This window comes from Parasteatoda tepidariorum, chromosome 1 (assembly GCF_982258835.1).
Source record: "Parasteatoda tepidariorum strain Cologne lab strain chromosome 1, Ptep-v5.0, whole genome shotgun sequence".
NCBI lineage: Eukaryota > Metazoa > Arthropoda > Arachnida > Araneae > Theridiidae > Parasteatoda > Parasteatoda tepidariorum.
In genome coordinates this window covers 126,242,488-126,510,212 of record NC_141755.1, presented here as the reverse complement: position 1 = coordinate 126,510,212, position 267,725 = coordinate 126,242,488, and the positions used below count along the sequence as shown (strand labels likewise).

The following is a 267,725-nucleotide window of genomic DNA, read 5'->3' as shown; positions in this document are numbered from 1 at the left end:
AAGAAGAAAAAGAAAAAAAGATACCATTCCGTGTTTTCCAAAGAAGTTTCTGGGAATAAATAGTGATTTATTAAAATTCAAAAATAAAATTTTAAGACCGGAAAGCAAGAAGATTAAGAATTTCAGATTAAAAAATTATTAAATGGACTAAAAAAAACTTGGTCACAAGTAGAACTTGTTGACCGGCTTGACTCGAGTGTTATATTTCTTCCGTCCGACAATAAAACATTCCACCAAGTATAATAAAAATAAATAAGACAGCATGCTGCGACCCACGTGTTATATCATTCAAACACGCCAATATACAAAACACTCACAAAATAATCGCCAAATATTCTTGGAAGCAATGCCAAAACTCAAAGACTTCCAGCATCGAAAAGGTTTTAAGTCACTCTAGGTTCGTAAAATATCAAAAGAATTGTATTGGTCGGAAGACGACGGATTAAACTCAAAAGTTGAAAACGTTTGCTTGAAAACTCAATAAGCATGCGTTGGCGATTAAAAAATCCCTAACCCTATTTGTTTTCGCCAAAAACCTCCATGTAACTAGATTGCTGGTTTATTCCTGCGCGCGCATAGCCGTCGTTGGCGAAGAACGGTTTAGGCGGGAGAACATGGTACCCAGAATTTAAGCATTATCGCTTTTTTGTTGAAATTTTCTCCTTGGAGTTGCGTCATCCTTCATCATTAGTATTATATCATTCATCGTCGCGTGAAATATAGGACTTAGTTATCAACCTTTTCCCTTTTCAAATTTTTTCTAGAAAAACTGCATGGACAGAATTTTGAAGATGAAATATGAAGGCACTTTTTAAATTTAGTTTAAAAAAATTTAATTCAAAGTTGAACAACTAAAAGATTGACTGCTTCAATTTAATATTCTTTGTTTTCAAGCTGAGAAATTTATAAATAAGGTTTAAATATTTTGCAAATGTTTGTTTTATAAATGCAAGGAAATTAAATATATTAGATTTAACATCGTAGGTACTGCGCAATTAATTAACGTAATTTTTATTACATTTAAAAATTGTTCCGAATTCGTAAAGAAGAATTCAAAAGTTTAAATTGAAGAAAAAAAAAACACTATAAATTGACTCGTTTGTGCTCTGAAGGACGGTACATTTTTTAAAAAAGTAAAAAGTGATAGCAGAAGTGAAGCTTTACTATAATTTATTATAAAGAAGCAAGACATTATTGTCTAATAAAAAAATATGATATAATAATATTGTGATACATAATATGATATGATAAAAATGTAACACCAGGGCCGGATTAACCTATAGGCACACTAGGCACGTGCCTAGGGCCTACAAAATTCAGGGGCCTACGAAAAACTTGGGAGAAAAAAATTTTTTGACATAAATAATTTAAAACAACAAGTGTATTTTGCACAAAATTATGAAGATACAAATAAAAATATAATATTTTTCAGTAATAAATTATTTTGCAGAATCTTACGATCTAATATATTACTTTTTTGCGATTATTGGATTCAACGAAATCTTGTATTATGCTGTCGAATTCCAAACTACGCAAAATGTCGTATTCAATAGACATAAGTGCGAGCGATGCCAAACGATCTTGATTCATTGTTGAACGCAAATAATTTTTTATCAATTTTAATCTGGAGAAAGATCTTTCTCCTTCTGCATTTGATAAAAGAATCGACAAATATATTCTTAATGCAAATGTGAACGTTAGGAAAAGTATTCACAAGTTTATCTTTAATTTGAGCCTTCAACATTTCTTGTGCAGATTTATGTTCATATAAATTTGAAAAAAGTAAAAATTCATCTAAAAAGTTTTTCTCTAAATCGGATGAGTAAATTTTCACCAAATTTTGCGCTTTTAGTTTAATCTCAGATTCTGACAAATTTTTGCGTAATTTCCTTGTAATTCGGGTTCGATAAAACATCGATTAATGACACTTTTTGGTCGATCCAGAAAACTGGGAAATTCAGACATCCGGGATAGCGATGGTCCCGAGCATCCCAGATAATTGGTTCTCTACTGTATAAATATTTCTTGTAATTAATCTCACTATCAATTTCACTGTTTTCTTTGCTGGTTTGTTGTTGTATTGTTAACGTGAAGTGTTTGCATAGTTATCGATCGAACTAATCATAATGGTATTATCGATATCAACTGCAATATCGGCAGTATGTCGGTATAGCAGATAAAGTTCAATAAACAAATTCGTAAATTAAAATCCATATTAATAAAAATGTTAAAAAAAATATGCAAGAAAATTTTAGCATATATTTTGAAAAGAGGGGAGGAGTGGGGGAATGAGGGGAGGGCCCAAAAACGTCTATGCCTAGGGCCTACGAAAGGTATAATCCGGCTCTGTGTAACACATATGATGTAATAAAATTATTTACATCTAAATTTGAAGTCAAAGAACAATAGAACAATACATTTTTACATCCAGAGTGGTAGGATACAAAAGGAAATATCCAATCGGCATACTGTAACGAATCAAGCTACATTAAAGAGAAACAATTCTTTTTTATAAAAACACAATTATTCTATAACCACTCATAAACTAAGCAGACTTAAATTAAAATACCCGTAAAGGGTTAGTATGAACCTGAAATTCAAACCAAAAACTATTCTCTTCAAAATTAACAACTTTCTGATGTTCCATAAAATGTCTCGTTCTTTTATTTTTAATTTCTCATTCAATTTTTATTTATTCCTGCTTTTGTCAGCAAGATTTTTTTCCTGGTAGATTTCTTTCTCTACCACTTTTTCCTAAAACTCATTTTCACCATCATTTCAGTTTTTGTAGTCGGACATTAATGGAATAAACAGTGAAAATCTAAAGAACGGCAGCTAAATGTCTTTGATGAAAATTATACATAACAGTAATTATTACATAAATGCAATATTAACAACTCATGCTTGTCGTTGGCGGGGTAGGTATTAGTCCCCCTCAATAATTACGAATAATTAAAAGCCTAAATAAAAGAATATTTCAAATAAATAAAGAAAATTTTTCAAGAATTACTATCGATTTAAATTAATCAAAGTTTAAAGCAAGAAACGGAAAAAATAATCTTTTTGCTGGTATTTATTATGACTTTTTTCTTATGCCTGAAATTTAGAACTATTGTCACTGTGTAATTTAATTTCGTCCCTGTTCAAAATTAAACCCAGTGACGGCCATGTTTTTCACAAAGTTTCCATTTGAGAATAGATAAATTATTTTCGGTTAAACAGAGTATTAGTTATTCGGAAATGCCTAGATAAAAAATTTCGCTCCAAATAGTGCTATGTTCAAATTTTTTGATCAAATCCTCGACAGATCTATATTATACACGATCCAATATATGATCTGGCAATCACTGAACTCGAATATTTGTTAGTTCAGGAGCTACTACAACAGTAAATTAACACAAGAGATAAAAATAATTTGAATTTAAAATTTCAATAAATAACTAACAAACTACTTTTTCCCAGTATCGACAATGGAAAATGTATATAAGCAATTAACATAAATTAGTTACGTACTTAATTAATTACTTATATTTTGTGTCCCGCAGTGGACTGATCATTAAGACACGGTTCCCAGCAGATTACCGAAGTCAAGCATCACTGGCTACGGTCAGTGGGCGGGTGGGTGACCAATTGGATCAGTCTGCATAGGGACCGAGGGTGTGCGGTATTGATCCTCGTTAAACTGTTCTACCGTAAAGTGTTTGACTTCGCGTGCAGGTCATCGGACTACCGAAGCGGGGGTGCCATCCCCTCTGCAGAGGATCAAAATTGTGATGACATGTCTTCGGATCATCCTCAGGGGTGTTTGCCAGACCGCCGCCAATAGCCCATCGCGCAGCTTTAGTGCGACGCAAATTAACAACAACAACTTATATTTTGTAATAATGATTAGCTTAAATTGATTGTTGTTGTTAATTTACGTCGCACTAGAGCTGCACAATGGGCTTAGCTTTAATTGAATTAATATTTTTTTGCAATAATAAAATAATTACTCAAATAATTACGATATAACTAACAAATTGATTTTCGAACTATTTTATTTTATTTTATAACCGTCGTTGAACAGCCAACCCAATTTCATGAGTTTACGACTACTAATGTTTAACTCCGTAACCTTGTAATTTTGAACCCAATCCAGAAGACAAGAAAAACTCCTGGATCAGTACCCCCAGAGGAAATGATTTGTTATGGGAACATGGAGGACTTTGTGACTCGACAGATTTAACGTGCATCAGTCACCATTTACTACACGGGGAGTCTTCGGCCGGATCGAACCCATGACCTCTCGGGCCCAGCGCTCTACCGACCAGGCTATCCCGGCCCCCTACTTTCGGACTATTATCGAAGGGAGTTGTTTATAAGCATCTCATTTTATTCTCAATACCGTTTGTCCCGCAGTGGACTGATCGTTAAGACACGGTTCCCACCAGATCACCGAAGTCAAGCATCACTGGCTATGGTCAGTGTGCGGGTGGGTGACCACTTGGATCAGTCTGCGTAGGGACCGAGGGTGTGCTGTATTGGTCCTCGTTAAACTGTGCTACCGTAAAGTGCTCGACTTCGCGCTCTGGTAGTCTGGTTACCCTTATGAAAATTTAAGGTATATTTAAGGTTGATTTGAGGTATTTTTGAGGTATTAAGGTCGTTTTGAGGTATATTTGAGGTATATTTAAGGTTGCAGAGAAAACAGCAATAAAAATTATACCTCGTAAAGGTTGTAATTAAGGTGTACGAGGTTGATTTATATATACTTCAGCCTGTTTTGAGGTTGTTTAAAATTCACTTCAAATCAACCAGACTGATAAGGAGATTTTTAAGGTATACCAGGTTTATTTTCTTACACTTGTAACAAAGGAGGTATTTTTGAGGTATAAAATTTTTTACCTTATTTCAACTAACGATAAAAAGGTATTTATTGAGGTATATGAAGTCATTTTATTTATACCTAAGCTTATTTTGAGGTTGCTTTAAATTCACTTCAAATCATGCAGACTGATAAGATGATTTTTAAGGTATACGAGGTTGTTTCTCTTACACTTGTAACAAAAGAGGTATTTATGAGGTATAAAAAAATCAACCTTATTTCAGCTAACGAGAGTGAGGTAATTACGAGGTATAAAAAATATACTTTTTTTCTACTAACGATATTGAGGTATTTATGAGGTATAAAAAATATACCTTATTTCAACTAAAGAGAGTGAGGTATTTATTGAGGTGTTGAAGACATTTTATTTATACCTAAGCTTGTTTTAAGGTTGCTTAAAGTACACTTCATTTTAACTAACTCACTTCCCAGAGTTCCATGCGAGCCGGCAAATGGCGTGTGTGTTGACAATCGGAAGTCTATTCGAAATTCGGTAAGTGTGCTTGACATTTATTAATTTAGTTTTATCACTTTTAATCAAATATGCTTCAATTTTGAAACTTAAATTTTGTTAGTTTTGTTTTAACGACGCTTCCTGATCTTAAATAATTTAAGTTGGAGGATATTCTTAGAGGCTATCGTTGTAGGCTTAGCAATAAGAGAGAATAACCGAAATATTTCTCGTCACTGTTTTGGGTAACATTACTGGTGAATCGTTACAGCAGGTTATGCACAGTATATTTTATTGTTTGTAGTTCAGTCAAATAGAACTATTCTTTTTATTTTGCTTAAATGTATATGTTTTAACGTAGCAGTATGCACGCTGATTAATTGAGAAAAATGTTCACAATTTCTCTTATAAATAAATCATTGAAAATTGAAAGATTTTTAAAATAGCAATTTTGCTTTGAAATTCTACTATAGCTGTATGCTTATCGTTTGGATATTTGTTGCAAAGATTATATTATTGTTTATATATATATATATATATATATATATATATATATATATATATATATATATATATATATATATATATATATATATATATTTACAGAGCTTATCCACAGTTCCCTGATATTACTGAGATGGCCTAGGCTGTAAATAGCACATGCGCGGCGGCGCAGAAGAAGAGACAAGCAAGCTACTGCTCAGCCTTCCCCTAGGATATAGTTCTGAATTTATACCTAAAAGAAAAAGTAATCTCTCCTAATAAACTACAGAATTTATGTAATTGTTGATAACAATAGTTTGCTAGATATTTGATAATTGAAAACTAGTAACTGTACTAGCTCACTTCTTCATGTTTGATCACAAAACTGCTATTTTCACTACATGTTATTTTCTCGCATTTTACCCACGTTAATTATTTACTAAGCAGATTGTTATTACTTATTAGAATATTGGGCAGAATGAAATTAAATCCGATTTCAAGTTTATATGACAATTTGTTTCTAGGTTATGAGCTTTTTCATGCAGCTGTTTATGGTTCACTACTTCAAAAATGCGCGAATTTCGGAAATCTTAAATATTTTAGAAATAAGTTAGTATGGTATGCAATTTTAATCCTGAATTGAATAAAATCAATTGCAAATAAAAACATTTATTGTTGAAAGTAATATGCATTATTTAGAGTTTCATCCTATGGGATGTGTATTTATATTTAAACAAGTGTTTGTAACAACTAACTATTAGTTTTATTCTGCTCGGTATTATAAGTTATATAGGAGATATTATACTCAACTTATTTTAAAAGTATTATTTCAAATCATTCTCTCTTAGACATTTTCCTCACATAAAATTACTCACAACTTTAAAATAAATGCTCCTTATCAGCTTGTAATTTGTTCTATTCGATTGAGTGTAAGAAAAGAATAAAAATTGGTACATAACTTTAAAATTTTAATTTATTAAACGATTGTAGATTCTTGATTACATTGATTAAAAATTATTAAAATAACTATTTTTTAAGAAACTCTGATGTGATTGACAATAACATAAGTCCTTTTCAGAATCAGAGTCAAAAATTTAAAAAAAAGCTGCTAGTTTCATGAAGTCTGACAAAAAGTTGAAAAATATAGAGTAGGTTTATTGAGTTTAAAGATTTTTAAAAAAGAAAGGGAAGGAAATCTAATTATTAAACTTACAAGTACCATAATGCTACAGATGTATAGAAAAATAAAAAGTGTTAAAATTGCATGATAAGATTGGAATTATACAGGGTGTTTATAAAGTCCCGGACCCATTTTGATGTTTAATAACTCATAAAATAATAAAGATAGATTAAAGTTAATAACATTAATGGTTAGATAGACTCAAAAAGTTTCATGACTCTTGTCAATGAACTTCCACGTGTGCCCCCTTCGTCGCACGGAGAATATCAAGTCGATAGTCAATTTCACGAGAGGTAGCTTTCTTTTTTACAGAAAAGACAATCTCATCAGTCGTATACTTAGACATGTTGGAAAACTTCGTATTTCCACAACTAGAAGAGCTTCAGCCACATGTCTTTTTGCAACAAGATGGTGCACCACCTCATTGGGGTATCATCGTTCGTAGTTCTTTGAATGACCATTTTACAAGAAGATGGATTGGGCGAGGAGGTCCAATTCCTTGGCCACCCAGATCACCTGATATAAAGCCGCTGGACTTTTTTCTTTGGGGATTTATAATAACAATGTTTACAGGAGGATCGTGTCGAACATTGATGGCCTAAAAGAAAGAATTACAACCGCAATAGCCTCTGTGGATGCCGACATGCTTGCCGCTACCTGGCGTGAAATTGACTATCGACTTGATATTCTCCGTGCGACGAAGGGGGCACACGTAGAAGTTCATTGACAAGGTTCATGAAAGTTTTCGAGTCTATCTAACCATTTATGTCATTAATTTTAATCTATCTTTATTATTTTATGAGTTATTAAATATCAAAATGGGTCCGAGACTTTATAAAAACCCTGTATATTTGAATTTCTGTAAATGTTGTTAATGGTAATATTGTCTTCAGTGTATTTTATTTTGTGGCTGTGATACATGTCATGCTTTTTAGCTACGAGGATTGAATAGAAATGGCGGGTGATATTTATCTGAAAAGGAAAATTAATTTCATCCAGATAATTTAAATGATAAAAAAAATACTTTCTAATATTTTAAGACCTGCCACTATTATTGTAAATATGACTTTCTTACTAATTTATATTTTTTTTCCTTTTAGGTTCCAATAATTACAAGTTTCAACATGTAGACGGAAACAGTATTTAAAATAATTTTGTTGGTTTGTAAAAAAAGTGAAATTTTAGTTTTAAATAAAAGTACTTTGAATTTCAGCTGACTAATTATTTAAATTTGTAGTTTTATAGCTTTAAAAATTCAAGCACCTTAGACAACTATCTTCTAAAAATACGAGTATGAGTTCCTATAAATAATTTTTACTAACTGTAGAATTTGGATAAGTGTTATTTTAAGATGATTTAAATCAATCTATTAAAATTATAGAAGAATTATGCATTTGAAACTTTCTTTTATAGCTTAACAAAACAAGCAATTACTGCTGAAGGTTTAACATTAAAAATTGCAGGTTGATAAATGATCTCTACTAGTGAAAAAAATGTAATGTACATTATTCTTCATATAATATATATAATATCTTTATATATATATTATATTTTTTATATAGTGAGTCTAAAAATTAATAAACTAGGTGGTCCGTATAACACCTCACCTTCGTAAGTGCTAAAAAAAACATCTTTGGTTGATAAATTAATACTTCTAAAAATACAAAAATATATACTTGAGGTTACGAAATTATAACTTAAGGTAGAACATGGAACACATGGCGCTAATTAAAAATAACCTTTCCAATTGTTGAAAATACACTTCAGGTTGATTTATAACAACCAGAAGTGTAAAATGGCCCACCTTAGGTTGAAAAATATATACCTCTACAAGCATAAAATTATATACCTGAGGTTGAAGAATAATTACCTGAGGTAGAACGAAATACATTTGAGGTTGATTTATAACAACCAGAAGTGTAAAACGACACACCACAGGTTGATAAATATATACCTCTACAAGCATAAAATTATATATTACAAGCATATCTGATATTATTATCTCAGATATTACAAGCATATCTGAGGTTGAAAAACAATTACCTGATGTCGAACAAAATACACATGAGGTAGATTTATAATAAGCTGAAGTGTAAAATGACACACCATAGGCTGAAAAATATCTACCTCTACAAGCATAAAATTAGATACCTGAGGTTGAAAAATAATTACCTGAAGTCGAACAAAATACACCTGAGGTTGATTTATAATAACCTGAAGTGTAAAATGACACACCTTAGGTTGTTGAATAAATACTTCCACAAGTGTAAAAAAATATACTTCAGGCTGAAACATATATACCTCTGGAGGTATATTTAAGGTATATTTGAGGTTGATTTAGAGGTATTCATTTGCACCCTTTTCAACCTTTACGACGTATTTAAACAACAACCTCCTTTATACCTTTAAAATATACCTCGTTTATACTTCATTTATACCTCGATTTTTTCATAAGGGTACCGAAGCGGGGGTGCCACCCCCTCCGCAGAGGATCAAAGTTGTGGTGGCATGTCTTCGGATCATCCTCCAGGATGTTTCCCAGACCGTCGCCAATACCCCATTGTGCAGCTCTAGTGCGACGTAAATTAACAACAACAACAAAAACGAGAAGAAAAAAAGTTAATTTATGTCACCGAAACGAAAAATAGTGAAATTTTTCTCATACGTTTTTTGTTATGTGTGACAAATTTTTTTCTTCTCATTTCTAGTCCCCTGAACAAACGTGAATTTTAAAATTTACATGAATTGTTTATTTTCATATTTTTTGCATCTTAGTTCTGTTTCTCCTGTTTTATTTAGACCGGAAAATAATCAAAATTGCGGTTAGATTAGAGATAAATCCTACTTTTGTAGTTGTCATGCAGCGTTTGAAAATTGTCATGTTGTACAGAGGACCAGTTGAAATTTGAACAATTTTAACAAGTCGAAAAATGCATATAACATGAAATTAATTAATTAATTAATGCATATAACATGAAATTAATGCATCTAACATGAAATTTTAATTACAGGATTTTATATTTTCTTTTGTATACTATTAGTTTCTAATTTTTACGTTTCAATTCCAGATTTGATTTCCTGTTAAGTAGGAATGTGCTTCAAATATAAATTCTGCGAATAAAAAGGACTCATTTAATAAACTTTTTTTTTTTTTTGAAATTTCAATACTTAATGAATTATATACCACTATTATGAGGGGAATTATACCACTTTATGGTATATTCTCTATACCCTACCAGATCTCCGAATGACAAAATGGTATTTTAAAGAAGTAAATTCCTGCTAGAGTTTATGTACATTTACTGCAACTAAAAGAATTTTGTTTATCTTGATTTTTCTACAGGAGCCCTACACCTGTGTGTACAGTGCACAAAATAAAAAATAAAAAGAAATCCCCCCGCATAACTTCCGTTCTTATTATCGGGTTTTCAAGAACTAAGTGTCAATCTTAATGGTTCCAGGGTGTGACTTCAAATAATTAGTGCTAACTTACTTCACAGTAACAGTTAGAAATCAGACACAAAAACGTACTTTTATAAACATAAAGGGGAGAGTCGGGTAGCCCCGCTCACTTAAGGAGTATTGCTTATATTTCTGTATAATACTGAGTAATAATCAACATTTTTGTATGTTTCTATTGTTTTATCATCTAATTAAATAATGCAAAAAGAATAAACCAAAAAAAGAATAGTTAAACTTAAAAAAACAGAAATTTAAAAACACATGTTTTTCAGCTCTTTTCAAAATGCGTCGGGTAGCCCAGCCCAGTTACAAAAATTGTGTTTTTTGGCTATTTTTTTCAGGTGTAAATGAGAATGATCAATGTATTGACAATAGATAAACCTCATTTATCATTTTTATCACAAAATTATTTTATTTATTACATATTTATATACTTTTAGTGAATTCTATCATTTAATAACAACAAATGTAATACTTTTTATCATTATTAACGTATATTAATATATTATAATATTAATATATATTTATATTAAATATTTAACGAAAATAATTTAATTTAAATAACAATAATTAATAACAATAGTTAATTTTAATTAAATATTATCATGTTTTTAGGGCATGAATCTGAATTGAACAACCGGATAATGCTCACTCTGGTTATTGTTTCCATTTTTAAAAGCGCTATATGTTGAGCCAGTTTAAATTAAATATTATCATGTTTTTAGGGCATGAATCTGAATTGAACAACCGGATAATGCTCACTCTGGTTATTGTTTCCGTTTTTAAAAGCGCTATATGTTGAGCCAGTTTAAATTAAATATTATCATGTTTTTAGGGCATGAATCTGAATTGAACAACCGGATAATGCTCACTCTGGTTATTGTTTCCGTTTTTAAAAGAGCTATATGTTGAACCACCTCATGTGACATTTGCCATGTGACATTTTTAGCAGCAATCATTGGTCAATTTTCTAATGTTGCCATTCGGGGAGTTGTAATGAGGCTTTTTTTTGGTGCCGTGTAAGAGAAATATATATATATAGATTTATATTTATTTAAATTACCATTGATTTACAATTGTTTTACTCTATAGAAAAGCGTTTTAAAAGCACAAACATAAAAAGCAAACACGGGGTTTCAGATAGCTTTGTGATCTTTGAGCTAGTAAAAAGTAATTGAATGTGCAGTATAAGTTGAAACAGAACAGTCTACAGTTTTATTTGTAACAATGGCTAATGCTGAAGTCATGCGAGAAAATCATTTTCCGCAAAAACATAAGTATTTTTTTTTAAATTTAATTTTTTTTTCTAGAAAGCTTACCGAGTTTTAGAAAAAAGTAACGATTTAACCTCCTGCAGCTGAAAGCCTCCACACGGTTTTTTTTATAGGTAGTCCGATTAGACCACTATGACGGTAAACCAGTTTGCGAAAGAGCCTTTAATACAAAATCTAGTAAAAAATAAAAAAGTGATAGCAAATGTATGTCTAAAAATTTGTTCATTTTTTGTGAATATGATTGGTTTATCTTATTTACTTGTCATCCACTACAGATTCGTTTCTCAAATATCTATAATAAATTTTTCTTAGTCACTCTTAAATTAGTATTTGGGTTTATGCGCACAACTGGTTCACGTTTTAAATAGTCTACGCAGACCCAAAACCGAGTGGAGGCTTTCTGATGTAGGAGGTAATGGTTAGAGTCCCCTTGCTGTCAGGTTAACCGTGGGAGGTTCTCGAGGTCTTCCTCTCCGTGTAACGCAAATGCGGGTTAACTCCATCAGATAAATCCTCCACGAAGGCAAAATAAGTAGTTGTAAACCCATAAAACTGGGTCGGCTGTTCAACGACGGTTATAAAATAAAATAAAATAGTAAGATGATTGACGATTTAAAGAGCTCTGTCTAGGAAACGTATTTATTCTTGTTAAACTATTTGTAATGTTCCTCATCAGATGTCGCTGCTGAAACTATATTATAAGAATATTTTAGAAGCTGTAATGCATAGCAACCATTTTGAAACAAATGCATGATTGAAATTTAAAGATTAAATGAAATAGAGAATTTTAAGAATGCTTTAACTATCAAAAAAAAAGTTTCAATTACAAAACAATGATTATAATTTAAAATTGTGATTTTTTTTCCTTTTGATCTTTAAAATGACAAAATAAATGTAACAGATTTTGTTTATAAATGTAGTCATTCATCAATTATTTCAAAATATTCATGTTTAATCCTCTATTAAAATAGATAAGTTAAGCTGCAAAATCTATGTACTCACTAAAAAAAAATTTATATAAAAAGATTTCTTTATACAAAATTTCTTTATAGAAAATCTGATAATGTCAAAGATACTGTAAAAATATTATGAGAAAAAAAATACTTAAATGTTTACTTAAATCTGTACTTTCAATCTCAAGAATCAAAAGATTTTTGAAAATGTGGTTTCAAATGTGTTATTTAACACATACCAAGAAAGAAAGTAATTTCGTTAGCTAAAATTAATTAATGCAGCAATAATAAAATTATAAAACTAATAGAGCAATTTATTTAAAATAAATTTTAAAACTAAGAAAGAAAAGAATAAAAATATCGAAAATTTAAGACACTGTTTTTTAATTTTTTAAATCAATATATATACATTAAATAAATCAGTTGATTTAAATCAATGATTTTTTTTAAAAAATCATCTATATATATATATTTCTCTTACACTGCGACAAAAAAACGCCTCATTACAACTCCCCGATTGGCAACGCTAGAAAATCGGACAATGATTGCCGCTAAAAATGTCACATGCCAAATCTAGCTGAGGTGGCTCAACATATAGCGCTTTTAAAGACGGAAACTGAAGTAACCAGAGAGAGTATTCTCACCAAATGTGATCTCTTCCAAAATTCACCCTATCAGCTGCGGCAATCTTATACTATTAAGTTAGGCAGAAGTTAGTAGTCTTTGTCGATAGATTATTTTACTATTTTATCGAAAGCGCTTTTTTTTTCACGAATTTATATATTATGAATTTATTTGATTTATATCACGAATTATACTATAGCACATTTCTAATAGGTTTAGCGAATTGCATGTTATTTATTTGAATTCAAATTTATTTTAATGACTTAGTATTTACTAAAAAGAAGTAATTTTTTTTTAAAAAAAAAATTGTTATATGGATTTGAATTATTGTTTTGAGTTCTTAGAATTTTCTTAATTTGTACAACAATTTATTGTTGGTCTATAATACCAATTTTTTTAATACCTTAAAAAAATTGGTATTAAAACTTATATTTAGTTACATAAAAAACCGGAACATCAATTTGCGATTTTTGTTCGGAATTTCTCTATTTTTAAAAAAAAAAATTTTTGAAGAATGTTATGAATTTCATGGTGTTGTATATTAATATAAAAACTGAAAACTGAAGTTCAGAACAAAGTTGTAACGTTATTTGTTCAAAAATTGTAAATTTAAGGAAAAACATCTAGTGCTAAGAGAATTAAAATTTAAACCGAACCCATAATATCATGCTAAAGTTATTTCTTTTATTTCTGTTTATTAGAAAGATTACTTTTCAATTAAAAGTATGTGATAAATGATATCTCTTTAAACATTATTGCTTTGAGTCATTATTTTTAATGAGCATATTTGATAAATAAGTTTTGAATGGCGTTACATTTATTATGAACTTTTTTTTGTGGGTTTAATGGCAATTTATGTGTACATATATTCTTTGTTCTTATGACTATCTAATCATTTCTCTCAATTTTAATTACGCCTTATCTATAACTCATGCATGCAGGCATCTTGTGTTTGTAAGGTTGTGGTATGCTATTTCTGGAATTGGTTTATTTCTAAAGGAAAATATGGCAGCTTTTTATTGTCAACAAAAGTGTGTCTTAATTTTAGGGTGTTGTTTCCTTTCTTGTTACGTTGCTTTAATTTTGTTGTAAATAATAAAATAAAATTTAAAACTTTGTTTTATTTTTTTAAAAAATAATGATACAACGTTATCAGAGAAATAGTACATTCCTGGCTCATCAACCTAACTATGCTCTTTGTGAATGGAAACCGCGTAACGTCTTAATGTTCCTCGATTTCCCAACTCTCTACAATTTTCCCCATCTCCGTTAACATAGTTTTAGTATATGATTTTTCTACCGACGTTTACGAACGTTTAAAATTAAACTAAATGTATTGAGTTGCACTGCAATCGGAAAAAATCAAGATTTATCGTAACCATGGTAACAGGAAAGGGGAAAGTATGGAGAGTAGGGAAATCGTGTAACCTTGAGACGCCTATTCGATTTACAAGGAGTACAAAATAATAATAATCTCCAAATTAAGGTAAAATTACCCAATTCACATTCCTATTTTCTTAACATAAAAACAATATCCTATTACCGTCGTCCAAATACAAATTTAAGGCATTTATTCCATCTAATTTCAAATACAACTTAATGAACGAAGAATTTCTGTATGAAATGTAAAACGTTTTGTGTATAAACTAAGACCTTGTATGAGAGAAAAAATTCACGAAAGCCTCTTAAAACTTGTCCAACAGCAGTTATATTCTAACTTACCAACATTCACTAACAGTAAAACTGATTCAAAGTTGGATCATAACGTTGATGCCTTGAACCATAATATGGTGCAAATTAACGAAATCTTAACATATGATGTGAAGTTCAAATTGAGCCAATGTATCCTGTAATCAAGTTTAATAAGTTTGATAATGTGGCTTAACTAATCATTATACTAATGTTTCAACACATTTGCACCCTATTATGGTTCGAGATACCGATATTATACCTAGTGACACCTTGAAAAAATGTTAAACCGAACTATATCATCGTTAATTATGTTTAAGAAGTGTGATTATGTGGTTCAATTTTAAGCCATACTAATCGTGTAGCAAATTTGTACCATATTATTGTTCAAGGCGTCGATATTATGATACAATGCAACTTTTATAAAGTGTTTAATTGGACTATAATATCTATAACCAATTTTCAGAACAATACCAGTAAAACTTAACAGAATTTTAAAGTCGCAAGCATCATAAGGTGTAAAAGTTAACCATATTATCTGATAATTGAGATTGAGAAGTGCGATAATATAGTTCAGTGTACCAACATATTAAGGTTGCAGTAAATTAGATCTAAGTTATGGCTTAACCATAACATAGATTAGCTATGCTATGGCTTAACCATAACATGTTTTTTCACGTTCTTAAATTTAAACTTCGAATCAATATAAACAAATCTAATTACCAATGAGGATATAACATGGTCGTGCAATACTAGATGTGAACACTCTATGGATTACTAGCTGCTTTCCAAACCTTAATCGCGATTGTCGCTATATCGAACGTTATAGTCACTGAGCCATCTCACCAAATAGCACATTTTAAAGATAAATTATTTTAATTTTTCAAAACATGACTTTACCTCCCAGCTGAATTTGATATGATATCCAATTCAAATAATCTGTAGAGTGTTTCTGAGTCCACCGATTCAAAAAATGGTTCAAAAATTCCAATCCAACAGTTCAGGGAAGTTATTTAAATTTGCTCACTGGTTTTTATTTTACAACCGTCGTTGAACAGTCGATCCAATTTTTTGGATTTACGACTACAAGTGTTCAACTCCACAGCATTGAAATTTTGAACCCAATCTGGAACTCTTTGGTTGAGAGACATTTGCCTTCACTTTTTGATGGAAATAAGCGGCATTTGTGTTCACATGGTTCCACGTGTAGTCTGACGAAAAGGGGACTCTAACCCACGATCCGTCAACCACTGAGGATATTTTACGTCAGCACTGTTGTCAGTGCAAACCGGATGCGGAATTCGTATCGACCAGTCATCGCTAGGATTCGAACCCAAATCATCTCATTGAGAGGCGAGCGCTTTATCCACTGAGTCATCACGGCTCTTTCTCATTGGTTTAATCTTAGCCATATGCTTAAATTAAACTTTAGACGATTCATTTTTCCATATATATTCAAAAATAATACCAGCGATGCTCGTTAATTTAATTTCTGTTTTATTAAAACAAAGTTAATTGTATGTTCATCAATATGAGGGGGGGGGGGCTAAGTTATTTCTTCAAATGAATGAAGCCACGCGCTTATTTTGTTGGTAGTTACGCTTTTGAAACCATCCAAAAAAAATTTTTTTTTTAAACTTAACAATTTAAAATAACCGGAAATAAAAAATAAGTTATGTGCTTAAAATTAATGGAGGATAAGTATTTATTCGTTTCGTAAGACCGTAAAAAATTGTCAAACTATCTGACGCCAAATGATGCTTGGTTAATTTTAGAAACATTACTACTGCTTGGTGTTAAATGATGCTATTTTAATCCATACAAAAATGTCCTAATATAGATATTTAGCAGAGTGCTGAAATCGTATCGACCAGCCATCGCTGGGATTCGATCCCGGTTCACCTCGTTGAAAGGCGAAAGCTCTATCTCCTGAGCCACTATGGCTCAGCACAGATAATTGTTTCATATTTTATTACCCTCGTTAAGCAGCTGACCCAGTTTTTAGGTTCATGACTACTAATAACTAGCTTAACTCAGCCCTCGTTAGGGGGCATCCGGGGACACTCCGAAAGTTCCAAGTGAGGGCAAGAATTCAATCACATAAGCAAACATATTCAAAATTTTCAAATTAGAGTTTTAACAAATAGGTAGAATATTAAATATGAAATCCAGAAAACAGCGTTATTTAGAAATGAACGAAATACAAACAAACAATACAAAGAAAATAAACACTATCAATCAGAAGAGATGTCGCATCTTCAGTGGAGTTAACAAAAAGAAAACAATTTCACATGGTTAAATATAAGATGTTTTGTAAGTCAGAATATAATTACAGCTGGCACAGCAGTACTTAAGGTATCAAATTCCAGGAATGATACCTTATGCCAATATATATACCAATATATATATATACAGGGTATCTCAGTTAAGCGTTTAAGAACTTCTAAGAGGGGTATGGGGCATCCTGACGACTCGAAATCACATAGCAATGTGGGGTCGGAAATGTTTTCCTGAAGCGGTGACGTGCACAGAAGCACCATAAAGAAAAGAGACCTTAAGTGAAAAATCGCTATAATAATACATACGTAATATATATAAATATCTATAATATATATATAATAATACAATATGTTTAATTAGACTATTTCGATTTTGGAATTTAAATATTTATCTAATATCTTCAAAGTGAAGCTTAAGTAATTTCAGAAACTATTTATAAAGTTTCAAGGAAATTTTTATGTATAAAGTTTTAAAAAAATTACGATTAAAAATTTGCAAATATTTTAGAACGGTTTAATCAAATCCTTCAAAATTACGATGAAATCTGTTCAGTTGCAACACTATAACTTCTGTTCTCAAATTCTGAATATATAATCGGAATAGGAGTCGAAATTATTTATCATAAACATTCTCTAAATTATTCATAGTTTTTATTTACGGTATATAATAGTAAACCCCATTTATAATACTTTCTTAATATTGTTCTCGGTTATGTTTATTTTCATTTTTATTATTATTCAAAATAGAGAAATTATTACAAAACTAGAGAATACTTTAGACCGCTATTAAGAAACAACTAAAAGTGTTCTTCCTCCAATAAGATAAAATAATTGCATTATATTAATTATTATGTAACACTGTAAGACAAAGATATTTCACTATTGTTTAACAATTATTACACGGTAAATAAGTTTTACTTACTTTTCAACAAGTTGTATTAACTTTCAAAATAATTTTTTTGCAAAAAACGTACACAGTCGACATGGGCAAGTTTTTTTCAGCAACCGAAAATGTTACAACTTAAAAAGATCAGGTTAATGAAACGAAAGATAATCAGGTTTAAATGCAAGGAAACTAATTTCTATCATTTTAAAATTTTTAATTTTAGAATCTTAAACTAAATCTACGCTAAATAGTTTTAAATAAGAGTGAAACGAAAAGAAATTTACAATTCTGCATAACAAATATTTGCTAATCTACTTTTACTCTTGGAAAATAGAATAGACGTTACAAGGTCTCACGATTTCTCTACTCTCCACACTTTTTTCCTCTCCGTAACCGTGGCTGCAGACAATTTTGCTTTGTACCCACGGTCATTATATTTCAGTAAGAATTGAAAGTGTATAGTTTGTCTTCCGGTCAGAACTCCCCCCTGGCCATACCATTAGACGCACTATAAGATTCTATGTAAAATTATAATTGTCAGGTGATACTATACAACTGTTACTCGGATGAAACCGGTTTGTTTACGCTCCTGTATCAAATGGGTTAACATTGCGTTAGAAATAAATACAAATAGGAAGTTTATAAAAAAATCTCCTGAATTACATTTATGTTTAAATATAAAAGTATTGTATCGTGCAAAACATGCAATTATTAATAATTTGATCTAATTATTATGCTAATACCTGATATAATAAACATTCTATATCGTCTAATGTATCCTATCGTCTCATTTAACCAATTGGATACACGAAAGTAAACATAATGTATAGTATCACCAGATAATTAAGAATCTTACAGTGCGTCTAATAATTTGACCAGGTACTGTAAGTCTGACACAATCCTCTGCTATCGAAACAAGAATAGCATATTTCAGGGAGGGTTGCTTTCACTCTAAAGTTAACACAATAGACCGAAGAAAAAGGTACCCTTTCGCTCGCCGACCTGAACCAAAACCTGACCTAAACAATGACACCACACCCCCAGGGCCGTAACTACGCCGGGGCAGCCGGGGCACCGCCCCGGGGCCCTGACGGTCAAGGGGGCCTCATATGAAGAGACCACATCATGTTTTTTTTTCTTCAAAATAAAGCACTCTTATTATATACTAGCCGCCAAAGGCGCCCAGCTGTTCGCCAAGCTAAAGGTTTTCACAAATAAAGTTTTTTAAAACATAGCCGGAAATCTGAAGATTAGTGGACAATTAAAGTGTTCCTGTCCAGCAATTTTGTCTTCATATCCAGTTCTGCTGCAGATGTGTTATAGCTCTTGAGGATGTTTGAAATTATATAGCTACAACGCTTAAGAAAAAAAAACTAAAATGCTAAATACATGAAAAGAACACGAAAACGAATAAATTTTTTATGGTATCAATTTCTATTTCTATATAATTTTTTATAGTATCAAATTCTATTTCTATATCTGTTACGTCAAGCACTCAGGTATTATAATTTGATCTAGTTGTGCTTGTATAATTTTGATCTAGTTGCGCTTTCTACGTCATTTTGTTAACATCGTTTGGTTTGTTATTTAACATCGTTTGGTTTGTTATTTCTAAGTTAACTTTCAAAAAATTGGCTGGCATCAGCATTTTTATTCTTTAAGTTGTTTATTTTTTCTTTTGGAATTCGTTCCTTTTTAGCGAAATGTTTTTCAACCTAATCGAATTCTTTGCCGACTGTTCTCTGTATATATAAAGAAAATAAAGTAAATATTTTTAAAGTGTTGTGAAAAGAATTTTTAGTTGTACAAAGTACTACAATATCGCTATAAAAATTATCGTCTTCGCTTAAGAAAAAAAAAATAGAGCGTGGAAAGAAGAAGAAAAACTTATTATAACAATTATGAGCAGCGACAAATATATCAAAGCGAAGCGTTCTATTTACGTATCGAATATGTTGCCACATTTTTAATACAGAAGTTAAACTTTTCTCCACTTTAATAAATGTAAACTAATGCGAACTTTACAATTAAATTATTAATTCCTTCGTATATTATTGGTTTAAGTTGTCGAAAATTAATATTTCAATTGTGAGGTTCGCATTAGCATACATTTATAAGAGTGGGGAAAAGTATATGCATTTTTAATAGTTTTTTGAATATGGCTCTTTGAAGACGAAAAAGCAGACGAAAAGCATAGACTTACAAAATGACTGATAACTAAATAACTAATCAAAATTTTTGAAAAAGAAAAAAAGTACTTCTTCATTATGTCAAAACACAATTATGTGCCGAGTTTCGTGCCTGGGCGAAGCTTCTGGGGCGATATATTGTGATTACAGACAGACAGACACACACACAGCCGCATTTATTATTATGTATAGATATGTAGGAAAGAAATTGCGTTAAGATAGTGTTGATGAAAATTTTCTTTTTTGTAATAGCGTACCTACTATAACATAAAGGGAAGGGTAAAAAACGGTAGAACACCTTTTCACAAATTATTTCCCTTTCTTAAAAGAACAAACACGCTTTGCAGAGAAGGGGAAAGGCCACAGCTGCATGTAGTTGATTGCGTCAGACCCGGTGGCAGAGGGCCCCTCTAAAATTTAGATGATGGGGCAAACGATGCGTTTCACCCCTCCTGAAATTTAGACACTCACAAAAATAAAGTCAAGTAAAATCAGTAATTTAAAATAAAGGATTTTTTTCAATTTTGAAGCTATTTTTGAAATAGAAAACTTTATATTCCTCTAACATTTATGTGTCTTGCCTCTTCTGATATTTAGTTATTCGCCAAGACGAAGTCTAGTAAAATAGGTAATTTTAGAGGGAAAAAAAGGCTATTCTTTTTCAGCTTTGAAGATATACATCAAGTTATTCTGTTATGGGCGATTAATATGTTTTTTGACTTTTGAAAAAGTAAAGTAAAGGTAGAAAAAGTATTTTATTTCCAACTTTTACTCTATTTTCTACCGAAATAGTAATGAGGGGGCGAACATAGTTTTTCGCCCCTTCTGAAATTTCAAAGTGTTAAAAAATAATAAAAATTGGTAACTAAAAAAAAATGTTATTTTTGAATCTATTTTCCAAATAGAAAGCTTTATTTTCTTCTGAAATAAAAGTAAGGGGGCGAAAAATTTGCTTCTCATTTTCTGAAATTTGGACATTAATAGAATAAAATCAAGTAAAGTTGAAAATTTTCACAATTTCGACGATATTTTTAAAATAAAAAACTTCATTTTCCTCTTAAATTATAGTAAGGGTATAGAAAACTTTAATTTCTTCTGATATAAGGTAAGGGGGGCTAAAAACTTTTTGTATCTTCAGAAATTTAGACATTTGAAATAATAAAGTCCAGTAAAATTGTTTTTTTTAAAAAAAAAAAAACTTTGAAGCTATTTTTCAAAAAGAAAATTTTATTTTCTTCTTAAAGTGAGGAGGTGAAGAATATACTTCACCCCTTCTGAATTTCAGACATTCGCAAGAATAAAGTCGAGTGAAATTTATATTTAACTCTTATTTTCGACTTTAAAGCTATTTTCCAAAATTGAAAACTTTAGCCTCCCCTTCCGAAAATGTGACATTCGCAATAATAAAGTAAAACAGAATTGAGAATTTCAGAAAAAGAAATTACTTTTTTTCCCAATTTGATAGCTATTTTTCAAATTGAAATAGAAATCGCCCCCCAAGAAAAATGCTTCGGTTTTGTTTCAATTTTTTTCTACATATTACAAGTTTCAATTTATTAAAAAAATTTAAAAGAAAATCACGAAAAGAGAAGAGGAGCACATCATAAAAAAACATAACAAGTGTTTAGAAAACTAAAATAAGCACCACTGTTTTGCATCCTGAAAAATGCATTCTACACTGAGATTAATAGATATATTTGAAAGCATCTTTTGACTGTGGGTGGTATGAAGGTGTTAAAACCTTCATACCCCCCACAGAGTTGACCCACAGTTATCTGACTCCTCAAAAAATAGCCATCTCCTTTTACACCATGGGAAAATGACCTTTTCCTTCTTTAAATTGCCTTAATCATTTTTATGACACTGGGCTCTTTTGTGCTTTTATAAAATGTCATATATTTACAGTACCATCTATATGTCCCTTAAGTTGTCTTAAGCTAGAAATTATCTAGATGTTCTAGGAAAACAGATGTAAGCTTTTAAGGAATCCAAGGGGATGACTCTTGTTAACATTTACTTAGGTCATTTTGTCAAGAGATTTTTTCTGAGACAAACGTAAAACGTTGCAGTTAAATTCCAGTTTTTAACTCATTTAATTGCGTCATTTAAATTAACCATTTTTAATTGAGATATAAATTTTCTGTTACCTTTTGTTTTGTTCAATTTTTGAAATTAAAATTTAACTTCAATTAAGAGTTTTTTAAATTATTTGCAACTTCATTTTTTCAAACATAAATCGTGATATCAATAATTCCCATTCCTAATAAAAAATTTCTTTGGAAAACAAGAAAACCAAATGTAAATTTATTTATAAGGAGGTAAGTAAATGTTTGCATTAACTCATTTAATACATTTAAATTTTATATTTATATACTGTTAGAATTCTAGATTTATACCTTGTTAGATTTATACCTCTTTATATTTAAACTTTATTGATTTCAGTAAAGCCTTTGATTCAGTTAAGAGAGAGAAATTATGGGAAATTTTATCACTTTATAATATACCAGAGAAATATATTAACATAATCAAAGATATGTATGATAACAGCAAAGCATGTATAGAAGTAAATGGAGAATTAACTGAATTCTTTTTAGTAAAAACTGGCGTGAGACAGGGATGTGTTTTATCGGGATTTTTATTTATACTGGTGATAGACTGGATTATGCGAAACAGCTTGAAAGATGAAAAAAGAGGAATAAGGTGGAATTTCACAACTACTTTAGAAGACCTTGATTTTGCTGATGACATCGTACTTATTTCATCCAAATGTACAGACGTTCATCTTAAAACAGACAAATTCAACAAATATTCAAATAGTGTAGGTTTATTCATGAACAAGAAGAAAACTAAAGTTATGAGAATAAATCAAAAGAAAAATGACAAAATTAAAATCGAAAATCACGAAATAGATGACATAGAGTCATTTAGCTATTTAGGTTCTATTGTAGATAAAAAAGGTGGAAGTAGTGAAGATATTAGACAGAGAATAATCAAAGCAAGAACATGTTTTAAGGGATTACATAAATTTTGGAGAGAGTCAAATATTGAAATAAAGACAAAAATAGTTGTTTACAAAGCTATTGTTAGAGCAGTACTATTGTATGGCGCAGAAACCTGGAAACAGACTAAGATCGAAATACAAAAATTAGAAACCTTTCAAAACAAATGTTTAAGATTTATTTTTAAAATTTTCTGGCCTTACAAAGTATCAAATCAAAATCTATTAAAGAAAGCTAAAATAAAAACAATCGAAGATGAAATTAAAAAACGAAGATGGAGCTGGCTCGGACATATCCTTAGAATGCCCAAAGAAAAAATTTCATCTGTTGCGCTTACATGGGCCCCTGATGGTAAGAGAACAAGAGGAAGACCCAGACTTACCATCCAGCGCATGTTTTTGGGCGAATTAAAAGAATGTGGAATATCTGGCTGGGAGGAAGCAAGATCTATTGCTAAAGACAGGGGGCGTTGGAGGGATATGCTGGAGGCCTTAAGTGCCCAAGGCACGTAGAGGATAAGATAAGATAAGATAAGAATTCTTTTATAAGAATGGTAAAATAAAAATTGCTTTTTTTTATGTTCGTATATAAATTTGATTTGTATAGTACTTTAATTCATAATTTTACTGTTTATTGTGTGCATGGATTTTGTTCTGATTTTATATTTTTTAAATTATTAACACCTTTAAATTTTTTGAATTGGAACTTCGAATTTTTAGGGTTTTTAACAACTTTGTTTTCATTAAAAAATGAAATGCAATCTTTATTTTATATAAAAAAAAATCATATTTAATTTAATAAAAAAGCTATGAACATCAGCTTAGAAATCCGTAGCAATTAAAATTCATTGCCATGACAAACCATTAAAAAGTATTTTTTTTTAATTAGCAAATATGCTTTGATTTTTTTCTCATTTTTCTTTCATAAAAAAAAAAAAAAAAAAAAAAAAAAAAAAACTATTACTTTTGTCATAATTTTGCCACATATCGTTGGTTCAAAACTAAAACGACACTTCTGCATTATCTTCTCATGTTATTTGAATGAGAAGTGAGTGCAGAAGTGTCGTTTTAGTTTTGAACCAGCGATATGATTACATGGCGTCATGAATATATAGGCCAAATATTCAAGAACGAATTCTTTTCAAAATATAGCTATATTTTCTAGGGACCTGTCCATATTGGAGTAAAGCAACTTTGTTATTTGTTAATCGATGTATATAGAGAAAAAATTTCTGTTTATTTTTTCAATTAGGACTTTTTAAAATGTGGATATATGTGCCGATAGAAATAAAAGTCTATAATTTCCTTCAGTTTCCATAACGCGATCAAAAAATTTTAGATTTGAAATTAAAAAATAATTTTAATTATTATAATGATTTTGTCTTGAAAAGACCTTCCTAAACCTGTTGAATCCGGTATAGTAACCGGATTCAACAGGTTTATAAAATTGGTATTTTATGATTAGCATTATATTTAGAGGTGTTTTGGTTCTCACTAGCATAAAAGTATTGTTTTTCTTTAAATATTTTTTTAGTTTGATTTGATACACATATAATTTAATAGGATAGTATTTTTTATTTTCAAATTTAATGGATAATAATTGTAAAAAATGAGTGAAAACAATCCCACGGACAATGCGACGGATTTAAGGTTATGTCAAGGAACGTCTCTTGTGAATATCAATTGATTGTTTCTCTTTTGAAATTACATTATGACGCATTCACATACATTATTAATACAAATACATTTTCCAGGGTGAGACGATGAGGCAACCACAAGCACTGGTTCAAGAGGGAAAAATGCACAATATTACCGTGATTACAGAGCACGGAAGCGAGCGGTGCAGGAAAAAGAGTTGTTGAATAGAACTAGTGATCCTTCTACGACTGCTGATTCTTCAACAATTAACGTCGCAGGTTGCGAAGTTTAACTTCTTCCGTGCGGAGAGACTCCACGCACTATTTTTTTTAATATTGCTTGTTTTATTTCAATGAGTACTTATTGCATTCAGTGACTCTAATAATAAATGCCGATTTTTTACGCAGCTTTCTTAAACGAACCTTTAATTCTGCCTTTTAGATTATTTTTTTTAAATTTCAATCAGTAATTTAACAAAATTAATTATTCTTGACGTCAATACTGTTATTGATGTTTTTTACGCTCATTCCGTAACGAATTAGTTACATTTTCCCCTTAAATGAAACTTATTTTTTTTAATTTAAATTACCGCTGATTTTAAATGATTTGGTTTTATAGTTGCACGTTTTAAAAGCATAACTCCATAAACAAAATAAGCACGTGGTTTCAGATAAACTTTATGCAACCACGTTGATCATGCATAGCATAGTTAGCGTAGCAAATAAAATATAATTAAATAGAACAGCAATAAACAACTTATTTTTTATTAAATATAAAGCTAACGTTACTGATGTTATCTTTAAAATATTTGAAAAAATAGAATCATCAATAGCTTATTTTAAAACGCTGGATCTAAGTCATAGATTTAAAAAAAAATTTTAAAACTTAGTTTACATGAAAAGACTCTTACTTTTCACAGTTTATAAAATTTATTGTAAGGCCAATCCCTTGCTGAAAAATTGAGGTATTTTTGAGATATAAATGAGGTATATCAACCTTAGGTTATTACTTATTAACCTAAAGTATATTTTTTTACACCAGTGGAAGTATTTGTTCAACAATCTAAATTGTTTCATTTAACACTTCAGGTTATTCTGGATCTACATCAAGTGTATTTTTTTGAAAGTTGTAAAGGTAATTTTTTACTAAATTTAGGTGATTCATGTTCTACCTAAGGTTATCAACCTCAAGTATAGATTTTTATGCCTGAAGAGATATTTTTTAAATCAACTTAATTTACACATCAAGTTATTCAATAGATCAACCTCAAGTGTATTTTTCGACACTAAGGAAGGCTATTTTTTATGAACGGGATGTTCTATCTTAGGTTATTATTTCTTAACTCCAAGAAGATATTTTTGCATTTTTAGCTTTATTAAATTTGGTAATAGACACTAATTGAACTAAAAATTACGCTATGAACTGATAAAGCAAAAGTAAGAAAACAAAAATGCTCGTATTGGATACTTTTAAAAATAACCATCCTATAATTGACATCAATGATTCTTGGTTTTGGTAATACGCATTATGGTAATGGTGTAGTTTTACTAGGTACCTAATATACTCTTATATAGCTACAACGCAGTTTAAAGTAAAGTCTGGTGCTAATTACAGCTGCACCAATACTGCAAGTTTTTATGATACAATTATTATGTAGATAGATAAAAAGAGGAGAAAGTAGCTTGACTGTGGAAAGTGGGGGCCGAGATAGCCTGGTTGGTAGGGCACTGAGCCCATGTCCAAGATTTCGTGGGTTCGATTCCAGGCCGACCGAAGTGTGGTTAATGGTGACTGGTGCACGTTAAATATGTCAAGTCGCAAAGTCCTCCATGTTCCCATAACAAATCAATACATCTGGGGGTACAAATCCAAGAGTTCCCTTGTCTTCTGGATTGATTAGGTTCAGAATGACAAGGCTACGGAGTTGAACATTAGCTGTCGTAAAACCAAAAAATTCGGCCTCCTGTTCAACGACGGTTATAAAACATCATAAGTTGCCAAAAGCAACATCATTATTCCACATAATGCGGATTATAGTTACTCTTTATTTCAATAAGATGAACTACTAAAAATGTGCTTTGCTTAATCTAATAACGGAAAGCCATCGGTTAAGACAACAAATAATCTATACATACAATAAAATAAAGAATTTGAGTGTGTGCATACCGGATTGCGGGTATACTGTAAGCTGTAAAAATACGTGATTCAAAATGAATATAAATGAGTAAAATTATATACAAATTAAAATTCACAGCCATATGGGTTATGTATTATATAATAGTGTCTTTATTAGCTTTATTATGGGAAAATTCGAAGTCTATATTCTGTATTACAATATGTATTGCCCACTAATATTGAACCATAATATTCAAACTGGATCAGTTATATTACCGTGTACTAGTGTACCCTACCAGAGGAAATAATTATAAGCCTAATTTTGGGCCCACAATGCCGCCCTACAGGCTACTATGCATGTAAGTATATAATAATGTGTTGAAAGAGGTTAAAATGAGGAAATTCGATGTCAATATTTTGTCTTACAACATGACCTCTGATAAGGATCAAAATTATGTCTTCAGATCATCCTCGGGGTTAGATTCCCCCGTCTGTCACCAATTTTTCAGCTCTAGTGCGACGTAAATAAAATTTTTACTTACCAAGTTCGTAGTTTCTTTGAATCTTAATTTTAAGATATAACTTTATTTATACTTTTGTATATTATTCACTGGTAAGCGCTGAAGTATTTTGGTACCCTTTGGAACGCGTCACACTGCCAAACAGTAGGTGTGGTTATTCAAATCTTTCTTTATAAAGTCTTGGGTGAGCCGCGATGGCTCAGAGGATAGAGCGTTCGCCTTCCAATGTGGCGAACCGGGATCGAATTCCAATCGATACGGATTCCGCATCCGACTTGCACCGACCACAGTCCTAACGTGAAATATCCTCAGTGGTAGACGGATCATGGGTTAAAGTCCCGCCAGGCTGGGAGGTTCTCGTGGTCTTGCGCTCCATGTAACTCAAATGCTGGTTAGCTTCATCAAAAAGTTTTCCACGAAGGCTAATTTCTTCCTATACTCGAACTAGGAGTTCCCTTGTCTTCTGAATTGGGCTCAAAATGAGTTGAGCATGAGTAGTCGTAAGCCCATAAAAATGCTGTTAAACGAAGCAATAAAACATAAAGTCTTGGTTGGATTCCCCGAGCTGAAGACTAGATGACTGATTAAGATTGTGTCTTAATGGATCACCCAAGTTCGTGAACCTGCAGTTTCAGAGCCGAAAAATTCCCTCCACAGTTGTACAGTAGGATAGAGTAGTGCTAAAGTGATCGACTACCATCTGCCCTCTGATATATATTGTGTCAGTGCAGAGTGTAACATACGCCAACATTGTTTACGGAACATCATTAAAGACGAATCCCAGACCATCGCCAATGATTCATTCGTGTAGCTCTAATGAAACACGAGTAACAAACCTAGTAACACTACGAGGCACTGATTTCTTGGCCTCCGAGACGAAACCGTATCAAAAATGTTACTCAATTTTTTATCCTTCATTTATTGCTTTATTGAAGTGACATACATTGTAGGCTTGTTTGTTCAATTTAGACTTATAAACCTTTATGAAGTGGAAAGACAGATCGAACAATTTAGAGAAGGACATCACAAAGAATACATCCAGGGTTAAGACGGGATTCGAACCCGCCACCTACACGCGTCACACTGTGTTTAACGGATGATACCACTCGGTCAGAGAGGCACTCCGTGATTTATACGAGACTTGTGTGCTCACTACTTTGAAGTGCTTACCAGATTGAAAAATGGAAACAACACTAAGGAAAGTGTGAAAAGAATCTAACATTATGATCAACCCTAGCTTCAAAATTTATAATAAAAGGCCTTGCTACCATAAATACCACATAAATTTATTTTTTCTACTTAGTCACGAGTATGTGCAGGGGTTCTGGATACAAAGACGAACCGTGTCTTAACGATCAGTCCACTGGGGGACGCTTTAATTTAGCATCTCCGTGGATTTGGAAGTAAACAAAAGAAACCGGCAATCGGAAGCGTTCTCGCGTGTCGTACTATAAAACCTTCTCCCTCTACTCATTATCGAAAGTTTGAAGAGGGAAGTGTAGTGAACATTTGCGAAGAAATGAAGAACGGCAAAACAAATGAAACAGTTCGAAACTTCAAACAGGTCAGGGTATTTATTCGTGTTTTTACCTAATGAGTTAAATTGTATTATAGTTAGGAGAACATAAACCATTTCAATTTCTGAATCTCGTAACTATTTTTTGTTACTCTGATGTTCTTGCTACTCGGTATATAAAAGTTAGACAAATTAGACGCTCTGTAGTTTAATAACGACATGTTTTGCTCGAGTTCATGTACAATACTTTTAAATTTAGAATTATGGGTTTTCATTCAGGAGATTTTTTATATACTTACTATTTATATTTATTTTTAACGCATTGGATTGCAATGTTGATATACACGAACGTAAGCAAGTATAAACCGGTTTTCGTCGCTTTGTCGCGTATTTCAGAATTTAAAAAAAAATTGAATTCTGAATAATATTTTTCGTTTTAAGTACATTTTGATTATAAATGATTTTTCAGAAATGTGTGTAAACTGTTGACTTTATTTCATATATTCTTCCAATTACAAAGCGTCGATGTTGAACAGAGTTTTTCAAGAATGTGCTTTTGGACAATCTTTCAATCTTAAAAATCATTTCTTATGACAATGAAATTCTGATCACCCAAGTGAATGTAATTAAGAAATTTTCAGGCTTTTTTATTTTATTTCTCAACTACAGACTCTGGTCAAATTATTAGACGTACTCTAAGATTCTATTTAAAATCTTTATTATCTGGTGATAGTCTATACAGCTTTATATAAATTTGACGATTGGATGAATTAGACGATATATTATGTAAAATGTTTATTACATCAGGTATTATATTAATAATATTTAATAATTTGACCAAAATATTAGAAGCACTGTAGTTTTTTAATAATGACATGATTTGCACCAGTTTATAGGCAATACTTTTATATTCAAACATACATAATGCGTTATTGTTCAAGAGATTTTTTATAGACTTCTCTATTTGTATTTATTTTTAACGTACTGCATTACAATGTTAACCGATTAATACACGAACGTAAACAAGTGCAAACCTGTTTCAGACACTTTGTCGTGTGTTTCAGTTGCGGACGTGTTTCTGCTTCTTTATGCACTATGTTTATTTTTCGCAGTTTTAAACTATGCAGTCATTTGTTTATTTTGTGTGCAGTGTTTAAATAATTTGGAACATTTTAATCATGAGTAATAAAGGCTATCTTTTACCATGTAAAAAATGCTGAAGCCCTCGTGAGTGCTAAAATATTAGAAGTTTTATCTTACTTGGTTAACATATAAAATATTTCAGCCAGATTTAATTATACTTCAAAAAGAAATATATTGATATTCAGTGCGAAAATGCACAGAATTTTTATTGTTTGAATTTTTGGGTTTCAAAAAATACAAAACTTTTTCTTCAAGGAAAGAAATCGAACTTCATTAACTATTTGATATATAGTATATTTCAGCCTACTTTAATACATTATTTTTCTAAACTAAATTTTATTTAGCACATTGTATAATAACACATTTATATGTTGAAATGATGAATTGTGTTATGGGTAAAAATTTGAGTTTTATTTCGTAGAAAGATATGATTTTTCAAAACCTTTTTATAATAAAAACTTAATTTATGTATAGAATTTGAAAGTTTAATTTGATTATAAAATGATGCGAATCAGCAATAATTATTTTATGCTTATGTCATTGACTTTTTAAGTACAGTAAAATCAGGGTATTTAAAAGAGTTTATAAACATTTATTTTAAGAATTCATTTTACATGTCTGCTAGTCAGATAGTATTATACAAAATCATTCGTAAAGTTACTTAAGCAATTATATAAACTTTTTGTTTAAAGTTAAAGCATGCTAAAGTTAAATAAAGTATAATTTTAAATAGAATTTGTTAAAAATGACTGCTTGAGAAAAAAATCCATATTAACGTAGTAGTAAAATGGGATAACGTACAGCATTAAATGAAAAACTAATTGTCGAAGATCTTAAACGTTCAACTTCAGTTAAAAAAAATTTTTTTCTAAATGCATTTGGAACATTGATATTTGATAGATAAAACTAAAATCAAAATAATTAACTAGAGTATTTAATGCAAACATAATTTAAAGAAAGCTTGAAATTTTTTTTCTTTATTACTCAATTAACCAGGGAAAATCAAGGGAATCCTATTAACAGTTGCCTGAGAATTTTGATTAGTTTGGAAAAATAAAAATTAATTGCCTAAAATTATAGTACAAGCTCTCTAGAACAATGGAATAAAAAAATAACATGTAATAATTAGTTTAAGATATATTAACTGTTAAACTTGATAAAAAAAAAACATTTGGCATGCCGAAAAGGTCAGATTTTTTTCGGATCTTAACATCGTGATTTTTCGAAATTCTAATTTGTTAGTCAAAAATGCTCATCAATTCTAAAATTCAGATTTGCAGAATTTTGCGTGATTTTTCTTGTAACATGAAACCTAAATGTTTATTATTATCGAAGAATTTGTCACTTATTTTATTGCAATATAACCATTTTTGGGGAGAATTTTTGAATTGCTAGATTTTTATTTTTTAACGAAAAACAAATTGTTTCATAAATTTCAAATTATTCAATTAAAAGATCCTAATTACTCAATTCAAATTTTCTCCCCGTCACAGCTGTAATTGCTTTTAATTCTATTCAGCTTTCGCTTACTGTAAATTTACTTAAATTTTTTTCGAAACTGATTGTTTAGCAAAATAAGTTAATTCCTAATAACAGTTTTGAAAATTTTATTTCAAAGTAATAGCACATTTTGACTGGAAACTTTCTCATGTTAAGCTTAATATATAAATAAATATAACTTATTTGCTGTTTCATATTTGCATAATGATTTAGTTACATACAATTTTCAGAGTTTTCCATAAAACTAAATAGTGTTACAAAATGACTATGTGAGAAAATAAATCACTTTTAGTTTTAATCCTTAATTTGGAATAATAGTAAAAATCAAATTTTTGTTATGGTGGAGTATATAATAAATGACTATAAATAATTGATTATAAATAATTATTACAAGTACCTTAAAAAATGAATAAATTAATAATTTATAAGTTAAATTGACTTTTAATGTATTTTAGCCTGAAAACTTCCTTCTTGAAATTTTGTACTTCATGAGGAAAAATATAAGAACTTTAATTTTCACATTTCACAATAGAACTGGGAAAACAATTTCTGAAATCTAATTGAATTCTGATGGAATCGTGAAAAATTAATATTAATTAGTTTCATTGATAAACTTTATTTCATTCATTGATATATCTTACAGTTCACTTACGAAAATCTGGTGACATTTTTAAATTGCATATTTTTTTTTTTAAATTCCTTTTATAATAAATAAAGCAAATTTAAATCGGTACAAACTGTTTAGATATTCAAAAAATTAAGAAATTGTTATGAAATTTCGTTTATTAGGAATATAATACTAATAATTATATGTAAACGGAAAATGATTTACCAAACCTCAATCATTGTGTTCTTCATGAAAGCAGACCTTATATATTTATTCTAATTAAGGGCACAAACATTAAAAATAAGTTAATAGCATTTAGTTTTATTTAACGAGCTGAACCCGAATTGATTTAGCTAAAGTGTGTAATAAGTAAAGCTAAATCAACAAATTAATTGATCTTGAATTGTTTGGAAACTCCTGATTTAAATTACAATAATTTACAATTCTTCTACTTTTGAAGAAAAATCTCTTGATCTAGTAAAAGAAAGTTTGAAAAACATTCCTTAAAAAAAACTGTTTTTTTTTTCTCGGGTAGGGCTAACTTTGGCGAGCCCTGATATTTACTAAACAAGTTTTCAATGAATGTGTGCTATAAACATGAATCCTTTGAAAAACAATTTCATTTGTTGTACCTAATATGCAGTCTAAAATGTAATGATCGTTTCTATTGTTGAGCTGATCGTAGGCGGCCATTGGTGAACTCAAAATAATTAGAACTATCTTCATAAATTGCAAACAAAAAGTGTTAATTATCTCGATACATAAATTAATAACGTAAAATTGTCTACCATTTATGTATTCTGTTTTGGAAAGTTTAAAATTTTTATTATAAAATTTGTTTTCCTGCCAGAGTTGTGATTTTAAGTGGTAGCCAGACATCATAAAAAGTTCGCTTCAACATTCAAATTCGAATCGAAAAAATTAACTTTAATTAAAAATTTTAACTCACCGCAAACTTGCCGTGAAATTAGTTTTTAATGCTTTTAAATAAAATCTTAATCGGAAAGGTCAAGCTTCGTTTAAAAATATCTCATAAGCTGCTTTCAAGTTTCTTTTTTGACGGAACAAACCCACATTTGCGATAAATGTATGGAAAACCACGAAAACCATCCACGGTTAGTCTGACGGCAAGGGGACTTTAACCCATGATCCGTCTACCACTGAGGATATTTTACGTCAGCACTGTGGTTGGTGCAAGCCGGGTGCAGGACTCGTATCGACTAGTCAGCACTGGAATTCGAACCTGGTTCTCATGAGAAGGTGAACGCTCTATAACCTAAGCCACAGCGACTCAATATTCACATATTAGTCATTTGCGCATGTGTGTGCGTTTTAGGGAGCGTTCATTTTTGATCTGAAGTAATTGTAGTAGTTCCGTCGCACTAGAATTACACATTTTTAATATTGGCGATAATTTTTGAAATCTCCCTGAGAAGGATCCGATATCACAATTTCGATCCTCAGATAACTGGTGCAAGGTGCACTCTAAATCTGTCGGGGTCACAAACTCTTCCGAGTGAGTCGATACGTCTGGGGGGTTCTGGATTGGAGTTAGATCGTGCTCCGGCACACGTCAAAATTTCGATCCGTGGATGAATGAATGCGTTTTGTTTGTGTGTTTTTTAAATGGCATTTATAAATTTACAAGTTAAACTTTTAAATTTACATAAAAATTTATGTTTTGAAATTAATATAAAAATAATTTTATTAATAAATTAGCAATATGTTTAATACTTTAAAAAGTTTTGAATGTCTGTTGACTGAATAAAATGAATGAGCAATTTTCTTATTAAATATGTGATTTATAACTCTTGTTTCCGGCCTTAAATGAGTTTTTTAATTAAATTTTCAATTATTTTACACTTATATCAAACAAAGATATCAAAAACATTAAAATGAAATGAATGCTTAAATAATACTAATCGTATAAATTCCATTGAAAAATTTTAAAAGCGAATTCAGTGTAAAATATTAAGCTGGGTATTATAATGAAGATAATAATATTTATTAAATTAAACTGCTTACCTGTATATTTTGGGTACTGCCTCACAAAATTCTGCTTCGAACCTACTCCTCAATTTATTATAAAATTCTTTCCTTTTGTCGAAATCTGGTGCATGGCCTTGATTTTCATGAGATTTTTTATAAATCCATTTTTTTCATCATCAATTTTGCCCTATAATTGATGTCCAATAAATTGTTTCGCTCGTATATTTTCTATATATATATTATAAAGATAATTTTTATACACCAGGAGATTACCACATTTCTGGAAGATTTCAGACATTTTCGAAAAATGGCTCAATAACGGTGATGTTATTGAGCCCTACAAATGGACTCTCGGTGCCACATCATTATCTCTTAGGTTAGAGGTGGGTTTGGTGAAAAGTAGGAGACCCACTATTGGGGCACCCCTTTTTGACCACATGCTAACCTTGACTGATACATACATTTCTACAAAACACTTTCTTTTTTCTTTTTGTAATTTCTGTAGGTATGAACAGGTATCCACACAAATAATAAAACGAGATGTGGACCTGATGGACGAGTGTGGACCTGGCGAATGCCCGGAAAATGGTACCTACCGGTGTGCATTGTCCCCATTGTGAAGTTCGGCGGTGGAGGAATTATGGTTTGGTCCTGTTTCTCATGGTTTGGCCTTGGAGCCTTGGTGTTAGTGCGTGGAACCCTGAACGCAGAAGGGTATAGAGACATCCTGGACAATTTGGCGCTTCCCAACCTGTTGCAACAGTTCGGTAATGGCCCGTTTGTGTTTCAACACGATAACGCTGCCATTCATAAAGCACATGCCATCACGGACTGGTTTGATGAAATGGAGGTGCAAGAGCTTGACTGGCCATCCCAAAGTCCCGACATCAATCCAATTGAGCATCGCTGGGATGAGTTGAAGCGCCGGTTCAGGGCCAGACCACAATGCCCCAAAACCACCACTCAACTCCTCGCCATGTTACAGGAGGAATGGCGGGCAATACCTGCCGCCGTGTACCAACACCTAGTGGATAGCCTTACTAGAAGGGTTAAAGCTGTGATTTAGGCGCGTGGCGGCCCTACGCCGCGTGTATCCGAAATGAGGGGTGTCCGGTCATTAATGGCCAGATAGTGTATAAAGTTTGTAACTAAATAAACATAAAATTTCATAACTAGGATACAATTGCTTGCAAACGAAATTTTTGAATGTAAATTTTAGTAAAGGTTGTAGTAAATTATTTCAAGTTGTTAAACCAGTAAAGTTTTCAGTTTCAATTTTACTGAAAAATTAGGGATAGTTTTTATTGAGTAGATACCATGAAGGTACTGAAACAGATATTTCATATTTGTATATATCTCAAATGCGTCATATTTTTAAATGTCACCACTGTTAATATCACCAAATGTTATCACCTTCCATTTAAACCACGAACTTAATGATCAACTCCCCCCCCCCCCGAAACATTAGTCTGACATGAAGAAGTCCCTTTTATTTTAACCGTATCGTGTAACTAAGAATAAGCTGTTTCTCTCTCCAGAAATTCTGACTAAAATCGAAATTAAATCATTTAATGGTGACGCTTTTGACGTACATCAAAAAACATAAATTTACTTTCTTTCATTACATCGCTTTACAAGACCTTGTACGCATATACTGAAATTATTATGAACCAGTCTCATAACGAGTTTGCTCTACTTTTTAAAAATTTCATGTTTACACTAGAATCTTGCAAATTATGATTAGTTACAGCAGTGACCGACCGTTCCGTGACCAATTAAAACACAATTTTAAATAGTTTCTTGCGCCTTAACAAACAAAATTTATAGCCCTATATTCAAGAGGGAATTAATTTACATTTGACTCAGTTTCTACACGAGCTAGAGTGCTCAGAATAACTTCAGCAGAGCGTTTGATAAAACAGAATTTCAAGTCTTCGGACTACAATCAAAATTTTCACCATTTTTGTTAACAATCTAGAATTATAGTCTATTAAAATTTCGACCAAATTGCGAACGACTAGCGTGCTCAAATTTCAATTTGAGTTATGTGCCTAATATTAAATTGACCAGCATCCTTCCTGAACTAGAAATAAACTGGTAGAGAGAAATTTCTAAATAAACATTCGATAAATCAATAATAAATGTACTGTTTTAGTAGTACATATTTCTTTTCACATTCAAAATTATGATAATCTATTTCAGTTTATTTATTATAGGGTTTATAATAAACAAATTTTAAACTTTTTTTTTTCTTTGTGTGTCGTCAAATTTCAAAATAGTTAAAAGTGTACCGCGACCAAAAAAGGTTGAAATTTACTGCTCTAATTGTTATGGAAGATAAATCAGATTGTTACTAATTGTGCACAGAATCTAATTTATCTCTCGAATATGACCAATTTATTTCGATTTTTCACATAGCCCAGGTTTTTGAGCCACATGGGAGCATAGGTCTAATGAGAGTTAAATATAACAAGATTTCTGTTTTTCTTTCAATCATTTGATTGTAAAAAAAGGTTTTTAGTCCATTAAGAGAACCGTGGTTCTTCAGGGGATATGCAGCGCTCGTCTACCAATGAGATGATCAGGGTTCGAATCCCAGATATGGCTGGTCGTTACGAATTCCGTACCCGGCATGCACCAATTGTGCTGACGTTAAATATTCTCAGTGGTAGAGTGGTCATGGCTTAGAGCCTCTTTGCCGTCAAGCTACCCATCGAAGATTTTCGCGGTTTTTCTCTTGATTTAACGCAAGTGCGGTTTAGTTCCATTTAAAAAAGTCCTCCACGAAGATAAATTTCATCCAATGATTGATCCAGGAGTTCCCTTGTCTTCTGGACTGGGTACTAAATTGCGGAGTTAAATATTAGTAGTCGTAAACTCAAAGTTAGGTTTATTGAACGAAGTTCATAAGAAGTGAAAGGTTATAAAATCCATTTAGAGAACTATTTACAGCAACAATGCTTTTCTCAGTATTTTACTTTCACAATTTTTGATTGGTCAGTAAATAGTCGAAGTGCCTGTATTTTATAATGACTATCTAAGAAGCAGCAAGTGCACAAATTACTTTTCAAGCATTAGGGAATTTTAAGACTATAAACGTTCACAATTAAAACTTTTTGTCTGATATTTACTAAAAAAATTTTTTGACAAGTGTTGTTCTGAAGCGATGAACGTATTATGAAACGGAAAAATTTCAATGGATTGGTCTAAACAAGTGTGAAATCCGAATCGGGGGTGGTACACGGCCGTTCTGCTCCCTCTTCGAGCTTCACGCTTGTTTAGCCGTTTCGGAACTTTTCCGTTCTTTCAGTGCAGTAAGAGCCAGGGTGTCAAAAGAACTGGGTGGTCCTGGACATGTGATACTAGCCCACATGTCCGTGACCCTAAGTCACTGAAGAACTCTGGCTCTTACAGCTAAATATATTTGACTGTTAAATTATTTTTCCCTCTCTAGTTGAAGGGCTGAGGTAGGGTAGAGTAAGGTCCTGGATTGTAGCTAAAGGTTACCAATCCGTGCCCTGAAAAGCCACCCGGCTCTGTACTAAAGTTTAATCTTAGAAAAAGAACGTTTATAGGTGCTTGGAATCGATTTCGACGTTCACAATATTTTCCGGGATATTTATTGTTCATAGATAAGGGATAGGATATGACATTTGAAAATATTAACTTATGATATTTTTCCAATTTTAAGCTTAACTTGAATCAGGCTCTTAAGATTAGCTTTTAAAAGCTTCAGATTTATATGAACGGACAACACTTCCTTAATACCGAAATTTCTTAATTTGAAAATTTAGTTTAATATTAGAAAATATAAATATTGAAAATTAAAATTGCAAAAAACCTTTCTATCCAGTGCTTATATAAGGTTCAAAATCCTGGGCTAAATCAAAATTGTCTGAAAATATACTAGCTTTTACAAAATGGTTTATAGGATTCAGTGTGCAATATAATGATAGTAAATGAAATCACAATGAGCTGTACATGCTGTATACTGTTAATCACAACCAACAATATAAATTGCCTCTGACTTGCTTTAAAGAAATCTGGTCTTGCAGTGGACTGATCGTAGAGACACCGTTTCCAGTAGAATACAGAAGTCAATCATCCCTGGCTGCGGTCAATAAGTGGGTAACCATTAATAATGGTGACCCACGATGGTCTGACTTCAAAACTTCACACACACGTTTTCATCTGTTGCTGGGCGTCCAGAACGAGGCTCGTCGGTGACCTTCTCCCGACCCTCCTTGTACCGCCTTCCACACTGAGATCTCTAAATGCATTTCACCTTAAAGGCGTCTTGAAGAATGTGAGTTTCCGTCGCATTCTTCTCAAACCGCACACAAAACTTTATCGCTTTCCAGCGAACACTCCATCACGCTGTGACTCGATCGAAAAAAAAGACTTAGCGCAAAGACACGTCCTACTGCTCCTACTACTCGGAGCGACCTGAAACCAGGCTTGTTTGGAAGGGCAAATCCCCCACCACATTTTTAGACCAATCTGAGTGCGCTGCGATTGATAGTCGCGTCACAATAAAATCACGCGCATTACTTTCAGAACGCACCCTGTATGAGAAACTTTCCTGTACAGTATTGAAAACGCGAACATCTTGTTGTATTCTATTTCCCATGAATTCTATTTTCCATTTGTGCGTCGCCAAATTTTAGAAATGTTTATAGTAAAAATTATAAAGATTTTTTTTTATCACGAGTAAAGTTTAAATTAAAGTATATACTTTTTATAAATTTTAAGAGTGTGAACATCTTTGTAGGCGATGGTCCTGTCTCTGCCAATCTTGAAATAAGAAATTGAATGACTATTAAAATTATTAATTAACAAAAGAAAGCAAGATAAATAATAACTTTCAAAAGGAAATAAAAGGCAACAATTAAAATAAGCTATGCAATCAATAGTCATAAAAGCAAATTAGCAAAGCATAACAAACAAAAAACAAGCTAACAATTAATAACTAGCAAAAAAATAATAAAATAACAGTTAATGTAAGGAATCTCTTAATAAACTTACTGTTTTTGTAGTACATATTTTCTCATTCAAAATTATTATAAACTATTTTACAGTGTCTTACAGATAAGTAAACTAATTTAGTTTTCTTTCACATTGAATTTCGAAATCGTTTAGAGTGCCACGACAAAAAAAAAAGAGAATTAGTGCTCTAAATGTTATGGAAGATAAATCAGATGTGTTCAGCAAATTTGTAGTTGACTGTAATGGATAACATCTGCCTCTCTGTATGTTGCCCCCATCATTGTTACACAGAATCCAACTTAGCTCTCGTATATGACTAGTTTCTTTTGATTTTCACCTACTCCAGGTTTCTGATGCCAGCAAAGATCTAGTAATAGTTTAATATAACGAGATTTCTGTCTTTTCTTTTAATCATCAGATTGTAAACGTTCTAAGCCATTAAGAGTGACTTGGGGGTTTTGGGGATAGAACGTTCGCCTTCCAATGAGGTGAACTGGGTTCGAATCCCAGCGATGACTGGTCTACAAGAATCCCGTACCCGGCTAACACCAATCAATGTCCTGACGTTAAATATCCTCAGTGGTAGATGGATCATAGGCTAGTCCCCCTGCAGTGAGACTAACCGTGGGGGGTTTTCGTGGTTTTCCTCTCCATTCAATGCAAATGCGGGTTAGTTTCATATAATTTTTTTTATAAAGCATGAAAGCATGCGAAGGAGGGAAACGCGGTATTAAAAATGTGTAGTTAATTTTATTTAACATAATATTGTAAGAACTTTGCTTTTGACAATATTAAAGTATTCCAAATCTTCTAGATTTAAACAAAATATATTTCTTAATAGATTTTATGTAAAATTTCAACTTTTTATGAGAGTATTTTAATATCTTTTTAAAATTACAGATTATTAAAATTGTTTAGATCAATTTTTAAATTTTGATGTATACTTCTGTTCGTTTCATTTCTTAACGATTAAAACTTAACTTGAACTCCATATTTTTGATTGCATCCTTTTGATACTTGTTTAAACTCTGTGACATCTGTATATAACAGACAATATAGATGAAAATTAAAACTTAATAGTTTTTAATTATGAATTTTTACTTTATTTTTCTCTTTACAATAAAATATATGAACTGTTTGCATAGAAAGCATTTAAAGCTCTCATAAAATTCTAACTTTTGAATTTAATATTTTATTTTCAAAGCTTGTTGACGTATAGCTGAAGTTATAACCAAATTTCCTTTTAGTATTACCTTAGAATGTTTAAAAGTTAATTTCTTTTACTTTTCATACATTTTTCTTTTACTTCCAAATATTTAACTTTGGATTTGGAGTTTTCGAACTGTATGATTAAAGAAACCCGTGTATTGCTTTTAATTTAAATTGCACTGATCTACTGTAGGCTGAATGTTCTTAGAGCAAGTGCACTCGAGTTGGGGAAAATCGGGGCTACTACCCCAGTTCAATGACCTCTAGTCTTATCGCTGTACATGACGGTATACTTATGGGGCTCTGGTGGGGAAAGAATTATTTATTTTTCTGAATGTAGATAAACTGTAATGTTTAATTCTGGTTAATAATCTTTAATTAAATAAGATTACTTAAAATATTTTTAATTTAATAATTTTTTTAATACTCCTAATTCTTCTGCTTATTTTATTTATTTTATTTCCACTTTCTTCATAAAATCTTTTCTATGACTTAAAATATTTTTCTATACGAAATTTATTATTTTCAATAATTTTTTTTTAATGTAACAGTTCTTGTTCTGCTCTTGCATTTTATCAACTGGTGGTTAATGGAAAATGATCATTCTAGAGGATTGATTGTATGTATTAGTTCTGTTCAAATAATGTGTTCGTAAATAATGAGTCTGATAAAAAAAATATTTCAAATTCGGCTACTGCCGCAGTAGGATAAATACAACTTAACATAACTATTACAACCTTCCGAAATTGAGATATATTTGTGAGATCCCCTCTTTAGCTAAGGTTTATTGGAAGGAAGATTTTTTATCTCTATCGAAAGTGGTGGAATTGTTTTTATTTTTGGGACTTAAAAATTTTCTCAAGCTTGTATAATTTTATGTTTTCAATATTTAAATTAATGTGTGAGTTATTGTTTTCCCTATAAGGCTTTATAATTGCATTGGTTTAATTTCTAAATGAACCCTTCTTTAGAGATTATATTTTTATTAATTTTAAATGTTATGTCTAATAATTCTAAACTGTTAAAATAATTTCTTAGTCGCAATGCTTAAATTTAATTAGTTAATATAGTAAATGTGTAATAATCATCTAAGTGATAATTATATTCAGTGGAATAAAATGGTTTGCGAGTTTGACAAAACTTGATAAATTTGCATACTCATTATCAGTAATATAGTGTAATTATGTCTCTTTAACAATTTTCCGTTAAAAATTAGTTTTATTAAGAAACAGTTTGGAAATATAGACAAAATACTGGCGCCTTTTACATTAACCTAAAAAATGTTAAGTAAACTCTTAACGTCACTCTATAAATGTAGTTTTTGATAACTACGTCTCATTTTTAATCATGTGTGTACCAAAGTTTTCTGATTAGTTGTTAATTTGAAGTTAGAAAAATTTTCAAACCATTTGTACTTAGAAAATTTCTGATGTTTGCACTTTGAATGACTTTCGAATTGTTTTGACTTCGAAAAATATTCAAAATTTTTTCTCCTCAGAAATATTTTGAAGTTCTGTGATTTTTAAAAGTCTTTAAAAGTTGAGAAAAAAAGGTATTTTAAGAGTTGCAGAAGTTTGGTGGTAGAAAAAATTTTCAACTTGTTCCGACTTTGTTCCCGACTTAAATTTGTTCTGTGAAAAGTTATGAAAATGTTTCAACATAAAAAATTACTTTAGTTGGAAGAAATTGGTATACAAGAAGTCAAAATTTTTTTTAAAAAATTATCTTGGCTTTGAAAAATTCAAATTTGTTTGAAAAATTCTGAATCTGTTTTTTTTTTTTTTTTGGAGGAAATATTCTGAAGTTGTATGTGCGTAGAAATTTTTTTAGTGTGAAAAAACGAACATATAAGGAGCAGTAGGTGTTTGGGGTCATGGGAAAATTTTCAAACAAATTCAAACTGATTTTGAAAAATTTTCCATTTTTTTGTACTTTGAAAAATTTAGAATCTGTTGGCTTTAAAAGTTCTGAAAATGTTTAGAATCAGGAAAATTTTGAAGTTGTTGGTACTTTGGAAATTTTTAAAGTTTTTAAAAAATGGGTGTATAAAGAATCGCATTACATAAGCTGTAAGTTGGAAAAAATTTCCTACTGTTAGTACCTCGAAAAATTCTGATGGCACTTAGAAAATTTTTGTTTCTTCTTTCGAAAGATCAAGTTGTTTGTACTTTTGAACTTAGAATAATTTTCAAATTGCATTGACTTTCAAAAACTATCTAATTTTCCGTACTTACAGAAATTCTGAGTCTGTTGACTTAAGAAACATTTTTAATTTATTTGAAATCGAAAATTTTTCGACTATTTAACAAATGGAAGATGTTTTGTCTTTTAAAAATTTTCAAATGTTTTGTAATTAAAAAAACACTGCGTACATACATTACTTAGAAAAATTCTGATGTAGTTTTTACTCATTTTTCAAATTAAGATTGAAGATTAAAATTGCAAAGAAAACTTTTAGAACCTGTGCTTATATACTGTTCAAAGTCTTGGGCTACATCAAAATTGTCTGATTATCTCCATTGATTTATCATTTTTGTTTTGTGCATAGATACTGCTTTTGAGCGTTGTATTTTTCAGAATTTACTGTCTTCATGATATCCTGCTGATGGACACTTTTCGGGAAGCTAAAACTTCATCAGATCATTTTTATAGTAAAGATTAAGACGTGTCTATGGAAAACGGAACGATTTGAAGATATTAATGACGAAGTACTCATTCGCATTCTTGCTGGCCTAATAGGTAAGATGGTAACTTTTTCTCTTCCTTCTCCTTCCGAGAACTTTTCACTTAATGCGCTTTTCATTTTTAGCATCTCAAACCAGAATGGTCATCTTATTGTGATCCTTTTGGCTTCAAAATTCTCAAAAACAGCTACCCGGAAGTGCAGTCAGTCAAGAGCTTGCAGTGATTCCTAGTGTAGAGAACACTATCTATACTATCGGTTTATTCTTTCTGATTGGTTTGGATTTTTAATTTATTTTTGTTTTGTGCGTAGGACCAGTTTTTTTGTCTTGTATTTTCAGAATTTACTGTCTTCTTGATATCCTGCTGATGGACACGTTTCGGGAAGCTAAAACTTTATCAGATCATTTTTATAGTAAAGATTAAGACGTGTCTATGGAAAACGGAACGATTTGAAGATATTAATGACGAAGTACTCAATCGCATTCTTGCTGGCCTAATAGGTAAGATGGTAACTTTTTCTCTTCCTTCTCCTTCCGAGAACTTTTCACTTAATACGCTTTTCATTTTTAGCATCTCAAACCAGAATGGTCATCTTATTGTGATCCTTTTGGCTTCAAAATTCTCAAAAACAGCTACCCGGAGGTGCAGTCAGTCAAGAGCTTGCAGTGATTCCTAGTGTAGAGAACACTATCTATACTATCGGTTTATTCTTTCTGATTGGTTTGGATTTTTAATTTATTTTTGTTTTGTGCGTAGGACCAGATTTTTTGTCTTGTATTTTCAGAATTTACTGTCTTCTTGATATCCTGCTGATGGACACGTTTCGGGAAGCTAAAACTTCATCAGATCATTTTTATGGTAAAGATTAAGACGTGTCTATGGAAAACGGAACGATTTGAAGATATTAATGACGAAGTACTCATTCGCATTCTTGCTGGCCTAATAGGTAAGATGGTAACTTTTTCTCTTCCTTCTCCTTCCGAGAACTTTTCACTTAATGCGCTTTTCATTTTTAGCATCTCAAACCAGAATGGTCATCTTATTGTGATCCTTTTGGCTTCAAAATTCTCAAAAACAGCTACCCGGAGGTGCAGTCAGTCAAGAGCTTGCAGTGATTCCTAGTGTAGAGAACACTATCTATACTATCGGTTTATTCTTTCTGATTGGTTTGGATTTTTAATTTATTTTTGTTTTGTGCGTAGGACCAGTTTTTTTGTCTTGTATTTTCAGAATTTACTGTCTTCTTGATATCCTGCTGATGGACACGTTTCGGGAAGCTAAAACTTTATCAGATCATTTTTATAGTAAAGATTAAGACGTGTCTATGGAAAACGGAACGATTTGAAGATATTAATGACGAAGTACTCAATCGCATTCTTGCTGGCCTAATAGGTAAGATGGTAACTTTTTCTCTTCCTTCTCCTTCCGAGAACTTTTCACTTAATACTCTTTTCATTTTTAGCATCTCAAACCAGAATGGTCATCTTATTGTGATCCTTTTGGCTTCAAAATTCTCAAAAACAGCTACCCGGAGGTGCAGTCAGTCAAGAGCTTGCAGTGATTCCTAGTGTAGAGAACACTATCTATACTATCGGTTTATTCTTTCTGATTGGTTTGGATTTTTAATTTATTTTTGTTTTGTGCGTAGGACCAGTTTTTTTGTCTTGTATTTTCAGAATTTACTGTCTTCTTGATATCCTGCTGATGGACACGTTTCGGGAAGCTAAAACTTTATCAGATCATTTTTATAGTAAAGATTAAGACGTGTCTATGGAAAACGGAACGATTTGAAGATATTAATGACGAAGTACTCAATCGCATTCTTGCTGGCCTAATAGGTAAGATGGTAACTTTTTCTCTTCCTTCTCCTTCCGAGAACTTTTCACTTAATACTCTTTTCATTTTTAGCATCTCAAACCAGAATGGTCATCTTATTGTGATCCTTTTGGCTTCAAAATTCTCAAAAACAGCTACCCGGAGGTGCAGTCAGTCAAGAGCTTGCAGTGATTCCTAGTGTAGAGAACACTATCTATACTATCGGTTTATTCTTTCTGATTGGTTTGGATTTTTAATTTATTTTTGTTTTGTGCGTAGGACCAGATTTTTTGTCTTGTATTTTCAGAATTTACTGTCTTCTTGATATCCTGCTGATGGACACGTTTCGGGAAGCTAAAACTTTATCAGATCATTTTTATAGTAAAGATTAAGACGTGTCTATGGAAAACGGAACGATTTGAAGATATTAATGACGAAGTACTCATTCGCATTCTTGCTGGCCTAATAGGTAAGATGGTAACTTTTTCTCTTCCTTCTCCTTCCGAGAACTTTTCACTTAATACGCTTTTCATTTTTAGCATCTCAAAGCAGAATGGTCATCTTATTGTGATCCTTTTGGCTTCAAAATTCTCAAAAACAGCTACCCGGAGGTGCAGTCAGTCAAGAGCTTGCAGTGATTCCTAGTGTAGAGAACACTATCTATACTATCGGTTTATTCTTTCTGATTGGTTTGGATTTTTAATTTATTTTTGTTTTGTGCGTAGGACCAGATTTTTTGTCTTGTATTTTCAGAATTTACTGTCTTCTTGATATCCTGCTGATGGACACGTTTCGGGAAGCTAAAACTTCATCAGATCATTTTTATGGTAAAGATTAAGACGTGTCTATGGAAAACGGAACGATTTGAAGATATTAATGACGAAAGTCTTTGGCCCACGAGCGGCTGTAGAGTAAATCGCTTATGCGTTCTGATGAGGTTTCACTTGGCCTAGAATTACCCTAAGTTTAATTTCACTTTTCTCACTATCAACCGTTTGAGTGCTGAAGAGTTTTCTTATATATGCTAAGAGTGCGGAATGAAATGCGTACAACACTACTAACCAACTACTAACCAACTACTACTAACTACTACCTACCAACCACTAACCAACCTATACTAACCAACAGCAGTGTCTCCGCATTTTTGGTTCAAAACAAGATTTCCGCATTTTTGGCACATCCGCACTCAAACGGTTAAACGGAATTTTTCTAGAAAGCTAATTTTTAATTACCGAATTTTTGTTAGTGAGTCAATTTTTTGGGATTAAATTTTTTAGTGTTAACCCATTTTAAGTCAACAGAATTCGATTCTATGAGAAAGAAATAAACCTAGTGTTGATTGAAGCAGGTATAAACTAGTTTTTATTATTTTGCAATATATGGAAGCACTAATCGTTAAGGTAAGAAAACTCTGTGTAAAAATATGTAGTTACATTTAAAACTTGTTATATTTAAGTTTTTAGCATAATATTGAAAGACTAAAATTATTAAATCGTAAATTATTCAATTAAAATTATTCAATTAATCTTGTAACGAAATTATTCAAAGTCATTTAAATTGTGCAACTTTATTTTAAGTCTATTTCTGATGGATTTTTATCTCTCAGTATATTTAAAGATCTTATTTCAATTATCTTTTTAAATTAGCAGATTATTAAAATTGTTTATGATTATTTTTAAGTATGGATTTAGTTTCTTCTGATCGTTTCGTTTCTAAATTTATATGTACGGGACAACACTTTCTTAATAACGAAATGCTTTTATTTGAAAATCAAATTTAATATTAGAAAATATAAATAATGAAGTATAAAATTGCAAAAAATAAAAACTTTTAGAACCTGTGCTTATATACTGTTCAAAATCTTGGGCTACATCAAAATTGTCTGATTATCTCCATTGATTTATCATTTTTGTTTTGTGCATAGATACTGCTTTTGTGTGTTGTATTTTTCAGAATTTACTGTCTTCATGATATCCTGCTGATGGACACTTTTCGGGAAGCTAAAACTTCATCAGATCATTTTTATGGCAAAGATTAAGACGTGTCTATGGAAAACGGAACGATTTGAAGATATTAATGACGAAGTACTCATTCGCATTCTTGCTGGCCTAATAGGTAAGATGGTAACTTTTTCTCTTCCTTCTCCTTCCGAGAACTTTTCACTTAATGCGCTTTTCATTTTTAGCATCTCAAACCAGAATGGTCATCTTATTGTGATCCTTTTGGCTTCAAAATTCTCAAAAACAGCTACCCGGAGGTGCAGTCAGTCAAGAGCTTGCAGTGATTCCTAGTGTAGAGAACACTATCTATACTATCGGTTTATTCTTTCTGATTGGTTTGAATTTTTAATTTATTTTTGTTTTGTGCGTAGGACCAGTTTTTTTTGTCTTGTATTTTCAGAATTTACTGTCTTCTTGATATCCTGCTGATGGACACGTTTCGGGAAGCTAAAACTTCATCAGATCATTTTTATAGTAAAGATTAAGACGTGTCTATGGAAAACGGAACGATTTGAAGATATTAATGACGAAGTACTCATTCGCATTCTTGCTGGCCTAATAGGTAAGATGGTAACTTTTTCTCTTCCTTCTCCTTCCGAGAACTTTTCACTTAATGCGCTTTTCATTTTTAGCATCTCAAACCAGAATGGTCATCTTATTGTGATCCTTTTGGCTTCAAAATTCTCAAAAACAGCTACCCGGAGGTGCAGTCAGTCAAGAGCTTGCAGTGATTCCTAGTGTAGAGAACACTATCTATACTATCGGTTTATTCTTTCTGATTGGTTTGAATTTTTAATTTATTTTTGTTTTGTGCGTAGGACCAGATTTTTTTGTCTTGTATTTTCAGAATTTACTGTCTTCTTGATATCCTGCTGATGGACACGTTTCGGGAAGCTAAAACTTCATCAGATCATTTTTATAGTAAAGATTAAGACGTGTCTATGGAAAACGGAACGATTTGAAGATATTAATGACGAAGTACTCATTCGCATTCTTGCTGGCCTAATAGGTAAGATGGTAACTTTTTCTCTTCCTTCTCCTTCCGAGAACTTTTCACTTAATGCGCTTTTCATTTTTAGCATCTCAAACCACAATGGTCATCTTATTGTGATCCTTTTGGCTTCAAAATTCTCAAAAACAGCTACCCGGAGGTGCAGTCAGTCAAGAGCTTGCAGTGATTCCTAGTGTAGAGAACACTATCTATACTATCGGTTTATTCTTTCTGATTGGTTTGGATTTTTAATTTATTTTTGTTTTGTGCGTAGGACCAGATTTTTTGTCTTGTATTTTCAGAATTTACTGTCTTCTTGATATCCTGCTGATGGACACGTTTCGGGAAGCTAAAACTTCATCAGATCATTTTTATAGTAAAGATTAAGACGTGTCTATGGAAAACGGAACGATTTGAAGATATTAATGACGAAGTACTCATTCGCATTCTTGCTGGCCTAATAGGTAAGATGGTAACTTTTTCTCTTCCTTCTCCTTCCGAGAACTTTTCACTTAATGCGCTTTTCATTTTTAGCATCTCAAACCAGAATGGTCATCTTATTGTGATCCTTTTGGCTTCAAAATTCTCAAAAACAGCTACCCGGAGGTGCAGTCAGTCAAGAGCTTGCAGTGATTCCTAGTGTAGAGAACACTATCTATACTATCGGTTTATTCTTTCTGATTGGTTTGAATTTTTAATTTATTTTTGTTTTGTGCGTAGGACCAGATTTTTTTGTCTTGTATTTTCAGAATTTACTGTCTTCTTGATATCCTGCTGATGGACACGTTTCGGGAAGCTAAAACTTCATCAGATCATTTTTATAGTAAAGATTAAGACGTGTCTATGGAAAACGGAACGATTTGAAGATATTAATGACGAAGTACTCATTCGCATTCTTGCTGGCCTAATAGGTAAGATGGTAACTTTTTCTCTTCCTTCTCCTTCCGAGAACTTTTCACTTAATGCGCTTTTCATTTTTAGCATCTCAAACCAGAATGGTCATCTTATTGTGATCCTTTTGGCTTCAAAATTCTCAAAAACAGCTACCCGGAGGTGCAGTCAGTCAAGAGCTTGCAGTGATTCCTAGTGTAGAGAACACTATCTATACTATCGGTTTATTCTTTCTGATTGGTTTGGATTTTTAATTTATTTTTGTTTTGTGCGTAGGACCAGATTTTTTGTCTTGTATTTTCAGAATTTACTGTCTTCTTGATATCCTGCTGATGGACACGTTTCGGGAAGCTAAAACTTTATCAGATCATTTTTATAGTAAAGATTAAGACGTGTCTATGGAAAACGGAACGATTTGAAGATATTAATGACGAAGTACTCATTCGCATTCTTGCTGGCCTAATAGGTAAGATGGTAACTTTTTCTCTTCCTTCTCCTTCCGAGAACTTTTCACTTAATACGCTTTTCATTTTTAGCATCTCAAAGCAGAATGGTCATCTTATTGTGATCCTTTTGGCTTCAAAATTCTCAAAAACAGCTACCCGGAGGTGCAGTCAGTCAAGAGCTTGCAGTGATTCCTAGTGTAGAGAACACTATCTATACTATCGGTTTATTCTTTCTGATTGGTTTGGATTTTTAATTTATTTTTGTTTTGTGCGTAGGACCAGATTTTTTGTCTTGTATTTTCAGAATTTACTGTCTTCTTGATATCCTGCTGATGGACACGTTTCGGGAAGCTAAAACTTCATCAGATCATTTTTATGGTAAAGATTAAGACGTGTCTATGGAAAACGGAACGATTTGAAGATATTAATGACGAAAGTCTTTGGCCCACGAGCGGCTGTAGAGTAAATCGCTTATGCGTTCTGATGAGGTTTCACTTGGCCTAGAATTACCCTAAGTTTAATTTCACTTTTCTCACTATCAACCGTTTGAGTGCTGAAGAGTTTTCTTATATATGCTAAGAGTGCGGAATGAAATGCGTACAACACTACTAACCAACTACTAACCAACTACTACTAACTACTACCTACCAACCACTAACCAACCTATACTAACCAACAGCAGTGTCTCCGCATTTTTGGTTCAAAACAAGATTTCCGCATTTTTGGCACATCCGCACTCAAACGGTTAAACGGAATTTTTCTAGAAAGCTAATTTTTAATTACCGAATTTTTGTTAGTGAGTCAATTTTTTGGGATTAAATTTTTTAGTGTTAACCCATTTTAAGTCAACAGAATTCGATTCTATGAGAAAGAAATAAACCTAGTGTTGATTGAAGCAGGTATAAACTAGTTTTTATTATTTTGCAATATATGGAAGCACTAATCGTTAAGGTAAGAAAACTCTGTGTAAAAATATGTAGTTACATTTAAAACTTGTTATATTTAAGTTTTTAGCATAATATTGAAAGACTAAAATTATTAAATCGTAAATTATTCAATTAAAATTATTCAATTAATCTTGTAACGAAATTATTCAAAGTCATTTAAATTGTGCAACTTTATTTTAAGTCTATTTCTGATGGATTTTTATCTCTCAGTATATTTAAAGATCTTATTTCAATTATCTTTTTAAATTAGCAGATTATTAAAATTGTTTATGATTATTTTTAAGTATGGATTTAGTTTCTTCTGATCGTTTCGTTTCTAAATTTATATGTACGGGACAACACTTTCTTAATAACGAAATGCTTTTATTTGAAAATCAAATTTAATATTAGAAAATATAAATAATGAAGTATAAAATTGCAAAAAATAAAAACTTTTAGAACCTGTGCTTATATACTGTTCAAAATCTTGGGCTACATCAAAATTGTCTGATTATCTCCATTGATTTATCATTTTTGTTTTGTGCATAGATACTGCTTTTGTGTGTTGTATTTTTCAGAATTTACTGTCTTCATGATATCCTGCTGATGGACACTTTTCGGGAAGCTAAAACTTCATCAGATCATTTTTATGGCAAAGATTAAGACGTGTCTATGGAAAACGGAACGATTTGAAGATATTAATGACGAAGTACTCATTCGCATTCTTGCTGGCCTAATAGGTAAGATGGTAACTTTTTCTCTTCCTTCTCCTTCCGAGAACTTTTCACTTAATGCGCTTTTCATTTTTAGCATCTCAAACCAGAATGGTCATCTTATTGTGATCCTTTTGGCTTCAAAATTCTCAAAAACAGCTACCCGGAGGTGCAGTCAGTCAAGAGCTTGCAGTGATTCCTAGTGTAGAGAACACTATCTATACTATCGGTTTATTCTTTCTGATTGGTTTGAATTTTTAATTTATTTTTGTTTTGTGCGTAGGACCAGTTTTTTTTGTCTTGTATTTTCAGAATTTACTGTCTTCTTGATATCCTGCTGATGGACACGTTTCGGGAAGCTAAAACTTCATCAGATCATTTTTATAGTAAAGATTAAGACGTGTCTATGGAAAACGGAACGATTTGAAGATATTAATGACGAAGTACTCATTCGCATTCTTGCTGGCCTAATAGGTAAGATGGTAACTTTTTCTCTTCCTTCTCCTTCCGAGAACTTTTCACTTAATGCGCTTTTCATTTTTAGCATCTCAAACCAGAATGGTCATCTTATTGTGATCCTTTTGGCTTCAAAATTCTCAAAAACAGCTACCCGGAGGTGCAGTCAGTCAAGAGCTTGCAGTGATTCCTAGTGTAGAGAACACTATCTATACTATCGGTTTATTCTTTCTGATTGGTTTGAATTTTTAATTTATTTTTGTTTTGTGCGTAGGACCAGATTTTTTTGTCTTGTATTTTCAGAATTTACTGTCTTCTTGATATCCTGCTGATGGACACGTTTCGGGAAGCTAAAACTTCATCAGATCATTTTTATAGTAAAGATTAAGACGTGTCTATGGAAAACGGAACGATTTGAAGATATTAATGACGAAGTACTCATTCGCATTCTTGCTGGCCTAATAGGTAAGATGGTAACTTTTTCTCTTCCTTCTCCTTCCGAGAACTTTTCACTTAATGCGCTTTTCATTTTTAGCATCTCAAACCACAATGGTCATCTTATTGTGATCCTTTTGGCTTCAAAATTCTCAAAAACAGCTACCCGGAGGTGCAGTCAGTCAAGAGCTTGCAGTGATTCCTAGTGTAGAGAACACTATCTATACTATCGGTTTATTCTTTCTGATTGGTTTGGATTTTTAATTTATTTTTGTTTTGTGCGTAGGACCAGATTTTTTGTCTTGTATTTTCAGAATTTACTGTCTTCTTGATATCCTGCTGATGGACACGTTTCGGGAAGCTAAAACTTCATCAGATCATTTTTATAGTAAAGATTAAGACGTGTCTATGGAAAACGGAACGATTTGAAGATATTAATGACGAAGTACTCATTCGCATTCTTGCTGGCCTAATAGGTAAGATGGTAACTTTTTCTCTTCCTTCTCCTTCCGAGAACTTTTCACTTAATGCGCTTTTCATTTTTAGCATCTCAAACCAGAATGGTCATCTTATTGTGATCCTTTTGGCTTCAAAATTCTCAAAAACAGCTACCCGGAGGTGCAGTCAGTCAAGAGCTTGCAGTGATTCCTAGTGTAGAGAACACTATCTATACTATCGGTTTATTCTTTCTGATTGGTTTGAATTTTTAATTTATTTTTGTTTTGTGCGTAGGACCAGATTTTTTTGTCTTGTATTTTCAGAATTTACTGTCTTCTTGATATCCTGCTGATGGACACGTTTCGGGAAGCTAAAACTTCATCAGATCATTTTTATAGTAAAGATTAAGACGTGTCTATGGAAAACGGAACGATTTGAAGATATTAATGACGAAGTACTCATTCGCATTCTTGCTGGCCTAATAGGTAAGATGGTAACTTTTTCTCTTCCTTCTCCTTCCGAGAACTTTTCACTTAATGCGCTTTTCATTTTTAGCATCTCAAACCAGAATGGTCATCTTATTGTGATCCTTTTGGCTTCAAAATTCTCAAAAACAGCTACCCGGAGGTGCAGTCAGTCAAGAGCTTGCAGTGATTCCTAGTGTAGAGAACACTATCTATACTATCGGTTTATTCTTTCTGATTGGTTTGGATTTTTAATTTATTTTTGTTTTGTGCGTAGGACCAGATTTTTTGTCTTGTATTTTCAGAATTTACTGTCTTCTTGATATCCTGCTGATGGACACGTTTCGGGAAGCTAAAACTTCATCAGATCATTTTTATAGTAAAGATTAAGACGTGTCTATGGAAAACTGAACGATTTGAAGATATTAATGACGAAGTACTCATTCGCATTCTTGCTGGCCTAATAGGTAAGATGGTAACTTTTTCTCTTCCTTCTCCTTCCGAGAACTTTTCACTTAATGCGCTTTTCATTTTTAGCATCTCAAACCAGAATGGTCATCTTATTGTGATCCTTTTGGCTTCAAAATTCTCAAAAACAGCTACCCGGAGGTGCAGTCAGTCAAGAGCTTGCAGTGATTCCTAGTGTAGAGAACACTATCTATACTATCGGTTTATTCTTTCTGATTGGTTTGGATTTTTAATTTATTTTTGTTTTGTGCGTAGGACCAGATTTTTTGTCTTGTATTTTCAGAATTTGCTGTCTTCTTGATATCCTGCTGATGGACACGTTTCGGGAAGCTAAAACTTTATCAGATCATTTTTATGGTAAAGATTAAGACGTGTCTATGGAAAACGGAACGATTTGAAGATATTAATGACGAAGTACTCATTCGCATTCTTGCTGGCCTAATAGGTAAGATGGTAACTTTTTCTCTTCCTTCTCCTTCCGAGAACTTTTCACTTAATGCGCTTTTCATTTTTAGCATCTCAAACCAGAATGGTCATCTTATTGTGATCCTTTTGGCTTCAAAATTCTCAAAAACAGCTACCCGGAGGTGCAGTCAGTCAAGAGCTTGCAGTGATTCCTAGTGTAGAGAACACTATCTATACTATCGGTTTATTCTTTCTGATTGGTTTGGATTTTTAATTTATTTTTGTTTTGTGCGTAGGACCAGATTTTTTGTCTTGTATTTTCAGAATTTACTGTCTTCTTGATATCCTGCTGATGGACACGTTTCGGGAAGCTAAAACTTCATCAGATCATTTTTATAGTAAAGATTAAGACGTGTCTATGGAAAACTGAACGATTTGAAGATATTAATGACGAAGTACTCATTCGCATTCTTGCTGGCCTAATAGGTAAGATGGTAACTTTTTCTCTTCCTTCTCCTTCCGAGAACTTTTCACTTAATGCGCTTTTCATTTTTAGCATCTCAAACCAGAATGGTCATCTTATTGTGATCCTTTTGGCTTCAAAATTCTCAAAAACAGCTACCCGGAGGTGCAGTCAGTCAAGAGCTTGCAGTGATTCCTAGTGTAGAGAACACTATCTATACTATCGGTTTATTCTTTCTGATTGGTTTGGATTTTTAATTTATTTTTGTTTTGTGCGTAGGACCAGATTTTTTGTCTTGTATTTTCAGAATTTGCTGTCTTCTTGATATCCTGCTGATGGACACGTTTCGGGAAGCTAAAACTTTATCAGATCATTTTTATGGTAAAGATTAAGACGTGTCTATGGAAAACGGAACGATTTGAAGATATTAATGACGAAGTACTCATTCGCATTCTTGCTTTCCTAATAGGTAAGATGGTAACTTTTTCTCTTCCTTCTCCTTCCGAGAACTTTTCACTTAATGCGCTTTTCATTTTTAGCATCTCAAACCAGAATGGTCATCTTATTGTGATCCTTTTGGCTTCAAAATTCTCAAAAACAGCTACCCGGAGGTGCAGTCAGTCAAGAGCTTGCAGTGATTCCTAGTGTAGAGAACACTATCTATACTATCGGTTTATTCTTTCTGATTGGTTTGGATTTTTAATTTATTTTTGTTTTGTGCGTAGGACCAGATTTTTTGTCTTGTATTTTCAGAATTTACTGTCTTCTTGATATCCTGCTGATGGACACGTTTCGGGAAGCTAAAACTTCATCAGATCATTTTTATGGTAAAGATTAAGACGTGTCTATGGAAAACGGAACGATTTGAAGATATTAATGACGAAAGTCTTTGGCCCACGAGCGGCTGTAAAGTAAATCGCTTATGCGTTCTGATGAGGTTTCACTTGGCCTAGAATTACCCTAAGTTTAATTTCACTTTTCTCACTATCAACCGTTTGAGTGCTGAAGAGTTTTCTTATATATGCTAAGAGTGCGGAATGAAATGCGTACAACACTACTAACCAACTACTAACCAACTACTAACCAACTACTACTAACTACTACCTACCAACCACTAACCAACCTATACTAACCAACAGCAGTGTCTCCGCATTTTTGGTTCAAAACAAGATTTCCGCATTTTTGGCACATCCGCACTCAAACGGTTAAACGGAATTTTTCAAGAAAGCTAATTTTTAATTACCGAATTTTTGTTAGTGAGTCAATTTTTTGGGATTAAATTTTTTAGTGTTAACCCATTTTAAGTCAACAGAATTCGATTCTATGAGAAAGAAATAAACCTAGTGTTGATTGAAGCAGGTATAAACTAGTTTTTATTATTTTGCAATGTATGGAAGCACTAATTATCAAGGTAAGAAATCTGTGTAAAAATATGTAGTTACATTTAAAACTTGTTATATTTAAGTTTTTAGCATAATATTGAAAGACTATAATTATTAAATCGTAAATTATTCAATTAAAATTATTCAATTAATCTTGTAACGAAATTATTCAAAGTTATTTAAATTGTGTAACTTTATTTTAAATCTATTTCTGATGGATTTTTATCTCTGAGCATATTTAAAGATCTTATTTCATTTATCTTTTTAAATTTGCAGATTATTGAAATTGTTTATGATTATTTTTAAGTATGGATTTAGTTTCTTCTGATCGTTTCGTTTCTAAATTAAAACTCAACTGGAACTCTTAATTGATTGTTTGCATTCTTTTGTCATTTCTTAAAATTAACTCTAAGAAATCTTCTGTAATTGGCAAAAGCATTCAAAATTGAATGAAAATTAAAGCACAAAAGGAAAATTAATGTATAAAAACGCCAACGTAGCGTTTTCTCACTGTACAATAATATATATGTATGATGATAACATTAAAAGGTACTTAAATCTGGTTTAAAATTCAAACTTTTAAAGTTAATTGAGTATTTTTTTTCTTTCGAAGCTGGTTTAAATATTGGTTTATTTTACCTTATTGCTTTAGTTTAATTTCTCCTTTTGTTTTTGTGCATAGATACTGCTTGTGTGTGTTGTATTTTTCAGAATTGACTGTATTCTTGATATGCGGCTGATGGACACGTTTTGGGAAGCTACAACTGCACAAGCTTCGGAAAAAAGAATTAGTGCAGCTTTTCATGCAGTTTTCTATCTCGAGAACTGAATGACTTCTTCCGACAAAAGAACTTGTTTCCTTGCTGGTCTAATAGGTGAGACGATAACCTTTATTTTTTTCTCTTATCCAAAGCCTTCTCTATGTAAACTGAATCTTATTTTGCAAAAATTGAATATTGATAATTTTTCAGATTCATGAGTTTGTGATATCCAGATGAAAGAGCTTCTCGAAGTTGTTCTGCAGTCTTTACCAAATGGGAAAAGAACAGATTCGTTTTTACCCTCCCAATGAGGTGGCTCAAGTTAAGACTCGCCAGAATCTGCTGCTGTTGACGTATAACGTGTACTCACACAGAAAAAAGTGCTGACATAAAATGTCCTTAGTGGTAGACTGATAGTGGGTTAAAATCCCAACACCGTCGGGCTAACCGTGGGAGGTTTTCATGGTTTTCCTCTCCATGTTACGCGAATGCGGGTTAGTTGCAACAAAGTCCTCCATGAAGGCTAGTTTGATCCAGGTGTTCTTTTGTCTCTTGAGAAAAATTATGTTTATCACATTTTTATGTCAGATTTAATAGTTTAAAACAAACCTTCAGATTAACTGCTCTCAGTCACCAAAGCTTTTATTGTCCCTGTCATTTGCTTTGTTCTTTCAGCAAAGTTTTTCAAACTTAGCATTTAATTTACTGCAATATATTTCTATTCTATGTAATATGTTCTGCTCTATGTAATCTATTCTATGTAATATATTTATATATTGATCATAAGGGTTATAGCTGTTGTTGAAGTGTTGTATTTGAAATGTGTTTTTTCTGTAGTTTGCCGCTTCAAATTTATCCAATTTAAATTGGTAGCGCATTTTGATAGGGTGCTGTATTGTATAATTTTGATATCGTGTATTTGATATTGTGAAATTTTTGCTATTGGATTATTGAAGTTCAATTTTGTAATTCGTGTTAAATTTTTTACATAATGTACAAATTAAATTTCTATTTCATCTTGTGTTGTAATATTACAAATTAGTTAAAAATAAAAGTGTTATACTTGCAATTTAGTTTTCGATTATTTTTTGTTTGACTATCTTTTTTCTAGGATTCATTTAAGATTTAGATTGAAATTTCCCGATAAGGGAACATAATTAAACTAATGTTATTGTTTTCAGATTTAAAAAAAAAGTACATATGGGCAAAAAGTGTTTCTGTAGTATCTGTTTCAACGCTGTAAGGTGAGCAAAATAAATGATATCAAATTGAGTAAGTTTTTGTTATAGATCGAATTTCCACGAAGTGCACATCTTAATTGTTCGAAAGAATGACTTCAATATTTAAGTTTCCGATTCAGTAAGATTCAATTCAGATGATTAATAATTGGTTTTTTTCAGCATCTATAATTTTATGAGTTGCTGTATAAAATACAGTCGGACTTCTATTGAACGAACTTCCATTTCACGAATTTCTCTATTTTACGAATTTTTTCGAGGAGCATTTTCGAAATTTCTTCGTAAAATAACTTGAAAAATTCCAGAGTGAATTTATCCAACTTTTCTTTGCGATCCACCTCCCCCTATTTCCCAAAACATTTCAAACTTGTTAAAAGCATTTTACGAATGAAATGACCTTGAATTGTTTTTCGTAGCCACTTCACTTTTAGAAAAAGCAGTAAAATCTCTCTTTGTTTGCATTTCAAATGAAAAATTCAGTTCAAATGAACGGATTTTATCAGTAGCAATTAAACTTAAGAGCGCGTGTGGTAATGTATGTTTAAAATTATTCTTATAATAAATGCAGCTATAATTTTATGCATAAATTTAGTTTTTTTTTTTTTTAAGCTGAAAATGTATATAACATGATAGTGTAACACTGGATAATGTTTTGCTTTATTCTTGCTTTCCTTTCAGATTTTAAGATTTGTAAAATAAAGAGTAGATACTAGTTGATAAGATAAAAGTGCATTAATTGATGTTTTAATTGTCCAATGTTTATGAATTTAAAACCTGTTTTGTGTTGCTTTAGTATTTTAAAAGGTGATTTTGGATTTAATGAATTTTCCATTACGGACTTATTATTGGGATTTGGTGACTTCGTTAAATAGAGGTCCGATTGTATTTTTATTTACGAAAATCATTAATATTTCTATTTACGAGTTGATGCATAAAAATTTCTATTATAAGATGAAAAAGAATAATCATGCTTAATAAATAATATGCACAGTACAAAGTTAGTACAGTACAAAGTAAGTTTTTTTTTTTTCCATTCACATTCTTCATGAACAAATTTTAAGAATTACTCTTTTTGAAAAAGTAGCAGCATTGAAAAATTACGGCTAAAAGAGCATTCGATTTTGAGAGAACTTTTAAAAATAAAGGGCAAATAATATATTTCAAATGCACATACTTTTTTTTTGTTTTTAATTATGAAACATATTTAATAATTAATGCTTTCATTTTAGTTATCCATCTTTAGTAATTTTTTTTTTATTTCATTCTAAGAAATCATAATATTTTTAACTAAAGTATCTTTTTAGCATATTTACATAAATAGACATTTAATTTTTGTTCTTAAATGTCTATTTGTGTAAAAATACGCTTAATTGTTACTACAATAGATGGCACCAAAAGATTCTTTAAACTTTTTTTACACTTTTTATTTTTAATAATTAGTGCTGCCATCTGTTAGAAAAATAGATCTGCTAGAAATTCAAAATGATTTCCATTCTCACTAGTGATTAAAATCCTTTTTCTCAACCTATAATTTGTTTTATAATTTCATTACATGATACAATTATGCAACTTTTGAATATTTCAATGATATAATTTTAAATTGATAGTTGCAGTTTAATTGTATAAGCAATCTGTGAAAACTGTTTAATTTATTTTTTTCATATCTAGCAAGTTTTAAAGTTGAATTTTTGATAGTTGACATTTTTGATTCAGTTAAAATGCTCAGAATTAATTAGAATGATTATTTTACATAATCATTCTAATTAAGTTTTTTTTTCTTTTTTTTAAAAAATTTGCGACAGTTCTTTTCTTTTCAAAGTAAAAAGATTGTAAGGAAGATTTTACGGAAAGCATTTAATTTACATGATTAAATATATTTTGCGCAAAAAATATTTTAGTATTTTCATACCTATTTATATTGTAATTAGCGTTGAACGGTTTATCCAATTCTGAATTTGTGTCTATCAATATTCAACTCCGCAGGCATCTCATTTTGAGCCCAACACAGAAACTTTTGAGTGATGCATTGAGACATCGTGGAGGAACTAATCCCCATTTGCCTTAAATTAAGAGGATAACCATAAGAAGCTCTTATAGACAGGAAGGAGAAGATTCCAACCCATGATCTCTGAGGATGTCGGCACTGAGCGGGCGAGCCGGGAGTTGAATTTACACCAGCCAGCCACCGCTGGGACTAGAACCAGGTCCAGCTCATTTGATGGCGAACGCTCCTGAGTCATCGCGGCTCACACTTATTCATAAATTTTTCTCTTTCAAGAAAAATACATTCATTCAAACGCTCTTCTAGCTTTTCGATGCCTTCCCCCCAGGGCCGTAACTACGACGGGGCAGCAGGGGCACCGCCCCGGGGCCCCGTCGGTCAAGGGGGCCCGTATGAAGAGAATACATCATGTTTTTTTTTCTTTCACAATAAAGCACTCTAAGTATATATATATATGTAGGAAAGAAATTGTGTTAAGATAGAGTTGATGAAAATTTTCTTTTTTGTAATTGCATACCTACTATAACATAAAGGGAAGGGTAAAAAACGGTAAAACACCTTTTCACAAATTATTTCCCTTTCTTAAAAGAACAAACACGCTTTGCAGAGAAGGGGAAAGGCCACAGCTGCATGGCCCAGTGGCAGAGGGCCCCTCTAAAATTTAGATGATGGGGCAAACGATGCGTTTTGTCCCTCCTGAAATTTAGACAGTCACAAAAATAAAGTCAAGTAAAATCAGTAATTTAAAAAAAAAAATTTTTTTTCAATTTTGAAGCTATTTTTGAAGCAGAAAACTTTATATTCCTCTAACATTTATGTGCCTTGCCTCTTCTGATATTTAGTTATTCGCCAAGACGAAGTCTAGAAAAATAGGTAATTTTAGAGGGAAAAAAAGCTATTCTTTTTCAGCTTTGAAGAGATATACATCAAGTTATTCTGTTATGGGCGATTAATGTTTTTTGACTTTTGAAAAAGTAAAGTAAAAGTAGAAAAAGTATTTAATTTCCAGTTTTTACTCTATTTTCTTCCGAAATAGCAATGAGGGGGCGAACATAGTGTTCCGCCCCTTCTGAAATTTCAAGGTGCTCAGAAATAATAAAAATTGGTAACTAAAAAAAAATGTCATCTTTGAATCTATTTTCCAAATAGAAAGCTTTATTTTCTTCTGAAATAAAAGTGAGGGGGCGAAAAATTTGCTTCTCATCTTCTGAAATTTAGACATTAATTGAATAAAATCAAGTAAAGTTGAAAATTTTTGAAGAAAAAAATTGTTTTGTTTCATAACTTCGACGATATTTTCCAAATAGAAAACTTCATTTTCCTCTTAAATTATAGTAAGGGGATAGAAAACTTTAATTTCTTCTGATATAAAGTAAGGGAGGCTAAAAAATGTTTTGTATCTTCAAAAATTTAGACATTTGAAATAATAAAGTCCAGTAAAAAAAATTTTTTTTGAAAAAAAGAAAGAAAAAAAAACTTTGAAGCTATTTTTCAAAAAGAAAATTTTATTTTCTTCTTAAAGTGAGGGGGTGAAGAATATACTTCACCCCTTCTGAATTTCAGACATTCGCAAGAATAAAGTCGAGTAAAATTTATATTTAACTCTTATTTTCTACTTAAAAGCTATTTTCCAAATCGAAAACTTTAGCCTCCCCTTCTGAAAATGTGACATTCGCTACAATAAAGTAAAGCAGAATTGAGAATTTCAGAAAAAGAAACTACTTTTTTTCCCAATTGAAATAGAATCCCCCCCCCCTAAGAAAAATGCTTCGGTTTTGTTTCATTTTTTTTCTACATATTACAACTTTTAATTTATTAAAAAAAATTCAAAACAAAAACACGAAAAGAGAAGAGGAGCACATCATAAAAAAATATAACAAGTGTTTAGAAAACTAAAATAAGCACCACTGTTTTGCATCCTGAAAAATGCATTCTACACTGAGACTAATAGATATATTTGAAAGCATCTTCTGACTGTGGGTGGTATGAAGGTGCTAAAACCTTCATACCCCCACAGAGTTGATCCACAGTTATCTGACTCCTCAAAAAATAGCCATCTCCTTTTACACCATGGGAAAATGACCTTTTCCTTCTTTAAATTGCCTTAATCATTTTTATGACCCTGGGCTCTTTTGTGCTTTTATAAAATGTCATATATTTACAGTACCATCTATATGTCCCTTAAGTTGTCAAAACTAGCAATTATCTAGATGTTCTAGGAAAACGGATGTAAGCTTTTAAGGGATCCAAGGGGATGACTCTTGTTAACATTTATTTAGGTAATTTTGTCAAGAGATTTTTTCTGAGACAAACGTAAAACGTTGCAGTTAAATTCCAGTTTTTAACTCATTTAATTGCGTCATTTAAATTAACCATTTTTAATTCAGATATAAATTTTCTGTCACCTTTTGTTTTGTTCAATTTTTGAAATTAAAATTTAACTTTAATTAAGAGTTTTTAAAATTATTTGCAACTTCATTTTTTCAAACATAAATCGTGATATCAATAATTCCCATTCTTAATAAAAATTTTCCTTGGAAAACAAGAAAACCAAATGTAAATTTATTTATAAGGAGGTAAGTAAATGTTTGCATTAACTCATTTAATACATTTAAATTTTATATTTATATACTGTTAGAATTCTTTTATAAGAATGGTAACATAAAAATTGCTTTTTTTTATGTTCGTATATAAAATTTAATTTGTATAGTACTTTAATTGATAATTTTACTGTTTATTGTGAGCATGGATTTTGTTCTTATTTTGTATTTTTTAAATTATTAAGACCTTTAAATTTTTTAAATTGGAACTTCGAATTTTTAGGGTTTTTAACAACTTTGTTTTCATTAAAAAATGAAATGGAATCTTTGTTTTATATAAAGAAAATCATATTTTATTTAATAAAAAAACGCATTTAATTTAATAAAAAAACTATGAACATTAGCTTAGAAATCCGTAGCAATTAAAATTTATTGCCATGACAAACCATTAAAAAGAATTTTTTTTTAATTAGCAAATATGTTTTGACTTTTTCTCATTTTTCTTTCATAAAAAAAAACTATTACTCTTTGTCATAATTTTGCCACATATCGTTGGTTCAAAACTAAATCGACACTTCTGCATTATCTTCTCATGTTATTTGAATGAGAAGTGAGTGCAGAAGGGTCGTTTTAGTTTTGAACCAGCGATATGATTACATGGCGTCATGAATATATAGGCCAAATATTCAAGAACGAATTCTTTTCAAAATATAGCTATATTTTCTAGGGACCTGTCCATATTGGAGTAAAGCAACTTTGTTATTTGTTAATCGATGTATATAGAGAAAAAATTTCTGTTTATTTTTTCAATTAGGACTTTTTAAAATGTGGATATATGTGCCGATAGAAATAAAAGTCTATAATTTCCTTCAGTTTCCATAACGCGATCAAAAAATTTTAGATTTGAAATTAAAAAATAATTTTAATTATTATAATGATTTTGTCTTGAAAAGACCTTCCTAAACCTGTTGAATCCGGTATAGTAACCGGATTCAACAGGTTTATAAAATTGGTATTTTATGATTAGCATTATATTTAGAGGAAAAGGAGGCTACTGTGGGGGACAGACAAGAGGAGACAACATGAATAGCCTTTTTCCCCCCTAGTCATATTTCCTCGGTGAGATGCCGTAAATTGGTAACATTTACGTGCAGTGAACCAAAAACGTACCATCCTGAATAACTTTTAATTTGATGATCGGATCTTCACGTTCTAGGACTCCATCTTAATAATTCGAGGGTGTGACTTCAAATATACAAATTAATTAGTGCACGATATTTTATTTTAAGTTACGCAATCAGACACAAAAACATACTTTCCCTGAATAAACATAACTTTTGTTCAACAGATTCGATTTTCTAACCCCCGTAATACAGGTTGCTGTAATCTGGGAAATATGGTCCCAATAGTTGGGTCGGGTGAGCTACCCAAAGTTTGGACCCCCAAATGTTAAGGGAATTGAAAAATTTTTGCACACTATTATAAAATTCTTTTATCTAATTTTTGAATGGAGTTATCTTTAGATAAGAGCCATGCAAAAAATAACTTTTAGTAAATATTTAGTATTTTTTATTTAATAATAGTCTGATGTTGTTGATCATTTACGTTGTACTAGTGCTACACAATAAGCTATTGGCGACGGTCTGGGGAACATCCCTTGAGGTTTGATCCTCTGCAGAGGGGATGGCACCCCCGCTTCGGTAGCCTGGCGACCTGCACGTGAATTCGAGCATTTTATGTTAGAACAGTTTAACGAGGACCAATACCGCACACCCTCGGTCCCTACGCAGACTGATCCAAGTGGTCACACACCCGCACACTGACAGCAGCCAGTGAGGCTTGACTTCGGTGATCTGCTGGGAACCGTGTCTTAACGATCAGTTCACTGCGGGACAATAATAGTCTGAAAACTTTTGAATCGCAAGGCATATTTTTTTAAAATTTTTTTTTTAATCATTTTAAAGTATCTAATTCCACATGGAAAATACAAAATTTGAGCGAAATTGGTTGATTAGTTCTTGAGAAATTGAGTTTTATAAGTACGACTTTTTTTAAATTTAATTTCTCAGGATTAATCGATTTCGCTGAAATTTTGTATTTTGCCATGTGGAAAACTTACAATGTTTTGTTATCCAATTTATATGCGAACAAATAACTTGTTTTCATAAACATATTCGCTAACATGATACATAAATAGCTAAAGCACGATTAGAGATGGAGTAGTGAAAGTTTTTGAAAGGGCCTCCGCCAAAAATTTTTGCCCCAGGGCCCCGAGGGGTGAAGTTACGGCACTGCACACCCCTACTAGAAATAGTTATATCTTGTTACCAAAGTTACCACCAAGGGTAAAGACGAATGGCTAGGGGAGTTCTTACTTTAGACAAACTATAATGGCGGAAGGAAAAGGCAAACTTCTTGAATATCATGGTTACGGAGAGGAAACTGCATGAGTAAGGAAATCGCGTATTCTAATCGCGATAAGCTGTTCTATTTACATTTGTTTCGTTTCTTGTTTTAGATTGTAATATATTCCATTGAAATTTTATTTTTCTTGCAGAACCAGGGCAACTACGACTATGGGTACAACGAGGGACACAATGAGGGCGGGACCTTCAGGCGTGAGAGGGGTGATGCATTCAGTCGCAAATTCGGCACATACGGCTACACGAACAACGAGGGCCTGATCAGAATCGTCAACTACGTAGCAGACGAAAATGACTTCCGTGCTGAGCTCAAATCAACCGAACCAGGAGTAGACGAAAAGAAAGAATCATCTTCCAATATAAAAAACGATACGTGAAAATTGTAATATATATATTTTATCTGACAAGGCAAAAATGTTTAAATTAATATTAAATTTAGTAAATAACTAAAACTATTTTTTAATTCTTCGAAAATATATTCTGATTCGATGCAATGAAAAAGGGATGCAAAGAATAAAATTAACAATTCGCAGCTCAAGGTCTCAATTTAACAAACTTGTTGGACCGTATTTTTAAAATTGTGGTTATTCCTTATAATTTGAGTCAAAAATTCGTCGTAAGCGACGTCAAAAAGACGTGTTCCGTGGAAATTGAGTCGTGATTCATCAGGGGATAGAGCCTTCCAATGAGAGAACCGGTTTCGAATCCCATCAATGGCTGGTCGATACGAATTCAACATTCTGCTTGCAGACATAAAATATCATCAATGGTAGACGGGTTATGGGTTAGACTCCCCTTGCAGTCTGGATAACTGTGGGAAGTCTTCCTCTCCATGTAACGCAAATGTGGGTTAGTTCCATAGAAAGGTCCTCTATGAAGGCAAATTTCTCCCAATACTTGATCCAGGAGTTCACTTGTCTTCTGGATTGGGTTCAAAATTGCAAGGCTACGGAGTTGAGCATTAGAAGTGAGGTACAAATAGGTCGGCTATTCAACGACGGTTATAAAATAAAATTCAATTAAAGTAGTAACAATTTTAGAAACCTAATATTATATTTGTATCAAATCATTATTTATTTAATATTTTAATTATTTCCACTGAATTATTCAAGCAAAATGTCACTGAAAAAATCATAGTTTTAAAAAATAGCTCGAAATTAAAATATAGCTTTCTGTTTTGTTTCTCCTCTTTATTCTTCCATTTTACGTTGGACCCATAACGTTTCATAATTAAAATCGCCATTGTTTCGTATCATTTACGTCTGGCAAGTCTTGAAAATGAGCGCCAATTTTGAGTGCGTGAAACATGTCTACTGTTATTTCAAATCAGAATAATTTTAAAGCAATGAAGTGTTTTTAATCAAATAATAATCATACCACCTCAGTCTCTTGCAATCGTTTTTTTCCTTCTTTTTTTATAATAAACACAGTAATATTTTCCAATGAACCTTTAACACTAAAAAAATTTTTCTCTAATAGCCGTTTTCAATGTTTGCATTATTTGTTTGGTTTTTCCAGAAATTCAGCTTATTTTATTCATTTTTAGTTTATGCATAATTTTAAAATTATTATTGTTTGAACGATAACAAAAATCAATTCTTCACTTCAAACTATTTTTTTGTTTTTTAAATCGGTGTTCCGCCACATCACAATCACTTAAAAGTTCTGTAGCCGGAAAAAATTGGGAAACGCAGCTCTAGGTAAAATATGTTTTCTTATGATTTTATATCCTTTATGGCATCTGCAGTGTTTAATAAAAATATATAGTAATTCAGTCTTCAATATAATGCCAATCTTTTTATCAAAAAAGTTTTTGTTTATTCTATATGTATATATATTTTTTAATTTATCTTTGGAATTTTTATTGGGCTCTATATACCCTTTAAAAAACCGCGGTTTCCATGATGAAAAGCCGAAAACAAGTGCTTTCTTATAATATTAATAGACTCTTAGCAATTTTCTTAAGTTACGAAATTAGACAAGAAAACGTATTTTCTCAGAATAAACATTCTACTTTTTCGCATTCGGATTAATATCATTCAAATATAGGGAGTAGCTTCAATCTAGGAATTATGGTCCGAATATATTGGTCAGGAGGGCAGTCTAAAGGCTTTTTGAACGAAATTCATCGAATAATTCTTCTAATTTTAAAAACACGAATTTTTCTAAAAATTGATATTTTGGAAAATATTTGACCCCTTTTGCTCAAATTTTTAAGTAATAAAAATAATTAACTTTTGATAAAAACTACTTCCTGATAAAGGTATTTCCTGAACGAGAAATTTTAGCCAAATAACGCCTACATTTTTTGTTTTATCGCCACCTTCCCTCTAAATGTTGACTGCCATCTTTCTTCCCTCTCTATTATATTTATTCTTAATTCTATATTATATAATTAATTCTTTATTATATTATTCCTAATTCTTCTTACTACCTTATATTTATTTATTTTTTAAAGTAATAGATACATTTATTTTAATTGAATGCGTTCATAATTAAAATTTGAAAACTCTATTATTTGTTTTAACAATGAATTCTTTGTGCTTTTAGTTTAATATGAATTTTCGTCAGAGATCCGCATTCAAGAAAATTCTTTGTTTTGAGAGAATCTGGCTGACATATCTTCTTTTAACCCAAAATATGCGAGTAAGTTCAGACATTTTAATTTATTTTATATAATTCATAATTCTTCATCTGAATGATTGGTTTCGCATAAATTTTCTATTTCTATATTCGCTTACTTTTTATCCTTATTTTAATTTTTTTCCTTTTTAATACTCATTGCCCTATTGAGGATAGAAATCGCCTCCAGTTTGTGCATCACTGCCTTAAAACATGCGCTGGGCATCATTATTATTCGGAGAATAAAGGCTTTATTGTTCGGTTTATACTTGTCTGCTATGACCAACACTTCATGAAGTGACAACCCGGGGGGTGGGGCAGAGGGAACAGTCTGAAAATTAAGTGAGGGAATGAAGAACATACTTCGCTCCTCCTGAAATTTGAACATTAGCTGCTAAAATAGTCTCCTAAAATTGGTAATTTAAAAAAAAAAAGTTTTTTTTTTTCAATTTTGAAGTTATTTTCAAAAAAATAACTTTATTTTCTTTTGAAACTTAGTTAAAGAGTCAATACTGAGTTTGGCCCCGTCTGAAATTAGAAATAGAGAAAAAAAATGCTTTCTTTTTACTAACTTTGAAACGATTTTTTTTTCCAATGCCCACCTGTGTTAACATCCGTCAATTCAGGCATATACAGAGCGATTTTGTTGGCCTCTCTTTCAGGGGCACCATATTAGGTGGGCCAACGTCGCTCCCACAGTGACGACAGATAGTACAGAGAAGGAAAGAACCATCATGCCTTGCCCGGGATTCGAACCCAGAACCTTTCTGATGCAAGGACAGTTCCCTGCCCCCTTCACAGGCCGGTCGGCGCGTTTTTTTATGTAAAAAAACATTATTTTCCTCTGAAATTAGCGAATGACGTGCTTCGCCGCTTCTGAAATTTAGACATTCATGGAAATAATGTAAAGTTAAATTGATCAAAAGAATATGAATCATATTAAATCGGGTAAATAAAAAGGTTATCAAAATTGTCTAATCGTTCATGATGAAGGTGGATTGAAAAACATCAAAATTAATTTAAAATCACTGCCTAATGAAACTTGAAAGTGTATATTATAATCGCCTTTCAAAAGTTTTCTGTTTTCTTCGAATTGCCTAACAAGTTATGTTGCTTTGAGTCCTGCGTTACACAATAGTGATTCGCTCGATTTCAATAGCTTTTTTTAGTTCAAATTTTATCTTGAATTTTTTACATTACGTGTGTTTTTTTTAATCCATTTTTAGCAAGATTTCTTAAATATTATTTTTTACTCTTTATGTCAGACACATATTTTATAAAACCTGGATTTATTATCATTCACAACGACATAACAAAAATTGAATGAAATATAAATGCTAACTGCAAAGCAAAACTGAGCATTTTTACTAAGAAAATTGCGGAAACAATGTTAACAAATTTTTAAAATCTGCTAACCCATTGCCGGGAAAAATTAAAGAATCAATTCTCAATTCAGATCATACATCAACTGCAGAATCTTTAAAAATGCGAAGAGTAAATGATAATCTCAAATTTTTCAATAATGATTTTGATAAAAATTTTTCTTTCTTTATTTATTTTTTCTTTATTGGATTATTATTTTTCTGCTTTTAAAGTTGTTTACTTGGTTTCTTTAATTCTGAAAAAGACAAAAGATTGTGGAACATTATTTATTAAATCAACTATTTTAGATTGTATGCGATTATTAATAATAATAATAAAGTTAATTTGGAGTGAAGTAAGGTTAAATAAATGGAAGGTAAACAAAATCTCAGTTAGAGTTTTTGATTGATCGGAATTCAAAAAGTAATAAGCAATAAAAGAAACAGTATTTTTTGCATTAGAAATTTTCGTAATTACAATTTCTTTAAAAAAAATCGTAATTTAAATTGAAAGAATTCCAGGATTTTTTTAAGAAAAGAAAAAAGATCTAAATCAAAAGTAAAAATAGCAAAACATGTGTATATATTTTCATATGTGTATTCTCAGCATGTGTATATATTTTTCGAAATTTCGACACCTATCCTTTAATTTGGTATTAGTATCAAAATTGTCATTTGAACTCAAAAATTATAAAAAATTATTAAAGTGTCCACCAAATGATTCCCCCTTTAAAACCAGTTATTAATAATAATTAGAAAGCAATGTAGAGGAATGCCTATAAGCAAAGTAGACAATACTATACATTAAATGTAGGCCATACAGAAATTTCTTTCCGTCCTCATATCGTATTTTACACCATCATCGATCTTAGCGACACCTGTGCTATCTATATATAGAGAGTAACAAGGACAGAATAAAATATTTTTTACGTATTTCTTATCATATGTATATGTTTTTCGAATATGTGTTTGGAAGGGGGCTACAATCCTGTTGCCGGTGCTTTTGGACCTGTTTTAACAGATTTTTGCGATACACATTGTTAGAATTATTATTCCAAAAGGTGTGTTTGGCATCTCCTGCGAGGATGGCATTTGCTGAGAGTGAGAATAATTTAGAAAAATCTCTGGCCGGAAAAGGTATCATAGCCTTTTAAGTTCGGAACGCCTTATACTTTTGCGTTTCTAGATTGGAGTACTCTTTTTAGGAGAGTATAGAATTTTATAAACCTCCCTATGATTTTTAATTTCTTCTAATTCGCGCTCGAATGGGTTTTAAATAGAATTACAATTAATGGAGTACGTATCCATACAGACACCCCCTGCATACCTGCCAAGTTTCCTGTTTTTTAACGAAGATTCCTGCATTTTACGACCATCTCCTGTTTACGTGCTTCTTCTCAAATTTCTCTGTATCTGTTGAAGTAATTTTAAAAAAATGGTGACAAAATATCCACTGATGGTAAAAGTATTTCTCTCATTCCTCAACAGATGGTGCTATTGCCAGTACTGCAGTATATTGAGTGTTAATTATTTAAGTCGAGCCGTGATGGCTCAGGGCGTTCGCCTTCCAATGAGGTGAACACGGGTTTGAATCACGGCGATGACTGCTGGTTATGAATTCCGCATCCGGCTTGCACCAACCACAGTGCTGACGCGAAATATCCTCAATGGAAGACGGATCACAGGTTAGAGTCCCCTTATCGTCAGGCTAACCGTGGGAAGTTTTCCTCTCCATGCAACTCAAATGTGGTTTAGTTCAATGTTGGCAGGTATGCACACCCTGTTCATGTTGTGGCTGTGAGGGCAAGAGGGTCTTCTTCCCAGTGCCCCTGTTGATGCAGCAACACCCCCTGGAGGGTAGCACGGACGTCCTGAAAAAGACGCCCCAGCTGGAGGGGGGAAAAAACAGATCCGAGTGTGGTTTATGTTCCTCCCTGATGCTTCCCCTCTTCTCCTTCCCTGGATGTCGGAAGTTTTGGGAGGATGTAGTCTCTCTCTCTCTCTCTCTCTCTCTCTCTCTCTCTCTCTCTCTCTCTCTCTCTCTCTCTCATCATCCTCTTCGAAGAAGGGTGTCTTCTTGACCTGCCGGCTCCTCTTCATAATCATTGCATAATTATCATCTCTATCAGCCTAGGCTCTCGGTGAGCCGATTCGAGCAGAGATCTTCTTTCGGACTGGCTATAGCGACCTCTTAATAAGGCCCTCTTCACCCTTTTTTATCTCAATTTTTATTTAATCTGAAGCTTCTCTTTAAATTTTATGTAAATTGTACTATTGTTCTGCTAGACTAGTCCTGTTAGCCATGCCCAGCGCATCAATTATTCTGAAAGAGGGTCAGGAGACCCAGATACCTCAACTATTCTAGGCGATGACGCCTCAATGACTTTAGTAGGCCGGAATAGCCTGGTTGGCAGTGGGTTGAACCTATGTCCGAGGGGTAGTGAATTCGATCCTTGCCGGCCAAAGAATTTCTATGTTGTAATGGTGACTGGTGAACGTTAAATGAAGCGGGTCATGAAATCCTTCATGTTCCCCTAGCAAATCAATAACTCTAGTGGTACTGAATTGGATGAATAAATGGATGTATGAATGGTTCCTCCCTATTAACAGGCAGTGACGCGTGTGTGTGAGACTGATGTATTCTTGATTATAGATGCCGCTACGGGAAAACAAGAAACGCACCTTCTGCCTTAAGTTCGTTTGACTTCCAGCAGGTTTGGATACTGGCAAGTGGAATTAGAGACAACAACAATAAGACTTCTGTAGTTTCATTAAAATCAGAAGTATCGTTTTTAAAATAAAATTATATTTATTATTCAATTCATAATTTTATTTTTAAAAAGCATATGGTTGCTAATTTCAATTTTGAAGATAAATGGAATCTATCAATTTAGGAGAGGAGGACATCACTCTCGGTGACCGAAATTCTCTCTGGATCCGCAGAGGGAACGGTTAAAGGCGCTTTTCAAAATAGTTCAAACCAATCTTCCTTGATGATGGAAATATGACTGCGTAACCTACATTTAAAGTATCCTGCTCTCAGTTTCGGTTTTAGGCATTGGTTTCTTAGGTTTACATTTGGCTGTTTTTCGTAGGGTCATATGAAATGATACCTTTTTTGCGAATAATATACTATTTTCATAGCTGATGAGTTTTCAGCAGTTACTCGTCACTGTTAGGTCAAGTTTAGCCTATCTAAAGCAACCGCTGTCTTTGCTAATTTTCAGAAAATGCCGCAAAACGTTAATCCCAGTCGATACGAATTCCGCATCCGGCTTGCACCGACCACAGTGCTGACATGAAATATCCTCAGTGGTCGACGGATCATGGGTTAGAGTCCCCTTGCCGTCAGGCTAATCGTGGGAGGTTCACGAGGTCTACCTCTCAGTGTGACGCAAATTCGGGTGAGCTCCATCAAAAAGTCTTCTACGTAGACAAAATTTCTCCCAATACTCGATCCAGGAGTTCTCTTGTCTTCTGAATGGGTTTAAAATTACAATTTCACGGAGTTGAACATTAGTAGTCGTAAACCCTAAATTGGGTCGTCTGTTCAACGACGGTTATATTAAATAAAATAGTTCCTTGTTCAGCCCCGATGGCTCAGGGGATCGAGCGTTCGCCTTCCAATGAGGTGAACCGGGTTCGAACTCCGAGATGGCTTGCACCAACCACAGTACTGACGCGAAATATCCTCAGTGGTAGACAGATCATGGGTTAGAGGAGGGCTAACCGTGAGAGGTTCTCGTGGTCTTCCTCGCCATGTAAAGCAAAAGCGTGTTAATTTCATCAAAAAACCCTTCACGAAGGCGAAATTCAAGCCAATACTCGATCTAGCAGTTCCCATGTCTTTGGGATTGTGTTTAAAATTACAGGGCTACGGAGATGAACACTAGTAGGGTCGGCTTTCAACGACGGTTATAAAATAAAAAAATAAAATAGTTTCCTGTACAGTGCTGATGTAAAATATCCTCAGTTGTAGATGGATCATGGATTAGAGTCTCTTTGCCCACAGGCTAACCGTGGTAGGTTTTTGTGGCTTTCCTCTCCATATAACGCAAATGCTGGTTAGCTTCATCAAAAAGTCCTCCACGAAGGCAAATTTCTCCTGATACTTGATCCAGGAAGTTCCCTTGTCTTCTACACCTTCCCAAGGCTACGGAGTTAAACATTAGTAGTCATAAACCCAAACTTGGTTTGGCTGTTCAACGACGGCTATAAAATAAAATAAAATTATAGTCAACAGTTAATTTTTAAAGAACTACAAATTGTAACTACAACCTAAAGCTTTATTTAAAAGTGCATCACACAGAAATTCGAATTTAGCTTAACTATGACGAAAAAAAAAATTCTTACATTTATTTGACACAGTTAAAGATGTTGGTGAGAATGACGTCGATCAAAGTATCGATTGCATTCTGAAATATCATTCGTAAAATTCATTATTTTCTTCAAAAAGCACTTAGTATTCAATTTATTGGAGGTAATAATTTTATGAATCATAACAATCTATCTCGTATCTAACACAATTTTTTGCAACTCAAGTTAAATATATTTATCATTTTAAAATAAAGTTGACAATATAATGTAAATAGCTTGAAAGTTAACTTTAACGCTTAATAACATAATCATACACCGATTAAACTTAAAGAGAAAAATATTCTTTTTAAAAAACTCAATTCTCATTTTTAATTCTCGAACAAAACTTTTCTTACAAGCTCGAGTAGGGGTTTTGAGAACGCAACTCGAATACCCTCCTGTAAACCAGTTCCTGTTAACAAATAATAATAAATCAAATGGATTTTAATAACCACTTTATTTAGGTTGACTAAAAATGTGATAGTTTTAAATATTTATCACACTATAAATTGAAATTGTGGAGTGAATCACACTAAAAAAAAGAAAGAAAAACAACGACGAGGTGATAGAAGCTTAATGCAAAAAAGAATTTATATATCACGGTGATCGAAATTATTTTAAATCATTATTTGCGGTGCAACTGAAACACATTTTAAAAACCACACTCTCATCTGTAAGACTATTTTTATTTAAGCATCTAGTTTTGTTCCATTTCAAAACGGGGTCTTCATTTCTTTCAATACGATATGTCTCTTTTGCTATCAGATGTTTAACTTACTCATCAAATTTTACTGTGTCTGTCAACTGTGTCTTTTAAAATATCGTTTTCATTCTCAAGCAAAATTTTTCTTTTCATTTTTATTTCTATGACACAATTTTAAAACGATTTTATAACTCTAATAAAAAACATGTAACTTTCTTTGACACTGCGCTTAAAAATAATGATATTTAAATCACAGTTTTTTTTTTAAATGTGCTTGCTTAAAAAATAATAAAAGTAATGAGAATAGTAATGATATTCCTCACTTTTAAAGTATAATTTCATTTATTTAATACCCACATACACTCGAAAGTGCTTCGAATTCAGAGGAGAAGGTAAAAAAATTTTTGAATTATCCAAAAATTCAAATTTAGAATGAATACTTGAAAAACACTGATTTCACTAAGTTATTTATTAAAAAAATAAACGTACTTTAAAATTGCTTATTTTCAATGATTGCCTACGAGTTGTGTCAGATTAAATTGATTGCTAATCTGATAAATAAGCTACACTAAATCAGAAACGAATCGACGATTTTGTGGTCAACGGATTATTACTTTTCTCTGGGGCCATCTCTCTAAAAACAATATTATACACACACTGTGGAAATTTTTACTCTTTAAATTGTAAATTAAGAGTTGATTTATAGTATTAATTTTAAGTATTAATTCTTAGTTTAAATTAATAGGGCTTTGAATCGGAACTTAATATGTTAATGAATTAGTGTTAACTATTAAGTCACGAAATCAGACAACAACAAAAAAAACGCACTTTCTTCTAATTAATGAAACTTTTTTCTTTTTTGTTAACGGATATAGATTTTTGACCACCAAAGTAGCCATAATTGTAGAAAATAGGGTTCCAATAATTTAGACTTACGTTTGGGTCCCTTAATATTAATTTTTCTTTTTCCGTATTTCGCGGACTTATCAAGCAAGCCAAAACATTTTTTCACACAATTATAAAATTTGATATTTTCCAAAAAAAAAAAAAAAAAAAAAATTCTTTTTGATTATTTTGTTCAATAATTGTCAATTTTTTTCAAATTGTATGATGTGTAAATTTTTACATCTTTTTAAAGCATGTTTACATCTTTTACATCTGTTTACAGCTTTACATCTTTTTAAAGCAATGAGACAAAATTTGAACGAAATCGGTTAAACCAGGGATGGGGAAACTACGGCCCGCGGGCCAACTGAGGCCCGCCGGAAGGTTTTATCCGGCCCGCGGATGGAATTTTAACTTGCTGATCTGTGGCGAATATAAACAATATACATCCATTTTCTTGTCTACTTCGTTTAAAGTTATTTTTCTTTCTTTTTTAACTAAGTACTGCGGACCTTTTAACTTTCTCTATTTTCGCTCTACAAAATAATAAATTGATGGAGGCTAGCACAGGCAGCTTCAATTGGTGAAATGAGCAGAAGTTCTTTATAGAATAGCCGTAGATTGGTGCCATCTGAAACAATTGTTTCTGAATATGCCAAAAAATGAGTTTTACAAATCATTACCAAAAGCTAGTTTCCCAAATATTTCATGCCTACAAAATCAGGTCTATGTTTGCTTCCTTTTATTTATGTGTGAACAAGTGTTTTCATCTACAAACCTGAGAAAAAATCATTTCAGAAGTAGTTACCTAGAAGTAGTTTACCCTTGTTCCTTAAAATAAGTACATTTCACTTGGAACCTTAATGTAAGGAACTTTTAAAAATGAAATCGCAATTTCATTCATCTCATTAAATATTTACATTGAAAATTGCATATAGTATTTTTTTTATTTTAGATGTTTTTATTTAGCCCACCAAAATTTTTTTTCTTCGATTTTTGGCCCTCGACCAGAAAAGTTTGCCCATCCCTGGGTTAAACGGTTTCTGAGTTATCCAATTTAAAAAAAACGTATGCTTAAAATTTGATTTCTTATGAACTACTCCGTAGATTTTATTCTAATTTTGCCACTTAAAATAATTTATTTTGTAGTTTAAATTTTGCCATAAATAATAGAAAATAATAAATAATTATTAAGAAGTATTTTCTTCTCAAATTATCTTAAATTTAACGAGATTCATTGATAAGTGTAAGAATTGTTTTTAAAATACTTAATTAAAATAAAGCATTTTATATTTTGCTAATTTTCAATCTTTAAAATGAAAACGAGGTTCTCAAAGGGGTTTGCGGTTTGCTTTCGATGATAAACAAAGTCTGATAGTTTAAAAAAAAAAAAATATCGAGTGGAAAAAATACGTTTACGTTTATGAGTTCGTATTAAAAGTTCTTAAAATGAATCACAATATGTTTGAATTTACGATACTCAATTCCTCGTTTAATTTATATCACACGTCTTTGGAGGCAAATTGTTATTATTATTTTTTTATTACTTTTTATCATGTTCTTTCCTTTACCGTTCTGCTCTTTTTAATACCTCACACCTCAAAGAAAGAAACGATTACTTTGTTTATATAATAAAAGTGCAAATAACAAAACTTATAATAGTTTCTTTTCATGAATACTGTAATTTTGTCCTTCTTTGAAAAGTATTAACTTAATATTTTATTTTATATTATAACCGTCGTTGAACAACCGACCCAATTTTTGGGTTTACGACTACTAATGTTCAACTCCGTAGTCTTGCAATTTTGAACCCAATCCAGAACGCAAAGAAACCCCTGGATCAGTACTCCCAGAGATATGATTTGTTATGGGAACATGGAGGACTTTGTGACTCGGCAGATTTAGCCGGCCGGCAGGGATCGAACCCACGACCTCTTGGACATGAGCCCAGGGCCCTACCAAACAGGCTATCCCGGCCCCTTCACTTAATATTTTGGAATATTATTTGCTAATTCCATATAGTAGACGGAGTAAAAAAAAGTTCTGATTTTTATAGTCTTAATAAATAACCCAAAAATGGACATTTTTATTCGTCTTTAAAGGGGCTTCTGGATTTGCACGAGTATAGGCCAACCGGATTTCTGGTTAGTATAAGATACGATCAGAATAAATAATTACAAATAAAACGAATATCATTATCATTTACAATTATAATTAAATCAAATGATCAAAGGTTAGAATTCCTTTGCCATTAAGGCTCCGTTAGAGATTCTCATGGTTTTCCTCTCCGTATAAAATTCTATCAAAATTTTTTTCTAGTTTATCCCAATTCTCGATTTAGAACTTTCTTTGTCTTCTAGGCTTGGTTCGAAATTAAAAAAAAACTTGGAATAGAACATTGATAGACGTAAACCCAAACATAGATTGGCTTTTCAATACCAGACATAAATTAAAATCATATTCGTGACTTTAAGACACAATTATAATTACTTGCACTCGTTAAATTTTTAATAGCGAAACAGGTTCTAACACTGCTCCTGATTGCAAAGTGCAATTAATATATGAACTTTCTTAATAGGTTGCAATCATAGTTTAAATCCTTTGAACTCAGTGGTCGGAATTAGAGCACTACAAGTTGTGAAACTACTGTAGTCACTACATTTATTCGTAGTTTGAAGTGTAGAGTGCTACTTTTTTTGTAAAAAAAAAGTAGTATAGTAGTTTGTTACCTATAGTGAGGAGAAAAATTTAAATACCTCCATAAAGTTCGTTTCTTCATTACTGAAGTAGTAAAGCAAAGGGGGTGCTAAATCGGGCCCTGGAGACACCTGCACTACTCTCCCACGGTCACCATGGCGCCCGTCGGTCGGTTTTGGTGTGCCTAACACCTGTTTGTGCCTAACGATAAAATATTTCAGTTTTCCCATCAAATGCTATGCAAATTTTTTTGCTTTTTTAATATTGACGATAAACACAACCATAATAGAATTCGCAGGAAAAACACCTACATCCCCACAGATATATTGATAGATTTATAAATTTAATTGAAGAAATAAAAAATTATCTTGCTGCCAAAAATCAAATATTTTTAGAACTTAGAGATCCTCTTCGGCTAGCAGATTTGTCTTTCGTAACAGACATAATGGAAAAACTAAATAATTTAGCTGCAGGGAAGGATAAACATATATCAAGAATGATTATGATCTCGTTCAGAGCTAAGCTGGTTTTGTGGATATCACATTTGAAAATGAAGTCTCTTGTGCATTTTTCAAACATGAAAAAAATGATAGACAACAATGAAATTGACTAATAAACATTTGTCATCAACCTCCAATTACTTCAAGATCAATTTGAAAAGCGATTTCAACAATTCAATATCATAAGGAGCTTATAGTCACCTTTTTCTGTAAATACTTTGGCCAGCCAAATAAACGTAACCGAAATAGCAACATACATTTCAGAATTTCTTCAAGTAAGGAGATAGAAATTTTGGATCTCCAGAATCACATTATCCTCAAAACTATTATATCTGAATCAGAAAAACGGGAAATTCTGGAATACAGAAATAAATTTCCCTTCTTAAAAAGAGCAGCATATAAAAAAAAGTCGTTTTTTAGTTCCACATATACTTGTGTGAATCATTACTTTTGACAATGAATATCATAAAATCGAAATATGGATCATGACTTACAGATGAACACCTTGCCGATTGCTTGCAAACAGGAATTTCATCATATTCTCCCGATTCTGAAGCGCTGGTCAGTGAAATGCAATGCCAAAGATAACATTGACTGTATTTTATATATTTTATAAATAATTTTCATATATTGCTTTGCAAGTTATTTAGTGATCATTTATTTTACACAATATTAATATTAATTATTCATAAATTAAATTAATTTTTAAAATTAAATCTTTTATGCATTACATGTAGTGTGTATTATTACCTATGTCTACCAACTACAAATTTATCTTAAAAAAATAAATGGTGCCCGCCATTCGACCGATATTCTGGTATTTGCTCTTAGGTACAAAAAGGTTGTGGACCCCTGGCTCAGAGTATTAAGTATTACCAACTTCATTTTTATTAATTTCAAAATTTTTCCTTTTTCACATTACAATACACAGTAATTTCATGGAAGTTTTGTATGCAACAAATCAAAAAATAAGCTTAACTATTTTCAAAAAACAATTTTATTAAAAAAATATTTACATGTCCGTTAATACAAAAAACGCAAGTATAATTAAAACAAAGTATTCAAAAATATTAAAAAATATACATGTTTTTAACATTAAATGTCAACCCTACAGATCAAATTAAGAAATTTACAGATAAAACAATGAACTCATATATTTACAGGATGGTGAACATACTTTTTTAATGGAGTTTAGCTTACTAAAACTTCAATATAAAAAGTATTTTACGAATTCGGAACGTCTTGCAGCCTTCCTTTAAAAAAATTATAAGACTCAGCTCCATTTTTCAAGATATTCTCAAATTCAGACTTCATTTTCCACCCCCTGATATTGAACCGAAAAATCTCTTTATCAAAGAGCTCTTTGTCAAAAACTGGTTATTTTATCATGATCAAGTAAAGTCTATAAAAATTATTTTGCATTTTGTTGATGTATATAGTGCTTGAAAATATTTTTTGAGTACTTAAAAAGTTCTTAAAAGGTGCTTATTTTTTGTTTCAAGATTTGGCTACTAACCTTGTTCATGAACTCTGTACTTTTACAGTTTGAGTACAATTCTCAACCTGAGTTTTTATAGTACAACAGTATGGTTCACACCATTGAAGGAACCATTCCTCAATTTCACAAGACTGATATTGTTAGCTTAGGATGTAATACATCACTTGTAAGATAATGTACCGGGAGAGAACAATTATTAAAGTAATTATTTTAATTGCTCTCAGTATACAACCGTAATTTTTGTATGTTGTATAATTATATACATAACGATTTATCATTGTATAATTATTTAATATTGTATAATTATGTCCCCTTGTCATCTGTCTAACCGTGGGAGGTTTTCGTGGTTTTCCTCTACACGCAAATTAAATGCAGGTTAGTTCCACCAAGAAGCTCTCCTTGAAGCAAATTTCTCCCAATACTTGATCCAGGAGTTCCCTTGTCTTCTGGATTAGTTTCAAAATTACAAGGCGACAGAGCTGAACACGAGTAGTTGTAAACCAAAAATTGGGACAATTTGTAAAATCACTGTTATTTTATTTCTCCAATGTTGGCAGGAATGCAATGAAAAACTACTTATCATTTTGAAAATATTTAACATGATGAACGTATTTTCCTTGTTTCATCAGTCTTAAAATTAAGTGTTAAAGAAGACAGTTCAATTTACTGGTTTGGAATGGCATCTAGTCTATTGGCATCTGCACAAGCTGAAAATGAATATAATAAGAATCATGGTAATTTTCCACTCAAACTTAGTAATAAAATCTCCTGACTTTTGCAGAATTTTCGTTAAAATTTAATTAAATTCTGAATTACACTTTTGTTATAAAAGGCAATATTTTGTCAGAAATAAAATATATTTTTGTTCAATTGGCAATAAAACTTATTTCTTGATAGAAAATTTGCAAAATATCAAATTTTGTAAAAAATAAAATTCAAATAAGCTTAACATGTGAATTTTTAGTGTAGACAATTATATGAATTTTAGACAAAAGCATTATTTTGGACAGAAATTGGAAAGAAATTTTTTTTTATGAAGCAATATATTAATAATTATTTAGTCTGCCATCATGCACCCAACTTATGATTAGAAAATAACAAAAAGCTTAAAAAACAAGCTTAATTTTTAAAAACTAAGCATTTTTAACTAATTTGAAACAGGAAATTGTTTAACAAAAATATTTTTCACAAATTAATATTTTTAACGAAATTTAATCATAGCAAAATTTTACACAGAATAATAAAAATATATGTTTGACATTGGAGCCTCATTGGTTACTAATTATTATCATCAATTTCAAAATTGATTATTTCTCAGGTTTGTGTAAAGTTTTTTCAAGTTTTGGCCAACACCTGGAACGATTCTTGAAAATAATGATAATTAGCCGATGAGTTGAATAAGTTTCACAAAGTTAATAGTTAGTAAAAGCTTTACTGCAACATGGTTAAACTTTTTTGGATTAAAACTAAAATTATATCATTAATTTGTAAAAACTACTTTTTGTTCAAAAATTTGTTTTAAATTTTTTCTTCAATCTAACAATATTTTCAGCTCTAATACGATATTTTTAATCTTTATGCATAAATTAAGTTTGGCTTTTAATCAGATAGATGTAAGATTACTTTTTTCTTTAATAATAGATTTATTGATGAACTATGTTACTTTGAGTTTTTAATTTTTTTCAGATTTTGTGCTTGAAATATTGCTTCTATCTATAATTTATATACATGTGTATTTTAAAATCTACATGGTAAACCATCTACTGAAATGTCATTTTTTACAAAAATAATATGTGATATATTTTTGATCAAAAAGTAATTGTAATTTATTGTATAAAAAATTATATATTTGATGAGATCTTGCCTCATATTAAAAAAATATATTCTGGAATTTTGAAAAATTTTCCTGGCAAAGCATGGGGATTTTATTTCTGAAATTTGAGTGGGAACCCTGCCACAATAGTTATGAAAAAAAAAGCTTTTTGTATAGTAGCATAAAAAACTTCAAAAACACGATTTCCAAATCACAGATTAAAATTTAATAAAAAATGCAATTTAAAAGAAGCATATGTTAAATAAAATATTTTTTTTCTTTTATTAGTTTCAAAATTAGATTAGTTATTTAACTCCCAAATAAAATAATTTCATAATATGAGCCCATTAAAAAAATTTAAAATTTAGTTTAAAATTGTAAATTAATTATTTTTTTAATTAGATTTTAATATTTTTTATTGAAGTATTACTAATTTTAAATGCAACTAAATGTCATTTCCAAAAATATAAATTTGAATTCAATTCCTCAATTAGGCATTTTAAAGATTCTGTCGTTATTCAATTCAAGTTTTTTTCTTTGTAATATTTAAAAGTCCTAAAAATTCTGAAATAAAAAAATAGGTAGAATGTATAAGATACTTCAATCACTTGGTAGAATTATTTGTGGATAGTTCCACACTTCAACAAATCAAATTTTTACAATTTCAAATTGTCTATTAAATCTTAATAGATTAGACAAAAAAGTAAAATTTCTTGAATCTATAGAAAGGTGATACATATTGAATTTATTAAAACTTTTTAAAAGTTTTGTTGAAAAAATTACAATGTTCAGGTACTTATGTTGATAGGCGATTCAGAAACTAAATTGGCATGAATTTTGTTACTTTTCAATCTATGATATTGAAATATATTCCTGAATAGAAATATTATGCACATTATTATATTTGAAAATATTTGTCCATTTTTAAAGAAAATTTTATGTAAAAGTATGTATAATTAAACAAAAATTGTAACATATATATATATATTTCCAAAAATATAAAATTTTACTTATCATTAAAATTTCTTTACATTAATTTAATTTTTCTTTTAAATATTACCTGTCAGTTTGGAAAAGATGATATATTGGAATATGATACTGAACGCAATAATCTCACTGAACTCAGCTCAGTAGACGCTCATACGGACTCACAAGTACTTCTTCAAACTGACAGTTGGATTGTGGTTAATTGTTAAAATGGGTTGTGGTTGAATGAATTGTGAAAACGTTGTATAGAACAATGTGAAAAGTATGTATAAGAAAACCACGTTTTGCATAATACGTGGAAAAAACCGACAGGGTAAAGAAAAAAATCTCCTTTTCCAAAAGGGAAAATTAAGTACTTTTTAAAACACCCTATGGAAAAAGCACCTTAAAAGGCTTTTAAATAACGAAAATCCGAAAAAAGCACCTTTAAGCACTTTTTAAAAACGCTACACACCATGAACAGGGTTAGGCTAGCAACACCTAAAATTAACATATATTAAAGCATCATGATAAGAAAACAAATATTATAGTATTATTGTTTCCCAGTAGATTTCCATAGACTTTAGAAAATATTGATCCTTAGGAAACATTACATCCAAATTTCCTTACACTAGAAGTGGGTTCCCTATTTCGAATGTGAAATCTCAAACTTTTTATTCATCTATTAATATGCACATTCATAACTATTCTCACTAATGATAGAAAAAACAAAGAAATTTAGAACTTGAAAAATCAAGACACTTGCAACAAAGCAAATGATGTAATTTGATACTCAGATTTATTATAACTTACCTCTATAATTTATTCAGAAAAATATTTTATACATACAGTAGGACCTTGATATGATGACGCTGTCAAATTGGACAGAAACATCATAAATTACAAGATGTCATTATATCGGAGATAAAATTCCTTCAGTACAAGTGTTTGTTACATTAGACTCTAATTTCAGGCCGAGTTTGAAATTTATAGGTTAATATTATAGGGAGTAACGGGGTGTGATGTGTGCGTGCCTCCTAACACGATTTTTGTCTTTTTTTTAGCCATTATTCGCTCCTTAACAAAGAAAAATAATTCTTTTCATATATAAACACTTTATTCACTTAAAAATATTGAGAAAGAAGATAAAAAAAATAACATTAAATAAAATAAATAAATAAATTAAAAATAATCAAAATTTATCTATTTATTAGCTATTATTCGCTATTTCATAAAGGAAAAATAGTTATATCGATATACAGAACACTTCATTCATGCTAAATTGTTGAAAAGTATAATAAAAAACATAATATAAATAAATAAAAAAATTTAAAGCCGATCCTTGCAGGGTATCGAACCCAGGACTTCCGGGACTACATAGCATCCTTGCCCACATCGCTACCAACTGCACCACGCTTCACATACCTGCTCCGCATATATTTTGCTTAAAGCACCTCTTCCCGGTTAGTCAACAAAACATATTTTGGAACATTGTGGGCCCCCTAATTAGTCCATAAAAAATTCCTTTAGTTCAATTGTTTGTTACATTAGACTCAAATTTCAGGCCGAGTTTGAAATTTATAGGTTAATAATATAGGGAGTAACGGGGTGTGATGTGTGCGTGCCTCCTCATACGACTTTTGTCTTTTTTTCAGCCATTATTCGCTCTTTAACAAAGAAAAATAGTTCTTTTCATATATAAAACACTTTATTCACTTAAAAATATTGAGAAAGAAGTTAAAAAAAATAACATTAAATAAAATAAATAAATAAATAAAAAAATTCAAAATTTATCTGTTTATTAGCTATTATTCGCTATTTCATAAAGGAAAAACAGCTATTTCGAAATATAGAACACTTCATTCACTATAAATTGTCGAAAGGTATATTAAAAAACATAATATAAAATAAATAAAAGAAATTTAAAGCCGATCCTTGCAGGGTATCGAACCCAGGACTTCCGGGACTAAATAGCGTCCTTTCCCACAACGCTACCATCAGCTCCACGCTTCACATACCTGCTCCGCGCATATATAGCTTAAATTACCTCTTCCCGGTTTGTCAACAAAACATATTTTAGAACATTGTGGGCCTACTAATTAGTCTATAAAAAATTCCTTCAGTACAAGTGTTTGTTACATTAGACTCTAATTTCAGGCCGAGTTTGAAATTTATAGGTTAATATTATAGGGAGTAACGGGGTGTGATGTGTGCGTGCCTCCTAACACGACTTTTATCTTTTTTTCAGCCATTATTCGCTCCTTAACAAAGAAAAATATTTCTTTTCATATATAAACACTTTATTCACTTAAAAATATTGAGAAAGAAGATAAAAAAATAACATTAAATAAAGTAAATAAATAAATTAAAAATAATCAAAATTTATCTATTTATTAGCTATTATTCGCTATTTCATAAAGGAAAAATAGTTATTTCGTTATACAGAACACTTCATTCACGCTAGATTGTCAAAAAGTATATTAAAAAACATAATATAAAATAAAATTAGAAAAAAGTAAAGCCGATCCTTGCAGGGTATCGAACCCAGGACTTCCGGGCCTGCATAGCATCTTGCCCACAGCGCTAACAACTGCACCACGCTTCACATACCTGCTTCGCGAATATATAGCTTAAAGTACCTCTTTCCTGTTAGTCAACAAAATATATTTTGGAACATTGTGGGCTCACTAATTAGTCTATAAAAAATTCCTTCAGTACAATTAATTGATACATTAGACTCTAATTTCAGGCCTTGTTTGAAAATAATAGGTTAATATTATAGGGAGTAACGGGGTGTGATGTGTGCGTGCCTCCTGATACGACTTTTGTCTTTTTTTAAGCCATTATTCGCTCTTTAACAAAGAAAAATAATTCTTTTCATATCTGAAACACTTTATTCTCTTAAAAATATTGAGAAAGAAGTTAAAAAAGTAACATTAAAAAAAATAAATAAATAAATAAAAAATAATCAAAATTTATCTGTTTATTAGCTATTATTCGCTATTTCATAAAGGAAAAATAGTTATATCGTTATACAGAACACTTCATTCACGCTACATTGTCGAAAAGTATATTAAAAAACATAATATAAAATAAAATTACAAAAAATTAAAGCCGATCCTTGCAGGGTATCGAACCCAGGACTTCCGGGACTGCACAGCATCCTTGCCCACAGCGCTAACAACTGCACCACGCTTCACATACCTGCTCCGCGTATATTTAGCTTAAAGCACCTCTTCCCGGTTAGTCAACAAAACATATTTTGGAACATTGTGGGCCTACTAATTAGTCTATAAAAAATTCACTTTGTTCCATTGAATCTTTTCATAATTCATTCAACCACAATCCATTTCGGGTTTATCGTCGGCCAGCAACGTATAATAGCATCCTAATCATGTTACATGTTTGACGAAATACTTGGAAGTCCGCATGCGCATCTACTGAGCTGTGTTCGGTGAGATTATTGCACTCTGCTGCATTTTGCATCATATTCTTCATTTTCCACTCTCTGAAATTGAACCAAAAATGCGAACCTATGGGAAACTATGTGAAACTATGCGAAACTATGTGAAACTTTCTGAAACTATGCGGAACTATGCGAAACTATGTGAAACTATGCGAAACTATGTGAACTTAGAAACTATGTGAAACTATGCGAAACAACGCGAAACTATGTGAAGCTATGCGAAACTATGTGAAGCTATGCGAAACTATCTGAAACTATACGAAACCATGCGAAACTAAGCAAAACTATGTGAAACTATGTAAAAATATGTGAAACTATGCGAAACTGTGTGAAACTTTATGAAACTATGCGAAAGTATATGAAAAAAGGCGAAACTATGTGATACTATACGAAACTATGTAAAACTCTGCGAAACTTTGCGAAAGTATATGAAAAAATGCGAAACTATGTGAAACTACGCGTAACTATCTGAAACTATGTGAAACGATGCGAAACTATGAGAAACTATGCGAACTTAGAAACTATGTGAACATAGAAACTATGCGAAACTATGTGAACATAGAAACTATGCGAAACTATACGAACTTAGAAGCTATGTGAACATAGAAACTATGCGAAAATATGTGAACTTAAAAACTATGTGAACATAAAAACTATGCGAAAATATGCGAAACTATGAGTAACTATATGAAAACATGCGAAACTATATGAAACTATGCGAAACTATATGAAAATATGCGAAACTAAGTGAAACTATCTGAAAGTATGCGAAACTAAGTGAACTTAGAAACTATGTGAAACTATGCGAAACTATATGAAACTATGCGAAAGTATATGAAAATATGCGAACTTAGAAACTATGTGAACATAGAAACTATGCGAAACCATATGAAAATATGCGATACTATGTGAACTTTGAAACTATGTGAACATAGAAACTATGCGAAAGTATATGAAACTATGTAAAACTTTGCGAAACTATGCGAACTTAGAAACTATGTGAACATAGAAACTATGCGAAACTATATGAAAATATGCGAACTTAGAAACTATGTGAACATAGAAACCATGCGAAAATATGTGAAACTATGCGACACTATCTGAAACTACGCGAAACTATCTAGAACTATATGAACGTAGAAACTATGAGAACATAGAAACTACGCAAAACTATGTGAACTTAGAAAATATGTGAAACTATGCGAAACTATATGAAAATGTGCGAAACTATGCAAAACTATGTGAAACTTGTTACATTGGTCTTTGGCTAAGATGTGATATTCTCAAAAAATACTTCTTGTCACGGCATACTTTTAACGATTTTGAAATTTGACCAACACAAAGAAAAAAATAAGTTGTTTACTTACCCGATAATACACTGTGTAAAAAATATTTTATGGTAATAATTTTGAATAGAAAATAAGTACTACAAAAACAAGTTTATTATAAAGGATTAATTAGCTCTTTCAACTTATGCAGTTCAATATCACGTTCTTTCCCTCGCATATCTTAATAGTTCTTTTATTTTGTTTTTATTAAGTTATTTTACTTGTTTGTTTTTACTAGCTATTTATCCTTAGATTTTTAACATTGTTATTTCTTTGTGATTCCTTGTTTTTTTTTTGCAAAATATTAATTGTTAGCTTGTTTTGTTTTTTTGATAATTTGTTTTTATAACAATTAATTGCAGAGCTTATTTAAATTGTTAGCTTTTATTTCCTTTTGTAAGTTAATATTTAGCTCGCATAGCTACTTTCGTCAATTAGTAATTTTAATAGTCATTAAATCTCCTACTTATTTCAGGATTGTCAGAGACAGGAGTATTGTCGACTAAGATGTTTACACCGTTAAAGAGTGGAAAAATTATATATATACTTTTCTCTAATTTAAACTTTACTCGTCATAAAAAAAAAGGAATTATAATTTCTAAAATTTGGCAGCACACTAAAGTGCACAGTCTTATTATAAAGTTTTCCTTCCAGTTTTACAATAATCATTCATTGTTTCTAAAGATTAAAATCAGACAACAAGAAATGGGGATTAAATATGTATAATAAAAGCATTCCTATATATATTATATGTATAATAAAAAAATTCCTTTAATGTATTATGAAAACTGTTAAGCTACAAACTTATTGTAACAAACATCAAATATGTGTGCAGAATAAATTATGTTAGACCACAATAAGTTCCACCAACACATAAAGTGAAATAAAGAATTTATTTGCATCTCTATGAACACCATCAACCAAGTAATTCAAATATTAATTAGATACATTACAAGGTGAATTTAATAAAGAAATAAAAGAGGGGAATATTAGAAGAGTAACATAAAAGTTAAGCAGTATAAGATAATATAGAAATCAATTCATTTTAAAGGAAACTCCAATTAGACTGGATATAATTTGATAGTTATTTCAATACAATTTATTCTTTAGTTATCAAAGTAATAAAGGAAATGTAAAATTATTTTTAGACAAATCATTTCATTTAAGAAGGATCACCAGTGTCAAAATATAAATCAAGATTATTCAAGAACATATTTTTTACCTTATAGAATCTTATGTGTATTGTATGACATAATTATCATAGCATGGTGAAGACCTTTTTTAATTTGGTAGATAACAGTATGTATTTTGGGGGTATTTTCAGTCCATTCATTTGAAAAGCAATTTAGTTATGTTTCAAAGTTATTTAGTTATGTTTCAGTTGGATTTCTGTTAAATGCAAGTCCAATTTCTTTGGTATTTTCTTTTTTCATTTCTACTAATTAAAATTTTAAAAAATAAGTTTTGAAAGATACTTAGCAAAAAATGTTTTAAGAATATTGATACAACATAATATTATAATTCCATACATCTTAAGCAAAATAAATATGAAAATTGTCTAAATTTCTACTTCACAATATATATTCAACTATTAATATCTAAATATTTCACTCTGAAACAACTTTAATTTATATAATTGGATGCAATTGGACAAATTCCTGGTTGCTTGCTATTTTTGAAGATCTTGTTATTCTAAGACATGTCACCTCAATATATAATTGACACACTTTATTTTGACATGTTCCAAGTGTGTTTGTCTGGGAGATTTTTGAGAAGAAGGTTGAAAGGATCGATTCAACAATTTTCTTCAATACAATTTGATTCTCTCCTATTATATGCCTTACTTAAAGGCAAATATAAATTTTTGTTAGAGAATATTATGGGCATACATGTCAGGTGAAAAGTGCAGCTTAATAAATATCTCTTCTTTCATTTTATTGAATTAATTTTTATTTCAACTTTTATTAAAAGGCATAGGAATTAATTTTACATACGGAATAATGGAATTTTTATTTATAATATTCTAGTAATGAAGTAAATTATTCTTTAGCTCGTGTGCAGGAAATAAGCTTTACTTTATTGATAAATAATTTTATTCTAATATGCTCTATTTGTTTCTTCTGTCTTTTCTAAATATATATTTCATTTACAACAAAAAAATTACATACTTATGAATAATACCATTAAGTTTATTAGGTAATCAATCAAACAATCAAAGGGCAAACAATCAAAATTTTTATGTGAAACAGGTGCATACAATTGTGGTTTGCAGTGAGTTAAATAAAAGCTTTAAAATCAAATAAGTAGTTCATCAATTAGTTAGTAACAAACTATGAATTGCATAGAGGTGTATTGTAACAATATCAGTATTGGTACATGCAATCTTTTTAAACATATTCTATTTTAATTTTTAGCTTTCTCGCAAATTAAGACTTATTTAAATCACAACTATTTATGTTTGATAGTATATTAAAATAATTACATAAATAAATATGTACATAATGATTTCTAAATTGTAAAGAAAATTTTATTACAAATTTATTGTCTGCTGTACCATTACATAAAGAAAAAAGTATTATCTTCATGGTTTTTACCTCTGTTGTGTCAAAAACCAATTAGCAAAAAAAATAATAATAATCCTTTAAGAAAATAAATTTTTTTTTTTTTAATCAAGCCACTATATTGACTAAGTCTATTAAAGGAATGCTCTCTAAATGTAACTTTTAAAAAAATTCTGTTTAATGCTACTTGAATGTAACTTTATAGGGTCCCTTTAAAGTTGTTAAATAGAGAGCCAACTGTAATATTATTGATTTCATATAATTTATTTACTATTTTAAATTTCCTTAAAATATTGAAAAAATAAATGACACACATTTATTCATAACGCAAATCATAAATGTACATGAGAATGGCATTCTCTCTTATAGCTTTAATTACTATAAGGCACTATTTTTATATAAAAATGAATATTTACATGTATGAAATATAAACAGTGATTATAAAAAATATATTCTACTTGATATTGCGCATTTACAAATGAAAAACTGGTGAAATAAATGAAGTTAAGTAATGTAATAAGATTATGCAATACACTATATACATAAAATAAATATTTTAGAAAAATTCTCAGTACATAAATAAATTTAAAAACATTGGTAAGTTCATATTATTTTAACACATTTTGCAAATCATCGGGCAAAGTTGCAATAATGGCACTGACTTGAGATTGCAGTTTTTCAGCTGTTCTTTTGGGTAATGAAAGGTTTCCACTTTCAACTACAGCCTAGACAAGAAAATAAAAACAAAAAATATTTTAATAGTAAACACTGTAAAGAACAATTAATTTTTTAGTGTCCCTTACAATTTCTGCTCGTAATTGCTTTTCAGGGAAACACACAATACCAAATTCAGTGTTTAAATTTAAAAAAAGCCTTGGGACTAATTTCCATTAAATGCTGTGCGGGTACCTGAATATTAAAATTTTAATTGTTATGATAGTTTTTTTTCCACTGCAGGGTTTCCACTCTTTCAAACAAGCAAAAATTAAGCCCTTTTAAGGAATTTTTCTGAAAAAATTAAGTACATTTTTGAAAAATTAAAGACTTCAAAAACAGTATGATTGTTTATCATTGAATATACATATGCCACCAGTGAAAATGCAAATTATTTACCTTTCTAAAAATATCAATAAATAAAGAAAAATAATAAAAAAGACAATTTTATTATAGTGTAAGCACTGATATAATTGTATTAATTAACAGAGTTTGCCAAAGAAGTAACAAGCAATTTCTGCAAACCAGAGTCGGGCTTTTTTAAAATATTTTCAGATTGTTAAAAGTTGACGTCATTCAGATTGTTAAAAGTTAACATATGAAACTAATCTGCATTCCATTTTTAATGATTTCATAGAAATTGAATTGTAAAATTATGTGCAGAAATTAATATTTGCAATTTTTTTTCATGTATATTAAAAGAAAGAGTAAATAAAGAAATTTGGAAAAAACATTGAAACAATTATTTCAACAAGATCTTAAATTTCGCCACTAAAACAGCCAGTTATATTTACTTCTATGATGAACTTTAACAAAAATATTTCCAGCCAAACCTGTTATTAAGAATTAACTTTACATAAGTTAACTAAACTTCTGGCAAAAAACATGAACTAATTTTAAAGCAACCAAAAATTGAACAAAAATTAAAAACAGTATATTAAGTTGCAATGTTAACTGAATAAAATGATTATTAAAATCTAAGGATCGTTTAGTTGAGTAGATTTGAATTTTTATGTAACAATCTGCTTATCCTTAAATAAAAATAATAGCGTAACAATCTAAAACTTTAAAAATAAATTTACATTTCAACAAAACAAATTATAAGTAGCTACCAAATATTTAACATTTTTGTTAGAAGTTTGTTACATTCTTTCTTATTTAGTACTCAGGGGAAAAAAATTTAAAGTATTTTTGGGAAAAAAACTTGTAGGTTTTCACCAAAAACCCACTAAACCCCATGTTTTGGATGAAAAACCTAAGTGGGCTGGGATTTTTCAAACCCTGTTTCTTACAAATCTGTTTAATTTTTAGTACAATCATGAATTATCATTGAAATATTATACAAATTTAATTCTTCAAGATTTTAGGAAATAGTTTTCGTTATGGATTCTAGTCAAATCTTTTTTCTGATACTTCTTTTCTTAGCGTTTTATTTAATTCCTATAAGCAGATGCGTTACCAGTAGAACTGAATTTCTTGAATTCTGTCAATTTTGAAGGTTAGTGCGGGGCTTCTACTTCGGTACCTTAAAACTGCCCCCGCCCCCTTGTTCACACTATTCTTTTCTTTTAGAATGCTTCACTCTCCTCATAGAGTACCATTCTAGGCAAAGGACATGCTTTCTTCCCCCCCCCCCAACACACACATTAGTTTTTGTCCCTCTAAAATGCTATACCCTCGATGCATGGTCTAATTCTAAGTGATAAAAGAAATTTTTTTTGCTTTTAAAAATTTAACTGAAAAATTGTTCCTATCAACCATAGGAGATGCTAAAAAATTAAGGACTTTTAAAAACCTTGAACTAAAAATAAGTAGTTTTAAGGGCCGTTATTTTCCAAAATAAAAATTAAGCAGTTTTTAAGGACCGCGGAAACCTTGTTTAAATTAATAAGTAAATATAGTTATGATTAACAGTACGTAATTTAAGAGTATTTCGGAATACATTGTGTTACCTATATTGGTCACTGCACGGATAGTAACCAGTGATTACGGAGTTCATCGTAACATCCCTTTGGTCAAATGATCATCTTTCTACATCAAAGTTTTACACTTTTTTAAAAAACGTTTTGATTCGACTCATAAGACTTTTAGTCAATATTTTTTAGCAAACTAAACTTTAAAATTGGCTTAAAAATAATTATGATAAATAGGTGCATTCATCAAATCAAAAATTTTGAGATCATTAAAAATTTTGAAGTAAAACAACTTGAATCTATCAAATAATACAACTGTGAAAATATAAAAAGCATGGTTTTATAAAAGTATTTCTCTATATAGTGAATAAGCATATTTAACAATAATAAACCTAAACATACCAGTTTGTTTCGCAATCGTAAGACTAAGTCAACTATTTCCACTTCTTCCTTGTCTTTAATCCACTCCAGCATATCCTACAAAATATTTTTATTTTACTATTAATAAAAATTACTGTATTTTTGGATACATTTCCTCTTTGCAACATTTATGATTCACCAAGGCAAGAAAACTTCCAAAATAGAGTAAACCTCCCATTAAGAACCATTTATTCTCTTTCAAAACCGAGTCTATTTAGAGAGCAATAATTCCACCCTCTAACCTTCTTGTTTTATTACTCTTGTTTTTATTAGTATTTTGTTATTATTATTTACAGTCAGACCTCGATATAAAGTCACCCTAAGAGACATTGCAAAAGTTACCTTATAAGTGGGATGACCTTTTAACCGATTCATCAGCAGTTAGTAACTAAGCACGTAAATAGTACACATTATGATTTTTTTTAATGATAATACAAACGAAAACGATCGGCCATAAATTAAGTCACTGAATTTTAACAGAATTAGTAAAAAATTAAAGAAAGTTAAGATTTTTTTTAAAAATTTAAATTTAAAATAAAGCTGTTTACAAATTTCCTCAAAGTGTGCATACATACATTACATCATACCTTATTTAAAATAATTATTTAAAATAATCATTATGTCTCGTTTTTTATTTCATTTTTCGAACTATGTTTTCTAGATTTTGTAACTTCTCAAAATGCTCCTCAGCTCCCTCATGGTCTGTAAAAAAAATTTGTATGACATTTATTGCATTGAAGGCTTGCGCTTGGGTTACAGTCTCAGGATCACTGTCATTGTCCTCACTGTCCACTTTATGTGAAACAATTTCAGAAATTGTAGTTTCAGAAGTGATGGCAATTTCCCCATCAATCAAACCATATTCAGCCTCCCCTTCAATGGCATGGCCACGATTTTTCAGATCTTCCATCAGAACAGATAGAGGAATATCGTCATCTTCGGTTTTGTCATCCACAATATTCAGAGAACTCACAAAACCAGCATGACGAAAACAATTTGCTATGCATGTGGTCATTTTCCAACTTTTGCACACATAGAAAATGGCATCCAAGACAGTAATGTTAAACTCCTTTTTTTGGTCGATGGCAGTGATAAAATCCTTCAGGAGGAGCTTATGATAGTTCACTTTTAGGTTTTGAATAACTCTTTGATCCAATGGTTGGAGAATGCTGGTCACATTGGGAGGCAAGAAAACAAGCTCAATTGAGGCTAACTGTGGGATGTTGGTATGAGCTGTGCAATTGTCTGCTATGAAAACAACTTTTCGCTTCACAAACTGCCTGACTAAATGCCGTATTGTTTTCTCCCAAATGGTGACAGTCATCCACGCTTTTTTGTTAGCATCATAAAGATTTCAGGTTTTTAAAGCAACGTGGCTTTTGTAATGTACCAATAACAAGAGCCATCCATATTGGTCCCTGTAAATCTTTCTTTAATTTTTTTGCAACCTACACATTTTGTAACGCTAGAGTTTTTTCAGGTAAGACTCAGAAAAAAAGGCCACATTCGTCGACGTTGAATACATCGCATGGCTTTTACCGTTTCAAAATGTCATCTTCTAACACAGATTTCATCAAGTCATTCAAAACAGTTTTTCCAACACCTCCAGCTTCACTACATACTGTCTTGAAAGTTAAATCAAGTCTTACTTTAAATCTCTGAATCCATCTATTGCTCGTCATACAATTAGGTTCTCCTATTTGCAGAGCTTTTTCTCTCAGTACTCAACACGATATCGGCACATTTTATCTCCAACCATTTTTATCCATTGGAGAATGGCTTCTTCAATTTTCTCATAAGGGGAAAAACGCATCCTTTTTCTTTTCCCATTTCAACTGCGATGAGATGGCAGAATATTGTTTAAGGTGGTGCAAGGTATACCACCTTCTTCGGCAAAACATGCTTTCGATAAATTTGAACTTTCATAATCTTCAGATATTTTTTTCTTTCTCTGATAGAGTCAACGTCTTTCTCTTTGCCAACATGATGACACAATGAGAGAGGTTCGAATGAAATTCTTTCCTCTGGTCTGGTCAGCAAATGGTCACATAACACGATGGGAAAACTTGTCCTTTGTTCTCGTCCGAAAGGCGAAAGCTCCCCCCCCCCTGGAAGTGTGGACAGGGATGAGCAATTACTGGTCGTGAAGGCGGGGGGGGGGATTCTCTCCAGGTCCGGGTGTGTTCGCTGGCTGCAACATTTCTCTAGAACTCGAGAGGGGCAATTGCCTTGTAAGGAAGTTAAATAGGCTTTTGTTAGAAAAGAGCTCCCCTCGCCTCAGATAAAAAATTACCTTATAAGAGATAACGATTTTTAAAACTTGACAATATATTTAATAATCTGTAACAAATAATTCCTGTTCAGTGAGCCGGGACTTAGGAAAAGTGACCTTATATGCGGATGACCTTATATCCAGGTCTGACTGTATTATTTTGTTATTATACCTGCTATCATGTTCCGGCTACACCACGATAGACTGACAAAACTCTTGACACATACTTCTGAACTAAAGGAGAATTGTCTTACAATATTTGAGTGGTGACATGATTTATAAAACAGCCTGATATTATTATATGCATGAATAGATTGAATCCGATGATCGAATGAGTGATGACAATACAATAAAAAAGATATTGCCTTTTAGACCCACTGGAACAAGAAAGCGGGGAAGGACATTGTTGAGAAGGCTGATTCGGTGAAGTCTTGCAATTAATGAAAAGAATTGGAGAACAAAGATAAAACGGAAGTCATTATGGAGAAATCTTCAGAGGAAGGGCTGCTATCTGGCCAACTATGATGATAATGATCATTTTCCAGCAATTATTAACTCTTCACAAAAAAATACAGCTGCCGGTTAGTAATTGGGCTGAAGAAATAACCAGAAGGACAAGTGCTGAATCTGTCAATAGACAAAAGAAATAAAAGTGAAATGACCTGAGCCAGGACTCTACTAGTGGGTTCTGAATGAAAGAACGGCACACAACTTCAACCATAAGGACGAGAGAATTCGCCTTCTAACCAGGTGATCCGGATTTGAATCCCAGCAACGGCCGGTCGATACGAATTCTGCACCCGGCTCGCACCGACGACAGTGCCGGCATAAAATATTCTCAGTGGTAGATAGATCATAGGTTAGAGTCCCCTTGCCGTAAGGCTAACTGTAGGAGGTTATCGTAGTCACCATGTTACGCAAATGCGGGTGAGTTCCATCAAAAAGTCCTCCACGAAGGCAAAATCCCCCCCCCCCATACTTGATTCAGGAGTTCCCTTGTCTTCTGTTCAAACTGACAAGGCTATGGAGTCAAACATTAATAGTCGCCAACCCAAAAAATTGGGTCAGCTGTTCTATGACGGTTATAAAATAAAAACCATAAGGATGAAGTAAAAATAAGATGGTGCTTTCTATAGAGTTCATCATGGAACACAATTCTATAAGCGATGACTTTTTTTAAATCACTTTTTCATCAATTGTAATGATTTTTAAAAACTTCTTTTTTAATTTCCTATTTTCTCATTTAACAGACTTATATGTTCATCGGTTAAATAAATACCTAATCTATTTTTCATGTAGGAAGATTATTGATTTTTCTAAAATTTCTCTCTCAATCCCCATCTCAACATATTTTTGTTACAATTATAAATATTATTCTAAAATAAAGCATGGCAACTTTGTTTTGCTTCGTTTTTTAGCAAGAAAAAAAATTAATCTTGTAATGCGTATACCCTTTGCTAACTCATTTTTAATTGCTTTTTTTGTTTTCAAATCATTCAGAAATGGTGGCAATGTTTAAAAAAATATTTCGTTGCATGAAATATATCCTTGATTTTTTTCCTTTCTTTTTTTAAATTATTTAGAAATTAAAAGTTTTGTTTAATAAAATTCATTTATTTTTTTTATCATACAGATGCATATATGGGTCATTCTCACGAAAACTGTCATTTTTCAGTTCATAAAATCCCAAAAAAGTAAAGTGAATAAAAAGCTCTGAATCTTTCTATATTAATAGAAATATGTAATGGCATTGTAAAGAAAGTATATATCCTATAAATTATACTTATTATTTAAATTAATTAATTTTTTAAATAATTAATTTATAATTATTAATTTATAATAATTAATAATTAATTAATTTAATAAATAAATTAATTAGTTTAATAAATCAATTTATTAATTTATTTTTCAAAGTAATTAATAAGTAAATTAATTATTTTCGCTATTTAAAAAGTGAGGGACTGACACTAATAGTGAGGGAATGATATTTTAATTTATTACATGTTTTTATCTAAGTTACATCTACCTAAAGTTTGAAAATGATAACATACTAAGTATATCTAATATTTATTATAATTTAATCTTATATATTTAACAGTTTTTACAGGTTTGGGAAATAAAATTGGCTGGCACGATTGAACAAAAAAAAAATTTAATAATATACTCATCTTGAATCATTCCCTCACTTTATACACTAGTGAGGGAATGACGAATTCAATAAAATTTAAAAATAACAGTTAGGCTTTATTAATTTCTGAAGTCATTCACATACAATTATATTCATACAAGAAAGCAACATATAATTATCCACTTTCTCGATGAAGTTGTATTTTATTTTACTCTAAAAAACGACATGAGGGAATGACAAATGTAAAAAATTTTACCTGGTTTGATTCATTCAAATTTATTCCACAGCAAAGCTTCTTTAAGTTGAAGATGGAAACATACTGCAATTTTGTTCTATGATGCCAGTTGTTAACTTCTGAAGTTTTTATTAAAATATTTTTATTCTAAGATGATTGCAGGTGATAAGAACATTGTTGTGAGGGAATGACGCGAAACACTGGGGACAAAGTTTAAAATAGTGCTGTGTTAATATTTTTATCAGAAATTAAATTTAAAATTTATTTTCTGAATTCTATATTTCAATATTCTCAAATAAAAAACACAAATTTGTAAAAAAAAATTTTTATTTCAGAAACAATTTTTTTTCTTTTTTTAAATCAGCAGTGGGGACAAGTGAGGGAATGACATATTGGTATATTTTTATTACCTAAAATTAATAAAAAATAAAAATTTATAATTTTATTTTTTTGTTAGCTTGCATTCTGAAGGACACTTTCCCTGAAAAATTTTTTTTCGTAAGTTGTAAAACAAACATAAAATATACTGGGGACATGAAAATGACTGTTTTTGTGAGAATGACCCATATATATATTATCCCTGTTGCAGAATTGCGACAGAAAAATGTTTCATTTGGGAAGGGGAAAATTTTCCTCTCTGCAGAAATTTTTTTTTCTTCAAAGATGTCTTACTTGCACATCAGAGAGGAAAGAAATAATTGTGACTTTTCTATTCCCATTTGCGATATTAAAAAAAACACAGTTATGACTGCCTTCAGCTAGAATTACAAATTAATATAAAATAAAAAATTCAGACATCACGAAAGTTTGAATGATAGGTCGTTCTAGAAATGCTCTTTCTTTTATTTTTTTCTCTTCTTTAAAGAACACCGTGTTTTAAATACATTTATTCAAGTATTATTCTTTTTAAAAAGTCCTATTCGCCTGTTTTCATCGTCTATCTTTATTTTGTAAGTTGCTGCACGGATCTTACGATTTTCCAATTTATTATAGTTTAATTTATTTACGCATTTGAATTTTTGTAATGATTTACAAAATTTGAAAGAGGAAATAACTATTGCATTTTTCTGCCTACAAAATTCTAGAATATTGCCTATAATAATCGCCTAAAAATATTACCAACAAAATTAAAAAATTTTATTCTTTCTTCTGTTAACACAATGTTTCTGTCAAATTAGTAATTGTTATAATCAAAAGTATCTTAAAGCTACATATTAGTGCTAATTCTGCCATAGGGTATTTTAAAGTCATTGCCTTACAATAGTGAGGAGGCATTATAAAATATGCTAATGATTACAAAATAAGAATTACAATTATTTCTTTTTTCTTGTAAGACTTCAGAGACAACTTGAGACAAAAAAAAATAATAATTGGCTCTTAGGAACATATTTAGTTGTAAAACAATCATTAATATCTAAATTCTTTTAGTGATAACATAATAAAAAATTCCATGAACTACATTCGTTTTGTATACGTTTTAAAGAAAATTATCCTTAAAAAAATTTAAATGGCAAAAGAATTTATTTTTATATACTTTGAACTAGGACTGGGCTATAAATCGATGTATCGCGACATATCGATTTAACACATATACCAGCAAGGCGATACACAACTTTAGTTACAGGCGATGCATCAGAAATCTGATTTAAGCCGTAGACTAAAGCAGACGAGCGCAAAACGATGTATCAATATAAGACGTGCAAGGATCTTCTTGCAACTGATACCGACTCGCGCCATGGAAGACGATGTTCGTTGCGTTATGTTGAAATAGCCTTGATTGATGAGTGGTAGAATCAGAATCATAGTTTTCAGAATATATATCGTGATCTCGCATGTTTGTTTTTGCGCCTCACAGTTTTTTCGTTGTCGCGACTTGATATCGTTTCTTGTAGATTATTTTCAGTGGGACTGACTTTGTGATTGCCATCGTTACCTTGTTCTGAACGTAATCTATTATTGAAAAGAATAAATAAAGAAGTGTTTCTTAATTAATTAGGTAAATGTTTTTTTTTAAAACAAAACTTTTTTTTTATTTTTAAATGTGAAAATTAATTTTGATATTATATGTTTAAGTAATTTTTTACATTATTGAAATTATTACAATAAAAAATCTAATTTAAGGTGTCCATAAAGAATTAAATTACAAAGTAATTAAATTTGTTAGGCTATTTTTTACTTTATTTTAATTTATTAAAAATTTTTGGATGAAACTTCTAATAATTTAATGGGTTTTCATTACTGATTTTAAATTTATAAATCTTTAGTTGTTTTTATTTTTATAAATAAAATCATGACAAAACTTATTTTTCCTCTTTTGGATTTGGATATAGGTTAATCAACTTTGTTTATTCAAAAAAATTAGTAAAGTTTGCAACTTCTTTTTTTAAAATCATTTAGCACTTCGTTTTATTAAAGAGTATAATCGTGTTTTTTAATTTTCTTTCAATATTGTCAATTAAATATATTATCGAATATCATAATTCTTTGGTTTTTATTTTTAAGAAATTAATCCTTACTTTGTTTTTTCGTTCAGAATTCGGTAATTATTCAATTTTAATTTACTACTTTATGTGAAAAAATAATGATAAAAAATAGTGTTGTTTTAAAAGTGTTTTTTTTTTTCAAATTATTTAGCACTTTGTTTCAAGCATACAAATAATTTTTAACGAACTTATTTTTTAAATTTTCTTTCTATATTGTTAGGTAAATATATTGATAAATTTCAATTTTATTTATTTTTTTATTATTTATTTTTAAACTAAGAAATCTTTCGTTATTTGTGCGATCATTTTTAGAAAATATAACATTAATATCTTTCTTAAGCAAAACACATATCTTCAAATTCATAAATTGATTTAAATCAATCTGAGTATGAAGTTTTGATAGAAATCTGACTTTCTGTGCCTTACAAGTAAATGAATTTCGAAAATACTATATCGCGATACATCGGTATATCGCGATGCAAAACTGGTGATGCATCACGATATAAAATTTCTTATATCGCCCAGTCCTACTTTGAACACATATTATTTTAAGCATTATAATGTTAAGTTTTTGCAAGAAAAACTATTTTATTTGGTACAATATGCGTAAACAGTTTTTCTTTTTTTTTAAAAAATGAAGAAAAAAAACAGCCTTTCTGCGCATTCAAGTAATCAAGTTGTAGGCTGAACAAAGATCGGGGTAAAAAAATTAACTGCTACAAACAGCATATACCCTCTTGGTAAAACAGTATAGATTATAGACATAGATTTATTATAGATTTATACTGAAGAATTTAGTTGAGAAAGATTAAAATAATTTAAATACAATATGAATAAATATACTCACAGCCTCTGAAATTGCTTGAATATGTAAACCCTGGAGCTTATAAGTTACTTCTTTATACCTACTATTATACCATCCAGCAAAGTTGGCACTTCTGAAAAATCTTCTGCAAAAATCGTTAAAAAACAATCATTGCTCTCTCTTGATATTAACTTCTTTTTAGGTTTACTATGCTTTTTCTGACCCATTTTAGCAGAGAATGTGGTATTATTTTAATTGAAATATGACACAAAAGAATTTCATACATGAAAAGAAATATTTTATTGAGAAACAAAACGGTGCTCGTATGCACCAAATCAAATAAGATCAGGCAAATCAAATAAGGCAAGAAAATAAAATTCATGAAAAATATACATCGCAGTGTAAATGAAAATACATTTATTGAAATGGTGCACTTACGCACTTTTGGCTGAAAATGGGTTAAACAGGTGACATTCTATGCAGGCATGATTCTTTTTCTCCAATACATTTGGAGGTTTCACCCCATGTGGTGGCCAAATAATAACTATTAATAGTTGTAAAAAAGATTTTGCAAATGGAATGTTTTTTTAAAAGTAAGTTTATAACAATGTTATCTTCATAATGCAGAATCAAAAGAGTGACCAATTAGAGACTCATCACTTGTTCGTAAAAAGATTTACCACCCTATGGCAGAATCATTACGACACAATGACGCAGACGGAGTTCTGGCAGAAAGATTTTTCTTTCGGAAAATAACGAATTTTGGTTATTTTTCTGCAGAAATTTTCGAAACTTTTATCTTTTCATCATTTTCTTTTTCCATTCTCATTTGATAATAATAAAACTAAAGAATAATATAGTAAAAATTTGGTTTTCTTTTCTACAGAAATTTTCGTTCTAATATTTTTTTACGCTATTGATTTCCACATAATTTTTAAAATCCGATATTTCATATACGATACTATTTATTACAATAACCGAATCTCGAAAACACGTATTTAGTAAAAGTTTAGTCATCCGATTCGCGTGACTTCGTTGTCAATCTTTTTTTTTCGGTAGTAACTGCTACAGATTACACGATTTCTTAATGTGATGATGCTTCACAAAATACGAAAAAGAAAATAATCAGGGTGTTTCCCCCAACAAAATGCTACAATATTACCCATAATATTAGAATAAAAAAATATTACAAATTTTTAAAAAAAATTATTTTATTTGAACCAAAAAGTTATTATTTTTCTTTTAAAGTTGACACTTCTGTTACTATGAATTAGTAAAATGTATATTTGAAGCAATAAGAAAAAAATGGAAATAAAAATATGGCCACCGAAGCTGATTGGGGAATATTAGTTTATTATTTCTTTCAAGAGGGCGAAATTAAAGTCTTGACTGAGCAGTCAAGCATTATATTAATCTGTTACGCAATCTATACTTTCCCTATCCTTTTTTTTTCTTCTACTGCACAAAATTTAAAAGAGGGCGTTTTCATTTAAAATGTTTCTTTTACATTGAGATAGTTTTATGAAATTGCTGTTTGACCAGTTTACTGTGAGTTTTGTATTGTATTCTTAAGATTTTGTTTGATACTTTTCCTCTGATTTGATTTTATGTATTTCTTATATTTTTCCTGGACTTTTACAAAACCTTCGGGGTACTGAGGGAGCAAATTTTGACAATTGTCTGGCTCTCACAATAGAAAAGGTTTTGTTTTATGGCTTCCGGAGCTGGTACCCCCTGAAGACGTCGGCTTCGGTGACCATATTTTTATTTCCAATTTTTCCTTATTGCTTCAATTATTCTTTCTTTTGAAAATAACTGCTGCTTTGCGCATTTCTTTCAAAGAAGTTGTGTTATTATTGAATTAAATATTTTGTATTCTTTTACTAAAATGTATATTTGTTATTTTTAAAAGTATCTTGAAAAAAGATATTAGCATTAGAAAGGTCAAAAGAATTCTGCCACAGGGGTCTACGTAAAAGGTTCATTTAAAAATCACTAAGCCTAAATGGTTTAATCAAAAGAGAACAGAATTTACCTGTAGAGAGCACTCCAATTGCCCTTGATTCCACTCGTTAACTGTGGGCCAGATTGCTCAATTGATTTCAAAAAGTCATCAGGATTAAAAGGTCGAGGCATAGGTGTGTCCTAAACATTATTAATTCAACTCATTTCAATTTATTCACTTACAGGGTGCATAGCAACAACAAAAAAAAGAGCCTTTTAAGTACTTCTTAAGCACTCAAAAAGCATTATATACACTAACAAAATGCAAAATAATTTTCCAAGACTTTAAATCATTATCATAAAATAACTAGTTTCTGACAAAGAACTTCTTTTCTTGATTATATTAGACACCATGAAAAATTAAAAGATTCTTCGATTTCAGAAGGTGGGAAATGAAGCCTGAAATTGAAAATATCTTTTGAAATGCAGCAGATTTGCACACGGGAGTACCAGAATTCCACCAAACACAGCTCAGTAGACGCAGATGTGCAAGTATTTCATCAAACATGCAAAGTGATTGCATACACTACAGTATGCCAAAATAGATTGTGGAAACGTTGAACAGAATAATGCTTTTGCATAATTTGTGGCAAAAATCGACATGGTAAAGAAAAAAAATCTCATTTTCAAAGAGGGAATATTAAGCACTTTTCAAAAACCTCCAATGAAAAAAGCACTTTTTAAAATGCTACGCACCATGTGCTAGGACTGGGAATCTATCTGGCACAACTTGGTGGCTTCCCTTTTTTCTTTTTTTTAAAAAGCAATATTATTTGACTTTTTGGATATAAACAAACTTTTTTTATTAAGCTGAGTGTTGAAAATTACTGAAATGTGTATAGATAATTAAATGAGAATTGTGGCAAATTATTTAAAGTATTGATAAAATTTATACATGGTTTGTATACACTTAAGTTATACACTGGCGTTCAAAATTAGGAGCATATTTTGCTGAACTTTCTGGTTGAAAACTACTCCTTCGAAAGAAAGCGTGTCAAAGTAGAGGAATAAACTTTCTAGGTGCAAAATCTGGCCAAATCTTTTGAAGAAATGTTCTTTTAATTTCAAGCAATAAAAACCACCCATGTTTAGATAATGGAATTGTGGAAAGTCTGAATTTGTAGAGATGTCCAGCAATGTTTAGAGTCTGCCAAGAGGATTGAAATCCTTCTTAAATTAAATTTTCTTTTATTTCCTTAAAAATGTGAGATATTTTCTTTCAAAATTAAAAAAAATGACATAAATTTATTGAAATGAAAGATCAACAAAATTTGTACTAAACAGCTTCCCTGATTATCCCGAGTTAACTCAGGTATGGATTGCAAATATCCCGAGTCATATCAAAATTTGACAATACGTTTTATCACGTTCTTATTCGGCCGGATCCGCTAATCTGCGCTGTGATTGGAAGTAATTTGTTTGTTGCTATTCGTGGGACGTGTCTCGTACAATTGTATATATGCGATGGTTGATAAATTCACATAGAAAAAAAAAAAAAGAGTGAAAAAATTTCTTATGCGAGTGAAAGTAATGCAGATGATTTTTTAGATGATGAACATATACAGAGGCTAATATTTGAAATTAATTATATTAATATTCGGGAAGTGATGGTAAATGAAATATTTTTTTACCAAAAAAAAATTTCAACTTGTGTTAGTTCCTTGTATTTATTAATGTTGATTTTGTTTTCAAAAAAATTGGTAAGGGAAGCAGTTTTGAAGTTAAATTACTATTTAAAAGAATTAGGAAAAATAGAGTGACTTTTAGGGTCAGTGATTTATACTGGGTGTGAAAAAGATAAACAAGGTTAGCTGCTATTTATTTTTGCTTGTTTTTTTTTTTTTTTTTTTTTTTTTTTGCTGTAAAAATAAATTAATAAAATAGAGAAAAATACTTTTTAGAAAAAACAAATCATTGATTTCATATAGAAGTCATTATCATGGAAAGGTGCATTTTGCAGTTAGCTATAAATTCCTGAAGATTCCGGTAAACAATCGAACAAGTTAATTTATCAAAAAATAATTTCAGTCTTGAAATTTTTCAGAGTGATGAAGAGAGAAAGCCTGACCAAGGTCAGCGAAGAGAAACATTGACCAATGAAGATCGGTATTTGTCGAGTGGGTCACGACAGGAATGCTTCTCGACTCCCTCGTGATCTCGATGCAGCCACGTGAAGTCGGAATGCTTCACGAGAGAGGAGGGCTTGTTTGTAAGAAGACTTCCGCTAACATGTTTTGGATTGTGGAGAACAAACTTAAATAAAATGAAACACTTTCCACAAGCAATTATAATTACTTCTTAAATATTGCACTATTAATTACCTCCTAAAACTATTTTCGACCCAATGTTTTAGCAAAATTTGTCTGAAAAATACTGATCTTTCTTTCGTTTTTTTTCTTAAATGCTGCCTAAAATTCAAATACCATGCATGACGTAATCACAGAAAAAAGGCAGTTGCACGAAGAAAAGAAAAAAAGAAATTCTCATAGCAAATCTCAGCAAGAATTTTGAGGTTTACTTCTTTTTTTTTTTTTAAATGAGTAAAAATAAAAAAATGTTTTTAACAATATTGATTGCAGGGTAAAATAAGACAAATTTTGACCATTTTTTGTCTACAATGAGAGATACCAAAACATTTTCCACAAAGGTGAAAAAAAATTTCTGTGAATGAGACGTTGATGTATATTACACATATCTGGTGCAGAGATTATTATGGAATGCGATTATCTAAAGATTTAATCAAATGAGCATTTAAAAAGAAAGTTGGTTGAAAACAAAACTTTTCCTTATATGCACACTGCAAAAAACATTCAGCTGTTCTAATCTAGGGTTGCATTATTTTTTGTGTCGGCTTGGCAATTATTTTATTAGCCACAAGATCATAGAGACACTCTTACAACATTTATGAATCACTAATATACCTCCAGTATGCATGTCTACACGAGGGGACTCTCCTTTTTTTTTAAAATTCAATTCTGTAAATACAGTAGAGCGCTGATTATCCGAACCCTTATTATCCGAACTATGCCCGAATTCTCTCTCTTTTTTTTTTTAAAGTTTAGTTTACTTTTCAACTTATTAACTTTAAGAATAAATAACATCCACTACATCTGAAGACCATACTTAATTTACAACTTTTTTCAGCAGTTTTCTTATAGTAGCCAATACATACATGTATACAGTTAAACCTACGTACTCCTTTAGCCCTCTTCAACTGAAAATTATCATCAAAGAATGCGAGCTTCATTTTGACAATCTACAATGGTTGGAATGCGGAAGGTGTTTACGAGTGAGGAAGTTCTACAATTGGGGGATGGGTAGTTGTCACCTATGGTTAATGATTAGTGATTACAGTGCTTGGAATCTTAAGTCTTGGAAAAAAATTCTTAACAGAAAAACAAACGAAACTGAAGTTTCTGAACCAGTAGATCTTTCATGTGAAAAGACGACAGGTTACACAGCAGAAGAAATAGAAGACTGGTGTCGAGACACTGCAGTGTTTTCATTACAGGAAAAAAAATGGGAGAGAATTTCTCACCCTTTCTCAAAAACAGGGTGAGATTTCAAAAAGTTAAGTGAGATTTCTAAAAATTAAAAAAACATGAATAGACTTGGAAAAAAAATATTTCTATTTTTTCTATTCTGAGTTTAGAAGTCAGAAGATGTTAAAAATTTATTATAATATTTTTAAATAATTATAATAAATTTTTAACATCTTCTGATTTCTAAACCATTGAACAATGAATATTTTTGTTGCATTATCATATGGAAAATGTTCTGTATCTACTTTTTCATTAGCTATTCTCATTAGGTTTGCTCAAATGCTTACCAATCGATCTGTAACGATATTATGTTTTAATTCGGTTTGGGGGCTAAATAACCTTGCAACAGATGCTGAACTATTCGGAATCACTAATTAAATTTGTAGCATTGTGCACACACTTTCCTATCCTCTACATCTGCCAGCATAGGTTCTTCAATTATTTCTGTTATGGAATAGTGAAGTTCGTTGAAGTTATTTCCATGTTCATACTCTTTGTCAGGTCTTCCAGATTAGTTTTCACAGACTTTACAAACTTTTACAAACTTAACTTTTACAAATTGCTCTAAATTGTCGATGAGGGAGTTTGGTAATTCATTAACAGCGAAAACTAGAGATAACTTTAAACAACTTATAAAGAACTCACTTTTTTTCTCAACACTTGTCGTAGCTGTTTTCATGTCTTTTTCAAAATGGCGGAAGACTAAATTTTTTCCAAAATTCTAGAGATTCGCGCATTTTAAAATTGATAAATTCAGTGCGCGAACTTCTCGCGTTAATCATTTTTTAATGCGAGAAAATAAAAAAATATGCGAGATTCTCGCGTTCTCGCGCTGTAGTGAAAACACTGCACTGAAAACAACTCAGGATTTCAAATTTTAAATGATGATGAAATTGTTGCTGAAATTTTGAATCAAAATCAGAACTCCACAGGGAAAGAAGTAAGTGATCAAGTTCAAGATAGTGGACCTTCTCATACAGAAGCATGCAATTCATTAGATATTGCAATGAATTGGCTAGAACGTCAAAATGATGTTGATCCAGTTCAGTTGATTTACATAAAAAGAATAAGGGATATGGCTGCACAAAAAAGAGCATCTTCTTTGAAACAGATGTCTTTGCTGGATATCTTTTGCAATGGAAAATAAAGAAAAATGTGGTAAAATCAGTAATTGACAAAAAAATTATAAAAAAGCTGAAATATGATAAAAATAATTCAAATTGAAAAAAAAAAGTTTTAAAAAAAAAATTGAAAAATTGAAAAAAAAAATATTTAAACACGCCAGAGCTATTTTAGATAGTACTGCTAGTCCTAAGTCTAGAAAAAGTGTGAAGGAAAGCTAGTGCATAAATAATAATCATTTAAACTAGATTTTAAACACATTTCCAATTATCCGAACCACATTCGGTCCCGAGCAGTTCGGATAATCGGCGCTCTACTGTACTTTGATAATGACTGTTGCGCATGATGATGTGTCGCACAGTTATAATGCACATAGAGAGCTTGCATTATAATGTATATATATATATATATATTACAGACTTTATATAAATATATATATACAGTATAGAATCCGTTATCCAGAAAACCGGAAAACCAAAAAACCGGAACGAGATTAGCTAAATTTTCCCGCCATTTTTAAAAAAAAAAAATTTTTTTTCCTCATAACATTTTAGGATTTTTCTTTCTCTTTTGAAAGATTACCTTACCATCATTTTGGAAATAATCATTAGCGTATTACTTCATCATTTTTTCCTCTTTTTAAGATTATTTCCAAACATATATTTTTTTTTTTTAGTTGAGTTTAACAATAAAAAAAACGGCTTTTTGTAGCGATTCAGACAAACCGGAAAAATCAGTTAAGGTACAGTAGGGAACCTATTAGCCTGAACAATTGTCCCGATCGTTCCGGATAATCGGTTCCCGACTGTATTAATATATATACAGGGTGGCCACTCAAATCAGGTTTCAAATTTCCCTAATTTTTCCAGGTTTTCCTGGTAAAAGTCGTAAAACTTCCAGGACAGTCCTTTTTCTTTTCTCATTAAGTGTAAGATGAAAACAAGAAAAGTGTCAATATTATAAAGTTTTTTTTTTTAATATTATTTTTTTAACAAATCATCCTGAATCATCCTTTTTTTAACAAATCATCCTAAATTTATTTTAACAATTTGCAAGATTTTGTTTTTTATTTTTTGATGTTTTGATATAGCATTAATTGCTTATTCCAAAAATGTACCTGCAAAATAGCAAATACAGAATATAAAAAAAAAACTTGGATATGTTTTCATTAAGCAAAAGAAAACTGTTACAAGTGATCAATAAATTTATATCTTTAAAGTGGCTCCCAAAGGTGTTTGTATAGAAATATGCTTGTATTGAAATAATTAAAAGTATTATTTCAGAATGAGTATTTAATAATCTATTCTTTGCAAAACTTCATACAATATTTTAAAAGCAAAAGTTTATTTTTAAAAAGCCAAAAAGTAACAAAAATTTTACCCTACAAAAGTCATCTCAAAAATTTTTCGGATTTCGGAATTAAAATTTTTGTCTATAGCTTTAATATTTTTATTTTATTATTTTTCATTTAATTTCTATTTATTTATTTGTAATTAAGTATCAAGCTTATGACAGCAAAATTAAAACTTAAATTTTACTTTCCAACACCATAATATTTTTTTTATCCTTTAAAAACGGCTCGTGGTGGTAATAAAACAATAGACAACATTTGAACATTTGAAAGTTAATTATTTGTCATCATAAGAGGTAAATCAGTTATGAATATTGCTAAATTAGTTTATTGTGTCTCATTCCACTGTAAATAAAATGCTAACAAGAAGGACTTCATATCAGAGATTAATATTATAAAATTTGTAGAAAAAATCATAAATTCACTTAATAATAAATCAAAAATATACTTTCTCTTAATAAGCACACCTTTTTTTCGATGGATTTTGCACCCGTGAACTGAAAAAATAGGGTCCAAATAGTTTAATCAAGAGAGTGGTTGATACTGTTAGTGTTTCTCTATATCTCAAGAATTTTATAAGCATATCAAAAAAAGATTTGCGCACAATTACAAAATTCATTTATCCAAAGATATTTTTGTTTATAGAAGTCTAAAATTTCTTTAATTTTAACTTTCCTTCATCAAAATGACATAGTTTCTGATATTTATGGTTAGTAGAAGTAACGCATTAAAACAATTTATTTCTTATGCCCACAATCATGTTTATGATCTCTACACCAGAGGGCAGTATCAGAAAATGAGTTTCAACTTCAAACTTTAAATATGTACAGATCTGATACGTTTCATGTAATCTTAGACTCTCTGTGATTACATGTGGTTTGAGTTAGGTGATAAAATATATATATTTTTAATACTGGAGTCAGAACATGTACCAGATTTTAATTTTCGTACTAATAGATCTAAGAGCAATTCTGAAATAACTGGTTTTTATGAAAGGACGGTTAGTGACTCCCAAAAATTAAAAATGAATACATATATTGTGCAAGATAGGATTAAATCCAAGACTTGGAGTAGTGAAGATCTTGCTAATATACCCGATTGCCCGAGATGCGAGGCATTGTTCCGACTGGTTACGGGACATGGCTGAACATCTCCATACAATTGGTATTTTTGACTCACTATGCGATCTGGGAGAACCTCCGCGTCGATGCGAGGCTCTGACTCCGCCCAGCTAGAAAACACTTGAGGCTTGCTTGCTTGCTCATTGTTTTTATAAATGTAATTTGCCTTGCCATTGGAAATAAAAAATTAAAAAAACATATATTGTGCACAGTTTCGTATTATTTTCTTGAATAAGGCTTTTTTATGACATTTTCCTGACATACTTTCCTACAAATAGAACAAATGTTAGGTGTGTTGGATGGTTTCCCCCCCCCCTCCATGTCTTTGAATTGTTCAGAATTCTCTTTTTAGGGGCGTTCATTTTAATGGATGAAGTTGACCCTTTTTTGGAAAATAGCCAGCCAGACCTCCAAACCTAAACCCTACGCTTCAAAGAGAGCAAATTGAACTGCTATTTTAAATCACAACCACGAGATTCAATTTGAGCATAAATGGATCTGACAGCAATTCTGAAGTAACTTATTTTCATGAAAGTTTGGTTAGTGATACCCTGAAAAATAAAAATGAATACATATATTGAATGTACACTTAGTTTTGTATAATTTTCTTTAGAAAAAATAGGCTTTTATGTGACGGTTTTCTTCAAAATTATGCAGCCATTAAAGGATTAAAAAAAATTTATTTTATAGGACAAAATACACAAGTTGAATAAAATCAGTCAAATAGTTCTTGACTATTTCTTTAAGTTTGATTACTCAGAAACTATCTGGCCGATTAAAAGTATATTGGCTTTAGTATTTCGATTTTAGATGAATTTCGCTCTGACTTAGTTAAAGCATTTTTTTCCCTTAGTTTTTCAATGAGAAGTTAATTATAAAAATTGAGAAGAAGAATGTGGAAATACTTACTTTATGAGGTGATATATTTTTTAAAAGAGGCATTAAACTTGCCATATACCTTTCCTAAAAGTAAAGAGAAGAAGCACCTTACAAATGATAATAGAGGGTGCAGCTAATGCAATGCTAATACAACACAAAATAAGCACTTTTTAAGCACTCCAAAAATATTTTTCAATCACTTTCCAAAATAAAAAATAATTAGGATATGTGCAGGAATAAAAATTATTTCCTTCTATTGTTTAAAGTTCTTAATATATAAACATACAATCAACAAAATGCAAAAACATTTTCTAAGACTTCACATAATCTTGATAAAATAACCAGTCTCTGATAAATATTGGAGGGAAAATTTTGAAAATCATGCTTTTTTGGTAATTTATGATGACAATCGATGTGTCAAAGAAAAAAATCTCATTTTGAAAGATAGAAAGTTAAGCACATTTTACAAACCCTCGTTTAAAGGCTTTTAAAAAGCATAAATTAAAAATAAGAAACTTTAAGCACTTTTCAAAAACACTATGCAACCTGCATGTTTCTTAAAAATTAAACAAAATTCACGGATTTTTTTTTTCCATATTTTTTTTAACTGTCTTCTTAACTTATTAAACATAAACTATTAAATGTCAGCTGAGAGACAAACTAGACTGAAGCATAATATCATTAAGAAGACTTAATATAACGAATGCTATAGATCCTTGCATGTTTATCTTATACTCGAGATCAATTTTTCACTATCGAAAATCATTTCATTCAAAGCCACTTGTTTCTAAAATTTGTTACCTTAAAGCCACCTATAGATCTCCACCATCTTTTAAGAACTTTAATCCCAAATTGTTAAGAATAAGTCTTTTTCCCAGTAAATCTTAAATTAATAACTTATCAAATTTCATGTGTTAGACAAACTAAACTTCGACTTAAAGAATAAGAAACTTCCATACAATTTGTACTTTGTTCAAATTGATTTCTGCTTTCCATTGTTAAATATTTAACTTGATGAGTCTTTCAAGTCCCTCTTTAAAACCTCCTTATATAGACTTTTGAAATGATCTGTCGGCTTGAGCCTGTCTTAAAGATTTATTTTCAATGTGTATTATATTTTGGGCAAAAATCCCTATGAAATGAATGCAGTACTTGAGGAAAATGCTTTACAATTAAAAACTCCCCTTAATTAACTTGCCTCAAATATTAATTTTATCAACAAAATTACAAAAATCCTCATAGAATACAGATATCAAAATATTTTTTTCTTCATTTATCAAAATTAAATTAAATTATGTATTTGAAAATTAAATTATGTATTTGAAAATTAAAAGTTTTTTTCATAAAACATTTTCTTTTGCAATTTTTAACCTGCATCATTTTCTTGAAAGATGTAAACATTTACAACATCACTAAAAAAACAATTTCTCTGAAGAGAAATGAGCCTGTTAAAAAATCTGGTTTTAAATGCTGATGTTCCTAAGAGCTGATTAAAACTACTCAATATTTTGGGATAATATAGAATGTTTTAAATATATATATATATATATATATATATATATATATATATATATATATATATATATATATACAGGAAATAAAGAATTTATAGGTAGTGCAATGAGAAGTAAGCAATTTTAAAAAAGAAAAGTTTGTAAGAAATAAACAAAAAAGGAGGAATATAAGAAACTTACCAAAGGAATGATAAAGCTCTGGGTTAATTCTAAAAGGTAATGCCTCAAAATAGTATTCTGTACTTCTACAGGCCGCTCAGATTGAATGCCCTGCAATAAAAACAATATATAAAAATCATTAAGTCCCTTTATACTGTGCTCTTCAACATACATAGTGAGAGGTGAAGAAATCAATATTCCCAGTTTATAAGGATTCCTTCTGATAAAGCACTTAGTGTGATCAGGGTGCATAGCCATAAGCACCTTTTAAGTACTGCACTACATGAACAAAATAATTTTCATAATCATGATAAATTGAAAATTTAGTTTCTGACAAAGAACTCTTTTTGTGTTTATATAAGCCATTACAAAATGATCCAGAGGTTTTTTTTTCGGTTCAATATCAGAGGGTGTAAAGTAAAGTCTGAAATTGAGAATATCTTGCAATATACAGTGAGTTACACACAAGACAGTAATAATCTCACCGAACCTAGCTCAGTAGACGCACATGCGGACTCGCAAGTATTTCATCAAACATGTCAAATGATTGTCGCTTTCTTATGCTACGTATCGACGATACACCAAAATAGATTGTGGTTGAATGAATTTTGAAAACGTTGAATAGAACGATGTGAAAAGCACACTTTTGCATAACACGTGGCGAAAACTGACATGGTAAAGAAGAAAAAAAAATTTCGAAAAGAGAAAATGAAGCCCTTACCCAGTGAAAATTGCATCTTTTAAAAAACGAAAGTCGAAAATAAGCACTTTTTAACCATGTACTAGAATAAATAAAGAGTCAACAAATGGCTGCTAATCCTACAATCTCAATTGATTGAATAATCTCTTTTTTATTGATTTGGTAGGTAAAAAGGTAAAAAGACCATCCAATAAAAAGAGTAAAAAATTTTAATTTAGAACTACAATCAAGACATTTCTTAATACTTATATTCCAACTACAAGTTAAATTTCAAGTAAAGTACTCTGTACGGCTCAATTTTTATACTTTCCGGCCCTGAGGCGATTTAGTATTTTCTTTATCTACATATGTTCACATCTTTAAAATGATACAAGAATTTTAATAGCTTTTCAAAAAATATATAATACGGCGCCTGCTATTTCAGCATGTAGGGTGTGCAAGTGAAAATATTCATGCAATATTTTTATTTTTAGAATAATATAATTTGTAAACATTTTGTCTCGTAAAATGTTATAGAAATTTTGTAATAAAACAGTAAAAAATAAAAGCCCAGATTTATGGAATACTCCGAATCACTATTTTCATAATCAATAATGATTAAAAAATTTCAAAAAATAAACATCAAATCATGTTTTTTTAACCTACAGGAGAAAATAGCGGGATCACAATTGAAACAAGGGGAAAAATTCTTTGTCCATGATTTTCACATGACCCGTAGTCGGGGACGAAACCAATATCCCGCTCAAATTACGAGAGCCGTACGAGGAGAGTTAAGTTACAAAAATCAACATATTTAAGAATTGCTCAAATTTATTCTTATTATAAAAACAGTTTTATTTTTTAATTCCAACTATTTATTTTCCTTGAAATTTAAAATTAACATCAATTTTGTTTCATTATGATTGTAATTTTAATGATATTCTTTTGTAGTATGATAATGTTTTTAAAATACAGTATATCCCTTTTAAATGCAAAATAAATATCTAAAGTCAAATACTAAAAAATTAAGAAGAATAAAAATCTAGTAAGTCATTAGGATTTGTTTTAATTTATATTTCTGACAAGATCAATTATTATTAATTAAGTTCTTATCTATGCTCAATTTCTTGTTAATCTATAAAAAAATTATAATGCTATAAAGAAGCAATTGATCTTATATTTCAAAGAAATCAACGCAAATATGGTTCTTAAGGAAAGTCAGCAACTACAAATACGTTTTTTCCACTATCGATGCGCTCACCAACCCCAGTACGTGTTTTTCTATCATTGTTGGGTTTTTTTCGACTAAAAAAGATAATTTTGCATAGAAAATACTCATTACATTTTCAGAGTAGCTACTTTTGATCTGATTATTTATTTTGCATTTAAAAGACATGTCTTTTGGGCTTACAAAAGAGTTTTTTTCTAAAAAGGTAATTTATGGGTTACCCAAAGGAAAAATGTGTATTTAGTGTACTTTATATATTTTACTTATTCACATCATAACATACTTAATTAATTAACATCAGTTAATAAAAGTACATACATTGTTTTGATTATAAAAGACTGTCTAGTATTATTGTTCCCTGCAATGACTTCTCCTTAAGTTTCTTATAGAAAAGCCCTTTAGGATGCTTTAACAAAGATAGTTTTAAATTAATTTCAGATTATAAAAATTTTTGTAAAGAATTACAAACCTTCAAAATATGTTTCAAAACATCCTTATCTTTGCTCAGAAATGGTTTATACTGTGTATACAGACCTTAAAGAAATAAGATGACATTTTATGACAGCAGATAAAAAGTAAAAAAATTTCAATTAACTTATTGTCTAGCAATAAAAATCTAAAAACTAAAAAGAAATTCAAATAAGTTATTAGTTGGTTATTAAATATGATCATAAATTTGTAACAGTAATTATTATGGTTTGAATACTTTCATTTTAGTTTCCTAGACAAAGAAAATACAATTGCAATAACTAATTTTTATTATTAATTGATAAAAGTTATGCTTTTAATCTTTTAATAACACAGTGAACAATAAAGTACGATTAAATGATACAAAAACAAAATATCAATACTATTAGAGGTAATAATCTTTAATAAATAAAATATATCAGTGATTCTCAATCTTTTGTCGTGGCACACTTTTAACGATTTCGATACCAAGAATAAAAAAGTTGTTTATTTACAATATATATTACACTGTGTAAATTAGTTTGTGACAATAATTTCAGCTTTTTCTAATTGTGCAGTTTTTATTTCATCTTTTTCCCCTCGCATGGCTTTATAGTTCTTTTCTTTTGTTTATTATAAGTTTATGTTAAAATAAGTAGGAAATTTAATGACTATTAAAATTATTATTAATTAAAAAAAAGCAAGCTAACAAAAGGAAATAAAAGCTAACAATTATAATAAGCAATGCAATTAATAGTTATAAAAATAAATTAACAAAGGATAACTCACAAAAAAGAGCTAACAATTAATAATTAACAAGGAATCACACAAAAATAAAAATGAATGTAAAAAAAAAACTAAAAATTAATAGCTATAAATAACAAGCTAACAATTAATAAATAGCAACAAAAAAAACCAGTGAACTTGTAATCTCTGAGGATGATCTGAAGACGTGCCATCGATCTTCTGCAGAGAAGATTACTCCCCTGTCTGCTAGCCTAACAACATGCGCTCAAAGTCGAGCCCTTTATTGTAGAACAGTTTAACGAGGACCCACTTACTGACAGTGACGCTTGTCTCTACGATCAGTCATCTGTGGGACTATGAGTTAGTAATATAAAGCAATAAAGAGTTTTACCTGGTTTAGAATCCAAAACTTTGATGTTGCCTCCTCTTTTAATTTTATGTTTATTGGGCACACCTGGAAAGGTTCACTAAATAATTATCTAAATAAAATTGTGTTAGATCAACAACAGATTCAATTAAAATCATTTTGTTTGTCAAACTATAACTGTTGGAACCAGAAGCGCTCGAGCAGCATGTTATTCATATTTGAGAAACGCAATTATGTCTTGAGTGTCTGTGTTAATATGCATACGTTACATCCGAGTAAATATTTGTGAAAGCAACAATTCGTTTCATACATTAGCAAAATGTTTAATTACGTAACTATGGAATTGTTCACTGACTCCACACTAGTTTATCAATGATTTTTCATTTATCAAAAAAAGCTTTTTCCATTAACACCTATTATTATACGCAGTATTATTCACAAAAAAAATTCCTTTATAGTTTAAGGATCAACAGAGGATTTATAGGGTAAAAAAATTTGCTGAGGTCTCATCCAGTGATCATTCACAGAAATTTTATTCATGATTTAATATAGTCAGAGTAAATTTATTCTGAATGATCATTCACATGCAAATTTAGTCATCACTCATTATGCAAATTTTTGAATAATGATTGATGAATAAATTCATTAGTCATGACTAATTTTTTATCTTGAATAACGAGCAAAAAATGCAAGCATTTAGTTTGTATATATGTGTTAACATATTTTTTATGTATGTAGAATGAATGTATGCATATAAATATAATTTATTAATGTACGAGCAATGGATGTAAGTTTGTATGTATGTAAAGATATATATGCAGAGGTATATACGTATATGAAATATTTGTACGTATGCATAAAAGATATATGTATGAATATACAGATTTAAATACAATATTTGTATGTATGCACAAACATTATTTGTACATACATTATATGCACATAATTTTGTACATAATATACATGTAAACATGCATATTACTTTTTATTTACGCATGTTGAGACAATATATGTATGTACATATACATGTATTTATACACCCAAGTATATTCAAGTATGAATGTAGATAAATATGTGCATTGTACGCAAGAACTTTGTTTATACATACGATGTATGTACATATTTATGTATATAAAATGCATACATAGACATATACAGTGTATGTTCCTATGTATGCACATATCTATGTACATTGTCAAAATATGCATATGAAATGTACATATGCATGTACAAAAATGTACGTTCTAGCATTATATGTAGGTATATACAATGTATGCAAGTACATATCATATATAAATGCATGTATGTATAAGAAATTTCTGATGTATACATACATTATGCATATGTAAGTCAAACTCTTTAACCATAAAACTAAGAAAATATTTATTTTATCTTACTCCAGCGTAACATTATTGTTTTATAAGTTCTTATACTTATTAGTGCTATTGTATACAGATTTCGTGATTTTTTTCATTTTTTTCAAAAAATCAGATTTTTTTTATATTTAAATCGGATTTTTTTTTATTTAAATCAGATTTTTTTGATTTTTATTCAAACACATTGTAAGAACTTTAATTTATGATTAAAAATACTTTATAAATGTTTAATCAAAATTAAATTAATATTAAAACATTATAAGAATATTTTAGAAGCTCTAACTTACTAATATAATTTTTCAATACAATACATAGCTTTGAATGCATAGCAACCATTTTGAAACAAATGCATTAATTGAAATTTGAAGATTAGATGAAATAGAGAATTTAATGAAAGTGGTCTGTCTAGGTTTTTCTGAGAGGTATTTATTTTGTGAAAATTTAGACATAATTTGTGAAAATTAAAAGTAATATTAAAAAATCAACACAAAAATATGGATTTATTCATTTCTTACTAAACACAAAAATAAAATTTTTAAAAAAAAGTATTTTGAGAAACTATTGTTATTCCTTTGTTGATTTCCAAAGATGAATTTGTGAAGGTACCCTAAGCAGTAGCAAATTTGGCTTGGACAGACTCTTTAACTATTAAATTAAAGTTTCAATTAGCAAACCATAATTTTAATTTAAAATTGTGTTGTTTTTTTCTCTTGATTTTTAATATGACAAAATAAATGTAACAGATTGTGTTTATAAATGTAGTCATTCATCAAAAAATAAATAAATATTTAATCTATGTATTTTTATATTAAAATATTCATTTTTAATTCTATATCAAAATAGACAAGCTAAAAAAAATTTTTTTTTAAATCTATGCACTCATTGGAATTTTTTTTAGCAAAATTTCTTAATAGAAAATCTGATAATGTCAAAGATACTGTAAACATATTATGAGAAAAAAATACCAGTTACCAGTTAATAACTCTACTGCCTCAAATAGACTTTGAAAGGGAAGAATGACACTATATCAGGAAAAAATATCTGAATTCATTAGCCTTTTTTTTTTCTATTTTTGGCATATTAGGGTAATTTCTTTTTAATATAACCTCAAGCTTTAGAAATATACATCTTCCACCAATGAAATATAATGTAGATTTTAATTCCATGCTGTTTCAATCAAAAGGTAGAATTTTAATTAAGATTATTTGCATTTTTTTTTCGAAATGCATGTCTATTAATTACTTTCTACAGCTATGCAAGGCTATAATAAGACAGCATTAAATGTGTACTTTAATCTGTACTTTCAATTTCAAGAATCAAAAGATTTTTAAAAAAGTAATTTCAAATGTGTTGGAATTTAACACACACCAAGAAAGAAAGTAATTTCGTTAACTAAAATTAATTAATACAGCAATTTATTTACAATAAATTTTAAAACTAAGAAAAGAAAATAATAAAAGAATCAATAATTTAAAACACTGTTTTTTATCTTTTAAAATCAATATATATATTGCTTTTAAAACTGATATAAATCAGTTGATTTAAATCAATGATTTTTTTTAAAAAATCATTTGATTTAAATCAAGCTGATTTAAATCAACGAAGCCTGATTGTATATATTGCTGTAAAAGTGTATTTTCTGGTGAAAGCGGCATATCGTTGCAAGTGTCGTACATTGATAAAAATGAAAAAATTTTACCATAAGCGCCACGCATGTCAGCATCCTTATAGAAGAGACCTTTAAATTATCATTTAGAATATCTGCATAGTAAAAAATTTTTTTATACATTTCATAAAGTAAACTTTTAATTTCTAAATAATAAAAAAAAATCTGTTAACAGATCCGATCGCTTACGGCCGCAGATTGCTTAGGCAAGGCTAAACTAGATCATCCTTGATATAGGCTAATGTGGAATAAGCGTGCATTATAAATGATCTCTTTAAATGGTCTGAAAATAATATTAAGTACAACAAAATATTTTTAAATACACCAAATAACGTAATTTCTAAATTATTTTTGGGGGGGGGGGATAGCCTAAAATGCGTTAACAAAGAGTTCACACGACAAAAAAAAATTTTCATCTAAAAAAAAGTAATAAAACGATATAAAATAAAGTTCAGAACAGCAATTAATTAACAGCAAAAAAATATTTATACCCTCAGACGCGCTGATAAAAACCTTGCATTCGGAGGGTGGGAGTTTGAGAGAATTCTTCTATTATAAAAAAATAATTCAACCATATTTAGCGGAACAATTAATGCTGCGACTGATTACAGAAATCTGTAAAACAATATAATAAGAAAAATAAAATAAAAAAATTTTAAGCTAAAAATTTATTCAAAAAAAAAAAAAAATTTAAAAATAAAAATACTTAAAAATTTATTACAGTTAACGATTTGAGGAAAAACTAATAATAACGAAACAACTAATAACGATATAACTAATAATAACAGAACCAAAAAAATTCTCATGAGCGAAGAAGAAAGGTGGGTCTCGTCCAATGAAAATTCAGCTTGAAAAACCTCCACCTCCTGTCATTTCTGTTTAGGAGGAATCAATCGGTTATTTTTAAAGAGGTTGCTGTCGAAACTTTGCTAAGAATTGGCGATTGTTGATTATTAAAAACTGTATAAAATATTATATATTAGAAGGGTTTTTTTTTAAAATATGTGGGGGAGGGAATGCCAACCTTCCTCCATCATAAGGTACCTCAAGATTAAATCAAGTTCTTATATACTTGTGAATTGTCGTTTTTAATAATTGCAGTGTTAGTTATGCAATAAAATTGTGTAAAGAATTAGTTATAAATTACACACTTCATTTAAAAATGCAGGTACTCTAGTTTCTTAATTCATCCTTTGTTATTTTGTAATCTTTTATTAACCAATAAAGTGTTTAAAGGTATTTCATGTGTTTCTAATTCTGAAAGGAGCAGGGGGAGAAAAAACAGATTTTGAAGAAGAGAATGTTATAGTGTGGAAATTATTTCACTGCTCCATTTTAGAAGTTCATTTCATACTATGAAATGATTGCTAGAACTTGCACCATTAAAACATTTTCAATGTGTTCAATAATTAAAGATTGAAAGAGGAGACAAACTCATCTATGTTGATAATGAAATAAAACAACAGGATTGCCACTCAAATCTGAACACAATATATTAAGAGGAAAAACATCATACCTAAAACAAATAATGCTTTAGTAAATGTTAATATAGCTGAAATATCCCATAGATTTCAGTTTCTGTGGTCACCATTTTTTTAAAAGACAAAATTAATAAAAACAAAATTCCTTGCATTTTTCCAGTTTCTAAAGAAAAACATCCCTCTTATTTTAGGTGATTCCCCTGTAGAGTAGCAACCCTGTTTAGAGTTAATCAGTCAGTAATTTACAATTTTACATCATAAAAAATGTAGATATGAAAAGAAATCACATACTTTGAAGATCTCCTATTCTAATGATGTGAGGCCAGTGCTGCAATGTTTTAGCAAAAAAAGGGTTCGTTACTCCGAGTATCACTGGAGGGCTGTAATAAAATCTGTATATACTAGGGTTCATTGCTTTCTCTTTTGCAATTAATTTTTTTACACATTAATTGGCCGTTCTCAAGTAGTGCATAACTGACAAATAACATTTCTTTCAAATTAAATCAATTGTGTTGCGTTAAGTAAAATACTTGGTTATTTACCAGTTTTATTGCATATTCATTGACTAAGTATGTCTCTCATAAAATTATGTATACTTAAGTTTTGCTCATCATTTTCAATAGTTAATTCATTATCAACTATGAAGAAAAACTCATTAAATCGAACACTGAACTTTTACGTCCTTTGCCTAGGAAGATGCAGGAAGTATTACTCATACAGCGTTACCCATTGGGCATCTGTGAACCTAAGTCATGGAGGCGAGCAACATTACCCACTCACACAGATACCCGTTTGTAGGGTGGGCCACATTCACACAATAGAGAACAACACACAGAGAGAAACATCCTGAGCGGGATTCGAACCCGCAGTCAGACACACTAATCGGCTCAATCGAATATACAAATTATTGAAATGATCTTTGAGCGCGGTTATAGTTTGATCATCTGATCAGGCTTCAAAAGTTATTAAGGTTTTGAAACACAAAAGTTTATTCAAGTGTGACATCACTCTCTAGCACTAATATCTTTTTTTAAGACACTTTTAATAATAACAACAATTACATATGTTGCGAATTTAAAATAACAAAAGCGTTGTGTTTACAAAACAAAAAAACTATAGATAATATTTTTAATTAAACATGTAAAAAAAATTTTTTTCTTATATTAAGAGTGATATTCACGAAGCTTGTTGAGAGAAAAACTCATTATTTATTTTCATCTTCGCAATTCGTAAATAATCATCATAATAAAAAATAACAATCATGAAATCCGTTGCCGAAAAAAAGATAGACAACGGAATCACACGAATCGGACTCCTCAAAAAGGGATTACTCAAATATGTGTTTCATTTTGAGATTAGATTATTGTAATAAATAATATTGTACAAAAAATATCGGATTTATAAAATTTTAGAGAAATGAATAGCAATAATAGCCAAAAAAATCTATAAAATCATTGCTTTAAAAAGTAAATACTCAAATGCACGATTCGAGTTTTCTATATTGTTTGAAATGTATCGAGATATTTAAAAACCATGAGAAAATAAACATCAATAAACTGCCTAAAATACAATCGAAACATTATAGCGATTTTCGATACTATTGCCGTAAATTGAGAGTGCCAAAAAGTTATTATCTAAACGCATGATTGAAAATTTACATGTAAATTTCTGCAGAAAAGAAAACTAAAAATTTTTATTTTTCATAACAAAAATCTTTCTACAAGAATTCTGTGACGTTCTGCGACAATGTTGCCATGATTCTACCACATGGGTAATTTATTTTTAAAAGTTAATCATACTGTTTCTGAATATGAATAATACCTTAGTTGATCCATAATTAGTTGTGAATTGATATCTTTCTGAATAATAAATGTTAAATTTGGCTGTAAAATTTTTACATCATTATAACAAATGAAATATAAGAAATATAGCTTAATATTAGTATGATTTTTCAATGTGCTAGCTTGATTGTTTAAATATTTTTGTATACTAGGTTTAAACGAGATCATGAAGTATTCTATCCCAGTGGAAAAGAACTTCTTTTTCGAGCCATTTAAAATTGTATGCTTAACTCATTGAGTTACTCTAGGAAAGGATTTATATATTTTACTATGAAAATAACATAAAACTAATTTTTTATATTTAGTTATTTTATTTTATTTCTTTAAGAGATGAAACTTAAAATTTTTGATAGGAATGAAGAAAGAGAATTTAATTTTTCTGTCATTTAAATACACATCATTTATTGTTTTTCATAAACTAAATGCAATAAACTTTAGGACACAAAAACTGAAATTGCATATAACAAAAGCATGCTTTAGGGTTCCCACTCAATTTTTTTTTAAAAATTCAATGACTTTTCAATGACTTTCAAGGACCTAAAATCAAATTTTTCAAGGACCTATTTGGTATTATTCTTATATGCTAAAGTAGTACATGTCAAGCAGATTTTACAATTATGTAGAAGCAGAAATTGTATATTTTAAAATCACAATGCTTATTTGACAACAACAAAAAAAATTTTATTAAATTCATCAGCTAATAATACAAATGATTGATACATTGCTGTTTCAAATCACTTAGAAAAATTCCAATTGACAAAAAAAAAAATCCAACAATACAAACTAACATCAGTGTAACTTTTCATGAAAAATTAGAATTAATGAAACTAAATGAATGTATAATGCATATTATACATTCATTTAGTTTCTTTCAAACAAGCATAGTAAATAATTGATAAAGGTTGTTTAATAGCATGGTTATTAAATTATAAATATTTTTCTTAATATGTTAGACCAAATTTTAGGATACAGGAAATGTATATAATTAGATAAATTATCACTTTAACATATCTGTTTCATTTATAATATCAAATTTTTGATTTTGTTAGAATATTAGTAATGTATTTTGAACATAATAAAATCTATTGTAGAACAATATTTCACAGATAACTATCGAAGACTTACCGAGCTTCATTTTCTTTAAAATATATCCATAAAATATGAAGCATGATTTTTAAAATTTTGTGAAAATGGGTAATTTTCACTAAGCGTAATTTTTAAATCGCATTTATATGAATCTAGATAAACTATATGTAAATCGAAATTATAAGAAAAGTGCAGTAAGTCTCTAAGATTGCGTAAATCACATATCACAATGTGTGATTTGTAAATTGAAAAGCGGTGTATGTTTCTTAAATCGGAATAATATGAATAGCAAATGATACAAAGCGCATGAACTAACAAGACATAAACTACAATGTAAAATACATACCTGCCAACTTTTAATCCCTTCCATAATGATTTTTCCCAGTGGTATTAAAATTTCAATTTTAAGCAAAAAAAATATGTTGTATTTGAAAAAGCTTAAGCTGACAACCATGATAGTAACACGTATTAATATATATGCTTAATTTTTTTAAGAATAGTGGTGAACAAAATAATTTAAAAATTAAGTTAATAAAAGAAAAAAATAGTATATATTTACTACCACTTTAAATATAAAAATAAAATTTTACGCCAAATGCGTAAAAGTTGGCAGGTATGAAGATACATAAATCACTTTAATGTGAATTCTGTTATGTGATTAGCTAATAGTTTTCATGAGAATAGTGATCATTAAGATGCAAATTGCAATTTGTGATTCGAAAGGTGCCATATATAGAACAGCTATGTGTGATTCTTAAATCATTTTGATGAGAATTGTGGGTGGTAATTCTTAAATCTCTCTTTTGTGAATTGCAATACGTGATTTTTAAACTACTAGAATGAGAATTGTGAGGCATGATTCTGAAATTACTTAAATACGTTACATGATTCAGAAATAACTTCTGATGAGATCTGATATTAATTCTGATGAGTAATTGGCAAATCACTTTACAATAATATTCAATATGCGATTCATTAATCACTTTCAGTTAAACCACAATTTGTAGAACATTTTATATGAATTACGATCTGTAAATCAAGAATCAGTTTAATGTGAATCACGATGTTTATTCATAATCAATGAAACCTGTAGAACTAAATTTTATTTATTAGCAGTAAAAACTAAATGTAAAAATTTTATTGTAAATGATAAAAAATTAATTATTCTTTGTACATAAATTAAAAGAACAAATAGGATAACAATATTAACCTGTCGTAATAATGGAGTTAACACATTGAACATATTTCTAAATCAGTTGAACACTTTATATCATTCGAAAATTATGACTAAAAAACCTAAAATTTGCTAGAAATTTTAGCTTTCAATACATCAGAGTCTGAAAAATCTGGGAGAAAAAAGTTTTGAGAGAAAAATTGCATAAATCAGAATTTCTATGATTTTCCTTTGAATTTATTTATTATTTTTTTACTACTTTTTGTAAGAAAAATTAGTAGTATTTTAATTCCTACAAAATCAAGTACTTTTCAAGTACCCTATGGCAAAATTCAAGGACTTTTCAGGGCCCTGATATTTTTTTTTAACCAAATTCAAGGACTTTCAAGGTTTTTCAAGTACTGTGGGAACCCTGTGCTAATAAATACTAATTAATTTAAATTAATTTTATTTGCATCATATATCTTTTACTCATAATTGGTATAGAATAAAGTTTAAAATAATACTTGATAGATTTAGCGTCATAAAGTTTAATCGCCTTCAATCATTTGTACTATATAAACATTAAATGAATAAAATTTTATTTATTAAATGAAAATATAAACAGTTGAGGTTCGCTTTTTCTTCTTCTAAAATTTGTGAAATAAATCATATTGCTGATTACAAGATGTATTTTTTAATACAAAACATAATAAATTCAAATTTAAAGAAATTTTTAATTAAAATTTGATATTCATTGCTGCCAGCTCTACTGGATTTACCAGTACATTACATTACTGGCCAGTTTTTCTCAGTCTACTCACTGGTTGTTGACTATAGAAAATTCCTTAAAATTGAGTAAGTTTCCGAAAAAAATTCCGATTGAAACAGAATTTTTACACATTTTATTGAATATAACCTATACAGGAGCATAATTTACAGAGTCTCTCATCATTTACATTACGTCTGGGACAGAGAGATTGTCCTTACTTGTTATCGGAAAAAACCGAAATCTCCGATGTTTCAAGAATGTAAAAACGTATCCTTTGGATGGCATCAGTTTTATTTGAAGACTATGTAAGAAAATTGGATCGGAAATTCTTCGCTAAAAAAGAAAAGTGATACTCTTTATGGATAAATGCACAGCACATAGTGATCTACCTAATTTGAAAGCAGTAAACTTGCAGTTTCTCCCGCCAAACACAACAGCAAAGTTGCAGCCGATGGACCAGGGTATCATAAAGTGCTTCAAACAGTCTTATCGTAAATGGCTTGTCAGAAAAATGATCTTAAATATTGTAAGCAATTAAAAGATTTGTAATTAATAAGCATTAATTAAATAATACGACAATATTTTGAAAGTCTAAAACTGAAACTAACGGTAAGTCATAAAGTAAGTTTTTCGTCATTGAAACATCGAAACAGTATCAGATTCGAGTTATCGCGAATTCACTGTATTTAAAATTTTGAGTTAGCATAACAAAAAATTCATTTATTCAAATGGCTTGTCAGAAAAATGATCTTAAATATTGTAAGCAATTAGAAGATTTGTAATTAATAAGCATTAATTAAATAATACGACAATATTTTGAAAGTCTAAAACTGAAACTAACGGTAAGTCATAAAGTAAGTTTTTCGTCAGTCCTATCAGATTCGAGTTATCGCGAATTCACTGTATTTAAAATTTTGAGTTAGCATAACAAAAAATTCATTTAATATCAATCCTATCTGAAAAATATTACAGAATATTTATTAGTGTCATTAAATTTTTGTGTTTTGATGACAAAAACTCCTAAAAATTCATTCTATGTAAAATGTTTAGTACAACAGTTATCATGAAATATATATTTCGTAAAATCAACCAGATTTTTTCTTGTCGATATGGAAAGTGAATATTTGTCAGTATTTACTGGATATTTCCTATCTATCTATGGTTGGCAGCTATGAATATTGTTAATTTAATTAAAAACACAGAAGAATGTTTTTGAAACAATATTAATCAATATTTTATATTACTTTTTTTTCCATCACACTTTTAATGATTTCGAAATTTGACAGCACACAAGGAAAAAAGTTAAGTTTAAAAGTTGTTTACTTACCTATATTACACTGTGTAAAATAATTTATAATAATAATTTTGAAGGTAAAATAAAATAATATGTACAACAAAAACACGCTCATGAAGAGATTAATTACAAGTTAACTGTTTTTTTGTTGTTTTTTTTGCTATTTATTAATTGTTAGCTTGTTTTTTATAGTTATTAATTTTTAGTTTTTTTTACATTAATTGTTATTTTTGTGCGATTCCTTGTTAACTTGTTTTTTTTTTTTTTTTTTGCTAATTATTAATTGTTAGCTATTTTCGTTAGTTTTCCTCTGTTAATTTGTTTTTATAACAATTAATTGCACAGCTTATTTAAATTGTTAGCTTTTATTTCCTTTTGTAAGTTAATATTTCCTTCTCTTGTTAATTACTAATTTTAATCCTCGTTAAATTTCCTACTTATTTTAAGATTGTCAAAGACAGGCTGTCAAAAGATGTTCAAAAGTGAGAATAAAAAGATACTTTTCTTCAATTAAGAATGAAAAAAGCATTTTAATTTTTATTGCATCATTTAGAGGCATACAAAATTGGTTGAGAATTTAACAAAAGGGCATCAAGGTATAGTAAAAAATAAATACACACAATTTATTTATTTTTTAAAAAAATAATAAAAAACTTACGGTGCTTGTACTTTTGTTGTATACTCCTTGAATTCACTATCATGAATTGTAAAAAATGGTCTATAATCACAACAGTACTTAAGAGGCCAAATCATGCTTTTAAAAAGAGAAGAATAAATAATATGAGAAAAATCCCCAGAATTACACATTTCAAATATATATTAAATCCTAAAAGTAAATAATTTTGTCGCTGTAAAATAAATCAATGACCACCAATGAAACAGTTCTGTTATAGCAATTCATTAATCTTTTACATTATTTTATAATTTTTTTTTTTTTTACCCTTTATCAAAGCAGGTACTCAGCAAGTAACATATGGGGAAAAAACTCTCGAAACTAATAGTGAGCAACAAAAAGCAATTTATAGTCGGTAGGACATCTGGCACTTTCAAATATACTAATAATATGGCATGTTATTTTAAATATCACAATACTACGCAAAAAGAAAAGTTGAATCAAAATTAAAGTACATTAAACGATAAAATTTTTATAACAAATAAAGGACTCCTCTAAAAAGGTTGAATGAGACTGAATCGTTATAATGATTCAGTCTCATTCACTCATTTGACCTCACTCAATATTAATTTATTGTTCTGTACACAAAAAGAATTATGTTTTAAAATTAAAAAACAGACAATTGTCAAAAGGGAAAGATGTTTTTGTTGTGATCTCTCTCTTGGGTAGTAAACAAATGCAAATCTATTTTTAAAATGCATTTTTAATGCCAGTCAAAGAGAAATGTTATCTATTTAAAACATAGGAGATTCTGTATAGAAATCTCATACACACTTCATATTGTGATAAAAGTCTTAATAGAAAGTTTTCATTCTATTTTATATCCGTCGTTGAACAGTGGACCCAATTTTGGATTTACGACTACTAATGTTCAATTCCATAGCCTTGTCATTTTGAATCCAATTCAGAAGACAAGGAAACTCCTGGATAAAGTATTGGGAGAAATTTTGCCATCGTTGGGGACTTTTTCGATGGGACTAACCCACATTTGCACTATATGGAGAAGAAGATCACGAGAACCTCCCACGGTTAGCTTGACATGAAAGAGACTCTAACCCATGATCCGTCTACCACTGAGGATATTTATCATCAGCACTGTGGTCAGTGCACGCCAAATGCGAATTCGTATCGACCAGCCATAGGTGAGATTCGAACCCGGTTCACCTCATTGGAAGGCGATTGCTCTATCCCCTGAGCCATCGCGACTTGTAGATTTGAAAAGGGGGTTTTACACTTACTATGTTCAATAAAATCTTGCCCACTTTTGTATAAGTATGTAACAAACATTGATTTGGCCGAATATCAACATTTCTTTCTTCACTAAAACATTATTTATAAATAAGCTTAGTCATTATTGAGAAATATTCAAAACTTAGCTATGGCATTGGTAGGGTGTAAAAGGTGAAAAAAAAACTATTATAGTTATCCATCAGAAATATTTAAGATAAACTAACAACTATTACTAGAAACTCTTTTAAAAATGTCATGCTATTATGAAAACGCCCATTAAAAAAAAAGTTATATACAAAAGCGAAACAGTAAAACTCAAAATAAATCTTAATTTTTGAATGAAAAGATAGAGCTACAATGAAAACAGAATCTGGCATCTATCTGGGCTATAATGAAAACAGGAAAAATGAAACAAAAAAAAGCAAAACAAAAGTATTCTCAATATTTAAAACAAAAAGTGTTAACAAAAATAACGAAATCGACCTGCCCAAAAATAAGCTGCACAAAACTTGTGGTTCAGTATAAAGTAATCTACTTTCAATTCTTCATATTTCACTTTTTCATTCGTCTTTCAGAACATAAATATATAAGTTTTAAAGCTTAACAAAAAGGTGTAAGATTTATTTTCGATAATGCACAGTTAAAAATACAATTTTAAATAACTCTTTATTAAATCAACTCAAATTCAAAAAAAATAAATAAATAAATAAATATTTCGCAAAAAATACTTGACCAAATATTTGGCCGAATATTAGGCCAACCGAATATTCAACAAAAGGGTCGAATATTCGTTACATTTCTTCTTTTGTATATACATGTACAAACACAGTTGATGCTCAATACAATGACTAGAGTGATACAAATATTGTGAATATTTAAAATTAGTGTGTTAATATTCCACACACATGGTTCTCACTTAAAGAAAGAAAATTCCCCCACTTATCCAGGTGAATATGTTTTTATCTATACCCGTACAATTTTTTCATTTGAAAAGTTTGATATAATTATTTATAATGTCAAATATTAGATTTTGTGAGTAAAACAATATCATTGAATGAGGATAGGAAAGATTTATTAAAAGTTTTTTTTGACAACAAATAACTGTAATAGATGTTAGAATGACTTAAAACGAATATAAATAACTGATTGCAATTACTGAAAATTCCAAGACTTTTTAGAATTAAAATGATGATTTCAGGACTGCAGTAATGGGTGGTCATACTAAAGACTGTATTATATAATGTAACATAATTTAAAATGAATTACCTAATTAAAGCTTGAACAATATCACAGGTTATTGTAGGTGAACTAGCCATCACAATAATAGGCTAAAAAAGAAAGTAAAAAAAAGGGTAAATACAGTTTTCTGTAGTCACAACTATACAGATCAGTTGGATTAATTTATGTCAAGAGTAAAAAGAGTTATTTTACAACTTGCAAAAATATAATTTAAAATGTTACATTGAAAACTTACATAAAAGAAGACCAAAAGTTTTTTTTTTTTTTTCCTACCTTAAAACTTTTTAATGACTGATTCTGGCGTAAGAGATTCATAAATGATATTTTAAAACCCATTTGTGATGGATAAAAGATTTGAAAGAAAAATTTCTCTTATCTGGTATTGGTTAACTGCAACTGTTAAGATGATCTTTATAATAAAAACCTAAAAACATGACAGTTTGTAAAAAATGAGAAACAAAATTCCAAGTTTGAAAAGAACTCTTTTTAGATGATTTCCCTGTGGAGTGGCAACTCTGAACACCTATATAAAGGTTTTTGTGACACCCTAGAAGGACCATTCAAGCATTGCCTAATAAAACATCTGCTTCAGAATAAATTTCAGATACTTTAAAACGTCATCCATTCTTGTTATCTTATCAAATAATTGCAGTCTGTTCTTGCTGGAAATTTCTTCAATACAATGTTTGTAGAGTGTCCATTCTACAGAACTTGTATTTAGAATTCACTTCAATGATACACAACCAATGTAAATAAAGTTGCCTTCCTGTCTCTTAACACTAAACATACCAGAAACCGGTCAAATGACTGCATCGCTTTCTGCATGTTTGGCTTCGTGACTTTTTCTAACAATTATATGCAGCTGGTATTCTATCATTACTTTTTTGTATTCTGTTTGCTTCGAATAATACGTGTCGTCCACCCGTTTCTACCGTGACCGGTCGGGAGAACACTTTATTGCTTCATAAGGTTATGGGATGACGATGTAATGCGACCTATTGCATTGGATCGATTGTACATTTCTGCAAAAGGACTGTTGCGTAGTGAGTTGCAATCAGAATAACTGTGAATTCAAGAAAGTACCTAACATTTTAGAGTGGCATTTTTGTGCAAGATGAAGTGACAAAAACTAAATGTTGTGGTCAGTAGCTTATATTTTATTTTGATAGCTTTACTTCATTTCTAACTAACTGTTAGTTTTTACCCAGAAAAATGTCGAAACAATCAAGATGGCAAGAGTTCTTTGAAGAAATAATATTAATTATAAGAATTAAAATTCTTATAATTATATAGGAATAATTATAAGTAGGGTCCGCCTTTGTGAATGTGTGCAAATCGGGTCCGTTATTGCAAAAAAACTTTTTCAAGGTGTTTTTAAATTGTAAAAACATACAAGATTTTGCTCAACACTGTAAAATTATAATTAAAAAAATTAAATTTTAAAAAATAAACAGCAATTGCAGCTACTAAATTAGCGATGCAACATACAAATATTTGGTATTTAGCAGGGTTCGCCAAGTGGGCCCACTTTGAAAAAACCCGCCCGGGTTTTATCGGGTGGGCCCACCTTGAAAAAACCCACTCAGAACGATAAGTGGGTTTTTTCAAATTTTTTTACTGACACTTATTCTTTTGCATTTACTTTTATATAATTTATTGTCCAGCATAAATTTGTCAAATAGAGTTGCTTGATTTATGTCATTAAGTTTTTAATATTAGTAAAGTAAAAGAAACTCGAATCTTCGTATAATTTTATAGTAGGTACTATTGAAAACTTTAAGTGGGTTTTTTCAAAAAGTAATATTTTAATGGTATTAAATCAAATAATAATTTAAATAATATAGTCTGAAAAGATCAATTTTTCGAATATAGTTGCATGCTTTTTATATTAATAAGTAAGTTATTATTATTAATTCGTATGTTTAAAAAAGCTGAAAAGAAACAATTTTTTTTCTTTTTTTACCAAGTGATACATTAACAAATTTAAACAGTTTTATTTTCTGGCTTTAAAAAAAAGAAAAAAAAGCTAAAATTTTTTATAAGAGAATTTTTTAAAATTATTTATCTAAAAATGAAATCATTTTCCTAGGGTTAATACTTTGAAAACAAATGGGACAAGTAACTGATACTCTTTATAATTATACATAGTTTTAATTTCACTTTCTATTAATCTTATTATAAAAACATGTAAGACCATTAAATATTTATTTCAGTTTTTTATTTAACTCAAGTCAGATGAAATTTTAGTTTTTATTGATTATAAATATTTACAGATTATAATTTTATAATAGGTAATATCCATATGTTTAATAAATATAGTAAATAAATGTGTGTGAAAACAAAAAGATTAATAAACTTGTTTCTTTTATATTACTGCATTTATATTTTGTAATTCTTGAGTTAAATTATGAAACATAATGTACTTAACAATAAAGAAGATTCAAATATGTGATAATGCGTTATTTAAACTTAACATAAAATACATATAACCAGGGTTCCCCAAGTGAGCCCACTTTAGAAAAACCCACTTGGTGGTTTTTTTCACAAATTGTTTTTTTTTAAAATTTGGTTCAAAAAGAAGTATCTCCTAATACTATCATTGGACACATCGTTGAAGTTAACAAATATTTTAGAAATGTGCATCAAGAACATGGATGAGCAAATGAAAAAAACTGCTTGATAACCCAATGACCAAATGATACTAGGTGGAATTCATATTGTAAGCGTGTAAAAACTTTTGCCAATAATTACCATAAATACGAAGAGATTGTTCTTGAACATCAAAATGAATCTTCAGTGTTTTCACTACAGCGCGAGAATGCGAGAATCTCGCATATTTTTTTCCTTTCTCGCAATAAAAAATGATTAACGCGAGAAGTTCGCGCACTCTATTAATCAATTTCAAAATGCACGAATTTTGGAAAAAATTTCATCTTTTGCAATTTTGAATAAAATCCGTTTCACTTTTCTTCCTTGATCTTTCATTATTTTGAACATCGGTCCTTGTTATCTAGCTTCTCTATTTATAAGTATTGTTCAGAGCCGGTGCGAACAGCAGAACACCCCCCCCCCCCGAGCCGCGGAATCCCTTTCAGAACACATTTCTCTGCAACCACGTGTTCACTGTAGGTAAGGTTTCTTCATGTAAGACGTTTGCATTTTTTGTGCATGAATGTAAGATGGACAAATACCTTGTTAAGGCGACATCTTCTACTCCGTAACGGACAATTGAAAATGAAACAAATGTCGGTAGAAGCGGTCAAAACAAAACAAATACGGATATTTTTCAGCCAAATAAGTATAATAGCCGATGAAAAAGTAGATATAGAACATTTTCCATATGATGATGCAGCAAAAATACTCAATTAGAAGATGTGAAAAATATATTATAATTAAAGAAATAATTTTTTTTCCAAGTCTATTCGTGTTTTTTTAATTTTTAGAAATCTCACTTAACTTTTTGAAATCTCACCCTGTTTTTGAGAAAGGGTGAGAAATTCTCTCCCTAATTTTTTCTGCAATGAATACACTGAATATGTCAAAATATTAAATAATGTTGGGCTTTACCAATAAACTATCGATTGAGAAAAACAGATAAATTGTTTCTGAAGCTTTAAAAAAGCTTCAATCAGAAAACATTTCAATTTCAGAAGCTGTTGAAATATGAATTAACTTACTATCGTATGATGAATTAGAACCCCATATACATTTTGTAAAAAGATTCAATCAGGCTCTTCAGCCACATCATTTATTAGCATATGCATCCTAGATCCCAAAACAAGGGGACAATTTTTAAATGATGAGCAGGACCAATTAGCAGAAAACTGTCTTTTTGCACTCAACACCAGCATCCTCTGTCTCTATCGAAAGACACTTTTTAACTTTCTGTTTGGTGCAGAGTAAACTTCGAAATAGATTAGGAATAGATAAAGCTACAAAACTCATAAAAGTGTATCACCATCTAAGAGAGAAATGTTGACACTTAGAATCTGTTGTATAATAATAATAATAAAGGAAAAAATGGACCTTTTTTTTAAGTTAACTCCTAACATCTGCTTACAATTTTTAACTATTTGGAGAAAGTTTATCACAATTAAAATATTACTTTTAAGATTTTTTAAATATTATTTTTAAGATTTCATTTGAATACAATTTATTTTGTTTCTTTTAATCATGTTTAAAAATATTATAAGAAAAGGAAACAAACAAAATTTCTATTAAGTGATACATTAAACAACAGTAAACAAATTTAAAGTTTTATTTTCTAATTTTAAAAAAATAAGCTATAACTTTTTATCTATGCTTTTTTATAATTTTAAGATTAATTTGTTTTTTGAAACTATAAAGTTAAAATGTATCTAAAAATGCATATATTTATCTAAATATTTGAAAAAAGGGACAAGTAACTGATACTCTTTATAATTATACGTAATTTTAATTTCACTTTCCATTAATCGTATTGTAAAAACAAGGAAGACCATTAAATATTTATTCCAGTTTAATTTTATTACAGGTAAAAGTCAGATGAAATTTTAATGCTTACTTATACAACACTATTTAATAAATAAAAATATTTTCACAGTAAAATTTATGAGCACTAAATGAAAAAACCCAATTTTCCCCGGGTTTTTTTCAAATAAAACCCAATTTTCCCCGGGTTTTTTCAATAAAACCCAGGCGGGTTGGGTTTTTTCAAAAATCCCCGGGTTTTTTCAAAAATCCCCGGGTTTTTTCAAACCCTGGTATTTAGCCTATACTGCTGAATGCAGAATATTCATTTCGGACGAATAAAGGAAGAAGCGTCTGCCGAAGAAATAATTTAGTTCGTTTACATCAGTCTTTCTCCCCCTTGGGAAGGGTTTATTGATTAACAAAACAATAATAAAGATAAACAAATTTGTGAATGGTCCGATTAAAAGATCAATTATTTTGTGAAGGTTCCGTTTTTATGAAAAGATATTTTGTGAAGGGTCCGTTAACGGACCCAAATTTCTTCTAAACAGACCCCTGATTATAGAACTGCGGGGAAAAAAGGAATATTTACTTTCGCAAATAGGAAATATGAATAAGACCCCAGTCATGTTTGACATGATCGGTAATAAAACAATTGATTTAAAGGGAGTAAAATCTGTCAGCGTAACAACAATGGACATGAGAAATCTCATTTCATCGTAGCCCTTTCTTGCTTAGTGGATGGAACGAAACTAAAACCAATGGTTATTTTTAAGAGAAAAACTTTTCCAAAAGGTATTTTTGTTCATGTCCATGAAAAAGGCTGGATGGACGAAAATGGTGTTAAATTGTGAGTAAAAAATGACTGGCAAATCCGTCCTGGTTGCGTAAGAAAACCAGGAAGCCTTTTAGTGTGGGACATGTTTAGGTCCCACCTTACAGATAATACAAAAAAAAATTTGAAAGAATGTAACACCGATATGGCAGTTATTCCAGGCAGATTGATACCATTACTTCAGCCATTGAACGTCTGCTTAAACAAACCATTTAAAGCCACTTTAAAAAAAACAGTGGAACACTTGGATGTTGGACGGCGAGAAAACCTTTACGAAAGAAGGACACATGCGTCATGCAAGTTTGGAAACAGTGTGCGAATGGATATTAAAAGCATGGGATGAAATTAAGCCTGAGATGGTTAGAAAATCATTTAAAAAAATGCAGCATTTCAAATAATCTGGACGGATCAGAAGATGACTGTTTATTTATGGATGAGGGTAGCACAGATGATGAAGACGAAACAGATTGTGATGACGTGCCTGAAGAAATAACGGAAGACGAATATAATGAACTATTTATATAATAACGAAAATCAATAAAGTATATAGGTAAAGGTATGTTATTTCTTTAAAATAAAAGTATTTTTCCATATTTAAATTTTTTTAATCTATAATTTTTTATATTCGGCGTATACCGCGCACCCGTAAGTTCCAATGTTAATTTTTGGTTAAAGTGCGCGTTATACGCCGGAATATACGGTATACATTAAGTGTTGGTATGTTTAGTGTTAAGAGGACGCACGGAAGAAAATCTCTCTCACCCTCATTACTAATTTAATGCGTAGAAGAAAGAAGAAAAAAAAGAGTTCAAACAAATCTAGAGTGAGAAATGAAGTTTCAAACACTGAAAAGAAATTTTTGAAATTTACAAATGAAAATAAATTATGAGATAGCGTAGGATTGTGCAACAGAGAAGTTCTCTTCGAATAATTTGTTTGCATTTTAACATTCTGAAGAAATTTTTTTTTCAGCAATTGAAACTTCATGACTATCTCTATTTTTGCCTGAACTTACTTTTTTTTCTTTTAAATTAGTAATAAAAGAGTGAGAGAATTTGCGATGAAATTTTTTTTTCTGCAGAATGGCATCCTCTTAACAGTTAAATTGTATAAGCTTTCATAATACCTTAGCCATTAAAGGAATATTTAATTTTCTATTTGGGGCATGTGATATAAACTTGTTAGGCCTGATTGAGTACCACAGCTTAACAGTTTGTTATACAATGCTTTTATTATAAATATTTAATAATAGCTGAAATCCCCATTTTTGTTGTCTCTGATACCAACCCTAAATGATGAAAATTTAAATCCTTAGAAACAGACAATTAATGATTATTGGAAAACTGGACAGAAACTTTATAACAACTCATTCAAAGGGTAACCTACGGATTAATTTCATGACTTACTCTAGGTTTGAATGTTAGGTTTGTAATGAAGGAAAAAGAGAATTTGCGACAAAAATTTTCTTCCACAGTATGGCGTCTTCTTATCTTGATAAAAACATTTTATTGAATAAAACACAACATTTTATTAGTGCATGCTGTACATTATTTAATTGCTGATGTAAATGAGCACTAATGTTATTTATCAAATCTGTAAATGTTAAAATATTTTGTCAACAGCCAGATAACGAGAAACATCATGAAAATCTTACTTCTGATGTAACTACAAGTTCCCACAGTAACTGAATATGAGATAACACAGGTAAAAAGCTCCTAAGATAAAAAAAAAAAGGAACAAGATTTATATACGAGTTGAACCTAATTCCGATTAAATTTCATCACATAAAAGGTCATTTTTATCACAATATCAATTCCAATATACATTAATATTACATTATTTTGAAAATATGAATTATTTTGAAATAATATAATTTAGCACTTAGTGGGAATATTCACAGAGCTAATCCACCGAAGACACAGAAAAATGTATTTTTTAACATATATATAGATATATAATATTGGCAGTTATGAGAGCAGGACAAAAAGGCACAGGATTTTAGAAACAGAAATTTAATTTTATTTAATCATCATTATGAGAGAAAGAATATCAAAGTGACACAAAATCATTGTACTCTTCAATAAAAGTTAGGGAAAATCTTCTAAAGTAAATCCGTAAAATGCTTCATTTTAGGGAAATCTTAGTAATTGTTATTGATCTATTAAATAGGGCTAGGGAAATAGTCTTTCCCACGAGTAAGTTGAAGGTATAATAGTTAAAATATTAATTAATACATACTTGAACTAAAAATAGATTAAAAGACAAGATGCGAATTTCAAAGTGTGAGAAAGGGCGTTTAGTTTTGAATCATATATAAAGAAAAGGACTTACAGAAAAGGAATAACATAAAGAGATCAGTTGAAGCTTTTTATGTTACACACACGCACGCACACACACACACAGATATATAACACATAACTCCATTTTCCATTTTGCTTCTGTTTTCATATTTTATAATCTGTGAATCTTATTACGAATATTTTAAATCATTCTTGAAAGAATTTTCATTAAATTTTATTTTCTGTGTTTTGTGTGACATATTTTTTAATTTATGTGTTTTATTTTTAGGGATCTGTCCAGACATTTTGTGAAAGGTTCGTTTTTCGTGAAATTGTAAAAAAATCACGTACATTCTTTCAAGCAGGGTCAGCTTTTATGCATTTGTGCAAATAGGGTCCGGTGATTGCAAAAAACTTTTTCAAGGAGTTTTTAAATTCTAAATAGATACAAGATTATGCTCGGAACTGTAAAATTATAATAAAAAAATTAAATTATTAAAAATAAACAGCAATTGTTGCTTCTAAATTAGAGATGCAACATGCAAATATTTGGTATTTAGCCTATACTGCTGAACGCAGAATATTCATTTCGGACGAATAAAGGAAGAAGCGTCTGCCGAGGGAATAACTTAGTTCGTTTACATCAGTCTTTCTCCCCCTTGGGAAGGGTTTATTGATTAACAAAACAATAATAAAGAAAAACAAATTTGTGAATGGTCCGATTAAAAGATCCATTATTTTGTAAAGGGTCTGTTTTCAAGAGGGTCTGTTTCTGAGTGGTAGCGCTTCGCGCTGTCGTGCCACAGGTCCCTGGTTCGATCCTCGGGCCGAGTAAGGTTGACTGAGCTGTTCATCCCTTCAGTGGGTCGATAAATGAGCACCAAGCATGCTTGGGAACTAAACACTGGGGGTTCTGCGTTCGGCTGACCACCTGACCAGAACATCTGCTTCTGCACCCCAGAGCCCAAGGTCAAGAAAACTGAGATGGGCACAGTAGGCCTTGGCACTCTAGGGCTGTCGCGCCGCTGAGTTTAGTTTTAGTTCAGATGGAAGAATCGTCTGCCGAAGACAAAACTAAATTCCTTTACATCCATATTTCATGTTTTCTGCCCTGGGAGGGGTTTATTCGATTAACAAAACAATAGTGAAGATAAACAAATTTGTGATGGGTCCGATTAGAAGAAAAATCATTTTGTGAAGGGTCCGTTTTTATGAAAAGATATTTTGTGCAGGGTCCGTCAAATTTCTTCTAAACAGATCTCTGATTTTGCTTAAATTCTTCTCATTGTTCTTCACACTATAATATTAATATATTTTGTTACATGGATTACAATGTTAGAAAGCACTCCTTTTTGTGGATACAAGCGTGTGAACTAATTCCGAGATTACATCAATTAATTAATTTTGTTTCTCAGCTCTTTAATATATTTTTAATTTTTTCCTTTAATATATTTTATTTTAATAATTTCTCTTCGTCTTTTCATTAATCTTTAGTGTTTTCCATGTTTTCTAAATATTTTTTAACTTTACATACATTTATACAGTGGAATTCCGATTTTACGTTTTTTGCTTGACTAGCATAAAAAAAATGCACGAAGGGGGATAAGATAAAATCGAATTAAAAGAAAATCTTAGCATATTTTTCAAAAATCGTTGAGCTACTAAAAATATGTAATCTTTACATGTTTTTTATTTTTAGAAAACAATATACTTTTATCGCTTTTTATGTTTTTAAACTCAGTTCTTATCTTCATCATTTACTATCTATTTCATTACTATTATTGGGCATTGAATCAGCAACGCTTCAGAAGATCTTCAGTCACACAAAGGCCCCCATTGGATACCGCTTCATTAAATCCACTTGTGATGTATTTTAGTAGACACTATCCAATGCTGTAGAAATCAAATTCAGAGCTTTCAAAACATTTATTTTTGCTTTAGAGGCATTTCACAGGAATCAAGAAAAAGAAATGATTGCTTAGTTATAACATTCTTTATGTGATTGTTTCTCATATTTCCTTCAACCATCATCTCTTGATTTTAACTTAACCCCTCTCACAGACAAAAGGGCAATAGGATAGAATAGAAAGAAAAACACCAAAGTGCTAAATAAAAAGTATCTTTAAAAAAAAGAAAACCCAGATGGCTTGCCCAAGCTTTGTAGAGAAAAAAATAATTTTGATCAGTTTGAAAAAGGCAAAAAGCAGGATTTTTTAATAAGGGTAACATAAAATCCAAGATAATTTAACCTAATCGGTAAAGGAAATTTTCATGGAGCAGCAGAAAATGACATAGGAAGCGAGATAGAAAACAAAATGGACAATGTGTTCCATTGTATATACAGTTGAACCCGTTTATCTCAAAAACCTCTATATCTCGACATTTCTAAAATTCACTACATTTACAATCTAAAGTCAATGTATTTTCCACGCTTACGTTGAACATTTCTTTTCAAAACCTCCGTTTCTCGAATCTCTAATAATAGAGCACAAATATCTAAACAACATGACTTTCTTTATCAGTAGAACTTGCAGGCGGAGACCCACAGGAAGTAGAGATGAACAGGTTGGGGGCTGTTTCTTGGAATTTCGAACTCTGTCCCTGCACTCGCTTAACTTGAAAAGAATACAATGATTCTGACAGTAAGTGAGGGGTTGATGAGTAGTGACCACCAGGGGTTTAGAATAGAAATGCATTTTCAACTCAAAATTGCAACCAATGGATCAAAGGATAATTAGGAGTTTTAAAAGGAACTATAGAAAACAGTTGGTACGCAAACTTGTAGATGCCATCGATGAAAAAAGTTCTCTTCCAAAAAATAAATGTGGTTGATGCTATCAGAATGACTGTTTTGCCTGGAGAAATGTGTCGCCAAAAATTATCCAAAATGATTTTAAAATGGCTGGTTTTAAGAATAGCTGTGAAGATGATGAATGAGAGGTTGAAGGCATCAGTAAAGAAGAAGAAACTGGTGATGCTGAAAATACAGTGCTAGATTTGCAAGAATGGAATGCAATAAAATCGAGATTTAATGTTGAAGTTAATTTTGACGATTTTTACAAGTGGATAACTGCCTGGCAACATGCAGAACATTGGTAGATGCGAAAATCATAGAAAATGCCAAAGGAATATCAGTTGAAGAAGTTGAAAATCATATTGATGAACCAAAAGTGAGAACAAAACAAGCAGAAAAAGTTGTAGAACTCTTACAGACTTTCATTAAATCCTAAGAAAATATTGGCTGTTAGGGATTTGCTGCTCTTTCTAACCTTAAAAGAAATATTTAAAACAAAGAAGTTTAGACATCAATAATATTTGAAAAATTATTTTCAGAGTTAAATGTATGTTAAAAAAATTTTATGTAAATAGATGTATTTACAGAAATGCTTGCATTTTTTTACTAAAAAGAATCTAAGTACTTTTAATAGAATTTCTTAATTACATTTTTTAAAGTACCGGTATAACTCGAAACCTCTTTATCTCAAATTTTTTATCTTTCCCGTGAGATTCGAGATAAACAGGTCCAACTGCGTGTAAATATATATCACTTAAATCGGTTCACACTTATTTAGGTGATTAGACTTTATACACTTTAAATGACTTAATTTGAATTATTTCATCTAGACCAAATAAATATAAATAGTTGAGCTTATTTTCGATTTAAATATTTAACAAAAATAAGTTAATGTTGCATTTTTATTTTTTAATGCAATCCTATAAAAATAGAGAAGTCTAAGTTGTTGGCCTACCTTTAACAGTGTAAAAAGAATGAATATGAGAAATAAATTAACCATAATAATAAATGAAAAGAAATCAAAGCCTTTAATAGCCTTCAGTCTTCAGCAAATAAAATCAGCATTCTTATTTTAAAAAATATAAGTAATAAATAATTTTTAAATGATAAAATGTTAAAAAAAATCCTCATCCTGAAAAAAAAAATAGTTGAATTTGTATTTGAAAAATAACATAAAAAATTACTTTAGATTTCATCACCATAAAATATTTATGAAAGTATTTTACTCATGTTCTTCCAACTATAGTTGGAATTACTAAAAATATGATACATGAAAATATGGCTGTAAAAATATGACTGAACTTACTGAAAGATGTCTACTTCATATGAAGAAGGGATATTGATTTTTTCATATATTTGTACCTGAAAAATCACATCTTTAGTAGGAATTTAAACAAAGAGGAATAATATGAAACACTGACATGAAAATTATTGTTCTCAGATAAATAATTTTACAAACTACAAAAGTATAAATGTATAGAAGTTAAAAATATCGATAAAGCATGGAAAATATTAAAGATAAGAGAAAAATTATTAAAATAAAATAAAATAGCTTGAGAAAAAAATTAAAAAGCTGGAAAACAAAAAATGAAAAAGATATAATCTCTTCACCAGGTCGCACGATTATATATCTGCAAAAAAGAAGTGCTTCTCTAATATTGTTGTCAATATAGCTAAAGCAAAATATATCAGTACAATAATATGAGAAGCACTAAAAAAAAGTGTAAACAAAATAGAACACATTAAGTAAAAAATATATCACGTAAAAAACAGAAAATAAAATGTAAAGAAAAAACAGAACAAAACACAAAATGATAACTACAAAGTGAGTAGCGAATTCAAATTAACTTACATTAAGCGGAATTTTCAAGAATGATTTACAATTTAATATAATGTTATTTCTCTGTCATCATTTAAAACTCTTACAATTAGAATTTACAAACGGCATTTCACTTCTAACTTTAAAGAATGCAACATTTGTTATAATATTCTTTAATCTAAAATTAAAAGTCTGCCTGATAAGTTTTTCCCCTTAAAAAAATATGAAACTTCTCAAACTATTTTAGCCTATCATAATTAATCACTGTAAGATGATGTTACGGATATCTTGTAAGATTTCCGTAACATTTAATGGAAATTTTGATTCTTTGTGGTTCCCTCTCTAATTCATAATGCCTAAATTAAAAGTGATGTACAATTCCTTACCCTTCAATATGTCATGCATATACAGTAGAGCCCTGATTATATCAGTTCCCACTTTAACCGAGCTATCAAATATTACAAGTTTTTTTTTTTTTCCTTGTTCAAGTTTATTTCTTGTTTTTAAAACTACCTCCAAAAAAATTAGGAATATTATCTTTCAAACACTCAGGAAAACAAAATTCAACAACTTGGTCCAATGAAATAATAGTTAATATCGTCAATAATGAAAATGAATCTAGCTAAGATGATAAAGACGATGAAAATCAACGTATAAAAATCTCTCATACACATGGATTAAAAACTATCAAACGTGCAATAGAACAACAAGAAGAGGCAACACCAGCATTCCTGCTATCCCTAAAAAAATAGTGAAACATTGCCGCAAAAAAGCGCCAAAGTAGTGTAAAACAAAAAAGATCAAGGACTTTTTTTAAGTAAAAACTCTTTCATTCTCCTAAAATATGCTCTTTAAGAGTTTTTAATCAAGCTTTTTAATTATAATATGAATTGTATGAGGTGTACTTGTATAAATTTTGTATTTTTTAAATATATTACATTTATATCCACTTCTTCCTTTTTTATACTCTTTGCTTTAACTGGGTTTTTCGGTTATCCGAGATAGCCACGGTCCACATTAACTCGGGTAATCGGGACTCTATTGCATATGTGTATATAATATACATGAGGGTCATTTTTCAAATAAGAAACATTTTGTGATGGAGTAAAGGAAACTTTACAGGGTTGCCTCTCAAATCTGAAAAAAAAATCCCCTGTGTTTTCCCTGTACTTATCATACACAATATATTAAGAAGAAACAATTATTCTGCTCTTGAATGAGATATATTAGAGTAACTATATTAGTTCCAAAAAAAAACTTACATTAGCCAACACAAAAAGATCTAAAGATTTTTTGATCCGATTTCAGAGGACGGAAAATGACGTCTGAAATTGAGAATATCTTGCAAAATGCAGCATAGTTGCATACGAGAGTGTAAGTATCTCGTCGAAAGCGGCTCGGTAGATGCACATCCGGACTCGCAAGTATTTCATCACGCACAATGATTGGCTCTTTCGTATGCTACGGAGCGACGGTACGCCGAAACGGATTGCGGTTGATTGAACTGTGAAAAGGCTGAACAGAACAATGTGAAAAGCACGCTTTTGCATAATACGTAACGAAAATGGACATGATAACAAAAAAGAATCTCATTTTTGATAGGGAAAATTGAGCACTTCTTAAAAACGCTATGCACCATGTTATCATTTAATACAAAATAATATTTGTGTTGACATTTTAACATTGGCCAGACTATAATTATCTGGTCAAAAGTATCTGGTTGTTATGGGGGGCATAAAATAATGTGGGTGGGAGATGTGTGTGGCTGCACTTCCATTCACACATCGAGGCTTTCACATTCAAAAACTGCCTTCTCAGAACAACTTTGAGAGGAATTAGAGAGCACAGGGTGCGTAGCCAAATTAAACAACAAAAAATAAACACCTTTTAAGCACTTTTCAAGCAATCAAAAAATACTTTTAAGCACTTTAAAAAAATATAACTAGGCAGGGTTTTAAAGTTCTCGACAATTGACAGTTTTATCTTGTTTTAATCGTCATGTCAAAAAAAAAAAAAAAAAAAAACCTTAGCATTGTTTTTGACAATTGTCAAAAATCATGAAATTTTGAATCATGTAAAACGAATGGCGTTTTCATACGCTACGGACTGACAATACGCCGAAATAGATTGGGGTTGAATGAATTGTGAAAACAATGAATAGAACAATGTGAACCGCGTCTTTTTGCATAATTCGAACCGAAAATCAACATAGTTAAGGAAAAATTTCATTCTGAAAAAAGGGAAATTAAGCACTTTTTAAAAACACCCAATGAAAAAAGCACCTTTAAGGCTTCTTAAAAAACAAAAATCAAAAATAAGCACTTTTAAGCACTTTTTAAAAGCGCTACGCATCCTGGAGCAGGTTACATAGCCATCCTCACAGCTGTGGTTATCAAAAATTGGTTTTCCACTCAGAAGGCTGTCTTCGATGAAAATAGGGGGGGAGGGCCAACATTGCGTTAATCAGGAAGCACCATATCACAGGGTGCCCGGATACTAGTGTATACCATCGAAAGAACTACCCTCTGATTGTGTGATAAAATGCATCAACAAAATAACTAGTCTAAACTAAATAATCAATTCTTAGGTAATGCGAACAATTTCATAAGCAACAATCTAGTGGTATATTTTCAAGAATCTTCAGGATACGGCATATTTTTGAACTGAATTGAGATTTCACTGCACAAAATGTATTATATACTATACCAGGACATGCATTTTTTTAATATATCCTAACCATGTATTTGCCAAACTTAAAAATGCGAGAATCCCGATTTTAAAAAAAAAAAGTGAAGATGACTGAACAAAAGCAAGATAAATGATATGTAATGCCCATATCGAGAATGTGAATTTTAATTTTTTAGAAGAGAACAAGACTGGCTTTTGTTTCAAGAGATTGAAAATTGTTTTGGATGTGCTTAAAAATACAGTTTAATGAATGAAAATATATTTTTTAATTGTATTTACTATTTTCCAATTGCACCTCATAAAATTTTTAATTCAATCATTGGTGTTGAACCAGACGTCTTTTGAAGTGGGGTTAAAAATGAATATTAGGAGGGCAAAATAATAATTGTAGTTTTTGTCGAAAGAACATAAAGGTGTAGAAATACGAGATTTGATCATAAGCATTTTGGCCTGGTAGTGCATAAGCATTTTGGTCAGTTTAAACTTAAAAACACAAAATATGAATAACAATAGTAAATTGTTCTTGATATTTTATGTTTTTAATTTCTAACTAGTAATCTAATAAAATAGGGTCATAGGGTGTTTTCTTTGCACATATTATACACAATATATTAACCCACTGATTGTTCTACATGTAAAAAGTCATATTCTAACCTGCATAGAAAAACCACTTTTCCCATGTTATTAGATAGGGAAATAGTGTATTGGGGAGAAATGTTCTCCCAATTTTGCCCATTTGCTTAATCGCCAGTGGGTTAACACACAATAACTGTGCTCTTGAGTGAGCTATATTAGGCTAACTATACTAGTTTCAATTGCAGGAAAAACTTAAAGAATAAGGGTACAACATACTCAAAACAAATAATGCTATAGTAAATGAAATAGTTTAGTATAGCTGAAATATCATCCTTACATGTCCTACTACTGCCTTACATGGCACTTTGAGTGGTCAACACTTTTAAAAGAGGAAAATAAGAAATAAAATTCCCTGCATTTTCCCAGTTTGTAGGAAAAAACTCAAAATTCCCTGTTATTTTAGGTGATTTTTAAATTCCCTTTATTTTTCCAGGTTCTCCCTGTGGAGTTGTAACTAAGAAAATATTAAGGAAAAGACTGAAATTTGTAATATGATATTTGTAATTTTTAACTTATTTTTTACTCCTTAGAAAATAGTTATTACATAACTAAATGTAATTCTTATAAGAAAAAGCAAGCGAGTAATTTTATAAATCTGCCTTTTAAACAAAGCTTAAAAATAAAATCCTTAAAATTTAAACCAAAATTAAGTAACTGTCTTTTCTAAATGATTAGCACAGACAAATGTGAACTTTAGAGCAAAATTATCAGTTTTGTTGCCCGCTGAAGAACAAAAACTTGAAAGTAATTTAACTTATTATAAGTTAATGAAATTTAAAATAACTATTTCTGTATCTTTATATATTAAAAATTATGATAAAAGATTAAAAAAGTTTTATAGATACTTTTTGATAAAATGAATTTACAATAATTAAAGAAAACAATCCAATAACTTACCGTGTTTTCTTCAGATTCTTCATCTCTGGAGATGGGAGATGATGCATCAATTCTACTAGGTATATAGACCTTCATTAAAAGAAAGGTTAATTCTTTTGTATTTGAGTTGTCTTAACAAAATCTAATGAAATTTCAATTTTTATAGTTATTCCATTTCATTTATGAATGATACACTAGCTGCAAGCTCTTGACTGCTAGGTTAATGTTTTTTGTGAAGCCATCACAACACGTGATGTTTGTGAGACTCTCTTGAGTAGTATTTGTGTTTAAAAGAAGTCATTTCAAGAATTGCTCTAAAACACTTGTTACCAACTTTGAAACTTAATCCTAAATGATAATTTGTAAAATGAACTTAATATGCTAACGTGTGACAGTGCATGTCTTGCACTCAGTAATAAACAAGTAAAAAGTGGTCAAATTAGAACAGACAAAAATGAGAGTTCTTTCAAAATCTAGCAACCATGTTTTTTAACAATACATCTCTAAATAACTAAAACAAATTTTCAAATCAAACTCACTAGAATTACTTAATATCATTAAATATCTTATGGATACAGCAGATTTGAGCTCAGAAATTACATAATTTATTTCTTTTATTAAAACTAAGATTATCTGTTTAAATATATTGCCTCACGGGATAAGCCATAGTAAGCAGCTGTATACTTTCTAACTGGAAGCAAAACTAGTCAAGAGCTCGAAATTGTTGTTGTTTACATTTATATTGAAAACACTATTCATTACTGAGATGGTTCTTCTGTTATCCGGAAATCAGAAAACCAAAAAACCGGAACGAAATTTGATAAATTTTAACGCCATTTTTAAAACAAAAATTTATTTTTTTTCCTCAGAAGATTTTAGGATTTTTCTTTCTTTCTTGAAAGATGTTTACCTTACCATAGTTTTGGAAATAATCACTTCATCATTTTTTCTTTTGAAGATTGTTTCCAAATATATTTTTTTTTAGTTAGGTTTAACAATAAAAAAAACGGCTTTTTGTAGCGATTCAGAAAACCGGAAAAATAAGTTATTCTGAATAGCGATGGTCCCGATCGTTCCGGATAATCGGTTCCCTTCTGTACTAGATATAAAATCTAAAATTAGGATCACATAGCAACAGTTCTGACATAAAAACATTCCATATCAAGTTCAAGTTTTAAAAAAAAACTCACTTGCAAGACATTACCCATCAAGGGAAGACTAAGTGGTAAACCGGGTGCAGGATGTGGCCATTGGTCAATATCATGGCAAGCTGAATCAAAATATTTACAATTAGTTGTCATAAATTAAAATGAAACTTAAAAGTACCAAAAATAAACAAAATAAAAAATCTATGAAAGTTTTAAACATAATTTAATTGATGGCCTTTAAATTTATATATATATATATATATACAGTGCAACCTCGAAAATCCGGACTGCTGGGGGGTTTGGAAGGTCCGGATTTTAGATACCTTACTTAAAATGATAGAATTATCAAAGTTTCGAATTCGCCAGGCCGATCTCGCGATTAAACGGGCGTGCATAGACCTCCGACGTCAATATTTATGTTATAACTTAACATAAATATACACTTTAAATAATAAATAAGAGACATTAAAAATCAAACTCTCCCCATCATTTCCCCCCGTAATCGATCATTTAGATAACATAATATTAGCAATTAAAACTAAAAATATAGGCTTTAAACGCTAGCTGAATTTCAACTTATAACTGAAACAGATGCTTCTAGACTAAACTGTACCAGCTAATACTTATCCTTTTTTGTTGGGGGTTGAAAGAACTTGTCCCCACCTCCTAAGCTTCAAGGTTAAGAAAGAACCAGTTTTCTTTCTTCACAAAGGGGGAAAAGCAAGGTGGTAAAAGAATTCCTCTTCCCACAAGCCTTATCTATGGAAGAACATAGAGGGGAATCCCCTATATATTGAAGAAAATAGAGGGGAATCCCCTTTGTATTCTTTGTTATCTATACAGAGCTGATAAGAATGACTGGAAATTCCTTATCAGCTATGAGCTTTCATTCACTCCCCAGCCCTACCTCTTCATCTACTGCTTCATTGTTGGAGTAGAGATGTGGTTTTGTGCTTTTGCATTCAGATTTTTACTTTAGAGTTTTTTTTGTTTGTTTTTTTGGAAACTTTTTTGTGAGGAATTGGATGTAAGAGTCCGGATTTTAGAGATTTCCGGATTACAGAAGTCCGAATTTTCGAGGTCGTACTGTATATATATATATATATATATATATACAGTGAAACCTCCGTTAAGCGGACATTCATGGGACCAAAAAATTTGTCCGTTTATGAGAGTTGTCTGTTTATGAGAGTTGTCCGTTTATGAGAGTTGTCCGTTTACGGGAAAGGTACCCTAATAACGAAATTTAACACCGTAAATTTTTTTCAGAATATTCTCAAAGATGTAGAAATAATTATATAATATCTAAAAGGATACTGTTAATATCTACAAAAATATTTAATTAAACAATAAGGAAGATAAAAAAGAATATATAAAGAAGTTTGATATAAATACATAATTCTGGATGTAGCTACAGATAAATAAATATAATTTTTTTATTAGCATAGATACTCAAGTTAGACATATGATAACAAATAGGAGCGTACTGCCTGTAAGTCATGAGGACCTATGGAGATGATTATTCACTATTGACCAGCTATCAAGTGTCTGAATAAATGTTTCATTTATATAAACACCTCAAAGATTATACTTCTGTTCTCTTTTTTTTACCCCAGTTGTGTTAAATACAGTCTTCAAATTGATAAGAAAATTAAAGAAATTTTCAATGGGGAAGAAGTCATTTCAACTTGAGGGGTCTCATAACCTGTGTGGTCCAGATGAAAAGATCAAAAGATGCCGATGTCAGAATAATTTCAGGAGTGCAGTACCATTTTCTCTGCTTTCTTTACAAAGATAAGGCAAGGTGACAGGAGAAAGATTGATTTTTCGGTGGTGAAATAGCTTAACAATATTTTTAGTTATGGATAAGGCAAAAAGTTTTTTTTACATGCTTTAAAAATGGTGAAAAGTTGCATATTTTTAGCTTGCAATTTATTTAGAAAAAGTAGTGTCCGGTTTGTAGAGATAAAAAACAACGTTTCAGGACCAGAATGACTGTCCGCGTCCGGTTACGGGAGTGTCCGCTTTGCGGAGAATGTGCGTAATGGTTTATTCATAGAAGATTCCCGGGGAATTAAAAATATGTCTGTATTGAGAGGCGTCCGTTTTGCAGGAGTGTCCATAACAGGTTTCACTGTATATATATATATAATAAATAAATAAATACAAGAAAACACGAAGAAAGTTAAGAAAAACAATAAGTTTCATTTACCGCGCCTAACTGCAAGTAAACAGAACTCATTAGATAAGTTCAAAATGAAGAATAAAACAAAGAAAAATTATAGACATATGAAGAAAAAAAAGGGGGGAAATAATAAGTAAAAAAAATAACAAACCACAGTTTAAAAACAAAAAAAAAGGATGAAATTTTATTTAAAAAACCGGAAGGAAAAAAAAAACGGAAAAAAAGATATAATCTTTTCTATAAAGATATAAAATCGGAAAGAAAAGATTATATCTTTTTTCTTCCGGTTTTTTAAATAAAATTTAATCCTTTTCTTTTTTCTCTTTTTTTTAAATTGTTGTTTGTTATTTTTTTTACTTATTATTTCCCCCACCCCTTTTTTTTCATATGTCTATAATTTTTCTTTGTTTTATTCTTCATTTTGAACTTATATATAGATATATATATATATTTGCTATTATTCTTAACTTTCAACATATATGACACAAAAATCTATTTTTCTTACTGAAATTTCTTTTTTTTTCTATTTCTAAAGTCTGCAGAGTTTGTGATTTCAAGCATTTTACCAGTCTAGCCATTCAATCGTAACAACCTTCATGAAATAGTCAAAATATTTCTGAGTATTCAGGAATCAGACAAGAAGAGAGAATACCTCAATTCCAGTGACCTCTCCCGATATATGTAAGAATATACGTATATATGCATATATATAGTTCAATTTCTATTTAACAAACTTCCATGTAGCAAATTTCTCAATTGTGAAAAAAATAATATTTTTGAGGAATCCTATTTGTTTGCATTTCATACAGGAATCCATGCCAAAAATCAATTAACGAGAAAGCATTACAGAAATTTCCAAAGCATGGCACTATGTTGTTACAGACCATACTATTCGTTTTGGTATGTCTAAAGCTGAATTCTTTGTCAGCTCAAAGAATTTGGAAAGAGAGGAGGACGATACTCCTTCAGAAGAAAAAAAAAATTTTGGGTACAGCTAAAAGAGAACCACGAAATTAATGATTTTGTACTGATAATTGATTTTTTTTTCTATTGATTCTGAAGCCGCAACCACAGGAACATTAACTGAATCGAATTGGACAGTGCAAAAATAAAAACAATACATTAATAAAATGCGAAGATCAAAAAGATGAAGACAGAAATGATGAAGAAATCACCAAACCTTCATAGGATGAAAAGTTAAAATCATTTGAAACAATTCGATAGTAGATAATAATTTACAAGATGAAGGTGTATGAATTGCTGCTTTAATTTTTTCCCAGTGTTAATGAATTTAAAACCTGTTTTGCGTTTGTGTGAATGGTGATTTTCTATTTAACGAATTTTCCATATAAAGATCCTTTTATTGGGATTTAGCAACTTCATTAAATAGAGGTCCGACTATATGTGTATGCATATATACACGAGGTCTGTTCAGAAACTATCGAGACAGAATGTATTCTATAAATTCCAGAAAACCCCTAGCGGTGGGAGTGTGCCCATCATGCACACGCATATTTCACCTCGTCTCACAAAAATCGGCAGGTCTGTACAGCGCGCTGTTCAGTCACACTGACTTCTTTCATGTGGAGTGTTTGCGAGCGTTCGTCGAAAACAAAAAATGTGTGAAAACGCGGAGCAGGGAATCTGTATCAATTTTTGCTTCAAGCTCGGTAAAACGGACACCGAAACCTATGAGATGATGAAAATAGCATTTGGAGATGAGGCGATGAGTCGTGCTCGAGCAGGGTGGCCACTCAAATCAGATTTCAAATTTTCCTGATTTTTCCAGGTTTTCCAGATAAAAATCATAAAATTTCCAGGTTTTTGTTTCTTTTTTCTTATAAAATGTAGGATGTGTACAAGAAAAGAGTCGATATTATAAAATATTTTATTCAAAATGTTATTTTTTTAACATATCACCTTGAGAAAAATAATTTATTTTGGCAATTTGGCAAGATTTTTTATTTAATTTTCAAATGTTTTAGAGGAAAATTTTGAATCAAAAATCCTATATTGACCAACAAAAGAGTAAAATTAAATATTAATATATAGTTGGTTCTTTAAAAAAAAAACATTTTTTTAAAATATGTTATAAAAGGTTAAAATGAAATAGAAAAAAATTAGCTTAATGCAACAATTGTAACGATTTATCGACAAACATTGCTGTTAGCGATTGTAAAAAAATGTGTGATTGGTTGGTTTGCTGAGAAAAAATAATTTACAGATTTCTTTGAATGGGAGTAGAAAAGCTTTCAGAAAAAGAGTGCAATATAAAATCTATTATTATTAAATTATGACCAACAATTTTTGGAGAATTTTATAAAGTTAAAAATACAAAAACATTTTGTCAAAATAGAAAAAAAAAATTACCACCAAAGTATTGGAACAAACTTGAGCCATAAATGGATTCAGCCCAAGGACAGAATTTAAAAACAGAGGCTAATATCCTAATCCCCTTTTCCATCTCCACCAGAATCTTTCCTAAATTGCACAGTCCCACAGCGGTCAAAGGTTTCTGCATTCGTTTAGCAAACCGTGGGAGAATTTTATGTGGTATTCTAGTTTGACAGAGCTGTAATGGAGCAAATTTTGATGCAGACAAAGTATTGTTAAGTTAATGATATTTCAACTGTTTAACGATACATTTCCGTCTAAAAAAGTAGGTATAATGGATGAAATAATTTAAATTAAGAAAATTAGTAAATAATTTAAATTAGTGAAATTAAAAAAATTATCCAAGAAAAAATTTCCAGCTTTTCTTTAAAATTCCCTGATTTTTCCAGGTTTTTATCCAAATTTCCCTGATATTTCCAGGTTTTTTCCAGTATAAAAAAATTCCCTGATAATTCCAGGTTTTCAAGGTTTCAAGGTTTTCCAGGTGGGTGGTCACCCTGTCGAGTTTTCGAGTGGTTTCGGCAATTCAACGAGCGTCGTAAATCAGTGGATAGTGATCCCCGTTTTGGACGCCCATCCACCTCTCGCAATTAGGACAAGATTGCATAAGTGCAGGCTATGGTGCGTTCTGATTGTCGTTTAACAGTCTGAGAAATTGCACAGGAGTGTGGCGTTTTCATAGGATCATGCGATGAAATTTTGAGAAAGGACTTGAACATGCGCCGAGTGTCTGCAAAGCTTGTGCCGCATCTCCTCACTGAGGATCAGCAATTCCAATGACTGGAAATATCATCTGATTTGTTTCGAAGTGCAAGCGACGATCCGGAGTTCATGAAGATCATCATCACTGGGGATGAGTCGTGGATAGACGGATATGATCCCAGAACAAAGCAGCAGTCGTCACAATGGAAAAGCCCCGGTTCTCCTCGGCGAAAGAAAGCACGGCAGGTGCGATCAAAGTCATGTTGATTGTGTTTTTCGATGCAGATGGAATTGTACGTCATGAGTACACTCCCCAGGGCCAGACAGTGAACAAGGAATTCTACTTGGACGTCATGAGGAGATTAAGAGAGGTTGTTCGCAGGGAAACGACCGGTGTTGTGGCGTCCTCTCGCTGGATGCTTCATCATGACGGAACCCCAGCGCACACCAGGGAACAATTCAAGTAGCACATCCTCCTTACTCGCCGGACATGTCACCTCCAGATTTCTTCCTCTTTCCCGAGATTAAGAACGCCGGTTTCTGCACATTGAAACCATAAAACAGAATTCGACGCAGCAGCTTCAGGCCATACCTAACAGGGGTCCGTCTAGGTTTTTCTGACAGGTACCTATTTTGTGAAAATTTAGACGTAATTTGTGAAAAATTAAAAATTATATTAATAAATCAACACAAAAATATGGATTTATCGTTTCTTAGGGGATACAAAAATGAAATTTTAAGAAAAAGTATTTTGTGAAACTACCGTTTTTCCTAAAATTGAATTTGTGAAGGTACCGCTAAATGGTAGTAAATTCAGCCTGGATAGACCCCTGCCTAAGTCTGAGTCAAAGATTTCAAGGACTGGAAACATCGTTGGGCTAAGTGTGTTACTGCTAATGGAGCATATTTTGAAGGAGATTGACTGAAAACCTGTTTATGTATGTATGTTTCTGCATAATAAATTCAGTCTTGATATTTTCTGAACAGCCCTTGTGTAAATATATATATATATATATATATATTATTATTATTATTATTATTAACCAAATTATCTGAATCTCACAAAATTGCAATCAAGAATTCGATTAATTGTAAATACAAATATTGTGAATTGTATTTACAATTAATCGTGAAATATTGTGAATGTGTGAGTGAAAAATTACAATGTTAAAAGGAGCCTTTTAAAAGGTGAGTCTCGTATTATATGATCTAGTTTTAATGGTTCTGTCACCAACCACAAGTCCCAATGTTAATAAAATCTTCCTGGAGTGTTATTGAAACCAACAGATTCTCATACCTATTGTTCTGAAATTTTACAGACATTTGAAGGAGAAAAAAAGGAAAGAGTTAACTTAAATTTGAGACAAACAAAAAAAAATTACCTCCTGATAATAATGATTAAGAAGTTTTTAAAAAAAAAGGCGAAAATTTCAATTTGGGGAAAACACCTGAAACATCACATTTTATATTTATGCATCAGTTGATTATAATGTTTCAAGAAACGATTGATGAACCAAAAGGAATGCTAAGTGATACAAATAAAGATCGAAAAACGGAACCGAAGCTAGTTCCAGCATCTGCAATAGGCCTTTTAAAACAATGCAACAGGAACTTCCTACATTCACAGAAAATGCACATCCATTTTTTACAAAAATTTATTGTTTGCACTGAGAAAAAAAAAAATTTGAAACTAAAATTTCTTGTTGCTGAAAGAATATAAAAATTTTTAATATTTACTTTACTTTGTTCAGTTTACAGATATCTAAATGAGAAATCTTAGTAGAAACTTTTCATTACACAAAATTATAAAATGAATATAAAAACAAAGTAAAATGAGCAAACAAACCTGATTCAAGACATGGTTCACCATTTGAAAAGAAAGAGGGTGCAATTTTTCCTAAAACTTCGGTAAACAAAGAGACAAGTGGAAGCTTTGTTAACAATACCATAGACTAAAAAGATATGTAAATATTTAATTCAAACCTTTAATGACTTGCAAATAAGCAAATGCAAAATAAGACTCACTTTCTGAAAGTAACCTCTCGGAAGACTCTTGTCTTTCACTTGTCGAAAATACACAAACCCCAGATAATGACAAAAATCTATCTACAATTTTAAAAAATATAAGTTAAGACATTAAAAAATACCAATTATTGTACTCAAGCAATTATGACACATACCTGAAGGGGCACCATACAAGATTTGTTAAAATCTTCATGAACTTGAAGGTTGGGTCGTCTAACGGGACACTGCCTCATGCGGAAGTAAAACTGTGTATTTCCCATGCAACCGGAATTCGAGTCTGGAAAGGCCATGTAACATATACTTGCTTTCTGTAAAAGGTTAAATAGTAATGAAAAGAGCAGCTCTTATCAATGGGGCTCTCTCCCCTATATGTTTATGCTTGCGCATGCATATATATATATATACAGTCGAACCACGCTATAGTGAACCTGGGATATAGTGAACACTTGGATGTAGTGAACTTTTTTAGCGGTCCCGTCCGTATTCCTATTTAAATAATGTTATTTTTAACGATTATAGTGAACAGCTTAGAACTTGGAAACTCGGTTATAGTGGACTCAAATTTCATTTCTTTAAATATCTTTTTCAGTCCTCCATCTTTAAACTTGTAGGTGTTGGGACTGAAAATGAATGCATTCCTATAAAATGTGTCATATTACTCTCCTTTATGCTTATCACTTTTAACTATACTGTAATAAATGTCAAACAGATCATTTATCTCATACTCCCCCCTCCCTGACAAGCTTCGCTTTATCTCTTTTCCCCAAGCTTGCTCTAGAACTAGTTAACTTGGCCACCTGCTGAATTTTTGGAATTTTCTTATCTTTTCAAACCATATTCTTTACAAATCACCCCTTGACAATCAAGAAGGGGAACAATTTAACTCATTCTACAGCTGCTCTCTTCGTATTCTTACGTTATCTATTTGAGACAAGATTTTTATTTCAAAAGCAGTGAAAATGGCAAATTCTCTAAAGAGAAAAGCGTTTTCGATAGAGGACAAAGTTAAAATTGTAAAGCGTATTGATGATGGAACCAATCAATCGACACTGTGTAAGGAATTTTCCTTGTCAAAATCTACAGTTTCAAACATTTGGAAAAATCGAAGTGCAATTCTTGCGGCATACGACAAAAACATGGTTTCATCGAAAAAACTGCGTGGAGCTGAAAGAGAAAACGTAGAAGATGCTTTGTTAAGATGGTTCGAAATCTTGTTCAAAATGTATAAATCTTGCATTCTTTGCACATTGTAGATAAGAAAATTGATGAACTCAATTTAAAATCAAATTATGATCAATCAAAAATCACAAATTTTTTTCATAAAAAGTGAAAATAAAACTAATATTTAGCGACGTAATTACTTTTCCATCAATTTTTGCTTTATTATCTGTTAATTAGTTAATAATTTTTTAAATAACTTATGCAAAATTGCAAAGCCAATTTTCAATCATTCATTTGTCTTATGCAAAAAATATTCTTCAAAAAATTTGGATATAGTGAACCATCGGTTATAGTGGACACATTCCTGAGTCCACAGACGGTTCACTATAGCGGGGTTCGACTGTATATATATATATATATATACACACACATATATGTAAACATATATATATTCTCATTTTATGGTATTTATTTTTATTCTGATTCACTGAGACATATGAAAGAGAGTTTTCCCATCGGGCAGAATTAGGGGACGTATATTTCCTTTGCAGGAGGATGAGTAAGGAATTATTTGGTAGTACAGTAGAGAACCAATTATCCGGGATGCTCGGGACCATCGCTATCCCGGATATCCGAATTTCCCGGTTTTCTGGATCGACCAAAAAGTGTCGTTAATCGATGTTTTATCGAACCCGAAGTACAAGGAAAAAGTGTAATGCATAAAGTAAGAGAAAAAAGAAAGGTACTCCTAACTTTAAAAAGAAAAAAAAAATGGTAGAAATACATCATTTAAAAGAATAAAAAAATTTGCAAGTTTAGACAAGAAAATCAAGTTTAAAAAATACAAAATTTTCATATTTATTTTTTAAAAATAATTACAATTCCTAAATTAAATAATATAAACAAAACCAATGACTAAATAAAGCAATATATTTCATACCTAATTATACGGGGGGAAACGATAAAATAAAAGGAAAACTTATTAATCTAAATAAAAACACCTGAAAATTATCGAACCGAAGAGATAGTTCAAAAAGGCACTAGCATAAATATTAAAACTCGGCACAAGGCAAGATCAACAGAATTCAAAAAAAAAAAAAAAAAAAAACTAATGATAAAATTTATGAATAAAAAGAATTAATTTATTGAGTGTGAAATTTATTGCGAAAAGAAAAAAAATCAAACGTAGTGGAATCAGAAAAACAAAACTGCAATCTGCTTCATAAAACAATCCTATGTTTAAATTAATAAACAATTCTCTTATTTTATTTTTTTTTTGTTGATAAAAACAAGATTTTTAATTACAGATGTGATTCCACACCAAGAAAAACTTGCAATTGATACTGCCCTTCCAAAGAATAAGAATTTATTCAAAAGAAAAAGATTTTATTTCTATTAGTCGATGTCAAATAAATATATTTTTCTCTTTTCTTTTTCTGTTCACTGATATGCATGCAATGCATTTTCCCCACCCCCCTCGTAAATCAAGCAGAAAACGAAATCAGCATGCCACACCCTTGAGTTTGATTGACGGCCTAAAGGAAAAAATAAAACATTCCTCCCTTCCCTGCCTTCAAGGTCACGGAGAAAATGACGTTTCTCTAGGTAAACGGGGAAAAAAAATTCCCTTCCTTATCAGGGGTCTGTCCAGGCCGAATTTACTACCGTTTAGCGGTACCTTCACAAATTCAACTTTAGGAAAAACGGTAGTTTCACAAAATACTTTTTCTCAAAATTTTATTTTTGTATCCCTTAAGAAACGATAAATCCACATTTTTACCATATTTTTGTGTTGATTTTTAAATATAACTTTTAATTTTTCACAAATTATGTCTAAATTTTCACAAAATAGGTACCTCTCAGAAAAACCTAGACAGACCCCTGCTTATATTTTCCTCTACTCAACTTCAATGATGAGTTCAATTTCCGCGTTTTTCGTTCTAGTTTAAAATCTTTCTAGTTTAAAATGGCGGGAAAATAGAGCAAAATTTTTCCCGGTTATCTGGATACCGGATAAATGGTTCTCTACTGTAGTTTTCATCAAGAAAATGCTACAGTCCACTTAAATTAGACATTTCTTTCAAATTCAGGCACAAAAAAAAATAGTTTTTTTAAATTGTAAATTCAGGGTGCGTAGCTAAATTATACAACAAAAAATAAGCACCTTTTAAGCACTCAAAAATATTTTTAAGCACTTTTAAAAAAATATCATAACAAGGAAGGGCTTAAAAGTGTTTGACAATTGAAAAATTAGTTTTTTTAAATTGTAAATTCAGGGTGCGTAGCCAAATTATACAACAAAAAATAAGCACCTTTTAAGCACTCAAAAATATTTTTAAGCACTTTTAAAAAAATATCATAACAAGGAAGGGCTTAAAAGTGTTTAACAATTGAAAAATTAGTTTTTTCAAATTGTAAATTCAGGGGGCGGAGCCAAATTATACAACAAAAAATAAGTACCTTTTAAGCACTTTTCAAGCACTCAAAAATATTTTTAAGCAAGCTTTAAAAAAATATCATGACAAGGCAGGGCTTAAAAGTGTTTGACAATTGACGGTTTTATCTTGTTTAACTGCGATGTCAAAAAAACAATTCGCACTGTTTTTGACAATTGTCAAAAATCATGAAATTTTGAATCATGTAAAACGAATGGTGTTTTCATACGCAATGGACAGACATACGCCAAATTAGATTGGGGTTGAATGAATTGTTAAAACGTTGAATAGAACAATGTGAACCGTGTCTTTTTGCATAATGCGTAGTGAAAATCAACATGGTAAAGTAAAAATCTCATTTTGAAAAAGAGGAAATTAAGTACTTTTTAAAAACACCCAATGAAAAATGCACCTCTAAGGGCTTTTAAGAAAACGAAAATAAGCACCTTTAAACACTTTTAAAAAACGCTACACACCCTGAAATTAAATGACACAAATAATTATAATTTAAAAAGGGATTGTATCACCTTTTATAAAAAGTGATGTGGTCTCTTATTTGTCCAATGATAAATTAACTGGGTATGAAGCATTGAAGTTGTATTAAGAGTCATTTCCACAAACAATATAAACAAATTTTACATAATCTAAAAATAACTGAAATTTGAGAAGAAGAAAACATAGGAAAGATATCCGTAGGAAGATGTTGTGTACATAAGAACCTCCACGTGATTTTGGATCACGGAAATGCGAGTTGTGGTCGGTAATTTTAAATCACAACAATATAAGCGTAATTTTAAATCTTGAAAATACAAATTACACTATGTGATCTTGTGAATACAATTGTGAATTCAAAAGCGCTTTTTTTTTTTAAAGTCAGAATTTTTTTTTTTTTTTTTCATTTAATTGGAAAAAGTGAAATTCCATGAAAAAGTGGAAAAAATCCGATAATTAAAAACCTTTGAATTGAGGTAATAATTATTATTTTTAGGTTTATTACCCTCAGTCAGTGTAGAGACGTGAAAAGTCACATCTCCACATATTTTCTACCCTAACAATATTAAATGTAAAGTTAGGCAATTACTTTAAAATTCGTATATTAGCTAAATATTTTATTTAATTATTTGAAAAATAATTAATAATTCAAATGTTTGAAAATGCTACTTTCGTAAAAATACAACAGCATACAGGAACATTACAAATTCAAACTCAACTGATTTTTAAATCATGATAAATGAAACAGAATGTCACCAATTTATTATATGTTACACAAAATATATTTTTGATTAAAAGAAAAGTTAAATAGAAAAAAAAAGAGTTTATTAAATATTATAGAAACATTAATTATACAGTCTCTTAACTATTTAAGATTCAAACAATAAGGGCAATACCTCTTTTTCTGTTAATTTTACATGAGCAGGATACACCATCTGAAACCAAACAAAATACTGCATTAACAAATAAAAACTTTTATTTTTCAATATTAAAAACTGTTTCAGAAAATGTCCCTGGTTCTCACTGTCATGACATTTCTAGAGAAACATTCTGATATCAAAATATTTGAGTCAGAAATGACATTTTAGTTTTCCCTGCATGTAAAGAAAATTAGAATAATGATCACATGTTTGAATATGTGTCTAACTTTGTTTTATTTTTGACTTAATTTAGAAGTACCGTAATTTTGCGTACCTATATAGTATTAGTTTTTTGTTTTTCCTTTAGAAAATTTTGCTTTTTAGAAGCCCCACTGGAAATTTCATCCTTATTTTTTCTACTTGTTACTACTGCTTTTTATTTATTTTTTCATGCTTAATATTACACCAAAGAATGGTCAACGCAGCTGGAATTTTTCCCACTCCCACGCTTTCTTGCAATCAAATTCATTTCAAATTCTCTAACCCACCTTCTCTAACCCTGTTTTTCAGAAAAAATTACCTAATAAATATCACTTATAGCTGGAAATAATAAAATAATTAAAAAAGAATCATTAACATAGTGGTGTTTCATTCTCACAAGAAAATAGCCTTTTCTAAATTTTTGTTGCAGGCCAGATGCAATTTTGTTGAAGGGGATTATATTAATATCCTGATCTGTTGTGCCATAGTGTCAAATGGATTTTAAACTTGCAAATATATATATATATATATGTACATAAAAAACTTGCATATGTTAGTCTGGGAAAGGCCACTAGTATGCTTAGATGGTCCCCTCTGAGATTCTTTTTTTAGTTTCTCGCGGGCTGTTGTCTTTAAGTTGCAGAGACTTGGAGATTATTCTGCTGCTGATCATGGTACGGGGGTTTTTAGTTTATTGACATAATTTGTAGGTGATAAATATATTTAAAATAGCATGATTTTCAAAAGTAATTAAGACTTTTTACCAATGTAAAAAGTCCTAATTGTTTTTATTTTAAAATTCATGACGTTGTTTCGTTATTATTTTTCATGAGGCTACATTACTGCCCAGATATTATTTCCATTTTTTTTCTTTAACAGTACGTAAATTTATTAGAACATACTTCCATTGCCTGTCCGAGTTCTAAATCGAAAGTTACTACACATATACAATAAACCCATCGTGAAAATCTGTCCCATGGAAGTTCAGATAAGTTGTGAGAATTAGAGTGACTTGAAGTTATACATTGAAATGCTGCATCAATAGCAGTCGAATAGTTAGAAGAATGATCACTAGAAAAATCCATTATTATAAACTTCAAGAACGGAATCATAAACTACATTCATGTCATTCAATCAAGTAGCTAGGTCTGTTTGTTTTCCTGACACAAACGTTAAGGGTTCACTCAAAGTTTAAATCCATTGCCAAATTTAACGTTCGTTAAGTAACAAAAAAGTTGAATCGATTTTTTTCCTTCCGAAACATGGCTGAACTAGATAGAATTTTCCTACAGATTAATTTTGATTGGCGATCGAAATGGGCTGCAGGTGGCGTAGAGCAGAACTCTTTTCCTATGGCAACACTTCACATGCTTTCCCCATTAGCGTGTGGAAAGTCATAGAGGGAGGAAGTACGCTAGTTTCTCTCTTGATTTTCATATAGATTAAAATCTTTTAACTTGAAAAACTATATGGAACTGAAAACTGCATTAAACATAGTTCTGAAGAAAAGTATCATGGAAATTTTAAAAAATATTTTTATTGAATAAAAAGGAAAAATATTAAGAAAGGGGAAAATATCGTAGTACATTACTATACAACTGAAAAGAGGAGGAGAGGGAAGGGAGAAGGGCTAAAGGCATGAAACCGGTCTCTCCCCAGATGGCGTATTCGAGTGTTGCGAATTGTTGTTGTTGTAGTTGATTTACGTCGCACTAGAGCTGAAAACAATGGGCTATTGGCGACGGTCTGGGAAACATCCTTGAGGATGATCCGAAGACATGCCATCACAATTTTGATCCTCTGCAGAGGGGATGGCATCCCCGCTTCGGTTGCCCAACGACCTGCGCGCGAAGTCGAGCACTTTACGGTAGAACAGTTTAACGAGGACGAATGCCGCACACCCTCGGTCCCTACGCAGACTGATCCAAGTGGTAACACTGACCACAGCCAGTGATGCTTGACTATTGTGATCAGCTGGGAACCGTGTCTTAAAGATCAGTCCACTGCGGGACTAAGAAAATAGCATAGTACATTCCTATACAACTGAAAAGTGGAGAAAATTCCAAAAAGACTGAAATGGATTCGTTATCCAAAACCAGGATTTGTGTTTTATTTTATTTTTGTAATTATTAAAGAACCAAAAATGTGACTGTTTCCATCTAGTAATAATACTTTAATTTTAAATAACAGTAATAATAAATTTTGTAATGAATTTATTCAAGTGGACAAAAAAAATTTCGGAAAAGAGTGTAAATCGATGTAAGTGAACTCGTTTTTCTTACGTTATCGTTGTTTGTAGAGTTATCATTGTCTGTAGCGTTAAGTGGTTAAGTGGCTCTTCCTCACCGGTAAAAGTTTTTCTCCGAAATGGCTGACCGGTCAGCTTTTTAATTCAGGGGCCCTACTCTGTATAAAAGCATGAATGATAGCAATATGCTTTACACCATTGCTTACCTTGTAATTATGAGTCTTGAAAAAGTTATTTTCATGTTGGAGACATAAAAAAAAAGGTGCATTTAAAACAAATGAGCAAAGATGACACGATGAGAAAAGAGTTTACATCGCAATGAGGAGTTACAATGCGCCGCTTAGGATGGTGGGAAATCGTACTGAGAAGTAAGGGGGAAAATTTTCTTGTAAAAAAAAGAAATAGGGAGGGAGCCCTGAAGAGGTACTTAATTTCCAACAGTAAGACAAAATAGTATCTTTGAGAATAAAAATCTATGTAATAAAAATCTTCATGAAGAGGTGGGGATAAATCTTTGAGAATCCGATAAAGATGGTATATTTTAAGATAAAGTTATTTCGTTCTTTGCCCTTATAAGTACAGTGGGAGAAACTTTTCATCGCTGTTTCACCTCCATAATTACTTCAAAGCATGGACCCCTCAATATTTCAGACAAATAAAGAAAACTTTCCTGAATCGAATTAAATTCATGAAATATAAAACATATTAAAATATTTGGGTAATCTTTTTGTGGAGCAAATCTAAGAATTTTTTTCTCATTTGCCAAATTTAAAGTGGCAGTAAATCAGTGGAATTGATTGTCTTGTGGTTGATCGTTGAGCTGTACCTTATAGGGATCTGGAGAAAATTTCCTTCCCCTTCAGATCTATGCTGAAATTGAGAATGTTGCCATCACAAATTTTGTGATGGCATATGTTTTCGGATCAATCTCAGAGATGTTTCCTAGATCGTCGCCAATAGCCCACTGTGCAGCTCTAGTGTAACGTAAATAAAGTATCTGCCTATCCTCGAAAATTGGGCTCATTAGACTCACATTTTGATATTTTTAACATCCCCCCCCCCACTTCATGGCTTTTTGCAGGTTTGATGTCACTTTTTCTAGATTTTAAATAGCTTATGGAGGTGAAAGAGAATTTGCGATGAAAAGTTTCTTTCGTGGTATAGCAGTCCAGCAGTGGACTGATCGTTAAGACTCGGTTCCCAGCAGATCACCGAAGTCACGCATCACTGGCTACGGTCAGTGTGCGGGTGGATGACAACTTGGATCAGTCTGCGTAGGGACCGAGGGTGTGCGGTATTGGTCCTCGTTAAACTGTTCTACCGTAAAGTGCTCGACTTCGCGCGCAGGTCGTCGGGCTACCGAAGCGGGGGTGCCATCTCCTCCGCAGAGGATCAAAATTGTGATGGCATGTCTTCGGATCATCCTCTGGGATGTTTCCCAGACTGTCGCCAATAGCCCATTGTGTAGCTCTAGTTTGGACGTAAATTGACAACAACAATCGTGATATAGCAGCGCCCTCTTAACTGTTGTAGCATAAGGTAAATAAGGTAACTTTTGGAAAGAAGAGCAAAGAAAAAGAATGTTTAGATTAAATATACTGAAAATTATTAGTTTATTTCACAATTGATTATTTTTTTTCATTGCAAGTTTACATTTTCAACTGGTGAAAGCCAGATAGCGTGATTCGGCCACTTTGAAATTTAATAACATAGAAAAAGCAATGCCAGCATACCATGACGTAATCATGACGTTTTTATCATTTGGCCCCTCCTACTGAAAACCTCGCAGGCTTCTGAATAATGCGTTAGCAACCGTTGCTCTTGGAGTTAAATGCCATTTTCCCCGTAACTAAGCGACGACTTGACGTTTGTTGACATCAAGGTGAGTATACATTTTCTCTCCTACCAAGATTTATTCTTCCCCCTTAATATTGTGCCTTGTACAGTTTTCTTTCTTTGAAATCTATCTTTGATTTTCATTAAATTTTTTTCCAACTCTTTTTTTTCTTTCTCTGACACAATTCGTTTGAATATGTATGTAAGTACGTCGAGAAACCCACACGTTTCGCTACTTTATCTTGTCTCTCTATCACATACAAAGTGAAAGATTAATTTATACTAATGCGTTAATAGACAGAGCTTAAAAAAACTTTACAATTTGTTGTTGGATGTTTTGTTTATAATTCTTGAATTATAAGAAAGTTTCCTCTCGGATCTAAGAATTACATTTATTATTAACTGAAAAAAATTATAAATCAGTACTAAACAACACTCGAAATCATGCACAAAACTGTTAGATATACAAATAATAAAGCTAAAATAATTCTAATGTTTTATTTATTACTATTTGTTGCTTTCTGGGTTGCTTTACGTTATTACAGTAAGAAAAACACGTACTTCGTACGTCGTTTATCCAATCAAACTGTATTTAGTATTATATTGTATGTATGATTATGTACTTTATTTTCTATGTATGTACATTTAGAAGCTTTTGATATCTATTAGCAAATTTTTTAAATGTATTTTGACCAAATTTTATGGTTACAGATCAAGTACCTTAAATATACCTCCTATATTTTTTTTTAAATGTCTAAGAAAAACTTGCAATTTTATTCCATTAATCAAAATTCTATTTTAAAGTAAAAAGCTATGAAAATAAAAGGCATTCAAATTATTTTTCGGACGGCTGCCAAAGGCTGTAATAGTTTTTTATTTTTATTTCATTCAAATATTTAATTGAAGTCAAATTTTTTTTTATTTTAATACATTTACGAATCAAGAAACTGATAAAATATATTAGTAATCCCTTAATATTATTTAAAAATAATACTAAATAAAAAGTATTTAATATAAACTGAAAATTGTAGCATAGATAATTATTGCAAACTAATTACCGAACCAATAAAATAGTTGTTTTTATTCAAGCTTTACATTTTCATCACTTTTTCAAAACAAAGACATAATTTGTCGCTAAGTTTGAAATTAAGAATAAATTATTTAGATTGGGGAAATAAAATTATTTGGAACAGATTTGGATGTGGGGAGATTTTTTTAGGTCTCCAACTAATTGTCGCATGCTGAAATCATGCGACACTGTTGCATGCTGAAATCACTGCATATCTGTATCAAATGTTAGACCCCGGAAGCTGTTTCGTTACAATTGATTCCGTAAACGGAATGCAACCGTATGAAATTCAAAGTTCACTTGTATTATTGTCGATTTTAAGTGGCAGTGTAGGATTAACCTTAATAAAACATTAGTGTTGGGCAGGTAATGCACTACCTTTTATCTGATAATGGGCAACAGAATCCAAATAAAAATGCTATGCCAACACGAGTAACATAAAACTGTTACCGTCAAAGTCAATCTTAATTCAAGAAGACATCAATGAACGTGTAAAACATGTATATATTCATTATAATATGTATAATTGACAAAATACAGTCGAACCATGCAAAATTGGCAGGACTATCATAACTATTTCATGTAAACCAAATTTTGTTTTATCTGATACATCATGAAATCAATTTATTTGATTCTATTAATGCATGTTACGTACTTCATTAATGTATGCGAATAATGCTATTATGAACCAAAAAAATTAAAATAAGCTTTAAAGTTTGGAGAAAACAAGGTGTCTTTTGACACATGTTCTCTTTGACTGGTGATTTATGCTTTGAACCCATAAATCAACAGAATACCCTCTGAATTGCAGGAAGAGAGATGTTTCAAAAAAGTGAATTTTCTCTTCTAATGTCCAAGAAACAAACTTTTATACTAGATCGGTAAAAAAAGAGAATATACTGTGGCAATGAAAAAGGTACAAAGGTTAAGTGTGGCACCCGTTGAAATGTCTGAATAGGTTTTGAAAGATACATTCCTTGAGAAACAATCATGGAACAATTAACAGAGAGTCGTAAGAAAGGAGGCAAAATTCTTTTTTTTTTTTGCTATTCACATCCACTCTACTGAAATATGAACTTGACTAACGAAAGTTCCCGTATAAGGATTAAACTACATTTCACATAAATTTATTCTTTTTTTTATTTTCATCTTTCCCACTAACTTGCAGTGCACTTATAAACACATTAATAGCATAGCTGCCAACTGTTCTGAATTTTTTTTGGATTTATACCTAATTTTTAAATTAAATCTGAAAATCTGATATTTTTATAAAAAATCTGAATTTTCATAAAATTGCAATATATTTGCTTTTTAACCAATCCCTTATTCTGATCGCCGCAACCATGCTTCCTGTGTTTATTGTGCTGAAGTAATTTTTAGTAGCTTTTTATTAGAAAATACTATTCCAATAGCTGTTGCTGATCATTTCAGAACATGAGAATGAGTTTGGCTGCTTGCCTAAAATGTATGGCACAATACAAAGGTTTTTGGAAAATTTAAAGTGATAACCTTTATTTTTGCTTTTTAAATAAATCGTTTTATTAGCTGCTTAAACATATATTTTTGGTTTATTTGTTTGATCTTGATGTCTTATTTGTTAATTACCACTGTATAATTATTTTTAAACAGCCCTTTATGATTAAAACTGGTGATCAGTAATTACCCCAGAAGTGATCAGGAATTATCCCAGAAAGGATCAAGAGAAGGGGTAATTCCTGATCACTAAAAATTTAAAATATTTTAAATTCTAATTAGATTTTCAAACAAAACAAGGTAGCGTAGGACTCATCTCATATAGCCTCAAACTTCCAGTAAATATTATAATTCTATCTTGAATAGTTTTCTTACAAAATAGATGTTTGAATTTTTTGATCAGGAATTACCCCAGGTCACCCTACAAGTTAATTTTTATTAAGTTTTAATTGAGTCATTGTTATTTGTATAAAGCTTATGTTATTAAGTTATATCTGTTGATTTGCTTTTATTTTACCTACAATGTCTTCACGTCAGTCAGAAAAAAGTAAAAAATATATATATTTCGTCAACAATTAAAGAAAAACTGCTTAGAAAATTAGACATGGGCACCCCAGTAATGAACATAATATTAGAAAGTCTTCTGTGTATGGCATAAAATTTTTCTGGCACACCTCTTACGCTGAAAGAACATTTTAAATGCAATGAACAAAGTAATGGTTGAGTGGGTGTAAGAACTCCCTAGTTAAGGAGCAATCTAGTGTAACTACGACTACAAAAATCTATTCCGATTCGCTAGTATATAAGACATGTTAACTCCATTCCATCTTGAGGTAGAGTTGGCCGTCGATTACAGTAATCAATTACTTGTAATCACGATTACAAGTAATCAAAATTTTTGATTACATCAGAGTAGAGCGAAAATGTAATCGATTACATTTTTCAGTTACAGTAATCAATTACTTGTAATCACGATTACAAGTAATCAAAATTTTTGATTACATCAGAGTAGAGCGAAAATGTAATCGATTACATTTTTCAGTTACAGTAATCAATTACTTGTAATCAATTACTTGTAATCATGATTACAAAGTTTGATTACAGCTGTAATCATGATTACATAGTTGATTACAGTAATCAATTACTTGTAATCGTGATTACAACTTTCAAAAAATTTTGATTACAGCTGTAATCATGATTACAATATTGATTACAGCAATCAATTACTTGTAATCATCATTCCAAGTAATTGCGATTACAAGTAATCGCAACGAAAATGATTACGGGTAATTATGATTACAAGTAATCAAAATATATGATTACATGTAATCATGATTACATGTAATTCTGATTACTTGTAATCAAACTATACGTTTATTAGTTATTACGATTGTATACTGTATGCAAATTCATTATGTAAGTATGCATGAGTTTACATATTTTTATGTACATAGAATGTACGCACGCGTGAACGTACAATTTGCGATTCCTATATATACAATGTATGCACAAACGTTGTTTGTACGTTAAATATTCATAATTATATTGTAATATACTTAATGTAATACGCATATGCTTAGTACATATAATTATGCATTTATGATACATGTACGCATGTATGTTAGTTTGTACAAAAAGGCAATGTTTTGTATCTTTGTATAAATAGACAATATATGTATGAACGTATATGAAAATAATGTTTATGCCTTTGCATACTTTTATGCACTTAAGTACATTCATTGTATAAATTTACGATAATAGCACATATATACAATGTATGTATGTATATAAAATTGTACGTATTTACGTACAATATGTAAAAATGTTATTTAAAGGTGAAATATGTGCGCATAGTTGCGTATATTAAATGCGTACATGTATACATGCACATTTATATGTACATCGATATATGTGCACGCAAAGTATATACTTATGTACAACGTACGTATGTACTTGTGTAACTACATACTTTGTTAATACTTATGCGCATGTAATGTATGGATGTACAGAAAAATAGTTATATGTACAATGTACGCATGTACATACAACGTATACATGTACATAATTACAAGTAATGTATAAATACATGCGTACATTTAAATATATGTAATTACGATATACACATACATTGTGCATACATTAAAAGAATTTATATAAGTAAAGTTATTAAAGTTAGTTTTAAAATTTATTCTAAGGCATATAAAACTCGACCTCATATTTTTTAGAAAGCAAATGATAATTTTATTTTAAATTTCTAAATATTATTTCCACACATAAAATTTACCGTTTTTTACCATTTAAAAAATTTCTATGAATCATGTATTATGTTATAAAAAGAATAAATCTGTATTGTCAAACATTTTATGAAAATACCTGAAAATAATTTTTTATTCAAAGAATTTCAAAATGATATAGAACAATTAAAGCTGAAAACTAAATTTAAATATCGTTTGATTTTGTCATTTAACTTGCTTGAGTCATTAAAAATTAACTTACATGCATTTTATTTATTGCATTGTACACATATTTAGACATAAATGTAATGTACATATGTATAATGAATGTATGCATGTACAATGTATGTACATACATTCATGTATTGTACAGGCATATATAGTACAGTCCGCAAAAAAAAAACGAATCACCCTGAATAACTTTCGTTCTAATGATCGGATTTTCACGAACTAAGTGTCAATCTTAATTTAAGTTCCTGGGGGGGACCTCAAATATGCTAATTAATTAGTGCTAGCTATTAATTAAGTTACGAAATCAGACACAAAAACGTACTTTCTCTAAATAAACATATATTTTTTTTTACATATTTGGAATCTAGACACTTGAATTAATATAGACAAAATTTTTAAAAAAATTGGGTGGTAAATTGGGTAGCAATAAAGGTTTATATATTTGGCGATAGTCCAGAAAACCACCAAAAAAAGTCGCCTGCGCAAATGAATATTTTAAGATAACCCATTGACTAATTCGAAAGAGGAATGCTTAATTTTACTAGGTTGCTAGGCAACCACGCTCTGACTGTAAAAAAATTGAAATAATGTTTTGTGATTGCTCGGAGAGGTTTAATTAATTTTTAATAGAAAATATCTCGAAGTTTCTAGGCAATAGACAATATTTAAGCTGATTTCTGTCCAAAAAGCAAAAAAAAAATTTATTTTAATCCCCTTTGAAAAGAAAATTTGAATCGATTTATAAATTATTTATGATTTTCTAAGTTTTTAGAATTTAGATACATGAACTTTTTATCTGATATTACTTAGATTATGCTGTTTTTGCTATTTATTCGAGGATTTCATACTAAAATCAAATTAACATAACTTATTATAGCTATATACAAAATTTTAGGGATAATCATTTTTACAGTTTTAATCGAGTCTTCTAGGCAAGAAAGTTTGAAGAAAAAAAAAGTACTTGAAAAATAAAATGTAGATTGTATAGTAATTCTAATGCACATTCACAAGGTTTTCTATAATTTACGATATTTCTTTTTTCTATAACTCAAGGAATTGCTGAATGTTTAGTGGCATTTTAAAAACATTGAAATATGTTATGTTTAAGAATAAGATATTGAAATACTATGTTGCATATTGTATGATTCATTGTTTAAAAAATCGCTTCATTCTGCTAGATATTTAGGTTACATGGTTTTCTTTGGATAAAAATGATTAGCAAATAGCATCCTCATGTTTCGAAACATTCTAACATTCTACTATGATAATTTTTGTTTTCTTATATATATCTGATACTTTCTTTTTAAACAGAGCTTGTAAGATCCTTAAGATACTGAAATGGGGGCACGAAAACTTAAAAGATAAAATATTTAATTTCATTAACTCAAATTATCTGGTCTCAAAATTTTAATTTTTAAGTTAAATATAACTTTTAATTTTTAAAGTTATAAGCAAGTTTTTTGGAACGCTAACAGAAAAGTTTAATCTCCCAAATATCCAATAGCCTGTGCTTTTCTCAATATGGAAGAATTTATTTCAAAAAGAACATTTGGTTAATCAAATTTTGGCACTGAAGCTGATACAACTAACATTGATGATGAAAGTATCTTATTGAAAACTGATTTTGAGATAAGTCCTCTTGAAGCATTGTTAGTTGCAAAAACAGTTGGTTCCATAAGTAAATGGTAAGTACTGCTGAAGACCCTCTAGATATAAGTCAATGAGAGATGGATTATACTCAAACTTCGAAACTCCTTTTTCTCATTTATTATCCAGTGAAGAATTCTAGAAATGGTACTGGAAAATCAAAAGAAATTTCGAAGATACATTTACATTGGCCAAAAATTTGGAAAAAAGAGGAAGGTTAAATCAAAAGAAAAAGAAAAAAATTACTTTTTTGCATTAACTTCAGAAAAAGAACAAAAATTTAAAGAGATTGAAAGAGCTGAAAAAAAAGTTGAAGCAGAAAGTATGACGAAGAGAGAAAAAAATACTTAAAAAGATAAAAAAAAGCCTAAAAAAATATGGGGAAAAGAGTAAACAAAAAAGTGATTTAATTATAATAATAATAAAAACATCATCGGATTACACAATGATAAACATTCATAATCTAGAACGGACTATAAAACTGTGAGAAAAAAAATGAAAATTTTTTTTTTTTTTAATTATGTATTCAAACATATTTTACTTAACATTCCATGACTGAAAAAAAAGTAACATTCTCCACGTTAACTGTGGTTATATGTTGTAATTCCAAGAAAAATCTTGTTTTTAGACATTTGTGTGGCCTATGGATTCCTAACGAGCATCAAACATTCTCAAATTTATTGTTTATAGTTTTAGTGTAAACACCAAAAGCTTAAAACAATATTATGTAAGTTATCTAAATTTTTTCTACATAGTTTGTATTTAATAACAAATATGTCGACACCATCATTTAGCTAAAATTACAAAGTTTGAAATTTTTATGATTTTTTTTGAAGGCAAGCTAAGTTTAAGTGTCCCTTCATTGGTTAGTTTACCTTATAAGATGTTGAGAAATTTGTGATGTTGTGAGATATGCTTAAAAAGGTAGACTACGTATTTTTATTAATATTTATGAAATATATATTCAAGAAATTAATAAATATATTATTCCAAATCTATGCATACATATGTATATTATTGAAATTGTATCAGTTATTGAAAAAAAAAAATAAAAAATAATCACATTAAATTAGCACAATCTGGTGTGTAATCATATTTTATCAGAAACACGCTTTTATAAAACTAGACATTCATTGAATAAAGTGTTTTTTAATCAAAATGTTTTATTCAAATTTTTTTACTAAATTGCAAATAAATCATTAAACGACTTAAAAAAAATCCTCTTTCATGGTTTGAAAGAAATAAAAATAAAAAGATTAGCAAACAGTTATTAGCGGAAAAAATATGAAAGAAATTTTACGCCACGCGCGCGAAGTCAAGTTCCTCGCAAGTTTATCACATTTTAATATTAATTGCCCCATTTAATTATTTCTTTATTGTCGCCAAATTATTTTTTTAAAAATAATTAATTTTAATTTTTCTCAGCTTCTAATAGATAAAAACAGTTGAAACTTTAGATTTTTCAATTGAAAAATATGTAGATTAATATGATATAAAAAAATTCATACCTTATAATTCAAAATTTTTTCATCCTCAATTTAATTAAATAATAAAAAATAATCAATAATTATTAAGAATTATTTTTTTCATGAAATTATCTTTGGGTAAATGAGTTTTATGAGTGGGTGCAATTTTCTTTGAATTGCTTTAATAGTTTTAAAAATATGACTAAAAACGTAAAAAGTGAAATTAACATTAAGGGGTACGAACTTTGGATCGCTCTCCTGACCAAACTATGGCGACCATATTTCCCATATTGCGGCTACCCCCAATATTTTGAAGGTTAAGAATTCATATATGTAGAAAAAAATATAAGTTTATTCAGAGAAAGTACGTTTTTGTGTCTGAATTCGTAACTTAATTAATAGTTAGCACTAATTAATTAGCATATTTGAGGTCACCCCCCGGAACCATTAAGATTGGCACTTAGTTCGTGAAAATCCGATCATTAGAACGAAAGTTATTCAGGGTGATTCGTTTTTTTTTTTTTTTTTTTTTTTTTTTTTTTTTTTTTTTTTTGCGGACTGTACAGTCCGCAAAAAAAAAAAAAGATATCACCCTGAATAACTTTCGTTCTAATGATCGGATTTTCACGAACTAAGTGCCAATCTTAATGGTTCCGGGGGGTGACCTCAAATATGCTAATTAATTAGTGCTAACTATTAATTAAGTTACGAATTCAGACACAAAAACGTACTTTCTCTGAATAAACATGTATTTTTTTTAACAAATTTGGAATCCAGACACTTGAATTAGGAGGGGTAGACAAAATTTTGAAAAAATTGGGTCTTAAATTGGGTCACAATAAAGGTTTATATATTTGGCGATAGTCCAGAAAACCGCCAAAAAAAGTCGCCAGCGCAAATTAAAATTTTAAAGTAACCCATTGCCTAATTCAAAAGAAGACTTAATTTCACTAGGTTGCTAAGCAACCAATTTCTGACTGTGAAAAAAATTTTAAATAATGCTCTGTTATTGCTCGGAGAGGTTTAACCCCTTATTTCCGAAGCGTCACGAAAAAACATCTACATGCAAACTCCGGATAGGTGTTGTTTCGTGACTCTCCAGGTGAATAAGGTGGGGAAGGTAGCTTCGCGGTTGTTGGGGTTCATTGGGGGAGGGGAGAAAATAGGATTGTCAGTTAACATCAATTAGTTCCCTCCCTATGCATTGTTGAAAAGTTTTCTCCTAAGGTTGCTATTCTTAACTTTAAAAATTGCAGGCATGGCTCTTAGAGAAAGCGCCAAACACCAAATTTTATCTTCTAATGCAAACTTCACGGAAAGACACTGTTTTAAATCAACAAATGGACGTATCCTGTGTTATAACGAAATGCTTCACAGCCCTTTTTTATAAAAAATAAATAAATAAATAAATGTTTTTCAGAATTGATGTTAAAGTATTTACAATTATTTAATCAATAAGAATTTATAATTGTGTCAAATTACAATTAAAACTAAAACATGGCGTTTTTTTATTCTTCGCGGGAATTCCTAAGAGCTGCTATACTGTAATAATTCTTTTCTCTTAGCCACAAGAGTTTGTCATAGTGCAACCGTTACGCAAACTTCGAATAATTATGGAACATATATTAATTTCGTCGGTTTAATAATTTTTCTTTGCATTAACACTATAAATTTCAAAACGAAATTATAATTTTTTTCATATCACATTATGAAATTTTATTTTTGAAGCAAAAAAAAAAAAAAGAAGAACCATTTATTCAACGGCTATGTTCATTTGTGGCAATTTGACTTGTTAAAATCGTGCTAAATATAAGTATATATGAATTTAAAATTTTTTCTTTTAACTGAAACGTAAAATAAACTGTTGCCATATTGGATTTCCATGTCGAGTTTACTGACAAAATAGCCTAAACTGACGAAACTGTACTTCACTCTAACCACATTAAATATTCGCTATTCATAGGAATAAGAAAGTTGTTTAATTAATTCTGTCAAACATTGATTAACATTTATTTTACACTTGTTAAAATACATCCGTGGTTAAAAAAAATGAATAAATAAAAGAAAGAAGGAAAAAAAAACACTTTTGTAATAGAAAAAAAAAGCGTTTGTAATTAGCGCATACAGAAATTTGTTTGATATTTCAACTTAATTACCTAATACAATTCTTATTCTCAAGTCTTTGGAGGTTATGATGCTTGAGCAATTACCTTATACTTAATTTTTCTTATTAAAAAGTGGAATCAAATTTTAATTACATAGTTTTTCGCGGATTTTTTTTTCAAAACAATATATCTAGTACACAGAGGAAATGTAGTGTTTTATACGTACATATACGAATTAATGTGCTTTTGAGCAGGTACAAAAGGAAACCTCAGGAACACTTACATAAAACTTTCGAATAGTCTTCGAATGATAAAGATCAATGCTTTATTGTTAAATAATAATACGCCGCATAAATCGATAAATGAAAAAAAAAAAGGATTGAAATTGAAAAAGGACTGATTTCTTGTTTTAGTTACTTTTTTAAATTTAAAAATGTATAACAACATTAAAACTTATATTTTTCATTATGATATGCGTCGTTATGTTACTCGATATTGATCGCGAATAAAGAAACTTAGACATTATCTTTTAATATTTTATGGTGCATAAAAATATTGAAAATACAATACATTAATGTCTACAAATTTATTTCAATGTACGAATGTATTCAAGATACGAATTTATTCTAAAGAATTTTCAGTATTTCTACTTTTTTCAATATCTTTTTCGTTTATTTTTGTTCAGAAAATGTTTAGAAATAGACGACCTAACAAATTTTCGAAAATGTTTGAAAGCCTTTCATTTGTCATACAAAAATCAAGTTTTTATTGATCAAAATACTACTTTAATTTCTCATTGATTCTCAACCTCATTGATATCAAACCGTTTTAATGTTATTCAAAATGCTAATGATTAGTGTTAATATTTTACTAACTTTAAATAATAAATATTTTCTTTCTTTTTCTTTTTCTTAATTATGCGTAATCCTTTTTTTTTTCATTAAAATCATTCAGTGTTCTATTTCAAATTTATATTACTGTGGTAGTACTCCCTTAGGAATATTTCTTTTTTTTTTTTTTCTTTTTTTTCGCGGCAAGGGAGAGACTAATGTTTGTAAGTATTCTGAGTAATGATTTACACAATACGGTTGTCCACTATTTGCTTTACATAGAGAAATTTCACAAAGCTTTTTGACTCCTCTTCACCACAGGGCATCTAAACTATCCTACTAACCCACAGTTACCAGAGGCAGAAATTCTTTCAATACTTGTCTATTCCTTCTTCATTGTTACTCGTGGAATTACAATAGCTGCGGAAAGGCATTGTAAGGTATTGCACACAGTAAACGTCACCAAAGAAAAATACACAAAATTCAACCAGTTCATTTTCTGTTGTTTTTTTTTTTAAATTCAAGAAAAAATTATACTATATATTTTTTTTTGGGGGGGAGAGAGAGATTAGCGATCATCGTAAAAAATAAGGAAAAAACACGGAACACCTTAAGAAAAAGATATAGATAAAACTGATATTGGAGGGAAAAAAGTTAGAGAAATTCATATTCAAACATTGTCACACCAAAAGGTCGTGCAATTTTCATCAGATTTATAAATATAATATTAACTAAGTACTGTTGGTTTTTCTATGGTGATAAAATTAAAGATATCTAGCCTCTTTTCTATTACACTTTTTCTATTGTATTTAATTAGTTTCTTTTAGTAAATAATGTCTAATAATTCAACTGTTAGTCTCTCTCTCTTTAAACAATAACATGAGTTAATTAAATTTTAATTGTTTTAATTAGGGGAAAATAATATATACTTCAATTTATTAAGTGCAAATTTTTCATGCATTTTCAATTTCATATATACCTTCTCTGATCGACTACGTACCCTAGTTTAGGGTGTTTCCCATAGATTTAAGAAAAAAAAATAGAAAAAATTTTTATCCACACATAAAAAAAAATATAATTAAGTAAGTAAATAATTAAGCAGAGACATATATTGTTACTAATGCAAAGTAGAAACAGAAAATTATAAGAAATAAACTTCCTCTACTTAGTTATTTTTCTCTCTTCTTAAATTTTTTTTTTTCAAAATAGGAAATGTGATTTTTATTAGAAATAATGAAATTTAATGTCTAAAAACTAATACTTAAAAATTAAAAGATTTTAAATATTGTGGGCATTTTTTTTTTTTTTTTTTTTTTTTTTTTTTTTTTTTTTGCTGGCAGCCAATCTTAAAACAGATTTAACAATATTTAGAATATTTAATAAAGATTTTGAAAACAGAACTTTTAAGGAATTTAAAATACTTGTTCAAAAAAATCTAATTGCGCAGAAATTATAATTTAAAACTTTAAAGATTTCAATGATATAAGAAATTATATTGTATAGTGATATTTAAATTTTAAATCATTTCACAAAATCAACCATTAAATAAATGTAAGCATATTCATAAAATAAATTTATTTCAATGGTACCATTCAATTGAAATTAATTCAAAACAATTTATTCAAAATCTGATGATTAATATTGGTAGACATAAGAAAACTCTATCATATTTTATGTAATCAAATCTTTTTTTTTTCTTAAAGAAAATTCTTAAAAAGAAAACAATAGTTGTTTTGCTGTCTTTTCAGCTTTTTTTTCTCCTTTTTAAATTTTCTTTTTTTTTCTAATAACGCAATTGGAAACAGTTACCTAAGTTTTTTGTTATGTTTCGATTTTAGCAATTTTAATAAATTTCAAATTTTGTCAATAAATTAATCATTTGAATACAATTTGAAAAAGACTTTAGTCCTAGTCAGTCATAATTTTCCTTTTATTTTCTTTTGAATAACCTCTTTGTCTATGTATGCTTAAATTAAAAAATAAATAAAAATCAACTGTTTCACGAGGGAGGAAACGAGGGGGACTAAGTCTAGTAATTTTCGTTATGAATGAATGTGGTCTGCCGTTTTTCTATGTGTTCTAATTTAGGAGAAAGTGCAATAATTTTTCTTCTTATATGAGGAATGGATAAAATTTCTAAAAAATCGTTTCTATTTCAAAAATATTTTGAAAGTTTGATTGTACTAGACGACGTATAAAAGTATTTACTGTTAGCCTGGAAGAACGAGCGGGGATAATTTTATGACACCATGCATTCTATAAGTTCGTATTCCTGAAAAACTAGGAAAGAAACCTTTTCATCCCTTTCTTATTCGTAGCTTCTTCTATCTATCTTATTCTGTCCTTATCTACCTTTTGTGAGTAATTAAAATGATATTTGGGCATTTTCCTTCATCACCAATAGACGTTTTATCATTTCCCCAAATATCTTCCAGTTTGTTCTACCAATAATTTTATTTTTTGGTGGTTGCTGAGTTCAGTGTATTATTTTTTGCTCCCAACTGAATTTTCTTGAATTTGTATACAATGTTCACGAAAAGTTTTGCCGCAATACTTACAAGAACTGAGCTATCTAATAAAAATCCACAATTTGTACCTAAGACGCTACCTATCTGTGAATGAAAATCAAAAACCTTGCTATGTCATTGATTAGAATCACTAACTACGCGTTCAAATATTAAACGATTTTCGCCTGGAATCAACCAAAGTATAAAATAAAAACTTCTAGAAGTTTTCTAGACTAACGATTTGTGCCTTATTTTTTTTCCGCCCTAAAACGTATGATTTCTGTCTGTAACTATTGTCTCCAATATAGCAAAATATAAAAAAAAAATATTATTATATACAAACATGTCTGCATTAAAACAATCATATCGAGTATAATATAATAATTTATATTCAAATTATCAGTGAAGTAAATATTATGCTTTAAATTTTATTGCGAAAAAAAACAATGGTACACGTTTCAAATAATTTAGCAATGATTATTCAAAGTAAGTCTAAGACTAAAAAGTGATATATTTCTATAAAAAAATTGTAATTTTTTTTTGCAACGTATAAAGGAATTTCATTTTGTGTCAATCAAATTTTGAATCGCACAATACTTTGGCTAGAGTTGAATAGAAAATATGGCTTAACTTGATGTTTCTTTGCGGTTGTAGCAAATTTAATCTTGCACTGATTTTTCTGACATTGCATGTATCTCTTCTTATTTTGTTTTAAGAAATTAGAAATGTTTTTACCTCATTAATTAAATTTTAAAAAAAAATTATTCAGTGTGTTTATTTATTATTATTATTTTCTTTCAAGATTTAAGTTATTTTAATGCTATTAACCATGCAACATACTACTATTTCTATTTATTAAAATTATTCACGTTAATATTGAAAAAAAGAACATAAATGAAACATTTTACTTTTAAAAAAACTCAAGTATCAACAGGTTTTATTTAAAATGTTAATATAACGGAATGGATATTATCACATTCCCGCTTCCTACTCCAATGTGCTGTTTACTTTATTCATTTATTTAATTTTTAAAAAAACTGAGTGTAATAAAAAATACTTTTAAAATTTAGAAAAAGCCTTCCAAAATATTAAAATTAATCAGATAGTATCTTTAATTGTATTAATTTCTTTATCGTTTATACTTTTTTTCTATAGAGAAAATTTAAAAACAACTGAATTACTTTAGTTCTTTTTTATATAAACTTTTGTTTTTGCAACAATAAACAATGCTTAGCACCTATGTGACTTATTAAAGCATTCTAACGTAAGAAATAAATAAGAAAAAGATAATTAAATAGATAAATTAATAACATTTGTAAAATTACGACAGCAATTATTTTTTTAAAAAATTATCTAGGGCGAAATGTTTCTAAAAATATACAAGCAAGAAGGATTCACATACAGTTTCCGTTTTATTTATTTATTTTTTTTCGGAGAAGGAGGCCAGCACACCTTGATCGAAGAATATAGTGGTGTCAATCGCTATACAAAAGGGAAAGAATTCCCGATGTGTGTTGTGAATGATTGAGCCGGTTGGAAAGGGTACTGAGTTGAGGCGTGTAAGACGAATACCTGCTGCGTAATGAGAATATAATAATATACTATACAAAACACTTCTTGACATAAGATAGTAAAAGCTAAAATTTATTTTACTTTGGCCATTTTTGCTGAAAAGGATTGCAACCAGCAAGAAACATTTTCTTAGAAAAATAACAGTTGGGCTTCATTTAACCATGAAGAACTAACCACATTCTTTAATTTATTGTTGAACGTTTACGCAAACAAATTCCGATTCGACGTCAAAAGTGGTTATTGGGCGAAAAAAAAGAATCTGTAACTAGACTTGTACTTTAAAACTTAGACTAAATAATATACTTTCAAATTACAAAAGAAAATTCTTTTATTTTTATTAAAAAATGAATTTAAGGAATTCTAACAACTTTAAAATTCTCCATTATCAAATATTAATGTCAACAAATTGCTTAATATTACACTTATACCGTTAAAAGTAAATTATGCCTGATAATTATATACAAATTAGCTAAGATGATAGTATTCTATTTTTTCACAGATTTCTTTTCACTGAAAAAAAAAAGATACTAAACAGACTAATCCATCTTTCTGATTCTTCAATCATAAACTAACCATATATCTATAATAATGCACACAAATAAAATGTGATAACTTGTGGCCACCAGATGCGAGAATAGTTTTTGTTATAATTTAATTTAAAGTTAATGAAGCCGATGACACTATCCGAATGTTCTTGCCTACAAGATAGCGAGCACGTTATGTAAAGGCTTAGTTCTTAAAGATGAAAACGCAGGTCTTGATATCATTCAGTTTTATTACTAATTTATTGAACAATATAAGATGTGCTCTGCAATAAAATGCTGCGCTAAATATTATCACTCAAAATTTAATAATTTTGAGTGATGATTCTATTTAATGAAAAGAAATAATATTTTTGTCTTAAGAGGTCCACTTAGAATATGCATATTATTTCATATAACTATTGATTTCTATGAAAAATTCAATGCACAGGTGATTCCTCAGAATGAAAACAAATATTTTTCAAAATATTGTTGTCAGAAAGGAAAAGATAATTTGGAATATATGGCCTTCATAGATCAGTAAAGAGAAAGATTGAAACTTATACCTTTAACTATTATGCCTTTCTATTACTCTCTCTGAATCTAATTATGGGATCAAAAAGTATTACTCAAATAGTATAAAATGTGTTTACACTAAGACAATTTGGTTGAAAATAAGTGAAAAATATTATATTTAGCATTTTAATAATTTATGGTTATGAAATAGAGCATGAAACACCCGTATCTCTTTCTGAGTTAGATAAAAATCTTCCAAACACAGATCACTTCCAAACATTATATATATATTTTTTTAAAGTTTGCCTTTATTTTCACACACAGTTATTTTGATCTAAAACAAACAATTTTCTTTAATTTTCAATTTTTACAATTTCTTTAATTTTGAAAATCAATTTCGGATAACTTTTTTACATGTATGAAAATAACATTTTTGTTCAAATTATTATATTCATATTTTAGTATAAATATAATTCTGATAATCTAACGGAGTTTTTTAGAAACTATCATACTGTTTTTTACAATTAAAAAGTACTGAAATAAGTTATAGATGGTAATTTGAGTGCAAGAAAAAGTATATATAAAAGGAACACCGGTGTCTCATCTTTGTCAAACGGTTAAAAAATAAAATATAGTATTTTTTAGGGACTGTTCAACTGATCATTTCGAGCCATGGGTATCGTCATTTATAAAACTAAGATAGCTAAATCGTTCAGATTCAGCAAAATATTAATCTTTAAACTTTAATCTTTAAGATTGAGCAAAATTTTATAATTTAATCTTTAAGATTCTGAAAAATTTAATGCAGTATACTGTTAAAAAACTATTTAATAAAAATCTCCATTTAATAAAAAGTAATAGATTATTCAAATTATTTTTAAGTTAAATAAAATTTGAGTAAAGAAGTCTCGAGATTCGATGTCGGAAGTGGTAAAACAGAGAAATTTGTGAGGTATGGTATACATATTATCTAATGCTAAATTAATTATTCAAGAATTATTTGAAATAATGCAATGTAATAAAAAATTTATTGAAGAGCAATTTTTATCTAAACTTTTTACATTTCATGATTTTGTGGAAAAAAATCGAGTAAAAAAAAAAACAATAGAAAAGATGTAAAAAGAAAACAAAAAAAGAAGGAAGGAAACTTTTACAATTCTAGTTATTCGTCGCCAAAAAAGTGCTGAACTAACGTTTTGGTAAATGGGGTGTTTTAAACTTATCCAACAATTTGTTGCTGCATGCATTTCCCCCCCCCCACTTGACTGAGTTTCAATGAAGAGAAAGGAGAATCATTTACACCCCTTTTACTTATCTCACTGGGTGGGAACCGTGGTCGAGTTCAAGTGAAAAACCTTCCTTCTGAAAACTGCCGTAACAGGGGAACTCAAAATCTCAGACCCTACCGGAATGAAAGAGTTAAAGAAATATCTCAAAGTTAATAGAAAATATCTCAAAGTTTCTAGGATATAGACAATTTTTAAGTTAATTTCTGTCCAAAAAGCAAAATTTTTTTTATTTTAATCTCCTTTGAAAAGAAAATTTGAATCGATTTATAAATTATTTATGATTTTCTAAGTTTTTAGAATTTAAATACATGAACTTTTTATCTGATATTATTTTGATTATGTTGGTTTTGTTATACTTATTCGAGGATTTCATACTAAAATCAAATTAACATAACTTATTATGGCTATATACAAAATTTTAGGGATAATCATTTTTACAGCTTTAATCGAGTGTTCTAGACAAGAAAGTTTGAAGAAAAAAAAGTGCTTGAAAAATGAAATTTATATTGTATAGTAATTCTAATGCACATTCACAAGGTTTTCTATAATTTACGATATTTCTTTTTTCTATAACTCAAGGAATTGCTGAATGTTTAGTGGCATTTTAAAAACATTGAAATATGTTATGTTTAAGAATAAGATATTGAAATACTATGTTGCATATTGTATGATTCATTGTTTAAAAAATCGCTTCATTCTGCTAGATATTTAGGTTACATGGTTTTCTTTGGATAAAAATGATTAGCAAATAGCATCCTCATGTTTCGAAACATTCTAACATTCTACTATGATAATTTTTGTTTTCTTATATATATCTGATACTTTCTTTTTAAACAGAGCTTGTAAGATCCTTAAGATACTGAAATGGGGGCACAAAAACTTAAAAGATAAAATATTTAATTTCATTAACTCAAATTATCTGGTCTCAAAATTTTAATTTTTAAGTTAAATATAACTTTTAATTTTTAAAGTTATAAGCAAGTTTTTTGGAACGCTAACAGAAAAGTTTAATCTCCCAAATATCCAATAGCCTGTGCTTTTCTCAATATGGAAGAATTTATTTCAAAAAGAACATTTGGTTAATCAAATTTTGGCACTGAAGCTGATACAACTAACATTGATGATGAAAGTATCTTATTGAAAACTGATTTTGAGATAAGTCCTCTTGAAGCATTGTTAGTTGCAAAAACAGTTGGTTCCATAAGTAAATGGTAAGTACTGCTGAAGACCCACTAGATATAAGTCAATGAGAGATGGATTATACTCAAACTTCGAAACTCCTTTTTCTCATTTATTATCCAGTGAAGAATTCTAGAAATGGTACTGGAAAATCAAAAGAAATTTCGAAGATACATTTACATTGGCCAAAAATTTGGAAAAAAGAGGAAGGTTAAATCAAAAGAAAAAGAAAAAAATTACTTTTTTGCATTAACTTCAGAAAAAGAACAAAAATTTAAAGAGATTGAAAGAGCTGAAAAAAAAGTTGAAGCAGAAAGTATGACGAAGAGAGAAAAAAATACTTAAAAAGATAAAAAAAAGCCTAAAAAAATATGGGGAAAAGAGTAAACAAAAAAGTGATTTAATTATAATAATAATAAAAACATCATCGGATTACACAATGATAAACATTCATAATCTAGAACGGACTATAAAACTGTGAGAAAAAAAATGAAAAATTTTTTTTTTTTTAATTATGTATTCAAACATATTTTACTTAACATTCCATGACTGAAAAAAAAGTAACATTCTCCACGTTAACTGTGGTTATATGTTGTAATTCCAAGAAAAATCTTGTTTTTAGACATTTGTGTGGCCTATGGATTCCTAACGAGCATCAAACATTCTCAAATTTATTGTTTATAGTTTTAGTGTAAACACCAAAAGCTTAAAACAATATTATGTAAGTTATCTAAATTTTTTCTACATAGTTTGTATTTAATAACAAATATGTCGACACCATCATTTAGCTAAAATTACAAAGTTTGAAATTTTTATGATTTTTTTTGAAGGCAAGCTAAGTTTAAGTGTCCCTTCATTGGTTAGTTTACCTTATAAGATGTTGAGAAATTTGTGATGTTGTGAGATATGCTTAAAAAGGTAGACTACGTATTTTTATTAATATTTATGAAATATATATTCAAGAAATTAATAAATATATTATTCCAAATCTATGCATACATATGTATATTATTGAAATTGTATCAGTTATTGAAAAAAAAAATAAAAAATAATCACATTAAATTAGCACAATCTGGTGTGTAATCATATTTTATCAGAAACACGCTTTTATAAAACTAGACATTCATTGAATAAAGTGTTTTTTAATCAAAATGTTTTATTCAAATTTTTTTACTAAATTGCAAATAAATCATTAAACGACTTAAAAAAAATCCTCTTTCATGGTTTGAAAGAAATAAAAATAAAAAGATTAGCAAACAGTTATTAGCGGAAAAAATATGAAAGAAATTTTACGCCACGCGCGCGAAGTCAAGTTCCTCGCAAGTTTATCACATTTTAATATTAATTGCCCCATTTAATTATTTCTTTATTGTCGCCAAATTATTTTTTTAAAAATAATTAATTTTAATTTTTCTCAGCTTCTAATAGATAAAAACAGTTGAAACTTTAGATTTTTCAATTGAAAAATATGTAGATTAATATGATATAAAAAAATTCATACCTTATAATTCAAAATTTTTTCATCCTCAATTTAATTAAATAATAAAAAATAATCAATAATTATTAAGAATTATTTTTTTCATGAAATTATCTTTGGGTAAATGAGTTTTATGAGTGGGTGCAATTTTCTTTGAATTGCTTTAATAGTTTTAAAAATATGACTAAAAACGTAAAAAGTGAAATTAACATTAAGGGGTACGAACTTTGGATCGCTCTCCTGACCAAACTATGGCGACCATATTTCCCATATTGCGGCTACCCCCAATATTTTGAAGGTTAAGAATTCATATATGTAGAAAAAAATATAAGTTTATTCAGAGAAAGTACGTTTTTGTGTCTGAATTCGTAACTTAATTAATAGTTAGCACTAATTAATTAGCATATTTGAGGTCACCCCCCGGAACCATTAAGATTGGCACTTAGTTCGTGAAAATCCGATCATTAGAACGAAAGTTATTCAGGGTGATTCGTTTTTTTTTTTTTTTTTTTTTTTTGCGGACTGTACAGTCCGCAAAGTGCTTGAAAAATGAAAAAAGTGCTTGAAAAATGAAATTTATATTGTATAGTAATTCTAATGCGCATTCACAAGGTTTTCTATAATTTACGATATTTCTTTTTTCTATAACTCAAGGAATTGCTGAATGTTTAGTGGTATTTTAAAAACATTGAAATATGTTATGTTTAAGAATAAGATATTGAAATAATATGTTGCATATTGTAAGATTCATTGTTTAAAAAATCGCTTCATTCTGCTAGATATCTAGGTTACAAGGCTTTCTTTGGATAAAGATGATTAGCAAATACCATCCTCATCTTTCGATACATTCTGAAACTTACATTCGCAAATACATCATAAAATGTCGCATAGCATGTTCTTCAAATACGATTACAGCTACATTTACCACCAAATACTGCTGCTAAGATTATTTTTGTTTTCTTATATATGTTACCGGACAAAGTATGAAACGCCGGTATTGAATAGAATGCGTAGGCATTCTATACAATGCCGGATGTTTTCAGCAAAGTATGAAATGTGAGAGGTATTACATACTTTCCCTAGGCATTCTATAGAATGACAAATGTTATGTAGGCGAAATATGAAAAAAAAACATAATGATGAGATCATTATGTTATATTAATGATGTGCATGTTACTGTGAATGACCGAAATCGGTGGTTGTTGACTTTCACCGGTGAATGCTGACAATCACATAGTCGCTTTGGTGAATGTCCGAAATATTTATTACATCTGATTTTATATTAATTTATTTGTGGATATAATCACATTTATTCGATATTTTAATACTTACTGACGATAGGTTAGAAGAAACATCAGTGTTTGGAGTATCAGGCTACTATATATTGGGCAATGGCACTGAACCTTAAAAAAACATCGGTGTAGGATATACCGGGCAGTGGCACTTGACCTTAAAAAAACTTCAATGTAGGGTATACCGGGCAGTGGCACTTGACCTTAAAAAAGCATCAGTGTCTGGTATACCGGGAAAATGTATACCAGGCAGTGACACTTGACCTTAAAAAACATCAGTGTCTGGTATACCAGGCAAATGTATACAGGGCAGTGGCAATTAACTAGAACTAGTATGACTAGACCTTTGGTAAATGTCCGAAATGTATACTAGTTCTAGTTAAGTGCCACAACCCGGTAATACATTTGCCCGGTATATCCTACACTTATGTTTTTTTAAGGTCAAGTGCCACTGCCTGGTATACATTTGACCGGTATACCCTACAATGATGTTTCTTCTAATCTATCGTCAGTGAGTGTTAAAATATTGAATAAATGTAATTATATCAGCGTATAAATTAATATCAAATCGGATGTAAAAAATAGTTCAGACAATCACCAAAGCGACTGTGTGATTGTTGACATTCACCGGTGAAAGTCGACATTCTCCAGATTTCGGTCATTCACAGTAACATGCATTTCTCAAAAATAAAAATGACATTCTGAAAAGAGAAAACTGAGAGTTCCATTAAAAAACATTTATTCAAAATGTGTAAAGAAAAGTAAAAAGTTGTGCAAGACATAATTTATGCCTGTCTTATTAAGGGAAACAAAATTTTCATATAAAAATAAGAAAATAATCTAATTGTCATTTTTGAATGACATTTTGACGAATACATTTTATACTTTGCCGGTTTCTCATTTGGCATTCTATAGAATGCCTAGGTATTGTGTGAAATATACACCGAAGAGACATTACATTACAGCCACCATGCTAATAACACGTAGAACGACCTTTAGCCTCAAAACTGCTAGCACCCGCCCTGGCATTGATTCCACAAGGTACTGATAGAGTCTGAGGTATCTGGTACCAAGCGCTCACCAACTGGTCCTGCAATTCCCTCACATTGCGAGGGGGTAGCGTGGCAGTATGAATTTGGTTTTCCAAGTAGGACCACAAATGCTCTGTTGGATAAAGGTCAGGTGAATTTGGGGGCCAAGATATGACTTGAAAGTCACTGGAATGTTCCTCGAATCAATCCATGACGATTCGACCCTTATGGCATTATCCTGTTGGTAAACACCATCCCCCGCAGGAAAAACTGTTGCCATGAATGGGTGAACCTGGTCTGCAACTATATTCAAGTAACTTACAGAAGTCAAGGATTGTTCTATGAGGATTAAGAGTCCTAATGTGCCCCATGAAAACATTGTTCCTGGGCGAGAAACCATGAAAACCTGAGCGAGCCCATTGTTATAAATCAGGGCTGTCCAACTGGTGGCCCGCGGGCCGCATCTGGCCCGCCAGCACATATTGTGCGGCCCGCCAAACTCTTATTCAGGCTGATCACCCTCAGTTTTCCCATTAAAATATAAGCAAATTGTTTTATAATCCTTCTGTTCCATTGTTTTATAATTAATAATTCAACTATTAATTGTTATTGTATAAGAGGTAAGAGGTTATTGTTCAAATTTTTCAAACTGCGGCCCGCCAGGTGATCAGTGACCGGAATTCTGTCCCGTGGGCTCTTTGCAGTTGGACAGCTCTGTTATAGATGGAGGGTGGTCATAATGTAATGGCTCTTCGGTGTAAATCATTTCATAATTTGTCGGCTAATTTTAGGCAGTATATACAATGCCTAGGCATTCTACAGAATGCCGGATTTCATACTTTGCCGGTATCTGATTCGATACTCTCTTTTTAAACAGAGCTCGTAAGGTCCTTAAGATACTGAAATGGGAGCATGTAAAAGATAAAATATTTAATTTCATTAACTCAAAATATCTGCTCTCAAAATTTTAAATTAAATATAACTTTTACAATTTTGATGCTCTTACGTTTTTAAAGACCACATAAATCCTGTTAAAATATGAAAATGAATATGTTTACTTTAACGAGTGTAAAAACTTTATAAAAATAATGAACAAGACCAAAATTTAAAACAGTATATTTGATGATAAAAACTCAACTGGCTTCAAAAAATATGAAGAGGGAAGTGAAAGTCGACATGTTTCGAGCGTTTAAATATAATCGCCCATTCTCAAAACTTGTCAAGCTTGAATAACTTGCGACTTTTATTAATAACTTGTGACTTTTATTATTGGAAGCTCAAAACATGTCTATTTTTATATTATCATCTATTATTTTTTAAATCAATGAAATTATTGAGTACGTCCCTTGGGGCAAAATCATTCTTATCCTCTTTTGACGAAATATAGGAAAAATTGGTTTTCACAGTTTCTGTAAAACGTATGTTAACCTTCTTGCCTAGTTTTTTATTTTTAATCAAAATAAGTTTGGAAACTGAGTATTTTTTTATTGCATTTTTTTAAAAAAAAAATCAGATGATTCTAAAATTGCCACGGCTTCGGCATCTTCATACAAATTTCAATTTTTGGTATTTCCTTTTTAACAAAATAAGGCATTTTTCCTGATAACACTTTATACTACAATAATATCTTGGGAATTGTGCTAAAGTAAAAAATTAAACAAAATAGTTTAGTATATTATCCGGAAAAAAATCTACATCGAATCATAAAGAAAGAGTAAAAGATATAATGAAATAATAAGTGAATCACACGTGGTTAGATAATTAAATTTCACAACTAGGATGTTAGGATGATATTTAAGATGCTGAGATATTTTAAGACGCTTAAAAATTTTGGCTACGTATTCGACAGCTTTTTATGTTCAGTATCTTTATACTCTTTGTAGTGACTTCTAAAACATCAACACTACTTTAGATAATCTATGTTGAAGTCACAAGAAACAAAACAAAAAAAGACAATCAATAATTTATACTCTTTTTTCGAAAAAAATAGTATGCTTAGTAAAAAATCAGCTGTTTAGCATTTAATAATTTTAAACAGCGGAAAGTTTTTAATTTCTCAACAAGGTTTTATAAGCTAGCAGACAATAATTCTCTTAAAAAAAACTTGACTATAATTTAAAAAAGAAACTTTACTTTAAAGAAAACCTAAATTCAAGTACTAAAAAAATTTATTAGTATATTAATGATGAAATAATAAACGTAGTAGGGTAAAGAATAAGATTTTTAAAAATGTTAAAATTTAATTAAATAGTTGGTAAAATAGTTCTGCGAAACACTTCCGGACTGGTGATTAAAAAATTACTTTTAAGATTAAGACGATATATAAGATGTTGAGAAATTTTCAATGATGTGAGAGATGCTTAAAAATGTTGACTACGTATTTTTATTAATATTTATAAAAAATATATTCAAGAAATTGATAAATATTTTATTTCAAATCTATTCATACGCATGTATATTATAGAAATTGTATCAGTTATTGAGAAAAAAAAAAACAAAAAAAAATAAAAAATAATCACATTAAATAAGCAAAATCTGGTGTATAATCATATTCTATCACAAGCATGCTTTTATAAAACTCGACATTCGTTGATTAAAATGTTTTCTTCAAATTTCTTTACTAAATTTCAAATAGAATTTTAGACGACTAAAAAAGAAATATCGTATTTTATAGTTTTAAAGAAATAAAAATAAAAAGATTAGCAAACGATTATGAGCGAAAAAAATATGAATGAAATTTTACGCCACTCGCGCTAAGTCAAGTTCTTCGTAAGTTTATCACATTTTAATATTAATCGCCCCATTAAATCATTTCTTCATTGTCGCCAAATTATTTTTTTAAATAATTAATTTTAATTTTTCTCATCTTCTAATAAATAAAAACAATAGAAATTTTAGATTTTTCAATTGAAAAATATGTAGATTAAAATGGTGTAAAAAAAATCCCTACCTTATAATTCAAAATTTTTTCATCCTCACTTTAATAAAATAATAAAAAATAATAAATAATTATTAAAAATTATTTTTTTCATGAAATTATCTTTGGGTAAATGAGTTTTATGAGTGGGTGAAATTTTTTTTGAATTGCTTCATTAGTTTTTAAAATATGACTGAAAACGCAAAAAACGAAATTAACATTAAGGGTTCCAAACTTTGAATCGCTCTCCTGACCAAACTATGGGGACCACATTTCCCAGATTGCGGCTACCCCTGTATTTTGAAGATAAGGAATCCAAATATGCAAAAAAAAATTATATGTTTATTCAGAGAAAGTGCGTTTTTGTGTCTGATTTCGTAACTTAATTAATAGTTAGCACTAATTAATTAGCATATTTGAGGTCACCCGCCGGAACCATTAAGATTGGCACTTAGTTGGTGAAAATCCGATCATTAGAACGAAAGTTATTCAGGGTGATATCTTTTTTTTTTTGCGGACTGTACATATGGATATGCATACATGGAACATACGTGCATTGTACAGTCCGCAAAAAAAAAAAAAGATATCACCCTGAATAACTTTCGTTCTAATGATCGGATTTTTACGAACTAAGTGTCAATCTTAATGGTTTCTGGGGGTGACCTCAAATATGCTAATTAATTAGTGCTAACTATTAACTAAGTTACGAAATCAGACACAAAAACGTACTTTCTCTGAATAAACATATATTTTTTTTTATATATTTGGAATCCTGACCCTTAAAATAGGGGGGGGGTAGACAAAATTTCGAAACAAATGGGTTGTAAATTGGGTCGCAATAAGGATTTATATATCTGGCGAAGATTTAAAAATATGCCAAATAACCTCGCCATAGAAGGAGAAATAACTTATAACAACCATAAAGAAATTAAATGATTGACAAGACGGGAAAACATAGTGCTTCTCGTTGCTAAGCAACCAAAAGAATTTTTCGAGAATTTTTCTGGGCAACGAAAACAAATTGTTTTTGTTTTTTTAATCTCCTTTAAGAAAGGAAATTTAAATCAATTAATAAATTATTTTTGATTCTCCAAGATTTTAGAATCTTGACGTTGAACTTTTTTTCTGACATTATTTATTTTTTTAAAGCTGTTTTAACGTCATTTGTGTGACAGTTTTGAATTAAAACCAAATTTTCATAAGTTATTATAAATTTATGAAGAGTTGTAGGGTTAGTTGCTCTAGCACCTCACGTAGAGTTTCTTAAGTAAGGGAAAGAAGAAAAAAAATGATCAAGCAAATGAGGACCCTGAAAAAAGATAGCTCTTCTGATGCATAATCACAAAATTTTATAGAATTAACGATATATATATATATATATATATATATATATATATATATATATATATATATATATATATATATATATATATATATATATATATCATAATAAATAAACACATAAAAAAACACGATGAAAATTAAGAAAAACAAAAAGTTTTATTTATTGCGCATAAGCTGCAAGTAAATAGAACTCATAAAATAAGTTCAAAGTTTAAAGAAAACATGGGGAAAATTACAGAACAATAAAAAATGGAAAAAGAAAAATAATAATAAAAATAAAATAACAAGAAACCGGGAAAAAAATTCCGAAAAAAGGAAAACAAAATTCTACAAATATCCGGAAAATAAATGTTATAATCTTTTCATCAGCTCACACGATTATATCCGTAAGAAAGAGTGCTTTCTAGTATATATATAACCAAAGTATATATATACTAGAAAGCCTGTACTAGAAAGCCAAAGTATATATAGTATCTAGCATCAATATAACCAAAGCAAAATATATCAATACAATAATTTACACTTCATAAGATTTGCAAATGATATTAAGTAAACTTAGTTTGTAGTAAAAAGAGTTGATGTTATTTGCACACTCCTTTCGTTAGTTCTTTAAAAAATATGATTAAAAGAAAATTAGGTTTAGAATACCCCTTATTAAACAAGAGTAAAGATTGTTACAGTTTTTACAATATTTTTTTAACTCTGACACTCTTTTCATGAGATAACTTCTTTTGCCAACGATTTTGTCCTTTTTTTTTTTGTTAGTTGAAACCACCTTACGCATTCTTGTAATTTTTACATTTTATCACTGAAATTTCAATCTCGAAAGACATGCATGAAGTGACCCCTAGTCCAAACAATCTAAGTTAAATAGTTAAGACCGAATATTACGAAAACAATTAACTACTCTGGTTCAATGAAACAATTATTCTCGTTTTTTTATTACAAAATATTAGGAAAAATTTTTATTCATAATTTCTTCAAAACGTGTGTTAAAACTATGATTATAAGTTATTTAAGAAGAAAAAAGTCAAATGGAGGAAAAGAACTATTTTTGAGATGATGATTTTAAAAATAGCACGTTTTTCGAATCTTTTGACAATTTTTTATTTTAGTGGTTGTTTAACAAAACAAGGCACATCGAACATTTTCCTGATATAGCAATATTTCGTTGAATTGTGCAAAAGTTGAGAAATCATATAAACAACTTTTTAAGCAAATATTTTCAACATTTTAAAGCAAAAGGGTAACTTTCTTTAAGTAAGCGCACAAGAATAACTTTCACTGTCGAAATAAAATTGTATGTCCATAGTTTTTCGTTCATTTAAAAAAAAAAACAATCTGTTGTGCACACGTGCGTATTTACTTTTCATTACTCGAATAAATAAGAAACAATAAAAAAAAAAAAAAGAAAATTAATAATTTATCTTCACTTTTCGTAAACAATAGTATTCTTAGTAAATAATCAGCTGTTCTGCATCGAATGCTATTGTGTGTGATCAGTAGAATATTTTTAATTTCTTAACAAGATTTAATTCTCAGATAGCTGGCAACAATTCTAAGTTTTCTTTCACTAAGAACTTAGCAATAATTTAAAAAGTAATTTTATTTAAAAGGAAAACATAAACTAATGAACTAAAACTATTGATTAGTATATTATTGGAAAATAATATACACCGAAGAGCCATTACATTATGACCACCCTGCTAATAACATGTAGGATCACCTTTAGCCCTCAAAACTGCTAGCACCCTCCGTGGCATTGATTCCACAATGTGCTGATAGGTAGTTTGAGGTATCTGGTTCCAAGCGCTCACCAACTGGTCCTGCAATTCCCTCACATTGCGAGGGGGTAGCGTGGTAGCACGAATTTGGCTTTCCAAGTAGGACCACAAATGCTCTATTGGATTAAGGTCGGCTGAATTTGGGGGCCAAGAAATGATTTGAAAGTCACTGGAATGTTCCTCGAACCAACCCATGACGATTCGATCCTTATGACAAGGTGCATTATCGTGTTGGTAAACACCATCCCCCGCAGGAAAAATTAATGTTTACATACATGTAATGTTTACGTTTACATGGGGTCCCAATGTGCCCCCCATGTAAGCGTTGTTCCTGAGAGAGAAACCATGAAAACCTGGGCAAGCTCATTGTTATAGATTGAGGGTGGTCATAATATAATAGCTCTTCGGTGTATATGGTAGAATAAAAAATAAGATTTTGCATTCAAATTCAATTACGAAGTTAGAAAAATAATTCTGCTAAACACGCGCGGATAGGTAATTTACAAATTTATTTTAAGATTAAGGCGATATATAAGATGTAAAGAAGTTTTAAGATAATTAAAAATGCTGACAACGTAATTTTATTAATATTCATAAAATATATATTCAAGAAATTGATAAATATATTATTACAAATCTATGCATACGCGTGTATATTATTGAAATTGTATCAGTTATTGAGAAACAAAATAAAAAAATAATCACATTAAATAAGCACAATCTGGTGTATAATCATATTCTATCAGAAGCATGCTTTTATGAAACTACACATTCCTTGAATAAAGTGTTTTTAATTCAAAATGTTTTATTCAAATTTCTTCCCTAAATTGCAAAAAAATTATTAAGAAACATTGTATTTTATAGTTTGAAAGATATAAAAATAAAAAGATTAGCAAACGATTATTAGCAAAAAAAATATGAATGAAATTTTACGCTACGCACGCGAAGTCAAGTTTCTCGCAAGTTTATCATATTTTAATATTAATCGCCCCATTTGAGTATTTTTTCTTTGTCGCCAAATTATTTTTTTAAAAATAATTAATTTTAATTTTTCTCAGCTCCTAATAAATAAAAACCGTTGAAACTTTAGATTTTTCAATTGACACATATGTAGATTAATATGGTATAAAAAAATGTATACCTTATAATTCAAAAATTTTTCATCCTCAATTTAATTAATTAATAAAAAATAATAATTAATTATTAAAAATTATTTTTTTCATGAAATTATCTTTGGGTAAATGAGTTTTATGAGTGGGTGTAATTTTTTTTTGAATTACTTAATTAGCTTTTAAAATATGACTAAAAACGCAAAAAGTGAATTTAACATTAAGGGGTCCAAACTTTGAATCGCTCTCCTGCCCAAACTATGGGGACCACATTTCCCAGATTGCGGCTACCCCCTATATTTTGAAGATTAAGAATCCAAATATGTAAAAAAAAATATATGTTTCTTCAGAGAAAGTACGTTTTTGTGTCTGATTTCGTAACTTAATTAATAGTTAGCACTAATTAATAAGCATATTTGAGGTCACCCCCAGGAACCATTAAGATTGACAATTAGTTCGTGAAAATCCGATCATTAGAACGAAAGTTATTCAGGGTGATATCTTTTTTTTTTTTTGCGGACTGTACATGTGTTGATACATTCATTGGACATATATACATTGCACCATATGCATAGAAAGGGATAGCAGGCATGTACACATGTAAAATTTGTACGAACGAATTATGCCCAATATATTCATGCACATATGTACTGTATATGTACATTATATGTTCATTTCATCATATGTACATTATATGAATATACATCTGTACGCTATATGTATATACATCTGTACAATATATGCATCTCAAATGTGTGTATGTACATACGTTATGCATGTCGAATATATGTATGAATATATGTAAAATATAAATACGCCCAATGTACGTACAATCGTACACAAATGTATTATGTATATTTGGATACATACATTGAACATGAACATATTGTGTATATGTACATAAATACATTGGACATGCATATCATGTGCATGCATATCATGTGCATGTATACATACATATATTGTACATACTACAGATATACCTATATTGTACATGCATACATATATTATACTGTTCATAAATAAATTGCACATGCATGCATGGAACATACACTGTACAGACAATGTATGTATGTTCGTACAAACAACAAGTACTTGTATATACATGCGTACATGAGCAGAGATATGCATTTTACATACACCAATATTTGCATAAAATGCACATATTCATTGTGTATAAATGCACATGTCTACATTGTTTGCACATACATACGTAATTATTATCTATATACATACGTACATATATTTTATGCTTACAATATAAGTGTATGTACATGTGTGTGAAACTAAAATGTCTGAACATATGCACTAGATAAAATCATATGTACATACATTTTAGTTACATTCATTGTACGTATACAAATACGTACAAAATGCAGTACGTGTAAATATGTGCAAAATGTATATCATTATAAAATACATTATACTATCTACTGTAAAATATAATCATTTATAAGAATACAATAGTCTTGTAATCGTGTATTTAGATTACATGTAATCATAATTACATGTAATTTGATTACATGTAATCATGATTACAAGTAATTGATTACTGTAATCAAAATTTTTTGAAAGTTGTAATCACGATTATTGTAATCGACTATGTAATCATGATTACAGCTGTAATCAAACTTTGTAATCACGATTACAAGTAATTGATTACTGTAATTAATATTGTAATCATGATTACACCTGTAATCAAAATTTTTGAAAATTGTAATCATGATTACAAGTAATCGATTACTGTAATCAAAAAATGTAATCGTTTACATTATTGGCCAACTCTGTCTTGAGGCAGGGCTAAAGAGAATAGAAGGGCTGGTTCACTCCTTTGAAGTATCTCTTGCCGCGCCGATCCTCCGACGTCACTCTAGTGACGTCACTTTGGCGCAAAGCTCGCACTTTTACTTCAAGAACGGAGCGTTTGGCCTTACTAGCTCTTACTAATATTGGATCATTTCTTTTTGCGAGATATTCTAAGACATTTGTTATTTTCTATAATGACTTTCCTCAGTTTTTGCAGTGAATTTACAAGAATTTAAAACTATTATCGAAATGTCAGTTTGCGCGATTGCAACTTGCAAAAATTCTGAAAAAAAAACAAAAGGAAAAAGTATAATTTTTCGCGTGTTCCCTAAAGTAAATGATTTGATTTTTTGATTTGATCATTTACGTCGCACTAGAGCTGCACAATGGGCTATTGGCGACGGTCTGGGAAACATCCCTGAGGATGATCCGAAGACATGCCATCACAATTTTGATCCTCTGCAGAGGGGATGGCACCCCCGCTTCGGTAGCCCAACGACCTGCACGCGAAGTCGAGCACTTTACGGTAGCACAGTTTAACGAGGACCAATACCGCACACCCTCGGTCCCTACGCAGACTGATCCAAGTGGTCACCCACCCGCACACTGACCGCAGCCAGTGATGCTTGACTTCGGTGATCTGCTGGGAACCGTGTCTTAACGATCAGTCCACTGCGGGACCCTAAAGTAAATGAACAACTATGTAAAGAATGGATTCCGAAATGACACAGTTAATATAAAACCGCAATACGTTTATTCTGTCGTCAAGAACTTTTATAAAAATTCATTATCTAAATAGAAACCGCCTCGCTACTTCATAAAGAAAGGCAGGTGAAAAGAATTAAAAAATAGAGAAGAAAGTCAAAGAAAATTAAAATGTAAGTAAAAAGTATAAATAAAATATATAGTATATAGTTGAAATTCTCCTAATTTCATAACATATTTTTTAATGTAGTTATTCTAAATTAATATTTATGATTTTTTTTAAAAATTATATTCTCTTCAATTTAAATATCTATATATTACATCATCGTAAATTTAAATGTCTATAAACAATTGTAAAATTTCTGATGTCATTATGAGCTTAAATTATTATTTTGTTTCAGTAATTAGCGTTTAAGGTTGATGTTTCCTAATGATTAAGTATGAACAAATTGCTATTAACGACATATTTTAAAATCAGGGATTCTAAATTTAACTTAACTTATCCTTATAAAAGAATATGTAGATAAAAAAAGTGTCCATATATGCCTTCATTTTTCTTAATAGTTGAAGTTAAAACTGAACTTTTTAAAATAAAGTATTTATCGTGTCATTTTCACCAACTAGCAAAACATTTTTATAAGTTTAAAATGGTATTTTTTTAATATAATAACCAAGAAAGTTTTTTTTTTGAACTATGTTTATGAACGGAAATAATGTGTTAATTACGTAAAGTTTGAAGGCTAATAACCAGAAAAAGTCTAACTTATTTTTACAAGAGAAAGATGCAAAGTTATCATATCTTTGCTTGCGATCTCCGAGATCTGTAGACACAGTGACGTCATGAGGAGGGAAATCGTAGCTTCAGCTCTAAGAGCGGAGTGAACTAGCCCTTGTATTCTCTTTAGCCCTGGTCTTGAGGTACCTTTAGATAGATGACATTGTTGATAACTCCTCTCCTCACATTGATGAGCACACCCAGTAATGCCCACTACGATGCCTACTCATTGAGCAGTTGACTTTCTATTTGTGACATTGTTCTCGCACCACTGGAGCTCGTTGCTTGTACGCACTTGACTGCTGGTAGAAACACGGAAGCGACCACGTACACAGCCATGAACTTAATTCAGCGCACAAAATCCGGATTTTACAACTCTTCCTATTTTTTTTTAAAAATGGCAACTAGTGAGTCCATTCGTTGAATCCTGTCCCAGATAAAATTCTGCTGGGGGAGTAATGCTTATGTAACTACAATCTGTTCATTAATATATATAAGACCTCCATTCTATCTTGAGGTACCTATAGAATGATAACTCCTCCCCTCAAGTACCTTTAACAGGCTCAATCATTCAAGAAGCGTTGGAAGAAATTAAAGAGCAGTTAGTCATTTGCTGTGATCAAGCTGACCTTAAAGCTGCCGAATAATTTATTTAAGATTTTATAAAGTATGAAGACTTATAATGCCGACAAATCAGTTATGTACCACAATAAAATCTAAGTTCAGTGCCTGTCGTTAGGAAAAAAACAATACAATCCTAGTTTTAAAAAAAAAATCTTACTGGTGTCAAAAACCGTGAATAAACCATTATGATGTTCTCAAATGCTGCGGGTACATAAAAATGTAAATTATTTATCATCAGAAAAAGTGTTCATCCACGCACCCTAAAGGATGTTAAAGTGTTTCCTGTGACTTATCAATTAATTTTAAAAGTATGGATGAAGCATAAACTTATGGAAGAATGGCTAGATATTGATTTTGTGCTGCAAGTTGAAATTTTTTTTAAATCAGTTGGCTTGGAACATAAAAATCCACTTCTAATCCTGAATGATTGCAAGGCTCACAAAGTGAAAAAAGGCAAACACTTCTATTGTGTTTTTGCCACCCAGTTGCACTTCAATTCTGCCACCAATGAATAATGGTATTTTAAGGTCCCTTTAATCCAAATATAAGACAGAATTCTTGAAGTCTATGCTGACCTTTTTAAATGGTGGACAACTTTTATAAGTCTTTGTTTAAAATACGGCAATATGGAATGTGTCGAAATTGTGGGAAAAACCTAAAGAATTCTTGCCTTAATGCATGACCAGTGCCGTCTTTACGCATTGGTCCCTTGAGAGTCTTCAGGGTTGCCACTCCTCAGGGAAAACATGGAAAATACAGGGAATTTAAAAATCACCTATAATAACAGGGAAATTGCAGGGAATTTTGAATTTTTTTTCATACAAACTGGGGAATTTTGTGTTTTATTTTTGTCTTTTAAAAAATAGTGACCACTACAAGCATCATCTATGGGATTTTTAACCATGATATTTCAGCTATACTAAACTATTTCATTTACTATATTGTATTATTTTTTCCAACTATTAAAACTAATATAAATAGCGCACTATAGCTCACACAAGAGCACTGTCATTGTTGTTTTCCCTAAATATATTGTGTATAATATGTACAGGGAATTTTTTTTCTTTCCAGATTTGAGTGGCAATCCTGTTCTTACTTGTTATAAATCGTATTAAAAAAAAGCTAAGAATAAACAAAATTGCCTTATAAATTTTTTAAAATAAATGTATTTATTCTATTGTATAAAGTAGTTGTTTTTCCTTCTACAAATAGTGAAGGATTATCATCAAACAACAATAATTTGAGTAGTTTATCTCCAGGAAAACTAAGAATACTTAGAAAAGCTTTTTATTAAACTTTAGAAAGCAGCGTTTAAGGAAGTGAGACTCAATGTCAAAAAACTTTATTCCTGCTCTTTAGAAAACATTCAGGTGACAATGAGTCTTTGAAGGGTTTTTCCCCACATTTTGTCAACATATTTACTATGGGTAAAGATTAAATTCAATGTGGCAGGTGATTTAATACGTCTGTTTAAAATTGCATGTAAAAAGGCTGACTTTATTAAGTAGTTGGAGAAGAGGTTAGTGCAAAACAGAGGAGGAATAAAAGAAATTATCTTGCCCTACAGGAATTCTATATTTATTCCTGGTTTAGACCCTATTATTTGTCTATCGAATCCAAGTAAGATTTGCTGCCTCACAAGTATTCAAATCATTTTACCCATTTCTCTGTTAAAATTGATTTAAAAAAAAAAATGATTGGGTAGAAATTTTAATGAGACTGCTCAGATGTTGCGAATCTATCACCAATGTGCTGTGGGAGCAATGTTATATTAAATCCTCATTCATTTACCAATGCAATCAATCTTTGTTATGAATACCCACATGTATACAACATCTTGAAAATAGGAGCCATTTCACTGGTGCTTGTGTAGAATGCACTTTATTGAAAACTTACTTGGATACGCTATGTGGTATCCGGACACCCTGTTGTGGAAGCGTTGTTGGGTCTGGTTCCGTTAGTTCCCGTGGTTGGAACTCTTGGGTCGTGGAGGCTTCATAATTTCGTGGGCATTATTGTGGCAATGTGATCAGCACTGTCAGTTATTATTTTTTATATTTAGTAACAGAATTGTTATTCTAAAAAAACGATAGTTTTTGAAATATCGTAAAATATAGAAGAAAAAAAAAAATATTATTAAGAGTATACCCTATCTGCCACTTTAACTGGCCCTAATCGCCTTATTTTGGTCCAGAATTTGTAACTATCAGTTTGTTTTTATTTATTTTTTAGGTGAATGGTTCTGTGGCGTAACTACCACTATAAATATTGAATACCAATTCACTAGTAAATAAGACATGTTAATTTGATTCTACCTTTTAACAGAGGAATGTTGTCATAGTCGATTTATAATTCCTCTCATTGGTGACCCATGATAAGAACTTATTGATGGAGGATCCACATTAAGCAGTTGATTTGCTTAAAAATATACTGCTCAAGGAAAGAAGGAAAAAAAATCCGGTCTCCCGGTCAATAAGCAAAAATGAAGAAGAAAAAAAAATAATGAGCGAAATATTTTTTTAAAATAAAATAAGAAAAAAATAATAATATATGAAATGCTATAAACAAAAAATGAAGAAGAAAAATAATAATAAGAGAAATGCTATAAACAAAAAATGAAGAACAAAAAATATAATGAGCAAAATTGATATAAATAAATAAACAGCATGAATCAACTAGTGGTTCATCGAATTCTATCACAGATAAAATTCTGGTAACTAACTCTATAAATATTGAATACCAAAGTAAATAAAGACACTTGATTCTATCTTGAGGTACCTTTTGACAGAATAAAGGTTGACATAGTCGATTTCCCCGCACTTCTTAAGAAAGTTTTAACTGATTGAAAAAATAAAACATGTTTATTAAGAAGAGTGTATGCTTTTCTTTTTTAGAATGTACATAATAATGTGATAATTAGTTACATTTTTTTTTTCTTGCTGACTGTACTGGGAATAACTTTTTGAGATAACTCTCTTAACAGATATTTCAGCTTTAATTTTTTGTACTTTTTGAAATTCAGAGTATTTTTATTTTCTGAAGAACTTTTTTGATCGTGCAAGTATTGTAGTTCTGATGTATAAGAATTAAAAATGATTGCTGATTGAGCAAGATCTGCATTTCATCAATTTATTATTATATTTCAGCTTATTATTTTTATTCTAGAATAAAAATAATTTTTAAAAAAATCTTGGTGCATTTCAACTTAAAATTTATAAAAATATTTCCATTGTCTGTTGAAAAATTTAGAAACAAAATAGCTAGCTTTACAATAAATAATAAAAATTAAATAATTTTTTTATTTTAAACAAAGTGAATGTTAGATTTGGTTCAAGCAAATTTGTTACATTTTGCTCTAAAGGAAAATTTTAGTATTGTTACTAATGAAATTATTTGTTTTAAATATTTAGGAAGAATTATTAAAATACTCAGCTTTCACTTAAAATTTTGGATTATATCTGCTATCTTAAAAGTTTTGGCCTTGATTTTTTCTTTATGCTGCTTGGTTTGCTTCTAACGTGCCTCAAGACCAGATAATTTTGCTATTGTAATTTTTTTTAAAAATAGTTTTTTTTCTTAGAACAATTAGTTCCTTAAGTTAACTTTACATAATATTTTATAATTTCTCTTTGAATGGTTTCAAATATACGTTTTGAATTTTTTTTTTACTAGTTTTACTTTATAATTTTGTGTATTATCATACTTGTGTATTATCATGCAATGTGCTGCGGGCAAAAAAAAAATTGAAAATAAATAAAAGATTTTCTTTCATTGCAGCTACAGAAATCCTTTTTTTTTTTTCCCCTTCGTATATAAACTTAAAATATGTGAGTGAGTGCTACATGAAAAAGCTCTTACAGAAGGAATAAACAGGGTTTCCGCTCACCTGGAAAGTCATGGATTTCGGTATTGAACATAATTTGTCATGAAATGTCATGATTTAAACTATTTTTTTTAAAAAATAATGAAAAGTCATGGATTTAGGGTGCCGAAAAATCTAATTTTTAAAATGGAATTGACCCCCTCCCCCAATTTTATGGTGTTCCGAATATCTGAATTTGTAGAAATCCCCACACACAGTCATATTTGATCAAAATATAAAATGTTTTTATCGTGCTCTTTAAAAATTATGGTGTTCTTTCAAAAAATGAAAGAAAAAGCATCGTTTCTAGAGCGAATTATCTTTTAAACTTCTGTGATTTGAGAATTTTTGTTATTATTTTATTACTTTTTTTTTATTTTATCAATTTAAAATTCTAGCTGAAGCAAAGCAGTCATTAGCAAATTTTTTATTCCGAACTGAGAACAGAAAAATCAGGAGTATTTCTTTCCTTTCCGATGAACAAGAAAAGTATCTTCAGCTATTTTATTACTTCAACTCTTTCTTTACTCTGTTTTTTAAGTTTAAATTCATTAAATATGAAGATGCAGAGTATAACAGTTTTGGTTATATACCTATCATTTCAATGAATGTTATTATAATGCTTTTTTAAATTTTTTGTTGTATTACTGTCGGAGAAAATAGTAACTTCGTTAAGTCATGAAAAATCCTTGGAATGAGTCAGGAAAAGTCATGAATTTGAAAATCTAAAATGTAGCAGATACCCTGAATAAATGTTTCACTAACTCTCAAATTAAGCGGGAAAAAAAGTAATTTTAACATTTCATTTTTGAAGCTGTGAATGTAATATGACATTAATGAAAGATAGTGTGCTTTGTTAATTATTTATTAGTTATTTTCCACTACCCTTCCCCCCCCCCCTTCCTCTCTCTTCTCTTCCCTTGATAAAAATTTTTCGACCGGTTTTACTTTAGTTTTGCGTGAGTATGAGCGCTCTCCTCATTGGCTCTGTGTTATTTTTCTATCTTGCATCTGGAACTGGTTGCTGTGGCGACGGTAGAGCAACATTTGGAAACTGTTACCATGGCAACTGAGCCGAGTTTTGTATTAGCGGACTTGCCGAGAGAAATCAACAGAGACCCCCTGAAGACCGCGGGAAACAACCAACAGCCTCAAAACCTTTCATCAACTGCGGAAGGCGGCGAAGTAAGATTATCGAAAGTTTAAAACTTCTTTCATTTATTTTATGCTTGGGGAGAAAGTGTTCGAGAATTGCAACACATGCTTTCGACAGCCATTTTGATTTCAAAATTTATATTTTCTAAATAAAAATGCATTGCTTCTTGAATATTATTTTATATTAAATTTTTATTTTTTATCACGTTTAGCAAAAATGTCTGTTGTAAAAGCGTTTAGCTTGTAAATTAGAGGGTTGCTTAAAAAGAATAAAAAAATCTGAACTTGAAAACACTTAGTCTATCGTTCGATTAATTGATTCCATTATCAGTTTTAAAGTAATAGAATATGGGAATAATATTATTGAAGTAAATAACATAACTTTATTGATAATGTAAAATATAATAGGAAAACATTTTGTTTGCATTAGACAGGGCGCATAGCGCTTTTAAAAAGTGCTAAAAGGTGCTTATTTTCGATTTCCATGTTTTAAAAGCCCTTAAATGTGCTTTTTTTTTATTCAGTGTTAAGAAAATGCTTAATTTTCTATCATTTTAAAAGATTTTTTTTTTTTTTTTTTTTTTGCGGGTGGATTGTTGTCATAAATTACAAAAAAAACATGATTTTCAGGATTTTCTCTGCATATTCAAACTGCATATATTTTTTCAGGATTATGTTAAGTTTTTTAAAAAATTTTTTGCATTTCTTTGATTTTTTTGTTTATAAAGCAAGAACTTAAAGCGATAGAAAAAAAATTTATAGCTGCACATATCCTAATTATGATTTTTTTTTCTTGGAAAGTGATTAAAACTATTTTTTGAGTGCTTATTTTTTATTGAAAAATCTGGCTACGCAACCTGATTAGGATGTCTTTATTTAATATTATCTGGGTAACACAAATTACAAAATGGGAATGAGTAACACTAACTCTAAAAAAAGGGATGTATAGTACAAACTGTCAAAAACAATAGTTTTATATATATATATATATATATATATATATATATATATATATATATATATATATATATATATATATATATATATATATATATATATATATATATATATATGATTTAAATATTACCTGAGATAATTTAATTACCTATTGAAATCTTCAATTGATTTCACCCTAAAAGCAAAAATGCGAAAAAGAGATTTGAAAATAAAACCATTATAATAAGTGATGAAATGAAATAAGTATTTACACAACCATTTTTTTTTTTCTTCAGTTTTATCTTAAACTTAAGTTATTATGAAAAAATAAAAGTTTTGGACTGAATTTTGCTATCTGATAAACATAAGAATAATTAAAATCTGCTCTTATAATCATATATGCAACAAGCATATATGTTACTAATGTAAAATAATAAAAGTGCTGTCTTTACGAATATATGTATATAATTGTTTTTAATTGAACATGTAATAATTTTTTATTCTAATATTTTGGATGATAGTCTCGCATTTTGTTAAGGAGGAGACGCACAAATAATTTCCTTTTTCACATTTTGTAAAGAATCATCAGAGTAAAAAAATTAATTTAAAATCATGAAATCCATAATACTAATTTTCGAATGAAAGGGCGGCGACAAAATCACTCTAATCGGTTTCCTCATATGTGTGTTTCGTTTCGAGATTGTTGTAATAAATAATATCGTATAAAAAATATCGGATTTAAAAACTTGGGAGAAATCAATAGCAATAACTGCTGAAAACTTGATAAAATATTGCATTAAAAAGTAAGTACTCAAATTCATGATTCCAATTTTTCAAATTGTTTGAAATATATCGGGATATTTAAAATCCACATGAAAATCAATGATTGCCAAAAATTCGGTCGAAACATCGCATCAATTTACGATACTATTGGTGTAAATTGCGCATGTCAAAAAATTATTATCTAAATGCTTGATTCAAATATTATGTGTAAATTTCTGTACAAAAGGAAAGTAAATTTTTTTTTACTTTTCAAAAGATAAATCTTTCTGCGAGAACTCTGTAACATACTGCTCCAATGTTGCCATGTCGCTGCAATTCTGTCACGGGGGCCGACAAAGATGTTCACGCTGTTAAAACGTGAAAAAATTATAAAAAGTATATTATATACTTTTATCAGCACAGCGGTTGACTGCCTTAGTCCAAACCTGCATCACAAAATTGGTTATTAATGGGAGAATAGTGTAAATATTTCACTCATGAGCCAGTTAATAATTTCTCACAAATAGAATGTTTTTGTGCAATGTATGAGGTTTAATTTTGATGATTATTCTAAATATTTCTTTTTAAGATTTGTTAAAATTTTTCTAAACTGGTTTAATTTCCATTAAATTTTTATTTTTTTTAATTTGAATGTGTTTTTAGTGATATCTTTCATTCAAATTACTTCTTATTGCTTTGCTGTTTTATTTGAGTTTCTTTTTATTGAAATTCACTGAACTGGGGGAGGCTTGGTACATACTTTATCCTTTTATTAGTTGGAATAACTTCTTATTTTTGATACCTTTGAAAGTATGTAATGTATTGCCTTTATTAAGTACAGAGAGGCCACTCACCTGGAATTATCGGGGAATTTTTTTTATACTGCAAAAATCGGGTAAGTTTGGATAAAAACCTGGTAAAAATCAGAGAATTTTAAAGAAAAGCTGGAATTTTTTTCTTAATTGAAATTATTATGCCCCCTTTTTTATCTATGGAAATGTATTGCCAAACAGTTCATCAACTTAGTGATACTTTAAAATTTGTTCTATTATAACTGTGTAAAACTAGAATGCCATCCCACGGTTGCTAAATGAATCAAGAAACCTTTTGGGAGACTATGTAATTTAGGGAAGGCAAAGATTGTGATGGATTTATTTGCTTCCGTTTATTTTTCTCTTCTTCTACCCCCTGGGCTGAATTTATTTATTGTTCGACTTTGTTCTGATGCTTTGGGGGTATGATTTCTTTTGACCAAACGTTAAAATGTTTTAATAACGCTATGAAATTCTCCAAATTTTAGTTGATTATATTTTTATTGCACTCTTCTTCTGAAAGGTATTTGTACTCCCATCCAATGAAATCGATACATTTTTTTTTCTCGACAAAGCCAACCAATCACTCATTTTCATATAATTGCTAACAGTAACTTTGTCGACAAATGGTCACAATTGTTACTTTGATGCTAATTTTCTCGGTTTCATTACAACCTTTTATAACACATTTTGTTTATATTTATAAAAAAAGGTTCTTTTACAAACCAATTATATGTTAACATTTACTGTTTTGTGAATAAATATTTGATTATTGGTTCGAATTGTGTAGTTATGACGATATTTGTAAATCTTGCTTGCATTCCAGAGGTAATAACTCTTTTTACCCAAAGAAAGCTTGCAAATGTATGGGAAACATGTTAAATGATATCTAATCATAGAATATAATTTTTTTTATTCATATGTGTTTAATAAGGAAACAAAAACTTTGCTTTTTTGTTTTGCACTGTACAGGTGTGAATTTCTAGTTGGGCATTACTAACTGTCAACCAGATAACCAAAATTTTAAACTTAATATTTTTAGGCCACCAAGGTATCATTTTCAACTGAGGATTTTCGAATTAATGACTTTAACTTACAAATATCAGTTTTTGATAAGTTATAAGCCGTTAAAGGAAAGGCTATATCATTTGAAATTCTTAACCGCTTTACGTAAATCCTAACAAGGGCAGTTTTTTTTTATTTTTAAAAAATTCACACTAATAATAGAAAATGGTATTAATAATAATTAAAGTAAACTGTAATGAGACAGGTTATCTTGCTCGAATGTGTAGTGTAAATAAATGTATTGTATTGAAATGTAAATAAATATAAAAATTTATTCATTATAATCTCCTGGAATTATTTTCTTTTGCTTAATGAAAATATATTACTTTCGCTAGGTTTTCGGGTAACTCTATTTCCAATTGCCTACACTTAGTGCAAAAACTACTTAAACACATTAAAACATTTTTATTCAGTAAAAGCAATATATTCTACACACTAAATGAATTATTTTCTTCTCATCTATCTTAATTTTTTAAAAATTAATAATGTACCAAAATATGAAAAATTTAAAAAATGAAAAATAAAATCTTGGCTAAGTTGTAAAGATAAATTTAATCGAAGTTTTTTTCAAGGTAATATATTCAAAAAATTAACATTTTAAATAAAATACTTTAATATTAACACTTTTCTGGTACCCATCCTACACTTTGTGCAAGCACGCTGACCTTGAAATTTTAAGATTTTTAGCTGGAAAACCTGATTTAGTGGCCACCCTCATGTAATGATTTCTTATAGATTTCCACATCATCTGAAGAAGCTGCTCAAGTAGTCACTCACAGCTTCCATCCAGAGACACAACAGTCTGTCCTGTTTCAAGCTTTAACTGCACAGCCACACTTCATTGCTCTCACAGGTAATTTGGTGTAACGATTCGTTCATTTTAGAGATTTGGAAAAACCATCCAGAATCAATACAGTTTATAATATCAGTCAAGTTTTAACCATAGTATTAATTTCCAAGCTGTTTTTTATGCTTTAAAACATCTGAAAATTAAAAAGAAGCAATTAAATTTAATGAAAAATTAAATAAGAATATTTTACTTCTATAAATATAGCAAGACTCATTGCCATAAAAATGAGTTCACCTATAAAGAGTTGTCAGAATGAAACAAAATCTCACGTAAGTACAACATTGATGTAAATAAGTGATTGTAAAACAAGTACAACATTAATGTAAGTAAGTGATTGAAAAACAAGTACAACATTGATGTAAGTAAGTGATTGAAAAACAATCATTTATTGCGGAATAAAATACTAATAATTGGAAGTTTTAGTACCTTCTTGGCCCACCTCTAGCACGGAAGTAGTCAGATGTAAGTGTCCTTTATAATGTCTTGCAGCTGCTGTAAAAACGCCACTAAATCAACAGTCCAACTTTTGTGCCAAGTGTTCCCAGATATGCTTATTCAGTATCAAGTCTGAGGATCAAGTGTAGGCCATGCATTGTCTCATTAAGATATGGCGCCTGGAAGCCTTGCCCAGAATGGCCAACACGTGTGACTGAAATATGTCACAAATCTACCGCAAGTAATGTCATGGTACCATGGATCAATATTAAGGGGGTGTTGTATGCAATGGCACCCCATTCTATTACACCCACCAACTATAAGAGTTGTGTATCTGTACAGCGCAGGCAGGATTGATGCCAACTGCTGCTTCCTTTCAAAGTAAAGTTACTCTCGACAAGATTGAACTGCAACCAAATGGAACCAGGTCATCTTCAGATATGAATCCAGATTTAGTGATCACCATCGTGTACGAGTCTGGAGGCTCATGGCCTCAATCCTGCTGTACAGTATCATACCCCCTTGTACGATAGTATGGGGTGTCATCGTGTACCACACACAATCACCTGTAATATTAATCCATTGTGCCATCACAACCCAGCGTGACATCCTTCAACCAAATATGATGCCACTCCTGGCAGGGTTCCCTTGAAGGCATTTTTCACCAAGGGTGTCGCAGGAATGCCACATTACCAGCTGTCCTTGCTCGATTTGTCATGGAACGATCATATATGGGACCCAGAGGGGTGGCTCTGAGCTTAGTCAATTTACAGCGACTGTGGAATGAGAAACGGTGGGGAATTGTATGCTGCATTTGCTCCATTCACTTATATTTTTCTCTGCTATAAATGATCTTTTGGCTTTGATCACTTACTTATATCAGAGTACTGCTACACAGCCTTGTTACGTATGATTGCTCAGGTGAACTGTTATATCTGTATTTGAATAATAGCTACCTTGTTTTATTAAGTTAAATTATCTTTTATTTCTCTTAAATTAATTGGATATTAGAGAATATTATTGTCATCTCTTGATTTCTGAGTCAGTAATTGTCTGTAATATCACTGGGTCTTGTTTATTGTTGGGTGCAAGTGAAAAAAATGTTTAAATATTTTATGTCAGTCAAATGAAGCTTTATAAATCCAAAAATGTTTTTTTTCATTTGCAGCTTTTTAACTCACTAGAATGGGAATAATTCAAGTTATATATAAAGTTCTTTTTATTATACACGCCATGCATTAGCGTAGGAGTGCATTACCTTTATTTGAAATATGGACGCAAGAAAATATAATTTAGCTTTCCAAAACTGCCTTCGAATTTTGTGTTCACTAAGAATAACTTAATAAGTTCATAATATCAATTTATAACTACCAATGTAATTATAATTTCATAACTGCTTCGGCACCTTCATTCTAAGTTTACGACTATTAATGTTCAACTCTGTAGCCTTAATTTGAACCCATCCCAAAAGATAAGGGAATTTCTGGATAAATTTTTTTTGTTTTTATAACCATCATTGAACAACCAACCCAATTTTGGGGTTACGTCTACCAATGTTCAATGCCGTAGTCTTGTAATTTTGAACCCAGTCCAGAAGACAAGGGAACTCTTGGATCAAGTATTGATACATAAAGGTTCGCCTTTTCTGTATTAGATAAGTACATATGGCTTTGTAAAGATTTTCTTGAATGCATTCAATAGGTTCAAGAAGATAATTTTTTTTCTCGATATTTGTAATGATTTTTGAGAAAAGTAGAAGTTTTCACCAATCAGTATGAACCAAAATTGCTGTAATAAGCTAATTAATTAGTGCAGACAATATTTTAAGTTGCAAAAACAGACATGAAACCATACTTTCTCTGAATAAGCATAATTTTATTACGATGGATTTGGAATTATTTAGGATTAACATTGCTTTAAGATGAGTGTATAAGCATATTAACAATTACTAAATATATTAAAAGCAGTGCATTTATTTACGGGCAATTAAACGAGTTTGTAAAAATGTTAGTAAATCGACAAATTGTGTTACAACAGTCAAAGACAGAAATTTTTCTTTTTTTTTAAAAAAAAATTTAACAAAATTGTGACATATTGAATACAAAATACTTTTAAATATTGTTTAAATGTGTACAGTGTGCAAAAAAATAAATGCACCTCACTGAATAACTATTTATCTAATGATAGGATCTTCATGTTCTAGAATATGATCCAAATGGTTCGAAGGAGTAACCTCAAATATGCAGATTTTGCAGTCCATATTTTAGGTTATGAAATCAAACTCAAAATCGCATATTCTATCAGGGATGTGAGTCTTCCGTGGATATGCGGATTTCCGCTAAAAATGTTTTTAGCACAAGTTAAAATATTTTATGAGGAATTAAATTTTCTGCGAAGCGAAAGTATTGAAGTCTCCATTCCTCCCTCAAAAATTGATTTTCGTATTTACCTGATTTAAAAGTTGAACGTTGCGATTCTTAATCAGGCGATTTAAATGTCATACATTGGGATTCTTATTTATGAGATTTAAAAATCCAATATCGCGATTTCTAATTACGCGCTTTTAAAACCCTATGTGGCGATTCGTATTCACGCGAGCTTAAAATCCAATGTTGTGATTCGTTTTTGCAGTTGTAGTATCAAACATTGATTTTCCTATTTATGCATGCTTTAAAAATTAGTGGGATTCGTATTCGCGCTATTTAAAAATTACGCATCGTGATTCGTATTTGCGTGATCTAAAAATTACACATCATGATTTGTATTTTTGCGTTTTTTAAATTCGATATAGAGTTTCATATTCACATGATTTAAAAGCCTCATTTTGGGATTCATATTCTCTTAATTTGAAATCATGCATGTGATTCTTATTAATATATTCATGCAATTTTAAAATTAATTATTGGGATTTATAATCACATGGTTTACAAGTTTAAAAATTGTACTTTTTTGTCAAATTTTTGTGTGTGTGTATATATATATATATATAAAATTATATATATGTATATATAAACAATATATATATGGTATATATATGTAAACATAAGTTCAAAATGAAGAAAAACAAAGAAAAATTATAGACATATGAAAAAAGGGGGGAAATAATAAGTAAAAAAATATCAAACAACAGTTTTTTTAAAAAAAAGACAAAAAAAAAGGATGAAATTTTATTTAAAAAAAACGGAAAAAAAAGATATAATCTTTTCATCAGCCCACACGATTATATCCGCAAAACAGAGTGCTTTCTGACATTGTATGAATAAAGCCAAAGCAAAATATATTAATACAATAGTGACATATATATATATTCATTCATTCTTGAATTTTCTCTTTTTTACTTTCCAACTACTCTCATCCCTGATTCTTGGAATTAGCATGCCTTTTTCCAATGGATTCAGATCCCAAAGATAATTCTATGCAAAATGTAACTTATAGTAAATATTTATTGTTTAATTTTAAAATTGCAAAAAAAAAAAAAAAAAAATTGTGTTGTAAGGTATGCAATTTGTTACAGCATTTTGAAAAAAAAAATATTTTTATTAGGCGAAATAGTTCCTGAGAAATCGAATTTTAAAAATACAACTTCTTAAATATGCAATTTCTCAGGAACTATTGGACCAATTATTGCTCAAAATTTGTATCTTATATAAAATTACATTCTTTAAAATGATATGAAATTTTTTATTAAGATTGTTATGCAAACCTTTATTACTATTGTAAAAAGGGTATCTAATATTAAGAAGCGTAATATATTATATCTTAGATAATGTGAAAATATTTGAACAAGAAGATAGGAACAACTATTTTTTCTTCAAAATCTTTTTGTGACATTTAACGGAAATTAATTCATGAGTTTCTGTAAAACAAAAATATAAGTTTCTATTGTATTCTAACTTATTTTTTAATTGCAGTTCCAATTCAAGACATCAAAAAACAGGAAGTTTCTTCTTCACAGGAAGTCCAGTGTGCCCAATATGTGGATGAAGGAGGAGGCACCAATGTTTTTTCAACTCTGAGTAACCAAATGTAAGTAGTGTTAAGGTAATCTAAAATACTCAATTTAATTTTATTTTTACCAAATTAAAAAATAATGGTGGAAGCAAATATATTGCAATTAATTATTCTTCATTTGCAAATTGAAACTCATAGAGATTGAAATACTGTCAATTGAAAAATAGCCTCCTAGCATCATATTTTAATAAGTAATGAAAGGTTAAAAAAAAAAAAGCTGTCTAAAATTGTCAAAAACATGCTTACATAATATTTGAATGGTCCCTATAAAACCACATTTTTTCAATTTATACTGAGCCTGATTCAGCAAATATCCTAACACCACAGCATGTTATAACAAATAGTTCTTGATTCTTTAAAAAAATGCTTTGTTGTTTGAAACAATTTTGATTTTTCAAGGTTGATATTAAGTATAGTTTGTGCAAATTCTAAAATTCATAATTTCTTTTTATGTAGGACTACATTTTCAATTTATACTGCACCCGAGTCAGCAAATATGTATACTCCCAACACCACAGCATATTATAACACCAATAATAGTTCTGAAAGCTATTCTGAAGTAATTATATCTTTATTTACTTTACTTTATTCTATTTACTTAGTGTCTGTTTTTTTTTTTACTGTAATTTCTTTTTCAGAGATTGAAAATTTAATCTTCCAGTGCTAGTTAAACATATTTTTGTCTACAGTAGTTTATAATCTAAATTCATTTCAAATATAATAATAGGTCAATGAAAATTGTCCTTAAGATAAATAAATTTATAATGTGATACTGTTTTGATATGTATTGTGCACAGTTCCTGGCCAAATTTTTAGACGCACTGTAAGATTCTATGTAAAATTTTAATTATCAGGTGATATTATACAGCTCTTTATTGTTTTTACGAGACTGTTTGCACTTGTTTACGTTTATTGTATCAATTGATTGACACTGTAATGCAATACATTAAAAATAAATACAGGTTGCATAGCATTTTTAAAAAAGTGCTTGTTTTTGATTTACATTGTAAAAGTGCTTAATTTTCTATCTTTCAAAAATGTATTATTCTTTGCCGTGTTGACTGTCGTTCTAAATTACAAAAAATGCGTGATTTTCACAATTTTCCAGGCAATATTTATCAGAAATGTCATTATTTAATCATGATTATGTAAAGTTTTTGAATTTTACTATTACTATGTTTTATGTTTATAAATTAAGAACTTTAAACGATAGAAAAATTTTTTTTTATTACTCCACAGATCCTAATTCTGATTTTTTTCGGAAAGTGGTTAAAAATATTTTGTGAGTGCTTGAAAAGTACTTAAAAGGTGCTTATTTTTTGTTGAAAAAATCTGGCTATGCACCCTGAAATAGGAAGTATGAAAAAAATCTGAATAAAAACCCATTACATGTATGTTTAAATGTAAAAGTATTAGATATAAACTCCTGCAAAACATTATTAAAACACTACTGTGCGTATAATAATTTGGTCTAATTATTTTAATATACTAATGTAATAAATATTCTATATTTATATAATATATTGTCTAATTTATCCAATCCTTGAATTTACGTTGATATATCGTCTAATTTAACCAATGGATACAAAAACATAAAAAAGTTCAAACTCGTTTCAGTCACGTAAAAACAATAAAACTGTATAGTATCACCTGATAATTAAGATTTCATATCGATTGCGTCTAATGATTTGGCAAGGGACTGTGTATAATGATGTATTGTGTAAGGACTGTAATGTATGAAGAAAGCAACATTTTAGTGAATGTCTGAAATTAGAATGCAGTAGCAATTCTTGCATAACAAAACATCACTGCCTATGGCTCCCTCATTGTGACTGTTGCATGCACACTTTCTCCACATTCAACAGAGAAAGGAATTTTTAAAAATATTCCTTCGTTGAATGTTAAAGAATTCCACTCTTAAATTATTTATAAGGAAATAAGTAGACATGGTGCATGCAGGGTATCTGCGCATCTGGAAAGTCGTGAAAAATCATGGAAAGTCATGAATTTTGGTATTTAAAAAAATTGGTCATGATTTTAACTATTTTTTAAGAAAAATCATGGATTTAGGTCGTCAAAAAATCTGATTTTTAAAATGGAATTTAAATGGAAAGTCATGAATTTTGGTATTGAACAAAATTGGTCATGATTTTAACTATTTTTTAAGAAAAATCATGGAAAGTCATGGATTTAGGTCGTCAAAAAATCTGAGTTTTAAAATGGAATTTAACCCCCTCCCCCCAATTTCATAGTATTCCGAATATCTGAATTTGTAACAAAATCCCCACTCACAGTCATATTTGATTAGAATATAAAATGTTTTTATCGTGTTCTTTAAAAATTATGGTTTCCAATCAAGAAATGGAGGAATCAGACTCAGAAGATGAAATAAACTCATCAGTGCCATCTTCAATGGAAGTCAGAAAAGCACTTAATGTATTGTGGCAAGCTTTAGAACAAAGAGGAGGAAATATCGAAATCTATAAAAACTTCTATAAACTCTCAAATGATGTTGAAAAGTTAATTTTAAATACTGCAACTCAAGCAACCATTGATCTGTTTTTTGCAAAAATTTTGTAAATTTAATCTTATGTAGGGTTTTACTTTATTAAAATAATTAAATTAGTTAAAATAAAGCATTAACGTTGTCATTATTTCAGCTTTTAAAGTGTGTGCATTTAGAATGTATCGTAAAAATTTGATTTTTTTCCCTTCGGATGTTGAATTGCCTCTTAATAAAATCAATCAAAAGAGCATTAAACGAAAGTGATTTTAATAAACGGCGAGCACTGTAATAGGAATTATTAGAGTAATTTATGAAAATTCAATTTTAATTTCATAGAGCAGCTATCTCACTCATGACAAAAAGGAGATATTTATCTTGATAGCAAATAAATGAATTATTATGCTTTCAAATTTAATTTTTAAGCACTGATTTATTCTTTTTATGGACTGAATTTATTAAAGTATACAGCTTTTTTTAAAAAAAAAATAAGCATTCCCCGCAGAAGGAATATACAGTCTTACTGCTGACCCCTGAGGAAAATTCTTGGTTTCAAATTTCACAGCAAACAGAATAAAAAGTTTAAAAAAATGAGAGGTAAATAATTTACAGATAAACAATTTCATTTATTAATTCTTAAACAATTTGAACCATGAAGTTAAAGATGCAAGTTCTTGATTTGTAAGGTTCAGATTATTTGTACCCGGTTAACAATATATATATATATATATATATATACATGCACACACATATATGAACGGATTCTTTTGTGATATGTATTTATATAAAATTGTTAAAAAATGAACAATCTGGTATATTATAATAAAAATATTTTAAAATAGAATGTGTATGTTTACTATTAATTGATTCTCTAGGTTAATATTTGTGAAGACCCTCAGTCCTTTAGTGAAGATCAGGAGGATGTTTTTCATGTAGATGGAAATGTTACTGAGTCAGAAAATAACATGTCTTGTTATCCAAGTTCTCGTTTATCTGCAGCATCTGTAAGCATAAGTTTATCCTTCTTAACTACCAACAATTTTCATTGTCGTACGTTTATAATATTATGGTTTATAATTATCTGTTTTCTTTCGTAACTACCGAGAATTTTCAAGTTAAAGCAATAAATGTTGTCGTACGTTTATAATATTATGGTTTATAATTATCTGTTTTCTTTCTTAACTACCGAGAATTTTCTAGTTAAAGCAATAAATGCTGTTGTTATTAAGGCAAGGAGTGCGATTGTTCTAATTTTCCAGTGACACCATCTGCGGCCAAGAATTCGACTTCTGCTACACCCATTTATAGGGCGGACCCAATCATACGTCCACATTTTGACCTGAATCAGAAAACGATCCATGGTCAATTCAATACCCCCAGAGGAATAATTTGTTATGGGAACATGGAGGACTTAGTGACCCAACTGGTTTAACGTGCACAAGTCACCATTTAGTACACGGGCTGTCTTCTGCCAGCTGATTCGAACTCCTGTTCTCACAAATGCGAGTCCAGCGCAAAAGCAATAAATAAAGAATTTAAATGATTTGCTTCAAACTCTAAATAAAAGCAAAGTACGCTATTTCTTCTTTCTCTTTTCCACCAAACTACTTTTAGACTGCTAACTGAACCTTCTGATAAACGGTTGTGTAATTTTCCAAGTGAAGGTTTTCATTTGATTGTATAATAAAATTTCTTTTTCTGATTTTGTACAAATAAATCATAATAAGAAATGTTAAGCATGCTGTCAAAAGTGAAAATAGTGCAAAAATTTTGTTTGTGAGATTCATATTTGTGCTATTCAAATGAAAAGGATAGGTAGTTGCAAATATTTGAAAATTTAAGAAAAATATTTAGACGCTATGACAAAGGTGTACCTTTATGCCTCTTCTGTTCTTTCGATAAAAGTTGTTAAATATAACTACTGGGACATGTTTTTATTACAGGGTTGCCACTCCGCAGAAAGAATAGAAAAAACTTGGGAAATACAGGGAATTTAAAAATAACAGAGGAAATGCAGGGAATTTCAATTTTTTCCTTTAGGAACTGGGAAAGTACAAAGAATTTTTTTCTCATTTTCGTCTTTTAAAAAGTGGTGACCATTCTGTGGGATATTTCAGGATTACATTTCTGCTATTACATTTACTGTAGCCATATTTGATTGATTCAAAGTGGACTTGAAAGTAATTATTGTTAAAAATAGTGTTCATTGGATTTTCCAGATAAATTTCATTCTACTTATACGTACATTTTACAATGCAGCAGATTTTCTTTCTTCCAATTCAATTTTGGTGCCATTAATTTCTGCAACAGTTATAAATAAACAATTCAAAAAGTTTGACATTTCTTTTTTCAAATAAAATTTCCTAGGGCTGTAATCATGAATAAGAAGTGTTCTTTAAGAGTCAGCAATAATGTATTCAGATAATTTTTACTAAAAAATAATGAGCCTTTTATTACGATACACCTTAGGACAAAAAAAAAACAAACATTTTTCTTTTATGCAGGAAAGAATGTGCCAGTCATGTTAAAAATCTCCCAAAACGTGGATTTTGCAATAAAACAACTTAATTAACTCTTTCTCAACACGAAAACAGCATTTGATTTAGATTTACTCGATAGAAGATTCTGTGAACAATAAAATTGTGTATAATATGTGATATATTAATGTCAGAAAACTAATTTTTATTTTTAGATGAGATGGTTAATTGACAATTATGAAATGTCTGATGGGATGAGTGTACCTCGGAGTACTATGTACACTCAATATTTTAAATACTGTCGAGAACAGAAGATGGAGCCACTGAATGCAGCATCTTTTGGTAAACTGATAAGAATGGTGTTTAATGGTCTCAGAACTAGAAGACTTGGCACAAGGTGAGTATTTTGAATTAGTTATTTTTGTTTCTTCTACAGAAGGACTAAACTTTGCAAAATATTTGTCTATTAAAATATGATCTTATTAATTAATATTATCTGCAATAGTCAGTCACAGAAGCATTTTGTGACTCTCTGTATATAATCAGGGTATCTGCTCACCTGGAGAGTCATGAATTTTGGTACTGAACAAAATTTTTCATGATTTTAACTAAAGAAAAATCATGGATTTAGGGCGTCATAAAATCTGATTTTTAAAATGGAATTTAACCCCCTCCCCAATTTCATGGTATTTGGAATATCTGAATTTGTAACAAAATCCCCACTCACAGTCATATTTGATTAAAATATTAAATGTTTTTATTGTGTTCTTTAAAAATTATGGTGTTCTTTCAAAAAATGAAATATTTCATTTCTTTTTTGTCACGTCATTTCTAGAGCGAATTATCTTTTAAACTTGTGTGATTTCAGAATTTTTGTTGTTATTTATGTTTTTTATTTTATAAATTTTTTTTATTCCGAAATGAGAACAGAAAAGTCAGGAGTATTTCTTTCCTTTCCGATGAACGAGAAAAGTATCTTTAGAATAATATAATTCTGCAGAAAAAAAGAAGAAGAAATTATTTGTTTCTGTATTTTATTGCTCTTCAACTCTTTCTTGACTCTGTTTTTTAAATTTAAAATCTATAAATATGAAGATGCAGTGTATAACAGTTTTGGTTACACGTATCATTTCAATTCATGTTATTATAATGCTTTTTTAAATTTATTGTTGGAGAAAATAGTACCTTCGTTAAGTCACGAAAAATTCTTGGAATGAGTCATGAAAAGTCATTGATTTGAAAATCTAAAATGTAGTAGATATCTTGTATATATATATATATATATATATATATATATATATATATATATATATATATTAGTGTAAACCGGGTCCAAATTATCTGAACCTTGCAAAATGGTAATCAAGAATTTGAATTTGCAATTCTAACTTCATAATTCCAATTCTTTTAAAATTAAAATAAAATTTAAGCAACCTGTAAATTATTGCTTTTCCCTTCAATGGTTTTTTTTTTCTATTCTGTTTCACTGTTTTTTTAACTGATATTCTGTTAGCTGTGATATTTTATACCCAAAATCTTCCTATTGATCATTAATGGGGACTTACATTTCCTCTTTAGGTGGGATGATTTGGTTCACCCAGAAACTGTGAAAGCAAAATAGAGATATTTATTTTTTAAAATAAAATTATTTTTAATTGTAAATTTTGTTACTCAAATATTGAGTGAAAAATTATTATCTTAAAAGGGTCTCATAAAATATCCCGGTTCCACAGTCTCTGGCAGTAATGTAAATAAGAAATACTACTTTAATTGGCATCTTGAGTAAATTATATTATCTATGATTAAAATTAATCCATTTTATTTTTAAATCGCTACAAAATGTTTCTTCAAAATATAATGTCGTCTTTTTGTATTAATATGAGGAAACTATAGCTATTTGGATTTTGACCTGCTGTGAAGTATATTTTAGTCTCTTATCTGTTGTTGTATATTTATTCCAGGGGTAATTCTAAGTATCATTATTACGGAATACGATTGAAGCCTACTTCATCTATTAACAAAGCAATGGAAGACATTGGCAACACTACTTACAGGCATAATTCTTTCACACAGATGCGCAGGTCAGTTGTTTTAATTCATATCGATAGTAAAACCTTTTATCAACGAGGTGAGCCGGATCCCAAAGATGGTTGGTCGATATGAATTCAAACCCGGTTTGCACCGACCACAGTAAAATATCCTCAGTGGTAGATGGATTTTAGTGTCCCCTCGCTGTTTGGGCTAACCGGGGTAGGTTTTCCTCTTCATGTAATGCAAATGTGGGCCCTCTAAAAGTTCTCCACAAAGACAAATTTCTCCCAACACTTGATACTTGATCCAGGAGTTCCCTTGTCTTCTGATTCTGGTTCAAAATTACAAGGCTATGGCATTGAACATTAGTAGCCGTAAATCCAAAATTGGGTCGGTTGTTCAACGACAATTGTAAAATAGAAAAAAATTGGCATAAATTTAATCAACTGAATTTTTTTTTTTTTTTAATATCAATTCAAACTAACTGATTTTTTTTTTCAAAAAATTATCAAGTCTGAAGCATTTTTTAAATAATATAAATAAGACATTCTTTATTCAGGGTATGATTTTTTTTAAAACTTTGATTTCATTAATAATAAAGGTTTTGTACAAAGAAATAATAATGAAAGGACGGGTATATATTATTCTATTTCAAAATACACTAAGAACAAAAAAGAGACTAAATATGGATAAAAGTAGCGAGCATGAAACTTAATTTTCCTATTCAAACTAATTTGCTCTTCATTTGTTATCTAATTAATAAATGTCATTGTTTTCTTTAAAATTCATTGAAACTTGAGCAAAAATAATTACGATTTTATTTATCCAATGATTATCTTGTTATAACTAAATAATAATTTTAACCAGTATTAAATATTTTAGCTATTATGTAATTAAATAAATAGTATAATTAATAAATTTTTTTACCTTTGTTTTTTAAATGTAAAAAAAAATCTGATTTAAGTAGATTGATTAATTTAAATCAGGGTTTTTGCATTTCGTAGATTAAAGTCTGATGCAAAGACTGAATGTAATGGAAAGCGCCTTTTCCAACCTGAAGTGTCTGATAAAAAGCGCTCATCCAAACATGAGCTTTACCTGGGTGATGCATCTACAGCCATTCCAGATGTAGAAATAGAAATATCTGTGTTACCTCATGGAGTGACTCTAGATAAAATATGTATTTTCAAAAATGCATATAAGAGACATTGTGAAGTAAGTCAATATTTTAGTTATTATTATGAGGTTGATGATTTATGCATTTTTTGTCTGTATTACTTTTTTTTCTCTTCATTTTGTCAGTCTATAGATTTTTATTGCCTTTCTGAATAATTTTTTTATAAATTTTTTCTTCTTAATTTTCAGTGCATTCTGGGGGGTAATGAATTTTTCTTAACAAATACAGGGATGAGTTTTTTTTCCGTTTTTAGGCTCATTTTGTATTTTTTTTCTTCTTTTCAATTTAAAAAAAAGAGAATTTTCCCTTTTTCAAAGAAAGTTCTGCTTCTTTGAGTTCTATCCTCCTCCCCCCCCCCCCACCAAAAAAAAAATCTTTTGCTTTTAAACGTGATTTAAAATTATTCGTGCAATTTAAAAATATTACATCAAGATTCGTATTCACACAATTTAAAAAAAAAATTGTGCATCGTTCACACTTCACGATTTGATTTCATGCTTTTTACACATTACCATACTTATTTGTGCAGTTTTATAATTGTTCTGTTCTCATGATATTTAAAATTACAGATCGCCCATTCGTATTAACGCAATTTAAAAATCACACACTAAAATTTATATTCTTACAATTTAAATAAAAAATTGTGCATTAATATATTTTATTAAAAAGTTGATAATATTCTCCTTAATAATATTTTGACAATTTTTCAAAAAAAAGTGTCCTCCAAAAAAACATTCAAACTTTTTTTTTTTCCATTCGTGTAAATAATTATAATTTTTGCATCGAATCTTAAACATGCTCCAATAACAACCATTGATATCAAACTGAGTTTTTCAAAATATGAAGAATTTGCTTTTAAACAATGTTTTAATTTGAAGATTTTTAGAAAATGTTGCATAATACAATGCAATTCTGATGTAATTAAAAATTGATGAATTCTATCTTTATTAGGTATTTATTTACATTTTATTTTATTTATAAATTACATACTTATTTTTTTTATGAAATTTATTTTATTAAATCTATGAGTGCTGTTTTTGTCTTTGGCCATTAAGGCAGAGGGGGTGCGATTGTTCTTCTTTTCCAGTAGCACCATTTATAGCCAAGAATTATGCCTCAACCATACATTGCATCTGTTAATAGGGCAGACCCTTTCATACATCCACAGATCATAATGTTGACCTGAACCAGAGAACGATAAATTTCCTATGCAGTACCCACAGAGATATAATCTGTTATGGGAACATGGAGGACTTGGTGACCGGACAGGTTTAACGTGCATAGGTTACCATTTACTACGTGAGGAGTCTTCGGCAAACTCCCATTCTCACAAACGTGGGTAGAGCGCCCTGCCAATGAGGCTGTCCGTCTAAATCTGGATACAAGCTATGATATATGATTTTTTTTTCATTAAAAAAAAAACATATAAATGAAACATGTTTTTGAAAACATTTAAGATATTTTTTTTCTCTCATTTTGTATGATTTTTAAAGAAATTCTAGGTTATCAATATCCTAGCTTTTGGCATCAAATCTGCAAAAATATATATTGAATAAAAGCACTCATGGATATTGTTTATAAATTTGTGTCTTCTTTTCAAACACATTCTGTTTCAAAATAATATTTCATTTCTCATTATGTGTTGATCCTTACAATCAGGTCCGGACTGGGATCTAAAATAGGCCCGGGAATTTTAGAGATATCGGCCTTCTACTTCAGATAAACACCGCATACGCGGCTCCTAATGTATCATTTTTAGGCATATTTTACTTATAAATTCTCATGAACGTAAGTTAATTTATCGAAGTAAGAAAGTAGATAAAAATTGCTTAATAATCGTTTATAGAATATATTTCAGTTTAAAATACATGGTTCTTATGAGGAAACATAGGTTGATAAAATCAAAAAGAAGGTGAAAGATGAAGAGTAAATAAAAATATTTATTATACTACACATACATGAATGATTTATCTAAACATTTTTGTTTAAATGTATTTAATGCTTCTTCAAAAGTCATTAAATTAAAATTTAATTGAACTTTTGAAGAGACTCACTATTTTCTGCCACTTTATCGATTATGTCGTCGCTATCTAATTTCATTAATAGATCTTTTTCTATTGCCATTACCATGAGAGCATTCAAATTATCCGAAGATAAAGTACTCCTCATTCAATTTTTAATTACTTTTAATGTGGAGAATGATCTTTCACAAGCCACCTGACTTTTTGACAATGTTAGTAAAAATTTTAATGCTAGACTAATTAAATTGTAAGAATTGGTCAATAAATTGAATCTCTGTAACATCTTGTAGCAGCAAATAACATAATTTTTGCACGCATAGCGTGTCTCACATTTTACACTTCTTCTTCTGTTTCCAAAGTAAAGTCGTTATTATCTTAATTTGAATGATCTTCCGTGATTATTTTATAATCTTCTAAGTCTGAATTTTTCAGTTTTTCCCAATAAAAGCTAAACTTCTTAGTTCAATCCGCAAATTTTCACCTATAGCTGTTTCGTCAAATTTTAGCAAGAGTTTGCTTAACTCATTTAGTTTGCCAGATTGAAGCTTGTTAACACGTTTTTCAGGGAAACGTTTCGGATCTAGATAGGAAAAATCGGCATACAATTTTCCATTTGCCGGAAATAGGCGTTCCATTGACGCTACAACTGTGCTGAAAATAATGTTATGAACGTTTATCTTAAATGCAGTGGTTTCATCATCAAAAATTGTTTCATTCGACTCTGTCTCACCCGGCATTAATTTTCTTTTCTTCAATCTTTTTTACGGAAACTTTGTTTGAATTTCAGTTTCTTCAAGTTCTTATTTGCGCGAACAATGAAATCATTTGTAACTTTTTGTACACCTTCAAAATCTCTCACAATTTTTTTAGTTCTGAACACGTTTGTGATACCATTCCAAAAGCTTCTAAGATGTCTAAACCAGAGGTTTGCAAATATTGGGAGAGCGGTGTAGTTAATTCAAATATTCTTGAGAATATTTTGGCAGTGATTACTGTTTTATATTTGCAAAATGATTCTAAAAATATTTTTGCCTTTGCACGGATATCTGGCTTGAAATTTGAATTTTGTTGTATAGTTTCTAAACTTGTAACCAATGTGACATATAACGGCTTAATAGTTGAATCTGAGTTTGAAAATTAACCAAAAATTTTCTTTAATGCAGAATCTTTGGACCACCAGCGTGTTTCTCCAATAGTTGTGAGTCTTTTTTTTTTTTTCGTGCTCATTACTTTGTTCCCAGATGTTCATGTGTTGGTATGATTCCCGGAAAAATGCTGCAACGATATTTAGAAGGCTGAAAAATGATGCACTTTCAATTAGTGCTTTTGTGATATCTTCTAAAACTAAATTTAAGACATGTGCATAACACCAAACATGAATTTGACCAGGGGACTCTTTGGAAAGCCATGAAGAAAATCCTTTATATTCATCTTGCATATTCGCAGCCCCGACAGTTGAATTACCGATACACTTTGTTATATCTATATTACAAGACTTTAAAACTAAGTCCACTAAAGAAAACACATTCTGACCAGTTAAAGATTTACACTCTACAACAGCGAGAAGTCTTTCATATACACGATATTTCATATATTTTTTAAATAGAAACCTATATCTTATTTGGCATCATTGGAGAGAGTTTTTGAAAAGAAATAACTTTTACTTAAAATATTTTTTAATATCTTCTACTATTTTCAATATATTGAATCTCTTATCTATTATCATAGATAAGAAAAAATACTTATTAAATAGATATTGACATATTCACTAAAAAAAAATTTTCCGTCATAATGTCTTTTACTTTCATTAAAACACATTTGTGCTTTTCTTCCAATGTTTTATAAAAATTGAGGCGATTTTGATAATTTAAGGGAATTATTTTTGATAAAAATGATAAATTGAAGTAAATAATTAGAATTTTTTCATATCTATTATCTTGAGAACAGTAAGAGATATAAAAAAAATTTCAAGACAAAGTTACTTTTTTTCGAAAACCCTCTCCAATGATGCCAAATAAGATATAGGTTTCCATTTAAAAAATCAAAACTGTGTTCAAATTCTGGTACTTCCGGGAATTAACAATATCACTATTGAATTCCTTGGGGTCGATTTAGTTATTATGTTTTTTATTTCAAATCGATTATTTGCTCCATTCTCGAAAAAAATGGGTGGCACGCATGATCTGAATCACTCTGTATATTAAAACAATATTATTACTACATATATCATATGTATGTTATTTAATATTCTTATTATTTGCGCTTATTTGAAATTCGTGCAATGTATATAAAAAAAACATTTCGCTGCTGGCTCGGCCCACCGGGCATTTGCTCGGTCTGCCTACTGGCCAGTCCGGTCCTGCTTACAATGAAAGCGCTACTATACAAATCTTTTGAAAGAATATAAATGTAACCTTTTCTTTTGCAGTTTATTCTAGAAGCTGTTATTAACTTTCAATTTTCTGATGTGGAAACTCTTTGGAATTCATTTTGGAACACTTCGTCAGAAAATAGGAATCAGAGGTATGTTTAATACTAAACATACCATACGCATAGATGATAGATGGTTACGGGTGTGTCTTAATGACATGCCATAATGTTTAAAAACGAACTTACTGAAAATAAATCATTTTTAAGATATGATACAATAATTTAAGCAAATGCATTTTGATTACCCCCAAGCATTTTTAAACTATGCATAAAGAAAAAAATTGAGATGCTAACCAGCTGTAATCCTTAATAATAAAATAATTATTTTAAATAAACATAAAGGTATCAAAAATATTCAAAAAGTATAAATTATTTTGTTAAACTAAGCAGTTATTAAAACATCTTTCAGTGCCCAAGTACCTGAAATTCTCATTGGAACGCAGAAAAATAGATTTTGGTTGCCTTTTTTAGTTTTCTTGGTGATTCAAATGATCGGTGTTTGTGTGATAATCAATCACTATTTGTCGGGGGGGAAATGCATACTTTCCTACAATAGAATAAATTTATTTAAAAAAATATTTAATGTAATATTGGGCTTTTTTTTTTTTTTTAAAAAAAAATACAATTTATGCCAACAGAACATGCAAAAAAGTCATATTATGAAGACTACTTTTTTGTTGACCACCATGTTATGAAGCATATAAGAATGTGTACAATAGAGAGTAACTAATTTGAGTTTATCTCCAAAGAAATAAGATGCATTCTTTCCAAATTTATTTGAAAGATCTTTTATTTTTGTGGAATATAACTTATGTGGAAAATATGTTTGGCAAAAATGTAAAATGGAGACACCTTGTTAATGTAAAGAATGAGATGAATTAAAAATTTTTTGTGTTTAATAGAAATTGACAATATGCATTTTATTTTTACAATAAAGTTAATTTGTTTATTTCCTTCCTACATTCATCTATTCAATCCGTCATTTATGGTAAATAGAGGTATGTATTTAAGTGTTAATACCAACACTGCGTTCTACATTAAACAGAGTTGACAACCCCTCCCAACAATCTGAGAAATGGTTGATCGAATTTCAATGGTATTCAATACTTGTAATGATATTCAATAACTAACCGTACTATCAATTGACGATAAAATTTTTTCCACTCATCGGACGTTACTAGCCATGTTTATTTACATTTGTGGTTTTATTTACACCTGTTTTGGTAAACCTGCGATTTGCCAATAGAGAGTTTGGTTATCGAATGCTGTGTTATACAGGGATGTGATTCTTTCGCCGATTTCCGCTTTTATTCAGATTTTTCCATTTTCCCCGCTAATTTCCGCAGAAATTTCTTTTTGCACAAGTTAAAATATTTTATGAGGAATTTCATTTTCCGCGGTGCGAAAGTATTGAAGTCCTCATTCCTTCCTCTGAAGTTTCTCTAAAAATCATCTCTCGAATGTCAGCCTTTGTATCAAGAACTCTGATTGTCTAAAAGTTTCGTTTTTTTTTTAAAAATATAAATATTTCGTATTTATACGTGCTTTGAATATTAAACATTGGGATTCATATTCGCACGATTTAAAACTTATGCATCGTGATTCGTATTTACGTGATCTAAAAATTACGCATCATGATTTGTATTTTCGAATTTTTTAAATTCGATATTGAGTTTCATAATCACGTGATTTAATAGCCTCATATCGGGATTTATATTCTCTCAATATATATATTCTTGGATTTCCTCTTTTTTACTTTCTGGCTACTCTCATCCCTGGTTATATGGTGTCTTTTTATGTTATGTTTTGGGATTGGCATATATTTTTATCAAAATGTTTTTAATCATAATGATTTATGTTTTGCTCAAGATTTGCTGGCATGGACATTATGTAAATTATCTGAGAATTAAATAGAGCTGTCAATTGTTGTTCTTCAGTGCCCCTGTGGCAGAATTTTTTCAAGCTATCTCTTACAAAACTCTCTTCTTTTAACCCTTTAGTGGGCCATTTATTTCTAGTAAAGCTAAACTAAAGTATTTTTGGAATTGATATAAGAATAGTAATTCATATAAGTAAAAAAAACTAATTTAGCTAATAAAAAATTAGTCTAAATTTTAATGCCATTTTTCTTTTCGGTGGTAAGTATATTAACACGACCTATTAGGAACTCATTGACTTTTATTTTTCGTTATTTATTAAATAAATTTTATGAATGCTACAAAGTTCAAAAGGAATTATGTGTTTTTTTTAACTTTTTCGACCTTTTTTTTAAACTAAAAAATGGTTACCAATTTTATTCAAACGCACTTCAAGAAAGCTGAAGTTATTAACAAATGGAAACCTAAATTAAAAGTGGTAAAAAAGTTGTGGTATTACCACGGCCCTAAAAAGGGTTAAGCTATGTCTTTCTGCAAGATACTTTCAATAACAGCAAACATATGTGTTACTAATTTAAACTAACGAAAGTGTTGTGTTTACAACAATAAACTATGTATAATTTTTTTTAATTGTAAAAATTTTTTATTCTAATAATATAGGTGATATTCTCGTATTTTGTTGGGGGGGGGGATCGCACTAATTATTTTCTCCGCATTTTGTAAATAATCATCACAATAAAATTAAAAATCATGAAATCCATTGTAGTAATTGCTGAAAAAAAGATCGACGGTGAAATTGCGCAAAACAGACTCCTAAAAAAAGGGTTACTCAAATGCGTGTTTTGTTTTGAAATTAAGTTGTTGTAATAAATAATATCGGATTTAAAAACTATTGAGAAATCAATAGCAATAATAGCCAAAAAAATCTACAAAGTCATTGCCTTAAAATGTAAATACTCAATTACGCGATTCAAATTTTCTATATTGTTTGAAATGTATCAGGATATTTAAAAAACACATGAAAATCGATCTCAATAACTGCGAAAATACAATTGAAACATTAAATTGATTTACGATCTATCGGCGTAAATTCAGCATGCCAAAAACTGATTATCTAGGTACATGATTAAAAGTTTACATGTAAATTTCTTTAGAAAAAAAAAATTCTTTCTGCAAGAACTCTAATATTTAGCAGGAATATAACCGTGTTGCTGTTCTTCCACGGGGTTTGCACTGTTTAGCACATTCACAGGCGTCTGTCCAGGCTGAATTTACTACCATTTAGCGGTATCTTCACAAATTCAACTTTAGGAAAAACGGTAGTTTCGCAAAATACTTTTTCTTAAAATTTTATTTTTGTATTCCTTAAGAAACCATATTTTGACCATAGATTTGTATTGATTTTTTAATATAATTTTTCACAAATTATGTCTAAATTTTCACAAAATAGGTACCTCTCAGAAAAACCTAGACAGACCCCTGATTCAATTGCAATCACTCTGAGATAGCTTTGTTTAAAATTATAGCTATTGATGGACAGCTTTTGTTCACTGACTGGAGCCATCTTTCAGTGATCATAACTAAGCCAACAGCTGAATAGTAAGAATTACTAGGAAAAATAAATACAGTGGAACCCCAGTTTTACGTAATCTGCTACATACGCTCGTTTCACCCTCAGTTTCTGCTGGTTCATTAAAATTTCATGTGTCGATAATGTTAAATTATAACTGATTTTACATTACCTTTCTTTACGAATATCCTGCTTTGTTCATTTTTCTAACGAATCAAAATTATTTTTTTGTCTACAAAGCTCGCAGAAACTTTTTCCGAGTTATTTCAGTCTTCTAAAAAAGAGAGTTTATTAGCTGTTCTGTCATTCATCCAATTCTATCTCTTTTTTCTGTCTGTTGAAAAGGATGAGTCAAAATCAGAAGTGTGGGTGAAGGGCAAAGATGGTTGAAGGAAGTATGGGAGCTTAAATTATAAAATTTACAAGCGTAATCTTTTACAGCGAACCTTCGAAATTAATGTAATCCACTAATAATCCAAAGATTTTGCGAAGTATATTTGGTGGTGTAAATGAAAACAATAACTGGAGACAGAGATTTAACTTTGAACTGTACAAGATTTATAAACAACCCGATAATATTAAATAAATAAAAAATTAATAGAATGAGTTGGATGACTCACGTGAATCGAATGCGTGATGATAATACAATAAAAAAGATATTGCTTTTTAGACCCACTGGAACGAGAAAGCGAGGAAGGCTGCGGTCGAGATGGGCTGATTCGACGGAGTCTTAATATTCTTGCAATTCATGAAAAGAATTGGAGATCAAAGATAAATTGGAAGTCGTTATGTAGAGGAACGCATTGGCCCACATTTGGGCTGTCTGACCAACAATGATCATTTAAAGAAAGTTACCAAAGCAACTGGTTAGTTACTTGATTGGAGTGACCTGCAAGAAAAGCCGAAATCAATATTCTGGAGGCTCTTCAGCGTTGCTCAATGTAGACCAACATGCATGACAAACGAGTATAGTAAAGAATGAAAACCCTTCGTTTCAAAGTCACGTATGTTAATTGCAACACACATCCTTTCAATTTCTGAAGATGAGTAAATACATAGTTTCGAATCATTTTTGTGCTTCTTTTTCAGTGAAGTTGATCAGAAGCATTGAAACAATATTTATTTGCAAATGCAATCCCAAAACGTAAACTATTGAAAGGGATATTGTTGAAATTTTATCTATAAACCAAAGGTGAGGAAAGATTTTAACTAGTAGTTCATCTTGTAGGTGCCAAAAAATATGATCGTCTGATGGAAAAGGTAAAATCAGGGTTCCACTGTATATGCTCTACTATTACACAAAAATATCCTTTGCAACCACTCTGCCCCATCATTTTACTGAACGCCTCTAAAGTAAATGAGACATGAAAACACCTCTAAGGTAAATAAAGAAGGAATGTTGCGTATTAAAAATTGTTGGACTTTTTGTATTTTGTTGTTTCAAGCCTTTTCCCATGCTCTTTAATTATGTAATACATATTTTCATATGGAAATTCGTCATTTCAGTACTTGTGTTATAATATGGAATTAGGATTTATCAGAAATTGCTCTTTTTTTTAATATTTCTACATTACTGTGGCTTACTTATAAATGAGGTTTTTTCATGTGTGTGTGTTTGTGAAAAACCTAAAAAATGGCTGACTTTTTTATTAATATTTATTTCTTGTTTACCCAAATTGCAAATAACTTGTAATCTGACCATATATTTACATTATACGTCTTTTATTCCAAATATAATATTTAAACATTTTGTTTTAATACTTTGGGAATTAAATTCTTTAATATCGTATGAATGATCTATCATTGGGGACTTCTAATCAAATTTCATTGTTTGCAGTGATTTGTCCAAGTCTTTCTTACGTGAGTTGGTGTCATGTGAACCTGTGAAAGAATTTATAAAGCAAACTGATTACCAGTTCTATCAAAATCTAGTCGATGTTCTTATACCTGACGTCTTAAGACCTATTCCAAGTAAGTGTTTCGACTTTTATCTCTAAATAATACACGAGTAGCCGAAGAGAGAGAAACTGTTCTTTTCATCATCATAGTTGGCCACACAGCCCAATGTGAGCCAATGCCTTCCTCTAAAGATTTCTCCATAACGATTTCAGATTTATCTTTGATCTCCAATTATTTTCATTTATTTCCAGAAAATCAGACTGCAATGAGTCAGTCTATCTCAACTCTGGCCTCAAGTGGGTCTAAAAAGCAGTATCTTTTTTATTGTATTGCCATCACTCATTTAAATCATGTGGACCATCCAATTCATTCTATTTATTTTTATTTATATAATAATATCAGGTTGTGTTTATAAATCTTGTGCAGTTCAAAGTTAAGTCTCCCAGTTTTCATTTACACCACCAAGTATACTCCGCTTTCTCTCAAATAGTGCGATGCAATTTTCCTCCAGTTTTCTCATTGTCCATGAAGCATACGTTAAGACTGGCAAGAGTTTTGTAAATTAAGAACTTTGTTTTTCTAGAAAGAAACCTAGATGTAATAAATCTTCCTAGCACATAGTCTGTCACTTTTTAAGTCAATTACTTTAAAGTGATCCTTTCTAAATGTAAGCCCCTTTCTAAATGATAAACAATTTATTTTCTTTGTAAAATAGGTACTCTCACTCAGGCTATAAGAAACTTTGCTAAGAGCTTAGAAGGATGGTTGAAAGGTGCAATTACAGAATGTGGCGAAGATATTCTTAATATAAAAGTAAGTTCTAAATCAATATATTTATTTTTACTCTATTTTATAAGCACAATTCGCCAAAAGATTAAGAGATTCTTGAAGGCAATAGATTCCAAAATCTATGGATTTTTTCTAAATTTGAAAAAAAAAAGACTTTCTCTGCTTTAAATTGCAAGAAAAAAAAACAATGAAACTCATCACCGTTTTTAAAGCATTTAAATTTTAATCTGGAATTAATGAACTACTAGAGCAAATGCAAAAATATAAAATTTAAAACATCGTTTGCAGGAAAAAACAAGTTTTTTCTTTTTTTTCTAAGCTTAATGAGTGGTAATTTTGCTGCAAATTCCAGTTTTTATTCAAAGACTACTTATCCATGTGATATATTTGCCCCTTTTTTAAATGGATTGAATTAATTTTTAATAATATATTACATGAAAATCTCACATTTCAGTTATCGCCTTTTATTGCGCCATTATAAATCTGTGTTTGAACCTTCTTTCTTTTGCAGTTAGTGCAATTGATTTTTCATTGTTTATAAAATTCCAATATTATTACTACAGCAAAATTCAATTCCTGCTTTATTACAATACTACTGTTTTTTCGATTGACTTTTTCACTGTTATTGATACTGATATCCACACGGCTTTTTAAAATACATATATTTTCATACAATATTAAGAAACAAAAAATTCAATTTTACTCTAGTGCATAAAAAGAAGTCTTATATAGATAAAAAAAAACTGCACTTCTGCCTGCAATCAAATGTCTGCACTAGAAGTTGTTTGATACTAAATCAAAGTTTTTAAAAGTGCTCAGCGATGTAATTCTAAGATTCGAGGTACAATAGCTTATTGCAGCACCTTTCAAATTTTAATCTCAAATGAGATTCAATGAGGTTTTGTAACCACGCCATACGCACTGAGTGACACGCCTGAGAATAAAGAGTAACAATTCTTTTATGAATCATCTCCTTTATAATTTAATTATCACAACTGTTCAGAAACATAATTATAGAGAATAAAGTTGATAATTGCTGAAAGTCAATCGAATCAATATTAATTTGGAGATTTGCCTTCCTTAAAAGTATTAATGAGAGATGATTTCTAAAATGTGTTAAGTTTAATTTAATGACTGAAATACCTGATATTTGCCCTGATCAACGTTATAAATTTATTTAAACAAAAGGGATACAAAATATTTTTATAACAAATAGATCACGTCTCATTAAAAATAATTAACAACTAGTGCATGAAATTAAAATGAAATATGTTTTTAGACTAAATGCATTATTACGCGTAATTTATCAGGCTAAATTATTTATAAATAGCTAATAAGTTGCAGGAAATTAATAATATAGTAATTTGATAATCAAATAGCAAATTTTTCATAACTATTCAACAATAGCTTGGTATTTCAATGGCTTGCTGTTACCTAATTTTATTGCAATAACACTAATTTAGCACATTTTTGACAACAGAGTGCGTAGCGTTTTTGAAAAGTGCTTAAAGGTGCTTATTTTTGATTTACGTTTTTTAAAAACCCTTAAAGGTGCTTAGGGGCCGCTCAAAAAGTACGTACACAAAAATGGAGAAATTTTAAACCCCTCCCCCCCCTTCGTACATTACCGTACATAAGGTTTTACTCCCCCCCCTTAGAGTACGTACATTTTATTAGTCTACCCCCCTTTTTCATAAAAATTAAAATAATTATGTTTTAAATATAATTAAATATTTACTTAAGGAGGGTGTAGGATAAAGTCAAATTTAAATTTGGTGTATGTTTATAAAGTACGTACTTTGTATAATACCTCCCCCCCTCCCCATCGTACAAAACCGTACATAATAGCAAATCCCCTCCCCCCCTTCGGGATGTACGTACTTTTTGAACGGCCCCTTATTTTCATTTGAGGTTTGTAAAAAGTGCTTAATTTTCTATATTTTTAAAAGAGATTTTTTTTTCTTTGCCGTGTCGATTGTCGTTCTAAATTACAAAAAATTCATAATTTTCGCAATTTTTTCTACAATATTTATCAGGAATGAATTATTTTAATATGATTAAGTAATGTTTTAGAAAATGTTTTGGAATTTTATTGATTTTATGTTAATAAATTAAGAAATTTTAACAATAGAAAAAATAATTTTTATTACTGAACAGATCCTAATTATGAAATTTGGAAAGTGATTAAAAATATTTTTTGAGTGCTTAAAAGGTGCTTATTTTTTGTTGAAAAATCTAGCTACGCACCCTGGACAAACGAGAAATGAGCTAATATAGTAATTCTTTTAAATTTATTTTTAATTTCAAAACCTGTTACTAAAGTTCCCGAAACTGCTGCATGAAAACCTCCACCTTATACATTCATGCTTCTTCTCTTCTTAGTTATGTTTGGGTATCATAAAATTTGCTTTTTTCGTCTTATTTAAAAAAAAAGTCTGAATTATAAATCATTTTCATGCATAATTGGAGTGAACCTAAATTAGTATTTATCCATTCTCTTCCTAATTTTTATTTTGTTTATGAGATAAGATAATTAAGCTTAATGTAAAAATTTGCATACTAATGGGACCCTTAATAAGAAATAATTTTTTGCCCAAAAATTATCTTTTATATTAGTTATTACTATGCTTTTTGATTTAGTTTCAGAGATGAAACCAAGAGAACTCTTCTTATTCTTTCTCTTGTGTTTAGAGAGAAATGTCTTCGTGAATAATTACTTAATTTATACGTTAAGGGAGTGTGAAAACAGAATAATATACATTCCAGAAAACCAATACAGAATTCTTTTGTTATTATAGCTCAGTGCCATAAGTGCCTTCGCTCAAACTTTAAGGCGTTACACTTCCTTAAATCACCTGGCTCAAGCTGCAAGGGCTGTATTACAAAGTGCATCTCAGATCAAACAAATGACCTCCGATTTGAATAAAGTGGATTTTCGTAATATACAGGTGATTATATTAACAGTGATTCATAATATACTATTTGTTTCTTATAATTCAGTTTTATCATTAAACTGATTTAAATAAAAAGGATTTTGATAATGTACCTGTGATTTTTCTATTTTATTACTTAATCTTGTTTTTTAACAATTAATTGATTTGAATAAAAGGGACTCAATTATTTTCTTTGTCATTTATAATTTATTCTTTTTATATTAACCATAAACTGATTTAAATAAAGGGAATTTTGTTGTCTTGTTTATATGTAGAATAAAACATTTTCAGGAGCAAGCATCTTGGGTTTGCCAGTGCGAAGATGAAGTCGTCAAACAAATATTATTTGAATTCAGAGAAACTCTGCAGCATAATATGTGGCTGGAAGAGTGGGCAACATGGTTAGAAAACATTGTTCACAGAACTCTTGAACCATACGAAGGGAAACCATCCTATCCTAAGGCTGCTCGACAATTTCTTCTCAAATGGTCATTTTATAGGTAAGCATATATTTAAACTGCTTTGCCTCCCAATAAATGTGAAACGGGTTTGAATCCTAGCGATGGCTGGTCGATATGAATTCCTGCACCCACGACAGTGCTGACTTAAAAATATCCTCAGTGGTAGATGGATCATTGGTTGAAGTCCCTTTGCCGTCAGGCTAACTGTGGGTGGTTTTCAGGGTCTTCCTCTCCATTTAACCCAAGTGGGGGTTAGTTCCATCAAAAAGACCTCCACAAAAGCAAATTTCTTTGAATGCTTGATCCAGGAGTTCTTCTGGATTGGGTTCAAAATGACAAGAAAATGAGTAGTTGTAAACCCTGTATAAGCGACGGTTATAAAAACTGCTTTACCAAATATACAATATGCCAACCTTTTATTCAGTTCAGTAAGAAATGAGTGCTTTCTGAATGTGAATTCAGACAAGATAAGCCTCAAACTGCAAAATTAACGAACAATGATCCACAGTTCAATTTCATTGCACTAAATGGTCAAATGCTAAAACAGAACAACTAAGTAGATTAAAATGTATTCAAAATATTTGTGAGTTTTTGACAATCTCTAAAAGGGATCCACCATGCAATAGAAGGGCTCTAAAGGCGACACAATCGCTGAGTTATTCTTTAGAGGTAATTAAATTAGAAAAAAAAGCGTTATTTTAGAAAAAACTAAGCATCTCAAACGAACAAGCCATCTTCTTATTTTTTAAAGCTTAAATTGCAAAATTAAATGCAAACTGAAGCAAAAAACATTCTTGTTTATTTATTTAAAATAATCCCAACATTCTGTTGAATTGGAAAAATTGTTTTTACACATAATTATATCAGTAAAGGTCATTTTTATGGATGCTAAATTTTATTCAACAATCCGGTTTTCATGGCGCCAACAGAAGTGGTCTTTCCGCCCCAAGAAAACGACACTGAGTTAAATTAAAATTGCTTGCAAAAAAATCATCTACCTTTGATAAAAGTCCATGAAGGAAAGAACAACCAACTTTCATCAAAGACCATTTTACTGATAAGTTTCTCTGTTCTAGTGAAATCAAATATTTTTAAATAACACCCCCGCGGCGACGTGCAGAGCGCATGTTCCCGAAATAATACACAATTAGATAGTGGTGCCCAACCTGCGGCCGACAAAAGCACCTGAGGATTATATACATATGCTTTGGCTATATTGACACACTATTAAAAGGCACTCCTCTTTGTGGTGTGAGCTAAGGAAGAGATTATATCTTTTCTCTCTCTCTCTCTCTCTTTTTTTTTTTTTTTTTTGTTTCCTGGATTTTTTATATATTTTTTAAGTAATTTATTTTAATAATTTTTCTTCTCTTTTCATTATTCTTTACAGTATGTTTCATTTTAAAAACAGACATCAATTGAAAAATAGATGTTCTGCATAACAAACTGGGAAAATACAGGGAATTTAAGTTCTTTCAGCAATTAGAACTTGAATAGTTAGCCTAATAGAGCTCAGACAAGAGTGATTGTTTGTTTCCTCTTAATATATTGTGTTCAATATGCACGTGGAATTTTTTTTCTACATTTCAATGGCAACCCTGTTTGATTTGGTTTTCATGAAGTCACAATTACAGGAAAAAATAACAACTTTACATAATATCCAGTATTGAATAAAACAATTCTCACAATTTGTTTTCCCCCTAGCTCTCTTGTTATTAGAGATTTGACCCTTCGGAGTGCTGCTAGCTTTGGGTCTTTTCATCTTCTTAGACTATTATATGATGAATTCATGTTTTATGTAATTGAACATTGCATTGCCAGAGCAACTGGAACTACTAGCATTGCAGTTATGGGTGAAGTAAGTTATTATTTTGTTTTGCAATATTTCTTTTTATCATCAATGTTACGCCAAAAGGCTTCTCTCGATTTGCTTACTTCCCTATAAGTTGCCACCATTTTTAAAATTTTATCTTGTTTGTTGGTAATTTCTTGAAGTTTTATTGACACACTGTTGCGTGTTCATGATAAATTCTTTCCTAATTTTTTTTCTCCATTTTTTATATTTTTAATGTAATTTTATTTTTAATTGAAAAAGTATCAAAATTAGAGAAAAATATAAAGTAACTTTTTGTCCACCCATTGTATGTGAATTTCTTTGTGCGCATCAAACTTAAAAACCATTTTATTCATGGCCTTAATTTATTAAGATAGTTAATCAATAAATTTGGAAAAATTATCAAAAGTAATTTGTTCGTAAAAATTGAAAAAGTAATTTGCGCATCAAATTTGCCTATATTGAAGAATTAAGTAAATTATTAATTGCTTTCATTGTTTTCTTTTATTTTTTACTTAATTTGAGTTGAAACTAATATACATAATTTTTATAACAAATTTAATATACAATTTCTCATTTATGAAAATTATAATGAATGTATTATTTTCTTTAAGCAAAAGTTGAACACAATTAATTAATATATATGCCTACTATGTACACTTTTTCCCAGTTAAAATTAGAGTTATTTTTAATGAATCACCTCTGCACGGAGTTTCCTTCTTTTTGACAACTTGCATTGTTGAAGAATTTTTAAAAATTAAACACTTATAATTTTGATATTATTCAAATTAATACTTCTAATTTTGGTTAATATATAAGTTACAAGGAGATTCTTCTGACTTTCTGAACTTTAGAAGAACATGTAAAATATATAAAAATATGCATATTTACACATAGTTAAAATTTTTTTAAAATAAGAATGTATTTAGTTTAAATGTTTTCTTTGTCTTCAAAATAATTTCACACACTTTTTTTTATATATTTTTCCATGATTTGAATTGATAGGTATTTTCACCCTTTCATTTCCCACTTTAATAGCAGCAGAATTTTACATAGCTGCCAACTCTACTGTCAGTTTCTTCTGCTTTAATCAAATTTCTCCTGGTTTTTGTACATTTTAGAAACTTACTCCTAAAACTGAGTGACTAAAAAAACTCCTATTGGAATAGAATTTTTTGTACAGATTATTGCTTGCTTGAAAAAGTGTTACTTATACATAACGAAGTGAATATCATTTATGGAAATCTACTCAAAAATTTTCTTGCTCCTAAAATGTTCAGTTTATTTTTTATTTAGAACTCTCTTTTAAAATTAATTTAAAAAAAATCGTAACTATATTTGATGAATTAAATGCCTATTAATATTCAAAATTATGAGTGAACATAATACATAACATTTCAAATATGTTTAATGTCAATTATAACTGGAAAATATTGCAGTTTTTTCTATTTTGATGACTATAAAAATCCCTAAAATTCCTTATGTGTAAAATATTTAGTACATCATACAACAATTATCATGAAATTTATATTATTTCATAATATCTACTGGATTTTTTCCTATCCATGCTGTCAGCTATGATTTTCATATTTTGTTTGGAAGTAAATAAGTATTTTATTAAGGATGTATTTTCATTTCAGTATTTGTGTTGTGGAGTTCCAGAGAGATTATCTGATGAGAGCTCAAATTCAAGTGAGATTCAACAAGAGTAGTTGAAATAATATGGTTTACTATTGATGCAACACATATCTATGCAACACATTAATTTTTTTTTTTTTTTGTGTAAAGAAATATTTTCTTATACTTGAAATCATAACACTGTTGTATGCAGCTTTTGTACTGTTTGTTATAAATAATCTATTTGAAGTGCTTCAAAGAATGAACATTTTTTAAGCATTTAATTTTTTCTCCTATCAATGATTATAGAAATTTAGAAAATTCTGAGGAAAAATTCCTTTTTGTTAAAATTTAAATATTTGTCGTGAAATATATATATATATACTCATGACAGAAAATTTAAAAAAAAAAAAAGCCATTTGTTCTCTTCCAAATAAAATAATAAAGTAAAAATCTTTTTTTTTTTTTTAAACAAAAATGTTTAGATCCTAATGGTTTTTTGTATTAAAGAATTATTAAAAATTACATTTTTAATAATTTTTAAATGATTAGCATTCTTAAAATAGCGTGAAATAATTTCTTTTTAGTTATTTTGAATCACTATAATTTGAATATTTTTTTAAAATTGTATTCTCAAAGAGAATAAGAATTGAATAATTATGTGTCAAGTCGTTCATTAAAACAGGGTCGCCACTTCAAAGGGAAAACATGGAAAATACAGAGAATTTTGACTTTTTCCTAGCAAACTGGGAAAATACAGGGAATTTAAGTTCTTTCTGCAATTTAAACTAGTATAGTTAGCCTAATATAGCTCAGACAAGAGCACGGGGATTGTCTGTTTCCTCTTAATATATCGTGTATAATATGTACAAGGAAAACACAGGGAATTTTCCCCCCAGATTAGAGTGACAACCCTGTATAGTTTTTATCTCCTATCAGCCTGTTACTTCAGTGTTAACAATTTAAGTAAGAATTTTTTTTTTTTTAATTATACCATCTTTTAACATATTTCCTGATTATCAGGCAAATAAGTATTAATATGGAAATTATGGTGATCAAAATCATTTTAAATCATATTTATTCTATCAGGTTAGGAATCTTGCTACCATTAAAAAAAGCTTCTGAAAAAAGGATATCAGGGCCGCCATAATAGCAAGCACTGACACAGAATGTTTAGACCCCCTATAGCACACTAAAATGTTTAAAAACGAACTAAAAAACTTCACATACATAAAATAAATCATTTTTGAAATATTATTCATTTGGGGAGTAGATTCATTTGGAAAATATTCGTTACATTCAAATTTTCGTTATTTTGGATTTCACTGCAACGGGATTTGACTATTGTCATGATGTATCTGATTAGTCATAGTACATTTTAAAACTTTTTTATACCCACCAAAATTATAAAGAAATTAATACAAATACTTATTTTAAAATGAATTAAAATATTTTTATGGTCTGCATTCTTTATAGTTTCAGGATGAAATCGTTTTTTTAAATATTTTGATGAATATTAAGATTTGCTGCGTTTCATGTGTTGAATTGATGAAAAACATCTTTTTTATTTAAATCATTTAAATTTTGTTAAAAGGGAATAATTGATTTGATTTGTCAAATTTTTGATCATTAACTGAAGTATTTATATTCTTTGAACAGCTAATTGAATTACCAAAAAAAAAAAAAAACTATTGAAATATTTTGCATTGTATTATATTTAGTTTGTTTATTTGTCTTCAATATATGTGGATTTATTTTATTTTTATAATTTGATTATAAGTATCCATAATGAATGCCTTGTTAAGTTATTTAAAAAAAAATATTTGTAATTTTGCATTTGACTTAATCCAGTTGCCATTTTATTGAAAGGACATAATCTGCATTTTAAGCAAATAAAAATTCATTAAAACTAGATTTAATAAACATAAAAATTATAATTATTACTTATTATTTTTTATTAAATCTACTATTAAATGTATTCTAGTATTTTTTATTGAATCTAGTATTATTCTAGATATTAAATGTACTGTATTTGATGATCAGCTTAAAAATTAGTACTTACCCATTTCTACTGAAAATACTTTGCATTCAAAAGGATACTTTGCTGAAAGTGTAACTCATTTTTTTTTGTTCAGTCAGAATGAAAAAAAAAATTGCTTTGTATAATATTCTCTCTTTTTATTTTGTGCCAAATGAGTTTGTTTTTCATTTTGTCAAGATTATAACAATGTTCATAAAATAAATTTTATCTAATTATTACATTAGTTGCTGTTCATTATAGCTGATTAGAAAAGTATAGTTTAATATAATTATGTGTTTGAATGTAGTAGAGACTAAAGTGCATTATTTATTTATGTTGTTCATAAATAGTATATATATTTCTTTCTCACAGATACTTGCCCGGAAAAACAATCAAAAGTTTTGATAAAGAAATTATTTTTCCTACCTATGAAGGAAATGCAATGAAACATTTCAGAATATTTGATTTCTGTACCTCGCACTGAAATTGGGTTTATACGTTCAAATATGTAACCACTACAATTATTCAACTCAAATTCACTAGTATATAAGGCATGTTGACTCTATTCTGTGTCAAGGTTGACATTGGAACCTGATGTGAACACGCTCACTTTGAGGGATGGTCCATGTTGACTCGCTGCTTGTGACTTCGACATTGTCTGTGCTCCGTTGCTACTCAGTCTCAATCGCACACGATGCTGGCCTACATACAATGGACTGCTGATGGCAACACGGGAGCGACCACGATCGTTAACTCGATGATCAGCACTCAAAGTCTAGTGTTCTCAATACCCGGCTTCTCGCGAAGCAGCAACAAATTGAGTAGTGGTATCCTATGAAAGATAAAATTCTTGTGAGAGAGTATCATAGCACTACAATAATATAACTCTTGCATAAAGTACAATTATCTGCAAGTTGAATTCGTTAACCTGCTGGTAAAAGGTTGGGAATGGCTGATCATTATACCCCTATAAAATCTACCATAATATGGCTAAAACTGAAGAATGTCTTCATAAGATTTAGTTTTTTGATGATACAGTGAAATGGCTTCCGTGTAAAAAGAAATGAATCCCTACAAAGTTCCTTAACATAGCCATAGTTACCAATCTTCAATACTGTCATGGCTTTTCTCTCCATGTAACACAATTTGTTTCATTATGGCCCAATGTTTGACCCAGGAGTTACCTTGTCTTCGGGATTGGGTTAAAAATATACTAGATTGATAGCTGTAAACTCTTAATACAATCGGTTATAAAAGAAAATAGATGAAATTTTTTGTGTTAAAAGGAAGATATTTTTGCAGCTGAAAAAACTTAGTAACTATGAGAATAGAATGCTCAGCTGAAGTGATCACCGGTTGAGCTATTCTGCAAATTATTTTATTTTATTTTGAAAGCACAAATATTATTATGAACAACGTATGTATCTAGAGTAATTAATCCTTTTATCAGGACATTAAGTAAAACTTAGAAGAAAAGAATCCCTAAATAGGAGTTTAGCGAGCCCTCTTGTGATTATAAATGGGTGAGAGGCCCTTCAAAAGTTAAAAATTAATTGAAATTATCAATACTAATTTTAAAATAATCAATTATATTTCATCTGTTGACATGCTGGTTTGATTTTATTTATTATTAACTATTGCATATGTTAATTAGAAAAATTCAGTCACTTTATAATAGTTCACTTTTTAACTACTGAAACTATATTTTCATTTTAAAGAACGATTTTTAGAATACCTATTTTACTTCTATCCAGTATTCAACGAGAGCTGCAAATGAATTTATTTATCAAATGATTTATTTTATTGACTGCCCTTTGTGTGCCGTTTATGGAACTGCTTGCATATATATCCATCGATCTGAAGATCAGGGAGCCCTATAACATGTCATGATATTTAAAATCAGACTAAAAATACTTCATAAAATAAAGCATTTTTAAGGTATGCAGTAATTTTCAGACATATTTTTATCGTCCCAAAAACACACTGCACATAAAATAAAGAAATTTTAAACTCTCTTTTTTAAAAAAAAAAATTGCAATGCTAACCAGTTGCCATCCTCAAATAATAAAATATTTTTCAAAACCAAGAAGCTAATTAAATTTTAAAAAAAACATGAGGGTATAACAAATTTAAAATGTATGGATTAAAGTCCAGTTATAAAAACATTTTTCAATGCACATAGTGCTCTGTCAATTATTACTTTATTTTTAACTAATTATTAATACTAAACTGAGTGGTCAAGCGTATTTAGAGAAATTGGATTTTAGTTTAAAAGTTTTCCTGCTTATTCAAATTATACTGTTGTTTGCATGATAATCAATCACTATTTATAGGAAAGTGTGAGAATATATTTATTTAAGAAAATTTATAATGTTTGCTCTTTCAATGCTATTTATAGGGTATCTGTGCACCTGCAAAGTCATGGATGGATTTCCGAAAAATCTTAATTTTTAAAATGGAATTCCCCCATTTCATGGTGTATTTTAAAATATTTTTATCATGTTCTTTAAAAATTATCATGTCCCTTCAAAAAATGAAAGAAAAAATATTTTTAGAACGAATTATCTTTTTAAACTTCTGTGATTTCAGAATTTTTGTTATTTATTTACTTAATTTTTTTATTTTAGTTTAAAATTCAATCAATTTCAAATTCTAGCTGAAGCAAGCCAGTCATAGGCGAAATTTTTGTATTCCAAATTGCAAGGCTGATTGTGCTCCGGAAATAATCCGGATTTCCGGAATTTTCACTAACAGTGATCCGGAGATCAAAGATCCACACGCTTAAAAAAATCATTGATCATAGAAGTTTCCGGAAATCAAATTTTCAAAGATGGAGCTTAAAAGCACAGTTTGAACCCCAGAAATTTTCCGGAATTTTGACTTGGGCTCACAATCACCCCTGAAATTGAGAACAGAAAAAAATAGGGTGTATTTCTTTCCTTTCCGATGAAGATGAAAAGTATCTTTAGAATATAATTCTGCAGAAAAAAAGAAATTATTTGTTTCTGTATTTTATTGCTTCAACTCTTTCTTGACTCTGTTTTTTAAATTTAAAATCTATAAATATGAAGATGCAGTGTATAACAGTTTTGGTTATACCTATCATTTCAATTCATGTTATTATAATGCTTTTTTTAAATTTATTGTTGGAGAAAATAGTAACTTCGTTAAGTACAAAAAAATTCTTGGAAAGTCATGAATTTGGAAATCTAAAATGTAGCAGATACGCTGTATTTATAAAAAGTAAGACTCCTTTTTTTTCCTTTATATGACATTTCATCAGATTACCTTTCGAAGGTTTTACTCATTTAAGGGAATTATTTTTTAAACACTTATAATTTTATTTTATTTCTGGTAGAATTTGATTATTCACTGTATTTACCCCACTGTGTAAAAAAAAAAAAAGTCTATTTAAAATTGAATCACAAAAAGTGGACACTTTTCAGGATAATTTATTTCTATTCAGTATTCGATTTTTGAGATGGTGAAAAATCATTTCTTAATTTTAGCAGCAAATTTCTTTGACTAAAAGTAAAATCCCTCCCAACAGCCCATTGTTAGATAGAGGAGGTTCCACAATTGTGAGACGGAAGCAGGGGACCTGAATTTTCACAATAACAGTTCAGTGTCTTAACCACTGATTAATTAATTAATTGAAGCAGTAATACATTGGTGGCAAAATTAACATATTGTGAAAATATTAAACTAATTAAATTGTTTTTATTGAAGCATATGACTCTTTATTTAAAATTCGATCAAATTTCCCCCCACCCAAAAATGAAAATTAGTTCAGGACACCCCTAGCCAAATTTGATAAAAACTTTGAAATACTATTTGACTAAAATTATAGCAATCTTCAAAGAATAAAATTTTATCATCCTACTCAGGGCTAACTTTCCTGTTAGGTTCGTTTAAAAGCAACAAAAATTGTATTAGCACTGATTAAATAACGAAAAGCATTATTTTATAGTACTGATCTACCTCTTCAAACCTTTTAGAAATTCTGTAATGAGCACTAAAGACATTCAGATTATACACGCATAAATGAAACACAGGATCTTTAATATTAATTGCATACTTTTCAGGTTACTTCGACAGTACTTTATTATCTTTTTAAGGGAATAATTCTTAGAACGTGAATATTGTACAATATCTTGATTTAGTCATTACCCAGTGCATTTCTAATCTCTCGATAGATTATGTGACTGCTTTTTGCAACCATTTTAAAATTGTAATTGACACCATTTTATTTAAGATTCTTGTAATAAAAAGAAAAGAATGTTGTTATTTAAAGTTCACTATTTACCAAATATCTGTTATGGAATTATTGCAATGTGATTATTGTTGAACTTGTTTTATAATAAAGTGTTCTGTTTTCAATGATTACACGCATTTCTGTTCTGAATACTTTCTTCCTTTTTAACACTAGGCAGTGACCGCGAAAGTACCTCTCTTCCTCCCTCTATACATTAACCGAATTATTATTTAGTATTAGTCCAAATTGTTTGAACCTTACAGAATGGCAATCAAAAATTCAATTTTAACTACATGGTTTGAATAGTTTAAAAGTTACAATAAAATTCATAAAAGAAATTGTTTACCTGTAAATTTTTTATCTCTCATTTAATGTTTTTTTTTCTATACTGTGCCACTTTAAAAAAAAAAATTATGTTACATGTGAAACCAAGACTTCGGTCAGCAATAGGGGGCTGCGGGAGGAATAGAATTCGGAAAACAAACTTATAAAGATTCTCAGGTATAGTTTGTTCATCAAGAGTTTGCTCCGCCTTCATCACGTGGTATCCAAAAAAATACTGTTTCGCTATTTTTGGTGTGTGAAGAACAAGTTTGGCGATCGTACCACAAAAATAATTATTTCGCAATTTTCATGTGCAACAATTTCTCTCTTTTTTGGAGTTTGAGACATTTTGCTGGGAAAACAGCAGTTTTTAAATATGTTAACTAGCTTCAATGTTTGAATGACTGAGATGAAGAGGTTGGAGCTGGTGAATGAATGCCATTTTTTGGGGCTCTAGTGAAGATTCAATTTTGCTGAAATCTCATTTGCGATTACCATGATTTTACTTTGCCTCCAATGATGTCAGGCGATCGCCCACAGATTTTCTAAACTATTAATTTTTCTCTTTTAAAAATTTGCTTGAAAAATATATTTATAGGTTTTTAATTATATATTCTTAAGTTAATTATCTTTATAATTGAAGTTCTTCGCAAAAAAAGTTTTAATACAGATGGAAAGTGCAGCAGAAAAAAGCTACTTTTCAGGGCTGTCTTAATATGACAGGCAGGGTAAACTATGCATAATTTTTTTTAAAAAAAATTGAGATGCTAACCAATTGCAATGCTAAAATTTTCAAGACCATGGAAGTTAATTAAATTAAATAAACATAAAGGTACAACAAAGTAAAAGGTATGAATGTCAAACTAAACAGTTATGAAGACCTCGTTCAAGTACCTAAAATTTTCATTGGAATGTTGAAAAAATAGTTGCCCCTTTTAAGTTGGTGATAAACTACTCTTGGTGTTTGTATGATAATCCATAAATATTTGTAAAGAAAAATAAAATGCTTACTTAATAGAATATATTTATTTTAAAATGCAATGTCGTTTATTCTTAGCTTAGACTTCATAAAAAGTAAGATCCTTTCGTAAAGACGGCGTTTAACCTCTTCTCTCAACAAGGACTTAAAGATGGGTGAATATGCATATTAACAATGAGTGCATTCATTTATGGGCCAGTGAATCTACAAATTGTGTTACAACAAACAGCAATTTTTCATTTTTTAAAATAATTAACAAAACTCTGATATATTGAATACAAAATACTTTTAAAACGTCATTTAAATCTATACAGTGTGCAAAACAAAAGTTAACGGACCACCCTGGATAACTCTTCATCTAATGATCGGATCTTCACGTTCTAAAATTCAATCTTAATGAATGGTTCGATGGAGTGACCTCAAATACGCTGACTCAAAAACGTACTTTTTCTGACTAAACATATCTTTTCCCCCGACTGATCTCAAAAATGAAGGGGGTAGCAGCAGTGTGGGAAATATGGACCCCTAAATGTTCGATTTTTTGTATTTATCTATTTTTTCACCATTTCTTGAGAATTTTTTAAGCGAATTGAACATTTTTTGCTCACCATAAAAAAATTCATTTGTCCATAGGTAATTATCCACCCAAAGAAGTATATTTTACAGGGATGAGATTCTTCCGCGGATTTCCGCTTTTTTTTTCAGATTTTTCCATTTTTCCCGCTAATTTCCGCTGAAATTTTTTTTTGCCCAAGTTAAAATGTTTTATAAGGAATTTAATTTTCCGCGGAGGGAAGTTGTTGAAGTCCCTTTTCCTCCCTCTGAAGTTTCTCTAAAAATCATTTCCTTGGGATGAAACTGGTTGACCTTTATACAGGGATGAGATTTTTTTTTGTCTCTCGAATTTCAGCCTTTTTATCAAAAACTCCGATTCTCTAAAAGTTTCGTTTTTTTAAATAAATATCCCGTTTTTTTTAAATTCAGTCAATGAAGTAAAATAATTATATTTATTTACGATTTTCAAAGATAAACAGAAAATTCAATCTACGCCCTAGCTGCTAACCCTTCCGCATTTTTACTTATTTTAGCTATTTTCTCCGATTTCACGCACAGAAAATAAGATTTTCCGTATTTTTTATCCGTCGGCTGGATAGCTCGTATTTTCGTAATTCAGATCTCGATTTTTATTCACGCGATTTTAATATCAATCATCGATTTTCGTACTTACCTGATTTAAAAGTTGAACGTTGCGATTCTTATTCAGGCGATTTAAATATTGTACAGTGCGATTCTTACTTACGAGATTTAAAAAATCAATATCGCGATTTGTATTTACGAGCTTTTAAAGCCCTATGTAGCAATTCGTATTCACGTGAGCTTAAAATCCAATATCATGATTCGTTTTTGTGGTTGTAATATCGCGCGATTTAAAAATTATGCATCGTGATCAAAAAATTAAAAAATCATGATTTGTATTTTCGCATTTTTTAAATTCGATGTAGAGTTTCATATTTACGTGATTTAAAAGTCTCATATCGGGATTTATATTCACATGGTTTACAAGTTTAAAAATCGCACTTTTTTGTCAAATTTTTGTTTATATATATATATATATATTTTTTTTTTCCTTTCTTTTTTTTTTGGATTTCCTCTTTTTTACTTTCTGACTACTCTCATCCCTGATTTTAGTAAATATTTGTTATTTAATAAAAGTCAAAAATTTTTGTTAGGTATGCGATTTTGGGCTTCATTTCAAAAAATGTTAATTTTATATGGCAAAATAAAAAAATTGAAGCGAAATCGGTCGAAAAGTATCTGAGGAAATCGAATTCTAAAAAATTTGTATTTTTAAAATTCAATAAACACTGCTCAAAATAATTAAAGGATATTGTAAGTTTTGTATAAAATGGATGCAAATTTTGAATTTAACAGAAACAACGCAGCAGCTAATTTGATTTCAACTTAATGTTAGACAAAAAGAATGATCGACATTCAGTAACAGCGTTGTTTCGATGTTGTGACAAAGTCATTTAACAGAATCAAAAGCTTGGAAAGTTGTTTAATGCTAATGACACCGAAATATGAATGCCAATCTTCTCGACACAAACTGTCCGACTCATGCTGTAGGTCTGTATGCTCGGCAACCAATGGTGTGTGTCCAGCGAGCCCCACCTCCCAAAAAAATATAAATAATTTTTTTAATAGTTAACAAAAGAAATAAAATATTTTAAAAATTATTTAAGGGGACATATACACCTAGGAGGGGCGGAAAAATCGATTTTTTTTTATCGAGAAATTGATTTGGATGTTGAAAAAATCATTAACCTTCCGTTAGTCGCGCACTTGTTTCCGACATGGTTAATCGCGTTGCACCTATGAGGTGTTTCTGATTTTTTGAAAGCCAAATGAAATTTAGTCTAGTTTAAATAGTTAATTGTTACCAATTTAAGACTCTTTAGAGAGATAAATATCAAAAAAACTTATTTAGCGAAGTACCGAAGATAAATTTTTCTTGCTCCCGCGTCGGATCTCTTCCTCCATCACAAGATGTTCAACCAATTGACGCAAGAAGGTTCTGCGGTTTTTTACTCCGTAACCATTTTCTGTGTATATAACTTGACCATTTATACCTGCTACGTTGAGAAGGACAGAAAATGAAATAAAATATATATATTTAATTCATAAAAATATTATATCCATAATACTTGCGTCAATGGTCGCGCTGCACCAGAGGGGTGATTTGAGCGGTTCCAACTCTCCATCGACATGTTCTAAGGTCGGTTTTACACGGACATTTGAGTAATCCAAAGTTAGGAACATAACATTAGGCTCGACCCCCCCGGAAAAATCTATTGACGGCAAAGGAGGTGGAAGTACAGTAGGGATGCACCTGTGAGGTGCGCGCGACTAACGGAAGGTTAACAGATTTGCCAAAGTTTCTAAAAAATGCATTACATTTATAATTTAAAGATTTTGAATACTTGAATTATTTATGTATTGTTCATTATGAAAGAATAAAAAATGAGAAAACTAGCATTAAAAACCCCAGTTCTTTTTTTTTTTCCAAAATTAATATGTAAAAAAAAAAAAATTTGTGGGGGGGGGGGAGGACCTGAGTCTATGACCTCCCCCCCCCAAGAAAAATTTCTGGTTAACTGCAAGGCACCGTTGCAAGAGAGCGGGGGGTATTTCTTACAATTTTTTTTATGCAATAACACTTTTTATCTTTGCGGACTGTATAAAATGTTTGTAACTTTTGAAAAACATGAAATGAATGATCCTGTAACCTTTAGATAGAATTATTATTCAGATTCTATATAAAATATTAATTATCAGGCGAGATACAGTTTGCACTTGTTTAGTTAAATGAGACTATGTGTAATATAAATTAGACTATACTTATTATATCAGGTATTGTAATAATTAGACCAAATTATTAATGTTTTAATAATGGCAAGCGTGCAATACTTTTTATATTTAATGTAATGGAGACTTTCTATATAGTTCGTACTTATTTTTAACGTATTGTATTAACTAATTTATACACGAAAGTAAACAACGCTGTATCACCTGATAATTAACATTTTACAGTGAGGTCAGGAACTGTATGAATTAATGATTCACTTCTATAGCAGTTATTAACACCTTTTTTTTATTAATCTTATGTAAATTGTCACAACAAATATTTCAGTTCAATTCTGATGGGAAAAACTTTGCGTAAGCAGCTCCAAATTTCTCAATGTTTGCAAAGAGAATGAATCTAAGCTTATTGGTATATTTCTTATCACAACTAAGTTTTGATTCATCACTGAATTCTCTCCAAACTCTGTTTGAGTTTTTGGAAAAAAAGAGAGCCGGACTGGGTACATTATCCCGCATGTACTGCCACACATCCGAGAGTAAACTGAATGCCTCGTAGGGGGTGATGAGGGGGAGGACTTCATCAATGTAGGAGAGGGGGGGAGGTAAAAGTTGTCCCATTGCCATGATCGTAATGAGGCGTTGGCTCATCAGGAGTTCCTTGGGACAGTTTCTCGTCGTCTTTTCCTGGCTGCTGCACCAGAATGTCAAGAGTACAGCCATAATGGCTCTTAAAAGCACACTGCAATAGCAGAGAGAAGGATGCACGGATGCGATCAGGGAGAGCAAATCCCACAGCAGGCAGTTCTCTTCAAACATCCTTTTAATGTGTAAATCCCTTTCCACCGTCACCTGAAATTAATTTTTTTTGTTTCAGCACACTTTGAAAGTCATAAATTTCGGTATTGAAGAAAATTTGTCATGATTTATATTTTTTTTTTAAAAAAATCATGGATTTAGGTCCCCCAAAAGATTCTAATTTTTAAAATGAAATTTACCCATCCTCCAATTTCATGGTGTACCGAATATCTGAATTTGTAACAAAATCTCCACTCATAATAAAAAATTTTAAAATAGAAAATATTTTTATTGTGTTCTTTAAAAATTGCGGTGTTCTGTCAAAAAATAATTAAAAAAAATATCATTTCTAGAGCAAATTATCTTTTAAACTTCTGTGATTTCGGAATTTTTGTTATTTATTTATTTTTTTAGCAATTAAAATTCTAGCTGAAGCAAGCCAGTCATTTTTTTTTAAATTCCGAAATGAGAACAGAAAAATCGGGAGTATTTCTTTCGTCTCCGATACACAAGAAAAGTATCTTTAGAATATAATTCTGCAGGAAAAGATTTATTTGCTTTCGTATTTTGTCCCGCTATTTTATTGCTTCAACTCTTTCTTTACACTGTTTTTTAAATTTAAAATAAATATGGACATGCAGAGTTATACCTATCATTTCAATGAATGTTATTATAATGCTTTTTTTAAATTTAGTGTAGTGTTTTTGACAGAGAAAATAATAACTTCGTCAAGTCATGAAAAATTCTTGGAATGAGTAATGTATTTGAAAATGTAGTAGGTACCCTGTAAGAAGAAGGCCCTATATTTTATAATCACTGTTCACAGCTAATATAGGACCCATATTAAAAAAAATCTAGACACACACGTCCCTCGGTGCATAGGACACATTGGGCCAATTTAGAGTCCAAGGAAAATTTGTAGCTAGAGTAGTCAGGGTGCGTAGCCAAATTTTTCAACAAAGAATAAGCACTTTTTAAAATATTTGTAAGCACTTTTTAAAATATTTCATAAGTAGACAGAGTTGGTAAGTTTTTGACTAGGACTGGGCTATAAATCGATATATCGCGACATATAGATTTAACGCCTACATCGGCAGGCGATGCATCAGAAATCTGATTTAAACGGTCGAGTAAAGAAGATGAACAATATAGCGATACACGATATAGCGATACAAGACACGCAAGGATCTCTTACATTCCGATGCCAACTCGCGCTGGGGAAGACTATGTTCGTATCATTATATTGAAACGGCCTTGATTGATGAGCGGTAGAATCAGTTTTGAGAACATATATCGTGATTTCGCATGTTCGTTTCCGCACCTCTTAGTTTTTTTTCTTCTGCTTTGTCGCGACTTGATATCGTTTCTTGTAGATTATTTTCAGTGGGACTGACTTTGTGGTCGCTTGTTTCTTAATTAATTAGGTAAATTTTTTTTTCAAACAAAACTTTCTCTTTTATTTTTAAATGTGAAAATTAATTTTGATATTATATGTTTAAGTATTATTTTAGATTATTGAATTTATTACAAACAGAAATCTAATTTAAGGTGCCCATAAAGAATTAAATTAAAAAGTAATTCATTAAAAACTTTTTGGATAAAATAATAATTCAATGGGTTTTTATTACTGATTTTAAATTTAGAAATCTTTAGTTGTTTTCATTTTTATAAATAAAATTATAACAAAACTTATTTTTCCTCTTTTGGATTTGAACATAAGTCAATCAACTTTGTTTATTCAAAAAAATTAGTAATGTTTGCGATTGCGACTTCTTTTTTTAAAAATCATTTAGCACTTCGTTTTATTAAAGAGTATAATCGTGTTTTTTAATTTTCTTTCAATATTGTCAGTTGAATATATTATCGAATATCATAATTCTTTTGTTTTTATTTTTAAGAAATTAAATCTTGCTTTATTTTTTCGTTCAGAATTCGGTAATTATTCAATTTAACTTTATTATTTATGTTAAATAATAATGATAAAAAATAGTGTTGTTTTAAAAGTGTTTTTTTTTTTTTTTTTTTTGTTTAATTTATTTAGCACTTTGTTTTCAGCATACGAATAATTTTTAACGAACTTATTTTTTAAATTTTCTTTCTATATTGTTAGTTAAATATATTGATAAATTTCAATTTTATTTATTTTTTTATTATTTATCTTTAAACTAAGAAATCTTTCGTTATTTGCGAGATCATTTTTAGAAAATATAACATTAATATCTTTCTTAAGCCAAACATGTACGTCAAATTCATAAATTGATTTAAATCAATCCGAGTATGAAGTTTTGATAGAAATCTGACTTTCTGCGCCTTACAAGTAAATGAATTTCAAAATTACTATATCGCGATGCAAAACTGACGATGCATCACGATATAAAATTTCTTATATCGCCTAGTCCTATTTTTGACAATTGATGGTTTTATTTACAGGGACGAAGTGGATGGGGCGTCACAAACGATGAAATCAACAAGAGAAATGAAATTTTTTATCGCTAATAGAGAAAAAAAATTTCCAATGTTTAGTGGGTCCCCATAATCGGCAAAAATTCGAGAGATTTTTCCATTCTATTACAGAGAGCGAATAATGCAGTCTGAAATTGAGAATCTCTAGCAAAATGCAGCAGGGTTACCCATGAGAGTCAAAAATCCTTACCACTGAATCCAGCTCAGTATACGCAAGTGCCGACCTGCAAGTATTTCATCAAATATGTAAAACAAATGGTGTTTTCATACACTACAGACCGGCGGTACGCCGAAATAGATTGGGGATGAATTAATTGTGAAAACGTTGAATAGGACAATGTCTTTTTGCATAATCTGTGGCGAAAATCAACATAGTTAAGAAAAATATCGCATTTCGGAAAAGGGAAAATTAAGAACTTTTTAAAAACACCCATGGAAAAAAGGCACCTTTAAGGGCTTTAAAAAAACGAAAATAAGCACTTTTTAAAAACGCTACGCATCCTGGTAGTTATACATACAATATAACCTTTCTAAAACGTGGTGACAAAAAAAAAAAACGATTTTTAAAATAATGCGCATTTTAAAACAAAATCATGTTGAGACCTTTAGGTAGTCTTCGTCCGGCCAGGGCAACCCATTGAACATGACATCTGGTGAGACAAGTTCAACCATGAGAAGGGCAACAATTTTCATTCCTGGTATGAGGTTTCTTTCTTGTGGCTGCTCATCCAGGGGAAATCTCCAGGAGGCTTTGCAACAAGATTGTATGACATCGAGGGCGACCTGCTTATTCAAGAGTACGACGTCTTTATCGAACTTTGAATCGCTGACACTCACTCTCAGGCCCGAACCTATGATTCCCGAATGAAATACAGAAGAATGACTCTGGGGTAGGGTGATGGCAGACATGTACTTAGTATTCTCCATCAGGAGATTCGTCTTGTTGACGTTCACCGAAACGTTCGTCTTGACGCTCGAACCGAACAGAGAACAATACTTCTTATCGATGAAACATTCCAAGAGCATTCGAAGCACCGCGTGTTGAGCGGTAGATTGCTGACACAAATTTGCCAGAAGACTTTTTACATTGTTAATGAGTGTGATTTTTATGACTAAACTTAAATTCTGTCTGCCAAGCAAATGGAAGAAATAACTCACAACACAGCTGCAGACAGTGAAGAGCGAGCTCATAGGCATCTGTTTGGGATTGACGCAGATAGAAAGCAATTCCACCACGACATCCGAATAATCGGTATTCCTACTATTTATTTGTCCGGCAAGAACTTCCAAATTCGGGGTCATCCCTTCTGTGATCAGATGATGCCATTGTTCCCTCTGACACAACTGAGTTATGTTTTGGATGAGAGTCACGGGCTTTTCGATTCTGTTCGATTTCAATTCTGCCATCTGATACGATATTGTAGTAGACAAAGCATTGGGTTGATGCATTTGTATATCTTGATAAATATTACTCACATATAAAGCAGAACCTTCAACGCTACTTATTAAGAATCCAAAAATAAAGACAGTAGCTGGATCTTCCCCATGGAAACAAATAAACTTTAAGAGATTCAAAACCCAACTCGCTTTACTCGTCTCAGGATTTGATAAGCAACAGGTCAGATTTGAAACGTGTGTCTTGAGAAAATGCAACAACGGAATTTCCGCCGCACCACCATAAGCACGTCTTTGGATCTCTAGTAACACTGAATCTAAGATCAAACCAGCAGCTGATTTAATCTAAAAAATAAAAAATAAAGTCATTAAAAACAATGTCTAAAAATTATGGTAAAATCTTTCTTTTTTTTCTCTCCAAAAGCTATACTCATTTTGAGAGATAGAAAATTAAACACTTTTCACAAACCTCAAAAAAATAAATAAAAGCACCCTTACCAATTTGTTTGAAGAACATTAATAATTACATGGAAAAAAACAGAAATTGAGTAAAAAAAATATTTAATTGATCATCAGTGATCCTAAATGGGCAAAAAATGAAAAAAGTTAAAATATTAAGTCTTTGTATATGTGTAAACATGTAAATTCATCCACCGTCGCATATATACTCCCACAAATAGCAAAAGATTAATTTTTGCTTTGTTTCAAGGGCGAATGTGATAAAAACAAAACGTATGCCCGGGATAATCAGGGAGCTTGTTTTATTATTCTAAAGATATACTTACTCCAGCATGAATTTCAACATTAGAAGGTGGCATTATATTTAGCAAGCACCTAATCACTTGGCAGCCCCCATCACTGCGCAACAATAAATGCACCACTAGACTTGCAAGTCCCTCGGTACCAGGAATTTTGGCAGACTTCCACTTTTCAACCTGGCAATACATCTTGTTTAATACTTCAGGGTTAACTGAAAATCAAATTCACTTTTATATTATGTACATTTTGAAACAGTTTTTCACCATTCGTTTTAAAATATAATCAGCAATGAATCCAAGTTAACGCTTAATAGGATAAAGTAATAGGATAAAGCTTAATAGGAATGCATCCCGTTATAGCGAATTCCTAGGGATCGGAGCAATCGCTAAGCAATAACGAAAATTCGTAAGACCGATATTTAGAATTTCCGAATTAACCAAAATTATTTTGTTACACTTATATCTTTTGCATAAAAAAATAATAAATATCGCATTTAATTACAGTTTTGATCTATTTGTACTCCACGCGTAGAAAACCTCAAATCAATGTTTCAAAAGCTCACAAAAACATTCAAATTTAAAGGATCACTTATTCTAAATCAGAAATTTTGTAATTCTTTTTTTTCTCTTTATTTTGGAGATGCAAAAATACTTGAATTCTGAGATCATTGTGTACTTTTGAAGAATGGTAAAGATCACAAGAGAGAAAATGAGAATTGATGTTTATTTTCACCTTCGTTAAATAGGGTTATGAAATTCGTTATTTTTAATTCATTGTTTCTATGGAGATTCATTTGGAGATTCGGAAAATTTTCGGATTTCGCTGGATTTGACTGCAATCATTTTTATAAAATTGCATTAAACTTTTCACTACATTTTTACATCAATTTAAGATCAGGACTACGTAATTCTGAAAGGTAGTTTGGATTAGAGTTGGGTACTGATTTGAATCACTGAATTGATTCGAATCATCCACTTGCAACTGATTACAATGAGTTAATTTGAATCAGGATTGATCAAATCAGCTGATTTTATCAGAGTAGATTTAAATTATAATGAATTAAACTTACGTTTTGTTTCACAGTGATGTTGAGTCATATATAAGGAAAATTTTCTTGTAAAACCTTAGAGACGCAGTCATTAAAGGTCTTAAGATTTTCCAATCAAACAATTCCATCGATTCAGGATAACAATATTCATGCAAAAAAAACAGATAATGATTTGATCAGATAATGCAATGTGGTAAGTCTACACTAGGGGTACACAACCTGCGGCCCACCAACCCTTGATGTGCGGACCGCGGACGCAATCTGAACAAAATTTGGCAGGAAAAAAAATTACATTCGTTCTTTTTTTTTTTTTTTTTTGAATTTTTTTTTTTTTCTTCTTTGGAAATTTGAAATTTACGCATTTAAGTTCTTGACGCACCCAATCTCAATCAATGTAGTTTTTCGATCGCTATTTTTCATTGGTTAACGCTACGGATTTACGCTTAGTTTTGAAAATATCTTTCATACGTCATTATTACGATACACAAATTTCGGAGTTTAGTTATCACTTTTGACGCTCTTCGTGCAGTTTCCGAAATCGCGATTTATGTAAGTTATGAAACGCTATATTTGTGCAAACTTTATGCCAAATCTAAATGACTTCTGATCCTTTTTTTGGCAGTTATTGTGTGGCATTCTCGTAGCCGACATTTTCTCGTGGTTTTTAAAATTTCGATATTTAAGCACGATATTATTACGAATCATGAATAAAGAATCACTCATTTAGATAACCATTTTTTGACGTGATTTATTTATGCCGATTTTGTTGCAAATCAAATTATTTTTCAATCGTTGTTTTGGTAATTATCGCTACGCATTTCTACAATGTTTTGAAAGTCCCGATATTTTTTATACGCTATTGCGACACTTTAATTTCGAATCCCGCATTTAAATGCATCACTTTTTGATGCACTTCATTCAGACCGATTTCATCGTAAATATAAAGGTATTTTGATAGTTTTTTTGGTACTGATTACTACGCTTTCCCCGGGGATTTAAAAAAATTCTAATATTTTTTGTACTATAATTTGACAGCACGCGAGTTTTGAATCACGCATTAAAATAATTACTTTTTACGTGCTCTATTTGTGATAATTTTAACATAAATATAAAAAGGTTTTTTGAACGTGTTTTATTTTTTCTCTCCCGTAATTGCTGCCTTTTTTCTTGATTTTGAATATCCTGATATTTTAACACAATATTACAACTTGTGAAACTCGATTATATTTAAAAAAAATTTTGTAACTTTAAAAAATGTAATTACGTATCTCAGCAAAATCGACACCTTCTCGAAGAGAATAAAAAAAAAAATAACGAGATGTGTAGATTTATATTAAACTCGGTCCCTTTTGCAAAAAAATAATTCAAAACACTTGCCTATTACTTAAGTTCCGTAAACTCGTGCAAATTTTACAACACACACCAAACATATTCTTTTTGTCACATGACTTAAAAATCACAAATCGCGATTCTTATTTACGCATTTTAAAAATCATACGTTTTGATTCTTCTCAATTTAAATGTCACATATCGTAACTCGTATTTAGTGATCTTAAAATGACACATCGCATTAACATTAATGAGATTTAAAAATCATCCATCGTGATTCGTATTCACGAGATTTAAAATCACATATCTTGATTAGTGTTTTGGATTTTAAAAAATCCTACACGGTAATTCTTCTCGCAATTCAAAAATCATACACCGCGATTCATATTCACGCATTTAAAAAATCATGCATTGTGAGAATTCTCGCAATTTAAAAATCACACATCTCGGTTCGTATATACGCGTGATTTGAAAACCACGCATCGCGTTTTTTATTTACGAAATTTAAAAATCACACAAAGCAATACATATTCAAACAATTTAAATATAACGCATCGCTATTTCATAGCTGCCAACACAGATAGGAAAAAATACAGTAGATTTTACGAAAATTAATTTCATGATAATTGTTAGATAAGTCACTAAAAAGTTTTACACATAGGGAATATTACGGACTTTGAAAGTCACCAAAAAAGGAAAATTGCAATATCTTCCAGTCATAATTGGCATTAAATATGCTTGAAATGTTGTGCATTATGTTTATTCGTAGTTTTGAATTGTAATAGGCATATAATTCATAGAAAAATTTGATATTTATTTAGAAAGGGAATAAAAATAAACATTTTAGAACAAAAAGGAAAAGGTTTTAAACTGATTTCTGTAAATGAGGCTCGTTTCATTAGTTATTAGTAATACTTATTTGAATATTCAAGCCAGCAATAATCCGTGCAAAAATTCTATTTCAATAGGGATTTTTTTAAGAAACTTACTTAATTTTAGAGAATTTTCTAAAATGTACAAAATCAGAAGAATTTTTATTAATCCAGTAGTCCTGGAGAAACTAGCAAAATCCAGTAGAGTTAGCAGCTATGCTATTCGTATTCATGTGATTTAAAAATCAGGAAAGGAAGAACACCATCTGGGACTTATTCCAAAATTGATTAAATTATTTGCCCTAAATTTAATACTACCCACAACAGCAGCTTCTGTAGAAAGACTGCTTTCTAGAATGAATTTGGCATGCACAAAATTACAGAGCAGTCTTAAAACAAAATTATTAAATTTTCATTTAATGGCTCAAAAAAGTTATCACATGATCCATTCCAAACCATTTTCTATCTGTGTGGACCATTTCATATCATTTCTGATTATATGTCGGAAAATGATTTGTATATCATTAAATTTTAACTGTAAAAAAATGTAATCAAGATAAGTTTCGTAAAATAATGTAAAGTTTAATTAATTGTTAAGTGTCAGGTTACAAAAATAATCGTCATGTAGAGTTGTAAACAAGTATCTTAATAGTTTTTTTTTTTTTGTTATAAAGGAAAATAGTTCCTTCATTGTTTCTTTCGTTTCCTTCCCTCTCTCAGCCCCTGCCTCTTATAATTAATTTTAAAAAAATGTTTTAAAGTATATTCCCTACTAAATGTTTAATCTTATTTTCAACTGAAGCAGTTTTGTTTTAATTTTAATAATTTTCAACCCCATAAACTTTTTTTCAAATCAAAGTATCTAACTTGCATTTATTTTAATAACTAGAACGTTTATTTTTTTAAAATTTAATTCTATGCACAAATTTTTCAACGTTACAATTCATGTTTAAATGGATTTTAGTATTATGTAATATGTCAAAAAAATGAATTTTTACATAATTTTTAATTATTTCAGTTTATCTAAATTTTTTCTGATAAATTGATTCTGATTCTGTTTCTTTTTTCTTTTTTTTTACTAAGTTTCGCACATTCTAATTTTAAACATTTAAAAGTATTTAATTTTATGCAAACAAATTACAAAGTTGACACGTTGAATGCCGCTCTAATTTTACATGGCTTGTCCATATGGCCAAATGGTAAATAACTACAAACAATCTAAATATGCAAATATTAGACAGATTTTGCTAGTTTTTTTAAAAGGTTTAACATGACATATCTGAAAAAAATGGTGAATTATACAAGCCTGCGAATTGTTTATAAATAGTGGTGGATAAAAATCTACTAAATTGAATTTATTAAACCAAGAATCACAATTAATAAACTTGAAAATATTTATTCGCTGTCCGGAGCAAGTTGGTATCTCTGTGTATATAAATAAAACTATTTTTGTGTGTTATATTGCATTAATTTCTTCAAACCATTTTAACAACGATAATAATATAAAAAAAATAAAAAATTTAGTCGAATTATGTGATTCTAATACGCCGGTTTCCGGTGACCACCGTGGCGCTACGAACAAACTTAGTGCCGATCACCGGTGACCCCCATGGCATTCAACGTGTTAACTGATAGAAAGAATTTAGTGCCTAGAACTACATACAATAGCTGTCAATATGTTTGTCGAAATAATTGGGCATGCGGCTCTTCATTAGTCAATCTGCTGTGCATGTGGCCCTTCACTCAAAAAGGTTGTGCACCCCTAGTCTACACCATATCCAAGCAATCTTTCTTTTTTGCTGAGTTTTTAAAAATGAAACAACGAGGCTCTCCCTGTATAAACTGCACAGGACGAAATTCAAACATAATTCTAAACATTCGAATATTATCTTTTGTAAATTTATTTTAACAGACCTTTATTTTTTATGAAACATTTTTTACTTTGTGAAACTTTTTTCTATTGGACCTAGTCAAAAATGTTCTCATAATGAAAATAGCATTTAGTGCTAGTACTGTTAAATGCATGTTTTTATTAAATTCAAGTTGAAATTTAAGGATGGGCAATGATTTTTAAGAATTTTTAAATTTGGATACAATTTTAAGGTCAAAATTTTACAATAGCAAAATTATTTTTGAATATATAAGGATAAATATATAGAAATTTTTAAAAGTCATAATATGATTAATAAATATATGATTTTTATTTGTAGTGACAATTTTTAAAAGTATTTTCTTACTTTACCGTATTTTAATGAGGATTATTTTTTTGTGTTAAGCAGCTATATGGTGTGGCCATCTATGCGTGAATAAAAGTATTGTATTCTAATAGTCCAGGGTCACAAATAGGCATACATGGGAACGTTATTTCTAAAAAGTAACGAGTAAAAGTATATGTACTTTACAAAAAGCAATGCATAAAAAGTTTTGATCTGAAAAAGTACCTCTCAAAAAAACCTAGACAGACCCCTGATAAACATTCTTGAACCATCATCACAGGAAATTATATAAACTAGCCCATTTATAATTTGAAGTATATTTATGTGTAACCCACAAACTGTTTGGCTTCAGTTAAAATATTTTATAATGCTCAATACAATAGTGCAATTAATCAAAATCCATAGTTCCTACACAGAATACATTAAATGAAACATTTAAATGCCTTTTAGAGATAAGGTAAGGAAGTTTATTTACGTTGCTGCATCCCAGGGAATGATCCAGTGACAACACATTACAGGGAGGACACCATTTGTCCATGCGTAATTTTGACCTGAGTCAATCCAATTCCCAAATGCATTTTATTTTATTTTATAACAGCCAACCCAATTTTGGGTTTACGACTACTAACGTTCAACAACACTGCTTTGTAATTTTGGACCAATCCAGAAGACCTTCTGAATCAGTACCCCCAAAGGTATGATTTGTTATGGGAACATGGAGACTCAACAGATTTAACGTGCATCAGTCACCATTTCACCACACGGGGTGTCTTCGGTCTGTGGGGATCGAACCCACAACCTCTTGGACATGGGCCCAGTGCCCTACCAAATGATATGTTATGGGAACAAGGGGGACTTTGTAACCCAACAAATTTAATCAATTTTCTACACGAGGATCAAACCTTCTTTGACATGGGCCCAACACTCTACCAGCCAGGCTAGTGTATCCATAAGGCAAAATATCAAATTAATGTTTCATAGCTCACATATACTCATTCAAAGTAACATTAAATTAATTTAAATACATTTTAGGACAAGTCAACAATAAAAAAGGAACAACATACCAACTTTTACGAATTCAGACGAAATCACATGAGACAGGGTGTCGGACATTGCGGCGAGGTGTAAAAGAAAGGGACCTGCAGCCAATTGATCTCTCACAGCATTGTCAGAAAAACTCTCATCAAATAAAGTACGGACCGCGGCACGCATGTCGCTGTCGTGGTGAGTGGCCAGATGTCCGAGAATGCCGACGACGGATGCAATTTTAGGATTATTCTTGCTTTTCTGAGTAGCTTCATCTGGAATGTCGTGATGCATGAAATCTTTCATTCCACACGCCAAGACTCTGCTGATGACGGTTTTGGGGAAACAGGAACCAATGTGAGCTACGACCCAGTCAAAATGCGGAGAGTGCCGGACAGACGTCTCGATCAACGCATCAATACAGGTATCTGGATTGCTGTTGACCAATGTGGAAAGACACTGAGTGGTCAAATCAATAAGAGTACTCGTGGGTGGGCAGGACATCCATAGCTGTAATACTTCTGGCAGAGTGGCGTGCAGCACTCCCCTACGATCTGCATATTTGCTACTGAGATACCCTAGTAAGTCCAATGACCAAGTGGATATGGCTGGCGCCCATGTCTCTGGCTCTGTTTCAACATAGCCTGAGAGTACTTTATGAAATTCATGAACTATGGTATCCCCTGATTCTGTTGTCCTTTCCTCAATCTCAAGTTTCAAAAAGTTGTTGACTGATTCATCAAAAAGGTTATAAGCATGTTCTAAAGCAGCATCTCTGGCAGCTTCGGTAGATTTCAAAAGAACAATTGCAGCCTGTGCCACCTCTGTATTCCTAACTTTAGCTATTCTAGTGGCACCATTTAAGAAAATTTGAAGTTGTTGCAACACAATTTCAGGATTTGGAGGAGATTCTTTCTTTTCTCCAGAAACCATCATAACTAATTTTAAAAAGTGCCACTCTGGAAAGGAAAAATATTTCATATAAAACACAAAATAATCAAATTGATCAGCAAAATAATTTGAATAAAATGAAAAACAACTTTCGTGTTTATTTTATCATTCAAGAAATTACACTTTTTTAAATTTTATTTTTAGCCAGTAGTAAAACCAGGGAGGATTGTGAGACCAACTCAAAAATCCTGAAAATTTCTTGAGTGTAATCATTAATGACGCATTTCAAAAAATTAATGTCTTTATAAATTCAAATTTTTGATATTTTCAAAACATAAAATTCTAACTAAATTATATGCAGCATCATTTAAATGGATAATCATGTATAAGTTTACTTTTATGATTAATCATATTTATTAGCCTACCAGAAAAAATATTTACAAATGAAAGAGATGCCAAGTATAAATTCTAGTTCTAATATTTCTAAATAAAATATACAAGAATTTTTAAACATAAATGTGATTGATGATTTCTCGAAACTTCTGGACCCCGGGTTTCCGAAAACTTACGGATCGCAGACAGCACAAAATCCGGATTTTTTTCCAAAGCACAATATGATCTCTGTAAAACTCGATCTTTTAATCAAAAATTGCAATAACAGTTTCTATGACTGTTTGATTTGTATGAACTTTAAACAAATTCAAATTTGATATACACATATATTTATTATACACAATGTGTAATGACTCAACATTTAGAACATGTAGCATGAGTAACCAAAACATAGTTCCTTGTTAATCAATTACTTTAAAATTTTTAGAAAATAAAAAAGTTTAAGTCAATTCCTCTAAAAAGGAACATTTTCCCTAATTTTTAGACATATTTTAATCAAAATGAAATTTTAAAAATAGTAACTCAATAATTTTTCTTGTACTTTGCGTAAAATTATTGTAGCACGAATTAACATGTAGCATCAGTTACCATTTAGTTATAAGTGCTAAGTAGTATTGTTCAGTCTTTCAGGATAGCTTTAACAGCTGCTGAAAAAGAAGAAAAAATTAGAAAGCAAAAACTTAGAGATGGAGGAGAGTATGAAGAAACACAGAGAAGTGCAAAGAAAGAGCAACAAAGAAAGAGGTTCAGAGAGAGAGAGAGAGTGTTGAAGTTAACAACTCCATTTAATTGGCCAGACTCATTGGAAAAAGCAATTGCTCGTACCGAACTTAAAAAACAAGCAGCTTTGAGAAGCCTTACTAAAAACATAGTGATAACTGCATTTCCACTCAATAAAGAATACAATACATAATGAAACAAGTTCAAAATTTTTTTTGAAAGAGAAGGCATCTACAAGAATGTCATAACAATAAAAACAAATTTTCCTTATTTCTCATCCTGATGCCCCAAAAGCTCTGACTTCACTATTGCTCTGCTGCAGAACACTTGGGTTGCACAAGAGGTTCAACCACAAGTTAGTCTCTTCCCAATATATGCTTGGTCCCTGTGATAATTGAATTGCATTGTGGGGTATATGTAATTGACAATGTCGATCTTTGTCTATGAAAAGGTATTCCACCGTAGAATCAAGTTAACGTGTCTTATATACTAGTGAATTGGAATTATATTTTTGTAGTGGCAGATACACTACAAGATCCTTCAAAAAGGAATATAATTCTATATTTGGACAGAATTCTTGAAGATTTTCCAGACAGTATTAATTGTGTGGCCCTTCAATAACAGATATATTGCAGTTGCAATACTTCAAGATAAGCATAAAATAAAAATTGTTTGAAATTACTTTGCCTCATCATATGAAATAGGTGGATCAGTGTTTTCACTACAGAGCGAGAATCTCGCTTATTTTTTTCTTTTCTCGCATTAAAAAATTATTAACGCGAGAAGATAACACACTTAATCAATTTCAAAATGAGCGAATTTTGGAAAAAAATTCGTCTTCTGCCATTTTGAATAAAATCCGCTTCACTTTTCTTCCTTGATCTTTCATTATTTTCAACACGGATCCCTGTTATCTAGCTTCCCTATTCACCAGTATTGTTCAGAACCAAGTGCGAACAGCAGAACACAATGCCCCCCCCCCCCCCGAATGACGGAACACTTTTCAGAACACATTTTTCTGCAACCACGTGTTCACGGAAGGTAAGATTTCTTCATGTAAGACGTTTAAATTTTTTTCGATGCTACAAATTTACTAAGTGATTCCGCATTGTTCAGCATATGTGGCAAGGTCATTTAGCACTCAAAACCGAATTTAGACAAAATATCGCATACAAATGACTGATAAACATTTGAGCAACCTAATGAGAAAAAGAAGTTGAGCGAAAACTTTTGTTTCAAAGTAGATGCTCTTTTTTGAGCAGTCATAGCCCTTATTCTTTTTAAATAAATCAATTGAACTGGATCAACATCATTTTGACGTTCTAGCCAATTCATTGCAATATCTAATTAATTGCATGCTTTTATATGAGAAGGTCCACTACCTTGAACTTAATCACCTACTTCGTCTGTGGAGTTCTGATTTTCATTCAAAATTTCAGTAACTATTTCATCATCATTTAAAATTTGAAATCCTGGGTCGTTTTCAGTGTCTCAACACCAGTCTTCTATTTCTTCTGATGTATAACCTGGTATCTTTTAATTCGGTAGATCTACTGGTCCAGAAACTTCAGTTTCGTTTGTTTTTCTGTTAAGAATTTTATTCCAAGATTTAAGATTCCAAGCACTGTAACCACTAATCAATAACCATAGGTGACAACTACCCATCCCCCAATTGTAGAACTTCCTCACTCGTAAACACCTTCCGTATTCCAACCATTGTAGATTGTCAAAATGAAGCTCGCATTCTTTGAAGATAATTTTCAGTTGAAGAGGGCTAAAGGAGTATGTAGGTTTAACTGTATAACAATACATGTATGTAAGACTACTATAAGAAAACTGCTGAAAAAGGTTGTAAATTAAATATGGTCTTCAAATGTAGTGGATATTATTCATTCTTCTAAATTTAGAAAAATTGTCGATAAGTTAAGAAGTACTCTAAACTTTTTTTTTGATGAAGAAAACATATTCAATAGAGTAAGAAGTAAAAACATTACAAATTTCTCCAGAAGATATAAAACTTGGAGCCTTTCAATTAGTTAAATACTTGGGGTGCGTTTTCTGCAAAGCAAAGTGGGAGCAGATGAAAATTATATATAATAACATTTGACAATGTTTTAAAGCTTTTACCAAACCCAACAATGAAACAGATAAAGAAATGGATGTGCTTGATTGCATATCTGTTGAATAGCAAGAAAGGAATCTGTTATAAATGTTAAATAAATGTCAAAATAATATTTAACTTTGCTTTTTTAGTTATTTTTAAAAGTTCTTTATCTGTGATGTAGCATGAGTTACCATCTAGTGACTATATTTTAATTAATATTTATAAATACCCTAAAAATACTGAATATTTTATGATGGTACATATAAACTATGCACAAAAATATAGCACGTAACAAATACAATTTGAGCAGAATTGTAACTTTGATTTGAGCAGAAATATAGCTTTCAAATTTGCAGTCCTTGCTCTTAATGTTATGAAATTATTTTTGGTGCATATACATGAATGGATAAAATAAGCTGAATTATTGTTACAGAGAACCCTAAGGTTCTGGGTAAGGGTGATCTAGAGAAGGGGTTTCCAACTTACATGAGGCCGCGGGCCACAATTAAAAACTCAAATCAAATGGCGGGCCACACAACTTTATCAAAATTTTATGAAGGACTTTTTTAAGTTTGAAAGAACATTAAATATTACTGTCAGATTTTTAATAAGTTGTACAAAACGAAAGTATTGAATTACAAATCAAAATAAGAAGTAGATTTTTAAAAATATTTAATTGTTATTAATAATATTTTTAAAAATATTAAATAAATAATAAAAATTCGGGTGACAATAACTGTAATGTGCACCTAACAAATAATGTGCAACAGATATCTAATTGTAAGGATATAAAACTTTACAAAGGTTGGTATTAAAACTTACATAGTAGCACACAAAATATTCAATGAGAAAATTCAAATTTGTCTGCTACAACCAGCAGAGAACAGATATTTACATTTAAAATTTACAAATGTGTGTGTAAATATTTTCGTCCAAAATGAGTGAGTGGTTTCAAAAAGTTAAATCAGATAATTTCTTTGAGAAAATTTCTGATACGCACATGCTAAATTATATTCACAAAATACAAAAAAGTGAAATAAAATAGACTACATACACATAGAGCTACATACACAAGGAATAAAATAGAGCTACATACACAATTATTTTTGCATTTGTCCTCGGTGCAAAACCTGAGAAATAAATTTTTTTGCACCGTTGGTATGATAAATTTCACATATATAAAGAAATTAGGTTTTTATTAACGAGAAAAGTATTTTAAACCCATATTGATTCCTTAGGAAAATTGTCCGCAAAAATGAAAAAGCTTCGCGGGCCGGAAACCCCTGATCTAGAGCATCCCCGTTAACAAGAAGCTCCAAATCAGGAATTGGAAAAAGATTAAAAAAAACTATTATCAATGAAGTCATAGAATTCAGAGAGACTGTCTCAACTAAAGAAGAAAAAAAAAGAAGAAGACTCGGAAAGCAAGATGAATTCACAAATCATGTCTTCCCTGATGGCCTCTACGAAATGAACTTTCCATACAGAATGCCTTGTTAATGAGAGGAAACCGAATAATCGTGACAAATAGGCAGAGTTCTCCCTAGGATTATGCCTCTATAAGGACAAAGTCATTATTAGAAAGACGATGCATGAACAAAGTAAATTAAATTTTCAAGATAAAGTAAACATCAATTATTTTTTTAAAAAGCATTGTTATTATCTCGACAGTTCAAAAAATAAATAACTAACCCGTTACACTGGTGATATTGATATTTAGTAAAAATTAATAAGGCTTGTTTATTTATGTACAAAGTCATTAACCGAGATTGTTTGATAGAAAATTATTCAGCTTGGAGCTTTGATCGTGACTATCTTTATGGATGATTTTTACACTAGAGAGCGCTGTAAGCTTTTGACTGCCTATGGATGGTATTTTCAGTAGAAGTATAAACAATAACAATCTCTAGCTGTATGCCTGCTCTAGTTCCGGTTAGAAAGTTTGCTGTTGCTTACTACATGTTAATCTGCAAATCTTTTGTTTAGCCAGCCGGGAGGGGGTACCTGAAGCTATGTAGTAGCACGATCGCCGTATAAGCGTGGTCCAACGGCTAAGACCATGTGCTTGTGAATTACGCCTGGAGCGAGAGGGGAAGGGATCGAACCCCGGCTGTGGTCGATTTCATAAATTTTTTCTTTTTTTTTCTCTTTTGATTATTTTAGTTTATATTATTTATTTAATGTGTTTTTCGATAAATTAAAAGATCCTACATAAAAAAATTTTTTTATTTTATTCGGGAATCTTCAAATAACACTTAAAAACAGGAAAAATCCCGGAAAATTAATTTATTCATATCATATAATTTCTTTAAACTCGTTTTACAATATTTTCTCGCTAGTTTAGCATTGGCGATCGAAATGGGCTGCAGGTGGCGTAGAGCAGAACTCTTTTCCTATGGCAACACTTCACATGCTTTCCCCATTAGCGTGTGGAAAGTCATAGAGGAAGGAAGTACATTAGTTTCTCTCCTGATTTTCACATAGATTAAAATCTTTTAACTTGAAAAACTATATGGAACTGAAAACTACATTAAACATAGTTCTAAAGAAAAGTATCATAGAAATTTTAAAAAATATTTTTATTAAATAAAAAGGAAAAATATTAAGAAAAGGGAAATTATCGTAGTACATTCCTATACAACTGAAAAGAGGAGGAGAGGGAAGGGAGAAGGGCTAAAAGCATGAAACCGGTCTCTCCCCAGATGGCGTATTCGAGTGTTGCGATCGCGAATACGAAATGTGTTCTTTATATAAAATCAATTGTTTTTCTTAGTGCAAGAACGCATAATGAAATAAAAAATAAAATGGCGGGAAAAAGTTTCAAATTTCAAGACTGCTTAACCCCCTTTAATATTAAGTTATAATTTTAAAACTCGAACCGAAGGTGGGCCTCCACAAGCCGAAACATCCCTCCAAAGTATATTTTTATAGATCGATTAGGGGGGTCGCTATGGCTCCTTAAATTTTTCGTTTAGCTAGCCGGGAGAGGGTACTTGAAGCTATGTAGTAGCACGATCGCCGTATAAGCGTGGTCCAACGGCTAAGACCATGTGCTTGTTAATTACGCCTGGAGCGAGAGGGGAAGGGTTCGATCCCCGCCTGTGGTCGATTTCTTAAATTTTCTCTTTTTTTTTCTCTTTTGATTATTTTACATTATATTATTTATTTAATGTGTTTTTCGATAAATTAAAGGATCCTATATAAAAAAAATAATTTTCTTTTATTCGGGAATCTTCAAATAACGCTTAAAAACAGAAAAAATCCCGGAAAATTAGCTTATTTATATCATATTATTTTTCTAAACTCGTTTTACAATATTTTCTCGCTAGTTTAGCATACGAATTGTGTTCTTTGTATAAAATCAATTGTCTTTCTTAGTGCAAGAACGCATAATGGAATAAAAAATAAAATAAAATAAAATGGCGGGAAAAAGTTTCAAATTTCAAGACCGCTTAACTCCCTTTAATATTAAGTCATAATTTTAAAACTCGAACCGAAGGTGGGCCTCAACAAGTCGAAACACCCCTCATAAGTATATTTTTATAGATCGATTAGGAGGGTCGCTAAGGCTCCTTAAATTTTTCGTCTAGCTAGAAGGAAGAGGGTACTTGAAGCTATGTAGTAGCACGATCGCCGTATAAGCGTGGTCCAACGGCTAACATCATGTGCTTGTGAATTACGCCTGGAGCGAGAGGGGAAGGGTTCGAACCCCGGCTGTGGTCGAATTCTTAAATTTTTTCTTTTTTTCTATTTTGATTATTTTACATTATATTATTTATTTAATGTGTTTTTCGATAAATTAAAGGATCCTACATAAAAAAAATAATTTTATTTTATTCGGGAATCTTCAAATAACGCTTAAAAACAGGAAATTTCCCGGAAATATAGTTTATTTATATCATATTATTTTTTTAAACTCTTTTTACAATATTTTCACTATAGTTTAGCATACGAAATGTGCTCCTTGTATAAAATCAATTGTCTTTCTTAGTGCAAGAACGCATTATGGAATAAAAAATAAAATAAAATAAAATAAAATGGCGGGAGAAAGTTTCAAATTTCAAGACCGCTTAACTCCCTTTAATATTAAGTTATAATTTTAAAAATCGAACCGAAGGTGGGCCTTTGAAAGCCGAAACTCCCCTCCTAAGTATATTTTTATAGATCGATTAGGGGGGGCGCAATGGCTCCTTAAATTTTTCGTTTAGCTAGCCGGGAGAGGGTACTTGAAGCTATGTAGTAGCACGATCGCCGTATAAGCGTGGTCCAACGGCTAAGATCATGAGCTTGTGAATTACGCCTGGAGCGAGAGGGAAAGGGTTCGAACCCCGGCTTTGGTCGTTTTCTTATATTTTTCTTTTTTTTTCACTTTTGATTATTTTAGATTATATTATTTATTTAATGTGTTTTTCGATAAATTAAAATATCCTACATAAAAAAAA

The 267,725-nt window shown here is 30.2% G+C and overlaps 3 protein-coding genes and 1 long non-coding RNA gene across 12 annotated transcripts; 2 read left to right on the top strand and 2 right to left on the bottom strand.

Annotated features, from left to right (window-relative positions):
* The first annotated feature begins 5,310 nt into the window (after nucleotides 1–5,310).
* Nucleotides 5,311–8,242, top strand: LOC147816902 (uncharacterized). Its single transcript, XR_015428606.1, has 3 exons — nucleotides 5,311–5,357; nucleotides 5,922–6,063; nucleotides 8,079–8,242. It is a non-coding gene; the product is annotated as an uncharacterized LOC147816902 (long non-coding RNA).
* Nucleotides 8,243–87,567: 79,325 nt separating this feature from the next.
* LOC107455735 (protein DENND6A) lies at nucleotides 87,568–160,480 on the bottom strand. Of its 4 annotated transcripts, none has more exons than XM_016073413.3 (20): nucleotides 160,140–160,480; nucleotides 159,013–159,051; nucleotides 154,184–154,336; nucleotides 154,029–154,109; nucleotides 153,850–153,955; nucleotides 146,765–146,844; nucleotides 145,596–145,664; nucleotides 140,862–140,917; nucleotides 136,137–136,197; nucleotides 129,223–129,284; nucleotides 126,712–126,807; nucleotides 120,199–120,287; nucleotides 115,409–115,471; nucleotides 114,293–114,357; nucleotides 111,938–112,027; nucleotides 110,274–110,327; nucleotides 102,260–102,369; nucleotides 100,267–100,369; nucleotides 92,284–92,358; nucleotides 87,568–89,979 (listed from the first exon to the last, which is right to left on the bottom strand). In XM_016073413.3, exons 1-20 carry the CDS (start codon nucleotides 160,347–160,349, stop codon nucleotides 89,863–89,865), a joined length of 1,779 nt encoding a protein of 592 aa, XP_015928899.1. In that variant the 5' UTR covers nucleotides 160,350–160,480; the 3' UTR covers nucleotides 87,568–89,862. The 4 variants fall into 4 exon arrangements, with proteins under 4 accessions (XP_015928899.1, XP_042911218.1, XP_087008703.1 ...); XM_043055284.3 differs by having other exon boundaries at nucleotides 89,219–89,979; nucleotides 160,357–160,418; XM_087152577.1 differs by lacking the exon at nucleotides 100,267–100,369 and having other exon boundaries at nucleotides 89,325–89,979; nucleotides 160,140–160,476.
* A 2,746-nt stretch (nucleotides 160,481–163,226) lies between these two features.
* On the top strand, nucleotides 163,227–241,173 carry LOC107445531 (DNA-binding protein RFX2). Of its 4 annotated transcripts, none has more exons than XM_087152573.1 (17): nucleotides 163,239–163,367; nucleotides 201,640–201,871; nucleotides 206,152–206,269; nucleotides 210,613–210,727; nucleotides 211,169–211,271; nucleotides 214,091–214,219; nucleotides 215,908–216,089; nucleotides 217,654–217,773; nucleotides 218,728–218,938; nucleotides 223,350–223,444; nucleotides 228,636–228,769; nucleotides 229,413–229,510; nucleotides 232,285–232,434; nucleotides 232,711–232,919; nucleotides 234,585–234,738; nucleotides 236,355–236,406; nucleotides 238,724–241,173. In XM_087152573.1, the coding sequence occupies exons 2-17, from the start codon at nucleotides 201,749–201,751 to the stop codon at nucleotides 238,795–238,797; spliced, it is 2,067 nt and encodes a 688-aa protein (XP_087008699.1). In that variant the 5' UTR covers nucleotides 163,239–163,367; nucleotides 201,640–201,748; the 3' UTR covers nucleotides 238,798–241,173. The 4 variants fall into 4 exon arrangements, with proteins under 4 accessions (XP_087008701.1, XP_087008699.1, XP_087008700.1 ...); XM_043055531.3 differs by having other exon boundaries at nucleotides 163,249–163,367; nucleotides 201,726–201,871; XM_087152575.1 differs by lacking the exon at nucleotides 201,640–201,871 and having other exon boundaries at nucleotides 163,227–163,367; nucleotides 238,724–238,891.
* A 6,365-nt stretch (nucleotides 241,174–247,538) lies between these two features.
* On the bottom strand, nucleotides 247,539–265,111 carry omd (integrator complex subunit 5 omd). Of its 3 annotated transcripts, none has more exons than XM_087152571.1 (6): nucleotides 264,976–265,093; nucleotides 261,048–261,106; nucleotides 259,214–260,134; nucleotides 252,711–252,895; nucleotides 251,134–252,270; nucleotides 247,539–248,121 (listed from the first exon to the last, which is right to left on the bottom strand). In XM_087152571.1, the coding sequence occupies exons 3-6, from the start codon at nucleotides 260,109–260,111 to the stop codon at nucleotides 247,597–247,599; spliced, it is 2,745 nt and encodes a 914-aa protein (XP_087008697.1). In that variant the 5' UTR covers nucleotides 260,112–260,134; nucleotides 261,048–261,106; nucleotides 264,976–265,093; the 3' UTR covers nucleotides 247,539–247,596. The 3 variants fall into 3 exon arrangements, with proteins under 3 accessions (XP_087008697.1, XP_087008698.1, XP_087008696.1); XM_087152572.1 differs by having other exon boundaries at nucleotides 261,048–261,103; nucleotides 264,976–265,091; XM_087152570.1 differs by lacking the exon at nucleotides 261,048–261,106 and having other exon boundaries at nucleotides 264,976–265,111.
* Between the last annotated feature and the right edge of the window lie 2,614 nt (nucleotides 265,112–267,725).

Coding starts and splice junctions, on each gene's coding strand:
- LOC107455735 (XM_016073413.3), bottom strand. CDS start 160,349: ATGATTCCGTTCTTGAAGTTTATAATAATGGATTTTTCTAGTGATCAT. Junction 154,337..159,012: donor TAAAATTAACAGAAAAAGAG/GTATTGCCCTTA, acceptor AACCTTTTACAG/AAAGCAAGTATATGTTACAT. Junction 112,028..114,292: donor TTTTGAAACATATTTTGAAG/GTTTGTAATTCT, acceptor TTTTTATTGCAG/GGCATTCAATCTGAGCGGCC.
- LOC107445531 (XM_087152573.1), top strand. CDS start 201,749: ATGGCAACTGAGCCGAGTTTTGTATTAGCGGACTTGCCGAGAGAAATC. Junction 218,939..223,349: donor CATATAAGAGACATTGTGAA/GTAAGTCAATAT, acceptor TTTCTTTTGCAG/TTTATTCTAGAAGCTGTTAT. Junction 234,739..236,354: donor GCATTGCAGTTATGGGTGAA/GTAAGTTATTAT, acceptor TTTTCATTTCAG/TATTTGTGTTGTGGAGTTCC.
- omd (XM_087152570.1), bottom strand. CDS start 260,111: ATGATGGTTTCTGGAGAAAAGAAAGAATCTCCTCCAAATCCTGAAATT. Junction 252,271..252,710: donor ATGTTGAAATTCATGCTGGA/GTAAGTATATCT, acceptor TTTATTTTTTAG/ATTAAATCAGCTGCTGGTTT. Junction 248,122..251,133: donor CGGACGAAGACTACCTAAAG/GTCTCAACATGA, acceptor AATTAATTTCAG/GTGACGGTGGAAAGGGATTT.